This window comes from Parasteatoda tepidariorum, chromosome 6, assembly GCF_982258835.1.
Source record: "Parasteatoda tepidariorum strain Cologne lab strain chromosome 6, Ptep-v5.0, whole genome shotgun sequence".
NCBI lineage: Eukaryota > Metazoa > Arthropoda > Arachnida > Araneae > Theridiidae > Parasteatoda > Parasteatoda tepidariorum.
In genome coordinates this window covers 79,990,252-80,235,352 of record NC_141760.1, presented here as the reverse complement: position 1 = coordinate 80,235,352, position 245,101 = coordinate 79,990,252, and the positions used below count along the sequence as shown (strand labels likewise).

General features: G+C 27.9%; 7 protein-coding genes and 1 long non-coding RNA gene across 9 annotated transcripts; 5 read left to right on the top strand and 3 right to left on the bottom strand.

Annotated features, from left to right (window-relative positions):
- Nucleotides 1-9,606: 9,606 nt before the first annotated feature.
- LOC107455070 (ketohexokinase) lies at nt 9,607-17,376 on the bottom strand. Its single transcript, XM_016072486.5, has 6 exons — nt 17,076-17,376; nt 16,059-16,175; nt 14,286-14,420; nt 14,134-14,206; nt 12,404-12,639; nt 9,607-9,890 (listed from the first exon to the last, which is right to left on the bottom strand). The coding sequence occupies exons 1-6, from the start codon at nt 17,171-17,173 to the stop codon at nt 9,629-9,631; spliced, it is 921 nt and encodes a 306-aa protein (XP_015927972.3). The 5' UTR covers nt 17,174-17,376; the 3' UTR covers nt 9,607-9,628.
- A 3,818-nt stretch (nt 17,377-21,194) lies between these two features.
- LOC107455057 (cytochrome P450 4V2) lies at nt 21,195-39,863 on the top strand. Its single transcript, XM_087166087.1, has 12 exons — nt 21,195-21,409; nt 23,173-23,371; nt 24,520-24,632; nt 25,467-25,552; nt 29,035-29,225; nt 30,401-30,470; nt 31,504-31,630; nt 32,878-33,090; nt 34,714-34,884; nt 36,622-36,685; nt 38,661-38,840; nt 39,621-39,863. Exons 1-12 carry the CDS (start codon nt 21,404-21,406, stop codon nt 39,791-39,793), a joined length of 1,593 nt encoding a protein of 530 aa, XP_087022213.1. The 5' UTR covers nt 21,195-21,403; the 3' UTR covers nt 39,794-39,863.
- Nucleotides 39,864-40,788: 925 nt separating this feature from the next.
- On the bottom strand, nt 40,789-177,634 carry LOC107455055 (DNA-dependent protein kinase catalytic subunit). 2 transcript variants are annotated; one of them, XM_087166084.1, is made up of 93 exons: nt 177,364-177,634; nt 175,426-175,499; nt 170,736-170,828; nt 168,793-168,870; nt 167,243-167,351; nt 164,655-164,767; nt 164,466-164,565; nt 162,193-162,285; nt 160,061-160,218; nt 158,710-158,772; nt 158,512-158,607; nt 157,996-158,078; nt 157,271-157,355; nt 156,894-157,062; nt 154,782-154,966; nt 153,203-153,328; nt 151,402-151,517; nt 151,232-151,315; nt 149,405-149,480; nt 147,771-147,992; nt 146,724-146,883; nt 146,072-146,172; nt 144,541-144,739; nt 143,736-143,878; nt 143,544-143,612; nt 141,641-141,748; nt 140,584-140,676; nt 140,162-140,280; nt 138,726-138,820; nt 136,785-136,887; nt 136,281-136,405; nt 132,017-132,083; nt 128,948-129,102; nt 127,755-127,914; nt 126,809-127,010; nt 124,812-125,174; nt 122,820-123,061; nt 121,553-121,688; nt 118,688-118,780; nt 117,008-117,078; nt 114,579-114,681; nt 114,366-114,493; nt 112,533-112,743; nt 112,260-112,435; nt 111,101-111,269; nt 109,965-110,030; nt 107,353-107,541; nt 107,175-107,234; nt 104,450-104,569; nt 103,544-103,654; nt 102,725-102,865; nt 102,046-102,188; nt 100,110-100,241; nt 94,965-95,201; nt 94,741-94,890; nt 93,348-93,521; nt 92,705-92,794; nt 91,391-91,601; nt 89,916-90,111; nt 87,317-87,514; nt 86,996-87,102; nt 86,425-86,556; nt 86,154-86,330; nt 85,407-85,491; nt 84,135-84,255; nt 81,270-81,408; nt 78,925-78,993; nt 78,388-78,498; nt 76,113-76,238; nt 75,375-75,473; nt 75,181-75,286; nt 73,134-73,242; nt 72,330-72,549; nt 69,437-69,569; nt 67,644-67,816; nt 66,373-66,535; nt 65,013-65,185; nt 64,815-64,937; nt 62,354-62,442; nt 61,007-61,094; nt 59,570-59,728; nt 58,726-58,797; nt 57,791-57,926; nt 57,292-57,359; nt 56,264-56,484; nt 54,265-54,360; nt 51,327-51,482; nt 49,791-49,992; nt 47,056-47,244; nt 45,473-45,518; nt 44,922-45,003; nt 43,116-43,242; nt 40,789-41,029 (listed from the first exon to the last, which is right to left on the bottom strand). In XM_087166084.1, exons 1-93 carry the CDS (start codon nt 177,518-177,520, stop codon nt 40,952-40,954), a joined length of 12,264 nt encoding a protein of 4,087 aa, XP_087022210.1. In that variant the 5' UTR covers nt 177,521-177,634; the 3' UTR covers nt 40,789-40,951. The 2 variants fall into 2 exon arrangements, with proteins under 2 accessions (XP_087022210.1, XP_087022212.1); XM_087166086.1 differs by having other exon boundaries at nt 86,996-87,099.
- LOC147808171 (uncharacterized) lies at nt 173,320-174,688 on the bottom strand. The gene is made up of 2 exons (XR_015434924.1): nt 174,325-174,688; nt 173,320-173,464 (listed from the first exon to the last, which is right to left on the bottom strand). It is a non-coding gene; the product is annotated as an uncharacterized LOC147808171 (long non-coding RNA).
- Nucleotides 177,635-194,957: 17,323 nt separating the features above from the next.
- Nucleotides 194,958-199,208, top strand: LOC122272078 (uncharacterized). The gene is made up of 2 exons (XM_087166911.1): nt 194,958-196,985; nt 197,076-199,208. The coding sequence occupies exons 1-2, from the start codon at nt 194,958-194,960 to the stop codon at nt 199,206-199,208; spliced, it is 4,161 nt and encodes a 1,386-aa protein (XP_087023037.1).
- A 113-nt stretch (nt 199,209-199,321) lies between these two features.
- On the top strand, nt 199,322-203,850 carry LOC107447367 (uncharacterized). The gene has a single exon (XM_016062255.4). The coding sequence runs from the start codon at nt 200,479-200,481 to the stop codon at nt 203,644-203,646; it is 3,168 nt and encodes a 1,055-aa protein (XP_015917741.4). The 5' UTR covers nt 199,322-200,478; the 3' UTR covers nt 203,647-203,850.
- On the top strand, nt 199,697-200,479 carry LOC147808170 (uncharacterized). Its single transcript, XM_087166910.1, has one exon. It carries the CDS (start codon nt 199,697-199,699, stop codon nt 200,477-200,479), a length of 783 nt encoding a protein of 260 aa, XP_087023036.1.
- A 7,916-nt stretch (nt 203,851-211,766) lies between the features above and the next one.
- sxc (O-linked N-acetylglucosamine (GlcNAc) transferase sxc) lies at nt 211,767-244,768 on the top strand. Its single transcript, XM_016055439.4, has 21 exons — nt 211,767-212,127; nt 215,734-215,799; nt 222,797-222,947; nt 223,441-223,684; nt 225,130-225,198; nt 228,206-228,322; nt 229,457-229,536; nt 229,628-229,717; nt 231,371-231,617; nt 231,701-231,801; nt 232,528-232,681; nt 233,937-234,038; nt 235,531-235,710; nt 235,799-235,951; nt 236,784-236,873; nt 236,976-237,101; nt 238,123-238,407; nt 239,176-239,364; nt 240,354-240,506; nt 241,333-241,709; nt 244,349-244,768. The coding sequence occupies exons 1-21, from the start codon at nt 212,100-212,102 to the stop codon at nt 244,506-244,508; spliced, it is 3,162 nt and encodes a 1,053-aa protein (XP_015910925.1). The 5' UTR covers nt 211,767-212,099; the 3' UTR covers nt 244,509-244,768.
- The last annotated feature ends 333 nt before the right edge of the window (nt 244,769-245,101 follow it).

The following is a 245,101-nucleotide window of genomic DNA, read 5'->3' as shown; positions in this document are numbered from 1 at the left end:
CGTTAGATTCCATACGTACATAAGAATTAAAGCACTCGCATTTTTTTTCCTTTCAGATCCTAAGTTATTTTACGTTTTGTTGGTGTGGTTTAACAGAGCTTCAAGCGTGCTGTTCATCGCTGTTGACTGTTGTTTTCTGTTTAAGCCTACATTTGATTGAACAACAGAGACATGTTACAAATAGATCAATAAGAGCACCAACACAAAATGAAAATGGAGAATTCGTTATAAACAATATGCTAAATTGAATCGTGAGATTTTACAACAAGTGGTTGATTTAATAGAAAGATAAATTTTATTGGTTTTAATTCAAAATTATGGTAATCTAATTGCACACGCTCATTAGAAAATAATTTCTTTTTCGCTATTTAAAATCATAAAATATATTTACTATACAATTTAGTTGGAAATTAAACTTCAATAATATCCATTGTAAATGTTTGTTTAGATTTTGTGGACGAAGTTAAGATGATATTCCGCTACTTTTGTGTGTTTAACTTTCAGGTTTTTGCTAAATCTCTTATTTTAATTCCCGTAAGTTTGATTTTTTTTTCCATCTGTGCATGCGCATTTCATCCGAATTGACGCATTAGAATTTCAAGTTCGCATGCACAGTTACCTCAATTCTTATGTACGAAAACCTATGGAATGTAATGCATGTAAAGTGAATATCTAATAAATAGGGTGATTAAAGTGCGAAATCACCCTATTAATTAGACATTCACTTTTACTACACGTATGAATCGAGAGAAAAAAAACCAGATCATCTGAATAATTTAATGACGATTTGATTTTCAATTGCTTTAATAAGGACAAGGACAAGAAATTAAGAACCTTAGGCATGATAATATTAGCGCTAACAATTTTCATTCTGAATAAAAGACCGAATTCTGTGGCTATTTTTGAAAATAAATAGGGAGTGGAGCCTCGTGGTTAATTAATAAAATATTGGGATGATATGAAATAATAGTATATCTAAGCAAAAATTAAACAAAAAATGACGGACATTTTTTATAATTTTTATAAACTCTCTTTCGTATTGGTGACGGCAGAATCTTCCATTTACAGGATGCGCAGCGCTTTTAAAAAGTGCTGAAAGGTGCTTATTTTCGATTTTCGCTTTTAAAAGCCCTTAAAGGTGCTTTTTTCATTGGGTGTTCCTTTACCATTTTTCCTTTACCATGGTGATTTTCGTTACGAATTATGCAAAAAGACACGGTTCACATTGTTCTATTCAACGGTTTCACAATTAATTCAACACCAATATATTTCGGCATATTGTCAGTTAATAGCGTATGACAACGCCATTCGTTTTACATGATTCAAAATTTCATGATTTTTGACAATGTTAAAAACAATGATGAAAGTTTTTTTTTTTTGGACATGACGTTTAAAACAAGATAAAACCGTCAATTGTCAAAAATTTTAAAACGCTGCCTAGTTATATGTGCTTTAAAAGTGCTTAAAAGGTGCTTATTTTTGTTGTATAATTTCACTACACACCCTGATCTAGAATTTCGACTAGTTTCCAAAGATCTAGAGCACTCAAATCTCTAAAAACGTTTCTTCTCTCAAAATTCTATAATATATACATTAAGACTTTGAAAGAGCACTCTTTAAATGGAGCTCTGCAATGAATGACAATACACATTTCAACAGTTTCTTGCTTGACACAAAATTTAACGTATGAGAATCTTATCGTCAATCAAAATTCCGACTTCTTTGAGATTAACTAGAACACTAAAATTTAGTGTCCTGGAATTCATCCCAAACTTCGTAATTCTGTGTTTTGGTTTCAGTGATTCACAAACAGCTAATTACAGAATTTATCATTGTATTGTCACTAAACCGAATTAGTTTCAATCAAAATTCTGACTATTTTTTGAAGAGCTATGGAACTCAAATTTTAAAATGGGCTCTGGTCTGAATGACAATAAAATATTAAATCGTTTATTCACAGCTAAAAGTAGAACTTGTCGCTATATTATCGACAATGAGAGATTATTGTCAACCAAAATTTTTATCGCTTGCTGACTATCATGAAATTTTAACAGGACCACAGTGTTGTATAACAATACACATTTTAATCATTCCATGCCGATTATAAGCAGAATTTATAGCGCAGTTTCATCATCAAAATTTTAACTATCATTGATTGATATTCCGACAACTTTCCTACTATCTAGAATTTTTAAATTTTACATGGAGCATAGTGCTGGATGACAATACAATTTTCAGTAGCTATTTGACCTACTTTACAACCAGAATTTATGACACCATTTTATCAATCTTATTAATTATCGTCATTCGAAATTTCGACCACTCTCCGAGTAGTCAGAGTGTCACTAATTTTAACTTAAACTTTGTGACTAATGTCAACAAGAATTACAATTATTTTGTGTTGACATTAATAGTATTTTCTAAAAATATTTATTATCAATCGAAATTGTAAACGCTTTAAATCATAAATATAATTCCAGAAACAATGCTAGAAGAAAATAATAAAATGAAATAAAGATTTTGCGAGCTACTTTTTCAAATGGACTAAAAAGGTGAAAACAATTCTATTTTTGTCAAATGAAAAAAGTAGGGTTCGTATTCAACTTCGATCACCACCAAGAACCCCCCCCCCCAAGAAAAAAAAATCCCTCAAAAGTAATCCGCCATAATTTCTTTTATTATCTGGCAAGAATTTAATTACTTTCGCTTTTAGTCCACCTGAAAAATGCAATTATTAAAAATTGCAGTTAGTTTCTTACGTATTTTTTATATTTTGCATAAATAATCTTTAGACTGAAACAAAAACGATTGCCTATAGTCTGAGATCTGAAGGGTTAAATACAGTGGCGTAGTTTTGGAGACAAAATCCCCTCCGAAATTATATATATTACTTGATTAATGAACTATTGTCTTGTTAATAGGATATAGACATAAAAAAGTTCATTTTTTTGCAATTTTAACGTTTAGTAAATATATATATATGTATGGAGTTCGAATCCAGTTTGCCGAAAACACCTCCTGTAGTAAATGGTGACTGATTCAAGTTAAATCTGTCAGTTCACAAAGTCCTCCATGTTCCCATAACAAATTATACCTCTTGGGGTACTTCATTGGAGATTGATCATTCTTTGGTTCAGGTCAAAATTACAATCTGTGGATGTATGAATGGGTCCGCCCTATAAACGGATGTGGCAAAAATCGAATCCTTGGCCATAGATGGCGCCACATAAAAACAAGAGGAATCGTACCCCATCTGTCTCAATGGCCGACAACAACAACAACAGAAGGAAATAACCGATAACCCCCCCGAACATATATTAAAACTACGCCACTGGAAGACTACTCCATACTATTTACACGGGAAGACTATACTCCAAACTACAACTATATACACGGGAAGACTACTCAAGACCATTTCTTACTTTTGTTGCGTAAGCACTAAATTAACTAAGAAAACTTATGCCATCGCCCCCTCTACATGGGCCACAATTTGAAGGAAGAGAGACAGAGTTTGAGGGTGCAGTTTAACTAAAATGATGGTTCTTTACGAACCGAAAATAGAGTGATGGAAAAAACGAAATGAGTTTTTAAGTAAAATTGCTTCGTCTTCTTTTACTACTGATTGTCCAGGATCTAAAGGGGAATAATAAGCAAATGTGAAAAAATAGCTCAATTCTATTTTTTAATACTGTGACATTGTATGTATTAATATTTGTGTTTTTCGAAAAACAATTAAAACACATTTCACAAAATGCTCCATACTGCGCACAAAAGAAAAATCAACGAAAGCGACAAAAAATTCAAAATTGAAATATTGATATATTTGTCACATTCTTATATGATCAACTGCATATTGCAAAAAAACATTTCTTTCAAAAATAAATTTTGTTTTATCAGTTATCTGAAATTATATTTTTGCGTTCATTATCAATAGAAAGAAAATAGTTATCAAGTAACTTTTTTCGAAATCAATCATGAAGCACCTCATGAAGTTTGAAGTCTTTTCAATTGCACGGCAGTATAACCGATCTATCTGCCCTCTTCACCAATTCATTGTTTAAAATTCATATTGTTAAAACATGTATTAAAAAATATATAAAATTGAAGTATTATATTATTTTGTAGAGTTAAACCAATTTAAATCATTAAAAAATGAATTTTTCCAAATATTTATATCTGCAATAAAAACTAGATTTTTTTACCTTCCAAAAAAAAAAAAAAAAAAAAAAAGGAAATATTTCATCAACAAAATAATTAAACTTTCTTATCTCCAACTGCTAATCATTCGTAGATAGAAAATCAGATTAAGTGTATCCTCTTTCCAACAAAAAAAAAATATTGAATATTAATAATCAGTAATTTTTGCATATAACTGTCCAAAATATTTTTGATTAACATCTAAAAACGAAACATAATCTGACAATTACTAATGTTTCATGTAATTAGCCTTTCAGTTTTATCTTTCTTGCCAGGGTCATTTAAAAAAAAAAAAAAGAAGTGTGTAAAGATTCAATTGCAATTTGGGCGAGGTTGTCTTACCTAACCATTTTATTGCTTTTTTAGTTTATATTTTTCTGTTAATAATTTATTCCGAAAACATTAGCAAAATTATTATTTTCTAAAGAATTCCAGAAGGCGTATACAGAAGTAGTCATTAAATTAAATGGAATTCCATTCCAATTATATGGAATAATTATGCAATAAGTATTTTAAAAATGTAATATTCAATGAGCAATAACAGATATCAATTTCTGGTAGGACGAGAGAAGAAATTTAATTTATAAAACGTTAATTGAAAGCTACACCTGCTGATTTGTTATTAAACATTGCAAGGTCCTTTAAACATTGCAAGGCCCTTTTAATATAATTTTACGGTGCCCATATAAGAACCATATTTTCGTCTATAATACTGAAATAAACATGTTTTTTTTCTCTCTTTCAAATTCATTTCTAAATAAGAAATTTTAAGAAAAAATTTCTTTACATTTTATACTATTACAAACGCAACCTTCATAACTCTTACAGGCAGGTTATTTTTAAGAATCACCAGCAAAGTTTGCTATGGCTAAAATAACTCTCGTAGAAAAGCCAGGATTCATACTGATGCTTTATAAAGTGGTATTGCATTACATTTTGTTATGCAAAAAATGGAACTAAATGGTTACTTAAAGAGATTATCTGTTACTCGCAGATGAGTGCAAATAACACTGCATTTACGTTTTCATGTTTATCTAGTTTCATGATATCAAAATCATGCTCTAAATTTGGCACATTTAACAAAATACAAGATTTTTATTTTTATTTTTTTACTGACGTAGTAAACTATATAAAAAATAACTATTATATTACGAGATGGCCGAAAAAAAGATCGCAAAACCACCTGAATTTACGAGGAAATCGGAGCAAACAGACTGCAACTAGTCTACAAGAAAATAAGAGATTACCAGCAACCTTTGCTGTTGTTGTTAATTTACGTCGCACTAGAGCTGCACAATGGGGTATTGGCGACGGTCTGGGAAACATCCCGGAGGACGATCCGAAGACATGCCATCACAATTTTGATCCTCTGCGGAGGTGATGGCACCCCCGCTTCCGTAGCCCGACGACCTGCGCGAAGTCGAGCACTTTACGGTAGCACAGTTTAACGAGGACCAATACCGCACACCCTCGGTCCCTACGCAGACTGATCCAAGTGATCACCCACCCGCACACTGATGCTTGACTTTGGTGATCTGCTGGGAACCGTGTCTTAACGATCAGTCCACTGCGGGACCAGCAACCTTTGCAAATGCGTTTTCCTGTTATTTGATTTTTTTTTTAACTGGCATTTTGCTGCTTACCAGTCGTCGAAATTGCGCCCTGCTTACAAGAAAGGAATTTTTCGTTATAAAAGCCTTTCTTACATAATTATCTAAAAATATTGAAATAAATTTTGTTATTTTCTAATTCTACAATTTTTTGAGTGAGGGAGCTAGGGGCTCTGAAATGAACAGATCGCAACCTACTATTTAAAAAATATGTTGAATAAAGTAGTTACAAAACAAGCAAAAATTTTCTTTGAATTAAATCATGATTGACGACACGTACAGAACATATATATATATATGTTCCTAAGTCAATTTTTCTTTTAATATTTAATCACATTCTCTCTAACACTCTTTTTTTAATAGATTGGGTAGAGAATTAATTTAAGGGGGGGGGGAATTGTTCAGATTCACAGTTTTTGAAGCCCTGGACCCATCTTTAAAAACAATCATTAGATACGATTAAGAGAAACTATGATTACCTTTATCGTCATTACAATTGTAATATTGAGATGCTTGTAATCAGTTACATTTTGGGCAACCATGTATTCCAGCACACACTACCAGATCCTATCAATGTCTTATATTTAAATTAGCACTTTTTAAATAGAACAAAAGGAAGATACTTACTTTTTAAATAAAAATGCTCAGGATAATTTCAAAGGCACGAACATATTCATACCTCCTATTGAAGCCAACCTCACAATCTTTTACTTTAATAGCTCTGATGTTGGCCATATCTTATATAAGAGCAATGTGTTCGTCAGTTGTGGAATTTCAACCGACTAATCCGTTGAATAGTTGAGAAAGTTTTCGATCGGAAATTTCATCGTTTCTAATAGACAAAATCGTTCAATGTTTTCAATTTAATATGAGGTATGAACGATTTACGCCTATAAATAAAAACGAGTGCTAGTTCGTTGACATCGCATTGTTTAGGATTAAGAACTATTATTTTGTGCATCCTATGTATACTCTTTCTGTCATTTTCGTTAGCGTATCAAACTTTAGAATCGAATTCGGATAGTTTTTAAATACAATTAAAATGAATTATCCGAAGTTTGTTATTATCTTCCTATAACTAATTAAATTTCTTTGCGATCATCCAAATAAAACAACTAGATAATTTGTAATACGAATTTTTTTTTTCTTTACTAAAGTACTCGTTCTTCGCCTTGGAAGATGCCGGAAGTGTTGCTCATTTAACGTTACCCAATGGGCACCCGTGAACCTAAGTCACGATAGCGAGTTACATTACTCACACCAAACTGCCACAGACACATTCAAGAGGTGAGCCACATGCACGCATCACAACACACAGAGAGAAACGTCCATGCCCTGAGCGGGATTCGAACCCGCAACCATTGGCTTTGCAGTCAGGCAAGCAGACCACTCAACCACTTGTAAATGAATATAACTGTGGGATAATTTTCCTACTAAATTTACAATTGTAAACCAATGTTCTGTTAAGATTTTCTTCTATTTGTTAAGATTCAAGTTTGCTAAATACAAGATATTAACTAGGTAACTTAAAATTATGAGCGTAATTGCATTCTTATTCATATTTTATTCCATCTTAGAGCATAGATGTGTTTTACAATCAAAATATATTTATGTGCATACTTAAACTTTAGAAGTCAACTTACTCACTCCTAATGCTACTAAATATCAGGGGTACAGGGGAAAAGATTAGTGAGAGAGAGGCCTGTGTCATTTAGTTTTTTGATAAAAATCCCATTTATTGTCAATTGTAGGGGGGAGGGACTCCTCTTTACTCCTTAAGGTATACATTAAAATTTCAATTTAATATAATTTTACCATAGTGATGCATCAATTTTAGCATAACTTTGTTAAAGATCAAATTTTCGCACCAAGTTTATAATTTTATTGGTAATTACTTAAATATTTTAAGAGCATATTATTCTACTATTATAGTTACCTCTTAAATTTTCATTTTTTAAATAATATTTTTTTTTATCATGTAAAGGTCTGAAATTAAAAGTTTCAAACATTTAAAAAATTCTGCTTAGTATTGTAAATTTAATTAAGGCAGATTATTTTAGTGAAAATATTTAATCTTCTCTATTTTACATTTATATTCGAAAGTAAACAAAAGTAAACAACTAAACATAAAATAAAATTTAATACATTCATAACAAATAAACAATGAACAAAACAATATATATATCATCATCTTCTTCAACATTTATCACTTCAATGCTGGATAAAAGTCTTTACAAACTTTTTCAAAAATTTTGATCCACTACTCTCGCCATCCAAATTACACTGTCCTTACCTTTTTTTTTTAAATTTTAATTCGCCATCATGTTTACAGTCACTTCTTTAGTTGTTTGATAATAATAATACAATAATTAAATAATACAAAACAATTTTCATAATATTAATTAAAAAAAAGATCTGAATCATTTTAACAATAAAAAATTTCGAACTAATTACTAAAAATGGAAAATCATTTTTTATGAGAAACACACTTTATTTATTAAAAAGCAATAAGTATTTAGCGAACAATAAGATGACTATAAAAATCTATTTTGATAGGGATTTTTTAAGCAACTTATTCAACTAAATAAAATTTTTAAAATGTACAAAAATCAGAAGAATTTTTGATTATGATTAAATTAAGAGCAATTACAAAGTCAAGAGTTTCTGAGGAAAATCTGATAGAATAGACACCTATACTTTCACCTCTTTAAAGAATTGCTCTCTTTTAAAATTTTGATTTACCATAATAAGAACAAAAAATTAATACTGTGAAAATTATTTTGAAGATATTTTTATGACAGAATTTCTATATCAACAAAAGTTATTAACATGGGTAAAAAAAATTATAGATTCCTAAAAGTTAATATATTATGGAACAGAAAAATAAAATTTTCGCAAAAATTTTAGTTGCCAGTTAAAAAGTTTTAAACTATAATGTTTATAAATATACAAGGTGTTGCTAAATTACCAGTGATTCAAAATTCATTCCAAGGAACACAAGAATGCAGAAATAAACAGCTTCTTACATTCTGCTTAGGAAACCAGTCGATTTATTCTCAACAAGTTTTAAAGTTGATTAGCAAAATAATGCTGGCGAGTGGAAAAACGATAAAACAGTATTTTTTTGTATGTCAGACAAAAACCGTTTCACTGCCATCTACTAATTTTGCCACCTGACTATGCCACAATGCTGACGAAAATTAGCGTCACTTTTATATATATATAACAGGAATTGAACAGCTGGCCCGATTCTGAGTTGTCTACTATCTGTATTGAACTCCACAGTCTTGTAATTTTTAACCCAATCAAAAACCCAACTCATAAGACAAGGGAACGCCTGGATTAAGCTTTGGGGCAAACTAGCCTTCGAGGGAAACTTTTTAATGGAACTTATCTGCATTTACGTTATAAGGGAGAAAAACCTGTAAAGTCTCCCACAGTTAGCCCGACAGCAAGGGGATTCTAACCCATGATCCGTCCACCACTAAGGATATTTTTCATCTGCACTGCAGTCAGTGAGATCCAGGAGCAGACTTCGTATTAATCAGCCACCGCTGAGAATCAAACCTGGGTCACCTCATTTAAAGGAGAACGCTCAATCCCCTGAGCCACTGTGGCCATGGTGGTTGCTTAAAAATGTTGTTTTAAACATTTTGATGTTTATTTTAAATACAAAGGGTTTTAGATTTCTCTTAGACTGAAATGCCATATGTTTATGAACTTTTTAAGCAATTTGAAAATTTTTTAGAATTAATTCTAGTTTCTTAGACAGAAGGCAGCAAACAAAACATTTCATAAATAGAAAAACAAACAGAAATCTTTTATAAATCAGGAAACTGATCAGACAATCCAACAGAATTATGCATTCCACATTTCGCACCTGCAATTTTGCACCCTGTAGTGATTGCTTCAGCTAAATCCTGATCTTTCATTAGAGCGATAATAGTTGCAGCAACAAAGGTGTCGCCTGCACTAAGCGTATTAACTAATTTCGATGGGGGAAAAGCAGGAGATGTCACAACAGGTCCAGCAGCAGATCGTGCAGCAGCCCCGTGATCGCTCCAAGCACATATTATAGATGCCCTGAGAATAGAGAATTACTTTATTATCACAAGAGTAATTAATAAATATATACTTATAACATCATCCAATTTTATTAGAGGTTTCTCAAAGAAAAAATAAATAAATATTCTAATATGATTAAAAATATATTAAAATTTTTTTATATATATAAAACAGAAAACAGTATATAAAAACAAACAGAAAAATTACAATCATTAATGCAGCAAGTTTAATACTATTAGCAAGCTTAAGTATTTGCGTTGTAGTTGCAAATTTACGTTGTCCTAGAGCTGCACGATGGGCTATTGGCAACGATCTGGGAAACACCCCTGAGGATGATCTGACATACCATCACAATTTTGATCCTCTGCAGAGGGGATGGCACCCCCGCTTCGGTAGTCCGATGACCTGCATGCGAAGTCGAGCACTTTATGGTAGAACAGTTTAACGAGGACCAATACCGCACACGTTCGGTCCCTACGCAGACTGATCCAAGTGGTCACCCATCCGCACACTAACCATAGCCAGTGATGCTTGACTTTGGTGATCTGCTGGGGTCTTTATGTTGAAATAAATGAAATTAGACATACATTAATTGAGATTAGAGGCTAATGATATAATTTAGTGCCCAAATTTCTATTAGAGAAAGCAATAGTTTTTCTATTTTGATTGGGGCCTATTAATGGCATCAAAATAGTTGTTTTTTATTTATTTATTTGTAGTTGCTGCTTTCTGGTATAAATATTTCAGCACAAAGAAAACACTCTTATTTTTCAATCTCTTTTTGGTAATATTTGTTGTTTTGATATTTTTTCGTGTTTTCTTATTTGATCTTTTCTGCATTTGGTGCAGAGGTTTGCCCAGTTGTAGGAGGAGGTCTTTACAGGTCAGTCTTAAATGTTTTCTTCAACACAAGGTCTATGGAAAAAATTCTGTGCCTCCTATAAGTGGTTGCAAATAGAGGAGCTACACAGAGGTGGTCTTTCCTGGAGGTTTCAATGTACAGTAGAGTCCCGATAATCCGAGCCCCGGTTATCCAAGTTTCCGCTTTAACCGAGCTATCAAATATTTGAAGGATTTTTTTGTTCTAGTTTATTTCTTATTTTTAAAAATACCGCCGAAAAATAAATCTGAATTTTATCTTCCAAACACTCGGGAAAACAAAATCTAACAGCTTGATCCCATGAAATGATCGTTAATATCGTCAATAATGAAAATGAACCTAGCGAAGATGATGAAGACAGTGACGATAAAAATCAACATATAAAAATCTCTCACACAGATGAACTTAAAGCTGTCGAAAATGCTACTGAATACATAGAACAACAAAAAGAGGCGACACCAGCTTTCCTGTTATCCCTAAAAAATGGCGAAACATTGCTGCAGAAAAGCACCAAAGTTATGTAAAACAAAAAACGATTAAGGACTTTTTTTAAGTAAAAACTCTTTAATTCTCGCAAAGTATACTTTTTAAGTTTTTTTCAAGTAAGCTTTTTAATAATAATAGGAATTATATGTGGTATACTCGTATAAATTTTATATTTCTTAAATATATTGCATTTATACCAACTCTTTTTCTTTCTTTTTTTATACTCTTCGTTTTAACCGAGTTTTTCAGTTATCCGAGTTAGTCGTGGTCCACATTAACTCGGATAATCGGGACTCTACTGTATTTTAGTACGGAAATGACTATTTGTCTCTGTTAACTATACAGTTTTTTCTCCCAGATGTTGAACATTATTTAATTTTTCAAATAAAGATTTTTTACATACAACAACTTTACAATCAGCTCATTTCTTGTACAGCATATTGGGATATTTGTTGTTGTTAAAGATAATTTTTTCAGCACCCAATCATTTTCAATCCCAATTATTAAATTCGAATAAAATAGGAATACTAACAATATAATTTGTCCTTTTTAAATTTAAGAAACATTAGAGCTGCCTTGTACAACAAGAATAAAGAAAAAATAGGCAAAATATTCATATTAATCTTTTATAAATATTACCAATGTACCATATATTAAAGTGAAAAAAATCAAACTAATTTTTAATATTAAGATATTAGATGTAACTTACGGTGAAAAGTTTAGCAATAAGTAAAAAGCAAGTTAAAAGGCTATTTTTATATCAACAATTTCCTTCAAAATTAAACACGAGAAATATACATCCCTTTAATACAAAGAAGCATCTAATATGCTTCTGATTACAATACACAATATTGGCTACTTTAAACTCTTCTAACATTGCTACAAAAAGTGTTAAATACAATAGTAAGCATTTTACTGCATTTTGGTAGTATAATTCCTATAATCATTTTTAAATTAAACTTCCTAATTTAATGGATTTATAAATGCAAGCATAGTTATTACTAAAAATATTATAATATTTGACAAACAATATTGTAAATGATTTATAAAATGCAATTTAAAATTTTTTTTGCATAAAATAGAATTTCAACATAAAGCTGTCATTATTTTCTCAGATATCCTCAAAATAATTAGTTTAATAAAGCATTAAGCAATATTAGCTTACCCAGATTTAGTTTTATGATGAAGTTCCTCAACTGCTGATTTCATGTCACTGTAACCACAAGCCTGCGCAAAATCTTTTGAGATGAATACGAAATCTCCAAGATTGAGGAGTTCTAGTAATTCAGTTTTAGGTTTCTCTACTTCAATCGATACTAGTATCGGTTCATGAGATATTTCAGAATTCCATAATTGAATGTAGTCTATAATAAGCTTTATTTGATCATACTGTGGGCGGATCTACAAAAGAAAAATTAATAATATTGCAAACAAGTTGAACCAATAAAAAGTTTACTTATGAATATATGAAACTCAATGTTTTTCTAGTTGGACCTATAACTCGGAAACTTTATGCAAAATTTTGCATCCCTTTTATCTTAAAATGCAAATTTATACTTACTTTTAATAATAGTTAGGATTTTTTTTATGTTCCATTCAAACAATCATATCTTATAATAATTTTTAATCACTTGTTTTTAAAAGCACAATTTAACATCAGTAGTTAAGGGTTCACATGAAAACAAAACACATGTCCTAGACCCCACAAGGCTCAATAGCTCCATCAAGCCAAAAAGTAATGCAAATAAATAGAGGAAAATATTTGTCATTGAGTTCCAAATAATTTTTTTGACAGTAAAAAACCCGCAAAAAATCTAAAATTTTCATTTTTAAAAATAAAAAAATACAGGTACTAAAAAATACTGTTTTTTAATTCGCTGGCTTTTCCTTGACCAAAAATTATTTCTGTTGCTCAAAACAAAACAAAAAAAACAAAAAAGGAAGAAAAAGAAAAGACAGAAAATACTTAAATTTTTTTTTAATGACTTGGGGATTAATATGGTTAATACGGTAAACTATGGCAAGACCTAATTTTATAGAAGAAGAGAAACAAAGCAACTATTTTTAAAATGTATAATGCAGTTTTGTATTGAAATAATATATTGGCAAAAAAAGATTCAACGTTTGATTTTTACATCAATGTTACATATATATTCACATCATAGTAATACATGCATGAACTTATTCATAACTCATGAGAACGTCATAATAATACACGCAAGAATCATTGTAAATAATTTTATAAATCAAACGTAAGACATTTATAACTTATTACAGAAGAAAAAATGCAACTCAGGGGCTTTTAGTCTTTCAAGAAAGTTCTTTTGATAAATTGTACCAGTTGGCAGAACTTACTTATCAAAAATCATTCAGACTACGTTTACTTAAAATAAAACAAGGTATGGTGTTATTTAAATTTCTGACCAAGAAATTTTACCGAATCATATAATTTCATTTAAATTTTACAAACTTCAAATTGAAAAGTTTTATTTCTTAGTACATTTACTATACAAGTATATTTATTTATTTACTTACAAGTATATTAAGTATGTTTACTTTTATAGTAAATTTTAGTATATTTACTTTAAAAGTTTTATTATGTTATAATGACTGACCTTACATTATAAAGAACATTTTTGTCTGAATGACAACAGCATCAAACAAACCTTTATTATGTATTAAAAACTAAGTAGCACAGAGTTTTAAGAAATGAAATATAATTTATATATTGAATGATATAAAAGGAAACTAAAAAGACATAAAACAGTTTAAAATTAATAAGTATTGATTTAATTAAAACAGCAAACAATGTCTGAAAAAATGACAAAAATTATCTGGGATATCTCATTAGAATCTAATCTGAAATATTCGATAAAATTAATCTAATCTAATTACCTCAAAATGAATCCAATTGTAATTATTCAGATTCAATAGTTTAAAATCTTCTATAGAAACTTCTGGCATACCTCTATAATAAGTTACATATTCATTTAATTATTTTGAAATTAATAAAAACAAAGAGCCCTTATTTTAGAAAGTATACATACTTATTAGAATGAAAAATTGTACGAGATCCATTCTGAGAATTTATTAAAATTATGGATATTGGACTTTCAAATTCTTCATAAAAATGACAATTTTCATAAGATATGTGATGCTTTTCAAAATCCTTTTTCATGAATCTATAAGTAAATATACATGCAATATTTTTCTAAATAAAATCAAAACTGATAAGAAATTATTAATAAAGAATGACTTAAAAATGCATTCTTGAAATATTTAAAAAAGCATTAAAGTTCACCTTTTCTATTAAAATTTACAAAGAGAGGAAAATCAAAGGTAAAATTTTAAAATTAATGTAAAAGGCTTTTTCTCAATAATCAAAATACGTATTCAGGTGACGTTATTGATTTTGTTTATAAAGTTTACATTAAAACAGCTGTTCTGTAAGCAGAAATTTATATAAAAAGTAACGAAAAGCTATTCCAACCTTTGACATTCAGTTTTCAGCTATCGAAAACCTATTATCATAGACAATTAATTCATGTATTACAAATATAATTAATGTTAATTTAAGTCAGAGAAGTTAGTAATTTCTGTTTTTTAGGGTCACAAGGCCATAATCATGTAGGAGAGAAAGACAGGACCAACTCTCCAAGAGCCCTTGACTCCAGCTGAAATTCCTTACAAAAGTATAGTGTTTCCAAATCTATTAAAAAATTCTTTTATTTACAAAATAAATAATGATGTAAACCAACAGAATGTGTTTAGTTTTAAGCAGGAACAAGCATTAATAAAGCAAACAGAAGTTAATAGAAACCAAAATATTTAAGATAATTCAAAAAGCCTTTTCCTAGATTGAAGTTTACGCTTTAATCTTTGGGATATATATTTCATCAAATATAACCAAAATAAATCAAAGTGCTAAATGTTTAAATGGAAAAATGCTTTTCCAATTTTACAAAGTTTGGTGTTTTAAGCCATATAACCTGAATCCAGCCTATAGTTTGATGAGCTCCTCCCGCCACAAAGTCTGAGGCCGTCTGGTGCTATGGAAACAAGAATGGTGCATTTTAGGGAGGGTAGCTTCACTCTAGGACTAACACAATAGAACGAAGAAAGAGATTCTCTTTCTCTCATTGACCCGAAAGCACTCCAAAACAGTCAATCCGCATCCCTACTTGAAATAGTCATACCTCGTTACCATACTCCCCACCACAGGTGCATATGTCTGGGGGAGTTCTTATTTTAGACTAACTATAGTAGGGTTCTTTCAGACATTTACAAGTAATTGCTGAACCTTTGTATTACTTAGGACACTTTTTTTTTAATCTTTCGTACCTCATGATGAATACTTTTCATTTAAAATCTTTCTTCTAAATCAGCCCACTAAACTAAAATCTCCAGAGTAGACCTCTTTCATATCTCAAAATAAAATGTGTCTCAAGTTAATCTACTCATTAATAAATAAAAATTTTATCTCATAGATAAAATTAATATACTCCTTCACAAGGAAGAACTATGCTAGTTCAAAAAATAGAATTGAGCATATTTATGCATAATAAAATTTTATGATTATCACTCAAAAATTATTTTAAATTGTAGAAAGAATTGAAAACAAGTTCATTTCCCCCCTTTTTTAAACAATTTAAAGTTGATCTAAACATAACAGATAATTAATATAGATAATATTTAAATTTTACATAATTTAAAGTTAAAATTTAAAACTTTTTTTTTTTGGGTGTTTTAAGTTTTACAGCTTATCTTGCATACCTAAATGATTCAAATTAGCACTAATTAAGTAATTTATTTTCACTTACTGGCCACCAATATCATTACTCAATGTTCCTAATATCTCACAAGGAATATTAAACTCAGAAAATATGGTGCTGTTGTTTGATGCATTCCCTCCACGTTGCCAAACATGTGATAAGCACCTGCAATAGAAAATTATTTGAGCTACTAAATTTTAAAGCATGTATAATAACTGAAAAAAAATGGAAAAATCAATGAAACAAAGGGAATGGTCAAATCTAGCACTAACCAAACCAGCTATAATTCAAATATTTCTAAATCATACATTTTAAGAAAAGAAAAATTTTTAATTACTGTTTTTAAAATTTTTAGAAAAAAATCAATTTAAGTATGAAGTTAACTGTATACTACAGTAATTCACATAAACTTTCATAATAGTTATCATTTAGCATGTATTTTTTTCGGAGGGGGGGGGGAGTAATCTTTTAGGTATTAAGCATATTTAAGATTTTTAAAATTGATCTAGATTTAGAAGTTTGTGAGCAATTGGCACAAAACTGTCTGGAATCCTGCTAGTTGTAACTTTAGGTTAATTTCACAAGTTTACTTACAAAATGCTATTAAATTATTTATAACATTGCTAAATAATGGTATACTATTAAATTTGAGCTTTTATTTAGCTCGACATTTTGTTAACTCATCATAAGGAAATACACGCAAGAAAATATTTGTAAGATGCAGAAAGCCCCCAAAAATGTGAAAGCCCAAGGCCAGGGATTATTTCAAGACTTACGATAAATCAAGCACTGAAATTGGTAAGTAATACTGTGAATTTCATCCTATAAAGTTCTATAGGTAATAGATATAAAAACGTTAGAAAATACGTTATCTAAATAATACCTCTAAGTGCTTTTGAATTATTTACTTGTAAGCCAAAAAAAAGAAGCAATAAACATAACAATAACATCAAAACAATAACATAAAAAACACAAAGGTCAAATAAATAATAAAAAGTTCATGCATTAAAATTAATGTAAATGCAAAATCCACAACCAATGTTTGTGCATTGTAATCGGTTATACCTTTGATCACTATCCTCTTCGGGATAAGATTTACATATCATAACCATATCTAAACAACACAATCCAACACATAAAACTTTTTTATCTTGACCTGACATTTATATGAAAAGTTAAAACTAATAAATAATGAATAGGAAAAGTATAACTAATAAAAACTAGACTTAAATTTTAAGAAAGAAAGAAAAATTATAATTAAAATTAGGGACTTGATTAATAATAAAGTTGTGGGCCATGGTTCAAGTCCATAAGTCAAGAGTCCATCAACCCAAACGATTAACTTGATTGTTGGTAAACAGAAAGCACCAAATATTTCACGATCGTTCCTCTTTTGAAACTAATAAACTGATTCAACCATCAAGTTACTCTGCGTTACGATTAAGTCGTGTTTAGTGATCATCAAATATTTTAAACTGAATAAACTGTTTAAGCTGAGCAACTGACTCAAAATTTTCCGCATAATTTTCAAGAACTGAAACTTATTTTAGTGCTGCCATCTATCAGCTTTATCTAAAACGAAATAGTAAGTTCATAAAGAAATGGGGGTAGGAAATTTAAAATTATTTGCGATGATTTTTTTTCTATTTTAGAAAGAAAAATGTAAATAAAAAAAAATATATAAACAAATAAATAAGGATGAACGAAAATAGAAAAATTTTGATGGGTGACTGCAAAATACTGAGCAGACTGCAAAAAGTATTAAAAATTATAAATTTGTAATTCTGTGTAATTTATTTACCAACTAGTTCACTTTTCTATAATAGGTTAAACTACTGCATTCAGTTACTACAATGGGTGAATTTATTTTTCTGCTAAATACACCAATATCTTAATTCGTTCACTCACTTGATTCAATCATATGTAGAGACACGACTATTCAGTCCAAATGGAATGTGATATCAATATAAAAACGCACGTACTAAAGATGCCTATTTTAGCCAGAACATAGCCATAATAGCATCTTTTTGGACCCTGGTCGTGAATAAACAATTTTTTTTTAAAATTTAATTCTCATTTTCTAAATAGTATCAATGCTGAGTCAAATAGTATTTCACAAAAACGTTCGTTCCAACTCGATTTCACCAATTTCGAAGACTTTCAGAAATTTTTCCACGAATGAAGACAAAAAAAATCAAACACATTGGGCATGCTAAATTAATATTTAGCGAGGAAAAAATAAAAACGCTATCGAAATCTGGCAAATTGCAATGAAGGAAGGCGAGTGTTTAGAACATCAAAACATGTCTGCTTGCAGGCCCAAGTAGCACATAATATTATATAACATCAGAAAATCGGTCAAATCTAACGTTATCTTGCACAACTTCTAATATTAGAAAGATACAAAAGATCGCTGTTTGCTCAGCCTTATATAATATTAGATTCTATACAAACTAATATTATCTAGCGTTCGACATAATATTATTTTACATTAGTTTTGATGCTATATAATATTAGATTTTGAATTTTCTGATATTATTTTGCTTAGCTTTTTATTTTTTTGGAGCAAGCAAGAGGAAGATATGGATAGTAGTAGAATAATTCGGCGATATAATTTTACTTAATTTTCTATATTGTTGTGAAGCAATAAAACATAGAACATAGTTTTATGTCATTCCATGCATTATTTACTTAGCAATACAGAAATACTAAATAAAATTATATCAGTGAATTGTGCTACCTTCCATTTTTCTCCTCTTACTCCAAAGTATATCTTATGTTCAGCTAATTTTTTTGAATATTTCAAACTTAATTAGGAAATAATATTTTATTGCAACTTTTATGACTTGACATTGCAGCTTGCAACTTTTCAAACTTGAGGATATTTCATTTATGATTAGGTTTTAATTTCAGAGCATTCAGTATAGAAATATAATACAATTACAATATTTTGTTTTCTAATTCAAGAACGAAAAAATTATTTATTTTTAAGTTAGAATAAAAAAAGAATAATAAATAATTTAACTAAAATAGTATTAATAATTCCTCCTTAAAGAGGATTAGACATATAATATACTAATTCAAAAACCCATTATGTGAGACTTAATCAAAAATATTAAAACTGAAACATGTAAACCAGTGTTTCCCAAAGTGTGGTACGCGTACCCCCAGGGGTACGTGAGCAGTTTAGCGGGGGTACGCGTTCTTATGCGAAATATCTTGCTACAAACGAAAATGTTAAAAAATTTTATTTAAAAACTGAGCAAACCATGAAAATTTACTATTACGTATTTTTCTATTGGCTATTTTTTGCGGAGTTAACAGTTAATAATTAGTGGTGTCAACAGCCAGTTGTGATTACAGACTTTTGTAAAAAAAAATTTATAGTAAGAAATACATTCATTTTTTTATTAGTGGTACTCAGCGTTATGAAAAATTTAGGAAGGGTACACAAAAGTCATAAGTTTGGGAAACACTGATGTAAACGATTAAACTTTTATTATTCCGAAGTACATTTTTATTAACTCGCTTTCGTGAGTGTGGAATTTTGCAAATAAATTTCGTCCTCTTTCTGACTAGCTAGAATACTAAAATTTCTACCGAATCAATATGTCTGATGGCAATGCAAAATATCGATTTATCGTTACAAGTAGCTTTTATCGCCCACTTTCTATCTAGTTACAGCGTTTTCAATAACATTCAGTTGCTTTTTGACAGTAAAAATAAGAATTAATATCGATATTATTATAAAACAGATTTTATTGCTAATTGCAATTTTGAACATTTTCCGTCTGACTAGAGAATACAAATTCTAATTAGAACCTTAGATGGCATCGCAAGTTTCGTTCGTGTTTTAATTGTTTCAAGTAGAATTTATCGCCTTATTACAGCAAAAGGAGTTTATCCTTCATTAAAATTTTGTGCATATTTCGTCTAGATAGTTTCCCCAAATTTTGGTTGGAACTCTCACCTATAGGTGACAATATAATTTTCAATCTTTTTTCATTTTATTTAAAAAAAAAGATGTTTTCATTGTTCTGTATTTTTTATTTTTTCCATGTTTTCTCTACATTTTGAATACATATATGCAATACAAAAATTATAAATACTTTTGTATTAATAAAAGCATTAAAACTCTTTTCATAAAATGTCTTTGGTAAAGAATAGGTGTAGAGATATTCTATTTTGGGACTTCAAGGCTGAAAACATACCATTGAATTATAATTGGATTTATATTTCAAAGAAATTATTTTTAGAATCTTTCCCTCGTTCACTTCCTTATTAGGAAGCAGTAAATGATTTTCCGTAATGCATAGGGTTACAAGGTATACGACGATTGAGCCTTTTCACCTCCTTTTCTATTAATATATAATCCAGGAGCGATTGTTTTCGCATAACTTTAAAGGGGATTTCCCATTCTCAGTGATGTTCCTGAACTTCAATCCAAGACCCACTTCAATAAGGACTTGATTCTCTAATCATACTACAACTTTGAACTATTTTCGTCATCCCACATTATGACTGAACAGATTCGATGAATCGGCCGAGGTTACAACTATTTCCAGCGTTCCAGCGTTTTCGCATGACTCTTGCTGTATGATGTGTTCCATGTAAGATCTGCCGGAACCATCTGGAGTTTTGTCCACCCCCTCCTTTGTGGAGAGTGGATGTGAAATGTTATAACCACCACCCTACCCGTAAATAAAACTAATGAAGGAATAATTGGTTCACGACTGAATTGTTTGAACTAATTATAACCAATGATGACAGGGATGTAGTCCTGTTATTATATATATATATATATATATATATATATATATATATATATATATATATATATATATATATATATATATATATATATATATATATAGATAGATAGATAGATAAACTATTGCTTATGTAAATTAATGATTGGCATGTTTGAGGTCCTTCCCTTAAACTATTTAAATTGGCAATTACTTCATGAAAATCCGATGATTGGAACAAAAGTTATTCAAGGAAATATTTGTCTTTTCCCCTCCCCACTGTTTCGCTACACTTTTATGGTAGTTAAGAACTTAAGAAATAAAACATTAAAATATATTAAGGCACGTTTTTGTATTCACGGTACAGGTGTGAGAAAATACTAAATTTAGTCGACACTCTCCCTAGAATTTCGTGACAGAGGATTTATAAGTATTTGCAAAAGAGCTTCTGATATCGGTAGAAGCGCATCAACTTTTATAACAATCTGCTACTTAATAAATGATGAATTTAGAACTCACAAAATATTTCTGAAACTTTTAAGAAACTGTGTCGTATAATTGAGGAAACTGCAATTGCGCCAAAAGTATTTATAAAACGTAAACATTTTATATAAATACTTTATAATTTAATGCATCTATTTTAATATGGTGGTGAGTGTACTTGTTATTCATTTTTTCCTTATTTTACTGAAGTATTTGTTTGTCATGGATTGCAGGGAATGCATAGAAAGTTAATTTATTTTCTTAAATAGAAAATATCTAATCATGTAAAATATATCATTGAATAAATGTATTAAACTTTACATATGAACTACAACTTACACTTATTATTAATAGTTGTGCATTAAAGTTATCACAAATTGAAATTGAGTCTCCCCCCACCTTTTTTTTTTTTTTTTAGTTCAGAATAAGAATTAAACCATGAAGGTTCTAAATTAATAATATTTATTATTCAATATGAATGATAAATATACGCAAAGTATGTAATACAAATATGTGCCAATTCAAATATTACCTGAGCACCTAATAGATAGGGGTGTTGTGATATGCTGACAAAGGAAAAAGTATTTGAGCTGACAAGAAAAAACTACGACTTGAGTTTTCAACCAGTTTATTAATTCGGAGATGAAAACGCAGAACTGATAACGTCTTAGCTTATCTTCTGGGCATTTGTAATGATTGAATAAATAGCAAGTTGTTTATTACATATTATAAGCAAAAATAACAAACAATGAATCTATGCAATAGCGAATCAAATGCAAATTCAAAATGATCTAATCTAATTCAAAATGATGCATTTTTGTCATCTGATGAAAGTAAAAAAAACTTAATTTTTAAGTATTATATAATGCATTTATACCAACGATATTTTGTAGGAGTTTATTTTCAATCATATTGTGATGCACGCTTCAAACTTGCTCATTTTTTTAAAAAAAAAAGATAATGATTTAAAAAAAGTATTATTTAAAATATTAGAACACTTTATTTAATTGGTCAAAATTATTATAATATAACACGATGATATATGTTTTTCGTAGTTTTACGAGTAGCTCCTGCTCATTTTTTCTTTAAAAAAAGATAATGATTTTAAAAAAAATATTATTTAATCTTAAAATATTAGAACATTTTATTTAATTGGCTTAAATTATTCGAATATAACACGATGATATTTGTTTTTCATAGTTTTACGAGTAGCTCTTATGAATTTTAGATTTATAGCAAACCGTTTAAAATGAAATTTGAATTTTAGTCTTTATAATGAAATATTCTAATATTTTGGATCACACACAAATTTATTCTAATACTTTGATTTTTTCAAAAAAATTGCATAATTAATTATTATTCTTTTTATTTTTTGACTTGACTCATTGAATTTGTAGATTTAATTTAAGTAATTAAAAAAACAAATAAAATAAGAAAGTTTTTAATGTCTAATTTTTTAATCATTCTAATATTCTGAATTAGAGCTGTAATAGAAACTTAATTCAACTGTGATATCAAAAACTTGATTATGGTATCAAATTATCCTCCCCCCCCTTCCTTAGAAACATTTTGTTATCTTTTGTGCTTTCGATATAATTCTTTTTACAAATGTTTCTAAAAAACCTCTCGCTGTTTCAAAAATAAACGAATTTTGAATTCTATACGTGCATTGACTATTTATAATAATGCAACTGTATGATCATAACCTTTAAAATGTTAAGTCACTGTTAATTCATTTTTTAACTAAACATGCAGATAAATAATATTTTTAAAAAATTATATGAGATATCATGTAAACTTTAAGTGTATTTCGGCTCAAAATTTAAACTAAAATTATTCCTTTTCCCAGTTTCCCGATATCAAATTATTAAAAAATGCATTTTCATAAATAATTTATTTAATTACTTCCAAATTTCATTGATTTGCGGTAGGTCGAAAACTTGCTGTACCAAATTTCTATCAGTGCTGCTTGTGTTACAATCGTTTCTATCGCAATCATTGCAATATGGTTCCATGCAATATTTAAGCCAGATTATCGACCTGGGAAACCATCGATGCCCTTTCTGTGGTACCAAATGACATCTGGCATTCATGGCCACTGCAGAAAAGGAATTGCCATGGATGCTACTTGTAAGTATATTTTAATCCCGATTTCTTTTTTAATTCACTAATGAACTTTGGTGAAATTAAATGAAGTGCAGACCAAAGTTATAAATTTCACCAAGAGAAAACCGATAACAAAATCGCAAATTGGTAAATTTTGCAAATACAAGAATTTATTTTTTTTGTTCAGGGGGGCAACATGCCACACAATTGATTATATTATTACGCTCATATGGCTCACAGTGATAGACCGGTCATGGGTTAAAATCTCCTTGCCGTCAGGCTAACCACGGGGGATTTTCGTGGTTTTCCTCCCCATGTAATGCAAATGCGGGTTAGTTCCATCAAAAAGTCCTCCAGGAAGGCAAGTTTCTCCCAATACTTGATCCAGGAGCTCCCTTGTCTTCTGTATTGGGTTCAAAACTACAAAGCTACGGAATTGAACATTAGTAGTTATAAACCCTAAAATTAGGTCTGGTGTTCACGGACGGTTATAAAATATAAAATAACATAACAGCAGACAGTCCCAAACTTTTAATACAAGAAAAAAGAAGCAAGACCAAACGAAACAAGATCTGCTACTCTTTGTTTAAGATAGGTACTCTGATCGCCACTAAGTCTGCGGCAGTCTGGTGCTATGGAAACAAGAAGAGGGCATTTTAGGGATGGTAGCTTCTATGAAAGAGGTCTCTTCTCTCTCCGAAACGAGTCCTAAAGAGGGATCCCGCAACCCTACATGAAATTATCATACCTCGTTATCATAGTCACCGCCGCAGCTCCAGAATGTCTGGCAGAGTACCTATCTTAGACAAACTATACCCTGATCATGGTGCTTTGAGGGTACCATCTCTGGCTCAAGCCAAGTCGCTTGATATTTTCAAATTACGTTGCGTTTCCACAGTAGCTTAAAAAAAGTTCTATAAAGTAAAGAATAGTTGCTTAAAGACTGGTTATCTGTGTTTCTCGAAGGTAGGTCCATTAGTATTAAGTAATATTATGTTTTTGCTCTCCGACATTGAATGTGGTAATCATGAATATCCGTACTTTCAAATCAGATAGTAAAATCAGTCACACTTCATTAATGTGAAAATACAAAATTCTCTTCTTTCGCAATGTAATCTCAGTAAAAATATTTCTAATGTCTACCAAATACTGATTCTTCTTTATCTAATTAGATATTCGCTATACTCTGGATGGAATGTGCTCAGTGCTGGATCGCCAGAAAATATTCAATTTAAATATATTAGGAAGAAACTACGTATTCCTCTTTAAGGCGGACGCAATTGAGGTAAGTTGCAACCTCTAACACAAATGTAAGGACATATAGTGATAAGCCACATTTTAAAATTGTTAAAGGAGGGCGTTCCTTGGTGAAAAAGCACAACGACTCTCATGTACGCAATAAGATGTTTCAGTTTTTTGTAATGCTTACTTAACCTTGTGTATGTTACAGAAACTTGCAAAATGCCTATCTGTAAAGAATACAAAGGAACAGTATGTAAAAACATCACCCCTTAAAAAAGTATGGCTCATCACTACATTGTCCAACGTTATTTAAATATATTTTTTATCTTATCGTCACAGTTTTTTTTTTTAAATTCTTGCACCAAAATCAAGCAGAAGTACAGAATAATATAAAATTTCATGGAAAGAGATTAATCTATCAAAGCGTATATTACGATTTTGACATGTTCGTATCATAAATACATCATAAATGCTCAATTTATGTGCACTTTGATGTTGATGTCGATCACTTCCCACACAAGCTGGTAGCCATCGTTTTGAGGTTAATGGCTTTAAGTTGCCCCGATGATTGAGCCCCAGTCTCCCACAACGACAGCTCAGTGTCTTAACTCCTGGGTCATCACAGCTGAAAAAATACACGTGATACCAGAAAATTGAATCAGGAAATCAAATCTGACAACTTTTCATATCACACAGAAAACTACATCTTAGACGTCCAAGCAAGTAACACTTTGAAGTTGATACTATATAAGCTTATCAGTGCTATAAATTTAAAAAATTTTTGTATTTTATGCCGTCATTCTAAGCTAATTAAAATCTCAGTGTCATAAATTTCTAAAATTTTCAGCTGGCTAACAATGAATATTTTATTTTGCAGACAATCCTAAGCAACACTAAATACATTAAAAAATCTCAAGATTATGGACCTTTAAAGCCGATGCTGATGGATGGGCTTCTCGTTAGGTATGTTGAAAATGTTACGAGCATTAATTGACGTTTCTTAAATCAAGACAGCAATGATGGAAATTTTGAAGTAATTAGTAATAGTATCGTTCAAATTTACTGGAACCTTAATATGGTATTAAGTTTCTCCATAGTACCGTATACCGTATTTCTCAAATTTTATTACACGATACTATAGTTCAACTGAAACGTGGTCCATTTTACCGAATTCCAAATTGTTAAGGTTATAAAAAACTTTGCAGCCTATTATCAAAACTGGCAAAAATTCAAATAGCAATGGGAATTCCGAACTTTGGCAAATTATCAAAAGTTTAAAATTACCGACATTATAGCTCAACGTTGAACAGTTGTTTTGAGAATGTATTCATGAATAATTGGATAAATTTTAAAAATAGATTTAGAATCTGGCATAGTTTGCAATTTATTGGAAGTGTGTTGTTATTTCTTGTTCAAACCATCAGCAAAAGCTTAAAATTGAGAATTATAAATTTTCCAATTTTTTTAAACATTTACTCAAATAAATTCGTATTATTATTTTAAAATATTATTTTTTAATAAAATAAGCAAGTAAGACTTGTCGATAATAAATCTAAACGCAAATCGATTGAAAGTTATACGCAAAATTCGTTAGTTTTATCATGTTTTCAATAGACTATATAAATGCTAAGAAAAAACACATATAAACATATTATTATTTTTAAAGTGATTCATAATAAGAAATTTTCGAAAAAAAATGAGAAGAAATAATGATAAGCTCAAAATAATAAGATTTTAAAGCGCCATATTAAGAGATAGCATCTTAAAAATACTAAATTTTTAAAGGGCATACATTTTTTCATCTTAGGAAAAGATAAATAGTGAAGAAATATCAATTAACTGAAAAAGTTCTGTAGCTATTATCTAAAGCGAATTGAGAGGTATTAATTACAAAAAATTTTCCATCAGCGATTCGCAAACATTTAGATATTGGTGCTTCGATACTAGCTTTGATGACAGCTGTATGAATTGAACTTTTTAAACTTGCGCTCAATGCATTATTTCTGATGTTATGAAACAATGCATAACAATGTGTCATAACATAAAGCACAAATCTTTTATTCTAATGAGATAAAATTGAATCTTAATCATTATCGTTAATTTAACACAAATGCTCGAGCAGTAGAGCTGAATTTAACATATTGCAGTGACTTTTTAACGAGAATTCTAAGATAAATAATTAATAAAATTTTACAATATTATTAGTATTTGAAAGAAATAGATACATTAATGGATTTTTAAATAATCATCTCCATGTCAAGTCGTCAAACGCTTCTCACTCATTTAAATTAGGATAAAAGTGTTTGATGTCTTAAGAAAAAATGTAAGGTTCATGAATACCATTAAGATAGTTTTCAATATCAGAAACGTTTCCATTTTTATCTAAATTAAAAAAAAATTATATATATTTTAAAATGAGCTAATTTTAATAAGAACTGATGGTATCAAAATCAGAATTTATTGAAGTTTGGTGGAAAAAACACGCAAGTGTTCTCGCCTGAGTTTGGGGTTGAATTGCATTTTGTCAGAAAGTAATCAACATTAAAATTTATTTAATTAAAAAATACTATTTTTAATTAAGAAACTTTATTTCTTAATTAAAAGAATTTTTTTTAAATAATTTTATCTAGCATTTTTTAAATATTTTTAATAAATACTGTTTGATTTCTTTTTTTTTTTTTTTTTTTTTTTTTTTTTTTTTTGCAAATTAAAGGGGGGAAAACACATAAAAAAAATTTTTTTTTTTAATAGAAAGGTTAGTTTGTTGAATGTTTAACGAAAAATTCTGAGGATTACAAAGCACGCTTATAGGACTAAATAAAAAATAAATGAATAAAAAGAAAACTTTAATGCAAGTTAATTTAGAAGACAATATAGAATCGAGTTCCTGCCGTTTAGAAAAACCTCAATTTGAAAAATAATTTTCACACATTTTTATGTATGAACGCCATTTCACAATTTTTATCTAGAAATTTGGAAAATAAAAATTACAAGGAAATTCCTAAAAATATGGACACAAAATTCATTTCAGAAAATTTCTTTCACATATCATCAACATTGTTCACATTTAAACATTTTTTAATACGTTAAAATTCACTGAAAAAACAGATAAAGCCTTTTTTCTACTTATTGAAAATATAGTTGTTATTTTGTTTTATCAATTTCAAAATAATACATCAATCAAAATCCAGTATTTATGAAATATTTGTTTAGATTCATTTGGTTAGGTAGTCTTAAGTAATAATTTAAGTAGTGTTGAATAATTATAGTTACACATTAAGTATTTATTTAGAATAATTTTGCATTTTCATAGAAATAATAATTTCATAGCTAGGAAGTAATTATTTAGATTTAGTTCTGATCTTATCTGAGGTGGATGTAGAAATTTTAAGTAAAAACGGTGGTGCCGCATACTGTTATACCAATTATTGGTGACAGAGATCGTTTTTTTTAACAATAGCATACTACAGGCTCAAGGCATAGAGCGTTGCCATCCACTGAAGTGAACCGGGTTCGACTCCCAGGGATGGCTGGTAATACGAATACCGCATCCGGCTTTCACCCACCACAGTGCTGACGTAAAATATCCTCAGTGGTAGAAGGATCATGGGTTAGAATCCCCTTGCCGTCAGGCTAACCGTGGGAGGTTTCTCTCTCCAAGTAACGCAAATGCTGGTTAGTTTCATCAAAAAGTCCTCCAAGAAGGCAAATTTCTTCTAATGCTTAATTCAGAAGTTGCCTTGTCTTCTGGAGCGGTTCAAAATTACAAGGCTATGCAGTTGAACATTAGTAGTCGTAAATCCAAAAAATTGGGTGGCTGCTCAACGACGGTTATAAAATGAAATGAAAGCAAGCTACATATATTGAACAATATTCAAGTCATGGCTCGAGGGGTGCGCGAGGAAGTAGTACAGCGCGTAATGGAGCGTTGGGATAATTTTTTCTTATTTTTTTAACTTATCTCACGATAGAGCGGGAAATAATTTTAATTCTTCTACTGCCTACATTTATGATATGTCCCGAACTCCTCATGGTGGTTTTTCTGATTTTTAATGAATGCCCGACAGATTTTAAATTATTACTAAAATTCAATACATAAAGAACTTTAACAATATCGAGGGGGCATCTCTAAGAAATAGTTAAAATTGATAAAGTACATCCTCACAGGCAAAAAATAAACGGTGAAAAATGATTTGTGTAATACATTGCTTAAAACTAATTAATGTGTTAGAATTGGAGAACTGGTTGAGGAATTAGAATATTTAAATAGAGTTGTGCTGTGCTTGCGGCTTAGTTACCATTAAAGTTTATATGTTATAGACGGTAGTTTTGATAGCTAAACAAGTTGGTCGCCCAAGGCGACTAGTTTCAAAATCAAAGATCAATCGCAATCACTGACAGTGTAATTTGAAAATAAAAGCATTCGAATCAACTAATATTTTTAGTGGTGGTCTAAAATGGCATATACGACGAAAGCTGCTGACTCCATCATTTCATTTCCAAATTCTGCAAGACTTCGTACCATTATTACAGAAACAGTCCGATATTCTAGTCTCACAATTTCTAGAGCTCAGCAAAGAACCATGGTTCAACATCTATCCTGTTATGAAGCTATGTACTTTGAACATCTTTCTGAGTAAGTACGAACAACAAAATATTATTTACTTAATATTTATTTTGAACATATTTTAATATATATTTCTTATTTTAGCATCTTTAAGAATTGCACGATTTCTTCATTATATAACGTCGAAATTAATTTTAAGGATTTAATTATCAAAACCTAAATATTTGTTTCTATCTAGTTCAACATCAAAAGAATTCGCTTTTGACACCTGTATAGTTTGTCCAATGTAAGAACTCCCCTAGCCATTCACCTGCACCCGTGGCGGTTACTATAGTTACAGGGTATTACTATTTCAAAAAGGGGAGAGACAGGGAATCTTTTCTTCTGTCTATTGTGTTAGCCTGTGGGGGAATGAAGAGAAGCTACCCTCCCTGAAATGCGTTATTCTTGTTTTAATAGGAGCAGACGGACTTTGTGGAGGGGGGAGTTCTTACCGTATACAAACTATATGAAAACTAATATCTTCTTCTTCAAACTTAAACAAGCAGAAATCGTTGCGTAATGAAATAGGTTGCATTTCGCAACCCTATTGGCCATTATTTACATTGAAAACAAAACAATCAAGATGCTTCGTTTTCACCTTTTGCCTATTATTCAACGATTATGTAAGACTTTCTCTCTGAGATATTTGAAAACGGCAGCTTTCGTCAATTTTAATGTTTTGCTTCATAAGTACAAAACTTAAAAGTTTTTCTAAATTGCATCGAGGTAGTAATCGTTCCCAGAAGGATTTATAATTATTCCTACTTTATACAAATGTTTGTATACATGTGCTTTCTTTTAAATGGTAGTATATTGGGGAAAAAATGTCCTATATTAAAAGTCATGGTTGATCATTTAAATATTCAAAAATTATAAACGCAGTAAGAAAAATAATTATTACTTGTAACAGAAAATGTACTAGTATTTTTAGATCCAGAGAAATTTTCAAGCAAATGAAATATAAACATTTACCATTTCTGCGAATGTGTTTTTTAAAAAACGCAGTTTAAAATTAGCTTAAATTAATTTTCAAGCACATCAATAGAAAAAGCGATGTAACTCTTATTTACGTAACTTTTGGTTTTTATCTTTTATGATAGATTTTTCACACTATTAACAACAAAAAAAAGGATTCTTTAAAAAAATTTCTAGTGATGTTCCCACCAATGATCTATTCATCTTTCTAATTTTTTTAATTTTAGAAACTGCTCTGGGTCTCGATGTCCATAGCGAAAACGAGGAGACAAAAACTTTCTTTAATGCAATAGAGAAGTTTGTATATTTTTCTTCCTATGAAATTTGGTTTTGCTTTTTAGTTTTTTAAAGCAAGAAAATATGTATTCTGGCTAGGCGATTAAAACTTTTTGTGATAGGTTGCGACAGAAACGTAACATAGAGAAAATGCGTTACAGGTTTTGGGTGTGCGATGTCATTCTTAATGCAACATATTAGTTGATGATTGATTTTTTATCACTTGGACAAGGAATAACTGTTCAGACTTTATAATGTTTTTTTTTTAAATTTTATTTATTTATATTTCCTAAATTTCAAAGTCTTTTAAATAATATTTTTAAAAAATTGAAGTTTAAAAATCATAAATTAGTAAGAAAAGCTTTAATAACAGAAAATTTTTAATAACACAAATAACAGGATTAGCTTGAGATATTGTTAAATCAAATCGTAAAATGATATACATTACGAACGAAGAAAAAAATTATTAAGTTTTGCGGACGCACTAGGATAGAGAATTTACAGTTTCTTACCCCGAAGAACCTTAATAATTTTAACTTAAGTGTTTAGTTTACATAGAGTTAATTACGCATAATCATAATTTTTTTTTAAATTTGAGTTTCCTATCCCAGTACATGACATCCTATTACCAGCGCGTTTGTTTTTACTTAATTAACATGCCTTTTCATTAAAGAAAAATAAAAAAAATACCACTCCGATTTGGCGACATTTTCCACCTAGATAAAAATTATCAAAATATCTAGGCAACAATGAAGCATTGAAGAAAGTTTTGATATAATAAAAATTGAGACCGCAAACGCTTTTCATTTTCTAAAAACTTTGGCTTTTCACCATATTAAAGTTTTGCTCCATTTTCAAAATAATCATGGCGGGCAATAGCTATTATTCGCAAAAAACATCATTTCATGCAACGACAGAGTCTTCGAAAAACAGCCTTAAACGAAAAGCCGTCAGCATTATAATATATTGTAAGCATAAATACAATACGCGTTATGCTTTTAGAGATGCGTAAGTATTTGTGTATAAATAAATACATTTTTCTACACTCTCTTAGGTTTAGTGAGGTAACTCAATTCAAAATAACTAGACCTTGGATAATTTTAGACGTCCTATACAATCTGATATTTCCAGCAGCAAATGTAAATACTTACATAAGTATTGTCCACACCTTCTTCAGAAAGGTAAGGAACATTGTTGCGGTCAAGCTTTTCCGGTAAGATTCACTCATGAAAAATTGTGCAGAAAATAACCATTTAATTTATATTTAAAAAAATGAACTTAAAAGTGCTGCCGAATTGCGTACACTAAACTAAACTTTTAAACCAAATTTAAGAAGTTAAACACTTATTTCTAGAAAATAATTGTTAGATTTTAATGTTTCAGAATAATTGAAACTAATTAATGATTTGTTCTAATCATTTACTATTTCAGAAAGAACAAAGATTTGAAAATTTTTCGAAACCTTTTATTATTATTTTTCAAAAAAATTCAAAAGAGAAGAAAAATCAAGAAATTCAAGACTATTTTCATAATAAGATTTTCCAAAGTTCATAAGAATTACTGGGGAAAAAAAAACAAAAACATGTTCCATTGAGAGGATAGGTATAATTTTATTAACGTCTAAGCAAAAGAAGAAAAAAAACTTTTAATATATTAATAATTTCATTTACTACATGCAATCCAAGTACATAATGAGAAAAACACGTGGTAAAAATTCTATTACGTAATATATTTTTGTAATGATGTGTTTAAATTATTTGAAAACATTCGAAGTCACTGATAGGATGTGATTGAATATTGAGATGGAGAACACATGATTCAAATCTTTGATTTTAAAACTTTTTTTCTCTCTAATTGGGAACTCGCTTTTCTCAGGAACAACTCAAGTGATTTTTTAATTATTTTTCTTAATTGTTTAAAACAGCACTCTCTCTTGTTCTACGGAAAGATTTAAAATTTCTTCAAAATATGAACTCAACTTTGTATTAAGGGAAAGAGACATGCACATAAAATCTGTGCGAAAATTCAAATTTAAAAGGAAAAAAAAAAAAGAGTAAGAAAAAAAATTGATTCCAGATTTGAGAAAAAAAAATTTATACTTAAAAGATTTTTCTTTTAATTAATCAAATCATTTCTGAATGAAGTTTTACGAGTTATATTTACAATGTTTTCAATTTGGTATTTGCAACTCGAGAGAAAGTAGAGTGATTATGCTTAACAATGTGATTTAATTGGATACCTGTAAGCAACGTCATGCGCGTGTGTCGAGCCTGATTGGCTTCTGAATCGACAAATGACGTCACTTGCAAGTATCCAATTAAAATGAAAAGAAAAGTTAAATGTAACATCGAAATCTAATATCGTGTCCTTGTTATTCATTGTCCCATAAAGATCTAATCGACTTAACACAATCATTTCGCCCTTTCAGTTATTAGCGGAAAAGAAAAACAGATTTTTAGCATCAAGAAAATCAACAGAAATTGCGGATGATGGACTGAAAGAAGATGAAAAACAAGACCATCAGGTTTTTGGAGCAAAGAAACGCAAAGCGTTCATGGACTTGTTGTTGGATCTTCATTTCAAAGATGCATCTTTTACCGAAGACGACATCATTGAAGAGACTGTTAGCTTTTTCACTGGGGTAAGATCATGAATAATTTGGTATTGTAAGCAAAACTATAACAAGTATAATTCTCATAGAAACGAGACGGGTCCAGCATTAAAAATCAGATAACCAAATACATACATAAAAATACACATACCACGGAGTTATAGTAAAACCATAGTTTGTCTAAAGTAAGAACTCCCCAAGCCATTCATCTGGACCAATGGCTGTGACTATGGTAACGAGGTATAACTATTTCAAGTAAGGGTGTGAGATCACTGTTTAGGGCAGATTTTGGGTAGAGTCGGCAAAAGAAAGAGAATCTTTTTCCTATGTCTATTGTGTTAGAACTAGAATGAAAAGAAACTACCCTCCCCGAAATGCGCTATTCATGTTTCCATAGCAGCTGGCGGTCTCAGACTTTGTGGGAGGGGGGAGTTCTTACCGTAGACAAACTATAGTCCCGTTTTCAGAGCTCTATCTTTTAACGGTCATGGTTTGATAGGAGTAGGAGTGCCACAAAAGTTTGACTATAGTCGGACAATATGGACGACGTCAGTTACCCGCCATACGGATGAGAAGAAGCATGGGGTGTAAGTTATTACAGATTATTCTAACTATAGATGGTTAGATAGATTATTTTAACTATAGATTATGAGATAAATTATATAGATTATTCTAACTATAAATTATTAGATAGATTATTTTTACTATAGATTATTAGATAGACTATTCTAACATTAAATCTGCCAACACTTTCACTGCCGATCCCGCACCAGCGTAAAAAAAAATTTTTCGCAACAGTTTGTGTCAATAAAACAGACAAATTACTAGCAAGATGTATCTATAATCATCCAACTATTTTTTCAGAAAAAATGAAAAATTTTCCCGACAATAATACATTGTTTATTGAAATAAACTTATTGCAAAAAATTTTAAAAAACTAAAACGGTAACTAAAGTAGGAAAATGTAACTTTGATTTTTCCTTATCAATTTGCACTTTTAATGATATATATGCAGAATAACAATCTGTATTCGGCTGGCAATAAACGTGTTAATAACTAGCAATAGGAATTCAGCCATGCTTACATTTTTATAGCGGTTTTGCGATTTCATTTAAGAATGCACAAAATAAAAAATTAAATAACTTTTAATATAAAGATCGGATTTTTCACATGCATTCTAACATACAAACTCAATAGGTCGAAACATTAAATATACTAAATAACTAAATGAACACATGAGATGATATTTTAAGAACACATGAAGATAATATTTAAAGTGTTAAAAAAAATCAGACAAATTTTTTTGTTGCATAAAACTTTTTTTTGGGAACCAAAAAACTTATAAGTAATATTTTAAAAATCATTTATTATATATTAAATCATTGAGCTATCATTATGAAGTACTGAGATTCTCTTCAAAACGGTGGATTGAATCCCGCCCAACTTTCGTTTGATGGGTACCAGCCTATTTGAGAAATAAAAGAGACTGGTGTGCAATGACAATCACATTTCCACCGTCATGCCATTGGTCATGAAATTGTGAAGCCTTAACTTCCTCGACCCTCCTTGGTCCATAAAAGGCTGTTTCAGAAATGATTTGCTTTACCATTATTCGTAAAAATAACAACACTAGTAATTGTTTTCAATTTATAGGCGAATGTTACATTGGGAATCACACTTTCACACATATTTTATTGTCTTGGATTGTACAAAGATGAACAAAAGATAGTTCAAAATGAATTGGATGAAATTTTTGGAAATTCCAGCAGAGATATTGCAGAAGAAGATCTTCGGTCTATGACATATTTGGAGTGCTTTATTAAGGTAAATATGCAACAGATTGTTTTATTTTTTTACAACATTATACAGGGTGCTTCTAATTCAACTGAAAAATTAGACAAAACACATCAAGAGGATGAAAAAATTACCATAGATCAGATCATGAGGTCGCAAATCACTTTGAGAGGATGAAAATCGCTAATGCCCCAATTAATAAGCTTCACTGTCACGTTGGAAAACAATTACAAAAGAAACTACAAACTTTTTAACTACAAAAGCTTTATTTTATAAGAGTTGTTCGAAGTGGCATCCGCAGACATCAATCTACAACGGTGTAAAAATGATTCCTGGATACGCTCGGAGATTTCATGTGTGCTTTTGATGTCTGTTGAAGTGGCGACATTCCTAACTATGAAACCCTAGGTTAAGAGGCATCGCATAAAAAAGGCATCTAAGGTGATCCCATAAGAAAAAGTCACACAGATGAAGATCCGGTGAATATGGAGGCCTTGCAATGGGTCTCACGCTCAGAGGTTGCGTTTTTCGCCTATCAACGTACGTGGCTTGCAATTCTATGGAAAGTTTTCAACCTTTTGATGCTTTTTAATCATCTGAATTTGTCGGACGAATTTATAGCGCAAAATTAACCCATCGCCATCAGCTGCAAGACGACTAAAAATTTGTTTGTTAATCGTCCCTTTTTTGGAGAAAATGTAATTCATGAGCTAAATAAAACAAAAACGTTTTCAATTTTCTCAACTTGCTTTTTACATCGGTAAACTATAATCTTCCTTGGAACACATTAAGACTATTTTACACTGGTTCAAAATGTTAGGTGATTCGAATTTCGTTATCAAAAGTTTCAATCGAGTAAAGGTTAATTTTCTATACATTTTTTTTTCAATTTATGGCCAATAATATTTAAAAGTAATCTAAAGTAATTTCCTCACTATAGTAACAATTAATTCATATTTATTTAAAAACTAACAAATTTTTTGTTTGTCAATAAACTTAAATTTTACAATGCATTCATGATTCAAAAACTCAAACCCTAAATTTTATAAGTGGTAAATGTTGCAAACAAGACTTAAATTTTACAATAATCTACTTGGAGATATTCTTCATTTTAGAAGTGAAATCTATACTTACACTATGGAAAATAATGCTTAAAAATAAATTTTTCAATTAATTTCCATAACTTTTTAATTTTTGGAAAAGTGGCCACATTTTCAAAAGTGTCACGTCGACTATTAAAAATTTTGCTACTGTCCGCAAATAAAATTTTCGAATTTTGACCTATACACTGTATATGTGAAAACAAAGGGAGGAAAGCCTGTATAATTATGGTGTCCCTGTAAGAGTGGCCAACAAATCTGAACTTCAGATGCCTCTATGAGAAAGGTCATTCTCCAGATGTGCATAAAAAATAAAGGCTTGTATAATTGCTGATGTAAAACTCAGATTTTCGCAATCCAACGTACAATCTTAATGATTCCAGACCAGATAGTTGTTTAAGCTATATGTTAGTCACTTGCACAATAATAATATAGTATTAAGTGTGTTTCTGTCTACATGAGCGTGGTATATGAAATTAGAGTTTTGTCTGAAAGTTTTTGCTTTCACTAAACCTTAAACTTTATAAACACTTTCCCGGAAAACGAGTTTTTCTATTTAATGATATAATGCAAAACTAGTTTTTTTTCTAGGAAATCAACCAGACAGTGCAACAAAGAAAATTTTAATCTAAAAAGATATTATAAAAGAGTATTATTTTCATTGCAGGAAACTTTGCGCCTATATCCTTTGACTTACATATCTAGAGAAGCTCCTGAAGGTCTCAAAATTTGTAAGTGGCAATCAAATTTCTGATTCTGGTAACAGCTGATTTTAAAAGCATTTCATTAGTAAAATAATTTTTCAAACTGTTCGAGACGGGCGAGTTGTATATGCATTCTCAGGGTGGCTACAATCAGGGTAAAAAAAAAAAACTAGTAGGCAAAATGTTTCTATAGCAGTTTATTTGTGGAAGGAGTAAAAATAGTTTGATTTACTTAATATATCACTACTTTACTTAGTTCAAACTAAAAATTATATAGTTACACTTTGAACTAACATAAATAAGACATGTTAAAATTAAAGTGAAAGCAAAAACAAGATAGCTAAATTATAAAAAATAAGCCTGGTCCAAACTTACGTAACCGCTTTTTATTCTCTCAAGAAAATTTTCTGTAACTTAATGGAAAGTGACACTGTTAAAGTTTTTTTTTTTTATAAAATTATCAAAATTAGAAAGAAAACTGAGATTAATATAAAAATAGCAATAAATGAGCAAAAATATTTGATATTTCATATGAAATATCTGATTCTACAGGAAGAATCTTGATGATTGGCAAGAAGAAACGATTTAGCAAAATTGTATTTCATGAAACAACCAGAGTTGCTCAGTGTGTGTAATTTTAAAAATAGTGGATTATTTATAGCGAATATTAACTTTAATACAATGGATAGACAGCTTCCTATGGTTGCAAATCCAGAAAAGGCCACAAAAGAATAACTTTTTTTATTAATTCCCAAACAAAGAGATTTGAGAAACTATTTTCACATTTATAAATATAACATTCTGTTTAAACCTATTTAGTCAAATATAACTAGTATGTATTTCAATAAGTTTAATAACAGAAATTACTATTCAATCATTAAAATTTCGCGTGTAAAATAATGCAGGAATGTAATGTTTTCTTTGGTAGTAACCAAAGACGCATTTTTTTTTCTTTTTAATAGTCTAAATTAAAATATTATTTTTGGTAAGATGGGGCCTTTAAATTATAAATCTAAAGTAAACTTCAAAAACTTCTAAAATAGTTTTAGAAAAAAAAGAATGAATTTGAGCACAAAAACAACTAATTTTTTATGTCAGGGCTAATAGCTTTACATCAAATTTTAATGCATAAATATTTTTTAAAAAAAATTCTAGATAAAAATAGTTACCTGTGTTTTGAACTAAAATCTTTAAACAATTTTAAATATGCAATGAAATTGAATCAAATATATTATTCAATGCTGATTGTTTTAATAAAAAATTCTATACATTCTTACATAAAGCTTGATAAAATAATAAATTCAGGCTTACATCCTAGTTTTTAATTCAAAACATAGCATTCAAAGCTTTAAATTTAAAGAATTATAAAAGAAACTTTTTTGCACTGTGTATTTGCGTAAATATATTTTCTCAAATTAAACATTTTTCTAAAAATGCATCTAAAGTATGCGTTACCTGTGGGTAGGTAACCTGTGTTTTGAACTAAAATCTTTAAACAATTTTAAATATGCAATGAAATTGAATCAAATATATTATTCAATGCTGATTGTTTTAATAAAAAATTCTATACATTCTTACATAAAGCTTGATAAAATAATAAATTCAGGCTTAAATCCTAGTTTTTAATTCAGAACATAGCATTCAAAGCTTTAAATTTAAAGAATTATAAAAGAAATTTTTTTGCATTGTGTATTCGCGTAAATATATTTTCTCAAATTAAACATTTTTCTAAAAATGCATTTAAAGTATGTAATTGCTATTCTGTTTAGCTTGTCATGCGGAAAAACAAATATAACTTCGATTCTCTTCCTTTCCTACAACACTAAATTGATTTAGTTTGTCATAATTACAATCAATATTCCCTAATACTTCTAATAATTTGAAATGCACTCTGCTATGAATTTATGAACTATTTGTTTACAAAATTATATAATTTAGAGTATTGAAATGAGATGATTAATTTTAAATTGTACACTAAATAAAAAAATGCTTTCATTTTTAGATGATTATGACGTACCGAAAGAGAGCATTGTTGTGATCTTCATCCATAAGCTACATAGAGATCCTGAAGTCTTTCCAAATCCTGAAAAATTTGATCCTTCTAGATTTTTTCCAGAAAATTGCATTGGGAGATCCCCATATGCATTCATTCCGTTTTCAGCAGGTCCAAGGAATTGCATAGGTTTGTGAATTGTTTTAAAAGATAATATTGATTATTTAATTCCTGCATTACATAAAGAAACATATGGTAAAATTCTTGAATGCCTACACCATAAAAAAAATTCTTAAGAACAGTTATACCCTGAAAGAAACTTGCATGGAAAATTCTGATTTGCCTATATTATTTTAAAATTATAAGTATACAAAAAGTGAACTCAGATAAACTAAAGAGTGAACCATGAAGTTTCAAATAATTATATATATTTTTTTGAAATCATTCAAATGCATATTATAAGTAAGGAAGTAATTAGGCCATGATTTATTCGCCTTTTGATATTTTGAAGAAAAATATGTCTCAGTATTTGAAGCTTCGTGGTTTACCTGTATTCACTCTTTTCTATATTTTAAATTACCATTAGAGGTGAAACTGAATTTGCCATAAAAGATTTTTTCTACAGTATAGCATCTGCTTAAAAAATTTAAAGTCATTATTTTATTTCATGTGCTTATATTTTATAAAATAATAACGATAATTTGGGTGATTTAAACAGCTTATTTGTGATAAAAATCATTTTAAGGTACCCTTTTGATTATAAAAACAAAAAATCTGAGTGGGAAACAATTTAATGGAATCAATTAAACAGGCTCAGTATAAAACATTGTGCTGAACAAAATTGTAAAACAGCGGTTGAGTAAAAATATTATTTATGCATATTTTTTTATCTGGAAAATATATTAATACTTTTTAATAGTAGAAAAAAGTATAAGGTCTTTTTCAAAAACATTTTTCTTTTTATTTCAGCACACAGATTTGCAATGATAACTCTAAAAACATTGGTTGCTAGCGCTCTAAGACATTTTACCATATTTTCAATGGACGAAAGAGATAAAATAGATGGTAACTCAATGCCAGATGAAAAGAATTTTGGATACTCCATACGCATGAAGTTGAAGCCAAGGACTGTAGCTGCCTAACAATTTCTAGTAAGAAAAGTTTTAAGAGAAAAGAAGAGACAAAATAAAAAGTGTATGACGCTATTGAAAATTGCTTTTCATGTTTTCATAATGCTCGATGAATTAATAAATAAGCAATTTCAAATTAATAAAATATTACCTAAAGTGAAATTCAATATCCTTCTCTGCTTTGGTAAAAACCTTTAAACATCTTTTATAATAAATACAGCAATGTATGCGAATTTAAAGATGAAAATTGTTTTTGTAATCAGTTTGTGTTGAGTTTAGAAAAAGTTGAACAAACTGACGCATCACACAAGTGTTGGGGTAGTGTAGTGATAAGCTAAATTCTCTACAAAGGTGACATTTTCTATCAAAGTGTATCTTAGTATGGTTTTCAGATAAGCACTTTATAAGTTTCTGAACAACAAAACACACAGAAACATCTTGCTACCTACATAAAAATCAGTGTTTTTCAAAAAAAAAAATATAATAATAATAATAATACTAATAAATAAAAAAAAAATTTTAAAACAATTTGAAAATTATATCATTTTATTATCCCAAGTTCTTTCTTAAAATTAATTATCCGGCAGTAATTTGGTAATGGATCTCTTAACTTGGGATGAGCGTTAGTTGATTTATCATAAAATAACACATTGAAAACAATATCTAATTTGATTAAATAATAAAATGAAAGCATATTACTCCTTTTGCGCCTCTGCTCCCCAGTATGAATTAGAAATGGAATATGAATTGCCACAATTTTCTAAGGTCAAATCGTAGGATGTACCAACAATGCCTTTTATCACAAAGTACCTACTTAATTATTTTATATTTTTATACCCTGCTGTTTCACTAATATAATAGAATAAATTTTTAATTTTGAAATAAATACATATAAATTTATAAAGTTTTATCTTTTATACAAGATTTGATATGGCTAGATTTAAAAATAATAATATAGTGAATAACTATGATTGGGACAGACAAACAAATAAAGTTACCCAAGTAAAGACAATACAAAAGATGTTAAATATATTTAAAGAATAAAAAAATAATATTTACATATTTTAAAAATTTATGAATTACAATGGATCAACATTGAATAAATTAATGAAAATTTTCAACCTTAAAATGAATGAAAACAGTATCTTCTTAATCTTAAACAAACAATATTTACATCCAAGGATTCCACCCAAAATATGTAAGGCAAAGTAGATACGGGTCTGTAGCTTGATCAATAAGAGATTCAATCTAAAAATAATAAAAAAAATTAAAAAATATGCACAAATTAAATATGACAGTGATAGTATTTGGATCATTCACAATTAGTACTTAAAGCCCATTATAATTCCTTAATGATTTCAATTTAGCAACTATATTAAACATTAGTTTTTTCTAAAAAGAACTATGAGTGTTTTTATTTATAAAGAAATCTTTTAAAATTTTGATGAATAAATACACATTTAAAAAAATACTGTTTATAACCCCTTTAACATATCATTTCTTGATATAGCACTGTAAACAACAACTCGCAACGGAATGTAGACACAAATGACAACTGCTCCAGACACGCCAAAATAATTAAAAAAAAAAAAAAAACAGTAAATAACTACAAACTAAATTTTGCAAATATTTCACTATTTTTGCTTGCTTTTTAAAAGGCATAGCATGACATAACTACTATAAATTGGTGAATTATATAAGCTTACGAATTATTTAGAAATAGTAGTGGATAAAAATCTACTAAATGGAATTCATTAAACCAAGAATCACAATTGATAAACTACCACATTAAAATATTTATTTGCTGTCCGGAGCAAGTTGGCATCTCTGTGTTGAAGACGTCTGAGACACGGCAATTATTGTTTTGACATAAGAAACAAATGACGTCTCCCAGACGTCTTCGTATGTCAAGGGGTTAAATACAAATAACCAATTTTTTTTTTACATAAGTAAATTTTTTAATAAACACAGTAATCACAGTCTGGAAATGTTTTAAAGTGAAAGCAAAAATGAGATGAATCTAAATGTTTTAATCTTCCAAAAAATTTTTATTAAAAAATATATACATATATATAGAGAAATGCAAAAAAAGAAAAAAATCTGGAACAATTTTGTAATTTTAAAATGAAAAGTGAATTCAAGTATTTTTAAGTAGTCTTGAAAAATCTTAGCTACTGTTCATTTATCTTTTCCAGGTGGTTAAAACCCTTATATATAAAAAATCAATCATATGTTTTATAATGCAGGGTTCTTACTCTTTTAACAAAGCAAAAATTAAGGACTTTTAAGGACATTTTTTTGAAAAAATTAAGGACCTTAAAAATAGTATGATAGTTTATCATCGAATATACCCCAGTGACAGTGCCAAATATTTACCTTTCTTAAAGAAAAAAATATTATAATAAAAAAAGAAATAAAAAACAATATAATAGTTATACATATTTACTTTTATGATGAGCTTTACCTAAAATTATTTCCAGCCAAAACTATTAATAAGAATTAACTTTACATAATATTACTAAACAATCTAGCAAAAAACATGAATTAATTTTAAAGCAATCAAAAGTTGAATAAAAAAAAGAAAACAGTATAATAAGTTGCAATGATAACTGAATAAAATAATTATTAAAATCTAAGTTTGAATTTTATTCTAATAGACATTAATAACAAAAAGTTAGGGATATTTTAATTGAGTAGATTTAAATTTTTATGTAACAATCTTATGCTTTTTTTATGTTTATCTTTAAGAAATAAATATAATAGTGTAACAATCTAAAACTTTATAATTACCAAATATTTAACTTTCTTGTTAGAAGCAAATCTTGCATTCTTATTTAGTACTCAGGAATAAAAATGTACACAAGTATTTTTGAAATTAAGGACTTTTAAAAACCTTGTACTAAAATTAAGTACTTTTAAGGACCCTTATCTTCCAAAATAAAAATTAAGCAGTTTTTAAGGACTTTTAAGGACCGTGGGAACCCTGTAATGTCTTTATGAATAAAAAATATGGTTCGATTTTCTAAAATTAGAAACAGCTATTTGTTAAGCTGATTTGTTTGAACTCCAAAAATGGAAGGGAAAAAAAGAGAGAAAGACATGGTAGATCACACCACATAAGTAAATTACAGTGACATAGGGTGCATGCATTCTCGAAATCAACCCATTTAAGTGAAAAGTTGATGATTTTTTTTCTTACTAAGCATAATAATCAAAACTGCAATTCTTGACAACATTGACAATAAAAACCTTTAAGTTCTTTCATAATAATTGCTGCACAATTATACTAACTTACATACTTATTAACATAAATGCAAAAGTTAAAAAATATCACCTTTTCTTCTACAGATAATCCAGACTTTTTAAACTGGGCCCGTAGATTGTGAGAAGCATCTCCAATACAAACAGAAACCATATTTTGAAAACAAGGTCGCATAGAATGTCCAAGTTCAAGTTCTTTTCTATAACAACATAGAGATAATGCGTGAAACACAAATCTAAACAACTCAAATAAAAACTATTCATAATAAACATGTAAGCAAAATAAAATTGTAAACACCAAACTATTGTCCCATGTTTTATGACCACAAAACTTTAATTAGAAAATATTTTATATACAGGGTAACCGAAATAAAAGTTACCCCGAAAATATCAGTTAGCAATGAAATCTGTATTTATATACAGTCGAACCTCGATAGATGGATCCTTTATATTTTGGTTTGCAGTATGTATCCTCGTAATTTAACGGTTATCTCACTGCTATTTAAATAATGTTAATACTTGGTTTAGATTGTTTTTGAAACTTCAGCAGATTTCCGCCTCTATTGTTCAGAAATTTTATGGGCATTTTAAAAGAAAACTGAAGTTATTTCGTTTTCAGCTGAAAAACAGCAACTCCTGATGCTATTAATAAAAAGAAAATAAGAATTTGTAACAGGATTACTATATACAAATAGCTTGATTTCTGACTTTTCACAGGGCGCTAGACTATTTTGTGAACAGTTTTGTTTTCATCTCCTGTTTAGAAATTTCACGACTCATCTTGATGGTGAGTTACAATCAATTCTTGTAACAATCAAGAAACTTTACTTTCGACGAGTCTCTTTTGAAAGAGCAGTTATAGGCCAAGAACTTCCATGTCCTGAAATATAGCATACAGTTTGAGAATTAACATAATTAAGTTCCCTTTTAGTAGATTTCTTCCGGTTTTTTGTTATGTGGTCTAAGTCTGGACTTTTGTAAGGTGACTTTCATAGGTTGCACCACTATGAGGAATAAATGATACTGTAAGCTTTAACTTGATGCTGATTACTTGGCTAAATTAACTAAACACACTGTAGGTATCACTTTTTCTTTTTGTAGGTATTACTGTTCCCACACGAATTTACCAAAAATGAACAGCAATTTGTTACAAATAGTGAAAATTTATTGTTTGCTTGAGAAGAAAAAAAGGGTATTTAAACCAAAATTTCCAATTATTTGCAATAAATAAAATATGTTTATTCATTTGCATATTTTTGCAATGTATGCTTAATACATGTGTTTACAATAAGTAATGTTTTCATACCTATAGCAAACTTGTTAATTTTCAAGTCCATTACTGGTTTATTATTTTTTCAACATTTTCAAGTCATTGATAATTTATGTTGGCCAGCATTCTGAGTTTTCCCTTACCTTTCATTCGCAATGAATGGCCCCATGAGAAATAACTGATTGAGGTTCAAATATATAAGTTATCACGGGTATTGTAAATGTTATTTGAGCTGTTTTTATTTTGGCCAGACAGTAAAGCTGGTGATTTCTAATTTTCAACTTCAATAAAAATGTATTAAAAACCTTTAATACCTGTTTAGGACTATTGTTTATATATGAAATCTTGTAATATTAATCAAAAATTTAATAATTATATTTATTAAATCAGGAATTTATTAATTAATACTTTTTAAAGAGGTGATAAATATGCCTCTATTTAATATTTTCAAATATTAAACAATTAACTATTTTGATAAATTATTTGTAAACTGTCTCATTGAGATAAAAAAATCTTAAATTCAAAAAATGCATAAAATAGTTTACAGAATGCTTATAATAATTATCTATGTAAATAAAATATTTAATGAGTAATGTTAATATCACTTACCTAGTAATATAGCAAGGATTAAATTCTTCCAATTTCTTCCGAGCAATTAATACTCTTTGCCTAGGAAACCAATCATCTTTGCCTAGTAATACATTTAAAGTCATTTTAAAAAACTAAGCAAAAAAAATGGAACATTCTGTGGATCTTCAATTTAGTTTTTATTTGTTAAGTAAACAAAAATTAAAAAAAAATTAAAATTTTTTTTTTAAATTTTATTATTTTAAATGCATTTTTAAATAACAGCAAATGTATCAAAACATTTTATGTTCAAAAATTTAAGATATTTTTTAAAGATATTAGATAGAATTTCAGAAATTTTCTAAAAGTTTTAGATACATTTTAAAAAAAATCTATTTTAGAAATTAAAAACTTAGACAATTTTCAAAAGTTTTAAAACCTCATTATTATTTAGAGATATGATAAATTATTTTTCTATTTCTCTTATATATCAAGTGATTAAATGGCATAAAATAATTAATATACATATATGCTTTGTTTTATTTTAAATTTAAATTCATTTACAGGAAATGACAAAATAAAATTTCAGATACCTTCATTATGCGTTCCCATAGTTTGCTTCTGCTTATTGGCCAAATTCTATAAAATTGAAGAGAAATAAATGAAAAAAAAAATTATTTTTTAGGTAAAGCCTGACATTTTTAATACATATAATCTTTATATTTTAAATTATCTTTCTAACCTAATAAAAAATATTAAAGAGAAAAATTGTGTTTTAATCAAAAGTTATACACAATTTACATGGCAATGAAACTTTTTTTAAAAAAAACCCTTTAAAGGTGTTGAATTTTTAAGCTGAAATTTCTATCTTTTGACACCCTTAGGCATTGTACAAAAACTCTGTTCTTAAAAATATTTAATATTTCACCCTTTCCTTGAAGGAAAAAACAATGAAGAAAGGTTAATAAGCTTAATACATCAACTGAAAGGATTAAGATGATCAGATAAGGATTAAAGAACCATTAAGTTTTATGATGAGAAACTTCAAAGGATTCCAATAAGTTGTATCTCCCTTCTTTTGAAACAGTAGCAATCAGCTTAAAGGACGATTTTTATGGCTTACATTACGTAAGTAAAAAGTTCTGAGAGATTCACTTTTGCATTGAGAATGGCATTTGTTAATATAAACAAAAAATAATAAATAATTTTTTTAATATTCAAAATATTGATATTTTTTGTAGAGTAACATTTTAATTCAATAATTAGCTTTTTCATTTTCCTAAATATTTATAAACATCACAATTTTAAAATTAAATAACAAAATATGTTAAAAAAATGTGTTAATGACAAACTTATTGACAGAAAATATTATCAGCATGTCAGAACATGGTTTTGAGTCCAATTGCTGTCAGGTGATAAAGGAAGAAAGTTTGCATATTTCTTCAGTCAAAATATCTCTTTCAAAGACACATTTATCTTGATGCTTGATTTAGAAATTACTATGTCTTCCGATTTGATATTAAATTTAAAAAATTATAGAGCTAAACATTTATACCAATATTATGGATTGGTTATTCATTTTTAGGCTAAAAATTAGAAAAACTAAGTAATTATCCAATTTTTAGGAAGAAATCTGATTACTGAATTTAAGAAAGAAATGAAAACATTTTTAAATTCTTATAAAATTATTATCAAATATAAATTAAATAAATCCTTTAAATTTTCTTTTCTACATAATTACTACAATCAATATATATTATTGATTTAAAGAGAAATGTTTTTACAAGAAAATAAAATTGTAAGAAAAGGTATAACGTGTCAAAAATTATCTAAAGATTTTCATTATAAAAATACAACACTAAAATTCATTAGAAGTTCATATAAGTTATTAATACATTCATTTTAATAATTAAAATTATTCGATACTATCAGTGAAATGTAATATTCAACAACATGATATTATATCATATCTCAAAAATTGTGGGTAGTTCTAAATGTTTATGATAGACATAGTTTCAAAGAATCACATTCAATTGAAATAACTTTGTAACCATGATGTATTTTTTGAGATATTTAAAAAAATTAAAGGCTTTGTTAAAATAAATTTACGATTTATAAAACAATCTGTGTAAATAAGAACTTTTTCTTAAGTGAAACTCAATTGAGTTAAACATACCATCCAATCTAGTGTTGGTTCCTTAATAAATATATCCATAACATTTAATAACAAATCTCGTTTGGTAGAAATAGCTTTAAGTGCATGAATCATAGTGGCCTCGTAGATTCCTTTTACTTTCAGGGGAGCCATAAGCTGAAGATATTGAGGAGTTAATCGGAAAGGCACCAGCTCCGGCACAGGTAGAAACTGGAAGAAGAGAAAAAAATACATAAAAGTAAGTAAGAATCAAAAGTATGAACAAAAATTCTAATTACACTCTTGGTCCAATCAAACATTAACGATGTTTATGTCCTAATTAATCTATGCATGTTAATCAATCTATGCTATATTAACTAATTAAACATGGTCTAATTTGGTATGGCCACTCTCTAAGATATTTAACTCTTTTTAATACTTTCATTGTTTCCATAAAAATGTTCTTATTGTTTAAAATTAAAAATAGAGGATTTTGGGTGCTATTTTCAGCACAAATTAAAAATTTTATTGAGAAAAAAATATCTAAAAAAACAATTGGGAAAAAATTTACTTTAAAATGTTTTTGATAATGAAACATAATGAACTCTAGTTTTTTTTAAATTAACATCTGAATAAATTTTCAAATATCTACTATAACAAAAATAATTTTTCACATTGACCGTTAGAATTTTTTTTCTTTATTTTTGTATTTTTTTCTTCTTATTTCATAACCGACATTAAACATTTAAAAAAAATTTTTGAGTTTACCACTACCAATGTTCAGTGCTATAGTCTTGTAATTTCGAACTTAATCCAGAAGACAAGGGAACTCCTGGATCAAGAACTGAAAAAAAATTTGCCTTTGTGAAGGGATTTTGATGGAACTAACCCGCATTTGCATTATCTGGAGGAGAAAATCATGAAAACATCTCATGGATAGCCTGACAGCAAGGGGACTTTAACCCATGATTTGTTTGCCACTGAGGATACTTTACATCAACAATGTGGTCGGTGCGAGTCAGGTACAGAATTCATTTCAACCAGCCAATGCTAGGATTCGAATTCGCATTACCTCATTGGGAGGCAAGCGCTCTATACCCTGAGCCACCACTGCTCTTTATTTTGTATTGTAATTATTCTGCAGACTGTATTTGAAGGACATGAAAAGACAATAATACGCTTAGTCTTCAGAATTAAGTATTTACAGTAGGGGAGCACAACCTTTTTGAGTGAAGGGCCACTTGCACAGCAGGTAGATTAACGTAGGGGCGCACGCATATTTAGTCCTGTTAGCAGCAAATATGATGATTTTTATACAAATATTAGTGTTCTAAGTACTTAATATTTTTATCAGTAAACTTAATAACATATTAGCAAAAAATTAAATGCTTTTAATTATTTGAATTTATTTAAAACTAAAAAAAACTGATGCTTTTTTCAAAACACTTTTTTAATTTTTCACAATAATTAATTAATCAAATATAGATATAGATATACATAAATATTAGGGGGGATATAAATTCTAACTAAAAAGAAGCATACAGAATGAAAGTGCAAAAAATATAGGCATTTTAGAGTAATATAAATTTAAATTAATTATTTTAATTTAAGAAAATTTATATTGTTTAAACAAAAAACAAACTAAAAGAATTTTTTGTTGCGTTCAGAAGTTCCCGCGGGCCACATATCAACAGTCAATGGGCCGCAGGTTGTCCAGCCCTATTTTACAGCATAAAAAGCAGGTGCAGCTATACTGCATCACACACAAGGTAAAAACTTAAGACACAATATATTCAAGGTAACAAAATCAAAGACTAGAATTTATGTCTCATATAAAAACTAAGATAAGAAGAATGTGAGGGTCCATATAAAGAAACAAAAAAAGTTAAAAAGCCACGTCAGGGTTGTGGTTACCTAAAAAGGCAAATCTACTTTGTGGACACGAGAGATAATATCAAATGTTAAAGAATGCCAGCAAAAGCTCCTAATATAAATTTAGATATTTTTTTAAATAATTAATTTCTATAATGTGACATCTTCAAAAGCAATCTATTTACTTTTTTCCATAATTAATGGCTGAAGATTTAGTTTTCTATTTAATCATCAAATCCTACGATGCATTTTTAAATATCCATGTCATACCAGCTCCCTGCCATGTTCCAACTTTATCTTTCTTTTATGAAAAGAATTATAATCAACTTCAAACCAGATATTCTAGGGCACCAACGGTAGCCGATGAGTATTCTGTCCAGACTATAGTAGGGTGATGATGTTCTTTTGAAGCTATTAAAGAATGAAGGTTTGATAAATAATGTGTGGAGAATGTATACCCCCTTGCTCAACAGTCTTGAAATGCTTCCATAAGTATTATTGTTTACTGGTGTTTTACAATATCTGTCAGCATTTATCATGGTTCGCAACAGATATAAAGTTGACTTACACCCGAGATGAGGTGAAAAGCAAGCTCAACTGTTTTATCAAGGCCATGTAAGGTGCTAATATCACATGGACATATAAAAACTGTTAAAGAATCAATAAAAGAGCATCGACCGTTTTGATTAAAAATTAGACAAACTTTTAAAGTGATGTAAATATTTTTTTTTACATAAATGTTTTTTTTAATGCACTAATAAAAAAATAGAATATTTTAGTTACATACTTACCAAGTACACACACAATATATTAAAGAAATTAAAATTATGAATTTTATATATTACATTCATAAAGGATTTGACAGTTTTATTACAATACGTAAATAATAATTTCATGGTAGTTACTTGAGTAGCTGAACCAAAAGCATGACCAAAATCAATCCCAATTTCACATCCACTTGTTTTGTCAATTAAGAAATTGCCCAAATGACGATCTCCTATACCAATTATCCACTGAGAAATACATATCACAGCATGAGACTTAGCAAATTTGGTACGCAAAGCTATGAAAGCTTCAGGGGAGGAACTAAGTTTCAGAAATGATTTTCTAAAAATAAATATACAAAAAATAAAAAACGTTTTCATTTGAAAGCATATCAATTTACAGTACATTTGTAAGTAAATAAAACAGTAATCAATCAGTAAGCAGTATAGTGGACATGAATGAAATTTTTTTTTCTTTATTTACTATTTTCTTAATGTTGAAAAATTAGGTAAAAAAATGACTATTCAAGTTAGCAAGATTAAGATTTGATTCAGAAGTGGAAAGTAGAACAATGTGAAAAAAGTATAAACAGTGCCAGGATTAATTGCATATATGGTAAAAAAAAGTATGCATAAATACTAATATTGGACTAAATTTTGCCTCCATTTAAAAATTTAATGCAGATTGCTTTTCAATAAATAATAATGTGAAGAATCTCCTCAAAATTTTCATTTAAAAGAAGAAGAAAAATATTCTTCAGCGACTGACATTTTTATTTAATCACAAAATATCAAGCTTTTAAAAAAATTTTTTGTTAGATATTTTTTATTAAGCTCACAAATTTTAGTTGCATTAATTTCCAATTCAATATTTGAAATTATTTAATGATTTTCAACTTTAAGTTTAGTTCTTCATATCATTTTTGACTCTTTAAACTTTAAAATAAGTCACATAAATTATTCTATCTTTCTTCAAAGAAAGAGTAGAAAAATTATAAAAAGTAAATTAATTCCATTAATGTACTAGTATACTAGTATATTAATAGTATTTTACTAGTAGTAGTGTATTGATTCTATTAACATTTTAGCAAACTTATTGATAACCTAAATGTTTTTAACTGACAAAATAATAATATTTTACTTTTTAAATTTGATTTCATTTGTCATTATAAAAATGGCATCTCTTTCTTTTACATGATCATTCCTAGCATTTTCCAAATAAGTAAAATATTATATAAGTAAATATTTATACAAAATTATGTAACCACCACTCCTAAAATCTATTTTTAGAATCATTGTCAAAAGTGAAAAAAAGTATGCACGTTAGGTTTTGAAAATTAATATTCAAGAGAGGAAAATAGCAAAAGCACTATTGAGATTTATCACTTATAAGGAACATCAAAACGTGTTTGATTGCCTGATGAAACCTGGAGGTATCTTTAACTATATTGCACCTTTCAATCCCTGTTTCTTCTAGCACTAAAACAGGTTTTGATGGTTTTAGTTCTGTATATTAAAGCTGAGCTGCATCTCATTACATATTTTCTAATATTTACTGAATTAAGCATATAACAAGAAAATAGTTCAGAATGAATACTCTTGTAACATCTGTTAAAGTAAGTAAAAAGTAATTACTGAGAAAAGTATACACTAAGAAAATTCCAAAGATTTTTTTACTTGAGGAGGTTTTTTGGTACAAAATTGACCATTTTTTCATATTTTTGAATGCATTCCTCACGTGTTTTCTTCATGTAAAAAGAATGGTACATTGAAGCAATGTTTTCTGCTTTTCTGTCCCACTGCAAGATTTCGGACTGAGCAAGATTTCCATCTCTAAAAACATTTATACAAAACAATTTTATTATAAACATTTATACATCACATTATTAAATATCATTTTAAAATAGTCACTCATAGACACACACAATGAAATGCTGAGCTTAAAATAACTAGGAAAATGAATATTGCAATAAATGTGAAATTTAGTACCTATTTTAATAAAGGTCTGTTTAATATATTTATAATAGCAATTTTAAAATGTAAATTATATTTTTGGTAAATATAAACTACAAATCCTACCCTCCCTAATTTGGATAATATGAAAGAAAAAATTTTCCCAACACAATGATGACTCTCAAGAAATACTGCTCATAAAAGATGGCAGAAGTTCCCAGTACTGTACCAATGCTAATCAGAGTAACACTCAATAAATCTAACACAGATATGGTAACACTCTTGAAAAACCCATATGAGTTCTGGGGAATAGCAACCCTATAACTCTACAAATCAAACTTTTATGTCATTCTGATATCTAGTTTACACGTCATCACTAATGTGGCTTTAGTGAGCTAATTTTTCATATTTTCAAGACCATGGATGAAAATTTTTTTAAGTGTAGATTAACAATTGCTTCTTGATAAGCGTTATTGAGATTTTTGCACCAAAGAAGTTAACTAATATTGACTGGTATGTGGAATTTAAACGTTGCTGCAAAAATGCCAATAACATTGAATGCTAAGCTCATCCAAAATCAGCAGTTATTCCAAAACACATAAAAAGTCGAACATAAAAAGATAACACAAAATAGTTTTGGAAGGAAGGAATAGTTTCTAAAGGGAAGTAGACTGAGATAGCTGATACCTTAAAGATATAGCTGATACCAGAAAATAGTGTGTTTACACCTTGTCTGAGAAATCGCAACTTGCTTTTGATGAGGGTATTGCGCTTGCTCTTACCTGACCAAAGCCAGCAATGCATCGATATTTCAGAGAAGTCAAGAGAGGTAAAAAGGATTTCATGAGGCGGTGTGTGAATGGATAAAACACGGATCCACTACAGCACACCTGAATCAAAAAAATAATCAGCTGATAAAAGTCATCCAAAGCAATGAAAAACTCAAAAGTCACTGACAAGGTCATGACATCCAGGTTATGACATTAGAATGCACATGGCATTTTGTTCATTGACTATCATGAGAAAGGTAAAACTATGAATAGCAATTATTACGTCATATTATTGGATTGATTGAGATTAGAAATTCAGAAAAACAGACCTCACATGTCAAAGAAAGAAGTGCTGTTTCACAAAGATAATGCCTTAAGTCACAAGTCAATTGAAATAATAGTTAAATTGAATTAATTACTCTTCAAATTGCTTGAATAGCAACTACTGGCTTTTTGCAGACATCAAAAAGATGCTGGAGAGAATTTGGCTCCAATGAAGAAGCGATTGCTGAAACTGAAGCCTATTTTAAAAGTAAAGACTACAAAAGCATCGGAAAGGAGCTTTAGTATGTATTTTAGAATGTATCACTCTTGAAGGAGAGTACATTGATAAAAAAATTAGGAATTTCTGGAGAGAAAAAACAATTCTTAGCCAGACTGCAGACTTATTGAGTGGTGTGTTATAAGCACAGGACCCTAAATGTCACTCCTCAGCAAATAGTTACCTTTTCTAAAACAAATTTTAATTACAATAGTGTTACAGCAATGAGATAGATTTTGATTAGACTGTCGTAATTATTGACACAGATTTTTTTTAAGATCGAATATATGGCCTGGAAAATATAATATTATGAAAAAGAAAACATTTCAGTGAAAATTAATAGTTTAAAAAAATTAGAATGACTTATACATTTAGATAATTACAGCAATAATAATTAAATTGAAAATCAAAGAAATTAAGTGACAGTAAATAATTTAAAGCACATTTAAATTTGCTTGATTTTGAATATGGCAGTTAACCTACTATATTCCATTCATTTATTCATGTTCAAAGATAATTTTAATTCTTAGTATAAGAGAAAATTTAAATGTGAATCCCAAATGAATTGAAATGTTCTAAGAATGTTTGATAAATTAAAGATAACTAAATTTTAATAAACATCACAATATTAATTTTCTTATACTTAAGGAATAACACAGTTATCTGATTTTTTAGGACTGTATTAATACACATAAATAAACATAAAAATCGAAACATCATTTTGAGAGTCTAAGAAAAGACAAAAATTTTCTAGGTAAATTTATTAATACAAATAAACAAAAATATATAACGTTATCATTTTTACATTATTCTATGATGTATATTTTATAAAATTTTCACACGATTATTTGTTAACTTATGGTCAATTATTTAATACTCTTCTTTGAAGATATAAAATTATAAAATATTAGCAACAATTAATGAAAATGTCTTAGCCAAAAACTATAAAATATATTGAAAAAATCCAACAATATTCACAACTTTATTAATAATTAAATAAGTATTAAGATGTAATCCTACAAAGTGAAGAATTTATTGACACTTCAAACATAAAAAAGCTGTTTAGGAAACACTTCATGCTTTTTACATTTTTATACACAGATATAATTTTTAATTTGACATAATGTGCATGTTTTACATATTTTCAGACAAAAATATGTAAACAAATATTTTTTTTAAAATAATAAATTAGAATTTAGGATAACATTAGTTTTATTAAGTATGCTTAAAATAATAAAATGTATGATCAAAAATAATAAATCAGAATTAAAATATTAATTTATTACATACATAAATTAAAAGGGGGCTATACAAATTTGATCATCCCTTACAAAATATCTAAAATACTTACCGTTTATAAAATTGCTTCCTTTCTGTTTCAGACATGCCATCATTCAGGAAGTCATTTAACACAGTTGTATTATCTACCCATTCAATTAAACCAAGTCTAAAATATCAAAATAAAATATATTATAAAACAAAATATATATACACCTTTTTTTAATGATTATAAATAGAAGAAAAACACTATTGTTTAAATTACAAATTTTTCTTATTATACTATTCATTATAAGATAACATAATGAATAATTAAGAAAACTTTTATAAATAGTTAATAACATGAAAATAGCAATCACAAAAATAACTGAAGCAAATACATACTTATCAAAATACACAAGTAATATTTACAGGATGATTTTAAAATAACTTTGTCAACACAAAACTTATCGAGGAATATACCATTCAATAAAACAAAATAAAATTTGGTGCAAACGTTTTCTAAGACAGCGGTTCCCACTATTTTTTAGATATGGAACCTTTCTTTGATCAAACTTTCTTTAAAGAAACCCAAACTTCATAAATAAATAAAATTGCAATTGTGAACACATTAATAAAAAAAAAAAAGACTATTGAATACTTCAATCATATTTAGAGTGAAGAATGAATTTTTTTTTATTGTTTCGTCAATAATAGGTCTAAAATTAGATTTCATGCTATCATATCAAAGTTGCATGCCTGGAACAGCATGCAGTCCAGTTCTGATTGAATTTTTGGTATAATCATAAACTAAAAAGAAATGAAACATGAAACAAGATAAATTACGGCTTTCATCCAAATGAACAAGAAAAAGAACTGTTATTAACATTGATAATGGTCATCAAGGAAACATGCTTCTTTGATAAAATTTAGTTATGTAATTTTGAATTGAAAAGTTCAATGAGAATTACTAATGTATTTTTTTATAAAAGCATGTCCCTTTCACAATTTATTTATTGCATTGTTGTTAGAACAAATATAAATTTTCAAAATTCTGTTTTCTTCCACTTGCATTTGAATAATTTTTTTAAAAAAATAACAAAAATATGAAGTAACTAATGGGTTGATATAGTTCTAAATACAAATTTCAAAAACGATAAATAATTTAAAAAAAGTAGTCCAAACTAACAAAACCCATGTGACTCCTGCTTAGAATCCTCGGGTTTATTTTAACACTGTTTAGGAACAACTTCTAAGGTACAAATTCAAGAATCTTGATGATAAAGATTATTTCATCATGATTCTGAAAAAACAGAATCTGAGAATTTTCAAAGATCAACATATATTTCCCCCTCTCAAAACAATAAGCCTTATGATAACATTTTTTTAACGGAGTTTAAACAACATTTTCAGCACAGATTTCAGAGAATTCATGCCAGTCAGACGTAAAAAAAAAAAATAATAATAAGATACAGTATACAAATCATCAAGCTTTCACTTTCCTTACCATTATCATCAGATGTTCAGTGAATTTAACTTATATGTTGAGAATTTATAAAATATTTCTTTTCATATCTCTGCCTAGTGCCGTTGTCCTTTATGAAGAAATTAATTTTTAACTAACGATAGAAAACTTAAAATAGAGTTAAAACATTTTTGGCAACATTAGACAGATATGAAAAAAGCAAGATACAGCATACAAATCACCTAGCTTTCTTTTTCCTTACCGTTATCATCAGAGTGTGTTCAGTGGAATTGAGTTGCTGACATGTTAAAAGTTTATAAAATACTACTTGCTTTATTCATCCATGGCTAGTGCCGTCTTTCATGCAATATATTTTCTACTGGGAGGATCGTATTTTGGTTAAAAAAATAGGTTATTTTAAATTTTCAAAATTCTGGCACTGTAACTGTACACACAAAATATGAGGAATATTTTTTTATTCATGAGCATATATCTTAAAATACCATTATACATACTTTATTCTTTTTTCTTGATCAGAATGTTTGTCACGGAGTCATAAATTGGGAAAGTTATTTTATGAACACTCTATACTTATTATTCACAATAACTGATGAAATTAAGTAATTACCTGGTACTTAAAGGAACTACTTTATAAGTCTTAAGGAAAAGATGTCGCTGAGCACAATTTACATCCTTGGCATAGATTTCATTCATTACAGAAAACATTTGTTGAATCCGAGCATCTTGCCTTAAATCTTCACCAGATTTCACTAGAATTTTATACTCCTTTTCATCATTGCCTCTTATTGTAATACGACGGGGAGCAGTTAGTGAAGATAGAACCAAAACCTAAAAGTAAATTGGAAGTAAAAAAAAAATTACAGCTTCATTGAAACTGATAAAAAATTAAATCAAAAATAATTAGTTACGTTATTGCCTAGTTGAGCCAGATATTGAATATAGAATATTAGATAACTCTTAAATGATGCTTTGGTTTGATAGATATCATATCAAAGTAATACTAAGATAATTTAATGCTTATTCGAGCCAGATATCAAATATAGAATAGTTTGAAACTATTAAATAATACTGGTTTGATGGTTAACATTATATAAGACAAAACTAATGGAATATTAGCATTACCTGTCATAACAGATTACAGTAAAAAATTTTAAAAAATGTTGCAGAAAATATTGCTTGCTCATTTCACAACTGTATATTAAAAAATTTGCTCATATACAACCAATTTCTCTCCATATATATGCATTGTGTTTCATAATGTCTACAAAAACTGAAGAAACCTTATGAAAACTGAAGTAAAAAGAAGACACACATTATAAATCGCAAATTAAATTTAAATAGAGAAAATACGTTATTGGACTGAAGAATCATAAATGTGGAAGGCGAGACTGACAACATTAAAATGTATCTGACTGACAAAGGAAAAAAAGAAAAGTTTAAAGACAATTATTAAAAAAACTTCCAAGTTTCATCCAACAATCAAAATGGTTTTGATGCTTTTTATCAATCCTTCCCCACTAGTGATGTCAGATTTTGACAACCCCTTTTTTTCACCATTATTTAAACATATAATTGCGACCTTTTCATCGATAGAAAGTGTTCCTCTAAAAATCTATTGTATAGCTATAATAATACCTTTCCATCGAAACCTGCTATTTTCACATGGTATTCTGGCAATGGTTTACCTCTTCCTGTGTACTGACCTACAAATAAGCATAAAACATTTAATTTGCACAGTTCATTGCACAAATAAGACTAATGTTTTAAATAAAATACGTACTTTGAAAAATTCATAAAAGAAAACATGATGATTTTAAACAAGTATCTCAAAAATGTGTTATTGGTTATACAACAATTAATTCAAGAGCTTAATACTACAGAGCATCACAACACCAAAAAACAATATTTTTGTATGCATTTGTGAGGAAATCTTTTTTAACACTGAAATAAACATTGAGTATTTTACTAGTAAAAAATAATTGTAAATTTTATTTATAAAAGTAGTTTTGTTACCTCCATTATTCATATTACATGTAAACAAATAATAATGTTTCACTGTATAACAAATTTGTTATATTAGTGATCAGGATTAATTATGTTATTGGAGTTAATAAAGAATAAAAAAATTTCTTACCAGGAATCTCTATTTGAGAAGAATACTTCCATTGCTGAAATCCATTTAACCAAGGAGAAGCATCTTTTAAACTTGATAATTTTTTATCCTTTTTCTTAGCTTCTGCAACTAAGTCTGATAAAGCTTTCAAAGCTACCTATTGAGCAAATATTTATACAAAGAAAATATACTTGCAATATCAAGAAAATTCACTATTTTTACACATTAAATCAGTTACATAGAGTCTCAAAAATAACAGACAATTTCAAATATATCAATTAAAGAAACAGTCCTGGGTGTATGATATAAGTGTAAATAATTCCTGACAGTCACAAATATTTTATTCTTGCTAAAAACAAGTTACACATAAAATAGTTTTACTATCAGCTTTTTATCTTTTTGAGAATAATCTTGATTGATAAAAGGGGTGTTTTGGCATTTAATTTTATTCTTTTAAAGAACATCATATTTTCTTGGAAAGAATATGTGATGCAAAGTATGTATCAGAATATAAAATAAAAAAAGGACTTTTTTAATTCTCTTAGTATTACTTAATAGTCTCTTAGTATAAGAGTTAGCTGCTAATTAATCAAGATTTTCTGGTGGATTTTATTTTTATTACCAAAGGATGGCAACACTTATACTCTTCCATATCCTTTCTTAGATTTATAAGTATTATTTAAAATGGTTTTAAAATCAATAGATATGACTGAATTCAACAAATGCATGAATGCATTTCAATTACACAATTGTGTGTATAAGCTGTGGCAACATATAAAAATATTTTCATTCAATTGATTCAGTTTGGAAACTTAGAAAATTATTTTTGGAATAAGATCAAAAATTGACGAATATGCTGAAGTAATAGGCATTGCAAAGGGGGCAAAAAGAATCATAGTTATCGCTTAGAAAATATTAATTTATAATTTTTAGAATAAACTTTTATATTTAAATACCTTAGACTCCTTCTCCTTCATTAGCTTACAGCCATCTTTTCCACAGATTGCTAGAAACTTGTCTTTAAACTCCTAAACATAAATTTATAAATATATTAATTAAAAAACATCGTAATACCAGAAAAATAAATCAAGTTATTAATCTACTACTCAAGCTGTTTAACAGAGATTAATGCTACAGTATTATTTATTGATTTCAGAAAAATCATGGGCAAGTATTTTTTTTGTCAATATTATTAAATATATTGAATTGTAGTTGTTTATAAGTTTTCCAGAACTTTCTTCTATTATACAGTAAAAATAAACTCTTAAGAAGTACATAAAATCAGATAATAATCTTATTTTTTATGATCAATAGAGTTAATATAAAATTAAGAAATTATTTAGTAACATTTATTAAAATTTTCTTAAGACTTTAAAATATTGCACCATGTGTTGTTTCTTTAATTTATAATCTATTACCTTTTAAAGAAAGTTTTGAAATTAAAATTCTTTAATATTTAAATTTATAAACAAAATTTTAAATAGTCTTTCTTTCTTCCTTTTTTGTTTTGGTTTTTAGATCTTCTAGATAAATTTGAAATAACTAAAAAAGTGATCCACTGAAACCTTATTTCAGTTTAAATGGAAATATAATTCTTTTTTGTACTGCCAATATTATCATAGTATGATATCATTCTAAAAATAAACTGAATTTATCAATCTGGCAATGAAAAAGCTCTTATTTATTTTATTAATAATCATTTCATTTAAATATATGTAAGATTTAATGTTTTGTCTAAAAAACTCTATGATTATTAAGATTTTTTATAAATAAATATACTTAGAAAAAAAGAAAATATACTTCTGAAAATTTTTTATGAAGAGGTCCTATAGTAACTCTTCTATTTTTTTCAGCAGCATTTGGATTGAATAATTTATCATTTATTCTAGTAAAAATCTCTTTCACCTTGTCTGCAGAAGTTTTAGCACTTACTGATTGCACTAACTCATTCACATAGTCCTGTAAAGAAAAAAATTCAAAAAGTATCAACACGAATAAACATAAATAAAACAAAGTTAAGGGAATAAAAGCACGATTTTAATTTTTTCAACGAGAATAAATGTTTTACTGCTAATAATTCGTAGATTAAAAATTAATTCTAGTATCCTAAAATTGCCATAAAATTGGCATAATATTGGCACATTTTCTTACACTGAAGTTAATATTATTATTATTTTGAAAGGAATATAGCAAAAAAGAAGAATTTGTTTAATTTTTAATTATTACAGATATATTACTTAAGTAGTTCAAACAACCGAAACTTAACATAGACTCTGTCTCTATTAACTTTCAAAATAACATCCATGTTTTGAAAGTTAGCAGAATCTGAACAAAAAGTTAAAAATGTGAAATGTATAAGAAGTTAAGTGGTCAGAGAAATTTTCAATTATACCAAACAATCATAGGAAAGGCATAAAAAACTATCAGAAAACCTTTTGTTAAACTAGTTAATAATAAAAAAAGTGATATATTTAAAGTTCACACAGTATAAAAGTCGTATAATTAAAATTCAATTTCTCAGGAACTATTCAATTGATTTTGCTCATCATGTTTCTACTTTTGCATGACTTTATAATGACAAATTTGATTTGCCTGTGGCGAAAGGATTAATTTAACTATTAAATTTTCTGAGGGTCTTAAAAGAGGATTACATTAATAATGAGAAGAGAAATTTGCCTATCAGAATGTAAAAAAAAAGTGCTAGATTTTTTTGTTCTCACACCTGTACTACATTCTTTTAATCATTCACCCTACAATAATATCAATATCTGGATATATTTTTAATGTTAATAATAAAAAGTTCTTTTTTCTTTACCAATGGCCATAAAATTACCATGAAGAGTAAATGTAGGAGGTATATGCAGAAAAAGGTTAAAGTCGGAGAAAAACAAGGGTCACATTTTGACACATGAGATTATTTTACATAAGAATCAACAGGAATGATGTCAGTGCTCAAGTTTTCTTTTTTTCAAAGCAGTTTTACTAACTTAAGAAATACTAAGTTCTGCCAAAATATTAAATTTCTCCATTAAGACATAGTCAGAAAATAACTCAATACATTTTACACATAGATATTTTAAAAACTATCAAAATAGGCATTTAGCAGCAAGTTAAATTCTAAATAATAATATATGAGAAGCATTTGTTTGATTTCAAAACCAAATAACCTTATTTCCTATGAACAATTATCATTCCAATTAAAAACTCTCACCATAAAAATAACTTAAAACTATTTACCTTGAAAATTACTGAGGGAACACTAAGGTGATCAAGAGCAGTAACAAAATCAGTTATCAATGTTTCCTTTTCCAGAATTGCTTTTATTCTAAAAGATAAAAAATATTTCAATAAGATGTATTAATAAAACTATTAGCATTTGAGTTTCAAGATTTTTTTAAAAACAACATTTTAGACTGGTTATTGATTTATTAACATGTAAAAGGGTTTAAGTTTACTTTAAAATTTTTATTGCAGATTAATATTATTAAAAATTCTACTATCAACAGTTTAAAGAAAAAGTCCTTTTTAAACAAAAGATTAATGTCAACAGAAATGTAGAAAAATGAATTTAAAAGATGAAGAAATTCTAAGTAGTCACGGACAGTATTACAATATAAGGTCCATATGGCCACGACCCATGGCCCAACTATTCACTTTTATTAGTGTTTGCTCTTCCTTCGTAATAGAGAAAATATTTTAATTTAGCATTTGGAAAAAATTCCTTCTTAGTACTTTGAGCTTTAATGTAATACTCTTTCAGGATTATATTAATTACATCAGCAGCGCTTTAAAGTCGCAATTAAATCAAGAAGGATCATTACCACATATTAAATCAAAACCCATCACTATCACAAATTAAATAAAAAAAATAATTGTTATCACAAATCAAATAAAAAACAATACATTGAATTGGAAATGCTTCAGAGGAATGGAGCCAGAGGCTTTGCCTTACTCAGCGTACAGTAGACATTGATAAGCATAAATAAATAGAAAAAAGAGCCAATCAACACATTAATTTCTCTATCCTGAAATGAAATGGAATATTTAACTAATTATAATATTAAAATTTCTTAATACATAAATTTTAATAAAAGTTTTTAATAAAATATGCTATTGGTTTTCCATTGGGAGTGCCTCTTTTTTTCACATTCCTAAATTTAAGTTCAGGTATATTAAGGTTGGATCACACTGTACTAGGTGAACATAATTTAAATCTTATTAGAGTCACTCAATAAAAAAAACTGAAATACAATTGGAAATATTAAAAAACTACTCATGACTGTTATTTTAATTAAAAAAAAACTTTATTCAAAGATTAAGAATAGTGGTTTTCTGAATATTAATTATCATAATAATTAAATGTAATTAATACCTTGGGACAAAAATTAATACCTTAAACAATAAAAACCTGGGACAAGAGTTGAAAAATTTGATTGCAAATGCATTTCAAAACATAAACAATATATCAAGTTAATGTTCTGTCCAATGTGCCTTTAATGATTATTTAATATGAAAATTTTGAACCACAATGTTTAAAGATAAAAAAAATCCTTGGTATTATAAAAAGTTGCAGCTTATACTTACTTATCAACAAATTTCTTATTAGAACTATCTGATTTCGAATTTGAAAACTTATAGCTTCCAGAACTTAAGTGAAGTGCATAAATAATAGCCTGCAAAGAAAGAAATCAAAAATAAAAACTTTTCTTTAGTAAATATCAGAAATAAAAAAAAAACATAAAATAAGAAGAAAGTTATTTCTGAAAATTAAAACTAGATATCATGAATGTTTGTAAGACAAGTGTAAAATTATGAAATTTTTTCTTTAGAACTTTCAAGAGTTGTTAATTAAACAATAAGGATTAAATATAATTTCATCATTTTAGTATATCAAATAATTCAACATCAAACAAAATTGGACAGCCTTGTCTAAAAGCGTTCCCATTAAAAACATTTTTCCATTAAAGTTATATGGTAGCAGAGTTTCATCAGTCAAGAGTTGGGATCTAAGTTACACATACAACTAATTCAGTAGAAAGGAAGGCATTGAAGCTACTTAAGAATGGATAAGCATGTAATCTAAGCAGTTTATTAAGTATAACCTGTTAGATGGCTGATCATTGAGGGGACTTCTTAACTGTTTTATTTTCTCTGTAACAGTTTACATAAACTTTTATTTTTATTCAAAATCAGGAAAGAGGTTAGACCGGTTCAGTTACAAAATTAAGAGAGGACACACACACTTCAAAACTGGCATTTGGTCAGATTTTGGACAAAGTTAAGGCAAACATTTACATTGTGGCTGTAAGATCAGTTATTTGTCAATTTTGCTACACTAGATAAATAAAATGTGACTAGTTATCGATTGGTACATATTTCTGAAGTTGAAATGAGTATATCCTATTAATGATAGGTTCAAGTTTGCTATAAGTGTCATGGAATTGGTGATCAATAATGAATGCAGTTTCCTGCTGTAGCATGCAAATATTAGTGTTATAAGATACAAAGCAAACTTCAAATTTCTTTAAAAAATACTTTTAAGCAAATTAATTTTTTTTCAATAAAATCAAAAAGCCTTTACACAAATCAATTACATAATTTTGTAAATCCACAGTAAGAAACAAAAAAAAAAACTGTAGATTTTAGGAAATAATATAACGTTTCTTTAAACCACTGAGTAATAGATGATATATTAGATAGATATATTCTAGCTTAAAGTTAAAAGGGTTTGTTGAAGTAAGCCTGAATGCTGTCAGGCAGTATAAGAAATGCTGAAAACTTTTTTGATCAGTCTCATGCATTGCTATGCAACAATGGCAGTGTGCAGGAAGCCAGAACTTTATAATTAACCTATGACATGTAAGCAGATACATTTATATTATGCAATTAAAATAATCATGTAATTAGAAACCACCGACAAATAACAGTTTGAGAAGAAGGAGGTTTAAGAAATTGAGACGATTCGCAACAAGGGAGTTGAGGGAATTAATTAGGCTAGTAAAAAAACTTTAAAAAAAAGTTTTAAACTCAACAAATATTTATAATTATTTTTTTACATTGTTTTCATTTTATGTAAATTTTAAATCAGTTAAATACTGTTTTCTTCCATGCATTTATTTTGTATTCACTTTGATATTATTTTCTAGAGAAAAAAAAAACTGATGCTTATGAAGGATCCTTAGTATCCCTTTAAAATTATAATAAAATCTTTCTGGGCATTAACACTCTTAAAAAAATAATGCAGGTCATTTTAACAGATTTCGAACAATCTAAAAAGACAAAATAAAAAAATGATGCAAATAGCATAATTCAAAATACTACAGTTCACAATAGTTTTTTCATGTCAATATTTCATTATTATCATGTTTTTTTGTAGAAAACCTTAATTTTATTTCAAACAAAATTAGACACATATAATCATTACTGTTAGGTAATAAAGCAATATAGCATTGAATGGGATTTAGGTCATACAACAAAAGGTGATACATTGTGATGAGGAGGTAGTTAGTAAAAAATACAGAAAAAAAGTGTGGCACAATGTTTGGACAACCCTTATATAATATTTATTTCACCGGTTAACACTTAAATTTAATAAAACTAAATTCAGAGATGCAACAGTCCATAGAGGGCCAAGGCCTACTATGTCCATCTCAGTTTTGTTGACATTGGGGTGCAGGAGCAGATGTTCCGGTTAGGTGGTCAGTCGAACGCGGAACCTACAGTGTTAAATTCCCAAGTATTTTTGGTACTCATTTATCGTCCCACTGAAGGGATGAAAGGCTGAGTCAACCTTGCTCAGCCCGAGGATCGAACCCAGGACCTGTGGCACCGGAGCGTGGAGCGCTACCACTCAGCCACTGGGCGTTCTTAATTTTAATAACTCAACCTAATTTTCCTTGATCAAAATAAGTTCCCTTCATGAAGCTGAAAGTAAGCATTAAAGATATAGAAAACCATGTTAAGAACTGAAATATTTAAGAGAATAAAAAAAATGGGGCATTATTATCCAAATCTTAAATGAAAAAAATATATATATAAAACTTACATTGGGATAGGTGACAGCTATTTTTTCAATGATGCATTGAACTGCTTTGGCCTCTGGCTTGTCTAATAAGGCAACCATTTGATCAATCCATCCAATAAACAACCAACATGGCATTTTTGAAACCTTTAGGATGAAAAATTTTCATTATAATTGCATAGACAGGAAGAATGTGATTAACAGAAAATATATTAATATTACTTTTTCCTCAAACACTTGAAGACAAGATGAATCATTTTCAATGATTTGTAAAAGTCTGGGAAAGAGTAGATGGGCATCTGTGGATCCATACTTCAAAGCATCAAGAAGGGATTCGATAAGAATTCTCGGGAATTCATTGAATGATGGAATCTTTTTAAGATCAAAACTTTTGGCTACAAAATAAGGGAACAGAAAATGCATTGATAGTAATTAAAAAAATATAGCAAAGAGGAGAATTTCTTAAGTTATTTTATGTCAAGAAGTTTGAAAAAAAATATCACAATAATAATAAAAAATACTAAATAAATAATGTTAATAAAGTATTAAAAAAAGACTAAAAAAAAAAGATCAACATTTAAAAATGAATAGTTAATTTAAAATCATAACTTTATTTAAATGATAAACATTATAGTTATATTCTTCTTGTATATTCTTTAACATGCTGGAATTTTTTATGATCCTTTATTAAATTAAAGGGTTTGTTACAAGAAAAAAGTTTTTTTTTTGCTTGATTCTAGAGAAGCGCAGCTGAAAAATCAATTATGGAGTAGATTTTTCAGGAACAGATTAATTAGTGTAAGTAGATTTGTATAGTTTTTAAGAGAATTTTTAAGTGGAGAAGCCATTGGTTACATTAGTTACAGTGTTAGTGTTCAGATTAGTATCAGTATTAGATTCGTATAGCCACATAAATTTTTCTTTCACATTTTGAAAAGCCTGAAAAATAATCTTTTTCTCTGCAGCAAATTCTTCAGATTTAGAATCTACTACACAGGAAAACAGGTAAGATGAAAATATTTAAAATTATAACACAATGGGAAACAAATTAATATTATAAAAATAGCATTCAAATCTTTACTAATTCCTAAAATTATATGCATACAGCTGTTACGATGTTATTGACGAACATCTATCTGCATCAATGAAGAGGTATAATTGTCTTAGCATTATGTGCTTATGGCAGCAGCTGAATGCACTTAACCTTATATTTATTTTATACTATTTGTTCAAAAATTATTCCTTATTAACCAATTCACTTACTAATATTTTTCCTAATGATCAACGCTATATTATACTGCAATGATTTTTCAGTTTTCCAACAGTATATATAATAGTAATCCTAGCAGTAGCTACACCTGCTCAGCTCCGGCTGGCAATGTAGTACTGGACTTAAAAGCTGCGGTCAGCTGCATAAGCTTATATTTAAATTAATAAAAAATGCATTTTCAAAGATAAATAAGTTATTTCGAAACCATTCATCTCAATATGCATTAAATAAATAATATTTTAAAATAAATAATTTTTCTACAATACATACATCAGTATGTGAAAACTATAATTTTTTTAAACATATAATTACCATTTTCAGCACACAAGTATCGGTTGCAAAAATTTGCTAACTCCATGTGTGCAGCAGCAACACTTTTTCTGTTTGTGTCATTTACAGGGTTGGCAAGACCTGAAGTACCCTTAGTTATATTCTTTAAAGAGGAATAGCTTTGGTCTAGAATTTCAGAAACTATCTATAAAAATAAAAAAATCAGCATTCTTAATAAAATGATCAAAATATAAAATAGTATCTTCTCTAGATTGGATGGTACAATAAAAAATTAAGTTGAAATTGAATATAATTATTATTTCATTGTAAGCATGTTTGGCATTTATTAAATGTTTCCATGCTTATCTAATTTCAAATACTTAACATTCATAATGATTTATGAGTAAGCTTCAACTATTATAAATTATTTATTTCTAGTTATTTTAAATCTAAAGTTTTTTTAGAAAAAAATCAAAATGGTTCGGAAAATTGCTATTTATGACACCAATCTAAAGTTAAGCGTAATTTAATTCTATTATTACATTGAGTCAAAAAAAGCAATAATAAAAAAGAAAAAGAAAGAAAATGAAATAAAACCTTCTCACTGGATTTGCTACTATAAAAGTAAACTTAGCTCTTTTTTTTAATGATTTCTGGAGAATTACAATAAAATTAAAACCTACTGGTAAAATAAAAACAGACTTATTTACATTTACTATTATTTTTTTACTAAAATTATTAAAACTATGGATACACTTAGATTATTTGTAAATAATACCATTAAAAATATTTAATAAAAAAAAAAGTCCAAACAAAAATTTTGAAGAAAAAAAAAAAAAAACAATATTTAATTTTATCTCACATGAAAATATGCAAATTTCAACTAGGATTATGAATCAAACTAAAAACAAGAAACTCTAAAATTAATGACAGAACACAGGGATTATTTTAATAGTGCTCAGTTTTACTCTCTTGCAGTATTTAAAAATAAGATTATAGATAAAAAATGTTTTGGTTTTCACTTTGTAAATTAATTTCTCAATTATTTTCTATTAACTAAAATACAAATATCAGCATTAAATAGTCCCCCCTCTTTATATAGGGTATACAGAGAAAGATTTTAATCCAAAGAACATACAGTACGAAACATCAGGATGGCAATAGATACATATAAATACAGATGTAAAAAACGTACAGCAAAATAAAATTTAAAAATCACAAAGTGGCAAAAGTTGAATCAAGTAAAAAAATCACAAGAGGTAAACAATTAAAGGTTAATAAATTAGAAATATAAATGTACATTTAATATTTACCTCTGTTAGATCTGATTTTCCATTGGATAAGGATGAAATAACAGTCATGTTTTCACTTGTAATAGTATCAAATAAACTTTTATCTTTCATAAACATTCTAGCGATGAGCTCTAAAGTTTCACTAAGCAATTTTTTTTGGGAAACACCTGAACCACATCTCTTCTCTAGCTCACCTGCAAGGAAAAAGAAGTAAAATACGTCATTTAATATAAATAATAAGTTAAAAAATTTTATAAGAATAAAAAAAATAATAATAACATAACAACAAAACAATAAGAAAGGACAATAGATGAATTTCACAGAAGTGACATTACAATTGCAAGGTTGGCAAAGTTGCTACTTCAATTTTTGCTCTTGTATGTATAAAATAAAAAATAAGGACACCTTACAGTTGCTATTTCTAATTCATTTTCACATCCAAATGTAAAGCCTTAATCGTTGACTCAACTTTCAAAAGTTATATTTGTCTCTTGTTTCACATTTTTTTGTAGACAACTTGTTTTTTAGACTCTTTCCATATTTAGAAATATATAAAATAGAAATCAAAACAATCTCCATAAAGAAAGGATACATCCAAATTAAAATGAGATACACTTTGCGCTGCACATGAATAAACAAAATAACAAAAATAAAGCTCAAATAATTGCAAAAAAGAGACATTATGTAATTTTGGTCCTATAAACAAGCACCTTTCTCAGTATGGAAACATTTAATGAAAATTATTTGTATTACAACAACATAATCTTGCTTTGAAATCTGATAAAATATCTATAGCTTGGAGTAATCTTATAAATGATAATATAGGATCACAATTAAAATATTGGATGAACTGTTCCCACTTTGCCTAATAAACACAACATTGGCTGAGGAATACGCCAGAAGTTTACCATGTTTCTTAATTTTTTAGTGTATTTGTTTAAGTTTAGTCATTATCATAGTTAACCATCCATAATGCTCTCCAAACATTGTATTTGGGCAAAATAAGGAACACACATTGTCTGTGCTGTTTCTGGAAATAAAGTTTGAAGCTACGTTTTTATATTTTTAAATCTCAATTTATAGTTTTTCTAATGTCTGATTTTATGTAAATGATTACAGCTTATTACTAGTCAGGGTTATTGTTTGTTACTACAGTGCTGACATAAGCATAAAACGGCTTTTCAAATTTTAAGTAGCGAAGGTTAAAGGGTATATCACAACTTTTTGTAATAGTATCATGTCGAATAAAGTGACCATAGAGATGCATATGTAAAGTTCTTATGTGTACTTATTTTACGAATTTAAGACTCATGCTGTATGAATCAATTTAAGAAATGGTCATATTTATAAAGTGAACTTAAAACTTAGATAATGCACTCAGACTGTAGAAAATGTTTTATTATTTTTACTGAATGTAAATTACTTTGATTTTAAATAAATTTCTTTATTACGTTCGTTCAAAACATGCCTTGGTTTTCTAAAAAAAAGAAATTTAAAAAATAAAAAAATTTAAAATATTTTTTACATTTTGTTGTTTTTAGTACATACCTCTACATTTTAGAACTTTTTTTCCAAAGATATTGAAATTAGTTTGAAAAAAATAACATTTCATAAGTTAGTTGCACAATTTCGTTTCCAAAGATTTTTGAGTGAGAAGCTGGGTGTTTGATATTGACTATTCAAGTGCTGCAGGTTGTACACTCCCATGTTATTTCAATTTCAAATCATAATTCAATAATATACCGATTTTAAATATAAAATGTAATAAATAAAATAAGTAGATTAATTCAGAGTTTAAGGAGACTTCCCTATACCTAATTGTTTATATGAACCAACAGCTATATCTAAGCTTTTCTCTGAGTGAGATTGCAATACTCTTTGATTGTTAACAGAACAATAAGCTTCTATAAATTTTGACCAGGTCGATCCATCAAGAGAACGAGAATCCTAAGAAGTGAATACAAAAAAGTAACATTAATACAGTAGTCTCAGTTATTAAAATATATTTTTCAAAAAAGGTTAAATATAAATATAATTTTACAGTATATAACAGGGGTTCCCACCTTACATGAGGCCGGGGGCCACAATTAAAAACACAAATCAAATGGCGGGCCGCAACTTTATCAAAATTTTATGTAGGACTCTTTTATGTTTGAAGGAACATTAAATATTACTGTCAGATTTTTATCAAGTTGTACAAAACAAAAGTATTGAATTACAAATTAAAATAAGATGTAGACTTTTAAAAATATTTGATTGCATATTAAAAAATTCAGGCTACAATAACTTTAATGTGCACCCATGTATTAAACAAATATCTAATTGTTAAAATATAAATCTTTAAAAAGGTTGATATTAAAACTTACATAGTAGCACACAAAATGTTCAATGACAAAATTGAGGTTTGTCTGCTGCAACCACCAGAGAATAGATATTTACATTTTAAATTTACAAATGTGTTTGTGTATATATTTTCATCCAAAATGAGTGGTTTCAGAAAGTTAAATCGGAGAATTTCTTCGAGAAAATTTCTGATTCACACATGCTAATTATATTCACAAAATACAAAAAAATGAAATAGAAAGAGCAACATATACGATTATTTTTGTATTTGAATAAATATTTTCTTGGATGCAAAAGAGCAAAATTTTTTTTTGCACCGTTGGTATGATAAATTTCACAGAAACGAAGAAATTAGGTTTTTATTAACGAAAAAAGTATTCTAAACCCATAGAGATTTTTTAAGAAAATTGCCCGCAAAAGAAAGACAACTAATATATTTTAGCTCGCGGGCCACACAAAAAGGTTTCACGGGCCGCCAGTTGGAAACCACTGGTATATAATATAGTAAAACCAACTATCCTTATTATGGGGTTTAGCACAAAAAAACAAAAGATGAAAAAAATTGTTCCGATTTAAAATATTAGCTCCGTAAAATGCTCATCTTGATAGATGAGCATTTACTATGGCTTTTCAATATTTAATATTGGGTACACATACATTTCTAACAATAAACAATGAAGAAAATAAGGAAAAATTATTAGAATTTTACAAAAATTTAAAAAAAGTGGAGATTTTTATTGTTAAGCTAAGTTATGTTATGAATAACAAAATGAAAGTGTATATATATACTTATTAAGTACAATTAATAAATAAAAAATCAGATACATTATCATAACTTTTATTTATAGCAGTTTAGAAATTTGCCCTTTTAAAACACTAGTCACTCAACGTTATGCTTCTATATTCACACTTTGACTTGTCACTCCTTTGAAACAGATTTCCTTACAGGGGTTTTTCTACCTCATAGTAAACAAAGAAATTGGATACACAGATCTGGACTGTAGAGGAAGTGACACAGGACTTTTTATAGATGTGGACTGCAAAGGATTCCTTATTTCCATGGCAGTGCATGGTCTGAAACTATCATAAAAAGTTTAATATTTTTCAATTTGATTGCCTTTCCTGGCTTTGCTAACTTCGAAAAGAAACACCCTTTGCTATTGGTCCTAAATGACACATCACTTTCAGAAAGGGAATGGATTCAATATCATCCTTTTATCACAGCTGGTATGACAATTACTGCTACCAAGCGATTGTAAGGCTTACAAACCCATTTCAGGCACACTTTTAAATTAAAATATTTGGTATTTAATGGCTTTTTTCCTCAACAATTATTGACTGTGCCTAATATTTACCTAAGCATTCCAAATAAGATTTTAATAATCAACTTAATATATTTAATGTTATAAATACAAGTTATGCAGTAACCATAAAAATCTAATGCAACAGGTTTAAATTTTTAAGAAAAACTACAATACGAGGACTACAAAGGATTCCTTATTTCCATGGCTGTGTATAGTCTGAAACTATCATAAAAAGTTCAATATTTTTCAATTTGATTGCCTTTCCTAGCTTTGCTAACTTTTCTAAAGACCTCTGATAATTGACTCCAGCACCATAGCTTCAGAACACAGAAAATAAACAGCCCTTTGCTATTGGTCCTAAATTACACATCACTTTCAGAAAGGGAATGGATTCAATATCATCCTTTTATCACAGCTGATATGACAGTTACTGCTACCAAGCGATTGCAAGGCTTACAAATCCATTTCAGGCACACTTTTATTATTTAATTAAAATATTTGGTATTTAATGGCTTTTTTCCTCAATATTTATTGACTGTGCATAATATTTTCCTAAGCATTCCAAATAAGATTTTAATAATCAACTTAATAGATTTTATGTTATGTTTTGTTCGTTTCTAATCCCCAAGAGGTCCATCCCAATTAGACTAAATCCATAAGTCCAAAAATGTCCAGAAAGTCAAAAAATAGATAAGGGGGTACAGGGGAAAGTGTTACAGCTTCTGTTGGCCGAAAGGGACCTGGAGCACCAAAGGTAGAAGACTGATTTAGCTCCATAGTTTCACCTGCTAGCATTAGCTGGGCATAATGGAATTGCCCTCACGCCTAGGGTGGCCCTACCAGGAGCTAAGCTTTCGACGTACTTCGCCCATTCCGCCCAGTGACACCCCCTCGCCATGGTGAGGCAGCTAGCAGGACTTGAGGGGGTTTAATGTTATAAATACAAGTTATGCAGTAACCATAAAAATCTAATGCAACAGGTTTAAATTTTTAAAAAAAAATGTTCCAAGAATTCCTTATTTCATCAAATTATGTTTTATGAAAATAAATAATAACTTACTCTGTATATATTTTTCAAAGTGGATACTGCTACTGGAAAATTTCCTTTTGCAGCACAGTTTTCAGCAAAACGTATCTTCATGTGAACTGATGTATTTAAAGCAATCCTTTTAAAATCATCTTCATGTATGCTGTCATTATTCAAACTATCAGACAATGAAACTTCCATTTTTTCAACTTGATTGCCGAATTTATCTCCCAACTTCTGTATATACAATTGTCTAAAGAAGAAAATTCAAAATATATATGTAAAGAAAAAGACAGTTAAAGGAATTTTATAATAAGGAATTATATAATAATTTACAATGTAAATAAATTATCTAGTATGATTTTTTTTAACCCTGAGGGTAACGGTAGGGTAGGGTTTTTTAACCCTGAGGGTAAATTTTACATACACGTTACCTTCAACGTTAAAAAAATATGTATAATTATTAAAATCAGAAAATATTTTAAAAACATTTGCTTAACATTTTAGCTTTTCAAAAGTACTTATGAATTGAAAAAATCTATTTTCTTACCAAAAACAAAAAAACCAACCCTTTAATCCTTACTTGCAACAAAACGTTCCTTTTTTTTTTTTTGATTCTACACTTTTTAAAAAAAATAAATAAATAAAAAAATAAATAAAACAATTATGTTGGAAGAAAAATATTTAATGCAAATTTGTACAGCCCACTTAATGCAAAGGAATGACTAAAAAAATTCTTTTTTCACACAACAATCTATATTAGAAACATTTTGGCACTTCAAACAAAAGTTGCAGCATTTATTAAAATCATAAAAGAATTTTTTTAGATATACAAACCTATTTGCAATTACATCATCCCATATGTCAACTGGATCAATCGCATTAGGTAGTCGTTTTTGCCAGTACTTTAAAGTTTTTATTGCAGATTTATATTGATAGGAGTTGTCTATAAAAAATAATATAAAAAGCAGTATTAGTTTTAAGAGTGCCAAAACCATAAAATAAACCAATTATTTAAATGCTTTCAGAATTTACTTAATTTTGGTACTGACAAGAAAAGTGTCACATATATTAGATATAATGCAGAATAAGTGTATAAGTCAAACTCATTTATCATACTCAATATTAAAAATACTCAGCATTCACACATTAAATAAGGACATTCTTTACACCTCAGTTGAGAAAAATTATGCACACTAATTACTTAAAAATTCAATTCTGTAAACAACTAACAATAATGCACTAGAATAAAATAAAAAAATACCTTCTGCATTACAGTCCTTTTTATAATCTGATTTGACTTTAACACTTGTTTTACAAAAATCCATATTTTATCCATTTTATAAAACAGGTTAACCAAACATTTTAAAACACAAATTTAAAAAATCAAAAATATATTGAAAATTTCAATGAATGAATTTTTTAAAATTCACTTAGTGATGGTGAAATCAGCACTCCTTTGAGCATGAAATAATTTTAATAAAGTCTAGTCTATGTCTTCTTTATTACAATTTTACAAATGTTAGCAAGTGGAATTTTAATTCTTAAAAGTTGTATTAAATGCAACACTGCATTTCAGAAAGAATAAATTTTTAGTGTTGTGTAAAACTGATGTAAAATTGAAGTCTTATTGAGGATATAAATCAAAATGTGAGCTATATAAAAATACAAACTTAAGATCAAATTCCTTGGTTACATTACTAAGGTTATATTGTAAATCAGTTGACCATAGAAATGTTATCCCCTTTAAAAATGAAATGAATGGGAATGGAATTAAAATATTTTACCACACACTAGTAGATTCCACAAATCCCTAAATTTACCCATTTTCTTTTTTTTCTTCTTACTTTTTAAGTTGTGATAGTTAAAACAATGTATACATTTACTTTTTCAGGTATTTTGAAAACATGTATTAAAATATTTTTAATCGATAGTCTTTAAGAGAATTTCTGAAATATGAATGTGTTGTAAAAATCCTTCCAGAGGAAAGATTAAAAAAAATTAAACATCTTATGTTGCAAAATTTTTTTAATTAAACAATGAAAATTTATTTTAAACAATCTTTTAGTTCTCTAATTAGCAGGGCCAGGACAGCTAGATCAATGACAAATACTGTCAGAAAATTGTTGTTTCATACATTTTGATTAAAAAATAATTTTCAAATACAATAATTTAAATTTACCAATTCCTATTAAATTAAAAATTTACATTAAAATTACATTACAATTACAATTTTAAATTACATACTTCTAAATACTTAATAAAAATCACACAGAGTATTTATTAAGATTAATGAATATATAGCAAAAAAATAAAAAATTTTCAGAACATTGCTGTAAAAGATTAGATAATTTTTATATTTATATATATAGATATTTTAATTGTAAAAGTTTAATTCATTCTAGAGTTTTGTCATACTATTAACTAACTCTCATATTTTTAAAGTTTAAATTCTACAATAATAGATTGCCTTTTTAATAAGACACATTTATTATACTTCCTACATGCCGAAATAATAATGAAATATACCAGATTTGAGTATAGTAATTTTTCATAAAATAAGTCATTCTGAGTAATACTTAACCGACATATTTTATTTCAAATAACAAAAAATTCCCATGCGGAGAAAAATTTGATAACAGTATAATAAATTATGTTTAGAGTATATATATGTTGTAAGTGTTAATTTTTCTCCAACAAAATTCTTGCATAAATAAATAAAATTTTTGCAAATAACACATTCAGGTGTCGTATGTTTATTCTTTTTCAAATAGTTTAACATTTACTTTAATAATATAATATTTTGACAAAAAAATAAATCGATATTATTATAATAAAAGATATATAACAGTGTTAAGATATATAACAAAGATATATAACATACTTCGATCTATTAAATTTAAAAATTCATCTAACTCAACATATTTTTGCAAATTTTGCAAAACTGAGTGCTGCATTTCTAAAGCTACTTGACTAAGGGTTTGCCATTCCTAAAAAATAATTTATAAATCAATAATCAACAAATTACAATTAATTTCAAGTTCTAAAAAATAACAAGAGCAATTAGATCATAACTACCTTCAGAAATTTGTGTAAACAAGATGAACTGTACTGCCGAGCAATTTTAAACTTGTCTTGCACTACATATAGTAATGCTAATTCTTCATTGAAATGAATCTAGATAAATATATTATATTAGAAAATTAGATTATCTATGACATTTTGTAATTAAAACACTGATTATGTTCAGTGATGGCAGATGATTTTTTGAACACAGCATGTTAAAATTATAAAAAATGCAACGCTGTCATTTTATTTATAGGAATAATCATAAGTTACTTATAATTACAACTGAAATGAGAGGCAAATTTTTTTGCTATGGATCCAACTTTACTAAGCATGATTTTTTCTGAACTATATTTAAAATGAACTTAGATGGATTTTTCTGAGACATTTGTCATAGATTCGCCATTACATTCAGTAAAATATGATTAAATGCATTCTGAAAGCCACTAAAATATTATTATTTAAAATCAATTATTTAAAAGAAAAATAAGTTTTTGAACTTTAATTATAGAATTCAAAATGAATTTTTCAATACAATGATAATTTTTGCCAGAATACAATTTCTCCAAAATTAGATACGAATAAAAGTTTCCTAAGAATGCCCTACATCTCGTAAATAATCAACAGATCAGTTGCAAAAATATCCTACCTTTTTAAAACTAAATATTTTCTAGTAACAAATTTTCTAAAAGAAATCTATAAATTCATGAACTTTTTCATTTCTTAAAAAGAAAACTTTTGGTTTCTTACCTCTAAGTGTGTTTTATTCTCGTCATCTTTACGGGATTCATCAAAAAAGTTTAGTAATGATGGGTCACTCTTGCCATTTAGAAGCAGTTTTAACTTGGAACGAACTAAGTATGGTAAATAAACATCCTAAAATATTTAAAATGTAAATTTACACTTTCGGTTAAAATTATATATAATTTTATAAAAATTAATAAGTAAAAAATAAATAAAAGTTTCAAACAGAGCCCAATATAATAAATTAATACATGCAAGATTAATATAAAGTTAATTATTTAACTCATAGCAAGAATGGAATGAAATTTTGTGTAAAAGTATTAACAGATATGTGCTCAAGATTAATATTAAATAAACTTATCAAGAGCTGAAATTTATGGTTCAAAGGACATAATTTTGAAATTCTAGAATGGCAGGGGTAATTGTGAGTCCAACTCAAAAATCCGGAAAATTTCTTGAGCAAAATCATTAAAGATGCATAATATATTTATAAATTTAAATCTTTGATAATTTCAAAACATTGAATTCTAAATAAATTATATACAGCATAATTTAAAGGAATAATTATGTATAAGTTTATTTTTTATCTCTAATCACATTTATTATTTTCCCAGAAAAAATATTTACAAATGAAAGATGCCAAGTATAAAGTCTAGTTCTAATATTTTTAAATAAAATGTTAAAGAATTTTTATATATAAATATGATAGATGATTTCTTGATATTTTTGGACCTAAGATTTTTGGAGCGCAGTTAGGGAAAAATCCGGAATTTTTTCAGAGCACAATCACCTCTGGAATGGAAAAACCTCTTTTCCCCCGTCAAATAGTTTAATTTACAGTAAAAAAACTTAAAATAGAATTGGAATGATTTTATTAATATGAAAAATAGTGACATTAAGTCAGGAAGAAAAAATAGTTATTAATTTTGGTTTAGCCATTTAGCCACATTAAAAATTTAGCCCTATTTTACCCTGATAAAAGAAAACAGGAAGGAAGAAGAAAGTGCATTAATGAGTATGCTGCATCTTGCTCTCTTCTTTTTTGTTCAGCGTCACTTCAATTAGTGCTAAGAATATCTTTTATTCAGACTTAATTTTAAATTTTTCAATGTGAGTATTACATTTGGTGAAAAAGTAGTCGATGGTGTGGTTTAAAATTGTATTTTAAAATTGTGGAATGATATGCTTGCAAATAGGATCGTAAGTTTATAAAATAAGTTAAATAATCATTCAAATTTCAATGTAAAGAACCACATTAATAAATAGGAATTTAATAATATTTATTAGAAAAAAATAATAAGACAAATTGATTTGAAACACATAATTTCAAACAAAAGAGAATTTTTTTACATCAGGGTATACATTATTTTTATTATTTAAGGATTTTTATTTTTGAATGCTACAGTACAGAATAGAAAAACTGAAATTAGATTTAAAATTTTGAACAAATTATTTCTGTGAAATAAATTGTTCCGCTAAAAGCATATTTACATGTTCTATTTCATAAAAAAAAAAATAACATATTTATGAATGAGAAAAACAACATTTTAATTTTTATACAAAGAACAAATTTTTCCATCAGCCTTCAATTTAAAATCTTTTTTTTATGATGATGTATTTTGAGGCATATCTGGGCTTGGGTTATATATTATTATAGAAAAAAATTACAATAAATTTAAAAAAATCTTTAAGACAGTCTTATAAGGAATGGGAATGTAATATTTATTGTATTCCAACATTAGGGAACATTTGTCTTAATCATATTTTGTAATTTAAGAATAAAAAAAGATAAATAAATAAAACCCTTGAATATTTAATAAAAACAACCAATTTAATTGGAACAGAGCAAATAATGAGGGGCTTTTATTTTTCTTTCACTTAAAAAAATGGGTATGACCATTTTAAGTAAAAATTTATTTTTTAAGTATAATAAAGAAGTTTTCTTCAAGCATAGTAAAAAAAAAAACTTTATCCCAGTTACTTATAACTTTATTCCAGTACTGAGAAATAAAATAATACTTTTTCATTCAATGAACTAACAACAACAAAACGTCATTAATATTTTAATGTTATGAAAAAAACATTAAAATGCTAAGTATTTGAGATATTATGAATAAATCTAAAATGCTGTTACTTAATAGTTTAATGGCTACAAAATAATTGCAAATATATAACATATCTTTTAAAATGGCTAAAAGATCTATCAATTACATAAAAGTTCACATGAAAAACTTGAAACAAATAATTATCTTAATTGATTTATCAATTTTTTATTTCTTACTTTCATGTATTGATCTTCCCATATTTGTAATAGACTTGTTGATTCATCAATCATAAAGCGAGATTGAGCCGCACTTTCCAAATTCTCCCATTTTGATAACTTATTAAGGCACTGAAAAAAATATTTTTGCTTTGATGATCATTGCTTCAGAATACTTTCATATGGTACTTTTATTTTATAAATGATTAAGTTTTTCTTTAAAAAAAACTGATTAGACTATTATTTTAAATTTAGAAAAATGATTTATAATACTAGAATAAAATATAAAAGTTAGGGCAAAGGATAGTTAACACACATCCATCCAGCATCATTTACAGTGATTAACCAAATGTTAGTATTTTTTAAAAATCAATTACTGCAGTTTACAAATAAACTTTCGTCATTTGGCAACTAAGTGGTTGATTGTAAAATGAGAAATTTTCATCATGCAGACAAATATGTGTTAAAATAGTTACAACTTACAACTGATAGAATATACTGCCCCAGTTTTGTATTTTTGATAGACTATTTACGATAAAAAATTATATTGGTACATACATTCAAAACAGATTTGTCCCAAAAATCTTTTTCAGCCTGATCATGCTCATCTGATGCCTCTTCATATAGCTAAAAAAGAGGGTAAAAAAGAGATCATTTGCATAAAATGATTCATAATGTAGGAGGATACACAATATTAACATTTTATTGCTAAAAGGCATTCATGAAGTCAAGGTTGGCAAGTTTCTGCCAAAGTGGTTAAAATCACTGGTAGAAACCGGTTAAAACCGGCATGGCGGAAACCCTTTTCTGCCACATTTGTGGCAGAAATTCAGAAAATGACATAAAAGTAAGTACTGAGATTGACATACAATGGATAATTCATAGAAAAAACAATTAAATGTTAAGCAAAGTACAATTTATTTACAAAATTATCACCGTTCAAAATCAAATATTTCATTGTTTGCACTCTGCAGTAATCTATAACAAAAGACAAGTTTTGATGCAGTTTCTAAACCTAAACAATTTCTCAATTTGCCTATGCACGAACGAGAAATTTGGGAAGATTCTCTCAAGTCCAGCAGAACTAGCAGGCATTGCCATCAAGGAACAAGCAAGATTTGTGAAACTTTCATCTATTGCATATTTTTTAAAACTGGACCACCATGTAGCAGCTGGGGTAGTTGTTGAAACTTGACAGGAAAAATAAGTTTCAGGAAATGGGTTCGATTTGTTTTATATAAATATTTGATATACTGCACTCTTTATAATTAATATAAACAAAATAATATATATTTACAAACAATGAATTAAAAAGTTTGTTACAGTTATATGGAGTTACATTTTTCAGTTTACTTAAACAAAATGTCATTAAGCAATTACTAGAACTAATATAGACGTATTTTTAGTTTCTGCCAGTTTTAGCCAAGTTTTTATCAGTTATAACCAGTTTCTGCTGGCAAAAAGCCAACCCTGCATGAAGTACAAAACTGTACTCTTTCAACTTTTAAAACTTTTGCACTATAGCTCCTATAGATTTAGGTTTGGTTACAGTGTAAATATAAGTTAGTAACAATACCTCAATCATCTAGATATAATTGCAAAAGCTTCACACCTCTTTGATCTCTTACCCCACAGTAAATTACAGAAGGGTGACTAAAGTTCACTTCGATTGAGGAAAGAAAACAACCGATATTTATATTGAGCTTAAAACACAACTTTTAAAATAATACTTACGCTAGCTTTTTACATATTTGTCTACTAAGAATCAGGCTTGAAAGTTTAGGGTCACATTATATATAAGTTAAAAAAGTTACCATGGATCTGAGAATAGATTTTATTTCCACTATACCTTAAGGCTCCTTTTCCAGCATATTTTAAATTTGTTAATTTTTGGAGAAGGAAGATAATGCTCTGGAAACTTAGTTAAAATTTTAGTTTTGTAATTTTAATATCATGAAAAAGTGCATTCCATATCTTGCTTATCTAAGTAGAACCTGTTAGTATGCAGTCACTGAAATGTATACCATTATGGTTCATTTTTGCTATAAATGCATCTTGATAGCCCAAATCTAAGATAAAAGTTTTATTTGAAAGAAAATTGAATGTCCTCTGTGCCAGATCAGCTTTAAATATTTATGTTCTGGAAAATATAACAATATAAAATATGTGTACATGTTATGGTTCACTTATCATAAACAGAATTATCATACGTAAAACGATGTATGTTACTTAAATTACCATATTCTATTCAGGTTTATCCTTCCAAAACTGTTAAAAAAATATATAGTTGCAAAGATTCAATTTTTTTTCTTACATAACATTTCCTACAAATTTTATTAAAATCAGAAATGTCAATAATCCAAGTATGCCATTTTAACATTAAAATAATAATAATAATTGGATTTTAATGCTGGTTGCATGAAATGCTGTTAAGAACAGTAAGATAATACTCAAGATGTATGAATATGAAATATCACAAGAAATATGGATGCAATCAAAAATATAAAAATATGTGCTAAATATTTTCAAAAAATGCATTTGAAGATAATAAAAATAATCAAAAAATCCATTTGAAAATGCCAACTTTACCTCCTAGATGTAGGCAATTTTAAATAAGACTTCCTTATTACTGCAGATTTGGATTTTCGACGAAAAAATTACCTAAATTTGACTTGCAGGATTTAAGATTTTTGTTCACAAAAATCTTAATTAACATTGATTAACATTGTATAAATTATTGTATTATAATAAATTAACATTGATTGCAAAATCAAAATGGGGAATAATATGTTTAAAGTAGAGATATCTCAAAAAATACACATCAGATTGAAAAAATAAAAATAGACGCATTTAATACTTAAAAAAAAAAATATAGATAACAAAAACGCACAAAAGAGTTTTACCTTATTATAGAGCATAGCAGCTTCAAAATACTGTCCTAAGCACTCATGCTGCAGAGCTCTTTTGTTGTCGTCTCTTTTGCCCATTGTCAAAGAAAAAATTCCATTCACAACATCATAATCATTTATGGATCTATATAATCTAACAAGATAAACATGGAATACATTATAAAAGGTCTGAGAAAGTAAGTAATCAGAAAAACTATATCTTATGTAATTTTGAATTAATAGTATACGAGGAGCATCCAGAAAGAAAGTTTCCCTATCTTTTTTAAGAAAAGAACTCACACTTTCAGGAACATATTTATTGGCAACAAGTACAGCAATGCTTCAACATAGACACGACCTGAATTGAGACACTTGTATCGTGGGATCAACTTTTGTATCCCTCTGTCGCAGAACTCTGCCGCCTGTGAATGGAACCAGCGTGTGACAGACATCTTCAGCTCTTCGTCGTTGTCAAAACGCTCACCGGAGGACAGGAATTTCTTGAGGTGTAAGAAAACGTGAAAATTGCTGGGAGCAATATCATTGTCATGGAGGAGCACAACATCTGCATTAAGCATTCCACGCCTCTTGTTTTGAATGGCACGTCACAATTTCCGCAGTGTTTCACAGTAACGGTCAGCATTTACTGTTTCACCATGTGGATGGAAGTCAATGAGCAAGAATGCCCACACCGTGCATATCACTTTCCATACCGACAGCGTCCTAAGCGTTGAATTTTGTGTTCGGGTGTTTTTCGGCACATGCTGGTTCCATTCACAGGCGGTAGAGTTCTACGACAGACGGATACAAAAGTTGATCCCACGATACAACAAGTGTTTGAATTCAGTTGGTGGCTACGTTGAAAAATAGCTGAAACGTTGCTGTACTTGTTGCCAATAAATATGTTCCTGAAAGTGTGAGTTGTTTTTTTTAAAAAAAATAGGGAAACTTACTTTCTGGATGCGCCTCGTACATTGGTTATGCTTTTTGACAATCGGCTTGATCACCTTTATGAGCCTGATGCTACAGGCTCCACAATGCATTTTATGGTATTTTAGTAAGGAAGACACTTAAATAATGAAAATAAAAACTTTGAGAAACATTATATGCAATTATAATTGTATATTAAGAAATATATAATAATTATGTATTGAGAAAAATTTCAAGGCATTAGTTTGACACTAAACTCCGCTTCTAGAACAGGGGTGATAGAGTCTGAATTCAAAGAAAAGTGAAAAACAAGAGCTGCTAAAGGATGCAGGATGTTTCTAAAATATGATTTAATTGATTTCTCTGAAAAAAATAAAAACAAATGCATAAACCATAACAATCTTTCAGTGTGCCCCAAATCAAACTACAGAGAAAAGTTACTTTGTTATAAAGCTTACTTTTGAATTAGACAATAGAATAATTACCAATACTTATTTATTTGATACATTGCAGCTCAAATCTATTTAATACTTTATGAATTTATTTAAATCTACATTTTGTAATTGGGTACTTAATGTTTTAAGAATCTAGTGTTGCCCCTATTTTTTATACTATCTATTTTTTTAATATTTCGATTATAACTCGGGAAACAAAAAGTAGCAATAAAGGTATTTTATGGGGAAAATTAAATAAAAAATTAAATAGAAATTTTAGAAGCATCAAATTTTTAGATTTCTTAAGTAATTGGTGTATACATATTTTTAAAAGGCAACAATAAATCAAATAAAGCTATGTATGATTTATAAGTGTTGCCAATTTACAAATATCTATCTATCTATATATATATATATATATTCCATAATGTTAATATTATTTCGCCAAATCCTGAGAAACTTTTAGCAAATTGAAAAATTTTTGCACACAATAATAAAATTTGTTTATCCTTATTATTAAGAGTCACATATTTAAAATCTGATTTCTCAGGAACTATTTGTATAATTTTACTCAAATTTTGTATTTTGCCATGTAAAATTACGCCCTTTGCAATGATGTAAAAAAGTGTATACCTTTTAATTAAAAAAATTTCGTCTCTTATTAAATAAAATAATAAACAATAATAAATATTTACCATTATTTATTTTGCATGGAATTATCTTTGGATAAACGAAGTATATAACTGTGTATAAGAGTTTTTGGATTCGCTATAAAAAAATCTCAAGATATGGCAAAAAGTAAAATACAGTCTAAACTTAGGATTGCTCTCTTGACCACACTATGGAGACCATATTTCCCAGATTGAGACTACCCCCTATAATTGTGGGTCAAAAATCTGACTCTGTCAAAAAAATTTGTGTTTATTCAAAGAAAGTTCGTTTTTGTATCTGATTTCATAACTTGAAATATCGCCTGCACTTATTAATTAGCATATTTTAGGCCATCCCTCGAATTATTAAGATTGAGTCCTAGAATGTGAAGGTTATTAGATCAAAAGTTTTTCAAGGTGGTCCGTTTTTTTTTTTTTTTTTTTTTTTTTGGAGCACTGTACATTCTCTCCATTTATTACTACTATAACATCTAGTTTTCTAAGCAGGAGAGACTGATACTCAAAATGTGACTTTTCAAACTGAAGATCACCAAAGAATTAAATAATTTTTATTATATAAAAATTACGTAAGTAAGCTAAGTTATGAAGTTCTTAATACAAATAGAGTACACTGCACATTTAAAGAACACAATTTTTCTGAAATTTTCTAAAATTTTTGATATGCAAAAATCTTTTTGCAGAAAGTAATGGAATTTTTTAATTTTAATTCCTTAATTAATTTAATATTGAACAACTCAACAGGCATAAAAATATATTAGTAATAACACATAAAATACGCATAACCTTAACAGATTTTTCACTTTCAATACATTATAAATAATAAATGTGTTACTCTTAATACTTACTCAGCTAACTTCATCCAATAGTTGGATTCTTGAGTAAAAATGTGCTTTTCATGACGGATTTTCTTTTGCTTAGGTTCAACTGCAAGACCGTCCAATAACTGTGTCTCCAATAACAATATTCCTGATTGAATAAACAATTTTAAAAAAAGATGTGTATTAAAATCTATTTTATCTAAACAATGATTTAACAGGAAAAACTGTAAATTTCAAACTTGAAATTTATAAATTTTAATGCACATAGAAGTATAAATTTCCGCATTTATCTCGAATTATTTTATGAATAAAATACGAGCATTCAAGCCTAGTTTAGTTAAGTTAACACTCCAGTTTAGTTAAGTCTAGACAAACGCTCTATCCCCTGAGCCACCATGGCTCAAACAGGTCTATTGTAAAATGCCAGACTTTCCCCACAGGTCATCAGACTACCAAAATAGGGAAGCCATCCTCTCTGCAGAGGATCAAAATTCTTATTGCACGTCTTTGGATCATTCTCAATGATGTTTCTCAGACCGTCATCAATAACCCATTGTGCAACTCTAGTGACAATAACTCTAGTAAACAAATAATGCAATAATATTTTATTCCATGACCAAATTATTTCTTTTAAAACTTGTATGCAAAACCTGTCTTTTAAACTCTGTGTCACATTTGTAATGGTTTTCACTAAGTAGGATACAGTAGGAACAATCAAGAAACTAAAGTTACAGAAACAGTCTATGTTATTATTAAAAAATAATTCAGAATATAATAAAGTATTGCACTTCTTTAAGAACTGAAAACAGAGAGATTTGAGGAATTAATTCTACTAGACAGTTTTATTTCTTACACTTTTTAAGTATTTTTTTATAAAAACAAAACTGTAATAATGAAATAATCAAATCTGGTAGAGACAAAATTTGTATTCAACCATTCAATTAGAAACAGAATTAAAAGAAGAATAACTGCTTTCATTCATTAATGTTATAAACTAGAATTAAAAAAAAAATGTTTTGTAAATAGAAAGAAATATGTACATTTGAAATGTCTTGAAAGAAAACTGCGATAAGAAGTAAATACATGGTAAAATTCATAATTCTACTATGCACATTTCCTGCATTGTTAAATGCTGAAATAGAACAGGAAAAATTACACACATTTTTTTTTAAATTACTCTTTCATAAATATTTAAATAGTTTAGATTCAATGGGAAAATATCAAAATTTCTGATTTTTCTTGCAAAATTGCTAGAACCAGAGTTTTTAAATGCAATGTAAAATTATTTATAAAATTTACCTATACTTTGCTGACTGCTTCCAATACAAGCATTGAACACAGTTTCCACATCAAACCTTATATTTGGGAAATCATTCAAGGTTTCCTATGAAAAGGCAAAATAATAAGTAAATAGCAAATATAAATTAAAAATAAGTTTTAAAGTGTATACAAAAAGGATAAAGATATATACAAGAAATATACTTTGAATTATATGATATTCTATATTTTTAAATGATATAATATATTTCTAAATAATATAAAAGTCATAAATAAGGTAATAAGGTAAAAATGCTTACAACAATTAATAGATTGAATTAAATAATGAATTTTAGATAATCTCAGTTTCAAATATCAATAATATTCAGGAACATGGCATAAATAAATAAATTATAATTTAATTCACATCTTAAGTGCCACTCTTATTTTCTAGCCATAAATATTTCAATATAATAATTTAAATTAAATGTGTGGCAGAAAAAAACATAGAAAATGTATAGACAAAATATTTAATGGGAATATATTCACCACATTAACTACTTAATTTTAAGAAATTACTTAGGACAATGCTTAGTGCTTAATTCCAAAAGAACTGTTTGATTTTAAAGATAACTTAACCAAGTTTTTCAACGTAAAAATCTACAATGCTTTGTCAACTTAGCATTTCCTTAAAAAGAGAAAAGACACATTTTAAAAATGAAAAGCATATATTTAATAATACATAAAATTACAACTTTTCACAAATCACGTAAATATTTATATACTAACCAAACAAAAGGACATTAAAGGTGGGAAATACAAATAGCTTTTTTGAAGAATGTTTTCAAAACAAGAGCCAATTTGTGCACAAAAAGCTTCAAATCCTTCTGGAAAATCTTCTTTAACTGATGTACATATGGCAGACAAAAGTGATTTTAATAAAAGTTTAGCAATACTGACATCATTCTGTTTAGAATAGAAAAATAATTATTACTTTAAGTAATGAATAATATATAGATTTGAAAAAAAAAGACATGGCTATAAAAAGACATGGCTATACCATTGCTAGAGCTTGCACAGGCTGAATAATTGCTGAATTGCTGATTTCAATATCAGGTAACTCTCCTATACGATACTGACGATACATTGTAACTTGTGCATCCCTATGACTTCGCTGATCTTTCAAAATTTCCTGTCAGAAAATTAATAATACAAAAGATTACGTCAAGCAAATAAACAAATAAGTGATATTTAATAGTTTTTAACAATTTAAAAATCTACTTTATGGAGAAACAATGAGAATTACATTTAAAATGTATCTAAAATAAAAATAATAATACTTAAGAATAGTTGTAAGCAGGAGTTAGGCATTTTCTAGAGGTATTTCAATAAAAAAAATGACCAAATTTAGTTTTAAAAAATAGATTCCTGGATCTACATGATAAGCATACAGTAAACAACGTTTAATATTAGATTTAGCAGATTAAAAAACTAAGTAAAAAATAGAAGATTGAAAAACTTAGAGTATTAGAAAGAGATAAAAAAGTAAATTTTATAAGCGTTTGAAAAATTAATATAATTTAAAGAATTTAAAGGCGTTGAAAATGAAATAAATAAAAGAAATAACATACTTTTCGCCTATCTTGGCGTCTTAGCTCTTGGCGAGCAAAAACTTCAGAATTTGCTTTGTCTTTCAGAAATCTTTTTTTCAACATCCAAGTAGTTGATTTTTTTTCTTCTGAATCAAATATAAAAGCAGAGATTAAAAACCTTTTCTACGAAATATAGTAATATAATAAACGATTAGTTACAATAATTTCTGATAAAAATGAAACATGCTAAAATATTAAAGTTTTTTACAATCAAAATATTTATGATAATGCTGGAAAAAAAATGTTTCAAATGTTATATTTTCAAATTTTAACTTAAAAGAAAAAAAAATGAGAACTTACTGTTCTTCTCATTTTCATCTAAATCTATTTGAAATTTGGTTTTGGTAGATTTGTTGTCATTTTTCAATGCAAAAAGATGGGTCTTGACTGGAGAGTTGGTAAAGCTACTGTAGCCAGAATCACCTGATGACATTTGAGGTGCAAATGTATCTAAACTTTTTTCTGTCAGCCAGTTATATGTATCTCTTTTTTTAACATCTACAAAGTCAAAAGTAAAAGATAGTGCATTAAGAAATAAAATAAGCTAAATCTTTTTACTTACTACAGGGTATCTGCTACATTTCAGATTTTCAAACTCATGACTTTCCATGACTAATTCCAAGAATTTTTCAAGATTTAACGAAGCTACTATTTTCTCCGACAAAAACACAACAATAAATTTAAAAAAGCATTATAATAACATTCATTGAAATGATAGGTATAACCAAAACTGTTTTACTCTGCATCATCATATTTATAGATTTTAAATTTAAAAAAAACAGAGTAAAGAAAGAGTAGAAGCAATAAAATAGCTGCAAAAAATACAAAAGTAAATTTTTTTTTTCATTTTCTCTGCAGAATTACATTTAAAAGATACTTTTCTTGTTCATCGGAAAGGAAAGAAATACTCCTGATTCTTCTGTTCTCATTTCGGAATAAAAAAATTCGCCAATGATTGGCTTGCTTCAGCCAGAATTTTAAATTGATAAAATAAAAAATAAAAAAATAACAAAAATTCTGAAATCACACAAGTTTAAAATATAATTCGCTCTAGAAGTGATATTTTTAAAAAATTTTTTGAAAGAACACCATAATTTTTAAGAGGACATGATAAAAAAAATTTATATTTTAATAAAATATGACTGTGGATGGGGATTTTGTTACAAATTCAGATATTCGGATCACCATGAAATTCGGGAGAAGGGGGTAAATCCAATTTTAAAATTGAGATTTTGGTTTTAACTATTTTTAAAAAAAAATAGTTAAAATCATGACATTTCATGACAAATTTTGTTCAATACTGAAATTCATAACTTTCCAGGTGCGCAGATACCCTGTAACTATAATTTCATTTGTTATATTTCTAAGCTTTTTTTATGGGTTTGGAATTTAATAACACTTTCATACCATTGTTGGTTTTAACTTATCTAAATGAGAAATGAAGAAAAAAAATATGTGGCTACATAATAGAAAACTTAAAATAAATAAGGCTCTCACTAAAAATAGCATAGGATAAAATAAACAAATGATGAGAATTTACAATGACATAAGATCATAGTAAATTCCTGTACAGAATGTAAGAATACACTTTTAAAAGGTCCCAAATTTTTAAAAGGTCCAATTAAATATACAAATTTTTATTTTCAAAAAACACTACACTTTATATTTCTAAATGTGTAAGATTTAAATCAATTTTTAAATATGCTATATTTGCAATAAAGTAACATGCTAAAATTTTACAAAATTATAACTATTCAACCTGCAAGATAATCATCAAGTTCTAAGCAATTCAACAAGGGGAAAAAAACTAATAGGCAATTTATTTATACAACCACTTGTATTATTTATACAACCATTTGTACAACCACAAGGGGAAAAAAACTAATAGCCAATTTATTTACACAACAACTTGTTTTACATTTCAAGTTTAATAAGACTTTAAGAAAACAAATTTTTACAAGAGCTACCTGAATGAATAGAACAAACGGGAAAACCTTTAGTAAATGGGGAAAAAGAAACTTAAATATTGTTATCTAAACAAAAAAAGAATTATGTCCAGTGTATTTTTTTTTTACAATGACCAAGTTTGAGGCAATAGAATTAATAATTTAGAAACTATAATTGTTTTCGGCACAAAAGCACAATGGTTAATTGACACATATTTATGCATTAGTCATTATTGTATAAACAAATGAATAGTTTCCTGCAAATTTTTAGGCTGAATTGATTGAAATCAAAGGCGAGTCTATAGGGCAAATAGACCAAAGGTTTTTAAGTACAATAAGCATACTATTTTCCGAGTAAGTTATGCAACTTTTACCTACTTACTAAGAACAAGACATAGAACAGTTTTTTGAAGAGAACTTTATTTTGGAAATTGAATTTTTAGTCCCATTTTTATTGTACTATTGGTACTTTAATACCAAGGAACGCATATGTTTTAAATGCTTTCTGTCGAAAAATATTTCATTACCTATATAAATTGTTTTACATTGAAAATTGCCTTTTTTGATAATTAGTTCAATTATATAAATCTTATGTTACAATATGCTAAATTTTTTATACCTAAATAGAACAATTCATATTTTATGAGTAAATCTTCTACCTGCTTTCTAAGTTGCATATAAAACATTTTTATAATATGAATTTAAGAAAATAGGAGCTTTTAAGCTACAATAAACACATTTTAGTGAATCATACTCAAAATTGAAATAAAAAGACAAAAATAGCTTGACTAACAAAAGTAAAAAAGCATTTAGTAAATAGCATTTAGTTAGCATTAGCAAGCTTTTAGTAAAAAAGCATCCTATCAAAACCTCTAGTAAAAAATTTACATAATACAAGAAAATTATAATCAGGAACTATATTTGAATACTATTAGCTTATATTAGTTACATACCATCATTAACATCTAATGTTTCAGGAAAATCAATGTTGACTTGAGTGGCTTTTAATTTTAAATCATGCCTAAAGGAAGTTAAATCAGAGGCATCTAAAGACATAAGACTAGAATAGGTTGAACTAGTCGCTGTTTCTGTAAAAAGAGGTGACATAGCCATATGCCTTTTACGAGCAGATGTTTGTATTTTGTAAGCCTGTGAAAATCAACAAAGAACAAATCATATAAGCTTCACATATACAGAGAAACAATAACTAAGCTTCAAATATACAGAGAAACAATAAGTATAATAAAAATGAAACAAACAGAGCAAATAAATATTGATTAATCATAAAGGTAAAATAAACAAGTTAGAATAAGATTTAAACAAATAATTAGTGAAAGAAATCGACTATCTATTTTTCATTTCACTATGATTTTAAAATCAACTAGGTATATTGAAGATAAAAGGTACGAGAAGGATTCTGTGTGCAGGGATTAAAAATGGAACATGGAAGCACTAATAGGATAATGATCTAGATAGGCTGTATAAAAAGGCAGATATTATCAACCGCATTAAAGTAAACTGCATAAAATTTGCTAAGCACATCTGCTAAATGAATCCATCCTCCTTAACATCCAGAATCTCACATTTTTAAACTTATTGGAACATAAACCAGAGGCATGTCTAGACTAAAAGGTGAGTTGACTAAATTATAAATTGAATGGATGAACCCTAATGAGGAAGAGAGCAAAATCGAAAAAGATTCTAAAGGTCGTAAAGAAGTATCAAGTCAGTAAAAAAGACAAAACATTGAGGGTTTCTGATATAATCATATTTGTGGTAAGAACTTTAAATTTGTAACAAGACAACTTGAGTGAGTGATAGTCCATTGTTGTTGCCCAAATTTGAAACCTATTTAGAGTAATTGCTTGAAGCATAGGCAATGCACACTAATTGTTGTTTTGTCAATATCATTCATCGCATTTGCATGGATTTATTTTAAAACTGTAATTTAATGCATCATCACCAGAAAGCTTTTGAGTTGCTTCGTAGTAAAGTATAAAAACGATCCCACATCATGTCATTATAGATTTTTACTGATTACATAGTGGACACTGCTAACATATTTTCCAGCTCTTATTTGGCTAAATCATTACATTTTGTTTATGTTGACGCTAGACTACTGGATTATGCATTTATCCAACCAAATGCATATTATCATACTGTTACTAGAATGGAAATAAATTATCTTTCAATGATTACTTTTGAGAAGCTAAACAATATTCACCTCATGTCCTTACAAAAGAATTTAGGGATAAATAAAAAGTAATGTTCTGCTAAGAAAAAAGCAACTGTGTTACGAATTAAAGAAAGTTCATTATTCATAACAAAAAATAAAATACATATTTAAGAAAAAATATCCATATCATTGCAATTTTTAAAATAGTACTTATAATAAAACAAATTATTATGAGATCTAAAAATTTATTACCTGAAAGTTACACTGAGACAATGGATATTCGAAAATTTTTCTCTTGTAATCTGGACTGTATGAAGTTCTTTCTAATAGAAGGAAGGTGGAGTATTGCAAAAATGACTCTTCTGTAACTGGTGAGGACATGTTTTTCATGAGAGCAATCAATCTTTCTACGGTGCCCAAAGGTAATCTCTTTTCATTACTCCAAAAGTTATCAACTATAAGACTAATATATAGTGTAAAACATTCGTCAGAACTCTATTTCACTTTGACAAAAATTTTGTGATTGACTTATATAAATAGTAAACATTTAGCATACAAAATTTAGATCCTTAAAGTCTAATTGCAGTGTATGGGAGTTAAGTCTAATACTTATTTTTCTTCTTTCTTTTTTCAACATTAAGCAGTTTGAGAAAGAGTTTTAATAGGAAATAAATTTCTTTTAAAAAGAAAAATTAAATTTAAGTAACTTTCATACTAAAAAAAGTGTTTCTGAAAAAGTTCAACAGAAGTAAATTTTATAACAACATGACAAATAAATTTTTATGCTTCACAAAACAGCCAGTTATATATAATGATATAGAGAAGATCAGTGAATATGAAGTCAGAAAACTGTGATTTAGGAATTCAATTATTTAAAAACTTTTATTTAAAAAATGAAAATCATTGTCTGTTTCAAAATAAGTTAAAGTAGAACATGGCAGCTTTACCATACAGCAAAAGTTTTTTCTTAAAACTCATAATAGTAATAGACAGGAAACTTTTGTACAAATACTTCCAAGTATTTAAACTTAATACTTAGATAGAAAAATTGAGAGTTATACACATAAAAAGTGTATATAGATGAAGTATCACATAACTAATATGAAACATTAAAAATATGTAGAAAAAAAAAAGAAGAGAAATCGGAACAATGTTATATATATATATATATATATATATATATATATATATATATATATATAATACCTGGAATTAATATGAAACATAAATGATGGAAATAAAGTTATAAAATATTTTTAAAAAAAACATGAATATACTTACATATACACTTAACAGTCATATTTAACAGTTTTGAAACAGCATTTTAAAAACAATAAAAAATATCAAAAAATTATAAAATCACTTTATTTGAAAACGTATGGGTTCTCGTTAATGATGGAAAGATAAAACGGATAATAAATATTGTAATTGTATTAAAATTTCAAGAGCAAGAATACAAAAACACAGTTCATCTTTAAAACATACTTATAAAATATCAGTATATTTTTAAATCATTAACAAAAAATTATGTTGATTACTTGACTTGATGAATATGATTACACTCACCGAATAGAAGGATCAGGGTCGGCAAGGCCATTTAATAAGGTTTCCCGAGAATACCTCGTGATTTCTTTTTCTTTAGCACCAGAACTGTCACTAAAATGTAAACGTATTCTTAATAGTGATAAAACTAACCTGAATCAAATCTATAACTATTAATATTGTTTAAAATAATAACTAACAATTTTAAAAATGCTAAACATACTGATCATAAAAAAATATAAATTCATTTGATATGAATTCAGTGCATATTTGCTTCAGATTGTATCAAATGGGATAATGGTTTTAGCACCAGAACTGTCACTGAAAAGTAAATGTATTCTTAATAGTTATAAAACTAGCCTGAATCAAATCTATAACTATTAATATTGTTTAAAATAATAACTAACAAACAATTTTAAAAATGATAAACATACTGATCATAACAATGTGAGGTGATAAAATTCACATCATCAAAAATATTTGAGTTTATTTGGGTTGAATTCAGTTCATATTTACTTCAGATTGTATCAAATGAGTGTAAGGTTGTTATAAATAAAATAACATTATTATGAAAGGTAAATAATAATAGTTAAAAAAAAATTCAGAAATTATTAGTTTTGTGAGCAATAACATAATTTATGGAAAAACAATCAAAGCAGATTTGTACCTAAATTTTTCAAAAAGTAGAAATAAAATTTTAAATAATGCAAGACGACTGTGAGAATTTGGTTGAGTATGAATTCCAACAATGCTTGGCAATATGTGCAAAATATCATCACATGATAAATTAGGAACAAGCTTCTCTAGTGTCTGAAGTGATAAGTGTTGAATGATGTCATTCCTAAAATAGAAATAGACAAATGTTTATAGAATGTTGTTAATAATATGAAATAACAGATTCAAACTAGAATAAAACTATAATTAGTATAAAATCTGCAAGAAACTAATGAGACTAAACAACATAGTTGAATACTTAATAAATCAATAAGTGTTAAAATCACAGTTGAATATGTTTTAAACCACTGCTATGATCATTAAGCCCAAAAAAATGTAACTTTATATAGATTATTAAAATTATTTATGTAAAAGAAATATAACATTATTTATTATGAGATTCTTACTTGAGGCGATTACACTGAACAATTTTTACACATAATTTAAATATGGGATTCTTCAGGCAGACCTGGTTTTCAGGTCAAACATGTGAAGTTTTTTAAATATAATATTTCTCTGGAAATCCACCATACTTAGAGCATTACTTTAACTTTTTTAGCAATTTAGAACTTTATATGATCAATTAATGAATTTTAATTCAAGTAAAACTGATAGCTCCTTATTTTACTCAATAAAAGAATGAAGTACATAATAATAATAATAATTAATTTGGTCTCTACAGATTTCACCAGATGTTTAACATTCTTTGAAATTTCTGTTCGCTTAAAGTAAAAGTGTAACTAAAGATAATAGTAAGTAAAATTGTACAGAAGAAAATTTATACACTAGTTATGAATAGATATAGGTAAGAAATGCCAAAATATTGATTTTTTCAAAAGACAATTATGGATCAGTGTAATTCTTTGTAAATAAAACTGAAAAATAACTTTATGTCAGTTAACTAAACCAGATACTAACAAACTATGTTAATATCCCTAAAGTTTTTTCATAATTCATCCAGTTTAACTGAGATCAAAATACTAATAAAACAATAGAAAAACTTTTTAACAGCATCAAATTTGACTGATTGCCCATTTTATTACATAAGATTTGAATGAATAAGCTATACCAGACTTATACACATTTAATAAATTTCAACAATGAAATCAGAAGCCAAAAATAATATATCAAAAGATGTGTAAAGCAACTGATAAAAAGATAATGTAAAGCAACTTAAGTATATGAGCATGCAAAAACATTTTAAATAAATAATTTGTATGATGCAATAAAGTAAAAAGTGTTAACTGTTTATTATTTCCAAGCGAAACTTTAAAAGAAAGTTTAGTAAATAAAGTACCAAAATAACACTCAAAATGAAATAAATAATAATGGTAATAGAATATTACTTTTTTTCTAAGTTTTCAAACACACCAATATGCTTCAGTTCTTGATAACTATTTTCAAACTCTAGTACTCTTGAGTAAAAAATTTCTAATATGTAGTTCTTGTAAATTCCATGGACTCGAGAATATAAAAACAGCAGATGAGGAATAAATCTATAAAAAAAATTACAATATTTTCAAAGTTGAGAAATTACAAAAACATCACTTAAATCAGAAAACTTTCATACTTATTTGCAATTTCTGGACAGGAAGAATGGATTTTATTGAGACAGTAAAGAAACTTGCTCTCTTCTTTATGCTTCATTGTGTCCAGCACTTGAGAAACTTTCAAAAAGAATTTGTTCTTCAAAATATCTGTCTCAGATTTAGAAATATATTGAAGAGTTAAGGCAATCACTTCTGCAGCAGCACCATATACTTCTTTGTACTTCATGGATAAATTCTTTAAGAGTGTAGTGAGAAAACTAAAATATAAAACAGGATATAGATAAATGAATATTACACTATAAGTCGTAAAGATTAGAGCATAGCAGTTCCAAATTTTTCTCGGCTACAGAACCTTAAATGAACGAGCTTCTTTTAGCTGAACATTATAAAAAGAAAGTTCATTAGCAGGTATGAATAAACTTATAAAAATAATAATAAATAAATAAAAACAACTAATTATTTTCAAAACATTTTATGCGAAGAATGAAATATTTAGTATATTATAAATTTGTTCTTAGTATGAGCATTTGCTGAAATGAATTTAAAAGAAAATTGCTACAAATGTTGAGAATGAATTATTTAAGAATGACTTCTTTATTTTTAAAATTAGATATTATATTTTGAATTGAAAAGCTCAATGGAGAATACTTCGTTTTTGAGAATGCATATTCTTTTCATAATTTCTTTAATAAATTATCTTCAATAAAAAAAAAAAAATTTACATTTTGCTACTTTTTTATTCATTGGCCTCATACATAAATATACTACAGCATAAGCAACTAAAATCTTTAAAAAATTATGAATTGTTGATTGAATATAAAAGTTATAATTATTGGTTTAAAAAAAACTCTAACTCTTGAAGAAACTATCATCTTTCTGTGGAACACCTTTAAAAAACTACTGATAACGAATCTGAAATACATTAGAACAGTAATTGCGAAGGCTTGCTGGTAAGAACCATAAAGGTATAAACAAAACAATTTTTTGAAGAAAAAAAAACTAAGCTTGGTTTTTCATAATTAATAAAGCTTCTATTATTTACATATTTTTAGTTTGATACTAACTGAATGAAATAAATTAAATTTTATAATAAAAACTAAGTTCAATCGCCAATATGAATCTGTATTCCTTCAAATAAACTTGAAGAAGAACTTGTTAGAAGACACATTATTAGAGTCCAAATTTCAATTAACTAAAATATCTCTTAAAAATACCCTGTTATTTATGTTAAAATATTTGACTAAAACAACATTTTCTCTTCAAAATTACTTTCATTCATTTTAAAATATATAAAGCAGTACAATGCATGTTCCATGTTCATCAAATTAAAAAATAAAATTTTTATGCAAAAAAAAGGAAAAATATTGAATCCTGAAGATTTTCTTTTTGTCTTGCATTTAATGTAATGAAAATAATCCAAGGTTAACAAATTGCAAAAAATGAACCAAATGGACCAGAATACCCCTAAAAACTCGAACAAAATGCTTTTTTCGGAGGCCTTATATGTTATGCTTAGAAAAATGGAAATGAAATGCTTTTCTAAATTTTATATTTCATTTTTTTTTCATTTACCAATGTAAACTAATTTATAATATATTTATGGAGAGATTTTATACATCCTAATAATTTCAATCTACATTTTTACTTGTATAAAAAAAACATTTTGACAAAAGAAAAATTAAAAATTCATTTAAAATATTTCAAATGTTTCTTGTTTTATTTAATGCTGCAATATATTTATAACAGTCAAAGTACCACTATATTTAAAAAAAAAATTTTTTTTACTCATCATTTGCTATAAAATCCTTAGTACTAAAGTATAACTTTAATATTTTTTGGTATATACATATTCATCCCATTTTTTGATTTTATACTTTTTCACAATTTCTATTATTTCAATTTTAATGATTTAGACCAGTTCTTTCCAGACTTTTTGTACCTGCGCCCCCCTCTTTGGAAAAAAAAATTTTGTGCCCCCCTTAATTTTTCTAACAATCCAATCTCATAAACACTTATCTGATATTGTAATTTATTTAATGGGCTACAAAATAATATACAATATTATGTATAAAAATACATAAAAAATAATTATCTATTTTAAGAAATAATAATATAATGTAATAAAAACAAATCTTACAAAAGTACAAAAAATAGAATTCAACATTAATACAACATTATAAAAATTTAATGTGAAGGGTGAGCTTGTTTTTCAGCACAAATTTCGTCAAACCGTGGTATCATTGAAGATATCGCGGTTCTCAGTTCCTTTTCAATCTTTAAGCAAGATCGATACTTTGTCTTTAAGACAGCTACTGCAGAAAACCCAGTTTCACATAAGTAAGTTGTTATAAAGGGCAATAAAATTTCTAAAGCTTTATTTGTTATAGTAGGAAACTCGTCCTTTACTCGTAACCAAAACGTGACAATATTATTTTCGTGTTGAAACATCTGCTTTAATGTGCTGTCACTAGATAAGTCAATTATCATTTCCTGCTCTGCTGTCGTAAGGCCAAAATCATCATATTTTTCAATCACAAACGGGTTTCTAATCCATTCATATTTGGACATGTCAAGATCTTTAAAGTAAAGCGAGAATTGCTCCCTTAAACTGGTCAAGTGTTTATTAATAAGAACTTTACTTTCTTCTATTTCATCTGCAAGACAGGTAATTTTAAAAGTGGGAAACATATCAAAGTTATTATTTTTCAAACTTATTATCCACAGTTCCAATTTTCTCATAAATGCAGTAACCTTGTCTTTCTGGACAAAAGCATGAATTTGAGGCCCTTGCATTGATTTATTTAAAGTACTGAGTCTTTGAAAAATATCCACTAAATACGCAAGTTTTACAAGGAATTTCGTGTCATAAAACAAGTTTGCTTCATCTCTATTATTATCAGTAAGGAATATGGCGATCTCTTCTTTTAGCTCAAACACCCTTTGAAGTACTTTGGAACGAGAAAGCCAACGTGCCTCACAATAATATAGAAGTGATGTATATTCTGAACCCATGTCATTACACAATTTTGCGAAAAGCCTTCCTCTTAATGGGCTATTTTTGATAAAATTTACAACTCTTATAATAACTTGAAATACTGTTAGTAAATCTTCACCCATATCTCTTGAAACAAGTGATTGTCTATGAATCATGCAATGCGTCCAACTTGCCCGAGGAGCCACCTTTCGAACTAGTGCCTGTAGACCAGCGTTTTTTCCTGCCATAGATGGAGCTCCATCTGTGCATAGTCCAACACAGTTCTCCCACAGAATGTTATATTCATTGAAAAATTTATCAATCATATTAAAAACTTCACTTGCTGTAGTATTGCCTTCAATAGGTTTACAGAATAACATGTCTTCTCTAACATCAGTTTCCACAACATATCTTACATATGTAATCAAGTGTGCCTCCTTAAGAACATCTGTAACCTCATCTACTTGCAACGCGAAAGAAGATAGTTTTACTTTTTCTATTAATTGATCGCAAAGATCTTCAGATATATCGGATATTCGTCTTCCCACCGTATTATCTGCAAGTGGAATGATTTTAAGTTGATCAGCATATGATTCACCTAGCATCGTAGCTACCATGTCAATAGCTGCAGGTAGCACTAAAGTTTCTCCTATTACATGGGGTTTTTTGCATTTAGCAATTCTATAAGAAACCTTATAAGACGCAAGCAATGCTTTTTGTGTAACAGACATGGTCTTTGAAAACATTTCTTTTTGTTTATTTAAATTCTCCAATTTTCTTTGGAAAAATTCTATTGTCTTGCCAACGTGATCTGCATGTACGTTTTCGAGATGCCGTTTTAATTTATTTGGTTTCATGCTGTCTGAGGCCAAAGTATTCAGACACAGCAAACACATTGGTCGTTCTTGGCCATTAATGACTTTACAAGTAAATCCAAATGATAAGTACATTGGATCATATTTTCTACATTTAGGTTTACTATTTTGGGAAGATGTTCCGCTATTTTCGCTACCTCTTCTTTTGCCGTCTGCTTCTGCTTCATTCAATTTTCTTTTCAACCCAGTTACGTATTTATCCATCTAAAAGGGTTATTAGTTTAAATCAAATAAAAATACTTTATAACAGTTTTGAAAATTACCTCAATATTAATTTAGAAGTCTACCAAAGCGAGTTTGTAGACAATCTGCGTGGAAACGGTCGAGTTTAACCAACGTTTCTTAACGAAATGCCGCGTGTCTGCTCTCGTCTGGGCGCACGCATCCAGGTGTAGTCGCGTCGTCCGAGTTTGAAAAACCCCGCAGTCGCGCGCAATTGATGATAGTTCCACACCAGATGTAATGAGCTCTAACGTCGTCGAATTAACGACGACCTTGGCTCATAAGCCTTGTCGGGGCCTGCTGCCTGCTTCTGTTTACTGAAGTTTGGCGGGAGTAGCCCCGAGAATACCCGGGATGATCCGAGTGCTTGTCTAGTGTTTCCTCGCGCTCGGCTCCAAACGGGAAAGCAAGATGTTTTCGTTCCAGCAAGAGTATGGATGGATTTTTTAGCATTTATACGCGAGAAATTCGCGGCGAGGATTGTGGATTACGTATAACCGTTTTTCTGATTAATTTTTTTGACACCTATTCGACTTTTTTGGTTTGTATTCGAAAATGATATTTTGGAATCAGCTGCGTGCCCCCCCTGCAACAGTCTCGCGCCCCCCTAGGGGGGCGCGCCCCACAGTTTGGAACACACTGATTTAGACGCTCCAAATTTAGAACAAATATTATTTAATCTTTTTTAAATAAACAATTTAAAAAAAAATGGTTTAAACTAAATAAGCTAGGTTTTTAACAACAAAAAAAACTTTTTTTTTAAAATAAAACTTAATTTTTTTTTAACCCTGGTAATTGCTACAACAATATATTAGTAAAAAGTAAAGTATTCTTGCAACATTCCATTGAGTACCAGAAGTGTCATGGGGTTCAGACCACAATTTTGTAACCAACAGCATGATTATGGTGCTAAAATGTATTATGCATTGCTCACTGACCATCATTACTTTTCATACAAGCTGGTACCCATCAGTGATGGGTGGCTTCAAGCCAGCAATGGGGATTGAACACCAATCCTTCACAAACAACATATAAGTAACAAGAGACATACATTTTATTTATACATAAAAATATTTAATTTAAAAAGAAAGTACCTGTATCCTTCTGCTTCATCTTGAAGATCATAAGGAGGAAAATCACAAGATAAAACTACACCCAACAATTGTATTCCAAAATGATTCTGTTTACTTTCTGGAGAAAAATCACTCATTTTCTCATAAATTACACTGGAAGTAAAATAAATTATTTTTATTTCAGGTATGGACTGGAACTATTACTTATTAATCAAATATAGAAAACAGGCATAATTTTTTCTTGGAATATTAGCAATAAAAGTTTTACTTAAATAGGATTAAATTAAAATTACTGCATTAAACAAAACTATTAAACGAAATATCAAAGGATATGGTAGCAAAACTGATCACAAGAAGCTTAGATAATATAGCAAATTCTAATAACTTTACAAAATAAATTAGTAAATGATTCCATAGTAAACTACATTTAAAAAATTCTATTTTCCAGCACCAATCTTACAATTTTTAAAAGTGTAGTTATTTTTCATTATCTTTAAAAGAAACAAAAACAAGCAACAGATAATAAAAAAAAATAGTTATAATAAAAAATTTAAAAAAAAAAGAAAATAATAAAAAAGCCAAAAATCGTAGATCTGAGAAAGAATGTCATGCATGATAGTTTTCTCTAGCTGTAATTCAAGGTAAATAATTTTGAAACTATTAAAATAGCATTTAAATCACCTTTTTATTATTTTTCAATATATATATTTGCGGACATAATTGTGTGAGCTAATGAAAAGATTATATCTTTTATTTTAAAAATTTTATCCCCCCCCCAGTTGCTTGTTATTTTTTTTATTATTATTTTCCTTTTCCCCTCCTTTTTTCATATGTCTGTAATTTTCCTTTGTTTTATCTTCATTTTGAACTTATACATATATCTAAAATTGAAAAATCTTCAACAAAAAGTGTAAAAATGGACTGGTAATAGGGTAATCAAAATGTCATCTATTTTTCTGTTTTGAATTGTAATTTTTAAAAAAGTGTGAAACTACCATTCATTTCATTGTGGATTCTTTAATCTAATTAAGAAAAAAGAGAAAACTATGGTTGAATTTAATTTGCTGAATCAATGCTTTTCTGACCTAAGTTTCAAGAATTTTAGAAATATTCAATGAATATTAAAAAATTAAAGAATAATTGAATTTTAAGAGGATCAGATTGAGAATTTTTCTCTGAGTCTTATGTCACATGTATTTTTTTCTAAGTAAATGTTTAATCTAATTTCAAAAACTTTACTAGAATCCTTTTGTCATGGTGCACATTTTAAGATAATTTTCTTTTTTAAATTTGTTGATTTTTGACAAGGAAATTTAAAAATAGTTTTGTCACTCAATAGATTTTGAGAGCATATAAAAAAAACTTTATGCTATAATTTAAAATGAAATCCAACAAGAGAAATAAAACATCAATAAAAACTGATGTTATTAAGTTAATCTTAAACTAATGAACAATTCATAGAAAATGATTAAATATAGTACATATTTATATTGAATTCCGTAATGAGATCAGTTGTTGGGTATTTTCCAGCTGTCCTGAACAACAATTTTCGTTCGCTTAGACCAATTTAGACAAGCCATTTTTCAGTTTTTGAAGCAGTTTTTAGTGATAAATTCATAAATCAGTTGCATTTTTAAAGAAAGCCCATAAAACAAATTACACAATCATTGGTAATTTAAATGACATATAAAGGATACAAACTTTTCTATAACAGATTTTGAGAGAAAAGTTTAAGTACAAATTTGTAAAAAAAAAATTTCTGTTCTGGTTCAAGTTTTAAAAAAATTCACCAAAATGATTGAAAAATGTTGAATTTAAAATGAAAAAATTTAGATAGCAGTAGCAAACACATTTTTAATGACATATATATACAAAAAAAATTAGTAAACATCAATAATTTGGTAAGTTCGAAATGGTATATGATGTCAGAAGCAAGAATAACAAATTAGAAAATTACTTGTATGGTATTTTTAAGGATTTCCAACATTCTAAAATTGTCTTAACCAATTCTAAGTTATTTCGAAATATATCTCTTCTAGAGTGTTCAATATTCATCATAACAAATTTTAACACTTCAGATGCCTTCAGCATATCATTACCCTTTAAAGAGAGAAAAAATACAAAATATTATCTAAAATTAAAGATATACATTAAAAAATGAACAAATTAAATAATAAAACAAGTGAGAAAAAATTAGTTAACTTTTGTTTAGCATGTAGCAAATCATAAAATAAGAAATATATTTAATGTTCATCAAGATAGGACAAAATTTTAATTTGATATCTAAGACAAAGCACTTAGTTATAATCATGACAATTAAACACAAAGAGTTAAAAACATGGTTTTTGTAAGAAAAATATAAGACTTTCAGCTGAATTAGTAAGTAAATATGCAAGTATGCTTAAACCTCCATAGAATTTAAATAAATATTTATTTTAATTTAAATGCATATTTCAGTTCAAAAAAATAATTTCGTCAAACTAAAGCTATAAAAATTATTTAAAATTAAAAAAAAAAAAATTAGAATTTATTTTAATGTTATGTTAGATTTTTGTTATTAAATGCTTAAGTAAGTCTTGATAAAACAAAAAAAAATTTTGGAAATTAAGCAAAAGCAATTAAAATGTTTTATTTACCTGAGGAATGGCAACAGATGCCCATGACAGAGTGGTTATTATAACATCCAAAATAAAATAATTTAGACTAAATCCTGCTGTGCCTAAAACTATTAAATTTAATATAGGTCCCATCAAAAATTCAGCATAAGGTTGAAACAGCTGAAAAAGAAAGTATGAATCAGTAAATGGAAATAACCAATTTCATAGACTTTGTTAGCCTATTTAAATTTAAAATAAAAAGCATTACAAATTCCATTAATTTACATAATGAAATAAAGTGACAGCAAAAGTTTAACTAAAGAAACAAATGAATGTCTAGGAAACAAAAATTGAGGGAATGAATAAAATTTTACCCAGCATACTCTATTTTATTACTGAATTTTCTCATTAAAAGAATAAAAAAAAGTTAATGAGTAAATCCTTTAATAACTTAATTATGATTTTAAAAAAAAAATTTCAGTAAAATATTCAGAAATTAAATAATACATACATAAAAAATACTTTATAGCATTGGCTTCCTTCTGATTATACATCATAATCCTCATAAGATAAATGCTTCAAAAAGTATAAATAATAGAGAGAGAAAAACAGTTGTAAAATTCATTTGAACTTAAAACAAGAGACATTGCTTACATTTATAGCAATAGACAATTTGTTGGAGTTATCAAAATCTAAATTGCATTATTCGATATTAATAATCCAATGCTGTATATATTAGCATAACAATGTTTTCCTAAATAAATATTTCAAACAATTATAAGTGACATAGTAAGAAAATAAATTTCTTTAGAAGCTGAATTTTATTGAAAGAGGAATAAGCATAAAATGGACAATTACCTCTGCATTATTTGTAATAAAACGTCCCAAGAACAATTTTACATTATCACTTGATTTCCTGTCTTCCAAGCTCTGAACAATTGCAGACAACCAAGCAGGAGGTGCACCAGCCTTAAATTAATCAAATAGTTTCTATTTTAGCCAAATGAATCTAGCCAAATATCAATATTATGAAGAATCCAGACTTTTAAGAACTTTAATTGTTTAGATTCTTAATTAATAAAATAAATGGAGTTTGACGAGGCGTGTTAATGTATATTATTAAATAGCCGAATATGATAGAAATACAGAGGTATGCAACAAGAAAGGGCAGTAAATGCAAAGATGCAAAAAATATGCCCAAACTCATATTTGGGTATGTAAAAGCAAACTTTGACATCTAAAAAACAACAAATAAGGCAATTTTCATAAATAGATAAATAAATAATACAAAAATGGCATGAAAATATTACAAAAAGCTCATTTCAATTTACTAAAAATGAAATAAAATGTATAATTTCAATTTGTTTTTTTGAAAACTGAAGATGCTTTAATTTACAAAAAGACTTTAAATTTATTAATAGTATAAATTATTATTGATTAAAGCAATTACAAAATAAATAGACTGTATGTAAAACACGCATAAGTATTTTTTAATTATTTGTTTGATCAAGAATTATCTAATTTAGGACATTAAAGATTTTCAAAGCATTCATTCAATTTATTAATTAAAATAAAAAAGGAAACAAGTGCAAAACATTTATAAAGATTTAGATAACATCCCAACAAATAATGAAACTGTATGAGAATAACAAGGGATGAGAATGAGAACATGTCTTAATAAAATTAAAGAACAACATTATTTTCTTTTTGAAGTCAAAAGAAGAAAAAAACACATGTAATAAAAATTATTAAAAGTCCATTAACCTTTTCGTCTGATATAAAGCTCTTGTTTTTCATACTTCTAATGAGAGACAGCATACTCAGCATGCATTCATGTTGATTCAGCAAATCATCAAGTTCAAGGTAATCAGCAACATATGTATTCTAATGAAAGAAAAACATCAAACAAAAATTTTCAACTTAAATTTTTTTTGCCTTTTCAGACATATGAGGTTAACTGTTAACCAAAAATCTTTATTAACAAATGTAACAAATGGAGATATGACAACAATAAATGCAAAATTTATTTCTTAATAAAATTAGTAGTATCTCCGCTTTACACGGATATTCTGCATAAAGATAAAAATAAAAAAAATTAAATACTATAACACCTCACTAAAGAAACTAATAAATATATAATCACTATGAATTCAATTGTAATAAGAATATTATTTAATCAACTGAATGACAACAAAAATAAAATACTCAAAACAAGATAACTGGATAGGATTGTTCTCCTAGCAATAAACGATATTTTTGCTCATTTCTATTTTTGTGTATCAATTAAAAAACAAAAGCAATTTTCAAAAATAAAAAAATAGCATACAAAAAAAACTCTGACCCTATATAATGAAGAAAAAACAAAAATGAAAATTACAGAGACAAAAACATTAAAAACTTATTACAAATTCATGCCTTTACAAAATAAAAGTGCTCAAAACAAGAGTAAAGGAATTTTTTTATTAATTTTTATTACAATATTAATAATGTTAAAATTAAAAGGAATGAAACCCATTCAAAAGTAAAATTATCAAAAAGTAAGCTTTATCGTCTTCAAACCTCGTCGACAGGGTATATATGAACTGTAAATTACACTACAACAAAAAACTAGAATATAATATTAAAAAAATAGCAATTTATTTTACTCTCTATAATAAAATGACCAATATATTAGAGATATAAACATAATTGAGAGATATAAACATGAATTAAAGTGAAAACAAGATGGCAAAAACATAAGGGAAAAAATGGAAAGAGCTAATTATTTGACTATTTCCTATTATCTTTAAATGTTAAAAATAAAATAGAGTAAAATAAAAATAAAGGATTAAAAAAACGCTACATATCTGTTAATTTATTATAAAAAATAAAGCAAAATTTTTAGAATACATATCAGTGATCGATGCATATGGAAATTAGGGGCTGCTTTGCGCCTTCCTAACAACATTCAAACACTGAAAAACAACCCATACATAAAATTTTAATCTGTAAGAATGGTGCCTTCACAAAATTCAGATTCGTAAAAACGGCCTCTTCAAGAAATTTCCATTTGTAAAAATGATCGCGTGAATTTGTTCCACGACGGATTCTCGGAAAAACGACCGAAAACGAAATGATATTATGACAGCATCCTCAAGAATCGAGCGTGTCTAAGCTCAAATTCGAGTGTTAATAGAGCGTTAAAAATATCAAAGTTTGGATAACCTTGTGAGAAAGATAGAAAAAAATGGAGAATGCAAGGCGAAAAAATTATCATCCAACGTCGTGAAGTTACAATGAAATTATCAACGCATCAAAGCAGAGTAACACAAATTTGAACAATGTAATAACATATTAAAAACATCCAAATTTGAAAAACCATGTGAAAAAGGCAGAAAAAAGTGTCACCAAACATCATGACATTAAGATTGATTGAATTATAATGAATCGAATGCGTCAGAAAGTGATAACTTTCTGACGTAAATAATTCATCGTAAACATCGTAATAACATATTAAAAATAACTGAATTCGAAAAACCAAGTAAAAAATTATAAATAAATTCGGTAAAAACTATCATCAAACGAATTGATGGAATTGTCACAAATTGAATGGACCAGAAAGTGATAACTCATATTCAAACGTCGTAATAACATTATATTAAAAATATCAGAACTTGAAAACCCATACCACGCGAAGATGGGCAAAACAATGAAAATTTCGTAAAATATTATCACCAAACGAAGTGAAAATCCGATAGAATTGTCAGAAACCAAACAAGCCAAAAAGTTATTTCAAAATTTTAACGTCGTAATAACATAGCATTGAAAATAACAGAATTAGAAAACCCGTGTTAAAGGAACCAAAAAAATTATGAATAACGGCTGATAAACTACGGAATCGTCACAAATCGAACGCTTTGAAAAAAGTGATGGCTCAAATTCAAAATTATCATGTCACAATATCATATTAAATATATCACAATTAAGTTTAAAAACCGTAGGAAAACATTCGAAAAACACGTGGACTTTTAAAAAAAAATTTGAATAAAAAATAGTGATTGTTAAAACTAAATGTTCTCATGGAGAAGACGAATTTACTCAGAGCTGTATAAAATCTAAAGGGAGCCTGATGCTGTTAAGTACATAAAAATACAATCACTAAAATGGGCTGGACATTTAATCAGAATGCTTTTATCATAACCTATGGGAACAAGACGAAGAAGAAGTCCACATCTTAGGCGGATCAACAGTGCTGAAAAGGACATCAACACTTAGAAAATCGAAAACTGGAGGACAGTCACCAAACAACAGTTGGAGGAAACTCCTAGAGAAGGCAAAGGCTGTTGCGTGGGTGAAGAAAAAGAAGCTTCTCATCTAAATACTTCGTGAAAGTTAATAAACAAGTATCATTATTAAAAATTTTGAAACATCAATAAAAAACATCCAAAAATTTTATAAATTATAAAAATTGTAAATTTTAAGATATTTTTCAAAGTATTGAATTTCTTACCTTTGAAGACATATTATCTGTACTTTTATTCAGCTCATTTTTTCCTTCCGGTTTAAAAATCTACAATGTATACAATATATAAATCTACAATGTATATGATTTCATAATACTCATTTTAAAAAAAAATAAGAACAAAATTGTATAGGGAAAAAGGAAACTGCATAAATAAAAAGTTTACCTGCTCATTTGTTGTAAAAACAAATTTACTAACATCTTCAGCTAAACTGCTAAGTTCCAAGTTTTCAGATCCAAAAATTTGTAAAGAGGACTGAAATCCAGATATGTCTCTTTCAGACTCATCATTATCAAACTCTTTTCTGATTTGATGTCTTATTGCAAGAAATTTATTCTTTTTTGCAACAGAATCCTATAAAACAAAAAATATAATGCTGCATTAGTATAAAATTTGGATGGTAATTCCTAGCACTATTGTAGACATAATGAAGGACAAAAGGTGAAAATAAAAACAGATATTGCAAGACATAAACGAGCACAATATTTAAGGTGATTGAGTTTTGTTGTAAAAAACTATTTAAATAATTTTACAAATGATGAGGTTTGACATGATTGCAAAGCTTAGTAGAAGAACATTCAAAGAGCAATTTAAGTAAATTTGAGGCAATCAGATTTATAATGCATAAAAACTTAAAAAACTCATTCGCTTAAAATAACATTTTTTTTCCCATTGAAAATTGCTTTATTTGGAAGTATGATTAGATTTTCCATCTTTACATGGGAATATTTAGGGGAAATTTCGACAGAGTATATAGTTACAATCTTTAACAAACTCCTCTATACTGCTAGGCCTTATAAGGCTTACCAGTTGTATTATAAGCAATTTGTTTCCGTCCTAATATCTATTCCTTATGGTGCTTTTAGGAATATATGAGAGCTTCTTTTAAGCTAAAGATAAAAGGAAGTACTCATCCCCGTTATAAAAATTTACGTACACATGCTTCCAAATTAATCTACTAAAACTGACATTTTCGAATTAACAAAAAAATATATTAGTATTTGAAGGATAATAAAAAAAAATCTCTAGAAACATTTTCGCAGATCCAAAAAATTTTACCATACACAGTTGGATAAAAGAAATATGCCCACAGATTGAACAAACCTGCAGAATATGTAAATTGAATTTTACATTAAAATAATAAAAAAGAAAATGTTTTCACAACACTTATTTAAGATACGATTGCCATATCCTTAGTTGAAAAGAGATTTGAAAAATTCCTTTGAAACATATTTATGGAATATTTGAATAGAATCATAATTAGCTCCCCTTTATGGTTGACTGCAAGATCAAAATCAAATTTTAAAAAAGCTAAAAGAAGCTGTATATTAGGCTTTGCAGACAAACAGAATCTAATCATAACATACATATATGGTTTATAGATATACATATATGGTTATAGATATACATACGGTTCATACATATATGGTAATAGTCACACTCAAAACAACTGCCCTGCCATCTAGTAAAATTAAGTAATGTAAACAACTTTCTAATTATATTTTGTCATATATTTTTAATATATATATACAGTGAAACCTCTTGGGAGTGACCACTCTATGCTTCGCAGTATAATGGTCATGAATGGAGGTTGGTTGTTCTTAGGGGTTCTATTCATTGACTTCAAAATGTAATCAAAGGTATATGATTTTTTGAAATCAATTATAATTTCACTCAGTGTCATTCTTTTGTCAATTGTGTTGGCGTCATTAAAACCGGATTGATGAATAAAATTCATGGTCAATAAAATTTACCTTTACTGATATAATTGTATGGTGAAAACAAATTTATCAATTATGAATGCTAGAAGTATTTTAAACAAATAAACAATTATGCTTTTTGCTTAAGTTTGCATTTAATTTCACATCATAAAAATTAGTTAGCTTTTAAAAATGAGAAAAGCTTTGTTTGTTTGAGATGCTTAATACTTTCTACCAAAACTTTTTTCTAATTTAACTTTCAACTTTAAAAATAAATCATTGATAGCATCGTCTATAATGCACTCTGAATGCAAAATGAAGTTTTCAATCTCTTTCAGAGATCGTCAAAAAAAGCTCTCTAAATAAGAGACACTCACAAATATTTTGAATACATTTGAATCTACTTATTTGTTTTGTTAATTCTTTTTGATTTGATATTTTTTCACGTTTGCTTATTTGACTTTCTCTGCATTTGGGGCAGAGGTTTGGTCAATGGCTGGGAGAGGTCTTGATGGTCGCTCCTAAATGTTTTCTTCAACACAAAGCCTATAAAAAAAATTCAAAACCTCCCAAAAGTGGTCGCAAATAGAGGAGGTCGCTACACAGAGGTGGTCCTTCCTGGAGGTTTCACTGTATATGTATTTAAAGAAAAGTTTGTTTTTTTTTAAAATGAAACACAAATTAAGTTATTACCTTGTAAGATGAGAAATCCAAAAAACATTAACAGGAAATAACTTACTAAATATTACCTTGGGAATAGCACAACAGTTTCTTATATTTTATGCTTTTTTTTTTAATTTTCATTATTATTGCATTTATATTGAATATATATCTATATATATATATCTTTAAATACTACATACATGTCTCTAGACAAAAAATAATTGAAATATTTTATTCAAATTACATTATAACTATTTAGGTTAACTTTTTAAAAAACTAAATAAAAACATCATTTAAGTTGTAAAGTTAGACCTGAGTATTATATTTATAAAGTGAATAAATCAATAGCAAATTAGCAAAAGCATAATATTATGACAATATATACAAAAACAATAGTAAATTCTAATAACTTACATCAATTTCCATTGAAAATGTTAATTTTATGTCTTCATCAACAATTCGCTTCCATATATATTCATTCTGAAAGTTGATTTATTCTTAATTAATAATAGTATTAATAGAAAAAAAAATTCTACAATGTAATAAAATTATTTTTTCTGGAAATTATTTTTAAAGATCTAAAATTACACAGTACTAAAACACACATTGGCAACTGTTTCAGGTAACTTTAAAGCTCGGTAAAAGAGCTAATTGTGCATATGTTTTACAATTCCATTAATATACATTTAAGAAACTTAATGTTAAATAGGCTGAAAAATTTAGAAAGTAAGAAGCACAGATCAAGCAAAATAAAGAATTTCGAAAGATATGTATGTTAAGAAAAATAGCACTTCATCAGGAGACATGGGAGCCTTTCTATTGTCAGTGGCAATACCAAAAACTTACTGTGCCCCCAAGGCAGCACTTTATTGAAATTTTTAATCTTCGAATGTTTTTCATCTATTTTTCAAGTTTTTCGAAAGGGGTCAGCACTATAAATATTTTTTAAAAAAATTATTTCAGATTTGGCAATTTATATGTTATTTTATTTTGATTTGATTATTCTAACTGCAACTTTATCTTTATTTACTTTTCTTATATGAGGACGTTTCATTATGAGTTTTTCTTCTGTGTACTTTTGACTTGTGTTTGTGTATCACTAAATTTTTATTTCAAAATTTGAGTTTGTAATTGCTTTTTTCTTATTTAGTTTATCCATTATGGCACCACAGGGCACAGTCAGTTTTTGGCAGACAATGTGTTCCCTGATGAAGTGCAGTTTTTGCTATCATACATATCTTTAGAAATTCTTTTTTCTTTTTGCTTGATTTGTGTTACTAGCTTTCTAAATTGTTCAATGAAAAAAGCACCTGTAAGGGCTTTTAAAAAACGAAAATAAGCACCTTTAAGCGGTTTTTAGAAACGCCACACACCATGTACGATGCAAGTTTTACTCATAAGAATCAGTTTAAAAAAATATAAAACTCATGTAAAAGTATACAAAACTAGATAAAGTTTTTTTGTTCCGCAATGATTATTTTGAACTTTCTTAATTATCTGTTCCTTTCATTTTATGCATATTTAAAAAAATAAAAATATATAATATTTACTTTAGCAGGATTTTCTTTGAAAAGAAATGCATTGTAAAACTTAAGTTCATTCTGGGTACATGATACTACAGCAATCAGTGCACAATATTTTGCACAATTCAATTTTCGAAGTAAAACTTTATATTCTGGCTCGGTCTCATAGCTAAATTTTTTGAATTCCAAGGTAAGCCTGAAAGAATATAATGATAAAATCAATATTTTCCAAACATATTTAAATTAAAATAAAATTATTCAACTAATGGTATAATATGTTATGGAAATCAGTTATCAACACTCAAACATTTTATATCCTGTGTTAAATAAGTTTGTATTTTAAGATAAAAAACATTAAATTCTTGGATACCCTTGCATCCTAGGATAAAGATTATTATTAATATTTCTAAAAATAATAATGCTGTTTCTTGCTTGTTTTATAAGTATGTTCACAATAAATATGTATTTAGTTTTGATACTTAATTTTAATTTAAAAAATAAGTGTTAAAATAAAATGAGATACTATTAAGAAAATAGTTAAGTATTATTTACCTAATTAAGGACATGATTTTCAACTTTTGCTACTGAAGTAATTAAAGAGAAATTATAGAAATGAAAACCTATATCTTTTTTTTAAACAGTAGTTATTTACAAGCACTAGTTATATAAATGAACAGTGTTAATTTATTAACATAACAGATTTGCAAATGATTGTTAAAGAATACATTTAAATATTTAATAAAGACAAACTATCAATAAAAAAATTTAATTCAGAGTATTATTTTATGAAGCTTTGATTAGGTATATTAATTGATTATTATAATTTAAATAATGTTTTTCATAAAGGATTTGAGACAAGTTATTATCTTATTAATTTTTCTTTACTTTTCTGTGACTGTTTTACTAAGCCTCTTCCGATAGAAATATTATACTTGGCTACTTTCTTAAAAACTATTTTTACAGCATGATTAATTTGACTGCTTTTTAAGAAATGCAAGGCATCAAACTGGCACTCTCTTGAACTTAATGGGTAACAATGAACAATTATTAAACAATAATTAAAACAAAAATTAGATCCATTATTTTTTAATAAACACTAACAATTTACCATCTCTCTAAAATTCCTTTAACAAGCTTGAATATATATATTTTTTAATTAACCTATCACAAAAATAATTATACATACTTAGTTATATCAGTGCTTAGTTCATTTCCAACTTCAGGTTTCCGACCCAAATATGTCTCAACAATTTGAGATTCTTTACTGTGAAGAAGATCCTTGTTTAAGGTACTGTACATCAATTCCAGAAGCTTAAAACAACAAATTCTTTTAACCAAGTGAATGTCTTTTACACCAGATGCCTATAAATAAATAAAAAAGTATCCAAGTATAAAAAAAATACATTATTTCAAAAAAGTTATTATACATAATACTCAATTTTGCTTTTATAAAACTTACCAGTGATAAATTTTCTTTTACTGTTTTCATAATTTCTTTAATGTGAGATAAAAAGAAATTGATGAAAGAAGTTAGATATATATTTTGCATCACAAGTATTAGAACTTTATTCACAATCTTCAGCAAAACATCTGATTTTGAGTCAAATCCACTCTTCATGATAAGAGAGAAAACAATATCTGCATAAAGTTGATGATGGCTTGAAGATTTGCTAAAAATAATGATAGAAAACAGTTAAAAACAATAAGATAAAAGCAAATATCTCTTTTAGAATATTCTCAATAGAAGAATCACAAATATTGATGTTTTGAGAAACAAACTGTATTAATTTAAGTTTTTTAAGTACACAATTAAGAAAAGAAATAAAATTCAGTTTCATTTACATCAGTTTTATTCAGTTGTCTGTTTTATCATATTAACAATAAATTGTGGTAAGAATAAATTGTCTTTTAAGTTGCTTCAAAATTACAAAGAAACAAGTGCCAAAAGTAAGCATCTATGTTCTGTTCTTTAAAAAAGCATTTAAATTATCTACTGTGTAAAAAGGAAAAGAAAGAAAAAAGGAGGGGCAGTGCTACTTTTGTCACAAAAGAAAAAAGTTTTGCGAGCAGAAAGATTTTTTTGGAGTAGAAAGGTTTTTCTTCTTAGAGTAGTTTTCAAACATTTATATAAAAAAAAGTTTACTCAAATTGTGCTAAATAACAGTGAATTAATATAACTAGTAATGTTTACATAGAGGGACTAAGTTAAAACTTTCAAAAGGGGTTAGCTCAAATAACTAATGAACATATTTCCATCTCATAACACTTTTTAAGATAGTATTTTTCTTTTCTTTTCAAAAATAGCGTTATTCCAAATTAGTCTCCTTTTGGAAAAACACTGGACATAGTTTTGTCTGCTAGCTATAAAAAACAACTGTTCTGTTTCTTATCTTATAAAGGTATGATGAATTTTTAAAAAAAAAAGATTTTATCCTTTGATCTTCAGTTTTAACTGCCATTTTGAAAAACTGCTAGCTGACATTAAAGCCACGAGATATGTAACAAATTTGTTCCACTATATCAATATCTTATATGATAAATGCTTTGTTACTTTAAAAATTATAGTGAAAGAAACAACAAAGTTTGCACATTTTTTTAATTTGCAATAAGATAAAAAAAAATTTTTTCCTCATTATAAAGAAAACTCTTACTTTGAGAGATAATTTACTTACAACTTCATAACTTAAAAGAAATTGATTTCTACTATTCTGTTATATATATATATATATATTATATATATATATATATATATATATATATATATATATATATATATATATATATATATATATATATATATATATATATATATATATATATATATATATATACATATAAAATTATTTAAAAGTTACTTCTAAGGTTTTATTATTATTTGCGAAAGTATTTAAGATTTTTTTTAAAGCCACAAAGAGGCTAAAACTACTGTATCCTTTTCTTTGGCAACTATCTTGCTTTCATAGGCAAACTCGAGAATTTCAAGTTCATTACTGATTCCTTATGAGTAAAAGTAATTGAATTATTATCTCTACATTTTAGAATTTTAATGTTATTATAATATTATTTTAATGTTGGATTATTTTTTCAAAATTTATTGAAATCAGTTTCAATCAAGTTCAATTCAGAAATCAGTTCAAAGTTCTGAAAACAATTTACAATTTTTATTTTATTTTTATCCTAGTTATGTTGTGATTTCGACTTTATCTTTAGTTGAACTATTAAAGGGTCACATATATCTTCTAAGGCAGAACTTGTACATTATCAGGAAAATATGATTATTTTACAGTGATACCTTTTTAACATATCTGTAATGCACTGGAGAAAATTTACTTCCAAGACATGTTCACTTTCTTTACAGAAGAAGGAGGTTAAAATTTCAAAAAGAAAGCCACATCCAGTCAGAGACAAAGCAGATAGCATCTTAAAACGAAACATATAACATTTATATATTATGTACTAAGTATAATGAACAAAATAGCTCCAAGAACCGAAAGTTATTAATTACATTTTTCAATGCAGATATGTAAGTATGGTAAGCAGAACTCCCTGGAACAAATTCAGTACTTTGCAAAGGAAAGTGATTGACCATCATTTCTTCTAAGTGAGACCTAAAATTGCAAAATAATACAATCAATAACAAAATGGGGTTTTTTTCTTTTTAATTAGTTTAAAGAGAAAAAAATTTTACAATAAATTCAATCATTAACACAAATAAGTTTAACTATTTAAATATTTTACTTTTTTTTACTCTGATGTTGTTTTAATAGTTTTAAAATGATATTCCTCATTTTAATGCTGTACAAACAGTCCTTTCTTTTCTTTCTCAATATAATTTTCACTCTTTTAGATAAAAATTCTTGATAGCTAAGCATATTTTTTTATCACAATTTTCTAAACATATTAAATACAACTAACTACTAATTTTAAACAACAATGTTCTTAATTATAAAAATAATTATTTACCAAACACCAAGTTATTCCGAATTATTTTATTTTTTTTACAGAAATATTTTTTTTCTTTTAACGAGTTTTATATTATTCAAAAAAGAACGCATTTTACGTTATTTAATTCCACATAATTAACTTAATGTGAACTATGCAATATAAAGGAACTTATCAAAACATCATGTTTGCTAATACAGTCGAACTCGCTTATAACGAGCACAAAGAGACCGTAACATTATACTTGTTAAATCCGAGTGCTCGTAATAAACGGGTCCATAAGGCAGGCGTGCAACCAGAAAAGGGGGGGGCTTGAGAGGTCAAATGATTGAGTTTACTTAAAATTTAATTAATACTTACTTACTTTAATTACATTAATTAATTTAATTAAATACTTTTCTTAATTTAATGGCAACTGCCCCCCCACCAGCAAAAAATTTCTAGTTAAGCTACAATCTTAAAGGGCAATTAAGCTTCACTTCGCGGGTTTTTTTTAATTCGCGCTCATTTCTTATCATTTTGAAAAAAAGATGAGAAAAAAGATAGCGAGACAGAAAAATATTGCTCGCTAAAACTGGATCTTGTTCGTTAAAAGCGACTTCTGTTCCATAGATTTAACAATGATCCAACCAAATATTCTCGTTTCCCTCGGTAAATCCAAGTTCTCGTTAAATCCAAGCTCGTTATAAACGAGTTCGACTGTATGAATGTTAACAATGTTAGCATGCATAAGACTTAAGTACAAATAATGTTATCATCCTTATAAGCAAAGATAAAATATCTTTAGATTGATCAATCCCTCCTGGTCTGAATTAATATAAAAAAAATTATTAATTACCTTGATTAAAAAATTCAAAATAGGATGCTTTTCAAACTAACGTGTATAACGAACCAAGGCTCGAAAAAACTCAGAAGGGGACGGCTTGTCCAACAATATACCCGTCCCCCTTTGAAACTAACCCGTAGTTTCTAAATAAATAAAAATATAATTTTCTCTTATTTAATACAAACATTTATATAAACTGCACAATGAATTAGTAGTTACTAGAATTACATTATTCAGTAATAAAAGAAATACTAGGTTACTAATAGTAAAACCTAGTTTTCTTTTATAAAATAATTTAAATGACAAAGGTCAAGACGGGAAAATGGTCGTCCGCGCGGACGTCGGATTCGAGAAATTCGTTGTCCGAGAATTTTTTACCACCGAGCACGGGCGGTTTTTCGAGCCCTGCGACAAACTATCACCAAGAACTCAAAAATTTAATAATGGTTGCAGGAGAAATAAATAAATAAAATGCAAGATGCAATAAAATAATTCTGTAAATTATTTGCTCTCATTAAGTTAAAATAAATAAAACCAAAAATCAGTTTCAGTAGTTTAAATAATGTTATCTTGTACACCTTTTATTCTTAAAAATTTCTTATCACAAGTTAGAATATTTGATTAAAGAATTAATGAAAAATATGATTTCGATGAACACAATATACAAGGGGGAATTGGAGGGAGTACACGGAGGAAATGTATAACCTCCCAGTTTTTAATTGAAAATCAACGAAAAGTGTCACACTACTTTTTCTAAATTTCCTAATTTTTTATAAATATTAAAACATTTTTATTTTTGAAAAATTCGATTATTACTGTAATTATTTAAATACAGTATTTTGCTTTGTTCTTTTACTGTTAATTAAAAAGTAAGAGATCTGTATGTAGCATAGTTCTTGCTTCAAGCATATTTGACGTAATATACCGAAACTTCCTGCCACAGACTTTCCTAAATAAAAAAACTTACTTTAAAGTGATTGAAACGTATAGAATTTTAAACAAAATGTAGTTAAAGAAAAGTTTTTATAACACATCAAAATGTCATTTTAAAACAATAAGCTATACCAAACTAATTATAATTATTCAAAAGAACTTTTTAAATCATTCTCTAATAAGTTTTTCAGTGCAATTTTGACATTAGCAGACAAAACTACCAAACAACTTACCTTAAGTTTGTACTATTCTCAGAACTAGTGGAGCTTTCACAAAAAAAAGGTAAAATATCCAAGGCATGAACCTAGCAAAAAACATTTGTCAGCATGGATATGGTAATAGGTGAAAAATATTAATAAAAAAAATATTGTATTTAAGATATTGCAAAATAAGACATGTCAATGTTAATTATTTATTCGCATACTATCTTGAAATATTATTTAGAAAGTGTGTAATCATGTATAAGGTCATATTGTAATAATCCATCACAAATCAGTGAGTAAATTTTTCATTACAAATGAAATAATGACAAGAAAACTGAAAATAAATTTTGAATTAAATAAATGAGTGTAAAATAAAAATAAAATTTACAATCATCAAAAAAATATATATAAATAAATATTTTTAAAGCCCAACATATAGTGAAACAATGAATCATTTACAATGATCCACATAATAGCTGTAATCTTCATTTATCTGATAACTTGCCTATATCGGATAACTTTGCATACGTAATTTTTCCTCCTTTTTCAATTCAGAGAATTCAATCATCCCCAACTACTTTTGATATCTTTGCTAATAGATTGGATCTTGACGATAAACTTATTCTAGCTTTTGATTCTACTAGATATTGTTTTAGGGTCTATACATAGAATATGTTAAAGAATGTTCTAACCTAGACTTCAGATCAGATTTTGAAAGTAGGAGATAATCTCAAAGGGAGTTAGAGCTACCTATGCTGCCAAACTTAGTAAACTGAGAATTTTTTTAATAGTCAAATATTTACAAAACTAACTTTGAGTGAATATTCAGCTCTTGGACTAACTTCATTTTAATAATTGCTTGTAATGTTGAATAAGGTAACTTAACAAATTATTTTTTCTATAATAGTTCAAAATTTGTAATTAAGGCAGGGAAGAAAATGAAAAGTTAATTTTTTAAAATTTTTTATTAGTTTCTTTTTGCTTTGGTAGTCTTCTTGGACAACCGCAATTTCTTCTAATAATTTAAAAAAGTTATTGAGTTCTTGTTGCATGATTTAAAAAAAATTTACGCAAAATTTATAAAGCCCTAGTAATGTTATATAGCATTCATTAGCTATCCTTGCTTTTACTTCACCATAGTTCACAATATTTATACTCTTGGTTTAAGTTGGGCATGCTTTCAATTGTTATGAAGAGTATTTAAATGGTAAGATCTCAGAATCTGAGAGACTAAAAAAAATATTGTTTCATTACATTTTAGCTTTTCATAATCTCTACTAACAGCAAAAATAATTCTTTGTGAATATTTGCTAGGTGCTTACCTTTTTCAATAAAAAAAATTGTAGGTTTGAGTACCCTTTCAATATGGTGAGATTTAAAACAGATGGTAAAATATTAAATGGTGAGATATTGAATAGTCATTGAAAATGTATGCTCAATTAGAAAGAAATTATGTTCAACAATTGGGATAAAACATCATCACGTTAAAAGCTAATGTTACCAAAAGTAAACCTTTCTGTCTACACACAATGTATCTTATTTAAACTATCATTATAAGTGGATGCAGTATTGACAAGATTTACACAATTATGAAGAATAAAAACACTGGTGCTTTATATGAACAACAGAACAAGCTATAAACACAAAAATCTAATGAAACAGTACCATGAAACCATAATAAGCTATAATAAAATAACACATAAAACTTACAATAAAATCCATGGTGTTATTTTCTTTTGACAACATAGTCAAATATGTTGGCAGAATGGACATAGAAAATTGATTGGACTCATTTAGAGCCACCTAAAATATAAAGAAATAATAAACTAAATAACTTATTTAAAAATATTTTTCATTTTTTTATTTATCCAGATATTAAATTAAAATTCTTTAAACAAATTTAAAATGCAGCAATTTTTCACTAACATTAAAAAAAAATAAGAAAAAATATTACTGAAGTCAACAAAATATTTTAACAACAGAACCAATTTGTAACTATAAAAGGATTAAAGATTCAATTCTCAATCAAACACATTTACTAGATAATAAAGAAAAGAAAATTTGAACGTAATTTAAATCCAAATTAAATTTAAAATTCTAATAAATTATTTAAATGTATTTATTGTGATCAGATAGATAAATATAGGAGAGGAATGATAATTAAAACCGAATAAAGCATACATAGAAAATTAGTTATTTCAATACCTAAAAATTTATGAAAAATTGGGGCTAATTTAAATAATCTAGTTAAAAGATAACAACTGAATTTCTGATACCCCTTCTGTACAGCAAATAAATATTAGTTTTCTCTACTAATTACAATTTTAAAAACTCATTTTTCAGTAATATTTGAAACTTATAAAGTATGAAATATTTTAATAAAGGATAGTTTAAAGAGTTAAAAAAATAAAGCTATTAAAAATTGTGATGTTCAATGAAAAATAGGCACAAAAATGGGTTGAAATAGCTTTTCAAATTTAAAGAAAGAAAGACAGTTTATATGATTATGTTAAATAAAATAACAAAACAAATTTTAAAAAAATATATTTATATACATATTTTTAAAAAAATAGTTTATAGAGCAGTAAAAAAGTTTCTGCAGTTAAATAGTTTTTGACATGCTGATTTAAGAGATAGTAAAAGTTACTCAAAATATTGCACTCAGTGTAATAATCAAAGTATTCCTCATTTCAACAAACGAAGAGCAAGAAAAAAGGAACATTGATTTGAAAACTTGGTTTAAAAAGTTTTGGAGAGAATCAGCTCTTAAAAAAACTGGGATTATTGCGGAATTTAAGAAAAAAATTAACACACATACATTATAATACACAAATAAATGATTTTTATAAGAGCGATTCCAATAACAAGAAGTATATTTCTTGTACTGTCACTTCTAAAAATTAGAGGCAAAATATTTAATGTGGTAAAAAAAATTAAACACTTATTTTGACAGAATAAACAACATTTAATTTATAAATTAATTTTAATTGTAAACTAATATTACATAATTTATAAACAAATAATATTTTTAGACAAATATCATAAACAAATTATTTCCGAACAGTTGTTTTGCTCAATAAATATTAGTGCGCAACTTTTTTTCATTACCTATAAATAAGAATTTTTTTTTTTTAGATACAATGTTAATGATTTTAAATTTTATTGTTTCTTTATACAAAAATAAATTCAAGCATTATTTTAAGAAATATACAATATAATATTAGACACATTTTTTTAGAAAAAGTAAAAGTTACTTTCTTTAAATTACTATTTGAAATTTGTCAAGTATCTTATCTTTTTGTAAAGTATCATTATGGCTTTTTCTACTTTTCATTTACAAAAAGAAATCATTAAATTTCCATAACTTGCTTATGGACTCATTTATGTAATTATTTATTCATATAATGACGGTTTATTTTTAAAAAAATTAGTATGCTAAGAAAAGAGGTTTTTCAATCATAAGCAGTAAAATTACATATACTTTTCTTTCTTTCTTTGTATACTTTACTTCAGAACTTCCGCTAATGCTCATTCTGAATTATGAGGTCACAACATACCACTTTTTCTGACATTGATCTGGAATTTTAAATGGGGTAATTTCTTTCGTTGTTGTGGATTTTGCATTTTGAAGTTGTCCCTGCTAGGGGTTAGAGTGTGCGGCAAGTTTGGTCTCATTAGATGCCTCTTTTAAAAAATAACCTAATGCATATCTTTTGAGATACAGTAAAACTTCCTGAAAAGACCACATCTGTGTAGTAACCTCTTTTATTTACGACCGTTTTTAGGAGAAACAGAATTTTTCCATAGACTTTGTGTTGAAGAAAACCTTTAGGAGAGAATATCAAAACCTCTCCCAGCAATCAGGCAAATAAGGAAATCCGAAAAAATAATAAAATAAAAAATATTAACAAAACAAATTAGATTCAAATGTATTTAAAATATTAATGAGTAGCTCTAATTTAGAGAGTTCCTTTTGACAATTGCTGAAAAAGATTGACAATCTCATGTTACAGTCAGAGTATACTAAAGACGATGCTATCAGTGATTTAGTTTTAGAGTTAGAAGTTAAATTAAAAACAAAAGTTAATTTAGAATAAAAAACTATGCATTTCAAAAAGACAAACTCTCATTTTTTTAGTAAACTAATTTTTATGACATAAAATTAAATGTTAAATTAAACAAAAAGCATAATTGCTAATTCATTTAAAATAATTCTATCATTCATAATTGGTAAATTTGTTTTTATACATAATTATATCAGTAGGGGTTATTTCTATTGACGCTAAATTTTTTTCATCTATTTGTTTTTCATGAAGCCAACACAAGTGGCATTTTCGCATTAAGAACAATGACAATGAATAAAATTAACATCGCTTGTGAAATATCATGTACTTTTGATAACATTTTGAATTAAGTAGAAGTAACCCCTAAGAACGACCAACCTCCATTAACGACCATTTTACTGCGGAACACAGAGTGGTCACTCTCAAGAGGATTCAATGTATTTTTTTTCAATACTTTTCACACATCATGTATGACCTAAATATAACAAGACAAGAAAAAATATTTCCTAACCTTTGAATCAATCAAAAGCATTTTAGTCATCAATGAAAGAACCGAATAGATACTATCAATATCTGGATGATCTCTCCACCAAGCACAGATTGGATTCCAATTATTTAAGAATGCATCAATCACTTGCTTTCCATGTCTGAAATATTAAACAAATTTAATTGAAAACAATTGTAATTGAAAATTAAAAATTCACAGTACATTTACCTAAAAATTAAAAATGTTAAATTTTATTTTGGGGAATATATTGAACAAAACATTTGCATGAGTTTTCTTATTTGCAATATTCTTGGAGTCTTTAAACTTTAAATGTGGGGTATCTAATTAAGATGTACTTCTCAGCTTCTTCTTAAGCCATACAATTTCCACCAGCTTGACTTATCAAACTACTCTTCATTCATTGACTTAACAATATATGTTCATTAATAATCTATTCATTAACAATATATCATTCATTAATAATATATGCTCTTCAGTTATCACCGTTTTTATTTTGTAGTAAGCATTTTCTAAAACTAATAAATTATCGAAACCTTCTTAGCATAAATCTGTATTAACTATAAAACTTTGAACATAAATGACTTGAAGTAATATTTAAGTATATAATCAACAATTTAAATACAGAATTACATAAAAACAAACATATATTCAAAAATCATAACACCTAATAATAATAATTGATATAACTTATGATATATTGGGCGAGACATAAAAGTTTCCATCGTGGTATGTGTGCCCATCCAAAATTAACAATCTTATAAAATAACTTTCATTATAATTTTTTTAAATTTTTGTAGATTCTCAAAAGAGAAAAACTTCATCTTAAGCACTTTATTTTACAATATATTTTGTGCAAACATATTAGTATCAAAAGGATATATGCTGAGTAATTTTTAGAAAATATGCATATGCATGTTTTAGCTGGAAAAAAAAAACATTGATTAAAGGTGATGCTATATTATTAACAGATTTGTCATTTTGAGCTAAAAACATTTTGAAATACATCCCTGTACTTTAAGTACACGAGTAAAAGTTTTTGAGCAAGAATATTTATAGTCAAATATAAAAAATTATCTAAATATGATCAATGTTTAAGGTTTTATAAAGTTCTTCAAAAATAAGGACTATAAATGTAGTATGTGTGGCAATTCAAAATTAACAGTTTTATAAAATTTCCTTCATTATTATTTCTTAATTCTTGTGAATTCTCAGAAGAGAAAACTTTGTTTTAAGCATTAAGCTATAAAATAATTAAAATTGAAATTCTTACTTTTTTCTCAAAATCTTAGAGCAGGCTACACAATCAATAAACTTCAACAGGATTGAAATTTCATTAAACAATTGATGGTTCAAATTATTTGCAATGGTTTTCACAAAATTCTCTGCAGATTCAACAGCAAACGAAGAAATGCTATTGGTAAATAAATTGAAAACAAGCAAGCCCTTGGTAACAACTAATTTAGAATGTTCTTCTTCAGTTGTCTCCAGCAGTGCTTTAGCAAGGTTTTGCACCTGAAAAATAGTTTTGAAATTTATTTAAGAATTGAAATTTGAAAACTAAAAATATAATAAAATAACTAATAAACAAAAAAGATATTTATGATTTAGGCACAAATATATTAAAATAAAACACTAAGCAAAACTTCTTGCAAATTTCAAGAAGCTTAAATTTTCCAAGTATTTTCATGTCTGGATTCAATAAATGAAACTAATAATTAACAGTTTTTAAGAAACATTAACGCTCAGCTAGAGTTATTTATTGAAGAAAATAATAAACTAAACTTAACAGCTCAAAATTTTTACGTAATTTTAAAGTTCATTAATAGAAAACAAGTCTGTTATAATTATAATTCCAGAAAAAAGAAACTGTACCCAATAAAGAAAAGAGAATGAATTAAAATCTTAAAGGAAACCTAAAAGATTTATTTTGTTATTTTCAGATGTGATATTCCTATTTTTAACACTGTAAAATTACTTCTTTTATAGTTTTGTATAGATTCAGTAATTCTGAAGGTATTACACAGAATATCAGGAAGCTCATTACAATTAAACTAACATAGGGAAATAAAAATGGGAGAATTTAATGACACAGGACATACAGGAAAACTGAAAAGATTGAAAAACAGCTTAAATTAAATAATTCTTTCAGTCAAAAATATAAGCTACTTTTATTGTTTTCAATATGGAATAAAACTTTGAATATTATGCAAAGCATCAATATAAATAACTATAACCACAGCCATTTTAACACCGTGCAAATATTAAAATAAAATTAATGTTTGCGAAAATATATCATTCAGTAAATAACACACAAGAGCATGAAAGAAACAGAAATATATAGTCCCTAAAATATTTTTATACAATTTTATTCCCACAAGAAATGAATTTTAATTTATTTTATTTTAAATGTAGAGGGAAGAACGAATAAAGAAGAATATTTTTTAAATAGTTGAGTTAATATTTTAAAGAAAATTAAGTTGTTCTTTCATACAAAAATATAAATCAGTTTTGTTTTTAGAGTCAAAGTTATTGTATAAGTTTAATTGCTATATAAATTTAATTAAAAGATGCTGGCATCATTAAAAATGTCATGAGGCTGTTTGAAAGTTAATCACATTAAAATTTTCTTTGTGTTACATATCTTCTTCACTCTCTTAGTCATTCATTTACGAAACTTTTTTCTCGTAATTCATTTATTTTTAATTTTGGAAGACAATCTGATTTTTGATCAAAAAAAGATGGCTTGTACCTTTCTTAACTGCAAAACTGCATAAACTGTGTGTATAGGTTGATTTTTAACCATTAAATCCCAAAGAAGATATTTCCTGAGATTTCAAAATCAATAAAAAAAAGGAACAAAGTTATGTGAAATTAATATAAGATTAGAAACTATTTCATTAAAAAATACTCACAAAAATAAATTTTTCCTTTATCAAAATACGTTTTATTTTAATATAATTTACACCAAATTCAGTTGCATTGCCCTTGTTTAATTTGTTTTAAAAAAAATTAAAATACACTTCTTTAAATGCTTTACTAATAGCACTTAACTAATCCCTTTTGACTAAATATATATGACTTTGTGTGTAATATTGAACAACTTAATTACAAGTATAAAAAAAACACTAAATAAAAAAATTTTGAAAAAATATATTTTTTTAAGTATTTGCTTAAAAACTATGGTTATTGAAATGGTTATTTTAAAAAAAATATCTTAGTGTAAACAAATTTACTAAAAACGTTAATGAGGAAATTATATTACCTGTAAATCCATTTTATATGCCACTTTTAAAATTTTCTCAGCTAAATTCAAACTTGCAGGATTCAATGCTATATTTTTATTGATTGAAATACAGCAAATACTGGAATCAGTCCATATTGAATCTAACAAATTATTCAAACTTTTGTCAGGGTTATTAAAAAGGTCATTAGCATGAAACCCATTTTTCAACAGTAAATCATAACCATTTAGAAGTTCTGTCATTTGCAAGGAGTTGCACCTTGGATCTGACAATTTTAAAGGCAACAGTTTTTCTAAGTTGCACCCATTTTTAGATTTTAAATATTCCAAACAAAAGGCATGGAACTCTGACTTCTTGGAAAGTTTTGAAACCACAATTGATACCTGAAAAAGTTATAACAATTTCAAATAACGAGAGAGCAAATTTAATTAGTTAAATATAAAATATTTTACAACTATTATATAATGTAAAGGAAATGTTGCAAAATACAATTTCATAATATAAAATGTATCTTTAACTCTTTATAGAGCCATTTTTCTAGTAATATTATGTAAAAATATATTTATTTTTAGAATTTGATTCATAAAAAGAAATTCATTTAGCTTATTATCAAATACTATTTTGATTTTTAAGACCATATTTTGTGGCGGGAAGATGGGTTGGATTTAATTATTTTTCCTACTATAAGAAATTGGCCGTAAACATGAATTTGTGTGATTATAAATAACTGAACTTATAAATTCTGAACAATAACTACAAATAAACTTGATGAGAAATGATAAAACAAACAATCTTATAAGGATGAAGAAATAATATCTCCCCAATGTTCACTATTCTTCTCAACCCAAACGCTAAACTTTACTGTGACCCATATTTAAGTTTTTTCCAATGCACATTCTAATATTGACTTTCATCCTTCGGGTATCAGATCGGCGGATTTGTTGACCACTCTCCCAGAACTTGAGGTCAGCTCCCCGTCCACCATATACCCAATCAGCACCCACATTTAAATAAACAAAACCCTTCTTTTGTACTCTTTTTTTTTTACTTTTCTTATAATTGCCTTCCATAGACATTTAATAGCAATGAAGCCGGTGGAAAGTATACTTCGTATGGCCTCATAAAGGGTTAAACAGCAACTAAAAAAAAAAAATTATTAAAAAAAGGAAGAAAAGGAAAAAGCAATGAATTATCTTGCATCGTAACTGGTTTTAAGTCACATGCTTTTGTTTAATTCACAAAAGAAACAATGCAAAATGAATAAATATGACAACTGAAGCTGACGTCTTCAATGGGTACCAGTTCTGGAAGCCATAAAAGCAAAACCTTTTCTATCGAGAGAGCACGACAAATGTCTAAATTGCTCTGTCTGAACCCCAAAGGTCCAGAAAGAAATACAATATAAAATACATAAAGCAAATACAGGAGTATAAAATCAAGTCAAATACATAAGAATAATATGCACAAAAGCTTCTTGAAACATAAATCCAATAACCAAATTACACTACTGACTGCCAGAAATCAACTAAATTGAAATTTGGTTGTTGAATTTATGTTTCAAGTAAGCTTTCGTGCATATTACTCTTATGTATTTGTCTTGATTTTATACTTCTGTATTTGCTTTATGTATTTTATATTTTGTATTGTATTTCTTTCTGGACTTTGGCAAAAACTGGGGTTCAGAGAGAGCAATGTAAACCTTTGTCGTGCTTAGAAAGGGTTTTGCTTTTATGGCTTCCGAAACTGGTACCCCCTGAAGACGTCAGCTTTGGTTGGCACGTTTATTCATTTTTCATTGTTTCTTTTGCTTCAATTCCTTTTGGATTTTCAGTTGCTTAGTGCGTTTTTCCATTGGAATTGTTTTTAATTGCTTTTAATTATTTTGAATTATTTTCTTAATTTGTTTTATTTACTGAAATTAATGGATTAACTTGGTTAAAAAAAAAACGAAGTGATTTTGCACATAAAAAAATTTAAGTATCCGATAACTGTAAAAGAAATATATACCAACACTTACTTCCATTGGTAATTTGGTAGCGATTTCCGGATCCGTCATTTCAAATCCTAAAGAAGTTGGATTGACAACTAACAGCAAAATTAACTCCCATAAGTTTGAATTCCACAAAACTTTGAGAAACTTATCATGGAACCACTTTGCATCAGCAGCAAACACCGATGTGATGAAATTTAGAAGACGAATTAAAACAGTACATTTCAATCTAAAACAAATAAATTAATAAAATATAGTTTCCAAAAAGAAGCAATTTTATAATTATAAAACAAATATAAATAAAAAGAGGTTCTTAAACATATTATGCCGGGAATTAGCTAAAAATATCTGCATACATAAAAAAAACTTTAATGGTGATATAATTTTAAATTACAGACATTTTAAGTTTTCCAAATTTAAAGATAGTAACTAAAAACATAAGAAAAGTATAAACACTAAGAATTTGATGTATATTTTAATGGAAAAGACTGAACCCTGATAAAACTGAAGAATTCACATCTTTAGAATTTATCCCGAACTTCACACTATTAGAGCTTTAGGTGGCGTGAAGCAAGTCATGGGCAAAAAATCCTTGTAAAAAATAATATAGCAAAACTAATGTTAAAATTATTTTGATTAAAATATTGTTTATAGGTTGCAAAAACATAATAGTTTTGAATTGTGTAACAAAACAGTTATAAACAATTGTTTGGTTAAAAAACATACAGAAATTTTAAAATGTGTGCCATTCTTTAAGATTTTACATCATGCAACAAATGATACTTTGAAAAACAACTTTCAGTATTAATTCTATAAAATAGACTAATACTAATATTTTGTAAGACTGCAATAAAATTTTTAGTTATCATTAACAGTTATACTTAAATTATAATACGTGAAAAGACAAATTAATGAACACATACAAAGGAGAAAAAAGAAAATGTAAGGCTTTTGTAATTTAAATACATATTACCGATTATATTTTAGAGTCTCTCCAGGTATAAAAACATCACTTTCCTCAATATAATGCTTGCTTATCAAAGCTGTAAGTGGTTCTTTAACTATATTTTCAAGGAAATGTTCAATAGCATTGAACACTTTTATGCACGATATCAATGACGCATTCTTCTCTTCTAAAAAATAAATAGTAATATAAAAATCGTACTAAAATTCTACAAGAATTTTGGTTGAAGAAAAAGTACAAAAAGCTTTGAATTTAACAGTTATAGATGTTCTATTAAACCTGGAAGTTTTAAAAACATGAAGCCTTTACTTTTTGCAGCATTTGAGAAAAACACTAAATATCACATTTTCTCTTTAGTGGCAGAAAGCTGAGATTAGCCATAGGATTTTACAAGCATGCAACTAATTAAAAAATGTGGTGTCTTTTGCGGCATGCAAGTTTTGCAGTAAGTTGTAATAATTTTGAAACTAGGGTATTCAGCATTGATCACTCTCAGTGTATTTCCAGGTTAATATATACATTGAAATCCTTGTCAAAAATGAAGGGAAAATGTTATACCCATTGGAGGTCGAAAATATGCTATCAAAATCTAACATATCACTATAGAGGAAGGCAAGTGTGTTGATTATTCATCATAACTTCATAGTATTTCTAATAACTGTAGATCAATTCATCTCTGTTTCTTCCTGCTGTCAAACAAGGTATGATGTTTTGTACATCCGCTTCTCACAAATAGCGATTTGTCAGGTTTTGTTGGGGACAACATATATTTTGCTACTTTTATAACAATTTATAAATATTGAAGTAAGGCCAAATATTTTTTCAACATAAACTAAAAATAAAAATTTGAAAAATTTATATAGTTAAAAGGTGCTAAAAAAGTGCCTATGTAAAAAAAGAAAAGTAAACAATAATTAATAAATAAAAAAAAGGTAGAAACGTTACAACAATATACAAAGTTCAAAAACCTGAACTAATTCTAAATGATGGAAACCCCTAAATGGAAGAGATGAAAATAAAAATATAATTTCACTGACATCTAAGAAAAAGATGTTGAGCTTTGTTTTTTATGCCAAAAAAAGTTGTGTTAGAAGGAACTTTTACACAAATTAGGCCAAATGTGAAATGTTAGAGTCAGTCAAGGTAATTTGCTGAAGTAATAAGTCTATTGAAAATTAAATTAAGAAGAAAAAAGAGCTTACCACAAAGCATATTTTGTAGCATCAGCTGCTTCGAAAAAACCCACTGATAGCATTCCATGGAAGTTTGGAGAGCTTCAAGCCATCTCGATAAAGATTTGTACGTAGCCAGGTTTTTTAAAGCACTTTGTAAGCTATCTTGTAGAACAGCTTCAAACCTACAAAGTTACAGTTAATAATGTAAATATAATAAATTTTATCTTCAATTTTTAAGCATAGTTTCTTTTTTAAAATTCTTAAAGACTTTCTGTTGCTAAAGAATTATTAGCTGGTATTAATGTCTTATTCCTTAATAGCAAGATTAAAAGTTTTGATTCACCCCTGTTTATTCACTATGAATTGAAATTACAGATTTGATATTTGTATAATTAGAAAACATATATTAAAAGTTTGACAGCATTTTTAAAAATACTAGCAGCCCTATAAAAGAAAAAATTTTAAAGAGTATTTTCCCTCCTCTATTTATTATTGAAAAGTAATTACTGCCATTAATAAATTACTGCTATTTTACTACACAGAATATATTATAACTAATATATAATTCATACAGTAGAATTCCCTGCTTCCCCTAAGCACATCCTTGATTGTCTGGAATTTTCCTTGAAGGACATTTTCTTGAGACTGATTTTGGTGTGTGACTTGGCCAGAGCGTTTAAACTCATGGATTTGATATAGCCAAAGCTATATTGTGAAGGATTAAAAACAACAACACTAGAATTTTGGCTAAAATAAATAACCAAATAACCTTATTCCTCATTATTTTAAACTGTTTTTAATATTTATGGTTTACTTAGAATAAAGTTTTTAAAATATACAAATTTTATTTCTACAATTTAACAGCTTGTCTGAAATTCAAGACATATGACTTCAAAAGTGACATGAAAAAGGTGTCATTCACAAAATTTAAAAGATTCCCCAATAGCTTCAAAGTTCATTTTTTTGAGATTTTATACCACTTTGAGTCACAAAATCGCTTTCAAAAGCAGTTGTGTTAGCGAAATAGGTACGTAATAATTTCCTCAATTCATAATACATGAAAGAAGTCATTGTCACTCTGTCTACATGAATGGACTGATTTTCTAAGGGATTATCTTAATTCTACTGCAAGAGAAAAAAGTAAAATTTTTAACAAAAATTTTATGACATGTAGGGGAGAGTTGGATAAAACGGGATAGTCGGACAAAACGGGATATCTCGCCTAGGGACCAGACTATTGCAGCTATCTAGCGGACGACGACAGAAACTTGTTATTTGACTGTGATTATATCATTTTCAGTGCGTACCATCTCGAGATCACTAGTTGATAGAAAGTTGTAGGTCTCAGAACTTTTTTACTCCATTTTTTTGCCACTTTCCACAGTTACGTGCGTTGTTTTTCACATTGTACTGCCTATATATATAGGATAACTATTCCGGTAAGTATTACATTTGATAAAGCATTAATTAACGAGTATTCTCATGTCTAGTAAATCTAATTTTTCTTTCACGTTTAGGCAGAAGCCATGTTTGCCTTGAAAAGTGTCTGAGTCTGACAAAACGGGATACTTATGAGTTGGATAAAACGGGATAGACTTTTTTATATCCCGTTTTATCCACCTATTTATTTGTTGGCCTTATACTTTTACTATATTATTATTACTATATTGAAGGAAAGGTAAAAAAGGCTCGTACGAATACATTGATCACTGGATTGGCAGCAATGAAAAAGTTGGACAAATAAGAGACAGTATTCAATGCTGAACAAGAAAAAACGCGTGTGCATGTATTGGCTCTAGAAGAGAGATTATTTGGTATAATTCTAACGGGCATACGAGTGCTAGCATTTGAGTTAGCTGAGAGAAACAATATTAAGCATAATTTTAACACAGGGGAAAAAATGGCCTTCCCCCCACATACAACTCATCGCCTTCAGTCCCTGGATATCAGTTTCATGGCTCCACTGAGAGCGTATTATAAACAAGAAGTTCAACCATCCAGGTAGGTGCGTTATAATTTACGAGGTTACAAAACTGTTCAACGCAGCCTACTCACGGGCAGCCGTTGCAGAAACTACCATTAAAAGGTTTAGTAAAACTGGTATAAGTCCTTACAATCCTGACGTCTTCCCAGATCACCTGTTTGCATTGTCTGTCACCACTGATTCAACAGCAAGAACTTCCAGGCATTGAACACCAGGCTGATGTGTGCAGTTTTAGGATTATTACTCTCTTGTTATCGACCTAAGCTACCCTTTTCCATCCTTCCAAAGTGTGTTGTACATTACCTCAAGTAAAAGGACCGCTCCCAGAAAAAATGACTGATAAGAGAAAGAAGAAAACTGTAGTAATAACATCATCTCCATTTAAAAGTGAATTATAAATGGAAGGAAAAAAAGGATGATTAAACTACAAGAATGAACCAAGAGAATTGAAGAAAGGACTGCTAAGAAATCCCTCTTAAGGGCACCAGACGCATCTCGACAGTGAAAATTATGGAATAAGTGTTCATGGTTGAAAACTCATAAAATCTTTAAAAACTTATGTAGCTTCAGAATTTTTGTGTACTTAATTATAAAACAACAGTTTATATAAAAATGTTAGAAGCAATAAAATCCCATAAATACAATTTTTAGAAATTTTGCTTTACAGTTTTCTGTCAATTAATTATGTTTTCAGTTAGTTTTACACAAAAAATTAAACATTGTAAACCCTATCCCGTTTTGTCCGACCCAGGTATGCTAAAACGGGATATGTAAGAGTTTGGAAAATGATTTTTTTTCCTATTTCACAGTCATTAAAATTAGTTTAAAATATGTTTTTTTCTGCGCTTCAATAAGTGATATAGTTATAAAAAAATAATGTGTAGTTCTCCTAAACAGATTTTCTGTAGTAAATAAAAACAATAATGGTATCCCGTTTTGTCCAACTTTCCCCTATTTTTACTTGTGATAAAATTTTTGAGTAGTAAAATTGAGAATATATTAAATATTATTTCAAATAGAAAATACAGATAGAGAATATAAAAAATATTGCTTCAAAGGAGATCAATAATCATAAACAGTAACAGTTATTTTCAAAGAAAGGTCATACATACACATCCTCAATAATGTTCTTTCCACAATTTTCGTACGTAATTATAAATGATGAAAGGTTTTGACAACCTAGAAATAAAAGAAGTGAATAATATACAAACATTATATACAGGTAAAAAAAGTTTTAATTTAATAAGCAACACTATAAATGAGAAATAAAATTGATACAGTAGAGCGCCGATTATCCGAACCCTTATTATCCGAACGTCCAATTATACGAACTATGTCTGAATTCGTTTTTTTTTTTTTTAAAGTTTAGAATACTTTTCAACTTATCAACAATTTTTTTAAATTTCTGAACCAGTAGATCTACCAGCTGAAAAAATGCCAGGTTATGCAGCAGAAGAAATAGAAGACTGGCGTCGAGACACTGAAAACGTCCGAGGATATCAAATTTCAAATGATGATGAAATTGTTGCTGAAATTTTGAATGAAAATCGGAACTCCACAGACAAAGAGGAAGAAGCATAGGTAATCAAGTTCAAGATAGTGAACCTGCTCACATAGAAAAATGCAATTCATTAGATATTGCAATGAATTGGCTAGAGCATCAAAATGATGTTGATCCAGTTCAGTTGACTTATTTAAAAAGAATAAGAGATATGGCTGCTCTAAAAAGAGCATCTTCTTTGAAACAAAAGTCTTTGTTGGATTTCTTTTGCTATAGAAAATAAAGAAAAATATGGTAAAATCAGTAATTGACAAAAGAAATTATAAAATGCTGAAATATGATTAAAAAAATTCAAAATGAAGAAAAGTAAAAAAAAAGAAAAAAAATAAGTAAAAAATATTTAAAAATTGGAAGAAAAAAAAAACTTTTAAACAGAGCAATTTTAGAAAGTACTGCCAGTCCCAAACCTGAAAAAAGTGTGAAGGGAAGTTAGTGCATAAACAATAATCTTTTATTTTAAATTAGATTTCAAACAACTTTCCAATTATCCGAACTTTTCATTATCTGAACCCCGTTCGGTCCCGAGCAGTTCGGATAATCGGCGCTCTACTGTATTCAGATAAATACACCAAAATTTTTTTTAAATTAGATTTCATAATAAAATGAAAAAATAAGTCTAATGATTGAAATGTAAAATTTGAAATTTAAAAAGTATGTTAAAATATGATTTTATTTCACTTTAACTATAAAAAATGGCTTTAAAATAATGAAAGGATTTATAAGTTATATTTAAATAAATCTTTTTTAATTAAATTTTATTTAAAAAAATGAAAAATTAAGTACCAATTTGTTTGGCAATAGTAATATAAATTTGAATGAAAACAAAATATAAATTAAAAAGAGGAAACATATTTCAAATAATGGCTTCATAATAATGAAAGGTAAATTACAGCTGGCAAAAGGTAAATGAGCAAAGGTAAAAGGTAAAGGTAATGAAAGAGTTTGTTTAATGATGTCTAAATGATATAAATAGATTTAAAGCTTAAAAATTCTTTACTTAAAATTTTTTAAGCAGAACCTTTATAAGAACATTTTTTTTTTGTAATTTTGAGTAAAAATAGTTTAGGGATTGAGATTGAGTAATAAAAAAAAATATTTAGCTTATTACCAAAAATTAATTTGATTTTTAAGATCATTTCTTGGTTAAAAAGTGAGTAATATTTTAAAAATTTTCCTAACTATAAAGAATTGGCATTGAACTTGAACTTTTGTGTTTATAAATAATTGCATTTATAAATTCTGTGTTTATAAATAGAAATAAACTTGTTGAGAAATGTTCAAATGAACAAACACATAACACACAAGAGAATATAGCTTCTCAGTGTTGCCCTCCCCTTATCTCAGCATGCCAACTTTTACTGTTTTCACATTTTATGCAAACAAAACCCTTCATATGCAATTTTTTTTCTTTTTTTTTTTTTTTTTTTGTATTTACTGCAGTTATCAGCAGACTTTCGAACAAATTATAGAAAGAAAAATATACACATCAGCAATTAAAAATTAATTGGTAGTAAATGTAATTATCACAGTTTTATAAAGGGTTAGGAAAAGAAAAAATAATTTTGTTGGAAAAACCAAAATTTGAAGAAAAAAAAATTTTTTTTTTAAATGGTCCACCATAAAATTTACTAAACCTTTCGAAAAATTTCAAAATGTTTAAGCCATGAGCAATATTTTTAACTTGAGAAATTTTCGCACAAGTGTAACTTAGTTAGAATGTGAATAGAATTTTATTTTCAATCATTTAACTATCAAAAAATGGATTTATTCATTCAAAACCAAATCTTTTAAATTTTGAGATCAATTTAGAAAATAAAAAAAATTTTTGTTTATTGATGACTGCCAAGAAAGATTTTGCTTTCATAAAGAAAAAAAACTTTCTAATTAAAAATAACTGAATTTAGATGAAAGCCACACCAAAACATTAATTTGATTACAATCAGATCCATCCATTTATCACTGATGACATTGTATTGAGGTTGGAATCAAATAACATATTAAAATGCTACAAACTAACTAAAACTTCTAAAACAAACTGTTCTATTCCTTGACTGAATATAGCTGTAATTTGTTTAACATTTAGAAAATCAATTTAGAATTGTTTAAAAATTTCTTTTTTTAGCACCTTATAATTAAATTAGTAAAATTAAAGTATATCAATGAGAATGATTCACATGAAGCACTTAGGAATCATATACCAGCTTTAATTCCATTAATCAAGTTTAATTCTATTAATCTAAAAATAAGTATCAAAATATTGACAAAAATTATGAAACAAAAGTTATCTAAGCATTTCACAATTATTGTAAAAAGTATTAACATTAATGCTAAATTTTAAAAATAATAATAAAGAAATAAAGACTTTTTTTCTGAAAAATATAGTAAAACAACTTTTTAAACACGTTGGACTGCTGCGTCACCCATATTTTGGTGACAGCAAAGTTTCTGATCGGAGCGTTTTTTCTTCTTCTTTTCGAAATTTCCACGAATTAGGGTATAGATTTTAAGTTATACTCCTCCTTACTCTGCAAAGATTCAAACAGATGGTGTAAAGTGGCGAGATGAGAAACAAATGCGAAGCAACGAACACAATTAAACTGACATGACACCAAGGAGACAAAGGGAACAAGACATAATTCTTACGACCACCAGAGGCTGGCATTATTAAAATATCGTGGAAGTACTTAGCAGAGTACGCTTTGTACAGCAGTACTCTTGGCCTGGAAGAGATTTCACTGTAAACGTGTGCAGCAGTCAATGTGCAAAAATATGTTTAAAAAATTCTTGTAACAAACTGTGTCTCAACATTTCTAAACGATTAGATCATCCCCTCAACTAACCTTCAAAATGAACCAGAAACATTATTTAGAAAAACTGAAATCAGTAAAACAATTAAAATAACGATGGTAAGCATTATTTTCCTAAAAAGAAGTTAAAAATCACAAAAAAACGAGAATTCACAAAGAATGAAAAAAAATCAAAACAAACATCAGACAATGCAAAATTAATATGAAACCTACTGATTTGTATTAATTTGGAGTGCATCTGTAAAAAGTTATTTATAATAATAGGAAGTGAATATGCAGGGCAGGCGAGTAAGCTTTGCCTAGTAAAGTGCTAAGTTTCAAATAAAACTAGCAACCTTCTTCCCCCCTCAGATTTTCCGTTAGGGATTACGAGCAAAATTTGGGGAAAAAGGCACAACTTCAGTAAACTATTAAGACCGTTGTACTTAAAATTTGCTAGAATGATTTGCTCAGAATTTCTATAAATTGAACCTGTAACATATATTGACCCTGAGAAATGTTATTTTAGTGCCAAAAGGCAGTGATGTACAAACATGAAACTCAGATGGAAACATTTCTGAAATTTTTCTTATTTTAATGACTTTTGATAATATGTGGATAATATTGGAACAAACCATTCAAATCTTATGGCAACCCTATTTTTAATTAATATTACTATATAAATTTTTTTGCAATAAATATGTTTGAATTTTTTAACCTCCTTTTATGGTTTTGATCACCAAAAAGTTCTTTGTTCTACATTAACATTTTAAATTTGTTTGAAGTTTTTGAGAAAATAGCGAGAAGTAAAAATTTTAGTCTGGCAAGAACTTTTTAGAACTGATATTTCATTCCTTGCATTATACATTAAAGAAAATGAAGAATTTCATCAAAAAAAATACACTATAACTAAAATTGTATGGAGTTAATTTTATAATTTATCAATTATCATACAAATAGCACAGAATTTTCTAAATAGGCAGTGGTAAAAGCAAATACATTAAAACTGAGTAGGGAAAAAATAACAACCTGGAGTAAAAGGAGCAAACTTAATAACCAAATCCATGCATTTATGGCGACATTCAGTTTGTACACAGCCACACTGTTTCAACAGCCACAGCACAATACACTGCAAGGTTGCCTCTTCCAGGCACCTACATAAGCAACATAAAATATTATTCTGCAGTTAAAAAAAAAAAAAATAAATTGCAAACAAATGGTTTCAAAAATTAGAGTGAATAAAATTTTTTAAAATAAAATAAGACAAAAATTATAAACTTGTAATGAATATAGAGAAAAAACTCAAAAAGTACTTATTTACTTTATTAGGGCAATCTTGTATTTAAAAATTACATCGTAATCTGTTTGCATACCTGGAAAGCTTCTCTTATGTTATTAATTAAGAGAACTTGTATCTATGGAAAAATTATTCTTCCAAATTTAATTATTTGTAAAAGGGTCAGAGGGTTAAAAAAAAATAACAAAAAAAAACCAGGAAATTTTCTAAATAAAATATATGTAAATTAATCTTACTCAGGTTTTTTCCTTGACTTTTCAGACTTAATAAAAAGAGAATGCTTCACCACAATAATTTTCTCCAAATGATTTAAAGCATTTACACATTGTTCTTGAGTTCCTAAAAATAGAATAAAATAATAATAAATATTTAAAATGTTTTCAATTTTCAAAGAATCATATAAATGGAAACTTTCCATCGTAAAACAAATTTATTTATCTCCATTATCTTGGTGAAAATCAAGACAATATAATTTGTTGAAGACATGTAACTAAAGAAATTTATTAGTATTTTACCAAGCATTTCATCATCTTCAAGAAATTTCTATGGGGAGATAAAACTATTATTGAAACCAGATATTTTTACAAATGGGTAGAACAGAGAAGATATGTAACTAAGTTTTTCCTCTATCCACAAAAAATACAACTAATACTCACTTTTAATCTTTTATTTTCACCAATCAAAATAATTTTTATCAGTTTATAAACAATGTCTTTATGCTAGAAAAATGGTAATAATTTAAATGCCTAACATTGTTTAATTGTAAAACACGTCAGCATACAATTACCAGGTTATAAATATACATTACAAACAATCCAAGAAATATTCTATTTTCCTTAAAAAAATTAATTATTCCATCGTATATTTATGTAAGCATTTTCACCAATCCTTTGTTCATAACTGCAAACAGTGGAATTTTTTTGAAAAAAAAAATGGTGACTTAAATCTGAAAGAGAAGAAAATCTCAGCAAAATTTAGAACAGGGTTGGAGTGCTTTGGAGGTGGATCTCTAAATTTTCTCATGCTTCAGGGCTCTTTTAGTTTTTTTTTTTTTTGAAAGTCATTTAAATCTTTTTTTTCTTTCAATATTTTAAAATTTTCAGGATTAGAGATTTTTGTGCTTTTAACCTTATCTGGTTTAATAGTTGCTGATTTGGTCAAATACATATAATTTATGTCCAGCTAAAACATTCTATTCAATTTCGTTTTAAATAAAATTAGGTTATGCAGCATTTATTTTCATTCTAATATCTAATAATTATGATATACTAATCATACTATTATCTAAAATTATATAATTTTTATAATTAAAATGTCATTTATGAATATTTAAATTATAACACTATTTAAATTTCATCATTATTTCAGTTTTAGTTTTGTCAGAAATCAAAAACTTCTGTGTGATTATATTGTTATTTTTCTAATGTTCCTTTTTATAAAGATTTCAAATTAAAATCTTAAATTCAAAATCATGAAAAAATGTATTGTAAAATTACTAGAGCTTAAAGCTTATTATCTTGAAGGTGAGCTGGAGGCGTTGAAAATTTTTGGGCTACGGGTCCCTGACAACAATTGTATGAGAGTTCAATAAACAAAGAATAAAAATATATAAAACTACAAATCTGCAGTTATAACTTATTAGCAAACAGGAATATGAAATTGCAAGTAAATGCATTTTTTTAAGGGCACAGTAAAACAGCATTGCTACTGACAAAGTTACTGAGTCAAAAATTATTTATAAACTTCTAATATTTATTTTTTTAATTTTGTTTTATTTTTGGAAGTATGATGCCAAAAACACAAAAATGACATAACTACCTTTAGGGATGAAATTCGCTATGATTGGTAAAAATCTGATTGTCATCAAATGCTAATGTTCCAGTTTAACAGCAGTTTTTTTTTATGTAATAAATTTGAATGAATTCAGATAGTTATATTAATTTAGAATAGTTTGATAGTAGCAACAAATTTTCCCCTATAGGTTAGTAGCCCTAATGAGGTTACAGAATTTTACTCAATGTACATAGCAATTTCTGGCTGCCACATATGATTTAAATAATTATTACTTCAAAATATGTTTCTTTCTTTTAGAACATACTTTGACAAAAAAATATTTCTCACATTAATTAAAGAAGTCTAGGAATAATTTAAAATTAAATATTTAGTAAAATAATTACTTAAAGAGCTGCTGTCAGTGTGTGCAATAGCTAAACTGTCCACAAAAAGAACCAACAGTTGAAGTGTGTACTTTCGCACAAGAAAGTCTTCATTTCTAAAAAGAAAAACAGAGCAATATTTAAAAACTAGTAAGGTAATCTTAATTTGAATAAAAAATATATTTAGCAAATGAGAATTCAGTATGTGGTTACCAAGAAAAAGCATTGTTTTGTAAACCAAATAATATTTATTATAAACTACTTTCGTTTAAATTATGTATTGTCTCAGTTCAACAGGGCAATTAGTTTTTAAAAAAAAAACTATAACATCAAGTTTAAAAAAATCAATTCTTAAATTACACTTGATTTTGAAAAAAATTACTAAATTCTATTGTTAAAATACATACCAAAATACATTGAAAAATGCTCAAAAAACAATTAAAATGCTGAACTTCTTGCATCCTAAAAATGTTTTGGTTAACATTTTGAAATGATTAAACATGTACGGAAGAGAGTAACACAGATATTTACTTCTTTTGTATTTATTTTTATTTTTGCCACCTTCCTTTGAAAGATCAAGACACAAGTTTGAAAGTGTCACTTTAAGGCCAATTGGTTTTTTATTTCTAACGTTTTGCAGCACACATGCATATTTGATCTTTTCCAAATTTCAAAATTGTGCTAGCTATCACTTTATTCAGCCACTGTACACTATCAATTTTTTTCTTTTTAATACATTATATTCAAAAAGTGACAGAAGAACTTTTGAAAGAAAAGCTTACTTTGTAAAATTCCAGGGCAGATAAACAATTCATATATTTTTCATGTTATTCAAATGTAGCATTATTTATTTAAATAATGAAATTAAAAAGGAATTCATAAAATAAATTCAACTTAGTTAACTAGCGTAATTATTGACTTATAAAATAAAAATACCGAAGTCAGTATTGCATGTATAAATCATAAGGACATTTTTAAAATAAAGAATTTGAAAAATTATAATTGCTAAGTGCCCAGAAACAAAAATGCTAATAACACACATATGACATAAACTTTTACTATTCAAATAATTAATGCACACTATTAATAAAGGTCAATGACCCTTAAAAAATTCAAATTTTTGATGATATAACTACAAAATAACATAAGACAGATACTTTTTAACCCTTACCTTTGCCAGACAATGAAATCAAAGCACATAATAACTAATTTCTAGTATTTAAGCATAAGAAAAAAACTTAAGAAAATTAAATACTGTATATGTTACAGGTGAGAATATTTTCCTTACTGAAAAAATTTACAGTTTTAAAAAGCATTAAAAATGAAATAGTTAAAGATAAACGTATAACTTTTTGGAAAAGTTGGCACTAATTTAAGAATATTTTTTAAAATTTAATAACTTTTTTTTAAAAAAATATATCAACAGTTTTTTATAACAATACAAATTACAAGCTTACCTGAAGACATTGTACAAGCTATTAAATGTTAAGGCAGCACCCAGTCTTTTAAATGAATTAGGATGAAGCGAAAAACTATGTAGCTTGCTTAAAAGCCTTTCAACTGGCTTGGACTCAGCCTAAAATAAATAAAGACATTAGGAATTGAATTGTAACTTTTGTTTCTAAAGGTAAGGAAGCATAATCTTTATAATTTTAAATCTACATTTTGAAAATTACCTTTGAAAATTTTTAAATCTACATCGTAAAAATTGCTTTTGAAATTTAAAAATGTAATACTTTTTTAAAAATAGCAAGGCTTTCGTGGAAACACACAGATTTGAATATCTTATAAATAAATAATCGGATAAATATTTCTTTTATAAATAGTTTACAAAATGATAATGACAATAAATAACTTGTTATTAAGAAAGGCAACTTACAGAAGATTGTTTTATAGACCAGAGAAAATATTCCTTCAAGCAAATAGCGCTAAAGTCACGCAATGCAGCACTTTTCGGATTTGTTACTCCATCCTAAAAAAGAAATTTATAATTGGATTTATGCAGTCTTATAAAAAAATCCGCACAATTATTTTTAATAATAAATCCGAACTGCTATTAAAAATCCACACATGCAATAAAAAAATTTTATACCATACAGAAAAAGAAGAAGAAAAATCTCTAAAAAAAAGTCAATGTTTGTCAAAAGTCAACCCTTTTTCTGAAATAGCCAATACAAAAAGTTCAATTTTCTTTATTCTTAGCAACTGAACTGTAGACTGAACATTCTAAAACAATTGGGAAGGGAGTTAATGATAGCAAAATGTATAGAGAAAGGACAAAAATAATTACTTTATACTGAGTAAAGCTAGGACTAAAAAATTTGTAAGTAAAGTAGCTTTGTAAAGACAGTCACATACTAATTGAGTCTGAATTGGATCAGCCAATTCAATATGTAGTATATTATGCAAAATCCTTCAATTTCAAAACTAAATTTTACACTAAATATACATATATACTGAATATATATACACAATACAAATAAAGAGTCATAATGCAACAAGATTGAAAATTAAAGAGAAAAAAAGTAAAACATATACAATTTCTAGTCAAAACGGTGCCAAGCTGTTAACGTTATAACTATAAGAATATTTTAAGAAGATATCAGGCAAATCATATTGAGATTGTAACATAAGAACTCGACCAATTCCACAGACCAAACCAAAGTAACTTAACATTGTAACAAAAAAATAACTAACAGTGAAAAGTCTGGTGTTTCTAGCAAGTACAGTGATTGCTGGACAGTGTGCTAATAATTTTTAATTTTAACTAAAATCTTTTAAAAATTTGCTGAAATTCAGCAAACCTTTTTCAGTTCAACTCTAATTCTTTTGAGAAAAAAAAATCAAAAATTAAGTATACATATAAACAAATTTTTGGAAAAAAAAATTTTTTTTTAAAAATTAGTTAAAAACTTTTAATATAAAATCATACTTACCCATAAACTAAGTAATATTACTGATGATTCAGGTGTACTAGAAACTTTCTTACAAGTAAACCAATGAATCATTTGTAATACAAGTGGACTAAAGAGTTGTTTAGTAACCTAAATAAAAGTATAGTAAACATTAATAGAAAGAAAGAATAATTGCATTCAGTATTGAAAACTAAAATATGTGAAATATGATTGCAGAATATAAAAACCTCTACTATTTTTGCCCATTTAATAATTGCACAAAGCTATTAAAATAATTAATTTCAAAAGGCCCATCATTGTCAACGAGTTTCGTAAGTGTTTTACACATAGATCTAAATTATCTGACACTATTTTATACAATAAATTAATGACTTTTCCATGCTTTCACAGTCTTTTCATCATAGAAAAAAAATGGGTGAGAATTTCTCAAAAACAGGGTAAGATTTCTAAAAACTAAAAAAACACAAAAACTCTTGGAAAAAAAATCATTTCTTTAATTATAATACATTTTTAAAGTCTTCCATTTTTTAAAGTATTGAATATTTTTGGTGCATCATCATAGAAGATTTTGCCTTTACAAGGTATTTGTCCACCTTACATTAGTGCATAAAAAATTTGAACGTCTTACGTGAAGAAATCTTACCTACGGTAAACACGTGGTTGCAGAAAAAAGTGTTATGAAAGGGGTTCCGTGGTTGTGTTCTGTTGTTCAAAAAGGTTCTGAACAATACTGGTAAATAGGGAAGCTAGATAACGGGGCAGATGTTGAAAATAATGAAAGATCCAGGAAGAAAAGGGAAACGGATCTTATTCTAAATGGCGTTATTCCAAGCTTTTCCCAAAATGCGAGAAATTAGGAAATTTTGAAATTGATTTATAGAACGCGCGAATTTCTCGCGGTAATAATTTTTTAATGCGAGAAAAGAAAAAATATGCGAGATTCTCGCGCTGTAGTGAAAACACTGCTTTCATAATCTTTCCTAACTATTACTTCTTTAAGACACAAAGATAAAAAATACAAAAATAAAAAATAACAAAATAAACAAAAGATAACAAAATTTTATTTATTGAAACTTATAATTGTTAACATTATTTCAAAATTATTTACTTTTTTAAAGCAAGTTAAACAACTTTTAGGGAAAACTTAAGTACCATTCAAATAGCTCAAAGCCTATATAAAAAATAGATTTTAATATCAAAATATTATGTTACACTTGGTAGCTTTTTTGTTGTTGTTGTTAGCATTGGAATAGACACCAAGTCATAATCTTCATTTCTTAAATCAAGGATGGGGTAAAACTATATGCATTAACAATATAATACTAAAACTACTCCTAACTATTTTCAAGCATACAACATCTTAAACTAACATATGAACTAAGATCAGTTTAAAATGCATTCATTTGCTAAAGATGCCTAAATTTGTGGATAGAATTTCATAGCTAAAACCATTAAAATTTACATTTCATCAAATTCTACATCAAAATGTACATTTAATAAGTTTTATAACAACAAGTAAAAATACATTGAATGCATATATTATAACATATATACATTGTACAGATATACATATGTATATATAACATATATACATAAATATAACACATATACATAACACATATTTTAACATATAGCATATATATGCATTGAATGCATATATGAAACTAAAAAGAACTTTAGCTCATTAACTCTCTGCACACTGTTAGATATATTCAAATTTAAGCTAGCTACTTTCTTATTTTTGCAAGGCGACAGCTTTTCCTTAGTTTTACTTAATGCAAAAGTAATGCTAAGTAATGATAAATTCATAAATTCAAACAAGATTCTTAAAGTTTAGTAAGATAAAAAGAAAAATATAACAGTTAGTATTTTACATGAATACTATATTGTTATCAAAAACAATTACTAATATTATACAACTAACTTGTTCAACATCACAAGACAGCTCCAATAAACCAGGAAATAATTTTTCATACAATGCTTCCATTGAATACTAAAAAAAAAATAATGAAATAAAAATTAAGGGAAATAAATTAGAATAACTGTCTAATTAAAAAAAACTACTTATAGCATTTAAATGAGGATGCTTATAAAAAGATTTTTTTTAATATCTCACTTTTTCTTGGAGATTATCAGGTAACATGCTACCCTGACCAATCATAAATAGAACTAAAGAATGCAGAGCTTCACAAGCAGCAACCTTTACTTGTCTCACACTTGATTTTGTAGCAATTTCTAATATACGTGGAAGAAACTCATCTAAAAATAATTAAAAAAAGAATCATAATAATATTAATTTTTAAAAAATAATAATTATCTCCTTAACAAATAAAATATTTAAGCAAAATTGATATGAAATAAGATATGAGAATTTATAAATATTGATAGAAAAGGCTAATTTAACAATTTGATTAAAGAATGTTATATAAGTATAATATTATAAACTATAAATCAAATATCATACATTTTTGTTAAAAATAGAAAAATTCATAAATAAAAATAGCTAATTTTAAATAAAATCATTGCATGTTACATAAAGAGTTTAAATATTCTAAAACAATGATAGTTAATAAGAAACTTTTTTATAATTTTATACCTTGACAGATCAATTGTACTTTAGTAGATAGAGTTTATCACATGAGAAATCACTATGTAATAAATCATAAGCCAAAAACGATATAAGGCTTTGAATTAGAACATTAATTTTACTTTCATTTTTCAAAAATTTGTCCTCTTATTTTTACCCAAAAATAAAACATTCCCACTTGCCTAAAAACTATGATTACAAGATAAGTATAAAAAAAAATCATAAAAATGCACAATAAACAGATGAAACATCTTAAATCTAAAAAGCGTAAATCTTAACAGAATTATAAATTAAATTTATAAAAAAAGCTACTAGTTAGGTACTACTTTATTACCGAAATAAACATTAGGTTTCATGTCAACAAATGGAACAGAATATTTCAAATGATTTTTGCATAAAGGATCCCATGCAATGGCAACTTCATCAACTTTTTGGTGAGACTGTTCCAAAAGGGCAACATTGTTCTCCCCCAGTTGTCCTAAATACTTCAAGATCTGTAGCTGAATCCGTCCTAATGCAGGATCTTCCAAGGACTAAAAGGATAGGGAAAACTATAAGCATAAAGGAAATGCTCATAATATAAAAGTTACATCAATATATTGAAAATATGTGCCAGCAACAATATCAGATAAAACTGTGTAAAAGGGAAAAAAATATTTAAAAAAATATTTTTAAATTGTTTCCATACAGGTTAACTCTTTCACAATCGTTACAACCCTGAATTATTAAAGCCTAAAAAACTAATAAGAGAAAAATAACAGTGTTTCATGTAATAAACATTTGAAATATTACAATAAGAAAATGAAGAACTATAATATGCATTTTTTAATTTTTAATTAAATTTATTTTGCATAAATATAAAAATATTTCTATGAGGTTTTAATGATGACACAAGAATAAGCCGATCAAATAAGCAGTTATAGAAAATTTTAAAAAAATTGGAGCAATACAGTAGACTCTCAATGAATAGAGATCGGATTATCCAGGTTGAGGATTGTATGGAACGAAAAAAAAAGGAAAAAAAAATAATAAAAATGCAAATTGCAGCCATTGAAATGAGCAGGAAAATCACATTACTCTCAACCCTTCCTTTCTAATGTATTGCACTCACCCAGTCGACCCTCAGTATTGCCAATTACTTTTACTCTTAATATAAAATCCTGGCAGGACAAGGTGAGATATGATTCATCCATCATCACAGTACCAGTGTTGTTCAGATTGAAATTTTTCTATGTGCTTTACATTCTGTTTACAGTGTTAAAATGCGGAAATGCTAAAGAGTCCTTCTTAGCATAAATCAAAAGCAGGAAATAATTAAAAATAGACAAAAAATTAAAACATTAAAGTGTGAATGATTAATGTGTGAAATATGAACATTAATGTGCGAGAACTAAAACATTAACGTGTGAAATGGGTAGTCAAACTGTGAGATATTATAAAAAATTTAATGCATTTTTTATCGTTTTTTCAACAAAATTGGAATAAATTGGATTATTTGTGATATTTATTTATCTGAGACAAAGCATTTCTAGATTGTTTAATCGAGACTCTACTGTACAATATATATACAAAATCAACATTTGTTAATAAACAAAAATAAAAATGATATAATTTTAAAGTATGATAATTAAAACTGTGCAATCATTTTGGTAAATGTTTTGAACATGATCAAATCATTAATTACTAAATTTTTTATTAATGCATCGGTAATACTAAGTCTTGAAATTTTTATATTGGCAAAGAATAGTCATGATTTTATAGACTTGCAAAACATGAGTATGAAGTTCATAAATTTGCAATTAATTAAAATAATCTTAATTTCAAAACAAAATATATTGATCAATACAATATTTAAAGATACTCACATTATCAGATGATGTATTTTTATTTGATCGCTTCATACTTTTCACAGACATTTTGTAGGCTTTTTTAGAAGGTCGTTTCTCATTGCTTAAGACACTTCCAGCTACACAAAAAAGTATTAGATATTTTTGCACATCTGATGAAACATTTAGAAATAACAGAGAAAAAAATAATACTTCAGCTCTAAAGCAGGATATAAAATATAAATGTAACTCTACAAATCAAGAATTGCAGTACAGTTATCAATGTAAGATAATGATGAATTGATAAAAGAGTCTTTTATTTCTATTTTACTTTTTTTCCTGTTTCCTGGTCTATTTTTCAAAATTTATTTAAATTAAGGATTTTTCATGTTAATTAAAAAATGTAGTGCGGCAAAGTTCTTATATGATATTATACACAATATCTCACATTTAAACTGTACACAACTTTCCACCTACACTCTTTTTTAAACTAATGTCTGAGAAACAACAAAATGAAAAGCATGCATCTTGAAAACAACAAAATTTATCACTTGATATTACAAAAATACCGATCATAGTATTAAAAAATTAAAATATTGAGAAAAAAAGCTTGTATCAAGACTTATAAATTTAAATTTTAGCAAAGTAAATTATTAATTTCATTGGAAATAAAAATGCACATTCATATTACCTTCTGCAGCAGTGACCAGCAAATATGAATTGAGTAATGGTAAAAGTCTTGGAAAGTAAGGCTTCAAAATATTTAATTCTAAATTTGTTGACCATTTTTCCAAGGCATTAACAGCTTTTTCAGCCAGAGGTAAATAGCTGAGTCCCAATTTTAAAGCACTCTAAACAAAGGAATATTAAAATTGTAATAAATTGCTTGTGATATCATTTTAACAAACTTGTAAATTGGGGATCGCACTCTAGAATAATAAGAAACAACACATAACAGCACTTAAACTATTTTATCTAAATGATACAATATCTTTTGGATATAGCAACTAAAGCAGTTAATTTATTTAACTGAGGGTAAAAAAAAATTCTATTCTCAAATAGGATTTGAAGTGTTTCAAAGCCTCTCTACAAAGTTCTATTTATTTATTTAATTCTAGCAAAAGAAAGGTAAATTGACTATTTTGTTTAATGTCTGTTTTTCTAAGTAGAAAGTAAAATGTAACTTAATTTTAGTAATAGTTTTGTTTTCCTTTTTTATCTTTTCTATTCAGTAAATGTTTTTAGTATGATAAGCTTTTTTGACTTTAGTTGTGGCGAAGAAAAGAAGTTATAAAATAATCAAATTTACTTTTTTGATGCTACAAATCAAATAAGGTAATATTCTCCAGAAATCTTTTGAATTAAATTTTAGAATAACATTAACTATTTCAATAAATTAACTTGCAGAATACAATAACACATGAACAGAAAGCAAACTATACTATATTACATTAGTGATATTATGTACTCAAGATAATGAAATAAAATATTTACATAGTTTAAGTTTAGAACAAAGGACAAATAATTACTAAGATACTGTGTGCTTTTGGATACTGTTCTAACTTGAAATTTCTTAACACTTCAAAATCTCAAATTAAAGGAAATTAAGCAATTTTGGTAGTATTTGAGTAAGTAAAAATGTGGAATGAATAGTTCTGTAACTAGGCATAATGTGCAACAAAAATATCAAACAAAAAATGATTTAATAAAGAATCATATTCATTGTTATTAGTTTTACCTCAAGAGCTGGAATTAAAGAGTGGATTTCTTTTGTGACTATTTCCATGGGGAGAACCAGCATAACTTGAAGACAAGAAGCCAATAAGTCATCTCTAAATTGTGTATGTCGCACTGCAATTTCCTTCACAAATTTAGAAAATAATGTGTAACTTTGAGGGACTAAATTTCCAGGGTCATTTGAAAATTCCTGAGACATTTCTTCAGTATTTGAAGACAGAGTCTAAAATAAAAGAGAAAAAAGTTAAAAATTCAAATGTACAGCACTCAAAATAAAAACAAGCATCTTACTAACTTTATGAACTAACTTACATAACTTATGGGCTAATGACTAGTCACAATGTACTAAATTAAAACTCTTTTTACATATGATTTGGATTTTCACCTTTAAAATAGGCAGAATTGCAGCAATCCAGAAAGCATTATCTAAATAGTCTAGGAAGAAGAGCAGTTGTAATTCTGGACTTTTGTTTCTTTTTTTTTCTAAACAAATTTTACACATTTTACTACATCTCAACTATTAAATAGAATCTAAACATTTTTAAACACAAGTGTAAAATTCGTAAATCCAAAGAAAATCATATGCAAAATATAATTTTTATAAATTTTTATTATTTTATTAACATTCAAGCCGTTATAACCATTTTGAATCATAATATATGAAAAAATTTCATTTATTTTTAATTTTTCTTTTTTTAGATTGATTTTGTAACAAAAGATATCATTTACACAAATTGATTAGCGCATTAAATATCAATATCAGAAACCATTAAAATTACATCAAAATTATGTAATATTCGATGAAGAGTTTTTTTAAAGGGTTTATATATACATACATATATTGTGCACCGTTCACATCTAGCATAAATATAACAATGAAATTTCAACTGCAGGTAAAGAAAACTTTCATTGGCATAAAAACAACCATAATTTACTTTTTGAATTAAAAATAATAAAAAATAAAAGCAACAACATTGGCAGTTTTTCCTCAGATAGATATTCATTTTAGGTGTTAAAAAAATTATAACATATGCACACTTGTTGAATCCTCTTAAAAAATAATATTATGGACAGTGTATAACTTTGTTGTAAACCAAAAAAATCTGCAACAATTTGTTAGAATTTATAGGTGTGCAGTTGATATTCTTTTTCAAATTTTTTATCTGAAATATAAGATTATCATTATTATAAATTATTTATAAAAAAATTGTTACATTGTTTATTATGAGTTTTTAGTGAAAATAGTACTACAAATAATGAGAGACTTTTCTGAACATTTCCTTTTATAGAAATTGAATTGTGTCAGAGTTTATCTGAACTAAACTAGCAAAAACTATTTTCTTAAAATTTGTTTATTTAAGAGTAAACGTTTACTAAATGCTGTTTTACTTGACAATTTTACAAGAAAAGCCTTTCAAGGGCATTACTAGCAAAGAGAATTTATTTTTATAAAAAAAATTACAATAGTAGATGGAATTTTTATATGAACTTCAACATTTTGTACTGAACTGATATTTTGAATGATACATTTCACAAAGAATACATTTGTTAGCTATCATGAAAATTTCTTATCAGGCTATATAATCTAAGGATATATAATTAATATTTAAAACTGCTTAATTAAATATTTATTACCTTGAAATATCCAATTTTTGAACAAATCGACAAATTCATGGAAATAAGTTTATAAAATCCACTATGAAAAGGATACCTGCAAATAAAGTTATTATATAGAAAATTTTCAATTTATTCATGAAAATAATTAAATTCAGAACTGCACAATAATAAAATAATAAAAATTAATAATAAAATTATAAAAATCCAATTTATTATTATTGAGTTTTCTTTTAAAAAAAACTGGAAAATAACACACACACCAAACAAAAACAACACATATATTTCTTACATCCATATATAATATTACATACATATGAATCAGAAACAGAAATAGGAATAAAGTTTGCTAGGATGCAACAAGATTGCAGAGCCTATATTTAATTAAAGAAAGCAAACCTACTATAAGAAATAAATTTGTGAATTAAATCAGCAAAACAGCCATAGAATATTACATACATATGAATCAGAAACAGAAATAGGAATAAAGTTTGCTAGGATTCAACAAGATTGCAGAGCCTATATTTAATTAAAGAAAGCGAACCTACTATTAGAAATAAATTTGTGAAATAAATTTGTGAATTAAATCAGTAAAACAGCAAATGAAATGAGTAAATGTGTACAAATAAGAAATAAATTATGAATAACGTGTAACCTGATGAATAATAAACAAAAGAAAATTACTAGTACTCCAAAATTTAAACAAAGTAGAAAAATCAAAAACAGTGTACCATATTTATGCATTGTAAACAATTATTTTCAAATAACTTATTCAAGATGTAAGAAACTTAAAAATAATTAACTGTTACAAAATAATGAACAAATTAACTTCAAAAATAAGATCCATGATTGGCCATTTTTTAGGAATTACATTTGAAACAAATTAACTTTCTGCAGCTACCTGTAATATTATGAGCATTAATTCACTATAAATTATCGCAATTTTTTCAATAGATAAGTATAGTTAAAGTCTGTTATAACAATAATTCACAACAGCAAATGGATTTCTTGCCATTGTAAGTTTGTTGCTATAAGCAAATACACACATTTAATATTAAAATATCGATATAAAAAGACTAAAAGATGAAACAAATGTAGATAGAAAAGAAAACATATCAATAACTTTTCCTTCTATTTCAAAAAAACTATTTTGATTTAAAATACATAACTAAAGTAGACTGCTTCTGTGGGTAGATTATAAACTGAACTAAGAGCTTTTGCAAGATACAGAACATTTTTTAAAATAAAGTGCAATGCTATTTTTTATCATCGAATATGGATTTAGATAGAAAATTGTGAAGAATTGAAATAGGGAAGCATGGTATATATGTAGTTGACAAAAATCAATTGTTTATAAGTGTGTGGCATGATTCTTAAAAATAGCAGAAGTGTTTTACTTTTATAAGCAGGCAAATAACTTCACAAGTGGTTGCTCATACATATTCACTTTATAAACATAAAGGATTAATATTGTTAAAAGGAAATATGGTGAAATAGTGTTTTTCACTTTCCTTCATCAATACTACACATAAACTAAAATGGCTTCCATTTGGGAATTTGTGCTCACTTTAAGAGCATAAAAATATAAAGAAAATTTTAGATTTCTTTCCTAAAGAAAATTTTTTGCATTAGTAGGAGGCTTTTGTAATTCATAATTCTTCACAAACAAGCAATTATTTGTATTTTTAATATTAGAATTTCAACAGAGACTTGAAAACTTGTCATAATTGCAGGCTTTTTATAAAATGCCATACTCCTAACATCAAGCTTTTATTATATTATGTTAAAGACTATATGAAGGTATTCATTAATGACAATGTTCTTTTTAAGAATATATCAATAGCTTACTTAACAGCATAAAAGATCATTTCTTTCCCAAAGACAAATACCCATTTAGAGAACAATTCAGTGCAACTATGACTCAATAGGTCCCTAAAATCAGAGTTCATAGTTATGAATAAGTGAAGCATTAAATATTAAAAAATAAGTAATTTTTATTAATCGTTTTCAACAATTACCTTAAAAAGTCAACAAGATTTATAAAAATGTAATAATCTATCATATTATTAGGTTGAACACCATGAAGTGGATCACAAGATATTTCAGACTCATTATCATCTTCTTTTCCATAAAACTGCAATAGTAAAAATAAATAAATAAATATAAAATAAATCAATTAAAGTGTATCCCAAGTTCAATCAACTTTTAATTATATTGACATGTAATAATAAATAATAAGGTATGTTTACATAGTAATGGGTTTTAAAAACATTTTAGAAATCAAGTGAAAAAGTTATATCTCATGTCTTACACAATTAAGCATATAAATGGCTTTCACAATGAAATGCACTAAACCCACATAAGGTAGTTGTTGTTGTAGTTAATTTACGTCGCACTAGAGCTGCACGATAGGCTATTGGCAACGGTTTGGGAAACATCCCTGAGGATGATCCGAAGACACACCATCACAATTTTGATCCTCTGCAGAGGGGATGGCACCCCCGCTTCGGTAGCCTGACAACCTGCACGCAAAATCGAGCACTTTACGGTAGAACAGTTTAAGGAGGACCAATACCGCACACCCTCGGTCCCTACTCAGGCTGATTCAAGTGGTCACCCACCCGCGCACTGACCGTAGCCAGTGATGCTTGACTTCGGTGATCTGCTGGGTACATAAGGTAGTAAGTAGTAACAATTAAGCTACAAGTGTTCAAAAAATTATCACTACAAAATTTTTAAAACAAACTTAAAACACCTTGTAAACTATAAATATCAAATGAATATACACTTTTGGAACATCTAAAATCTAAGACAAATTAGGTAAACAAACATAGAATTTATATTCTGGGTACCAAACTAGTTTTATAATGCATAGAAATTTCTGCTTAACACAATTAGTCCTAGAGATAAGACAAAAAAAAAAAAAATCAAATAACTTCTCAGATGAACAGATTTTTACAAATTTTGTGATTTGTAAAACACATAATTATAGCTGATGATTTAAGTTATGAAATTAAACACATTACATAATTTTTTTTTAAATTTATTTATTTTACTATTTTATTAACAGGTTTTATCCCTTGGCTGCCAAAATATAGAGATAACACTTTTAAAAATATAGCCACAGTATTCTGGGAGAAAAAAAAACTTGGACCACATAATAATTCCATTTTTTAGACAATTTGTCTTATCCTTAGATCTAATTGCATACAACAAAACCTTTTTACATGCAACATAAAATTTGTTCCCTGCCAAACCCTAAAAATAAAATAAAAGTTTAAAATCCAAAACATAAAATAAAACAATGAATTCATAATTTTAAAACATTAAAAAATATTTAATAATCACATTTTCCATTATTGTTATTTCTTATCTCTATAACTCTATAACAGTTATTATTTAAGTCAAAATTTAAGCCATTGTAGTTAATCAGGAATTGTATCTGGTACATTATGGGCTGTTGCAGAAGACTTTACTTAGGTAAACGACATTCGAAAAAAAAAACCTCAAATTTGTATAATCCAAAACATTAACGCCTTATCAATGTTTCTCTTAACATATGCATGAACGAAAATCTCTTGACATTTTACAATAAAAAGAAATGCACATCTTATAGTAAGATATATCTTAGAATACATTAAAATCTAACAGTTAGTAAACAATTTAAAACTCTAAATTTGAAACAAAAAAATACATTATTTAGAGTTTCCATGATTGAAAATATGAATAAGAATTAAGAGCTCAAGACATTGACTATTTTCTTAATACTAAGGAAACAATTAATTTTAACAAAATGTAAGAAGGAAAAATTTTCATTACCTCAGACTGTTGAAGTGATAAATCCAATTTATTTAAAAGATTTAGGCTGGACCTGATTATTTCGTCATAAATGCATTCCATTAGGTACTGCCTTCTTTCTAAAGGTATGTTTAAAGAGTTTAGCTCCTAAAAAATAAAAAGAAATGAAAATGTTTTAATGAAAACTGTATAATTCAACTGATATGTTTATTATCTAAACTATATCTCAATTTTATTACTTTCATTTAAAAAAAAACAGTGAGCACCAGATTCTGCCAAGTCTAAAAATAAGTTAATAAATAAATAAGAAACTATAAAATTGCATTTATGATATATATTTTATATTAACACTGTTTTGGGTTCAGAAACATTTATAAAACTTTAAAACTTATCAAAATAATCCCAAATGTTTCTCCTTAAATTAATGTTAATAAATAATGCTTATTCTTTTAATAATACTTTTAATTCTAAATGCTTACTTATATAAAAATATGCAGTAGTTTTAAGGGAATCGTTTAAATCAAAATATAAAAAAAATTGATAGTAGTAGAAATTTGGTTATTTAAAAAATAGAGTCAAAGCATTTTCAGTTAAACTAGATCCTATAGAATTTTATAAATAACAAAAAAGCATTCTTTAATCCTTCGATTCAATTAAGGAAAATTTCAATCTCTATGATATACAGAGACATGTTTTCATTCAGTTCAAAATGGGGAAAATGAAAAATTTATGCGGCTTACTAAAACATATGTTAGAGAAGAAACACCATAGTAAACTCTTATTAAGAGTTTAATTTAAAGTAATAAGGATATATAAAATGCATAATATATGATGAAGCAGAGTTAAAAAGCTGCTTTATTCAAACAAATTCAATTATTTTAATTTTATTTCAAATTAAAATATGCAGATGATGATTGTTCGTAAACAAGCTCAAGAGTTTAATATACACAGTAGCAAAACTATATGAAAGTTATATGAACTAAAATAGAGAAATATGAAGAAAGCAACAGCGAACAAATTCTGAAATCCAAGATTTCTCTAAATCTTTCCTTTATTAAAATTAAATTTATAAACGGCTTTTGTAAAAAGAAAGATCGAAATTTGAACTGTTATTAAAAATTGTAACTAAAAAAAAGTGGATCAGGTACAAGTAAAAAAGAATATAGAGGTCGACAAAGAATATAGAGATGAAAAGAAATAAAGCACAAGAGAATCAATTTTTTCTGCATATTTATATGAAAATCTAATAGTATGGTACTTCCAAGAAATTAAACATAGATTTGGAAGATGAATTGTTGTCGTCCATGCATTCTTGTGAACATTCGTCAATGATATGCAATTATTGTGACACTTGTATAACAGTTACAGTCAGAACTTTGCTTTAAAACAAAAATGTCTAATTTGTCTTTGTGGATTAAATTATAAATATTTGTAACCTGCCCCACATCTTTCAGCCTTTGGCGAAAGGAAAATTTAGGACTTGAATTCTTATATAACACTTGCTATCATGCTCCTGACCTACAAGTTAGTCTTTAAAAAAACAGCTCAGAATAACCCTGTGTATTCGGTGACAATGATAAATAAAAATAACTTAAATTACTTTGAAACGGACAACATTTAGCATGTCTCTCCATAAAGTCAGGTAATCTTTATAGGTTACAATTTTAGATGCAGAAATGAAATTGTCATTCTTTTGATTATCTTCTTTTTCAGTAGTGTTGTCTTTCATAGCCTCTGCCTCAACAACAACAGGGTGTGAACATGTTTTTACAATACCTTGATACACTATAATAAAAAGTAATGAGTTTAGAGTTGGTTAATATATAGGATAAAACTATGACAAACTTCAAATTTCTTTCTTTTTCACAAATCAAAATAGTGAAAGACTTGAAGACATAGACTGAATTTGTCATAAATTGCTTCAATTTTTATTCCAGTTAAAAAAAAAAGATAAAAAAGATGGAAAATAACCCTTTTTATACATCAAAGTATGGAATTGTAAAAAGTAAACCAAACATAAATCATTCCAATTTATGCTACAATGGCTGTAGATAAAACAAATCTAAAATAATATATTTTACTTTAATTATATTGCCATTGTCATCATAAGATTACAGTTCTATGAAATTTTATTTTTTAACTTTCAAATTCTTTTAAAATAAAACTAATACTATACACTTAACCTTTTACTTACAAGTGACTAGAATAACAGACTTTACCGTTCTTAGTATCGTATTCAAAAGTTTAATAAGAATCTTAATTGTTTAAAATAATATCGTAAATGGAAGAAAAAAATTGCAGAATGAAAAACAATTTTCTTGAAGTTTAAAACAATTCTTAGAGAAAGAGATTGAGTATCCCACAATAAAAAGAATTTAACAAATTGAAAACAGATTACTAAAACTGATGATTAAAATAGATAATTAAACTTGAGTATGTCCTTAATCGTAAATTACTTTTTTAATCTTAATTTATTTGCATTTATCATTGATGTACAAAAAAAGAGAAAAAGACTGATTGATTGATTTTGCCTCATTTTAATAAAAAGAAAATTAAATAATTCTTCATTTGAAAGTTTTAGATTTTAAACTTTAAAGACTTATAAAAAATTTATTCACTTTAATTTCTAATTTAAACAAAAGTTAAAATCAAGATTAGCTTTCAACTTTTAATGAAGCTAATGAATACAATTTCCTTAAGAATACTTTTTGCTTAATTAAAGGAAAAATCTAAAATTGCAGTGGAAAAAAATTTTGAATCCAGCATTTTAAAAGGATCAAAACATAAATTATGATTTTTAGTTATTTTTGCTTGAAAAAAGAATGCTAAAAACTTTTAACGCAATTTATTTTTTTCAATTCTTGCTCTGCAATGTTAACAAATATTGCAATTTTGATATTATTATTGCAATTTTGATATTTACAAATATTGCAGTGGATATTCTATTTTGCCAATTGTAATAATAGAGTGATTTACTTTCTGTTTCTGTGTAATGTTTTGTTCTAGAGAAAAATTTTTACAATAATAGCTGTTAATGGCTTTAAAATAGTGTTTCTTAAATAATTCTTAAATAGTGTTTCTTAATAAGGTTTTTTTTTATAGAAAAAAAACTCATTTTATTTTTTATTGATAGAAGTAGTTTGGTAAAGTAAACACATTTTTAGATTTCTAAATCAATCATAGTTAAAAGTCATTGCTATTTCCTCAGATCAACTTTATTTCATGTTTTTATCACGAGGATCTTGCTTCAATCAGAAAAGTAATTGTTGCCATTTAAAAGTTTCATAATTCTGTCACTTTATTCATGAAGAGTGCTGAATAATTGTTTCCAATACAGTTCTTTATACTGAATTCCTTACTGTTCTCTTGAATGGTTTGCTTCAAAAGGATGTTGGCAAATTATTTTGCAAGCACCCTGCCTATTCAAGACAACTATTAAACTTCAAATTATAAAAAAAAAACATACCAATCAGTGATAATAAAATCTTATAAACATATCCAGTTAAGGTCAAGGTACTATAAACCTTCTAAATAGGTTTAAACACTATAAAGTTGAAAGCAATAGGAATATTTGAGAACTTTTACCTCTCCAGCAAAATCAGGATATTTTATAAAATCACAATACTTTTTGATACAAAATCTGGCTATTTATACACAAGGTTACATAGGTTTTACATTAGAACTATTAAACTCCATAACAATAGAAACTTACCTATCTGTGATAAAAATCCTATGAACATATCTCGTTTAGGCAAAACAGCCAAAAACATTCTAATAATAGCTTTAGACACAATAAAGTTATAAGCAGTAGGAACTTTTGGAAACTTATCAATTTGAAATACAACTAACTTTTCCAGTGAAATCAGGATATTATCTGTCATCTGAAAAAGAAAAAAAAAACACATTTTGAATTGGCAGAAAATGTCTAGAATAATTTATAATTTTATTTCTTATTAGATTTAAACAAATGATAGAGATCTGAGTTATTTTTTATTATAATTACCTTTTGAAATAAAAATTATCATTTTTAATTTATATTGCAGTTAATAATTAGAAACATTTTATTAATTTAAAGTGAAGGATACTCACGCATTCTGTAACAGACACAATGGAAGATAATGCTTCAATATAGTAATTCAGACCAACTATTTTATCATCAATGTCTTTCCCACCACTAAAAATAAACCGTAATAAATTATTATACGTACTATAGTTTAGGAAGTTACTCGTACATAAAAATATATGATAATAATCAATAATAATTTAAAATGTTTAATCTTAACAGAGATGTTGCTAAAGAAATTTGAAAAATTGAATTAACACACATCATGCCTGCCAACATGATGAAAATTTGTCATTTCACACTCAATCACTAGTAGAAAAATAAAGAAAATTTATCATTTATGAACTGAAATAAGAAATTATCTTAACATGCAGGCATTGGAAAATGAGGGTGCAATTAATGCTGGATTTAACTGTGTAAAGCTGCATTTTTTCCTTACAAGTTTGACAGAAATTTCTGTAGCTACTAAACTAACTGTTAAATAAGTTAACAGCATTCTAGTCAAACAAGAGCAGTTTTCTTCTATGGCCTACTATAAATTTGGGCTGTACTTTTCCGCTCATTTTGCTTTATTTCGAAAATCATATGCAGTTCATACCGTGATAAATTATACATAAACTTTTAAAGCTAATCCAAACCACTAAAAACCACTATTTTAGTAATCAGTTAAGGAAAGTAAAATAAAATTGGTGTCAAAAGTGCATTTTATTAAAATAAACTTTAAAAGTGTCAGATAAAGTATTTATTTCACCTAAAAAATTCATGTTCACTTTTTTGGATAACATTCTGCAACATTTTCTTCACTTGAACCTCACTCAGACATAATTTGCAAGGCTAAAACAGAAATAAATGACAATGCTTAAAAAACACACAAAAAAAAGTAGCAGCTTCACAATGTTAACAGTAAAAAATAATGAAATGGTGTTATAAACTTATCATGATGCAAAATAAAAATAAAAAAAGATTCTAATTATTAAAAATGAAGCAGATAAAGAGAGTACCTGAATGAATCAAATACCTGATACTTACAATATTACAGCATATTTACGGGAATAAATAAAATTTCTTTCCAAAAGAACATTTAAGGAAATATCTTTTTTTTTATAAATCCATGAAAACTAAAACATAATAGTGCTCATACAAGTTTTATTACATTGTGGTTCATGCTAAGTCAGTTACTAGCTGCCAAACCGACAAAAGAAATATCAACTTCTTCCTAATAAAATAATGTGAAAGAATAAGACAGTAAGAATCAAAATTCACTTACACCAGCAAAGAGACCATATCCCATCACAGCTATCTGCAACTCCTTAGAAGTAGTACTCTTGTCCAGAAAAATATCCCGAAAGCAATTCATAAAATACTGTAATTATATAATATATTTACAATTTAAAATATATATTTATAATTTAAAATATATTTTAATTCCTCCAGTTAAATAAATGATCGTTAAAATAATAATAACCTTGAAGATATTAGCACAAACGTCCTTTCTTTCATCATATTGGGACATCATCATTTCAGATGTCTAAAAAAGAATAAACTATATTATAAAGTACTTCAAAAAATAAAAATACAAATAAACTGAAGTAAAAGAATATATATCACATGCAGCCAAACGTCAATTTCACCCTGAGTTTCAGAAATTCTATTAATATATTGATACCTTTGCTTTTAAATTTTTTTTTTTTAGTTCTTACCTTGACAACTCAAAACTTCTCTACACTTCTGTATCATCATTTAGTTGCCCTGAATCCAGAAATTTTTTCTACATGTTGAAGGAAAAATTAGCTTTTTATATTTCCTAATTTCTGAAATATGAGATAAAACCTTGCTTTGAAGAATTTTCTTCTGCTCTTCTCATGTTAACTTGAATTTTTCTCCCGTATCCTTGCTTACAATTTGTTTCTGTATCATCATTCCAGAATTTTTTTATATTGGTCACAGTTGAAGATTGTCTTCTCATAATACAGAAATAAGTTATTTAATTATTTTTCACAAATTATACAAAGGAATAGTCAAAGGCAAAGAAAAAATTGTTGAGAAGCAAATTGAAATGCATAAAAAAAAACAGAATACAAATTCTAGGCAACCATTTCAAGTGATCTTATACAGTCAACACTCTTTGATACGATTTTCTATTACAATGATCTCTCCATTATAATGATACATAAAGTACCATTTTTTATTCCATAGACACGTTGTTATATTCCACACAGTTCAGACATGTCTCAACACAAATCAAAACAAAATACCTCCATTGACAATGAGTAATATCAACTGAAGGAAGGAAATAAGTTCAAGCCATTATTTTCTTGCCATGTTACCATTTAAATCTGAAACATCACAAATTCCCTTCGAATGAAGGAAGATTCGGCCTACTGATCTGTCATAGACTTTTATACTAAGTAGTCAAGTTAAGTGTTTTTTAAATATGAGTAATGTTTATAGTATTTCTGTGAATTATGATGATTTAATAATCTCACATTATAAAGTACACTTTCATTTTGACAAAGAGATCATCACTCTGAGTATTTACTGAATTATTAATTAAGGTCAAATTTAAGAACTAATTATTAAGGTATAAATTATTTTAACACAATGAATTGATTAATACATTGATTTTAACATACCCAAACTCAGCAAATACACTCAGCTTGCAATGCCAATGATCTTGTGGTTAATAAACATTATTAAACATCAGAAAATGTTATAAATATAACAGCATCAAAAAAATTTAAACGTTTTTATATAATATATAACACCTTTATATATTATTTTTATATAATTTATATATACATAATATGATAACTCACAACTTTCAGTACAGCTACAACAGCTTCTTTTCCCAGTTTTTGCATCTCTCTGTTATGATGCTTCACCCATTGTAATAAAACTTCATATAAATCAATGCAATCTTCAAAAATAAAATCATTAAATTGAATAGCATGAGCTGCTAACAACTGAAGACCAGCTAAAAGAAAAACCACGCATTAATGAAGTAAAAAAAAAAAAGCTCAAGTGAAGCTATTTCATATATTAGAAATTGGTAAAAAATAAAAAAGAAATTTTACTTTTTTGTTTAGGACAAATTATTTTCTATGGTTGCTCTTTGTTAAAAATTTATAGAAAATGAAGTGTTAGATAAATCACTATAATATTATATGTAATAAATCTTTATCACATTTAATTCCAGAAATCTCTAACATTTAAGCCAACAGGGTATAAAATTCTGTAATAAAAAATATTCTTTTGCCTGACAACAAAATTGCCTCAAATTTGAAATCCACCCTATCATAAACATTTTAAAGATAAGCAGAAATTTTTACAAATTTGAAAATATTAATATAGTCAAATTTCAAAATATATAGAATAGCATTGTAACACTTATACCAACATTGCAACCACTATGCACATGGTAAGAAATTTTTGAAAAACTCCCAAAATACTGGATAATTTTCATAAATACCCACCCTTAACTTTTATCATCATAAGATAAAAATAAAATAAAGCATGCAAGTAAAAACTAATTCAGCACTGCTCAGCTGCAAAGAAGTTACTTTCATTTAAGATTCTTTAAAAAAATACAATACAGGTCCAAAATATTATTATTGGAAAATAAATTAATCATATGAAATTTCTAACATTACTTGCTTTATAAGTTATAATCTCAAAACCATAAGAAATATTCATGCTATGAATAATAAAAAATAAATAGTTTTATAGAAACTTTTTCAACAAGAAGTTATTATAACTTTTAAGCTTCCTAGAAAATATTCCTATTGCAACAAAATTTTATACTTGTATTTTGAAAATTGAGGAAATTAAAACAGTGATGCATCCAGGAGATTTCACTGAGAGAAATTTCCAAAGTTGAAAATCCAGTTTTCTTTTCACATTAGTTCCTCAGTTTTAAAGCATTATTAATTAAATGCATTTATATTTATGAAAATTATCATTAAGTTGTATAAAAGAAACTGGAAACTAGTAAATTACAATTAACTAGTTTCCAGTTTTTTTATACAACTTAAGACCTTAACTTGTTAATCAATGTAACTCTTTCCTGAATAGGACCTTAATCCAAATTTTCAAACAATTGGCAACGTCACAGTGAGAGAAAAATTCATGCGTAAATTTTTGTAATATTTGTAGATATGAATATAAATGCACGAGACGGGTTTTTTTCACTTGTCTTTGATGTGTGTGATTTAAATTTCGTAGAACATTTATTTAACAGAATTAAAAAATTTCTTTGAATTATTGATACTCAAAGTTGAGATAAATTGAAAAAAAATTATGCAATTTGCATAATTTATTAGAAATAGCTCTCTCTCCATCTCCTTATAAAATTATTAACTTTTAAAAAAATGCTATACAAAGCAATTAATCTACATATAACAGAAGCAAATGGGAAAAAAAAATGAACTCTAAGCATTTTGTTTTTACTATACAAGAATATACACGTTCTGCATTTTTGCTTCAACACGGGTGCTGCCAAAATTAAAGTAATGTTAATTTTTTTTAATATTTTGTTGTTGTTAATTTACGTCGCACTAGAGCTGCACAATAGGCTATTGGCGACGGTCTGGGAAACATCCCGGAGGATGATCCGAAGACATGCCATCACAATTTTGATCCTCTGCGGAGGAGATGGCACCCCCGCTTCGGTAGCCCGACGACCTGTGCGCGAAGTTGAGCACTTTACGGTACCACAGTTTAACGAGGACCAATACCGCACACCCTCGGTCCCTACGCAGACTGATCCAAGTGGTCACCCACCCGCACACTGACCGTAGCCAGTGATGCTTGACTTCGGTGATCTGCTGGGAACCGTGTCTCACCAATCAGTCCACTGCGGGACTTTTAATATTTTGAGTATCGTTGATTTAAAAATAGTATCACTGCCATGTACAAAATATTAAAAATGAGTATAACTTTAATTAAATACCTCTTGTTATAGCTGATGACTTTGAAGAAAATTTCTCAGTGTTTGAAATAAGCTTTCGTGCGGTGTCAAAAATAAAATAAGAGTTTTCAGTGTCTGAAAGAAAAAAAAATTCATTTAAATACATTTTTAAAGCAATGAATTCATAGATTTTAAAAAAGTTAATCCAGAATATTAATTTTTAAAAAAGGTTAGAACAAAATATGGATAAATAAATACATTAAATCTCATAAAAATGAGGCAATATTTTTCTCCAGCCAAAAAAAGAATATTTTTCAAAGTGATGTTGCAATACCTAGTTTTGTATAATCAGGCTTCATAAATGTCATAGTATTCTCTATACAAATAAAAACACAATATTTCATTCAAACTACATTTTTTAAAAACTCTATTCAAATTACATTTTCTAAAAGTAGACAGACTAAAAATTAATAAAGCTTTAATGCCTAAAGACATGCAATTAGGAAAATGTTTAAATTACATAATCTCTTATACAAGTTTTACAATTTACAAGAAAATATTAATATCTTATACAGTAGGGAACCGATTATCCGGAACGATCGGGACCATCGCTATTCCGGATAACTGATTTTTCCGGTTTTCTGAATCGCTACAAAAAGCCGTTTTTTTATTGTTAAACTAAAAAAAACTGCCAACTATTGCCAACTAAAAAAAAAAAAAAAAATTGGAAATAATCTTAAAAAGAAGAAAAAACGATGAAGTAATACGCTAATAATTATTTCCAAAATGATGGTAAAGTAAACATCTTTAAAAAAAGAAAGAAAAATCCCGAAATCTTATGAGGAAAAAAAAATTATTTTTTTAAATGATGGGAAAATTTATCGAATTTCGTTCCGGTTTTTTGGTTTTCCGTTTTTCTGATTTCCGGATAAAAGGTTCTGTACTGTACTAAAAATTTTATTATTATTAATACATTTTTACTGACTAGCTTTCGTATTTATAATAATGAAACCTTGCAATCAAAATTTTGAAAACTTCCAACTAGCTATCAATCTTTACATGAGCTCTGTGCTTAATTACAATATATAAGTTTCAATAGTTTCCAGCCCGATAAAAACGGTATTTATTGTGATATTATCATCAAAGGGAACTGACAATCAAAATTTTGATTGCTTCATGAAAATACATGTTTCAATTATTTTCTTACAGTGACAATTTTTTCCTGTTTTCTACTGCTTTACACGCAAAATTAATCATAATATTATCCCCAAAAGGAATTTGGCATCACATAAAATTCCAACGAATTTACAACTAGCTAGAATACTAAAATTTTAACTAAAGGTTTGTGCTGAATGAGATAGTAAACTTTTTCTCCTCCTGGCGACTAAAAACAGAATCATCATATCTCCAAACAGAAATTATTTTCAACATAAATTTAAACTAAAAGTATCAGTTTTTTAATGTAGTTTTAACTCTGATGACATTACAAGTTTTAACGGTTTTTTGATCACTACAAACAGAAATTATCACCTTTTTATGGCTAAATGAAACTTAACTCAGACCAACTAAGAGTTTCATAGTACAACACACACGCATGCTTTACTACAATGCAAGTTAAAATCCTTTACTTACCACTACAAGCAGTATTTATTATTTTCAGCCTTTATAGGTGTTCTATGTGTAAACCTTTGGTCACACAGCTCAGCACTCATCAAACATTAGTTAAATTCCTGCCAGACTCCATTCAACCCAGTACTACAGTATTGACTACATATGGGACTTTTTATTGTAAAGGCTATGAGAAAGACATTGTTTCTTTACTCCTTTTGCTGGATTAAACAAAACTGCATATAAGGGTCACCGATCTGTCAATACCATTGATAATTACATGTTAAATAAGAGCCTGGCAAAAAACTGAATTACTTCATTAATGTGATCAAGAGCTCAAACATAAAACACCTGTAAGAGTTGTATACAAAACTTGATTTGTTAATGCAAGGTTTGTTTTGTAGCATTCATTTTTTGCTTATTTATTTAACTGTAGTAGGGAATTAAGAATAATCCTGCGCAAATGGCAGTTTGCTTGTCTCTAATATTCAAACCTTAATAATTCAGATGGTAAGGTTTAATATTAAATTTTATAAGTAAATATGTCAAAAAATAAACAAATGAATATATTATGAAAAAGAGTGTATTCTAAAATTTAAAAATCTGCAGAATAAAAAAAAATTGTACTGGCAGCTGGTATTCGCCCCAATGTTTATTTTCATTCAAAATAATTTTGAGAAATTAAAGTATACAAGCTTTAAACATACCTTCAGAGCACATAACAGAAAAATTATAAAGATACTCCTTCAATCCCAATAGACAACCAGCAACTGTGCTAACATTAAAAGTTTTTACTTTTGCACTCATCTAAAATAAATCAAAATATTTGCAATAAATTTTTAATAAGACAAAGCAAAGAGTTTCTAAATAGATTTATTAAATAATTATACACTAACTTGAGATTTAAGCTCTTGTAAAAACATAGACAAAACTCTTTCTTGATAAGGAATAAAATCTTCAGGATAATAATGAGCAATGATACCTATGAGGCATAAAACTTCTTCCTTAGCTAGAGAGGGAAAAAATTAATTAATGAGGTTCAAAAACATTACATTGCAAACATATAAATTTTAACTTTTTCTACATCAAACTTTTTTATATGTTTTACTACAACTCAAATTTTAAAAAAAAATTTAATATACAATTTTTAAATTCTTACACTAATAAAAAATAAAGTTCTGTCAATACAAAGAAAAATATATTATAAGTTTGAACTTTTTAGTATGTTACTGATATTTTTACTGTGTTGTTAATTTGTTCGAATATACCTCAAATCTTAAACAAATTTGTTTTATTTTACTGCTCCTAAAATAATACACAAGTAAAAAATAAAGTTCAGCAGTAAAAATGGAAAATGTATCATAAGCTTGGGCTTATTTATATGTTACTAATTTTGCTACTTTTTTAATGTCATAATACAACTAAAAAACTTACACAAATTTGTTTTATAACACAGTTTAACTATAATTAACGCATGAACAATAAAGTTCTATCAGTAGATATAGAAATGGTAACATAATTTAGAACTTTTTAATCAAAATATTTATGTTCCAAATCGAATTTAACAGTCAAAACTGTCTAAGAGGAAAAAAATTGAACAATATTCGGAAAAAATTTTAGATTAAATTTCATTGTTTCTTTTGTTTTTAACCTCTAATAAAGCATAAAAGTTGCTGGTAATTGCAAGAGTCTTTTTCCAAATTTCAGATAGATCATAAAATGACCATAGATCAAACTAAAGAAACTTTACAAAATAGAAACAATAATTAATATAATTAGTTGATATATAAAATAAACCATTTTACAAAATACAAACACCACATATGCGTATTCATTTTTTAATGATTTTTGGGTGACTTTGGAATTTCATGTCAAAATGTGGAGCAATGCAGCAGCATGAAATGATGCTACATGTATAATTTTTACTTTTAACTAACTTTAAAAAGAATAGAAAAAATTACAGAACACAAAATATAACAAAATAAAAAATTTTAGAATTAAATAAAAAATTTTACAATTAATAAAAAATATATATATATTAAATTATTAGATCTTTTATAGGTAGGAGTCAGGATACTTTTTGTCTGTTCTTCCAGTATATCCTTGTTTACAACCATCACAAAATATTACATATTTTTACATTTAACAGTAATTTACATGTTGATTTAACAATAATTTAACCCCAGATTATCCCTGCAGTGCACTTGTCCTAGATTTGCTCAAACAGCTTTGTCAAGACTTACGACCGGCAAAATAAAGTGTTTGACCTTCAGAGTGAAAGAAAAGACTTATGCCTATTGTCATTGCTCGGCCATCACTTCTCCATCTCATCTTTTGGATTGCATTGGTGCCTCTGTGAAGCAACTGATGAGTGATGGAGAGACTGTCTATGACTTGCTGATGCGACATGATCTTCTGAACTTGGTCTAGGGCTCTAGACCAAGGGGATAAGCAACAACAACAACAATAATTTAAGCAAAGTCTCAAGTTTTCATGGTCGCCAAGTATTACATTATTTAAACACAATTTTTATATTTTTTCTTCTTGAGCACTGTGCCAAGGCTTGACCAAGGCTGTCTCTCCACCAGACAATATTAGGCCATATTATACCATATATGTATTATGCCCATATATGTTAAGCACATGTTTTCCACATAGGAGTAATATTTTATTTCATATTACTCCTATCTGCTTTAATGCTTTTTCAACATCCTCCAGCCCCCAAAAGAGTGTACATTCTTAATAAGGTTTTTATCTTTACTGAATATGCATCATCATATCTATTTAAGTGATCTAACTATCTAATGTGAGATAATTATACTATTTTGACATTGTTAGGTATACTTTATTATGTAAGACATTTTACATATTTTATTGGATCAAATATTTTAATATATTTAACAGGTTCTCTTCAACTTTATGAAGCATCCAGTATTTATTTCGTAAAGTTCGGCATATCAAGCAAAATTCTTTTGTTTTCTTAAATTCTGATATAAGTTAGTTTCTAAAGCCATTATAGAAACATTTATTGAACGGAGATAATCTTTTTATTCTTATTTCAATTCTTATGTCATTACTCTTTAATATCATTGTACACACATATTTAAAGTGAATAACAGTTTTAAAAGTATAGTTATTAATTTTCAAAGGATTTATAATAGCAGTTTAGTATTATAATAGTTTTATTTGATTAAATCATAAATTTAGTTTCACTTCTATTATTGGTTAAATCTATCATCTTAGCTGCTTTCTAAAGCAACAAAAACATTAAAAAAACAAAGACATTAGCAACAGCTTGTTTAGTTTGCCCAATGATATCAATACTATCCTCAAAATAAAGAAGTAGGATTTTTTCACCTGAATAATTGAGTTTATGCATAATTAAGGTTCTCATAATTTTTATACTATTGTTATTTGAAATAATAAGGGAATAAAAAAAATTACAATACATATTAAAAGTATTTAAAAGAAAAAAGGAGGATACCTTTAGGAGACAATTTTGCCCCCGTAGTGAGTTGAAAAAACAAATCTTCAATAAGAGACTTGACATCAATTCTCTTTTCTCCATTATAACCATGACAAGTTTCTAAAATCTACAAAATTTTCACAAATTAAAAAGCTTAAAAAGTGATAAAAAAAACATATATGATACAAAATTAAATTAATTATTTTTCTTTTTTAGTATTTGATGAAAAAGAGGGTATAAAGTTTTAAGAGTTTTCTATCTTAAATACATAAACATAAAATAAAATTGTTACTTAAAAGCATATTAACCATCCAACAGACCAGTGAAAAGAGTTGCACTTAGATATTCTAAAAATTTAATCCTTGCAGTAGAAATTTTTAACATTAGATTAATCTATTTACTGAGTTTAATTTTAAAAATATTTTTTTTTAAATGCAAAAGATAATATACAAAATCTGTAAGTTTATTCTAATATAAATATGATTTCCAGCCACACAAAATTAAAACCAATTATAGATAAAACATAGTAAACTCTTCACTATCGGAGGAATCAAATGTTCAGACAATACAGTTGGATAAATTTTGCGGTTAATCCACAAAATGCCCATGTATATGTTTTACAGTTTTTGGAACAACTCTTCACTGATTATAATTCGTGTTTTTAACTACAATACTAATGAAAAAAAAATAAGCAAACTCATTTCATCCAATTTAAATCTTTACCTCAAATACAATTTCACATCAAAAAATTTTTGTATGACAGAATCATGGAGATAATATATATTGATACAGAATAGATTATGAGCAAATAAACAGTACAGTTTAATAAGAATTTATTATAGCATTTGACATCACAATCTTTCAAAACAATCAGAACTTGAATAAACCCAAAAGCGGAAAATCTACCGTGGATAAACTCAGAGTGAATAATTAGGAGTTTACTATCCGTGAAATATACTAGTTTTCTTGGATCTACAATCATGTAACTTTACATAAAAGATACAAATTACCCCTTTTGTTAAGAAATTAATCTTGGGTAATTTCTTTAAAGAAACGTATTCTGTTTCTTTTGCTGAGCACACACAATATGAGCCATATAAATGATGTATTTTTCATTAACAAAATAGCAGGTTATCAATAATTTTCATATCCAGTTAAGATATTTCAATTCTTTATTCTTTAAAAGAAATTGGCGTACAAAATTCAAATAGTTGTCTGGGTGATTTAGATCCCAATAACAAAATGGTTATTTATGTATATTATACACATTTTGCAAGCTGTTCTCTGGATCTCACCCTGAAATTTAATTATTATCCATCAGCCTATGTGGAAATATTTTATAAAGCATACTGCCAAGGAAATACTGCCATTACCAATAATTTAAAAAGGAAAAATTAATTTCAAAACTAAGAAAGCAGACCTTCTATAATTATCAAGTATTTTTATTAATGTTAATTAAAAAGCAAAAAAAGAAGAAGAAAATACATACAAACATAAAAAATGAAAGATTAATTTTTAACAAACTGTTTTCAAACTATAAATACATAATGTAACGAAACTAATTTTACCTTTGATATTGTTATCATGCTAGCCTTTTTCACTTCTGCTGTAGCATCACGTTGTTTCATATACTTTTTGCAGACTTCCTACCATTTAAAAAAAATAATAATAATGTTATAATTCTAAATCTATCAAATAATATACTTTCACAAAGATTTACTTTTTGGTAAGTAAAATACTAATAAAAAGCATAAATTAATAAATGATGCACGAGTTTAAAACTAAGCAAATAAAAGTCAATAAATAAATTTATCGAAACACATTTTTTTCATAAGTTATGTGTAACCTGAATGAATTAATTTAAATATATTTGTAAGTTAAATAAGAAATTTCAGTTTTATTTCAATTACAGCAATACTTTGATTAAACTACGCATTGGCACAAAACCTTATATGGATTACATAGCTAACATCATTTCTTAATCTTCTTTCATCAACAAACTCATTATTTAAATTCTTTTCTTTTCAACAGTGCAATATATTTAAATTTAATACCAAAAACTAACATCATTTTTAATAGTATAAGAGAAATATAAACTTAATTCTTCTCTTATACAATTGCCCTAGATAGCAGAACTCTTTCATTATGTCTTTAAATAACTCATTTGCATAGATCGGCATCTAATTATGAATCGTAAGCTTATCTCATTGATTTTTGAAATTAATTTCATTCAATTAATAATCCTTATCAACCTCCATAAGGCTTTTTCCTGATTCCACATGCACTGCAATATTTTACAAAACTATCACACATAACATAAGACATTTACTTTTAGCTAAATTACACTAGTAAGAATGAAAGGACGGATTAGAACAACAGAAATTACAATAGTATCTTAATTATTGTAATTTCTTTTACAGAACCAAAGCAACTGAATAGCAAAACATTTATTTGATACTTACATAAAATGATCTGTCTCATGTATAGTCATGGAGTACAAAAAGTGTATTTTATTTTGAAAACTTGGTGTATTATCATAGCATATTATTGAAATTTAAAAGAAAATAACTATATGAGCACTTGAAAAACACTTTGGAATCAACTTTGGTTAACAAAAGGATTAGAATGAAGGAGGTTACGGTTCTACAGTAATTTGTAAAACCTTAATTGACATGAATCATAGAAATAGATGCAAGAATTAAGGACCAATTTCTACTAAGGTCCCTAATTAAGAATGTATAATGTTGCTTTTATGGGACATTCTGCTACTTTTTTGCAAACAATGTAAAATTCTAATGTTAATACCTTTTCAAAGCTCAACTTTTTTTACATAAAAATCAAGTTAGTGCACAGTTTGATCATATTGTATACAGATTTAACATATATTTATATTTTAAACTGCAGTTCATCACACATGCGACGTAAAAGTTATTCAACACTTAGAATAACAATTTTTATTCTTCCTTCAACATGAAATTAATTTTTTTCAGAATTATTCACACATCAGGCTTTTCTAGGTAATCAAGAAAGTTCAGTAGATTACTTAAAATTTACTATGTGTTCGAAGACTTCTTTAGAAACATACTTACTTACTCTGTGTAAGGCAAATAGAGTGTCGCCACATAGACAGTTTTGCTTTTAAATTATAGTTTCAATCAAGACAAATAATTATATAATAAAATTTTTAAAAAAATTTTAAATATTAAAAATTTTATTCTTTAATTTAAAAAAAAAAAATTTTAAAAAATAGCTTTAAAATTTTTTTTAGTTATTAAAACAAAATTTAGATATTTTTTCCCCATTAAATTATTGAAATCTTACATAAATTAGAATAGTTTCCTTTAATTTGGGTAAAAGTTCAAAAAAGTCTCTGCTCTTAAAACGGTTAATAACATGAACATTTTATTCAAATCAAATACATTTTCAAAATAATTTACTTTGGTGAACACATTTTACAAATAAATAAGTAATAATAAGCTTTTATCAATCCTTTATCATAATGAGAACTCACCAAAATATCAAATCCATATTCTCCAATCAGGGAACCACTGCTTTCAATGATATCATTCAGCAACTTAAAACAATTCAATTTGACATTTCTCAGCTATTAAAAAAAAAAAAAACATAGATTTTCAATATAGTAGCATTAAAATTAAAAATAGAATTATTAAGTACTAATATTTAAGAAATTATTGTTATTTTTTATTAAAAATAATAATTATCTTTATTTAAAAATTCACTTATGCCTCTATCACACGAGAGAAAAATATGTGCAACTGCAAGTGTAAGTGAAACTCTAAGCGCAATTCCTCCGTTCGGAGTTGCCGAAAGGGTTGCTTAATTGCCTGAACGGTTGCATGTAATTGGGTTACCATATTTTGTTATTTATCTTTACTTTTGGCTCATATTTTATTTTATCATATTTTATTATATCATAGTTTCTGAACGATGTTCGTAAAGGGAGGAAAAAGAAATCACAGACGCTGTAGAATATTGATTGATTTTGATTTAATTTTTTACATTTGTATTTGTGTTAAGTCTTTTTTTCAGCAGCAAATTAAAATTCTAAAAAACTTTATTTCCCCAATAGTGAAGTAGCATAGTATAAAAAGGATTATGATTTCTACCTCATAATATGAGATGATATTAAGATATCATTGAATTTCATGCTGCGTCCCTGAAAGGATAAGGGGGTGAAAGGGAGATGGACTTAAATACATGCTGCGTCTCTAAAAGGATAAGGGAGTGAAAGGGGGATGGACTTAAATACTATCTAGAATTTTGACAATTTTTTTTTATCTTGATTTGAGTGACTAAGGTATAAAACATGGTGCGTAGCGTTTTTGAAAAGTGCTTATTTTCGATTTTCATTTTTTAAAGGCCCTTAAAGGTGCTTTTCTTAATGGGTGTTTTTAAAAGGTGCTTTATTTTCCCTTTTCGAAAATGAAATTTATGAAAGGGAATGTCGATTTTCGCCACGTATTATGTAAAAACGTGTTTTTCACATTTTTCTATTTCACGTTTTCAGAATTCATTCAACCACGATCAATTTCAGCGCACCGTCAGTCCATAGCATATGAAAGCGCCAATCATTTTACAGGTTTGGTAAAGTACTTGTGAGTCCGCATGTGCGTCTAGTGAGCTGGGTTCGGTGAGATCCTTGCTTTCTCATGTGCAACTCTGCTGTATTTTGCAAGATATTCTCAATTTCAGGCTTTATTTTTCACCCTCTGAAATCGAACCGAAAAATCTCTTGATCATTTTTTAATGGCTAATATAATCAAGAAAAGAGTTCTTTGTCAAATTCTAGTTATTTTATCATGATCATGTGAAGTCTGAGATTTATTTTTGCATTTTGTCAATTTACATAGTGCTTAAAAATATTTTTTGAGTGCCTAAAATGTTCTTAAAAGTTGCTTATTTTTTGCTGAATTTGGCTCCGCACCCTGTAAAAGCATAGTTTATTTATATATATTTACTATCTAACATGCTAGCTAGGCAAGTGCGGTATCGTTATCTATGTATACACTAAATCGAATGAGAATAAAAACAAGCTGTCTGATTTAATAGTTTAGCTACTCGAAAATTTATAAAAGTTTCATGTGTAGAAAGGACAATTTTATGACTTATACCATTTTATGCAACTGACATTGCTATCTAAACAAGTAAGGCATTTCTTCAAATTTAATTTTTTAAGCTTAATTAAAAAACATAGTTCTTTGAAATAATTCTTTAGAAGAAATGAGGGTTTAATGTATGAAATATACAATTTTTGACTTTCCTTTTGCTCATAAAATATTTATAACATCAAAACTATTAGTTCTATCAAATCAATTCTATTTTTTTAATTTAGTCTAAAAAATACATAATAAATAATGTCTATACTACAATGTGTCAGAATTTTATTGTCATCAAATTAATTTACATTGCATTAAGGAATCATCACGCCCGGTGGCTGAGCGGTAGCTCTTCGCGCTGTCGTGCCACAGGTCCCTGGTTCGATCCTCGGGCCGAGCAAGGTTGACTCAGCCTTTCATTCCTTCAGTGGGTCGATAAATGAGTACCAAGCATACTTGGGAGCTAAACACTGGGGGTTTCACGTATGGCTGAACACCTAACCGGAACAAATGCTCCTGCATCCCAGAGCCTAAAGGACAAGAAAACTGAGGTGGGCACAGAAGGCCTTGGTCCTCTGTGGGCTGTCGCGCCGCTGAGTTTAGTTTAGTTTTTAAGGGATCATCAATTTTATTCATTTACACATTGCATATCAGGAATATCACTTTTATGAAAATTATTTTTTCCAATTTCTTAGTAAAATTGTTTTTTAAATATAAGAGGATTTTCAATGTCATACTTACAATTTATCATTGTAAAATTTAAAACATTCTTTATTGATATGAGATAATTTAATTAAAAATTATAGGATTTATTTTAGGACAAATTTATTGTAATATACAGTATATAAATTAAAATTTATTTATAACTATGAAAAAAAAAAACAATATTTTATTAAGAACATACTTTTTATGTATCATATTATTTTGTTACAGACTTTTACGTGTTTTGTTTTGCATTTTAAATAATACAAGAATCAATTTAAAAAACAAAACATTTATTGTCAAGTGAAACATTTAGAACATTATTCATTTTCATTTCTTATTTTTTAATTTCTTTCATAAAAACAGTATTGTATCTCTTTCCTTCTTCACCAGACAAACCTTACAGGATTATACGAAATATCTGAAATAAAAGAAAGAAATCACTTTCATGATAAAATTTTACCAACACATTATTAGAATAAGAGAGATTAAATACCATTAATTTGAAATCATTTAAGCCCTTAGGTATCCCCTTTAAACTTATTTTAAGTTTGACAGATATTTTGATTAGAGTTCTAAGATTATTCTATACACTAATGAAATATGGCAGGTATATTTGGTTTTGTAGTTCTTATGTTTGGATTGAAATTTGTTTTAAGAAAAATAGATTGTATTTATGATCGAAGACTACTAAAAATTTATGTATATTGAAAAATTAGTAAGGTACACTTACATACTTACTGTCATTGTAGAAAAGCTAAGTATCAAAATATAAATGTGAAGTATAAATAAAAAGTAAAGTATCATTAGTAAATCATCACACACACACAAAAAAAAAAGATTAGAGGGGATGAATGTAGAAACAGACAAGGAGATTGGAAATTTGCATTTTAGATTTTCAAAAATTAAAAGAATTCTTAGGGAAGAATAAAATAATTAATTCACAAATAATTATAATAATAAAAAAATTTCAAATAATCGGACACATGCTTTTACAATCAACAGTAATAAAGTTTAAAATTTGAAAATAAAGAAATATAAGCATTATTATATTTTATGTTATAATAATGTAACAAAGTTTGGCGAGTTGCTTGGCGAATATTTCAAAGTAAAGCTTTTCGCCAGTATAAATCTTTACATATATAAAAATAGAAATTATTTCCATTTAAAGTAATTAAAACTTTGATCGGAACAAATTATAATAAGTTTTAATTTTATTAGCTTAAAATAAATAAATATTTTAAAAGAAAATTTATCTAGAAAATAGTGTACTATACTCACCGATACTAAAATGATGTGCAGGTTCCTGTTATGGTAGTACATCAACTGCATTGAGATGGTTATTTCATCGTGTGAAAGTATTTTTAATGCTTTGATTTTAAAGAAAATGTTATTATTAAACTAAAAAACTGTTCCGTTTCGTCTATAAAAAAATTTCATCCGATCATACTCTTCACCAACATCGCCGCCATTTTTATTTACATTTGTATACGTCATCACATAAAATTGAAACGTCATAAAAGCAAACGATCTGATTGGTTCATGAAAGAAATTGCCTGAACGGTTGCAGATATTTCGTGCAACCGTGATTTCTATATCACACGAGCAATTTTTGGAGAAATTTCACTTACAGTTGCACTTACACTTGCAGTTGCACGTATTTTCTCTCGTGTGATATAGCCATTACTTTATAGTCATTATTTAAATCATTAAAAACAGAAGAAATGTTTTATAGAAACATATCTTTCAAATTAAAATGAAAAAATGAGCTAAAACAATCTAAATACCTGGAAAAGGTTGAAAAATAAAACATTTCCAATTAATTATAAAATATAAAATAGAGTAATATCTAAAAAAAAGTTTTACTGTTTACTTTTATAATTTATCTGTTTGTTATAATACAACCTGCGTTAGAAAATGATAGTAATTTACAACTGTAATCTGTTTTGAAATTCACTCATCAGCTTTAAATTTCCCTTCTCAATAAATAATAACAAAGATGAAAAAAATTATCTAAAAAAAACAACTTTTTTGAATAGCCACTGGTACTAGTTCTGAGTACTTAGACTGATTTTTTAACATGTTATATTCAAACACTACTTTAACTGCAAACTAATTACAATTGCAAGATTTTTCTTTCTAATGCATTGCTCACACAGCAGGACTACCCAAGCTTTTTAACCAAAGCAATGAAACATTATTAAATACAGATCCCTGCAACTTTTAATTATTTCTCAAGTTTAATAACATTAATCAGCCTATTACATACTAATTAGGCTGATGGAGTAAAATATCAGTATGAAAATAAGCATGTAAGGTAGGTAGTTGAAATACTCAATTGTATCCACAAAACTATAATACCTTTAAATAATAAAATTTTACCTCTTTCACTATCAATAGGTTTCTTAAAAGACTAAGAATTCCATCATTGCAGAAAATTCGTGCATTACCAATTTCTAAAATAGCAAAACATGCATACATTAATACACATAACTTTTTAAAAAAACTATTATAGCTACACATTAAAATTATTTTCAAGATTGTGATGAATTAAAAAATTTATTGTTTATCAGCTGTATCTCATAACACTTCACTTTGTAATATTTGAAAATTTAGCAAAACACATGGATAAAAACTCATCATTATTAATTAGAAAGGTTAAATGCATAGCACAATGATCACAATATCAAAATAAAAATTATCATTTAAGATCATATTACATTAGTTTCTAAACAAATAACGAAAATCATTATCTAAGGAATAGAAAAACAGACATATCAAATTGATAAAACTTTTAAAGGTAACTTAATTTTTTAAAAAAAAAGGAATAATTTGAAATAATAAATAGTGTCTTTGCTTCTCTTATGACTTAAAAATTTATTGTATACACTTTTCCTATAAGCTTGCACAACACTTGTGAAAAATATTTTTTTTTTCATAACGATAACATTGTGTATTATTAAAAATTGAGCTATATGATTTTTTCCTTCAATTACATGAAAGCTAACAGGGAAATTTCCGTATCATGACCTATGTCAGAATAATCACCAAGTCTTGGCAACTTCCGGGCAGCGGTCCACGCAACACTAAAAAAAACACCACAAAAAGGGATGAACTTGAAGGGTAGGTAAAACTCGTGGGGAGATTTCAGTATCGTGTTCTGTGGCAGAATAATCGCCAAGTCTTGGCAACTTGCGGGCAGTGGCCCTAGAGAAACTAAAAAAAACATCACAGAAAGGGACCGACCCAACTCAAAAGGTATAATTCATAGCTATCCCCAAGCAAACAAATACATATTTCTTAAAAAAAAAAAAAAAAAATTGGAAGTTTAAAATCTATTTGGTACCTTGTTGACAGTAATAAGGGCGACAGATCACGATATGAAAATATCTTCTAACTCGTAGTCACCCGAGGCAAATCTCACAAATTTTTGTTCCCTTTAAAAAATAATTTCTGGTTTAAAATCAATCTGGCACCTTGGCGATTGTAGTTGGTGAGGCAGATCTCGATACGGAAATGCCTCCTAGCAGTGATATAGAAATGAATGAAGAAGAGACTGAATGCAGCAGTCTCTATAAGTAATATACATAACCATATTCGTATCTAGACAAAGCACAACACATATTTTTCTAATTAGTTGTAAATACAAGTACTTTAGTGCAGATGGCACTATCACTGGGGAGACTTCCGTATTGTGAGTGGTGGCAGAATAATCGTCAAGTCATGGTAACTTCCGGGTAGCAACACGTGAGAAACTAAAAAAAAAACATCATAGAAAGGGAGTAACTCGAAAGATAAAATTCATAGTCCTTCCTTAGCAAATATTTACATTTTTTATTGTAAAAAAATTTGTATGTTTAAAATCTATTTAACACCTTGGAGATCAGTTTGCGGGACTGATTATGATACTAAAATATCTCCCTATCACTTTCAGATGCAGAAATGTCTCCCCTTAAAAACTGTAATTATGTATCAAATCTTTGATAATTATTAAGTCTACATTTACCTTTTGTTAGATAAAATTTAAATCTTTAATAATATAACCTTTATTAGAAAGTCACAAGAATGTAAAATTCTTTTATTTTGAGGCAGAGATTCTAAATAATTTTCTCCTTTATCTTCAATTACAATAGAAAAAATCACAGGACTCCAAGTACATATAAGTAGCATATTACGTCTTAGACAAATAATCTACCTGTTAAAATGCATTATTAGAATTTAAATCAAAAAATAGAGAATATCTGACAAATAAACTACAGAAAGAAATATTAGTGGTATATGTGGAGCAAATTAGTTTTCATTTTTGAAAAAGTATTTTACCCCTTTCCTGTTCTTTTAAATCAAAGTTTAAATAATCATCATGAAGTTTCTGTATTGTCTCTAAGATAGAAACTTCTTTTTCAGAGATCGAATCAGAGTCTTGAGCAAATTTCAGAGAGTCCAAATGACTCTGAATTAAATCTAAGAAATCCCCCATATTTGCAAAATATAATATAATTCTTATACATTAACTTTCTCCTTAATAAAAGCATTAAAATCTTCTGACAACATAGCAGACGGCCTACAACTGTTTTCAAATTTTGCGTGATTTATCTTGAATGATGTACTATGGTTACAGTTACGGTTAGATTATAGTTTGATAAGTTAATACTATTATTCATTAAATTTTAAAAAAGTTTCGAACGCAAAAATTTATAAAAAGATTGAGGAAACATAATTAAATCTAGTGAAATTAACTAATTATTTTAATTTGAATTATATATAAAACATCTCAACTCAAGCAGTTATATGATTCACGAGTTTCATAGATTATAAGGAACCCATAAGAAGAAATGAAGGTCCCATCTTTCCGGTGGCAACGAAAAATGGGTTACCTTTTTCAATCATCGTGGCGACTTTTTCTATCTGTTAAATCACCAATGATCATGCTCATATTTGTGATGGCCGATGGCTTGTTAATTTCACGTACTGAAATTTTGCAGCATGGAATAGATATCTAATCTGTTGTGGTAAGTAAATATTAATATGTTAATTTTACATATTCATTTTATTTGTTTTTAACTAATTAAATTTGAAAACATAGTATAAATGTTAATATATTACGTTCTATAAAACGTAAACATCAATAGTCTTTCTTTATTTCGGAAATATTTGCTCATCTGAATATATAAACAATTGTTTTCTAACTTTTTGACAATGTCAGTAAATTCTTGTTTTAAATTCTAAAAAATTCTCAAATGACTTCATTTATCAAGGACACAAAAATTCATCCCTTCCAAAATTAAATTTTCTTTTTTTACTCCCTTCTATTTTCATTTCAAATATGCTTGATTTACTTATTCCATCACTAGATGGCAGCTCTGCATTATGAAAACTTGAAAAATCATTAAGGTGGTCCTAAAGCCGTATACCTGTAATGTTAAAAACCGCCGAACAGTTACACAGATTAAATAGCGTACACGACATTTAAGAATCTTGTTAGCCAGAACCTAAAATGTTTATTTTTGGAAAATTAGGTTGTGAATTATTTTTAAAAGCATATAAAAGTTTTGTTACATTTGATTTTGTAGTTCTGGTTCTGGAAATTAGATGGCGCTACAAGGCTACGAGAAATGTGAATTTACCGCTAGTGAGGACAATTTGCGAAAAAAAGCATAAAATACTTATTTATATTCTCATTAATTGCAAATTCTTTTTGTTTTAGGTATTAATACAGATTGTTAGCTTTATTCCAATAGCAGTTTTAAAACATTTTATTCAGTATTTAATTTGTTTAACTGTTCGGGAGAAAAGTCACTAATTAATAATTTTTCCAGCATCGAAAATCAGAATATTTTGTTTTTTCAGTTGTTTACGAACGAGCTTGAAAGAGAGTTATTCAGGATTTAGCGACTAGCATCAGCAATTTTAATGTTTACATTGATATCACGTAGCTTTCATTTATGTTGTTTCTTCACATTTAAATTCAAAATAAACTTGAAAGTTGAACCAAAGAAAAATCGTTGGAAATCTAGATGCAAAGGTGTTAAAACATCGTATTTCTTATGTTAAAAGTGTTAAAACTTAGAGACATAAGAATAATTTAATCTACATACTCTGTTGAAATTTCTGGCAAATGTCTCAAAATAAAATTATCTGCTAGTTAGTTTTACTAATATTTATACGCTACTAAAATATTTCTATCAAAATCGTTATATTTTCTAAACGAATAAGAGCTCAATATTTTTTTATTTTCTCAAGAATCGGAAGTTTAAAAAATTGTATTTAATGTTAGCACGTACACAAAAAATCAATTTCAGTCTTGCATTATTTGGAAATTATTATTATCAAATAAAATAGATGACCCTGTTAATTAATGACCTATTATTAATAATTTTTTAAAAATATATATATAACGATTGAGGTGTTAAATTCACTTTTTGTGTATTAAGTGTTGATGGCTGATAACTGGAATTTCTCAAAAGAATTTTAAAATTTGCAAGCATTTTTTCTTCAAAAGCATCTACTAGATTTTTGAGTACGGATAATTTAATTAAAAAATATAGCTTTACTTTTGAGTATTTTATTTGTTCAAAAAGCAGTATTGTGATGGCAAATTTTGCAATTTGAGAGAACTAAAATTTACAAATTTTATAAATATGATCTTTCTTTTTTTTCTTCTAAAAATAGCATGTTGAACTTTTGCAATTTATTTTAACTGCAACTAATTTTAACTAGAACCTGGTTACAGTGGTTTCACTCTTTTTATTTATTTGTTTATTTTATAACATAATTTAAAGTTTATTATAATAATAAAGAGTTGTTACCTTATGCATACACATACATTTATTAATTTTTTGCCCATTTAAATTTTATTATATTTAAATTATATTATATAGATGAATATTGGAAAAAAAATTTAAGCAATTTTGCATGAATAAAAAATGCTTAATTTAGGATTATCATAACAAAAACAATCAAACGACAGTATGCCATGCTCCTGTATACATTCCTACTGCACCCTATTAAAAGAAATTTTCTACATAAGCAAGGTATACACACTTCCTTTGAAATAATGGCATTGAGTAGAGTACACACTGTGTGATTTTTGTGCCTTAAGCCCTTGGTTTTTCAAATTAACCATGTTTATGATTATAAAAAATTATTTGAAAGTATTTACATTTTTAAATGTAATATAGAAGATTTTTGTACAAGTATATCCTTCAAAATAAGGCACATTAAAGCAGTAGCATTTAATTGAATATATTAAAAATTTATGATTATTCTGTTTGCGCTTTTGAAATTCGAATAATACTTTTATTTTCGTCCAACTAAGATTATTAAAACCCTTTTATATAAGATAGGTTAAATTTAATTATGTCAAATTATAATTTGAATACCTTCAGTTTGAAAGCCTTTGTTTTTTATTAATATTAAAACATGCAGTCTATAAATGTTGATTATTGCTTCAATTTTAAAATATCATTTTTTAAAAGAAACACAATTGTCTAATAATGACTGATGTTTTATAGTTTTGCTAAATGGTATAATAGAATTGTATTACCAGTGCTTTTGCAGATGACTTTTTTACCTTTTTTTTCATTCCATCTGATTAAGAAAATGTTTAAAAAAAGTTTATCTATTTTCAATGGTTTCGATTATATAACTTCAGTTTTATCCAGGATTGGCATGATTCTTTTTTTTCTTGAGACATTCATTTGAGAAAAAAGAAAAATTTTAATGCAGAATTTATCCCTATATTCACAGTGTTGTTAAGTTTTTTTAAATTTTGATTTTATCAATATTAAAAGTCGTATCTAAAGTAACAAAAAGGAAAGAAATGTATGTAAATTATTTGATGTCAAAAATTACCTGATAAATGTAAAAAGATACTAGTATTTGTTAATAAAAGCTCCATGAAACCTTCAAATTGTACCATATATAAATAATAATGTTAAATAATTTGTTGCTTAATAACCATTATACATATTTAGTGTTGTTTATCTGTTAGCAAAAACTTTAAAAATTCTGCAGCAGTTCGATCAAAGCCTAAGAGGTTTAAATTAACACTCTTTGCATTAGAATTCTGCAAATATTCTTTACTACTTTTTTCAAAATAATTTTATATAGTGATATAGTTGAATAAAATGACCAATCTAAGTCCTGTAAAAGTTATTATACAAATAGTGACGAAAGTTAGGTTTTGTGTTCGAACTACTAAATTCTTTTTCAGTCTTCCTGTTTTTATATAATTTAAAATTTTGCTTCCTTTGGCAATTTTTTTATGTTTTTATTTAAAAAAAAAAACTTTATTCTTTTAAATGTTACAAAAGTTTTAAATGTAACCACTAATTAAGAAATGCAGTCCGGAAATATAGTTGATTTTTTTTTTTTTTGTATTAGCTCAATTGACCATCAGAAACATTTTATTAAAATTATTTGCCATGGTAGATTGTTTTTACCTCTTATTCAAAATATTTACCTTATTTTTACCCAAAATGATGAGTTAAATTAAAATGTTTTCCTTAAATTAAAGGAATTGAGACCAAAAATATGTTATATGGTTATGAAAATCATATTTCTAATCTCAGTTCTTCGGATGTACTTTTTATGTCTTGATCAAAGTTGTAACAATTGAACTGAAATTGTTGAAATTTTTTTTTTTTTTATTTAAATTGAATATTTTTTTTTTTTTTTTTTTTTTTTTGTGAAATGATTATTTTTTAGCTTTGATGGATTCCCTCTCCATGAAATCTTCACTATATTAGGAAACTTGTCTCTATTTATATTTTTACCTTAGGTTATGCAATTTGGAACTAAAATTATAAATTTTATTTTGTTGTGTTTAATAACAGACTTAAATCACAAAATTTATTAAAGACATGTGATGTAACTACCAATATGATTATTAAACATTGATTCACTACACACAGCCATGAACTTAATACAACTCTCATGGCTAAAGCTCAAAACCTGGTGACCTTAATCCAGCTCTCCTGGTCATAATCCAGCTCATAATTTATTTCTAATCTCAGTTCTTCGGATGTACTTTTTATGTCTTGATCAAAGTTGTAACAATTGAACTGAAATTGTTGAATTTTTTTTTTTTTATTTAAATTGAATATTTTTTTTTTTTTTTTTTTTTTGTGAAATGATTATTTTTTAGCTTTGATGGATTCCCTCTCCATGAAATCTTCACTATATTAGGAAACTTGTCTCTATTTATATTTTTACCTTAGGTTATGCAATTTGGAACTAAAATTATAAATTTTATTTTGTTGTGTTTAATAACAGACTTAAATCACAAAATTTATTAAAGACATGTGGTGTAACTACCAATATGATTATTAAACATTGATTCACTACACACAGCCATGAACTTAATACAACTCTCATGGCTAAAGCTCAAAACCTGGTGACCTTAATCCAGCTCTCCTGGTCTTTCACAAATACAGAGGGGATGAATTGTGGCGTAACTACCACTACTATTTTTTAACATCAATTCACTTATATATAAGACATGATAACTTGATTCAATTTTGAGACACCTTTTGATAGATGAAGGTTGGCATTGTCTAATGACTCGTTCACTGCAAAGTCTCTCTTTTCTTTTCTTTATTTATGGGGTACTCAAAGCCAGTAAAATTTTAGGATATGGTGCAACTCTAATTCAAGCATTCGTTACATCAGTAATAATCTTTTATTCCAGCTCAACATCGAAAATAAAAGTGGACCTCAAATTTATATTAATATAGTAATTATTAAGATAAGTTTTGACTTTGATACTTTTTATACAATCCAAAAAGAGTTTTATTTTATTTTTCTTTAAGTAAAGAAAAATTGGTACTTTAAAAAAAATTAGGACACGAAACAAACATATTGTTTTATTGATTTTCCGAATAATTTATTCCGTATTCGACGACATTTGCTGATCACCTAATTATTTATTTGGTTCACATAATTGTGAGTAGTGACTTGTTGCGAAATGAATCGTTTAAAATAAATTGAAGTTTAAAAAAAAAGAGAACATTTGTTAGTTTCACAAACTGATAATTTTTTCATATTTTAATATCTTTAATTTAATAATTTTTTAAGTTACTTCAATAGTGATGCTTTCTGTATTTATCTTTTAAATAATAAGTATAAAAAACAAAAAAACGAAATATTCATAATATTGAATAATGGAATATGCTGTTACAAGAAATAATAAGCAGCTTTCGTTAAAAATATGAAATAATATAGTAATGCATTAGCTTAATGTTTTAAAACATTTCTAATTTAATTACTAATCTCCTAACAAAAAAAGAAAAAACAGACTGGACATCATTTACCAAGGCCGGATTTACGTATAAGCTGTAGCTTGGGGCCCCGAGATACTTCTTTTCTGCATTATCGGACATAATAAATATAAATAAATGACTGAATAAAACAAAAAACTTCATTGTCATTAGAATGAAACATATCATCTTTCAAGCAATTTAAGTATTAATAAATTATTTATAAATAAATTTTTTAGTTTAAAAGATAAAAAAGTTTTTTTTTATTTAACCCCTTCATTCGATCATTAGACTATTTAATATCTGTTTCTAAGGATCAGAATTTTCCTTTTGTTTTACTTTAAAAGTGTACAAATTATATATTCAATGCTTTCATGTGATATGCAGCTGTTTTAAATAGCACTTAAAAATATCTAAAATGACTGAAATTGTCAATTCAAAAAACAATTACTTTTGAATATGAAATTAAATAACTACACACGTTTGTTTTGCAATCTCATTTTATATAGCATTATTTAGAGGAGAGAGTTGCGTGTGGATGTGATGATGACGTAATGAAAGAGGCATACAAAAAAAGCAAATTTCAGTTAAAATCCTCAATATTATATTTTAAACTCCTCGAAAAATGTAGTAAAAGAGGTATGCAAATTAACTGTCGCAATCATATTAATATTAAGTAAGAACGAAACAGAAATGATAATGTTGAATCACAAATGAGACAGGTGGTATGAAAGACATCGAAACCTATTTGATTGGTAAAACTAGAAGGCGTTTCTAAAATTCTGAAATCTATCAGGCTTTAATTTTTTTTCTGTCACAAAATTTATCAGTAATTAAAAATAATACATTTATTCCCAATATTGGTTTTGTTTTTTCGTTGATTAAAATGTTTAACCTTAACAGATAGTTGTCTTTTAAAACATTCCATTCCATAATAAAATTCATTCCATATTCTACAATTGTAATTATCTAAAACTAATTGATATAAAGCATTAGTGTGTTTCATTGATATGTTGAATGCTCGTTTTGACTGGATGCTGCTCTTGCACATCCTAGCCACTATACACAAAGAGACGAGCTGATACTTCAAACCCGTATTACATTTATTCTCTCTGATATTTAATAGATCCTTTAATAAATCCTTAAAAATATAAGCCAAAAATTTACATAAATAATGACAATTTTTATTCTTGCACTAAAATTTAACAAATGTACTTGAAACAATTAAAAAGAAAGCAAAAGTAATGAAGAAATATTTTTAATGTAAACATCAATTAAATAATATCAGCTTACGAAATGTTCTTTTTATTTTTACAAACAGTATTAATATAACGGCCCTCACCTGCTCCAGGGTGTAGGGACTGCTGGATTGCGAATTGACAAGGCTACTGATTTGAATATTAGTAGTCGTAAACTCGAAACTGGGTTGGCTGTGCAATGACTGTTATAAAATAAATTAATAAATGTGGGCGGGATAGCCTGGTTGACGGGGCTCTTGACTCGTGTTCGTGAGAATTGGAGTTTGAATCCAGCCGGCAGAAGAATACCCATGTATAAAATGGTGACTGACGCATGTTAAATCTGTTGGGGTCACAAAGTCCTCCAAGTTCTCATAAGAAATACCTCTGGGTACTGATCCAGCAGTTCCCTTGTCTTCTGGCTTCGGTTCAAAATTACAAGGCTACCGAGTTAAACATTGGTAGTCGTGAACAATTGAGAATCGTAAAGAAAAAACAATTGAGAAAAAATTAGCAAAAAATCATTAAAAATTGCAAATAAAATATATTCAAAATGAAATTTAAAAAAACTCTGTTAAATATATAGTGGCCCTTCCAGCATGCCAAATTTTTACTCTGTGCTTAAAATTTGTTTCTGTTGTAACTTTTTTCTATCGTTCAAAAAATATGTGCAATAAAAGAAAGGTTCTACATTATAGTCTCATCACAATTAATATATTTAACAATAAAGTAATATCAAATTTTTAAAAATATTTAATGTTAATACTCAACAATAAAAAATAATGACAGTTTACTTTAGGTGTACAGAAATAGAATTGAACTTATAAGGGCTCCACCAAGCTTAAATCCGGCCCTGTCATTTACTGATGAGATTTGAGATTAAACCTTACTAAACTGATGCCAAATGTTGATAATTACTTATTAAAGTATCAGGTTCATCCCTCCCTCTAAAAGCATTTATTTATTGCTTAGTTATTTTATATAACAGATAATAAATTTTAATTTGACTCGTTTTAATTTGAATTTAATTAATAAATGTATAAAATTAACATGTGTTTTTTCTTAAGTTTTTCACACTACACTTCTCTACAGTTAAAAATTTATATCTGTCACAGTAAGTAGCACTATACCAGCTGTCAAAAATACATTTGAAGTTGATGAATTTACAAAAAATTAATATCAGGTAAGCAGGGGTCTACGAGACAAAAAAGTTTGGGAACCAATGATCTAGGAGATAACGCAGCTTGTTTTGTCAATAGAATAATGGTTGCATTTAGAGCACTTTGGTTCTCAGAAAGAGTTCAAGATATTTAGTGGTGATTGTTCTATTTGCGGATAAAATGGTAATAAACTCTGCTGTGATCAGGGAACGATTTGTGTTGTCAATTAGCTCAGGAGCTCCGGAAGAGATACGAGTACTGTAGCTAGTCGGAAAGTAGTATAAATTTCGATCGCAATTTAATTCAGTTATTAATAATAATAAACCTTTCGGTGATAAAAGAAAATAGTTGTTTTTTTTTCATTGATAATTAATTCCGTTTTTATACTTAATTGAGATTTTGTACGTTATTGTATTTTTTATAAAAATTCGATACTTTTTTTTTAAACATGAATATTAACTTCAAATCCACAATAAAAATATCTTTTTTACTTAATTTTTAGCAAACATTAGTACATTAGAAAACATCAAAGAACACCCAGAAAGTTTGAATAAAAATATATTTTACAGAATTTAAAAGAAAATAACTTGTGAGCTAGAGATTTTCTTAAAAAATTAAACACTAGAATTGGCAAAATTATTTTAGCTCGGAAGCTAAGGATACATAATATGTGATTAGCGTTGAAAACTCTAAAGCAGTGTTTCTTAACCTTTTTGGTATAATGGACTCTTTTTAAAAAATTTTAAGAAGTCACAGACCACCCCCTGTAAAAAAATTATTGCAAAAATCATTAATTATTTTTACTTTACTTTATTTTCAATTGAAATAAAATTCGAAGGCTACTTTGTGTTTTTGAAAATGTTAAATTTTTTTACGGTTTGCGAATGTTCTTTTCCTCACATTATGGAGGATTGCTGGCATATCTAAGAGAAAAGAGCAAAGGGACGGCTCATAAAAAATGAGGGGTTGATAGAGGATTATAAAAATAACAAATCGGACGTAATCAGGGGGTTGCCCTGCTGCTGCAAACTGAAAGTCGGTTGGTGGAGAATGTTAAAAATATGACAGGGATATTAGAGGGTCCGCACTGAATTTGGGGTATCTCAATCACCTAGTTTCAAATATGTATGTATTTTCATCTTTTAGAATAAAAAAAAAGATCAATGTTATTTAAATATTATTGATCCAATCGTCTTAAAAATAGTCGGCGGACCCCCAAAGTATGACGCATGGACCCCTAAGGGGTCCATGAACCACAGGTTAAGAAACCCTGCTCTAAAGCGTTACATGAAAAATTAATTTCCATTACAGATTATTTGCAAAAACCGTTTAATTTGGCAGTTTATAAATTCATTTTTGTTAAATTTGCTTTAATTTAATTTTTAAAAATAGTGTGTACACACAGATATATATATAAATATTTGGATTGTAATTTTTACAGCAGCAAATAGCATTATTAAAATTTATAATAAAATAATGCCACGTCAAAAATTTAAATGCATTTTTAGCGTGAATGAAATAAAATTTTATTATCTTTACTTCATGTAGAAATTACGGCTTGAGCAAAATTTGATTTTGTATCTTTTATTCCGAAAAATCTAAATACATAATAAAAGATTTTCTCGGCTGTACGCAAGCTAGTTTCAATGAGTCATATGATTTTTTGAAATTAATAAAATACCAGCGTATGAACTTTTACTAACTGGGCATCCAAGGCCAAATTAAGTTTTTGCTCTACTTATGGTTAAAACTTAAATAAAACGCAATTGTAATTATTTTTTAAATTTTTCTTTGAATAAAATGTTGCAGCTTTACACAGTGATTCTTAAGTAACTTTATCAATTTTAATTCGATTTAGTTTAAAATTTAACAGTGTATATTATACTGATGTAGTTCTTATATTATACTTTGATATTTTTTATTGAACGATATGCTGTTTTCCTAAAGACATTTTCCATTGAATATATTACCAATTTGTAAAAAATAATAATAGAAAATGCTCTTCATGCAAAATAAACATCAATAATAATAAACATCTTGTTCAATTTTTTGGTAAAGAAAATAGAAATTTGAAGAAGCTATGAGGCTTATAATTAGCAAATTAAACTTTTAAAAAAGAGCATTTTAGTCTATAATTTAATTTTAATCATTTTCAAGATATTGGTGCTCAGGGATAGGAGTCCTATCTTGTTCTCCACTAGTTAGTTACGCCACCGATTAGCATTGGAACTAGAAGACGCAGAAACTTTAAGTTATATATCGATTTGAAAAATATTAGAAGTTCTAAATTATAAGGCTTAGCAAAAAATTTTGTACTTGACTTATTAAAACCCTAACACTCAATTATTAAGATAGTTTATTTAATTGTTTTTACAAAAATTATTATATTTTCTATTAAAGTTTTATTGGAAAAAAATTGTGTAAAGAAAGAATAGTTGATTTATTGAAAACTTTCACGCGAATAATTTAAGTTCTAGGTACTTTTAGGTAGCTTTATGTTCAACACAGGAACGAAAAGAATATGAGCTTTGCTTGAGGTAAATTTCTTGGCAAGTAGCATCCTCGAGGTCAGAGGAAGTGGGGTGGAATGTCTGTAAAAAAACCTGTTTTTGAACAATAACACTGAGGGAGAAGTGTATTTAAATTCCATTCATAGACGATGTGTAATTATGTCCCTATTCCCTGAAACTAGAAATTATTCTTTTAACCCATTTGCACAATAAATTTAATTTGAAACGAATTATCCTATTTTTGTTTAATTTGAATGTAACGTATGATTTATTTGACAAGTTGTAATAGAGTGTGTTAATAGCGTCCATTGGCTCACAATTAGATGATTAAATAACAAATATATAAGTGGTTGTCGCGATTCCTTTAAATTATTCAGAAAAAAATTATAATTTCTTTAAGTTCTTTTTAAGTTTTAGGAGCTCTAGCCGAAGCGATTACATTTCTACTTCCAACCTTAGCCTAATTAATCTATGTTTTCTATATATTTAGTAATAATCAGAACTGTGTTAGATTTTGAACAACTTTTCAATCAAACTAATGAGTTATAAAATTTCTATAAGAGAATCCAAAAAAATAACTTAAAAATTTTAAATGAATAATTTACAACTTGGAAAATAAATATCTTAAAAACAAGTAGGCTAAAAATGGGAAAATATATTTAATCAGATCTAAAATAAAAAATGTGGGGCGAATCGTTTTTAAAAATTGTGGGATAAATGTTCGCCGTTAATAGAAATATATTACGAAAGTGGTTTGTTCGAAGTGAGTGACTAACGTCTAAAAGAATAAATTTTTTTCTTTCTTTTTTTTTTTTTTGACTACTTGTACTACATAGTTTATAAAATTAATAAATGAGAAACATAACATTTCATTTCTTTTATTTTTGTAGAAACTGATATGCACTTAATTCGGTGTCCCTTTAAATTGAAAATCTAAGGGTTTTTAAATTGAAAATCTAAGGGTACAATTACGCATTAAAAATTGAAAAAAAAAAAACATAATTTCTATTCAACTTATGTGCACACTAGGTTTAAAAGTACAACTATAAATCAATTTAATTTTTTGATTACAAATCAGTGTTTCAATTTTAAGAAAAACCAAAAACCTGTAAAGAAGAACTTTTTTAAAGAACTGATAACGTGTACGCTTTTGCATATTTTATCTGTCAAAAGACTTATATATGGCTTCTCGCAATCGGAATTCCTATCACTTTCCCTGTAGCTAGAGTTCAGAAATTTTATTAGATGATAATACAAGTATTCTTCGTTTTCTGACCGTTACAATCAGAATCCTTCTCTCAGTTGATATTTATGGTAAATCGAAATTTAGGACAAGCTAAAATGCCCATATTGTATAATTATTTCAAAATGCCTCGAGTACAATTTATCTACATTCTGTTGTTAATTGAAATACACCTATTTCCTTCATGAACGACCTATCAGATACAAAACTGAAAAAGAAAGAAATAAAATATTCTTTAAAAAAGTTTTTTTTTTAAACCGAAGGAAATAATTCAATTTTTGGTACACAAAAAAACAGGGCGTACCACTTTCGTAAATAACTTTGATCTCCACCGAAAATCCCTCAACCTTACTTCTTTCGATAAACTTCATCAAAGAACGTTCCTCGCATTTCTAATAATATATGTGGGAATTAAGTTTCTTATCTTACGAGGGTCAAAAATAGGCATTTATTCTACTTTTATGTCCACATGAAAATAAAATAGTATGAAATTAGAATGATTTTTTATGATTAAACGAGGAAAATATTTTTTATTTAAGAAAAATCAGATTTTTTTTCTTTTAAAACAGTTTGATTACTTGAAATCTCTAAAACAGCCACGTTGATTTGTTAATGATACCGACTGGAAAATATTAGTTTTATTAACCTAACTGATTTTAAGGGTTGAAAAACTTAATGATTTTTTGAGACAGTGTCCTCTTACTTTCTATTATTTGAATAAATTTTAAAATTTTTCCTTTTTGAAACTCATATAGAGTTCGATTGTTAACTTATGTATTTTTCATTTTTTTTCTTCTTTTTTTGAAAGGGTGATTATTTTAGATTAAAATATGAAACTCTTTTATAAAAAACCACAGGAAAAAAAAAATGTCGAAGTTCACCACTTGTAATACTTTGCTTTTGTGATCAACAGATAGCCAACTAACTGAAAAATATGATTTTTTTTTTCTCCATATCTTAAAAATTACTTTTTACAGATATGTGTAATGTAATCTTAATTTATTGTGTAATTAAATTTTTTTTTCAGAATTTTTTTTTCTTCATCAAAATAAAGATGAATCTTATGAAATTTTGTCGATATGACTATGGCTTTAAAATTTTATTTAAATAACCCATATATCTTAGGAAAGGAGAGTGGTTACGGCATGAAACATAATTTTTTATGTAAATTTAATGTTATCTAGCTTAGTTTAAAAAATGCATCATTTGTTGTTATTTATGCATGCAAGCGATTTTTCAAAAATAATCTATTAAGGTATTAGAGCATATATACAATTACAAAAAATAACATTATATTATTCATTTCAACCATTAAATGAACAAACTTGTGTTTTACATATTTATTACAAAAGCACCTAATAGATTTTTTTTATATTTAATTACATTTTGTAAGGCTACTTTTTATTATATTCTTAAATTTAATTATATTCTATTAGGTTACTTAGGTGAAAAATTTATATTATTTATTAAATCTGTAACAAGGAAGTTTGATTAAAAAATATAAAAATATGTGAAATTGCCTGAAAAAATTAAAGGGTAATTATTTCTCAAATGCCATACATTTGGTCCTTAAGCCATAAATTTGTTGTCGAACAATGCTTAAAAGTAGTAGAACTAAAACCGCTTAAAAGAACTCTCTGTACATTTAAAAGACACTCTGTACTTAATATATTCCTTTACTTAACATGAGTACAAATACTTTTAAAGTTTATAACAAATGTTCAAAAAATAAATAAAAATTTATTGCATTGCATCAATTGGTTCATAAGATAGTTTTTTTCATTAAAAAGAAAGAAAATATAAGCAATTATCTACACAATCTATTTTAAAGAAATTTATTTTATAATTACCAAAGACTAAAATAATCAGCATATTTTATTCATTATGTGGTGCCCTAACACAAACATTAAGAAAAATATATTAGCATAAAGCTCTTTTTTCGTCAACTTTTATTTGCAAGATGCAATTTTATTTATTGCGCATTGTTGTAGGGAGAGCAAGATTCTGTGCAGATGCATGGTTCAGAGCAGTATTGACCATATGAAGTTTTTACGGTCCTAGGAAAAACCATGTTTTTGTATAGTTTTTTCACTCTATAAAAAAGTAAGATTTCCCATAGTTTTTGTTGTTTTGTAAAATAAATCATTTTCTTATGGTTTTTACCATCTTCAGAACAAAGTCTTATTGTTTATGCCACTTTTGTGAACATCTCCTTGTATGTATCATTGGACACTATAACTTTATTGCAGCTGCACAATATACACAAAAACACTCAAATAGCAGAAAAGCTTTAATAAGCAGAATTTTTTTTTTAAAAAACTAAATATCAAAAAATTTTCTTTTCATGAAAGACTGATAAGGACATGCAAAAATATTAAATAATATTACCAATAAATTGAGTAGTTATTTATTCAATAAATGATATGTAGAAAGAAATCATATCTACAATATAGAAATCATATATTCCAATCAGTTATAAATAACAAACCACTACCTGTCAATAAACATGGGTTAACAATATTTACCTAATTTTTATAGGGAAAAAACAGAGATCTGAAGTAATGTACTACAAGTAGTGAAACTATGTACAATAATTGCTACTTTTTGTGTACTTTGTAGCATAATGTGTTTTTTCAAAAGAAAAAAAAAAAAGAGTAGTGCAAAAAAAAAACAGTAGTTTGTAGAAATTCAGCAATTATTTTTAACAATTACTTTATAGACTAGAAACGTTTGTTCTAAAGTTAAAAGATCCCTGTGGCTGCAGCTGAGCATAAACAAGAGTTATGTATTTATACTAGTCATTATGAATAACAGATATCAATTTGACCATATATTCATGCCCAGACAATGTCAGCAATCAATTTAAACATATATTCAAGTGTGAATGTTCACTTATGAAAAACATTGAAGTTATTTCAAAGGAAAGAAACATATTTCCGATGTATTTAATTTCTTAAGCACATAAAATTGCAAATATTAGATAACTTCCTCGCATTTTTCAAACTGAATATTTGTTGTCGAATAAAGCATAAAAAATTTTTGTTTTAGGATAATGTTTTAGAATAACAAACTGGTTCAGGCAAACATGAATAAATAATTACTAATAATTTATGGTGTTTCAGCTCGTATTTTATTAAAAATCATTTTAAACTTAAGTGCAAGTTAAATTCTCCAGTTAAATTCATTTCATTTATTAATCTAAGATTATTTGTTTTACGATATAGAAGTCGTTCTTTACATATTTACATCAATATACATCATTGCGATACATTGATTTATTTACATCTAGAAACTGTTAAAAGGTAGAATAGCTCTTCTTGAGGTAGCCAATCAACTATGAGTTAGAATCTTTTTGGGAAAGGCTAAACTAGATCTTAGCCTGAGGCGGGGTGTGATTTTCAGCGCCATCTAGTTTTCAAGTTTGAGGCTAGAATCCACTTTAGGACCGCCTTAATACGAAATTTTAAAACAATAAAACCTGTTAGATTGCTAAAGAAAGCCTGGAGTATGTGAAGGGCAAATGTTTGGAACATATCAGGTTTAAATTTAATCCTGCTTTCCTCAATGATGATTCATCAGGTTCCGAAAAGCTTATTTTCTTCCTTGTTTGAAAATTAATCTGCGACAGCAAATGTAGATACTGTTTTTACTTTATTTTTGAAAACAATTCTAAAATTATAAATTAAAAACAAGATTTAAAGAACCCCTTTTACACTCAAATGGGTATAAAAATCAGCTGTCATACAGATGGTCTGAAATTGTAAATGTTTTCAAAATTTATTTTAGAACATCATAATTAATTGCTTTTAATAAATTAAAGAAAAATGCATACAATAAAATACTTTAAATATTTCATTTATTTCTAAGTTACTTTAAAAATTTCCACATCCATTATTTTACAAGAGAAAAAATAATTTGATTCAAATGTACCATAAAAAAAAGTAAAACCTTTATTTTCTGAGTATGTTATGCCTTTTTTTTTATAAGTATATTGTGTTCTTCTGAAAAGTGTTCTAGGTGTTAATTGCTCAGAAGCAGATAAATTGTTCCAAGTAGAGTTATTGCTGAGCAATTGTTCCATTTTAATGGATGTGATTGCATTTGCATAGAATTTCCCAAATTATTTCATTATACCTGAAGATCAAATGTTTAAAAATATACTTAATATTGATAAGGAAAATAGGGTAGAAAATTTATCTGAAAAATTGCAATAAAAAAAATAGTGCGTAGAGTCCCTCCGCGCGGAAGAAGTTAAGCTTCGCAACCTGCGACGTTAATTGTAGAAGAATCAGCAGTCGTAGAAGGATCACTAGTTCTATTCAACGACTCTTTTTCCTGCTCTGCTCGCTTCCGTGCTCGGTAATCACGGTAATATTGTGCATTTTTCCCTCGTGGACCTATGGAACCAGTGGAAGTGCTTGTGGTTGCCTCATCGCCACAAAATGTATTTGTATTAATAATGTATGTGTTGGAACTTGTATTGTTACTGAAGTTAGCATAAGCAGATTATGTTGGAACTTGTATTATTACTGAAGTTAGCATAAGCATATCGGGCAACAGAAGGAGAGAGGATTTTGGTGTTCTATTAAGTTTGTTGACATTTTATACGATATTAAGAATACGAAATAAAGTTTAATTATTATTATTATACGTTTGTATTACGTTTCAGTTACTTAAGATTACGATAAATTAGATCCTGTGTAAGCAGCGATTAAGAATCTTTATTCAGTAACAACAAGTGGCGTCCGTTGATTTTGAACGAACTAAAATGTCTGACGACGAAGCGAAAGCAAAAGATGCAGAGGTTGCATTAGGAAACGACAAGGTTGAGAAATTGCGGAAAGAAAGAACAAATTTACGAAGAATATTTACCACGACTTGTAATAAGTTTGATACGAAAGAGAAGGAAGAAAAAGTCGAGGGTAAGGAGATTTCCTCAATATTTAATAAGTTAGCAGATAAAGCCGAGCGTTTATTCATAGTTGATCGTCAAATATCAGAATTAAGTGATCAATCAGATAAAGACTATGATGAAATTGAAACTTATAGAGAGCACTTTATCGAAATAAAAACTGAGTACGAAGACTACTTTCTAGTAAATAAGAGTCATTCTGTACTATCTGATACAGAGCCAGTTGGGAAGTTGAGACTTCCAAAGATAGAATTAAAAGAATACGACTTAGTGCCACGTACTTGGGTTGCCTTTTGGGCACAATTTAGTCGCATTGACGAAGATGCAAGTATACGGGAGGAAGATAAATTTCAATATCTTCTTTCATCTTGGAAGCAGAGTTCAAAAGCTCGCAGTATTGTTGAAAGTTATCCACCTTCTAAGAACAATTACATTAAGGTTATCAAGCATCTCAAGTCAAGGTTTGGCAGACGTGATTTATTAATAGACGTGTTTATAAGGGATCTTTTAACCCTGGTCTGAATTGTACGATAAGCTCGGTTCATCTTTGAGAGCTCTAGAAACATTGGGCGTAACTACTCAAAACTATGCTGCCATGTTATACCCAGTTGTTGAATCGTGTCTTCCAAGTGATGTATTAAAGGCTTGGGATAGATTTTCATTAAAAACTGAGGTGGAGGATGAAGAGACAGCTCAACTTACGAAAGAGAAATTGTTAGAAAAGTTGCTGTCCTTTCTTCGTCGCGAGGTAGAAGGGGAAGAGCATCGGGCGTTAGCCGAAAAGGCTTTTGGACAGCCTTCAAAAAGTAAAAGGGAATCTTCTAGCAAAGAAGAACCAACAGCAATGACTTTAACATCTTCCTTTGAAAAGTCCAGTAAGATTGAGTGCATATTTTGTCAGAAAAGACATGCCAGTCAAGACTGTCATAAGGCTGCCTCAATGAAGCCAGAAGAAAGAAAATCAATTGTTCTACGTAAACGCTGTTGCTTGGTATGCTTGAAGATTGGACACTTGGCGAAAAATTGTCGCAGTAGCGTTCACTGTCTGGTGTGTGGAAGGCGACAATACGTAATTTTGTGTCCGGAACTGCCTAAAGAAAATAAGGTTCAAATTTCCGATGAATCAAGAGTGGAAATGAATACGTCTACGTTATTTACGGAACTTATGCCTCAAAGGGTAATATACTTGAAAACATTATTGCTACGTTTAAGAAATGGAAATCAAGAACGTTACGTTAGAGCTTTACTGGATGACGGATCACAGCGATCATACTTAACCAAAAATTTAGTTAAAGAGTTACGATTAAATCCTTCAGGAACAGAGTTATTGTCCCAAGGATTATTTGGAGGTACGCAAACTTCCGAAGTCAGACATGGTCGCTACGCCATCACTGTTGAGAGCATCAATAGAACTTTTTCATACAACATATTAGTTTTGGATCAGCCCAAGATTTGTTCATCTTTACCTCGCATACGTGACGCAAATCTGATACGAGAATTGAAGTCTCGAGGTATTGAGCTTACCGATGTTGGTCCAGAGATTCCTCCAATTGAGATGCTGATTGGTGCCGATTTTCTAGGAGGAATATTGACAGGAAGAATAGAATTTTTGCCGTCGGGAGTCACAGCCATAGAGACGAAGCTCGGATGGAGCGTTTTAGGCCAAGGAAAGAAAAGCACTATAAATATGGTATCCTTAAGTATGCATCTTTCTGAAGTACACAAGCTATGGGACTTAGAGTCCTTGGGAATCACAGATCCCACTGAAAGAAAAACAACTAATGAGCTAGACGAAGAAACCGTAACCTTTTTCAAAGAGACAATTCAAAAATCTGGTGACAGGTATGAGGTAGCACTTCCATGGCTAACAGGACATCCTCCCCTGTATGAGGGATATGACCAGGCTGAAGCAAGACTACGTACGGTCACTAAGCGTCTTTTGAAAGACAATAACTATGAACTGTATAAAAATGTTTTGCAGCAATGGAAGGATGACAACATCATAGAGGAAGTGACGGGAAGCGAAATATCAAATTCTAGAGCTTGTCATTACCTACCACATCATCCTGTTATAAAATTGTCAAGCTCTACTACTAAGATCAGACCGGTCTTTGACGCATCATACAAACGTCCGGGGTATGCCTCTTTGAATGAATGTCTAAGCACAGGACCTAGCCTATCACATCAAATACCTCATCTAATAAGTAAATTCCGTTGTGGTGCCATTGGAGTGATTGCAGACATCAAGCAGGCATTTCTGCAACTGTCTTTAATTCCCGAAGATAGAGACTACGTTAGGTTCCTTTGGTGGGAAGACAAGGAGCATGTTAAGCTGAAAATCTACAGACATTGCCGTGTTGTCTTTGGTGTTTCGTCAAGCCCATTTCTTCTGAACTCAACAATTAACTTCCATCTAGAGTCTCAGGAATTCCAAACAGAAAACCTAGAAAAAACTATCAATCGTCTGAAAGAAGGATTTTATGTTGACAACTTAGTCACGAGTGTGGATACCTGCGAAGAACGGGAAGAACTGCAATCGCAAGCTATAGAAATAATGAGAAAAGGTTCCTTCGAATTAAGATGTGGGGCCTTCAATGGAATACAAGACCAGAAAGACCAGAGTGTACTTGGACTAAAATGAAATACGCATACGGATGAACTCTATTGTGCTGGTAGTCAAGCATTTTTCTCAGAATATAAAGTCCTTTCAAAGAGAAAACTTCTTTCTATTGTCAACAGCATATACGACCCAATTGGATTTACATCACCTGCAACATTATTACCGAAATTATTGCTTCAAGAAGCTTGGAAAAACAAGATAAGCTGGGACGAAGAATTGCCTCCGGATATTCAGCAACGATATAAGCACTGGGCGAAACATGTTGATCTCATAGAACAGTGCAGAATACCTCGTCAATTGATGCAAGGATCTATTGAGAGCACTAGCTTGCATGTCTTTACCGATGCTTCTGCAGACGCTTATGCTTGCTGTGTATACTTACGTACTGAAAAGGAAACAGACACGTCTATCCAGTTAATTTCTGCCAAAGCCAGAGTAGCCCCAATGAGGAGACCAACAATTCCCCGTTTAGAATTACTTGGAGCCGCAATGGGTGCAAGATTAGCATGTACCGCTCTTGAGGCAATACAACGGCCTTTACGAATGGTTTTTTGGGTCGATTCAATGGTTGTCCTTAGTTGGATAATGAAGGGAGAGCCATGGAACACTTTCGTCGGTAACCGTGTAAGAGAAATACGAAAGCTCACAGATGTTAACAGTTGGAGATATGTACCAGGAACTATGAATCCGGCCGATCTACCGTCTCGCTCTTGCGGTTGGAAGGAGTTGATAGAAAGTCGATGGTGGGAGGGGCCCGCCTGGTTAAAGGAAGCGGAGAACACTTGGCCAAATACTGAGATTACAATGCCTGAAGAAGCTTTGGTTGAAAGAAAGAAATGTGTCATCTCCAGTGTCAATATCAACTTACAGGAAAACTTCAGCAAAAGGCTTCTGTACTTCTCCAATTATAGCAAAATTTTACGAATGGTAGCTTGGATGATGCGATTTGTCAACAATGCCATAAATAAGTCTATACGAGTAGCATCCGAGTTAACAAGTGCAGAAATACAGAATGCAGAACTTGCCGTCATAAAACTGGTTCAAAAAGAACAGGCTCCTGATTTAATGAAAAAATACTCGAAGTCGATCCGATTTTACGAAGAGTCTGAAGTCTTAAAGATTGAAACTAAGTTGGTTTCGGGGGAAGATCCAGAAGAATTCCAGAGACCAACAGTATTACCCGATCATCCTATCGTGAGACTGTACGTTGAACATGTCCATAAAGCCATGATGCACAGTGGTGTACAAACAACTCTGAACCGCATTCGAGAGCTTTACTGGATTCCTCGTGGTCGGAGGGTAGTTCGTGAAGTCATAAGCAAATGCGTGGTCTGCAAGCGTTACTCAAGTAAACCAGTACAACCAGATACATCACCTCTACCCATGGATAGAACAAAACGCATTTCTGCATTTCAAATCACGGGTGTAGACTTGGCCGGGCCTTTGCAACTACGTCAAGGTATCAAGGCTTGGATTGTTTTATTTACCTGTGTGGTGTATAGAGCCATTCATCTGGAGCTCGTTACATCATTGTCATCCGAAGCATTCATGCAAGCAATGAGAAGATTCTTTGCAAGAAGAGGGAGGTGCTCGATAATGTATTTGGACAACGGGACGAACTTCACTGGAACAGCACGAGCCCTTCAGTCATTGAACTGGGAGGAATTGCAATCTCAATTTGCCCTGCAAAACATCAAATGGCATTTTAGCCCACCTACCGCACCATGGTATGGTGGATGGTGGGAGAGAATGGTCCGTAGCATCAAAGAAGTTTTACGAAAGTGCTTGGGAAGGGCTTGCGTGACGTACGATGAAATGCACACGTTATTGTGCGAAGCTGAAAGTGTTATCAATGGGAGACCACTCACCTATCTTTCAGATGATCCAAATGAAATGACACCAATAACACCAGCTCATTTCATACAAGACATAAGAGGATCAGAAACGCATGACATAGACATTGTCTCCTCCAAGCATTTACTGAAAAGAGTAAGGTATCTACAAAGTTTACGTGAAAATTTACGAAAACGCTTCCAGAAGGAATATTTAGGTGAACTTGTACGAAACCCAAAATCTAGGTCAAAGCAGAAGGAAATTTCTGTAGCAGAAATAGCTCTTATTGGATGCGAGAGCACGAAGAGACTGAACTGGCCATTGGGTTGTGTTGTTGAACTGTTTCCTGGCAAAGGACGCAATACGAAGAGTAGCGAAGTTACGAGTTGCTAATGGCTACCTCGTGAGACCATTGCAGAGACTGTATCCACTCGAAATGTCTGTCAGTGAGTTTCCATCTGACACAACAGCAAATGAAAAGGATTGCAGCGCCATCTAGATCAAGGCGTGCAACAAAAACTTTAACTGCAATCTTCGTAGGAGATATAAACTTTCACTTCCACTTCTACTCTCTCTGTGATCATGTATACAAAAAAAACACATGTACGATCAACTATGTTTTTAAGCATGTACCAATAATCTGAATATATTTATATAGTAATTTACATGTTGCATTTATTTATTATTATTGTTTATAAGATGCAGCATACCAAAACACTTCAGTGGTGACCCATGGATATTTGGATACTCAACATATCTTCCAAACGCAAGTAAGTGGAGTTAATCTTTCTGTCTGATTTTCTGTCATACGGGCTTGAAATTTTTCAATATCATTATTTAATTAGATAGTTTTAATATTCCATTCGTTTTTATTTAACGTAATGTCTACGGAAAATAGTCCTTTGCCGGTAGAAATGCCGGAAGTGCATGCGGTAGGAATTAAGTTACCCGCCTTTTGGGAAAAAGCTCCAGAATTATGGTTCGTAAACGTTGAAGCACAATTTTCTGTTTCACGAATAGTTTGTGACCGCACAAAATATTTTCACATCATTTCAACCTTAAATTCGGAAACACTATCATATGTTAGTGATATTGTATTAAATCCACCAGCAGAGGATAAGTATAGCGCCCTCAAAACTCGCCTAATTTCGGAATTTTCTGATTCGGAGCAGAAAAGGATCAAAGCTTTACTTTCAGAGCTCGTATTGGGAGATGACAAACCATCACACTTACTGCGTAAAATGCGCAATCTCGCAGACAAAAAATTATCGGACGAATTTTTAAAAACGCTATGGATTCAGCGTCTCCCTGAATCAGCTCAAGCAATCATTAGCATTTCTGAGGGTAACCTAGATAAGCTGAGTTTAATGGCTGACAAGATTTTAGATATTTCCCCCAATACATCTAAAGAGGTACACGCAGTCAAAAATGACGTATCCGAAATTGCAGAATTGAAAGGACAAATAGCCGCACTTACTGAACAAGTTAGCCGACTTACGGCAGCTAACGAACGTCAACCGCGCTATCGCTCGCGCCATTTTTCGCAAGGTAGATATCGTTCGCAAACTCCGCGTCGTGAGCAAACTGAGCTATGTTGGTATCATCAAAAATTTGGAAATAAAGCAAAGAAATGTAATCAACCATGTAAATTTTCGGAAAACTAATGAAGAAATCACATGTGGCGCAATGTGATTTCCGGAATCAGGGATCTAGTCGTCTTTTTATACATGATCCGAAAACTCGACGTCATTATTTAATAGACAGCGGAAGCGATGTTTGCGTGCTGCCGTATTCGTCAAACCTAACATTTAATTCCTCACCCTCTATGGTTTTATATTCAGCTAATAATTCGCCTATCAAAACATATGGCACCAAAGTAATTTCTCTTGATTTAAATTTACGCCGCGATTTCAAATGGACGTTTATAATAGCTAATGTTAGCAAACCTATAATTGGCGCAGATTTTCTAAAACATTTTGGTTTATTGATAGATTTAAAAAATTCTTGCTTAAGAGATTCTATAACTAACTTAAAAACTCAAGGATCTATTATTCGTTATTCTGGAAAAAGCGTGACATTGATTTCTAAAGACATGGCATTTCATGAAATTTTAAATAAGTACAAAGAAATTTTACAACCACATCCAGGTTCAAATAAACCAAAACATAACACTGTTCATAAAATTATAACGAGAGGCCAACCTGTTTTCGCACGACCACGACGTCTTAATCCTAAACAATTAGTAATCGCAAAGAAGGAATTTCAAATAATGATGGAGCAGGGTATTTGTCGCCCCAGTAAATCTAATTGGTCGAATCCTTTGCACATGGTGCCAAAACCAAATGGAGATTTTCGACCAACGGGGGACTATAGGGCATTAAATCGCCTAACTCAAAAAGACAGATATCCATTACCGCATATACAAGACTTCTCTCAGAATTTACATAGTAAACAAATTTTTTCTAAAATTGACTTAACTCGTGCGTATAACCAAATTCCGGTTCACCCGGATGACGTCCCAAAAACCGCAATTACAACACCCTTTGGACTCTTCGAATTTTTATATATGCCATTTGGGCTTTCTTGTGCGGCACAAACTTTTCAAAGGTTTATGAACGAAGTCTTATATGGTTTTGATTTTGCTTTTGCTTATTTGGACGACATATTAATTTTTAGTACTTCAAAAAAAGAACATTGTGAGCATTTGGAAATGGTCTGTAAAAGGCTTTCGGAATATGGCATACGAGTAAATATTGCTAAGTGTGTGCTTGGATCGAAAGAACTATCATTCTTAGGATATTTGATTAACAGTGAGGGTATTAAACCGCTTCCCGAAAGAATCAAACCTATTTTAAATTTTAAGCTACCGAGCACGGTAAAAGAATTAAGACGATATTTAGGTCTTTTAAATTACTATCGTCGAAATATACCTCAAGCAGCTAGCACACAGGCCTTATTATGCAATTATCTAAAAGGCAGTAAAAAGTCTGATAAATCAGTTATTCAGTGGACAGAAGATTCCATAAAAGCTTTCGAGGATTCAAAGCAACAGATCGCTAACGCAACTTTACTCTTTCACCCTGATCCTAACGCACAATTAGCATTACATGTTGATGCGTCAGACTTCGCGATAGGCGCAGTCTTGCATCAAGTCACTAAAACTGGTTTACAGCCTTTAAGTTTTTTCTCTAGAAAACTAACGGAAACCGAAAAGAAATATTCAGCCTATGATCGCGAACTTTTGGCAGCATATAGTGCAATAAAGCATTTTCGTTACATGGTCGAAGCTCGAACCTTTACGTTATACACGGATCATAAGCCACTCGAATTTGCTTTTATGCAGAAAAACGAAAAATGCACTCCGAGGCAGCTGCGCCAATTAGATTACATTGGCCAATTTACCACAGATATACGCCATATTAAAGGGATAGAAAATATTCCAGCCGATATGCTGTCACGTATTGAAGCAATATCATGCCCATCGCCAATCGATTTTAAAAAAATAGCACAAGAGCAGAATTCCGATCCCGAACTTCAAACAATATTAACAGACCAGAATTCTTCATTAAAACTTAACAAATTAGTGTTGCCAGATAGTGAGGTGGAATTATATTGCGATATCGCTACAGGAAAAATCCGCCCATATATTCCTAAATCTCAACGTCAAATAGTTTTTAATGCATTACATAATTTAGCCCACCCGGGAACTAAAAGTACAGTAAAATTAGTTACCGATCGTTTTGTTTGGTCTAATATAAATTCTGACTGTTCTAAATGGTCACAAGCATGTATACCGTGCCAGAGGTCTAAGATTTCCAAACATACAAAAAGTGAGGTTAAACGGATCCCGGTAGAAAATAAGCGTTTTTACCACATACATTTAGATTTAATCGGACCGCTACCCCCATCAGAAAGTTATACATATTGCCTAACAATAATAGATAGGTTCACTCGGTGGGTAGAACTTGAGCCATTAAAAAACATCGAAGCTGAAACGGTCGCATCAGCTATTTATAAGGTATGGATTTCCCGTTTCGGAGTTCCAGGAATCATTACTACTGATCAGGGCCGACAATTCGAGTCTAGGCTTTTTCGAGCACTTGCAATTTTTTTGGGATGTAAACATGTACATACATGTGCCTTTCACCCCCAATCTAATGGGTTAATTGAAAATTTTCATCGCACATTAAAATCAGCCATAAAAGCCCATTTGACAGATCGTTGGACGGATAGATTGCCTACTATACTCCTTGGCTTAAGAGCAACATATAAACCAGAGTTACATGCTACCTCTAGTGAACTGGTGTATGGCCAATGTCTTAGGCTACCTGGTGAAATTTTTACTAAATCACCAAATGATGTCAACACACCAGAATTTATCAAAGCGCTCAAAGAGTACTTTGCTAGTATAAATCCATCTCCAACATCGAATCATGGTAGGAGACAATTATTCATTCCACAGAAGCTGAATACCTGTTCGCAAGTTTTCTTGAGATATGATGCTGTTAGAGCTCCGTTAAGACCACCTTATGATGGACCTTATCCAGTCTTATCCAGAACTGAGAAATTTTTCAAAATCTTGAAAAATGGCAAGGAACTGGTAGTAACAGTGGATAGACTAAAACCAGCATTTATCTTATCTGCAGAGGACATGACAGAACCTCAGAGATCAACGGAACCAGAGCCGTTGCCACCAGCAATCAGCAACACACCTCCACCAGCAAACCAGCTAGTCCCGAACAGCAGGTCTCCACCAGTAGAACAACCAATCGTGGCCAGCAGGTCATCCAGATCTGGCCGACGAATCAAACTTCCAGTGAGATTTGCCTAACGCTGCTGCTGGGAAGGGGGTACTGCAGCGCCATCTAGATCAAGGCGTGCAACAAAAACTTTAACTGCAATCTTCGTAGGAGATATAAACTTTCACTTCCACTTCTACTCTCTCTGTGATCATGTATACAAAAAAAACACATGTACGATCAACTATGTTTTTAAGCATGTACCAATAATCTGAATATATTTATATAGTAATTTACATGTTGCATTTATTTATTATTATTGTTTATAAGATGCAGCATACCAAAACACTTCAGGATAAACAGGTCGATGTCGACTCTGGTGATTTAAAGTCTTCAGCAACTCCTATCCCAAGACCTCTCAAACCTAATGATGAGACTTTCATTCCTATGACAGAGGTTTCCCAACCTGTGAAACTGACTCGTAGAGGTCGAAAAATAGTTCCACGCCAACGTTTGGACTTGTAGACTGCATATATTTTAAGCTAGGACTTTAAAATACTTGTTTTTCATAGTGTGTTTATTAATATGTTTACTTCCTAATTTACATTTGTGGTTAGTTAATTGGGTATACTATAGCCTACGTCACGGATCGTGTTATTCCTACTAAATTTAACTAGTAAACAGCATTTTCTGCGAACCTGATTTCTAGCAACAAGTAAAAGCATCAAACGAAGTGTCTTGTTTATAAGTCGCTACTCGCCAGGTTGGAATTGTATTAGTCTAGTTCGTTTGGAAATAATTTATATTGTTGTTTTACCGAAGTTTATGAATTTAGTAAACATATTTAAAACTCAGTTTCTTAATTAAACTAAAAGGTAAATGTTATTCCTAGTAAGTGGAAGTAGTTGTGCTTTTTTCATATTATACCCAATTGTAAGTTTTGTATTGTGTCTAAGCTTGATTGCAATTCGCGATCGCAACGCTCGAGTACGCCGTCTAGCGGGAGCCTGTAAATATCGGACATTAATTTATCACGTTTTCATTTAGTTCCATCAAAGTCATTGACTGAATCAGACGCCATTTTTTAGCAGCAAATAAAAAACAAAATTTCCCTAAGGAAAAGGCCGAAGAACTTGAAAAAAATCTCCAGAATATTAGTAAATCTTTCAGGAACAGAACACGCCAAACATTTGAAGAAAAATTCCTCAATAATTTTTAATTTCTATTATCAACAAACTTGCAACTGATGACTTCCGATTTCGGATACTGTTACAGATGTGTGTATTAAGCTAAAATGCATTTCTTCTGCCTTCAATTCATTACGAATTAAAGTGAAGTCAACATTGCTTTCGTCATTCCAGTGAATAAATATGAATTCAGAACATACAGAATTGTAATAGTTATAGCATATTCTTCTTCGTTATAGAATAGTATATATTTCTGTATCCATATAATTCGGAAAACAACAATAAAAAATTATCCAAGTTACTTGAAATAGTGCCATTTGTGCTGATTCTTAATTAATTTAAATCGTTTTCTTGGTAAGTTTTTTTTAATTTTGAAAGAATAAGTTCAACTAGAATTCAGCTATTCTGTTTTTAGCTACATATTCAAATTCATATCAATTATAAAATTTTGCTATGTAGTATGTTATCTAAAAGTAATGAAGGTATAAACTATGTATCTATTATTTGAGAATAAAGTTTTCAAACAAGGAACTTATCATTTTGGAATTCTCCGGGAATCATAAATCAGGTAAGTGCAATGATTTTTACAATAAAAAATTTGCTTGTAAATATTTTTTTTTCATTTGATGATGGTTCTCTACAGAATGGTTTTTTACGTCTGATTAAGAACTATAAGAATAATAAAAAGAGAAACAATATGAAAGTTTTTATTTCAATGTTAATAATTCTTAAAATCGTTTTTTTTATCCTAAGAATTCTTTATTTTCCGTTTTTTAGTTTATAATTTTTTGATAAAAATTGTTCTCAAAATACTTTTGAAAAATTAAAAGTTATAACATTATGTGTTTATGTATACTTCTTGTATATTCCAATGTTTGAAATAATATGATTCAGAAAAGTATGGAATAAAAAATTCGGTACTTACGACGTATTAACGCCACCGCCGCTACAGATTTGGCGGTTTTTAAGTGCCGCCAATCTACACTTAAAATTTTTGCGACAGTTCATAAAATAAAACACTTTATTTAAAATCAAAATAGTTAATTGAATTTCGGTGGAAAATGAGCCGATATAGAGTTTAGCATAGATTCAAAACAATCATATCGCCATATGAACTCTGATGAATAAGATTCCAAATGAAATAACATTTCCAAAACGTACGTTTGTCAAGATAAAGTTTTATGTTGTGGGAATTGGTACATTTTCGTTTTTTCTGTAAAATATTTCCCTCCTGAAAAAATAAAATTGCATCTTGTTTTGTTTTTGGCAAATCCCAAAGACGAATATTCGTAGCACTAAAAATGGCGACAAAAAAGAATTGTTTTTTGTTTTTGTTTCGTCAGCATTCTTTATTTTACGTTTCTTAGTTTCTAAATAATGATTTTTATTGAAACTTGAAATTTTTTGATAAAAATTGTTGTCAAAAAACGTTGTTTACAAAATTAAATTTCATAAAATTATGAGGCTTATGTATACTTTTTGTTCATTTTAATTTTTGAACTAATATGATTCTTAAAACTATAGAATGTAAAGTTTAAATGGGCCTTTCATGTTATATCATTACATTTAGTAATACTATTTCTCGGGCATTAGGTTTTAACTCTTATAAGAATATACATATTTTTTTCTGTTAATGTACAAATATTTTTCCGATGTGTTTTGGATATTCCTTCTCTAATAAAAAGAGATACCATTTTGTTTTCGGTTGTACAAGAAAGAAGATCAAGCATTTTTCTTTTTTAAATTTAATAAGCCACATTAAAGAAGGAACGTTGCAATGCTACACGCTACATTAACGACGTCTCCAGAGTAACTGAATGACGGTTCATATGGAAATCGCAGGTAAGCGTCTCATACAACAACGCCCCCTATAGTTCGTTGCGATCGCGAATACAAAAGGTGGGAGTATGTTGGAACTTTTATTGTTACTGAAGTTAGCATAAGCAGATTATGTTGGAATTTGTATTATTACTGAAGTTAGCATAAGCATATCGGGCAACAGAAGGAGAGAGGATTTTGGTGTTCTATTAAGTTTGTTGACATTTTATACGATATTAAGAATACGAAATAAAGTTTAATTATTATTATACGTTTGTATTACGTTTCAGTTACTTAAGATTACGATAAATTAGATCCTGTATAAGCAGCGATTAAGAATCTTTATTGAGTAACAACAGTATGTGAATGCGTCATAATGTAATTTCAGGAGAATAAACCTAACAATCAATTGATGTTCACAAGAGACGTACCTTGACATAACCTTAAATCTGTCGCATTGTCCGTGGGATTGTTTTCACTCATTTTTTACAATTGTTATCCACTAAATTTGAAAATAAAAAATACTACCCTATTAAATTATGTGTGTATCAAAACAAACTAAAAACATATTCATAGAAAAACAGTACTTTTATTATTTTTATGCTAGGGAGAACCAAAACAATATGGAAATGAATGAGCGAAAACTGGATCCTACCACGTGATTTCCCGGCCAATAAAAATGTATCGTTAAACGTTTAACATAACCTTGTTGGAAGTCGCATAGGAAGTATAACTTCAATTAATAAAATTTAAATGTGTTGAATTTTAAGTTGGTAGATATCGCATATTGATATTTACACACTGTTTTCATATTTCTAAAGTGATAACTCAAACATATCTCAAGCAGATTTTTTTAATGAAATATTTTAAGCATTATTTAGAAAAAACTGCAAATATCTTTACTAATTTTATTTATTTATTGTACAAATATACTGTAATCAACTTCTTGTAGTTGCATTTGGTATGAATTTTTACTTCAATAAAAGTTTTTTAAGTACGAAGATTCTCGATCGCAACGCTCGAGTACGCCGTCTAGCGGAAGCCTGTAAATATCAGACATTAATTTATCACGTTTTCATTTAGTTCCATCAAAATCATTGACTGAATCAGACGCCATTTTTTAGCAGCAAATAAGAAACAAAATTTCTCTAAGGAAAAGGCCGAAGAACTTGAAAAAAATCTCCAGAATATTAGTACATCTTTCAGGAACAGAACACGCCAAACATTTGAACCGATTTCGGATACTGTTACAGATGTGTGTATTAAGGTAAAATGCATTTCTTCTGTCTTCAATTCATTACGAATTTAAGTGAAGTCAAAGTCAACATTGCTTTCGTCATTCCAGTGAATAAATATGAATTCAGAACATACAGAATTGTAAAAGTTATAGCATATTCTTCTTCGTTATGGAATAGTATATATTTCTGTATCCATATAATTCGGAAAACAACAATAAAAAATTATCCAAGTTACTTGAAATAGTGTCATTTGTGCTGATTCTTAATTAATTTTAATCGTTTTCTTGGTAAGTATTTTTTAGTTTTGAAAGAATAAGTTCAACTAGAATTCAGCTATTCTGTTTTTAGCTACATATTCAAATTCATATCAATTATAAAATTTTGCTGTGTAGTATGTTATCTAAAAGTAATGGAGGGATAAACTATGTATCGATTATTTGAGAATAAAGTTTTCAAACAGGGAACATATCATTTTGGAATTCTCCGGGAATTATAAATCAGGTAAGTGCAATGATTTTTACAATAAAAAATTTTCTTGTAAATATTTTTTCTTCATTTGATGATAGTTCTCTACAGAATGGTTTTTTACGTCTGATTAAGAACTATAAGAATAATAAAAAAAGAAACAATATGAAAGTTTTTATTTCAATGTAAAGAATTCTTAAAATCGTTTTTTTATCCTAAGAATTCTTTATTTTCCGTTTTTTAGTTTGTAATTTTTTGATAAAAATTGTTCTCAAAATACTTTTTTTGAAAAATTAAATGGTATAACATTATGTGTTTATGTATACTTCTTGTATATTCCAATGTTTGAAGTAATATGATTCAGAAAAGTATGGAATAAAAATTCGGTACTCACGTATTAACGCCACCGCCGCAACAGATTTGGCAGTTTTTAAGTGCCGCCAATCTACACTTAAAATTTTTGCGACAATTCATAAAATAAAACACTTTATTTAAAATCAAAATAGTCGATCGGATTTCGGTGGAAAATGAGCCGATATAGAGTTTAGCATAGATTCAAAACAATCATATCGCCATATGAACTCTGATAAATAAGATTCCAAATGAAATAACATTTCCAAAACGTACGTTTACCAAGATAAAGTTTCCTGTTGTGGGAATTGGTACATTTTCGTTTTTTCGGTAAAATATTTCCCTCCTGAAAAAATAAATTGCATCTTGTTTTGTTTTGGGCAGATCCCAAAGACGAATTTTCGTAGCACGAAAAATGGCGACAAAAAAAAAATTGTTTTTGTTTCGTCAGCATTCTTTATTTTACGTTTCTTAGTTTCTAAATAATGATTTTTATTGAAACTTGAAATTTTTTGATAAAAATGGTTGTCAAAAAACTTTGTTTACAAAATTAAATTTCATAAAATTATGGGGCTTATGTATACTTTTTGTTCATTTTAATTTTTGAAGTAATATGATTCTTAAAACTATAGAATGTAAAGTTTAAATGGGCCTTTCATGTTATATCATTAAATTTAGTAAAACTATTTCTCGGGCATTAGGTTTTAACTCTAATAAGAATATACATATTTTTTTCTGTTAATGTACAAATATTTTTCCGATGTGTTTTGGATATTCCTTCTCTAATAAAAAGAGATACCATTTTGTTTTCGTTTGCATAAGAAAGAATATCAAGCATTTTTCTTTTTTAAATTTAATTAGCCACAATAAAGAAGGAACGTTGCAATGCTACGTGCTACATTAAGGACGTCTCTAGAGTAACTGAATGACTGTTCATATAGAAATCGCAGGTATTAGTCTCATACAACAACGCCCCCTATAGTTCGTTGCGATCGCGAATAATAGATGAAAGAAGTCAAAATTACTGTTGGTTATATGAACAATTTAAAACTTTATTTAATAAAATAGTTGTCACAGTTTTCCATTTTTCTGAAATTTCAGCAGAAAGACATCACACTTTTGATAAGACTTCAACTTAAATACACTTCACCTAAATTCATAATCTCAAATAAATGTATTAATAAGCATACAAACAGTGCTAGTGCAAAGATTAGAGTCCTCCAAAAGTCTTGATAACAAGATTTACAAGTTCTGGAGCCCGATGGCCATGGAGAATCCACAATAACTTTATTTGACTAATGAACTACATTTTACTATAATTTATCATAGAATTAATTGTAAGTTACTATTTAATCAATTTTAATAGAATTGTCTTTCCAGCTTTAGTGAAAACGAACCAGAAACACAATCTTAAATTATCATCAATGACTTCATCATTTAATCATGTACAATTTCAAAAACAATACTTAAATTTTTATAAATTAGAACCATAACATTACTCCCAAACTGCCGATTAAATTTTGTATAATTACGAAAATCAGAACTTTGGATTACATTTCATGATATGCACACAACTAACAATGGGAAAATAATGAAAACTCCAAATGCTTATAAATATATTCATATAAAGGTCAAATTATAAATAATCGGCAATATAATTATTCTAAAATTTCAGAAGTACAGCTGATTATGTATGCATTACAGGTAGTAGCATATATATGCATTTTGATAAAACTTACCAGTTTCGGGAGTCTGCCAAGATGTCAGTTAACTTTTATTGATGTCATTAATGCAATATTAATTGCAGCAAGAGGTACATACTATAGCTAATGTAGCAATAAGTTTTTTAGAACAGTCTTAAATTTACTTGAAAATGTTAATGAATGACTTACCCTAGAATGTAATTAACATCTAGTTAAGTTTGTAACTATGCATTAGTTGTTATACTGAACTTGGAAAGAACAATAAAAAGAAAACCATTTTAAAAACATCTATATCGAAAGTTTAATTAACTATCTAAATAGACAGTTCTCTAGCTATTGTTTCACCAAGTTTATCTTCTCCACATTCAGTCAACTGTATGTGGTACACAGACATCCTTCCAGTCTTTCTATATATGAATAAGACCACTAGAGAAAAAAAAGGTAACATTAACAATACTATTAAAAAATTACAATGTCAAAAGAGATAAATTTCTCACAGTGACAAAAATTACCAATATGTTGTTATTCATTTACAGAATTAGCAAATTTATTTAGAATATATTAATCTCATCTATCAACTTCGAATGCAAGGCATACAATTCCTGTGATATTTACTATGAAATTTGGAAATATATAAAGATGAATTGTAGATCTAAAATACTCATAGTTTTAACCACTACATTTTCTTAATACAGCTATCGTAAAAAGTGCAACCTTCATATTTTAATATTCTTTATTATATATATAACTATACATAAAATAAATTTTAGTATCCTTCCTAAATTTTAATGACAAAACAGCACAAAATACAAACATTTATCTCTATATAAGTTCATTTATTATTATTATACATAAATAACAGACTACATAATTTCCTAAAATTTATGCAAGCTCATTTTCGCTATATTACCGCTGATTTTACTAAAACATTCTTAATGATCAAGCATTTACGTTAGAATAAATATTCCGATATGAAAACATTTTTAGGTCATCGAATTCTTCCTCTTCAAAACTTATTTAACAAATTTTTTGAGCAATAATCACTCAATCAATTAATGCTAAGCATATAAAGATAATTTTCCAGTAGAATGGAGTTATAAATGCATTATAAAATTCATTCTCATTGGAAAATAACACGTGAATGATGTTTACGTTTTATGGAACGTAATATATTAACATTGATGCTATGTTTTCAAATTTAATTAGTTAAAAATAAAGAAAATGAATATTTAAAATTAACATATTGATAATTTTTACTTACCACAACAGATTAGATATCTGTTCCATGCTGTAAAATTTCCGCAAGTGAATTTAACAAGCCATCACAAATATGAGCACGAACATTGGCGATTTAACGGATAGAGAAAGTCGCCACGATGATTGCAAAAGGTGACCCATTTTTCGTTGCCACCGGAAAGATAGGACTTTCACTTCCTCTTACGGGCTCCTTATAACTATGAAACTCGATCCACTGCATCTCCGCATCTATGACGTCATCAATTTATACGCTATAGAGACTTGGCTGTGTTTATGATATCTAACCTTTTAAATTTCAATAATTAGCCTTTTATAAAATTACGATATTACTTTTGTGCTTTTGAAAGTTCTTAATAATATTTTAAGTTTTGATTTTGTGTTATTTCACTATAATTTACATTAGTTTCCCAAACTAGAACAACCTTGAATTTTGCCCCTTTGTGATCTAACCATTATTGATGCGACGCTTTTCTCTAAAATTTCAAATAAAACTAATCTAATCTTTGTTATTGACGACTAGCTTTAAATGGCTGCAATTGTTAGTGAATCTTCAGGTATGTTTAATGAATTAATACAAATTTTATATTTATTGAATTTCTACCTAAGGCGTACATTGCACAACATAACTTGACAGACTGGTTATATATGAAAGAAAACTGCTCGGTTGATCAACTTTATGGTTCATTTTACTATTCATCATTTAAATTTATTTAGAGAGTTACCAGAATGAATCAGCATTTAAAATATTTTATTTAACAATAGATGTACACATTAAGTGTGTTGTTTGATGCAACTCAATTCTATAATCTAAATTTTTACACCATGTTAAAGTATGAAGAACTTTTTCTTGTATTACACAAAAAAAAATATTTAGTTTTAAAAAATGATTAGAATATATAATGACTTCAAATATTTCTATTGTATTTTAAGATATCTAAGTAGGGAAGTTGAAATAAATTTTAAAAAATTATACTTCCAATAATTATTATAAATATCAAAATATTTTCTGTCTTGAAATATTTTATTTAAAAAGGTGTTTATCACCATGTGTGGCTCTCTGAAAACCACATTGTGTCTTTATCTCCACATTTTCTTCTTTAGTCATGGTTTGCACATCATATTTTATAAACTTATCTCTAAGAATTTTATGATTGAATGAAATAACTTAAAATGTAAAGGAATTTAGTTGAAATTTTGAATTAGTAATACTGCATGATGATTTATAGAATGCCAGATATTAAATGTAAATTAAAGGAACTATATTTTTTGTTCAGAACATTTAATATACATTGAATGATGAAAAAGACGGCTACAAAAGTTTAAAATGCTTACCTTCATTTTTTATTTTAAATCACTCAAAATCTCTATCAATTCTGAGATTTATAAGGTGAAAATTTGCTAAAAAGAAATGATTTAATTTTGTATTTTTAAAATGCAAATAATATAATAATTATTTATTTAGGCTTTTTGTGTCCTTTAAGTTTTATTTTATAAAAAGGTTTAGTTCAGTCAATAGTGTCTTCCTTTAAAAAAAAAAAATTTACATTTTTGTTTTACTCAAAATACTCTAAATGTGACATTAATCTAAGTATTTAAAATTTAAGGACAATAGGAGTCTACTTGAGAAGCAAACAATAAAAATATGGTTCTATAATTGATTTACTGTAATAAAAATGATTAATCATAGTGTATATCAAATGTATGAAATTAAAAAAATTTTAATATTCATAAATAAATCATAATAAAAAAATATTCATAATTATATGAGTTGTATTAAGTAAATTAGGTATTAATTGTTTAACATGAGTTATAAAGCTCAAACAAAGTAATTCAATGTTTTTAACAAATTTGTGAGGAAAATATTGGCCAAAAATAATAAAGAGGTTAATGCTAAAACTTTTTTAATCAAAAATAAAGATCACTTAAGGAAAAAGTTAAAATTAAGTACACTTAACAATATTCATAAAATTTCCACTAACTCCTTTTTCCATTTAACTTACAAGGGAAACTAGGGAAGTGTGACTCGCCAATTTTGAAATAAACTAGTGGGATGTATGTCTCATGAGGAATAATTTTAGGGGGCAACAGTTTCGGCCCATAGAAGGTCCTGTGAGAGATAAAAAATAATTCTATGTATAGAAAAATCGGTATTTTATACTTCAATGCAGACTATTAGTTATTGTAATTATCTCGTGCTCCAATTAATTTTGTGGTACTTTCACGTACTATATAATGCATATTTATTGTCAAAATTATTTCGAAAATTTTATACATCTGTTGTTTTTCAGAAAAACCAGTTAGGTTAATTTTAAAAAAAAATTGGCATCAAATTTTTAAAATTTTTTTTCAAAAAATTTTTCAAATTAATTGGAGTTTGTAATTGCTAATAAATAAATTAAGTAATAATTAATTAACAATTAATTAATAATTAATTAATAATTAATTAATTTGCTAATTAATTTATTAGTTTTCTAACTAATTAATTACAAATTAATTGGAGTATGAGACAATTACTATAACTAATAGTCTGTATTGAAGTAATAAAATACCGATTTTTCTATATACAGTGAAACCTCCATTAAGCGGACATTCATGGGACCAAAAAATTTGTCCCTTTATGAGAGTTGTCCGTTTACGGGAAGGGTACCCTAATAACGAAATTTTTCACCGTAAACTGTTTTTAGAATATTCTCAAAGATGTAGAAATAATTAAATAATATCTACAAGGATACTGTAAATATCTACAAGAATATTTATTTGAACAATAAGAAAGATAAAAAAGAATATATAAAGAAGTTTGATATAAATACATAATTCTGGATGTAGCTACTGATAAATATAATTTTCCTATTAGCATAGATACTCAAGTTATACTTATGATACCCAATAGGAGCGTACTGTCCTCAGTCCGTTTCAATTATTAGGTTCACATCCCCTTACACCTACTTATCATTTGATAGGGAACATGGTTAATACCTTCTTGGAAAATAAACCTCCCATGATTCACAGAAAAAGTAATGCATACCTGTAAGTCATGAGGACCTATGGAGATGATTATTCACAATTGATCAGCTATCAAGTGTCTGAATAAATGTTTCATTTATATAAACACCTCAAAGATTATACTTCTGTTCTCTTTTTTTTTACCCCAGTTGTGTTAAATACAGACTTCAAATTGATAAGAAAATTAAAGAAATTTTCAATGGGGAAGAAGCATTGAGAGAAGTCATTTCAACTTGAGGGGTCTCATAACCTGTGTGGTCCAGATGAAAAGATCAAAAGATGCCGATGGCAGAATTATTTCAGGAGTGCAGTACCATTTTCTCTGCTTTCTTTACAGAGATAAGGCAAGGTGACAGGAGAAAGATTGATTTTTCGGTGGTGAAATAGCTTAACAATATTTTTAGTTATGAATAAGGCAAAAAGTTTTATTTGCATGCTTTAAAAATGGGGAAAAGTTGAATTTTTTTTATCTTGCAATTTATTTAGAAAAAGTAGTGTCCGGTTTGTAGAGATAAAAAACAATGTTGCAGGATCAAAATGACTGTCCGCGTCCGGTTACGGGAGTGTCCGCTTTGCGGAGAATGTACGTAATGGTTTATTCATAGAAGATTCCCGGGGAATTAAAAATATGTCCGTATTGAGAGGCGTCCGTTTTGCAGGAGTGTCCATAACCGGAGGTTTCACTGTATTTAATTATTTTTTATCTCTCACAGAACCTTCTATGGGCCGAAACTAATGTTGCCCCCTAAAATTATTCCTCATAAGGCATACATACCACTAGTTTATTTCAAAATTGGAGAATCACACTTCCCTAGTTTCCCTTGTTAGTGATTTCTTAAATACGATTTGCTAATATGATATACCAAATAATAAGAATTTATGTTTTTAAATTCATAAAATTACATTACTTCAACATTTTTCTAGAGCAAGGTTTTACATGGTGTGTAGTGATTTAAAAAATTTTCTTATTGTTATTTATTTTTGATTTCTGTTTTTTAAAAGCCCTCAAAGTTGCTGTTAGTATTGGGTATTTGTAAAAAGTGCTTATTTTGACCATGCATTATGTTAAACAAAAAAATGTCCTTATTCATAAAATAAAAAATAGTTTAATAGACATGAATTTTCTATTTTTTTTTTTTTTTTTTGTAATTTGACAGGAGTGAATGGCAATAAAAGGAGCAAGACAAATGACCTAAATATTAGCACTGCTGTTGCTTTGCAAAGTAAGTAACTATTTATATGTTTTCTTAGGATTTTTTTATTCAAATAGAATCTTTTTCTTGTTATTGAGGGAACAGAACTATTGCTTTTAGGGAGGATATCTGTAGACTAAATGGCCCAGTGTTCATCAAGTTGGTCTCAGTCCAAAAGAACCCTGCTAGTTTCTTAAAATCGAGTCTCAAAGTCCTCTATGTTCCCACAACAAATCAAAACCTCTGGGGGTACTGATCCAGGAGTTTCCTTGTCTTCTGGATTAGTTCAAAATTACAAGGCTACGGAGTTGAGCGTTAGTAGTCGTAAACCCATGAAGTTGGGTCGGCTGTTCAACGACGGTTATAAAATAAAATAAAATCCAAATTGCTCTTATTACTTATTAACTTGTTTTTTAAATTTAACTTAGTAGCTTTTATCAAAATTATGTAAAGTAAAACATATTTCAGTAATCTGATTTTTTTTAACAAAATTTTAAATAAATGAACTAAATATATACAAGAAATTGAGTACAAGATTAAAAAATGCATTGCTGACTTACATTACTCATCTATAAAATAAATTATTTGTAATATGAATTCACATTACACTTATTGCATAATCAATTTGGACTGTGGGGATTTATTTATCGACTATGCCAACTTTAATCTATCAAAAGGTACCTCTGGTTATAATCAAGTTAACATGTCTTATGTACTAGTGAATTGATATTCAATATTTATAGCGGTAGTTACGCCACATTATTCCCCTTCCAGAATTTTATCTGGGATAGAATTCGATAAAGAGATTCCGCTAGTTGATTCATGCTGTTTATTTATTTATATCAATTTCTGCTCATTCATATATTCATTTTTACCTTTCATTTTTTGTTTATAGAATTTCGCTCATTTTTTTTTTCTTCTTAATTTTTGTTTATTGACCGGGAGACTTTATTTACATGACTGGATTTTTTTTTTCTTTGAGCAGTATATTTTTTAAGTATATCAACCAGTGCCCCCCCAAGCTCTTGGGCAAATTCTAAATTCCCCCCCCCCAAACTATTCCTTTTATTTAGTGTAAAAATCCCCCCCCCCCAAGCTTTAAGTGGGTGCATCGTGCACTCACCTTCCCTCCTGATGGGGGCCCCTAATATCAACTGTTAAATGTGGATCATCCATCAGTATTGCCATGTTCTTATCACATCCACAGGTCACCAAATTTTAGACAGTCAACCTTCATCTATCAAAAGGTACCTCTGGTTAGAATCAAGTTAACATGTCTTATGTACATGTAACATGTCTTATTGAATTGATATTCAATATTTATAGTGGTAGTTATGCCACAAACCCTTCAGGGTTTGTTAAAATACTTCAGGGGGCAATATACTTGTATCATGACCAGCAAGTCTTAACAACTTCTGGGCAGCAACTTACGATAAACTAGAAGAAGAAAAAACATGGAAAAATCCAACTTAAAGAAAAAATTCAAGTTTAAAAATCATTTGGCAGTTGTAGTTGGTGCTACAGATCACACTAATATCCAATTATAAATATTTTTTGAAAAGGAATCCTGAAATAAATTTTTCAATTAAAAACTTATTGTTTCGAATGATTATTTTAAAATATTAGATCAAAATTTTATTTTAAGATTTCGATTATAGACCACTGTACCTTTAGCAACAAAAAAATTAATTTATAAAAATAAAGTTTAGTGTATTGAACCCATAGTTTGTCATATGACTGTTATGTTTATAAAATAAGCAAAATCTTCATTTCAAAAGCTAAAAATATAAAAGCTGAGGAATTTTTGCTCATTGTAAGATTTATAAAAAATTGATAAATTGAAAATTCAAATGAACATATCGTGCTCTATTGAGAGATATGTAAATTTCTTTTCATGAATGCATACAATGCCTCTAGAAATTTTATTCATTAATTTTAAAGCAAATGTGTTAATTAATAATTTAAAACTCATCACATAATCTATAATATTTTACATTTTGCAAAAAATCATTTCAATAATATCAACATTATGCGATTCATCAAACCTTGGCGAACAAAGAACACGGGGCGCGCTCAAAAGAGCAGAAAATCAGGGTCATGAATCGTGGTTGCCGGGAGAAAAGTGTTGCACCAAGCAGACTCCTCAATTCTGCTTTTAACATGTAAAGTCTATGGCGGGCTTTTCATACTTTGAATCGATTTTTCTTGTTCAAGAATCGGAGTGATCAATTAAAAAAAAAATACTAATAATTTTTTCAATCTTTCCTATCCACGAAAATGTAGGTTAATTTTTTTTATCTTTATTACTTTTTGTAATATTGCCTTTGAAACACAAGTCACTTTCTACCTTTGAGTAAGGGAGGAAGGCAACTTCCACCCCCAAGTTCACTAATCTTCTCGGTGGGAGATCTTGCCCCCTTTTGAAAATCTTTTTCTCTCTCTCTGTCCTTCTGAAGAACTGATATGGGGAACGCTTTAAAAACCGATAGCTTTCTCTTTAGTTATAAGCTTGTAATTTATTATGAAAATTATATTTGCTGATAATTCGTTCATTCTATATACATTTTATTTATTTAGTAGTAATAATTTTCTTGTTTTTATTCATTTTGAGAATAGAATTTATTTTTTAAATACATTATTCCCCTTTTTTTAAACTTTGTTTCTTGTTTTTTAAAGATGTTTCGGAATTAAAAAAATTAGCTGCTGAATAAAGTGAGATTAATTAAAATCGAATAAATGACGTAAAGATCTTCCAATATGCTATAAAGCATCACAAAACCGCCGCTTTCCTTTTTTTTTAAAAAAATATATCGTACACTCATTTGTAGGTTTAAAAAAACATTTACATTAAAAAAATTTAAAAGGTTCCAATTTTTTCATTCCGTAAATAGTTTTAATTACTCCGATAGTATGTTTTTTCACGGTAAGGAAAAAAAAATAGCTAGTACACAAGACCACGCATCATCCAAACATGAACAAGCACTTAACCCTGTTTTTAGGGCTTTAATGTAAATACACAAGAACACTAAAGTATTATGAAATTTTCATTTTAATCAGCAAATGAAGAAAAATATGAAAATACACGCATGTATTTTAAAATTCTTAAAAAAAAAAAAGGGAAGTAAAAGAACATTAGTGGTCATAATTAATATTCACGAGAGAAAAATACAAACGGTATCAAAATATAATGAATCGATGCTTAGGAACGCAACATTGAAAATATTGAAACCAGTTTGATTGCCAGATGAAATAAAAAGAATGAGAAATGTGATTATTATAAACACCACGAAATTTCATTACGATAAATTAAAAAATAAAAATAAGCTGTAATACTTAGAGTTAAGTTACTCTTTGTTACTTCAGACAGTCAAACTGGTTTTGATGTTTTCAGACCTGATTCCTTAGTTGATTCCCTAATCGGTAATTCCTAATTAATACACTTTTTAAAACTTTTTTTCGCAATATTCTAAAAATATATATTAAGAGTAGTAATTATGCAATATCTTATGTATTTAATAAAGAGAAATTTTTCGAATTCATATTAAAAGTGTATAATGTAACTTTTATTCATAATTTTTTGCTAGAACAAAGTATGTAATCAATGTGTTATTTTAATTTCTCTTCCCTGACCCTCTTTTGGCATTCATGGAGAAGAGTTTTAGTAGAAATTTCTATACTGCAAACTTTAATTAGTGTAATTATAGTTAATTAAAATATAAGAAAACTAACCGTCATTAGCATTACATAAAGAGGAAAAACACGAAAACTTCCCAGGGTTAGCCAGCATGCCATCTATATGAATATATCTCCCAGATAACCATAATTTTCTGTATTTTTGTATTTAATAAAATTTTGTAAAGTAAACTTGTCTCAATCTGTTGTTATGTTGTAAGTTTTAATGAAAACCAATAAATGCCTTTTCTTTCAAAAATTTCGTTATCGTACTTTTTTATAAATTAATTTAGATTATTTTGATAAATCTTTATATTAATTACAGTGAGCAGTCTCACAAATCTATGTACTAAAATGTAAAATAACATAGAATTGTTTTATTTTGTTGTTTTTAATGAAATCGAAATGATCTATTAGAAAAATAAATTTAAACTGTCACTTCAGCTTATTAGTCGAAAATGTTATAATTTATTTTTACGACAGAAATGATGGTATTTTTTATGAATCCTCAAAACTGAAATGAAAGAGTTACATCAATTTTCTTATAATATTACTTCTACGTTTAGAAAATTATAAAGCTTATCAAAGATAGTTTTTAAGGAATTTCTTAGAAATAAGTTATACTTTTGTAAGTTATTTATTTGTCCTTTTATTTACGACATTTACAAATAAAATGCGTTCATTACCCACTTTTACCATCATTCTTTGTTATTAGGGTTATAATAATTTTAAGTTAAAGGCCTAAAATTAAAAATGAAGTTCCTTTATTAAAGTAATCACAAGATATTACTTGATAAAAATTATTTGATAAAATATAAAAACCTTTTAACAAGCAAAAGCTGATAAATAAAATATTTTCGCTTTTTAATAAGTTATGTTTTCCTTTATTCCTTTAAAATAAACTTCATATAAAACTGCGCTTTCAAAATGTGCAGTTTAATAAATTTATACTAAATAACTGCTTTAGATCAAAAAGGAATTTCTTTTGTATTATTGTTAAATAATATCTTTGGCGATAAGTTTTTAAAGTAACTATAACTGAGTAGAAATAATGTAAGTAAAAATGATGAATATGAGTTTGTGGGTGAAGTTTTAAATGTATCCGAGCTAAATTATTTGAATAAGTTAAGTGATATAATCGGAATTTAGATCTGTCTTAATATGATTTAAAATTTTGTGATAATTAAATCGAATAATTTTCAATTTTGATGTTTCAATTTGTTTGTGACAAATAACAAATAACCCCGGTGTTTATTTGTTAAGAATCAAATCAAAATAATAAACAATTCAAGATATAATTAGAAAAAGTGCATGTTAAATAAAATGATAAAACTATTTTGAAAATAAATAAAGTCGTTTTAGAGTTAAAAAAAAAATTTTTTAAGTTAATCTTGGAAAGAGAAAAAGCATAATATAAGATGAAGAGTGAGTTTCTTCTGATATCTTTTGAAAGCTAGTTGACCCCCGCAGGTTGCAATTCCCCTTCTGTGACAGTGATTAGTTTCGGGTTACTTAACACACGCACCCCCACAAAAAATGTAGGGGAGACAGTGAAACGGGTTTTGGAGGTGCAATATATTTCGTCCCTTTTCGAACCAATCCTTACTGAAGGTTGGAATTGAAATGAAAAGGCCTCCTTAGGTATTCTTTGGCCAAGCATCAAACATTTAGAATGCAGAAAATTACTGTAATAGTTATTCTTATGACTGTCTTTTATTCATCCCTTTGGTAGTAATCATGCAATATTTTTCAGTGTACATTACATCTTATATGTTTAATATTTATAAATTTGTATGTTTATAATATACTTGAAAAGATTTCACTTATTTCCAAGCGAAATTGAGTGTAATTGGGAATAAGCTCCCTTTTCCCCCAGGCAAAGTTGAGTTTCTCTTTGGAAAAACCTGCATTGGTTGGTTTTTTTTTTTTTTTTTTTTTCTCCTTAAAAACTCTGATATTAACAATAACTATATGACCATAGTAGGTGGCGTTTATCTTAGTTTGAGTTGAAATTTATTCATTTTAAACAACAATTCCTTCCTATTTGAGTATTTAGAAATAAGTTTCAAAATTTTTGAAAAAATAGTATTTTTTTTTTAACATAATTATTATCTTTGAAGCTAATATATCAATCAATCCCTTTTGGTGTGATCAATGTGTAATAGCCATTTTTTTTTTTAATGAAAGTATTTTTTTTTTTAATGATAGAGTAAAATTGGAAATAGTTTATTACTGCTATCTGTGAAGGAAACTAATTTAAAGATTGTTTCAGAAAGAATGATAAAATTAACTACTTACTGATTACCTATTATGACCGAGAAAATGCAACAGCAAAAAAGTCATTATTTGCTGAGATTACTGTGCATGAATCTTTCTTTAATTACTATTAGAGAATGCGAGGAACCATGAAATTGCACCAATTAAAGTTTTGTTTTTAAACAGCTGATTTAACTAAACCGATTTTGACACCTCATTTAACTTATTTCTCAAATTATTGGAGATAAGTGTAGGATTCAGTTAGATCTAAATTGTAATTCTGTAGCATCAAATAATCTGATTAAACACGAAATACTCAATCATTTATCTTTTTTTGAAATTATTGATTCCAATGCTGATGATACAGCAACTACCACCAAGAAATTGGGGTTTAGAGGTATCAAATCTTTACAAATTTTTACAATTATTCAGTAAACGAAAAGTGTACCATCACATTAATCTAATAATAATATTTCAATGCTTTTCTAATTTATTAGCTATAATATAATTTTCAGACAACTTTGCTAGCAAGGGGGGGGGGGATATGGAATTGTAAATTTTATTAAGTTTCTGTTAATTTTTTTAGATTATTGTTGTATTTTTGGTAATTTATTTTTCTCTTAAAAGGAAATATTTTTGTGTCTGTTCGTTTCAATTACAATCGGCAACACTTAAAATAAATTTTAAAAAAAATTATATATATATATTTTTTTTTTGAGATTTGCCCAGAAGTGATTACAAGTTGTACCCTTTGAGTTGATTTTCTACTAGGATATATTTTAGTTTCACTTGTTTTGGCATCATAGATATCAATACAGAAATCTTCCTAAAAATGGTTTTTAGCTGCTTCGGTATAATTTAAATATAAAACATTATTGGCCTGCAGGTCGTAAGTTGTTTGTCCTGAAGTGTGTGTAAATGTTAAAATTTTTTGGTATTTTTACACTTTAATTAGTGTATAATAAATAATCAGTATAAATCTTGAATATTTTCTTCTAAAAATGAAAAATAAAGTAAATGTGTAAATGGGTTATTTTTTAGTGAATAAATTGTTTAAGTAACCGTATTAGTGTTTGATGAAATGATTTTTCATTTTTAGGTTTGGCAGAACTTGCTCATCGAGAATATCAAGCTGGTGATTATGAAAATGCTGAGCGCCATTGTATGCAGTTATGGCGGCAAGATCCAACAAACACTGGTGTACTTTTGCTCTTAAGCTCTATTCACTTTCAATGCAGGAGACTTGACAAGTATGAATGTTATTCATTTTTACTGATGTTGATTTTAAATAATGATTTTAAATAATATATTTTTTTTTGGAAATTAAAATTTTTAATTTAATTTTTGTTTAGTAGGTAAAGTTCTCAAAAAAAGTTTTTATATGCCAATAATAATTTATTTCTGTTAAATTTCATATTTTCAAATTAAGTACTGATAGATTTGCAGATTTTGCCTAAAAAACATAATTTCTTGTTATCTTTATGAACGTATAATCAATTTGTGTAAAAATAGTTTAAATTTTTTTTTTTTTGATTTTATAATAAAAAATAAATTTTAGATTATATTTTTCATGAAAATTTACTATTTGGATTTTAAAAGTTCTGAGTAAGTTAGTGTTAAAGCAGTTTCATATAATTATTATTATTATTTTTTTTTGTACTTATGTGTCATGCAAATTTTTTTTCTGTATCCTATTATTGTGTTGTAAATGTTAGACATTTTCTTTTATTTGTTTATATATAGGTCTGCTCACTTTAGTACATTAGCTATAAAACAAAATCCCATGCTCGCAGAAGCATATTCAAACCTTGGAAATGTGTACAAGGAAAGAGGACAATTGCAAGAAGCTTTGGAGAATTACCGACATGCTGTAAGGCTGAAACCTGACTTCATTGATGGCTACATCAACTTGGCTGCAGCTCTTGTTGCTGCTGGGGATATGGAACAAGCTGTACAGGCATATGTATCTGCACTCCAATATAATCCTGTAAGTAACAATTAGAAAAGTAATATGTGTGGGTGTATTCTGTTAACTAGAGTGAGTGGAACGCATTTCAAATAGTTAAAACCATTTGCTGTAAAACAAGAGATAATAAGTTTGGCTTGTTTAATTGTCGAGGAATGTAGATGTTTTTTCCTTTTTTTAAAATTTATTTTTATGTTATACAGTCAAAACCCGCTATAGTGAACCTTCCAGGGACCGAAATTTTGGTTCACTATAACTGGGAGTTCACTATATCCGTTAGGCAGGCAATTTAACTAATCGTTCCCAAACTGCTCCCTTTTATTAAACATAATTCAAATAAATCACTGAAAAATATTATGTAGTAACAAAAAATGTGTTATTTTTCATTACTCTTCGTCTTGCATACACAAAAAAAAAAAATTAGTAATCTTTAGCTGATGAGCAATCCTCAACTTCAGATATGGAAATACTTCCCGACTCTCAGATAATTTTTTCTGAATTTCTGTTATTCCGTTTTTTAAACCTGTCTAACCTTCCATCTGAGCACATAAAAGTAGTAATATAAAATCTCTTAGCAAAAATGTCGACATTTGTCTAGATACTGGAAGGTTGCGACTTCTTCGATTGGTGAATCACTTCAGTAATGCTTCTTCAACATTCTTGTGATCCGCTTTTCTCAACTTTTTTCTGCTATCTAAATTTTTTTTTATGAGCAGAAATTATTAATTCCCTATTTTTCCATATGTTACAAACTGCAGGTTTGGTTGGTTTATATTCCCTGCAAATATCAGCTTGATTGCATCCATTTTAAATTTTTCTGATTATGTCCATTTTATCATCAATAGAAAACGTTTTACGTTTACTGCTTGCCAAAGTTAAATTTGAGACACTTGTTTGCAGGATTTTTTTAACTGAACTAAGAGCAAAAAGGAGTTGAAATGAGGGCCTTATCAACACATATTAGTGTCTAACCCTTTGACCAATAATGAATAATTACTCATTCCCTTTGACAGAAAATGCATATTGATCCCACTGACACCTTACAGGTGCATCATCTGCCTGGGTTGGAAACATCTGCTTGGTTTGTTTAGGGATGGGAAAATGAGATAAAAGAAACAAACAAGGAAAAATGCTTATCGCTACATTACCCTCTATCAATGGTTTTAAAAATCGGTATATGTATTTATTTCGAAGTAGAAATTTCAAAATTATTACAAAAAAATGAGAGAGAAAAATCAGCCGAAAACAGAAAAAAGTTCATTATATCCAACTTCCTCACTTTTTGGTTCACTATATCCACAAAAAATAACATTATACGTGTATAACAAGGCACGGGACCTAACTATTCGTTCACTATAGCGGGGTTTGACTGTATAATTTAAATTTCTTTTTGCATTTAACATAATTTTTACCAAATTATGTATTTCACTTAAATCTCCATTCTTATATTTATTTTATTTTTTTAGGACCTGTATTGTGTCAGGAGTGATTTAGGTAATCTATTGAAAGCATTAGGAAGACTAGATGAGGCCAAGGTATAAAAATCATGTCAATTATGTTATGTCGAATTTGTTTTCATAGGCAACTTGTAATAGCTTTAAAGTATAAATAAGTTTAACTTCATTTTTACATTCAACCGGAAATGGCAAATCAAACTAGTATTTAATGATTTCTATCACAAACATATTTTTTCATCTAGTAGATCATACATCGAAAGTTAATTTCAGGGACTATTTCAAAGAATATTCAGCTAATGTTACTGTTTAATGAAATGTTTGCAATCATCTCAAGATGTTGATCTGTCTGTGCATGTAAAGATCTACTTCTCTTATTTTGTCTTGATTTTATATTCCTTGTGTTTCAAAGGTAATATCTGTGTTCTTAATTTTAATTTCTGTGTTACTGATTTCTGCTACTTTCAAAAGTAATTGTGCTAATTATTATTTTGTCTTTCTGGAGAGATTCATTAGGTGTTTTATTTTAAACAGTTTAATTTGTTGAACCTGGAAACATTCTTATTTAAGTAACAAGAATTTACCAATCCATATCATCTATAAGCTTTTCTCGACTCAGCTCTAACACATTTTTTATATTATATTGTTTCGAAAGTGTTTTTTTAATACAGAATTTTTTTGGTTTAATTTAAAATTAATTTGTATTTTTCTTATTTATCAATTTTTCAGATACGGAATGTTAAATATAGTTATATTATATTGAGTTTTTACTTCATAAAGATTTATTATAAAAACTACTTTTGATTTTTATCGTTTTTAAAAAATGTTTATAAATGTTAGAACCAGGTTTTATGTGAAATGCAAAATAGAAAAATAAAATTTAACAAAAGGCTTAAATCTTCCAATTTTATATTACTTTGAAACTATCAATTTATATATATTTTTTAATACTTTAAATTTAATAGGTGTTAAAGATTTGAACCATTTTCCTTATTTTTTTATATTATTATTATATTATTACTATTTCTACTAGCTTTGCAAAGTTCTGAACTGGTAAAAAAAAAAAAAAAAAAAAGAGAGCTGTTGCATTTTTTTAACTGACCTGTTCTTATTAGTTAGAAATTCAAATAAACACAAAAAAGTAATTTTTTTTCTTATTACTTAAACTGAATTGTTAGCACTATTATAGTATGCTATTAAGATTTTAGTTATAAAACTTTTACTTCTTACTTGAATTGAATTTTTTTTTCTCTCTCTTATCAGTCTAGTTATACTATTTCAGTCTTTTCTGATCTCATCTTCCTATCCATTTTAAATGTATTTAATAAAGAGCGACTATTTCTTATAAATGTTTTTGTAAAGGCCAAGCTTCTTACTTGCGGTTAAATTAATATATCTACTTACAGCTGACTTCTAATTATGTAGTAAATATTAGTTACAGGAGGTTAGCTGGATGCACTGTCAATATAAAGCGCTTTTTTGAAGATAATGCGAAAACTTTAATGCTGCATTTCTGCTTTTCACTATATTTCAGGAGACGCACCTGCTAAAGCGCTTCCCTACATTCCTGGAAAAGCAAAAGCACTTTCTTTAGGAAAATATTCTGTATTACTAAATGTCCTTTTCGTGAAATCAAATACCAATTATTTGTTTTAGAATTGGGGAGGGCGTACTGATCTAATGTATGTCAAAGGGAGTAATTTTGTAATATAGTTGCCAAATTTCCTAATTTAAAGTGCTTTTTCTTAGCGCAATTTGCATGATGTTTGACTGCATGCTTTTTTTTGTGTGAATTTTAGAAGCTTGGCCTTTTATATATGAGTTATAACTGTTGCCTATGAAAAAGTATTCCTGTGTAATTTGTTTGTTTCATTTTGATAACTCGTGAAAGAAATTTATAAGTGAGTATTTTTCAGCAGCCTTCCTGATTTAATTCTCTGAACTTTTTTTTTTTTTTTAAACTTTTAATACTTCTTTATTTCTAAATCCTCTCTGCATGCTGTCTACTAATGTTTCCTTTTAAAATTATGACTAGTTTTTGTATTAATACTTATTTTTACCTTTTTTTTTAACTCTGATTTTTTAATTTACTACTATTCTGTTTTACTTTCAGTTTTATTTTTTTATTCTATTAAAACTCTTTTGTTGTTTAAGGAAGGCTGATTACAGCTGTTTTCTGTGATATGGATATCAAGACAGTTCTAACATTCAATTTTCTTTTTTCTTCCTTAAGAAATAGCACTAATAGTAGGTCTTTTCATATTCGTGAGAAGGCAGATATACTCGAGAGTATGCTGCACGTCGCTTGGACTGGGCCGTCTGGATTGAAGCTCAATCTGCAGTCATCATCTCCAAAATTGTGGTAATAATAAAATGTTTAGTTTGCTCTGATGGGTTTTAATTATGTGGAGAATATTGAAAGTTAATTATTATTGATATTTCATTAACTATCAGAGAATAAAATTCGATAAATAAAAATCAAATCTTTTGATTTTCTCCACAGTTCCACTCCTACTTTTAGTATTGGAATGCAGATGTTAGATGTAGGAAAAAAGTGGACTAGTTAAAATTCTCAGTAAGTGATTGTAATTTTAAATGAAATTTTAGGAGGCTGTTTTATATGTACTAACATCACGTATGTGCATGTTGAAGGGACTTTCTGCAGCCAGTGTCTTTGTGGCAGTCTGCGCGTGTACGCATTTGCTGTTCTTTTTGCTGCGATCATTTTATTTGCGCGTCATTTCAGGTCTGCTTTTGCCCCTTGCGTTTCAGACAGAGTGAAAATATCAGGATTTGGATGGTATGTGCTCAAGAAGCTTAGGTCATAACAAAAAATTCTAATTTCTTCTTGCTCATTTATTCAACTGGGAATTCATAATCCTTTTTGGCTCATTTGTTTAAATATGAATTTATAATTAATTCTACACCATTCTTTAAAAAAAGTATTCTTTTATTCAGTCTGTCTGGAAAACAGCGCTGCGATGGTCGCTTGCGATATGATAGGGTTCCAGAGTCCTGGCTGCAGTATCAGTATTTTGATCTGCCAAATACTTTAAATAATACTGTTTTTTGTTTATTGAAAATGAAGGCATGTTATTTGAAAGCCATCGAAACTTGTCCTACATTTGCTGTTGCTTGGAGTAATCTTGGATGTGTATTCAATGCTCAAGGTGAAATTTGGTTGGCTATTCATCATTTTGAGAAGGTAATTTTATTTTAATTTAGCTACATATAGAATTTCGTATTATCTGTATTTGTTACAACAAATTAAACTTTATGTGTAATAATATTCTGTTTATTACATTGAGCCTTGAAAAATTTTAATTTGCATGGCAATGCCGTAATTTGAATAATAGCTTTGGAAACCTTGTGTTTAAAAAAAAAACTGAAATGATTAATAAAAAAGACACTTTTTTTTTGCCGTAGTGTTTTTTTTTTTTGTTTTTTTTTTCTAAATTAAATATATAGCTGGATAAATGCGAGTTTTGTTGCATTTGCGAGTTTTGTTTGCGAGTTAAGATTGTCCCCTTTTCACTTAAATTTTTGTTAGGGAAAAACAATCATGGATTCATATCTAAAGTATATGTCATTTTTTTAGGCTACTAAGGTCATCCTGGAATATTAATGGTGGAAAGTTAAAAGATGTTATTTAATACTAATCTATAATTTTTTAGAAATTGCTGTCTGGAAGACAGAAAAAAATTCTCACTGAGAATCACATACGAGTAACTTTGCTATGAGAGCCAGAAAGTAACTGTCTCTTATTTCAAAAATGGCAGAAACTTTCCATCATAAATGTTAATTATAATTTATTTAGCTAATTAAACAAAGTTATTTATATAGCTAATTAAAATTCATAAAATATAAGTTTTCAAGGATTAATGTAAAGAATTCCAAGGTAATGAGGAACAAGATCAGGTATTATCTGACTAAGTAAAGATTAGTAGCTTTGCAAAATTTTAAGTGGCAAATAACTTTAGGATGTTTGCAAAAACTAAAAATTTTAATTTTATCTACATAGCTTACTGATAAAAGCAAAAAGTGTTTTTTTTTTCCTATCAGTCTCGTACTATTACTTCATGGAAATGATATTTATGTTTTAAAATTTTTATTAAAGTGTAATTAACTTTTTTCCTGCCTGAATTCGCAGATATTTTCTTTCACGACTTTAATTTTGCTTATTAAGTTGCATGTTTTCATACCTTTTTTATGTCTGTTTATTCAATGAAAAATATTTTCGACCAGCTGACACAAATGTAAAAAGAAATGACTCAATGGCTTAATTATGTTGAGTTAAATGTACTTTAATCTTATAACCCCCCCCCCCTCCTTTTTTCAGGCTGTTGCGTTGGATCCAAACTTTTTAGATGCTTACATTAATTTAGGAAATGTTTTAAAAGAAGCAAGAATATTTGATAGGTAGGTAACTTTGTATTCAAATTTCATTTTGTTGTTTAAATATGCTTATAGTTCTTTCAGTAAAATAAATCTGAATTTTATCTTTTTTTAGAGCTGTAGCAGCTTACCTCAGAGCACTGAATTTAAATCCTAGTAATGCAGTTGTCCATGGAAACTTAGCCTGTGTTTATTATGAACAAGGGTATGAATAGTTAAAATAGCTAATTAATTCTTTTTTGTATTTGTGATATAATTATCAGGGATCGTAAATATCATGATATTTTTGAAAATATCAAAGATATCCGATATTTTGATATATATCCGATATTTTGATATGTGTTCAAATTTTTGTTTTATATTTAGTATCTTTAATATAAATTAACTTTATTGTTAGGAATTGTTTTTCAGACATTATATACAAATTTAAAACATAAAATAATTCATTTTATATAAATTCTAAATTACTAATGTTGATTGTAATTAATAAATTTATAATTTTTATAAAATAAAGCATAAATTTTTTTTTTAAATAAAGATGGTTCTCTGAAACAATCTTTTGCAATCACCAAAATACAGGACATTTTTATTTTACTTTTTCTAAGTTTTTAAAACACATTTTTTCTTTATTTCTTGTTAAAATATTTGAACATAAAAGTAAGTTTTTCTGCCTTTTCAGTCCCTAATCTATTCCGCAACTTGGACTGAATAAATCCAAAGCTAAAGAATATATTCTCTAACCCAGCTGTAGAAGGAGAGGCAGTTAATAGTTGTTCAAGAAGATTTGTTATTCTGACTATTAATGGTTCCTCTAACTTGATAGTTTCCCACCAAACTGTGGGTTCCACATTGAGAAAGTCATCTTCGAACTGAAGCCTGGAAAAGGGCTCTTTTTGGCTAAAAAATTCATAGCCATAGGTAAAATATCTTTGTCAACAGAGCGTAGGAAATTAAAAGCTCTTTGCGTTTGCTCGTCATTTAGTTTTTTTTCCACAATATCTGTGGTCCAACATATTAGCAGCTAAATGAGCAGGGGTTAAAGCCATTACTTCTCTTTCTGAGAACTTTTTCATCACGTTTTTTTTTCTCTCCACATGCTTCTAATTTCTCCTTTAGTTGGCACCAAATTTCAACACATTGTGCTATCGTGCATTTATTTGCTTGAACTGCATCTAAAGCATTTGCAATCGGTTCTAAAATGCTTATATAATCAGAGCAATTTACCATTAAATTTACATCATTTACTAAATTGAAGATGTTTTTATCAATTTTAAGTTTGTTGTCTTGGCAAACTTGCACCAATTTTCCTCTGTTTTCTAAAAAGGTCTTTAAAGAATCGAACATCGTGTTCCACCTGACTGCCTGAGGAACAACTAGCATTTTCCCTCCAATTTTTCTATACCAAGCATTTGGCAAATGAGAGTACTTAAAATATTTTATCACTTTAATAACATTTTTTGTAACATCAGGAAAATTTATATCTTTGGCTAAAAGATTTAAGATATGAGTGGAACAACCATAATATATAATATCATAATTCTCAGTTTTATCTAGCTCTTCTCTCATTTTTTCACATTACTAGCATTTTTCTAGGTAGGTAGGGGATAAGTGGGAGCAGGTGCAATCTAAAACAAGATTTTTGTAGGAAGTAAAGATAGTGTGAATGGTAGCATGAGTTTGTGTAGTGATTAAAAGAAATCTTGAAATAACGTGGGGGATATTTTAGAAACTTCGCTGAAAGTATCGAAAATATCATGATATTTATTTCAAAATAAATATCGGATATATATCATGATATATATCCATTGATATATCTCAACGAACCCTGATAATTATGTCTATACATTTTATGTTTTAGCTTAATCGACTTAGCAATAGATACTTATCGACGGGCTATTGAGTTGCAGCCTAATTTCCCTGATGCTTACTGTAATTTGGCTAATGCTTTAAAAGAGAAAGGCCTAGTTTCTGAAGCAGAAGACTGTTACAACACTGCACTAAGGCTGTGTCCTACTCATGCAGATTCCCTAAACAACTTGGCAAACATCAAACGTGAGCAAGGTTTCATTGAGGAGGCTACACGATTGTACCTGAAAGCATTAGAGGTAAAATATATATGATGTTGTATAATTACTTATATGCATATTTAGCCTGAATTGCATTTTTAAAAATTCTTGTTGTTTTTTAGGTATTTCCAGAGTTTGCAGCTGCTCATTCAAATTTGGCTAGTGTTCTTCAGCAACAAGGAAAATTAAATGAAGCCCTTATGCATTACAAAGAAGCAATTAGGTAATGATTTTTTTCTGTTGTTCATCGGCATACCCTTGAATAAGAGTGATTTTGCTATTACCTTCTTGTTTTTTTTACTATTTTTCATGGCTGTAAATGCATTAAATTTATTTTTCAATTTTTGGAGTATATTTTTGTACGTTATTTTCTCAAGTGTAGAAAGCTTTTCATATTAAAATTGGTTACTTGAAAAGGTTATAATTTTTAAAGTATAGATAAATATTTATAAAAGATATACATTGTTAAAACAGCAAATTAGACTTAAATAAAAATTATTTATCACTAAAGATTATTTAGGTAACTAACTAATTCAAATTGTCGAATGTATAAAATATGGTTATTAATTTTAGTATAAAAAATCCATGCTCAAAATAAACATTCAATTCACTTTTTTTTTTGTTTTTTTTTTTTTTTTTTTTTTTTTACGTGTAAAATTTTTGTTACTTGACCAGTCACTAAATTTTCTTAATCAACCCGCTAGAAATTAATATTGGATGCTGAAAACTTTTTACATTAAATTATTAATCTTGCTAGTTATTAGTACCATACATTTGAATTCATCATTTTGCCTTTCCTATTAGAATCATTTTTAGAGCTAAATTAATCTTCTGTAGTTTTAATTTTAAATTATTTTTATCTTTTATGTAAATTATTTTTAAGAACTATTTATGATTATCTTGTTAATTAAAAGGGACATTCAATTAACCTCATATATTTTTATGTCAGGATTTCTCCAACTTTTGCTGATGCTTACTCAAACATGGGTAACACTCTGAAAGAAATGGGTGACATTCAAGGAGCTTTGCAGTGTTATTCACGAGCTATTCAGATAAATCCGGCTTTTGCAGACGCACACAGTAACTTAGCATCAATTCATAAAGTAAGTAAATTGGAAATTTTATTGATTATGTTTTATAGAGCCCAACAACTACAAGAAAGGGATTGAAGGCCAAATTCTGCTTGATCCATTCGTTAAAATCACGGTTGCTTAGAAACATGTTTATAATGGTAGAAGAAGCAAAACTTTGTTCCAATTGTGATTCGTTAAAGCAATATTTTTCTCCGTGGAAGGCAAATCTCGTTTATAAACTTATGTTTGGAGGTAAAGTTCCAAAAACCTATAAAACTTTTTTTTTTGTGTTCACATTAATTCCGCACTTGATATAACATAAATTAGAAATCAATTCTCATTCAAAGCAAAAATTCTTCACAACTAATTTAAAAGGTGACAAAGAAAGTTTCATGTATTGTACAAAATAGTGAAAAAATTTGCTTGTTTTATTTAATATTTTTAAATGTCTTTTTACAAAATAATTTCCCCTCTTTTTGGTCTCCAACCACCCCTTTTGTCATGTCCATTAAACTTAAGATTAGATTTATTTCCATGATAAAAAAAAATTATTATCTGTGTAATTTCTTTCTTTCTAGTTTTTTGTTTGCGTTTGCTGTTTATATCAATAATATTCAGCTTTTTTATTATTTAATATTGAAGCTTATATAATTTTAAAAATCTAAATCCTCAATATGTATATCACTCCAAAAACCCTATTTTGAACATTATTCAAGAGTGACAAATCTTCACAATTCAACTGTAATGTTTCAATTTTAACAAAAACGCTTTCAAATGTTACTTACTTTTCAAAGGTTTTGTATTTCATTTTCTACCTTTGTAAAATCTGCCATTTTTTTTTCTTTCATTAATAGGTATAGAGAAAATATTTGACTGTGATTTGATATTTTGTTCTGACTTTCTTAGTTTGAAAATTTATCCACTAGCTCTGTATCTGATTGTTTTGAGTATTATTTATGCTCCTTAAATATATTATTTTGAAATTCAATGATGAGTTTTTATTTCACTTAAAATCAAGTCCAATATGTTAATTTTTTTCAAACATGTTCACTATTTACTATGTTTTTATATAACAATGTATTGTTTTTCTGAATTAATCTGTGCTTAAACTCTTCAACAAAAAAAAAAATTATGTATTGTTTTAATATGTTTAATGAAATAAGTGGTATATATTTGAATCGAAATAAGCTGTTGCTATTTGTAAGCTTAAAGGCTGAAAATAATTTAATCTAATTAGGAAATCACAATGTTAGCTAGGTAACTCTACATATTCTTAATATTTCAGGATTCTGGCAACATTCCTGAAGCTATACAATCCTATAGAACTGCACTGAAGTTAAAACCTGATTTCCCTGACGCTTATTGTAACCTTGCTCACTGTTTGCAAGTAAGCTAATTTATTCCTTGCACAGATTTTATTATTTACACTTGTTGGTCAAAATCTTTAGTCAATTTTTATATATTTTTTTCTTTGAAATAGATTGTGTTACATTGTATGCAAATAAATTATATCTATTCAACACTAATTGTGCTAGACATTGAAAATTAAGTTCCGTTGGAAATCCAAATTTCCAGGTCCTTTTTAACTACAAACAGGTTCCAATTTAAAAGAACTTGAATTTCCCATTTAAGAACTTGAATTTCCCATTCAAAAATTCATATTTTATGATTAAAATGTAATTATTCAACAAAGGATTAAAATTGTCTATTAATTGTGCTTAAAGATCAAAGTTAAGTAATCTTTTTAAAAGATTACTTGGTTATAAGACATATTTCTGATATGTACTAATTCATAATGCTGATTTGATAATTTAAAGTAATACTTTGCTGAAGATAGGATAAAGCAAGTAATGTCACTGAAAACTGAAATAGTATGTTACTCGTATATGAAAGAATTCATAAATTAAAAATCAGCTTTTGCATAACTTAACAAATGAAATTATCATATTCCTATGAAGGAATGTAATTGAATTATAAATGTTAACTAAAACTTATTTTCAATAAGTTACCATTTGTATTTCTTAATGAAAACTATTAGTATTAAAGTATGCATTCCAGCAAATGTGACTTCTAAAAATTCTAGGCACCCACCTCGCTGGGATATTTTTAAATTGTCATGAATAATGCTTAGAATACTTCCATAGTTTATCATTGTTATAGCCCTAGTTTCTAGAACTTCACTTAGCTAGTAATTATAAATAAGTTCACGAATTTTGTCACATTTGTCCGTCATAAGATTCGTTCTTAGTTGAAGAGCATTAATAAGTTTTCAACTTCGCTTCATCCTTGTTTAAATAGCTTTTGCTATTTACAAATCTAAGTCCAACTGGATATCATTGCTGAACTATGCCATAATCTGCGCTAAATTTCAATAGGTTTGACATTTTCTCTGGTTAAAAATTTAATTAGTATGTGTTGTGCAGCAGCATTCAAGGCATTACGTTCACTCACAACTTACAAAGAATTGAGCACTACCAAAGAATTATTTAGGCTCTAGATAAAGTTCTGTTGTTGCCATGTCAATGAGAAAGAAAACAGTCTGCTAGTATTAAAAAATAGTCACTTATATTTGATCCATCTACCTATGTTTATGATTGTAAAATCGAATCTGGCAAGGTTCAGCAAGTCTATATTTTTGCATACCATATTTTTATACAGCTCTAGGCTTCATTTAAACTATTAATAAACTTTGTATAAAGCTGTAAAACCTGCAAATACTTAAAAAAATTGGACAAAATTTTACTTGAAAGGAATAATTTAGAAAACATCTTGTCAAATTTAAAAAAAAAAAAAATCAGATAAATAATTTGATGTACTATTATGTGAAGCAGCTATTACTTATTTTTTTCTCTTAACTAAAATTATGTTCAATTTACCAGATTGTTTGTGACTGGACTGACTACGAAGCACGCATGAAAAAATTAGTTTCAATTGTTGCTGACCAACTGGAGAAAAATAGATTGCCATCTGTACATCCTCATCATAGCATGTTATATCCTTTAACACATGAGTTTAGAAAAGCCATTGCTGCCAGACATGCAAATCTGTGCCTTGAAAAGGTATCACTTGTTTATTTCTGCAAAAAAAATTTCATATATAGTGATGTTATTCTAAATTTTAATTTTCTCCTCCATTTTGTCTTTCCAGATTCAAGTTTTGCATAAACCTCCATACCAATATCCAAAAGAACTGAAAGGAAAAATTTTAAAAGTTGGTTATGTAAGTTCTGATTTTGGCAATCATCCTACTTCACACTTAATGCAGAGTGTACCTGGTATGCATAATCTAGATAAAGTAGAGGTAAGTTTTAGCATATGCAAAAAATCTTATATTGAAATTTTGCATTTTATTTTTCTATAAATAATTAGAGTTTGAAATAGCATTTGCTTATAACTAAAGTTGTGTGCAATATCGTATTACTGCCTCCAGTGCTTAATAATTTATGATTGACATTGCTTATGGTTATGATGTGAACAAATTGTGATTTTGAATAATGAATTAAAATTTAAGGGTTATAAAGTGTTACCACTGGATGATATTTTCACAAAAAGAGTAGAAAGCTGACAGCTCTGCTATTATTAATTTTTTAAAAGCAACCTATTTGAGAAGAAGAATAAAAGTTTAATAAGTGAGACATAATTAGCGAATAATTAATTTAGGGTACTATTAATAAAAATTCAAATAAATAAAAATATAAGCTTTCAGCACTTATAATTTTTTTAGATTATTTTATTTAGATTGTTAAGTATTGATGCATTTAAAAAGGTTTGCATTTCTTTTAGCAATAAATTATAGTTTACCCAATAACTGGCTTCCAATTTTAGGTACAGATTGAAAAGATGTATTTATTTGTGAAATGAATAAGTTTAAGTGTGACAAATAAAGGAGTATAAGTATCAGCAAAATTCAACGCTAGCTTAGAAATGAGTGTTAAAATGAATTTTTGAGAAAATTTATTATAACTTTTGGCTGACAATACCGGGTTTTCAAAGGAGGATTATCACTGTTTATACATTAAAGATTAGTTCATAATTATGTACCATATATATGTGCTTAATTTTAATAACTTTAAAAGAACATACGCAGACAGTAGTATAGCAATGTCTAACTTGTGTTTGTTTTTATTATTTAGATATATTGCTATGCTTTGAGCCCAGATGATGGAACAACATTCCGTTCTAAAATTGCTCAAGAAGCTCATCATTTCATTGATTTATCGCAGGTGATTTTGTAATTTTTTTTATCAGAAATATTAGCTAATATAAATATTTTGTCAGAATTTGATAGCATGCACGTGTGATGTTAAATAAATATTTTTTTACAGATTCCTTGTAATGGCAAAGCTGCAGATCACATTTTTAATGATGGTATACATATTTTGGTTAATATGAATGGTTATACAAAAGGAGCAAGAAATGAAATATTTGCCTTAAGACCGGCTCCAATTCAGGTACTTTAAAAAAAAATTTATTATTTTTTTTAATCATAGAGCAAAACAAAAAAAAGTTCAGAAATAATTGAATAGGTGATTAAGGAAAGAAATATGCAAATTTATAATAGTAAGAATATTGACCTACACTTTTTTTTAAATATTTATATTAAATATTTAAATAGTAATATTAAAATAGCCATAATTCATGTTACAGTGGGGATGGAGCAAGTAGAAGTCAAAAATTTTGTACAATTCGAGAAAAATGTTAATGTAAATATGTACTGCTTTTGTTTTTTTGTAATTAAGTTTTTTTTTTTTTTTTATAAAACTTGTTTTTTTTTTTTGTTTTTTTTTTATTAATGATACTTTTTTCCAAAAATTTAAATTATGCTATATTCATCCAGTACACAGTTTTGTAAGTGAATGTTCTTACAGCTGACAAGTTGAAAGAAAATTGTCATCCTTTTTGAAACATAGAAACAGTTTAACAAAATACAAGTAATATGATACTGTATTACGTAAGTTAACAATAGCTGGCTTTTTATTACTAAAGGGCTTGACAATGCAGCTAAAGCAACATATCTTGGGATAACGTTCATATTTCAAACTGTTTCTGCATTTTGTTTCCTGGTTCACACAAAATTTATTAATTCCTTCATTTATTGATTCACGCAACATAATTTACCGTATTGTTTGGCGCAGCATGTCCTCATCTGGACCTTGCGCCACTAAACCCTACATTCAATCCAATCACACAACATAAAATTTAATATTGAATACATGACACATAAAAATAATGGTATTTACCAAAAATGCTCCCCTGATCAATTTCAAATGTGGACCCAAGCTTTTCAAATATATCAAACATGTCTAACAATTACAAATTTATTGTTTAAAAAGCTGTTTTCAGATTTAATATACTAATATTCAGTATCTCTTCCTTGTTCAATGTATACAAGGCAGCTTTGTTACTAATTTGATTTTAAGGCAAGTAAATATTTTCTGAATACTTTTTCTAAATATATTCTTCCTCTTACAGGTGATGTGGCTTGGTTATCCTGGAACAAGTGGAGCTCCATTTATGGACTACATTATCACTGACAAAATTACATCACCTCTTGGTCTGGCTCTTCAATATTCTGAAAAATTATCTTTTATGCCTGATACATTCTTTGTTGGAGACCACAAACAAATGTTTCCTCATTTAATCGAACGAGCTATCATTGATGATAAAAGTTTAACAGGAAATAAAGATGTTCCTGACAATGTCAGCATTGTCAATGCAACCGACCTCTCCCCAATCATTGAGAAGGCTGAAGTAAAAGTAAGTTTAACTTAAATTCTTTTAAAACATCTTATATAAGCAAAATTTTGAAGCCTATCGAAACATCAAAGAAGGTATAAGGTTGAACTGATTTGTTTTTAATTCATTACAGTTGATAAGTTTTTTGGGCAAGTGTTTCTGCAAGTCAAGAATTGCTTATTTAGATTCACTTTCAATTTTAAAATGTTGTTTTTGAATTTTTTAAGAAAAAAGACCTATATATCAATTCATTTCTTACATCATTAAACTCTACTGAAATTTTTCTTTTTTTTTTTTTTTTTTTTTTTTTTTTTTGAAATAATTTTTATAAATTTGTTAATGGGTAATTTACTTTAAAAATGAGGAACGGTTGCCTTCAACAAAAGAAAATTACTTGATTTACGTAAAATGTTATTTTTAATTTTCCATCTGAGTAAATCTATTTAAAAATTAACAATATATTAGAATATCAGAAAGAATTTGATTTTCCAAGAAAGGAAGGAATTGGAATAAAAACTTTGGGTAAAAGCTATGTTCTAAATTTTGTTAAAACATTAAGTTACTTTATAACTTGCGTTTTTTAAGTATCTTGCCAAGCATTTCAATAATTGAAAATTGCTAATTTTTAAATTTTAATTATCAATTTAACTGATTTATGTGTTTCTTAATTTGGGTATTTTTTATTACGTAATGAATGTAATACTCGATTCATTTGGGATGTTTCATCTTATCGATTCATGTGAACATATTTTGATGGCTCTGTTAGTTTATATCTGTAAATCATTTTAGAAAATTCGGGAAGTTGCTGTTACCACCACCATGGCATCTGAAAAAGAGGAAGCAAAGATAGAAAAGTTTGAAGTTGTGAAAACAGTTATTGAATTACCTACCATACCAGTTCAGAACATGATTAGCACTGGCCAAGTTCAAACTTCTGTGAATGGCATTGTTGTTCAAAATGGTCTTGCTACCAATCAGGTAACTTTATCCATAAAATACACATTTAAAAAAAGAAAGTTTTCTGTCTAATAATAAAAATAAGGATCAAAATTTTCATCATATAAATTCAATGCTGTTTTCATCCCCCCAAAAAATGAAAATACTGATAATAAAACCAGTTTGCTTGATTTTTCTTTTTTTTAGCAGAAAGTCCTAGTCCATAACTATTTACTTTTTTTTTTTTGGATAAAAAAAAATTCAGTGCTATATATATGTTACAACTGTAAATAAACAGTGGTAGTCATATTTTGTTCCTCCTGAAGGTAGATATGGGCTAGTTATTCAACCATTTTTCTTTTCTGAGAAAAATAATCCATCTGACATCAATATTTAAATAAAGATGTTTAGTCATGAAATGAATACCTATTATGTAAATTTTATGTGACTTGATTATTCCTTTATGATTTATTTTGCATAATGAATGTTGAATACACTTATAGAATAAATAAAAAAAAGGACATCTTAATCATTTTAATTCTAGTTTAATTAAATCAAAGCAAATAACATCAATATCCGTTTCAAAAATTGGTAGCAACTTTTTATTTTTGTCATATTTAAAATAACATTAAAAAAGTTTTAATTTTCTAAGGAGTTATTATTTATATATGAATGAAAATTATCACTTACGTTTTCTTCAAATACCGTTACTATTTTTTATAAATATAAATTTATTATGGATTTCATTTATATTTAGTTACCTACAGAAATTGTGCAAAGGATATTATTTTTTTTCTTCTTTCATTTACTCTTCACTTGAGTGTTGCTTTTGAAATACCCATTATTATATACTTTTTTTAATTGCCTATTCTCATAAAAAATTTGAATTCGTAAGGAAAGTCTCCTAAGTCATTTAAAATGCGTTTTTAAAAAATTTTGTTTCTAATTTAAATGACCATCACTAGCTATGGAATTTATACCAATTCATTAAAACAATAACATTTAAATTAACCAAATATTTTTCATTTTAGATCAATAACAAAGCTGCAACTGGTGAAGAAGCACCCAAGAGCATTTTAGTAACCTCACGACAACAGTATGGTCTACCTGAAGATGCAATAGTATACTGTAATTTTAATCAACTTTATAAAATTGACCCAGCTACTTTACAAGTATGGGTGAATGTAAGTAATGGTTTAAAAATATTGTGCCTAAATATATGCTCTCAAAAACCTAACTTCCCTGCTAGGACTAATACAGATATATCAATAATAATATCAATCTAAAATAATCAGGTTCCTTTATAGTTTTGAATCTTAAATCACTTTTAAGTTGAATAATTTTTTGTAAATTTTTTAGATGAATATATATCTACTTATAAAAATTGTAATTAAATTATTCCTAAAAATAACTTACTAATGAATTATTTTCAAAAGACTAGCATCAAGGAACCCTAGATTGGGGACCAATTCTTAGTGCAGGTGTGAAGAAAATTTTACACATAAAAGTTGCTAAAATATCCCTGTAATATGTTATAATTTTGACCTTTAAAGATTTTTTTTGAAAGTGTAGTTTTAATGATTTATTAAAAATATTTTTTATTTTATTTACTAGTTTACTATTTTTATTACCTAAGCATTTTAAGGTAGCAGTGATGTAAACTGAGTAAATTTTTTGGAAAAAAAATATAAATTTTTTTTAATTTTGATAATAGAATGGTGAAGTCCCAAATTAGTAATATACTATATATAGTTCCTATTTATGAATATTTTATTAGTTTATGGGGATTAACCATTATTTCTTAAAAATCAAAATTTAATTTAAAAGGGCATTTTTTTATGAATATATTAACTATATCATTCCATGATCCATTAATTAAAGTGTTAAAGTAATTGGGTTTTAAATTGAGCCTAATATTTTTTTCTCTTATAACAGTTTCAAAAAAGTCCATTATATTATAAATCCATAATATTAGCATACTTTATTAAAATTTATTTATTTCCATTTTAGATATTGAAGAGAGTGCCTAATAGTGTGCTGTGGCTCTTAAGATTTCCTGCAGTTGGTGAGCAAAATATTATTGCTTCTGCTACACAGCTTGGTTTGCCCCAAAATAAAATTATATTCTCAAATGTGGCTGCAAAAGAAGAGCATGTCCGTCGTGGGCAGCTTGCAGATCTTTGTTTAGACACTCCTTTGTGTAATGGACATACAACTGGTATGGATGTTCTGTGGGCTGGTACTCCCATGGTTACACTTGCCGGTGAAACTCTTGCTTCCAGGGTTGCATCCTCTCAACTTACATGCTTAGGTGTACCTGAGCTTATTGCCCACTCTCGCCAGGAATATGAAGATATTGCAGTTCGACTAGGAACTGATAAAGATTAGTAAGTCCTTTTTTAACATACATGAAGCAGTTTCTAATATATATAGATAGATTTTGTCATAAGCTTATTTTTTTAAAAATAATTTTAGTTTACTTTTAAAAATGTTTTTGAATATACTATTCAAAAAAAAATCATAAAATGATTGTATTATTGGTAGAGGGTAAAAGGAAAAAACTTTAGTAGAAATCAGGGTGCTTAGCCAAATCTTTGAATCAAAAATAAGCACATTTTAAAAAAGTTTTCAAGCACTCAAAAAATTAATATTCAATCAGTGATATCATTGAAAAACAAAAACTTTTTATAAACAGTTTTAGCGTTAAAAAAAAACCCCAAAAAGAAACAGGCGTAAATCGAAGCAATCATTACTTTCCCACATCATCGAGTGAATTCAACTTGACCCTGAACTCAGAACAAAAGTGCCCGTACCCCCTACGTCAAAAAAGTGTTAGAAGTAAAATTAAATAAACAATAATAAAATTAAAATAAATTAAAAAGAAAAACATTTCATAAGGATCTGATATTCTCCATCCGAATTGGAGCACTCGGGTTTCGGTTTCAAGTGTGCGTGCATGCGCAAGTCATAACGTGGGTACAACATGAAGTACGCGTGAATGATTACGTAGCAAACACCCCATTTTTCGTGAAATGCATGGGATCCACCAGATATCACTGAAGGGGGGGGGGAGAATTTATTCGGGAAAAAAAAGCACTTTTTAAAAATGCCAGCTGAAAAATGCCCCTTTAAAAGGTTTTAAAAACGAAATCCCCAAAAAAGCACCTTTAAGTACTTTTTACAAACGCTACGCGCCCTGGAAATGTTTATAATAAAGATAATGAGAAATATTTAAAACAAAAAGATATTGCTTTTTAGACCCACTGGAACAAGAAAGCAAGTATGGCCTCGGTTAAGATGGGCTTACTCAGTGGAGTCAGATTTTCTTGCAATTAATTAAAAGAATTGGAGATCAAAGATAAATCGGAAGTCTTTAAAGCGAAATCTTCAGAGGAAGACATTGGGCTGTTTGGCCTACTATGGCGATGCATAAAAACATAAGTTTTTTGAAAAAGAAAGGGCTTATTTGTGACCAAATCAAAAACGTTCTTGATTTTTAAATGAAAGATTTAACGTTAAAAATATTAATTTAGCTTTTTCACATTGCCATAATTTTAGAGAAGTGGCCATAAAAAAATTATGTTCATTTGAAACGCTTTTTAAAAAACGTGGCAGAATCACAGCGACACTGTCCCAGAACGTTAGAGTTCTTGCAGAAAGATCTTTCTTTTGAAAAGTTAAAGAAAATTACTCTTTTCTACAGAAATTTACACATAATATTTTATTAGTGTATTTAATCACTTTTTGACACGCTTAATTTATGCTAATAGTATCTTATTCAATGTAATACTTCAATTGTATTTTCAGCAATTATTGATATTAATTTTCACATGGATTTTAAAATGAAATTTAGAAAATTTGAATCGTACATATGAGTATTTACTTTTTAAGGCAATAATTCTATCGAATGTTTGGCAGTTATTGCTATTTCTCCTTAATTTTTAAATCTTTTTTTTTTTATTATTATTATTTTTTTTTTTATATTTATTGCAAGAACCTAATCTCGAACAAAACATGTATTAGAGTAACCCCTTTTTGAGGAGTCCGAGTCACTTGATTTCGTCATCGATCTTTTTTTCAGCAATTACTACTATACAGATTTCATGATTTTTAATTATTTTTTTATTGTGATAATTTTTTACAAAATACTAAGAGGGAAATAATTAGTGCATCCCAATAAACTGCGAGAATATCACCCATAATATTAGAATTAAAAAAAAAATTGTAAACACAGCGTTGTTATTTTAAGTTAGTAACATATATGTTTGTTATTATTAAAAGTATTTTGCAGAAAGATATTAGTTTTGTTGCAGATAGCTTAAAAAAATTCAGCCACACGGATAAGAACGTAGATAAAAATAAAGAAGCTTTAGTTAAAGTAGAAAAGCAAACAAAATTAAAACAAATTTTTTTTTTTTTTTAAAAATCACAATTTTTTAAAACAGAACAATGGAATTCACTTGCATGAATGTAATTAAAACAAGAAAAATTTTACATAGCTCGTGGTTCAGTATAGCGATTAGTTTCAATTCTTCAAATAACAAGTTTTAAAACTTAACAAATTAATTTAAAAACTATTTCTAATAGTGTATAGTAAAAAATACAATTTAAGGTCATTCTTTATTAAATCAATTAAAATTTTCCCCAATGAAAAGTTTCGTGAAAAAATAATTTGCAGACTTACTTGCACATCCTTAACTTGTAAGGATGTAATAGTATTTAAGTATAATGTCTGCTGATCTACTGTCTGATTTCTTACATAACCATTATAGAGTCAGTTTTACTGTCTTAATTTATCAGCTGGTTAACTTCGTATTTTTTTAGTATTTTATTTTGTGTCACTTTATTTATTTAGGGTTTAATTTCTTCCCGAAACGAACTTTGACCAAGTTGGGTTACTTTAAAATTAGTTTATTATATGAATCATTTAAGTAATTTTTTTTCTTTTATTTTAAAATGTACTTCATAGTATATTATGTGTATAATCATGACAAAATGGTGTATTGACAATTTTAATTCCTTATAGCTTGAAAGCTATCAGAGCCAAAGTTTGGTCGGCAAGAACAGAAAGTCCTCTATTCAATGTTAAAACCTATGCAACTAACTTAGAAAGACTATTTTATGCTATGTGGGCCAGATATGAAAGAGGAGAAAAACCCAATCATATTACAGAATTAGCAAATTAAAAAGTGATCATTTATTATATCGATATATATTTATGAATGATGTGAAGAAAAGATGTGTTATGTGTCTGTTTTACTTGTGTAATAAATATTTGAAAATGCCTTGTTCCTCATGTGGAGTACATGCTTTGTATTATATGAATGATTCAACTCACAACTGTCTATAATCATTATCCTGTTAGTTAGCTTTATTCGAATTTCAATTGAGACTTGTAATTAAATGTGCTGTCATGGTTGAATAAATAAAATTATTAAGAACTTTTCGCATTTCTTTTATTTCTAAGTTAATTGGATCATATGAAAATTACATTTGTTCCAGGGTTATACACTACTTTTAAATACCTCTTCTCTTCTCAACAAATGCCCCAATTTTAAAAATAAATTGCAGTTTAAGGTGCTCTAGTTACCATTCTAGTATAATTGAATTTTAACAGGGTAATTACTATAAAATTAAAAAATTCTTAAATATTTAAAAAGGCTTAATATCCTCAACTTTTTTTTCTTAATTTTTATTATTTTAGTTATGAATAAGGATATATGATGAATATATAGAGCTATTTCTTTTAAATGATAAAAAATCTATAATATTTATCTGC

Coding starts and splice junctions, on each gene's coding strand:
- LOC107455070 (XM_016072486.5), bottom strand. CDS start 17,173: ATGTCAGGTCAAGATAAAAAAGTTTTATGTGTTGGATTGTGTTGTTTA. Junction 14,207..14,285: donor ACAATTTTTCATTCTAATAA/GTATGTATACTT, acceptor AACTTATTATAG/AGGTATGCCAGAAGTTTCTA. Junction 12,640..14,133: donor ACAATTGGATTCATTTTGAG/GTAATTAGATTA, acceptor TTTCTTTTGTAG/ATCCGCCCACAGTATGATCA.
- LOC107455057 (XM_087166087.1), top strand. Junction 24,633..25,466: donor TTAAGGCGGACGCAATTGAG/GTAAGTTGCAAC, acceptor TTTATTTTGCAG/ACAATCCTAAGCAACACTAA. Junction 36,686..38,660: donor TCCTGAAGGTCTCAAAATTT/GTAAGTGGCAAT, acceptor TTTCATTTTTAG/ATGATTATGACGTACCGAAA.
- LOC107455055 (XM_087166084.1), bottom strand. CDS start 177,520: ATGGGGGATTTCTTAGATTTAATTCAGAGTCATTTGGACTCTCTGAAA. Junction 157,356..157,995: donor AGTGAACATGAATTTTTTAG/GTGAAATAAATA, acceptor GTTTATTTTTAG/TGGTGGGAAAGACATTGATG. Junction 102,189..102,724: donor CATCTGTTGCCATTCCTCAG/GTAAATAAAACA, acceptor CTCTCTTTAAAG/GGTAATGATATGCTGAAGGC.
- LOC122272078 (XM_087166911.1), top strand. CDS start 194,958: ATGTTATACCCAGTTGTTGAATCGTGTCTTCCAAGTGATGTATTAAAG. Junction 196,986..197,075: donor AAGACCAGAAAGACCAGAGT/GTACTTGGACTA, acceptor GTCCTTTCAAAG/AGAAAACTTCTTTCTATTGT.
- LOC147808170 (XM_087166910.1), top strand. CDS start 199,697: ATGTCTACGGAAAATAGTCCTTTGCCGGTAGAAATGCCGGAAGTGCAT.
- LOC107447367 (XM_016062255.4), top strand. CDS start 200,479: ATGAAGAAATCACATGTGGCGCAATGTGATTTCCGGAATCAGGGATCT.
- sxc (XM_016055439.4), top strand. CDS start 212,100: ATGGCTGCAATTGTTAGTGAATCTTCAG. Junction 231,618..231,700: donor TGTACCTGAAAGCATTAGAG/GTAAAATATATA, acceptor GTTGTTTTTTAG/GTATTTCCAGAGTTTGCAGC. Junction 237,102..238,122: donor TAAGACCGGCTCCAATTCAG/GTACTTTAAAAA, acceptor TTCCTCTTACAG/GTGATGTGGCTTGGTTATCC.